At 38.5% G+C, this 243,793-nt stretch overlaps 1 protein-coding gene across 3 annotated transcripts; it reads left to right on the plus strand.

Moving 5' to 3' along the window:
* Positions 1-114,558: 114,558 nt before the first annotated feature.
* On the plus strand, positions 114,559-236,925 carry fam222aa (family with sequence similarity 222 member Aa). Of its 3 annotated transcripts, none has more exons than XM_028824591.2 (3): positions 114,559-115,700; positions 203,570-203,714; positions 233,610-236,925. In XM_028824591.2, the coding sequence occupies exons 2-3, from the start codon at positions 203,618-203,620 to the stop codon at positions 235,040-235,042; spliced, it is 1,530 nt and encodes a 509-aa protein (XP_028680424.2). In that variant the 5' UTR covers positions 114,559-115,700; positions 203,570-203,617; the 3' UTR covers positions 235,043-236,925. The 3 variants fall into 3 exon arrangements, with proteins under 3 accessions (XP_028680424.2, XP_028680425.2, XP_028680426.2); XM_028824592.2 differs by lacking the exon at positions 114,559-115,700 and adding an exon at positions 117,854-117,972; XM_028824593.2 differs by lacking the exon at positions 114,559-115,700 and adding an exon at positions 169,984-170,134.
* The last annotated feature ends 6,868 nt before the right edge of the window (positions 236,926-243,793 follow it).

Below are 243,793 nucleotides of genomic sequence, written 5' to 3' on the forward strand. Positions count from 1 at the left end.
GAGTCCTCGACAACCCCCCAATAGCGTGATTTAGGTTTTCAGATTAATCATTTTTTTAAAAGTCTAATTCAATTATGCCAAGCTTTTCCAAGGGGCTTTAGAAAAACCAGCAAGTCTAGCACTAATGCTATTAACCTCTGACTTTGAGATCGAAAAAGAAAGCCCTCCCAAAACAGTAACACTCAGCTTCCCTCTTCTAACCAGATTAGCACCTGTGGTTTAATCTAACAGGCTGAAGAGGGCGCTGTGCTATGTACTTGAGGAAAAAAGTTGTGTCACAGGGGGCTGGGGGTTTCATTGTTTTACTTGTATGTGTCCTTTGCACGGCTGAGAACATGTCGGCCACAAGTCAGCAGACACCTGTGGCCAGTGGCAAGGATAGATAAACTAAAAATTTGCCTAGTTTGATCTCCCTGGACACACTACTTAGGTATCTGTAGACTTGATTACCCATGCTTTGTCTCCTCAGTCCCATCACCATTTATATTTCATATAGTACCTTTCACAGTGATTACTATCACAGGGTTTTTGTAAAAAAAAAATATAGTACTATACAAAGAAAAAAATTATTTATCTCCTTCACGCCTGCTTGGTCCTTCCTTGGGCTCTCAATACTGAAGCAGCCCAGCTCATTCGTCACTTTATTTTATATAGTGCCTTTTACAGTATTCACTACTGCATGGTGTTTGATGTGCATGATGATAATGATATTCATAGTAACCCAATGTCAGTCTCTGCCTGTGTCTCACCTGGATGATATCATCAGTTCTTATTCTTTCCAGCTCAATTATCTGTCAATGTTTATTTTATATAGTGCCTTTTATAGAAGACACTAATGTGACAAGAATGTAGCACAAAGCAACACAAAGTCATTATTCTGTGTGCCTGACATTCTCAGTGCCACTTCTTGGTCCATGTTTCACTTTTAACTTATAACATTTCATTCTTACACCTGCTTTATTCAGTTCAGGGTCGTGGGGGCCCAGAGTTTGTTCTGGCAGCACAAGGTCATTTCAGGACCCATTCGTGCACACATACCTACACAGGGCTAATTTAGGGTCACTTTGAGGTTAAGTGTTCATCTAACATGCACACCTTTGGGAATGCTGGAGGACACCACATATGGAGAACGTGCAGACTGCACACAAACAGTAACCTGGTGCAGGGTTTGAATCCAGGACTCAGGTTCTTTGTAGTGGCAGTAATACCCAGTATACCTCTGGGCCACCAACAATAATATAAATCCAAGCCTACGTGCTCATCACATTTCTAATCCAGTCTACCTCATCCCTCAATTAAGCTTCATTTTTATACAGTGTCTTTGGCAGAAATTATCATCATATGGTGTCAAATACAAAATAACACAGGCTCAGGCACTCATCAAGTTTCTCATCAGTTTTGTCATCCAATCAATAATATGTTGAGGTATTGATCAAAACTAATTTTATATAGCACCTTTTACAGTGGACCCTACCAGAATGTGTGCCACAGATCAAACAAGAATATAATAAAAAAAACACCCTATGTCACTCTTTTCTTGATACTCAAATCTGTGTGGACTCAGACTTTAATTAAAGTCTTTATTATATACTGTATAGCACCTTTTATAACAACTACTTCTAAATAGTACTTTACAAATCAATCAAGAATAAAATAGAAATCAACACTTAGTCAGTTCTTCCTGGGTCCTTTCCTCAGTCCTGTTAGGTACCCTCAAAGCTGCCATCCACTGTGCCTCCTGTATGCCAATGGGCAGCATGTCACACTGCATTTACCCTTTGCCCTTTAGAGTCTTCTAACTTAATGTTTCACCACCTGTCGATCCAAATGAGTTTTCAGCATAAATAAATAAATAAATAAAAGCGAAGGTCACCATCATTAATTCAATCCGACAAACACAATCAAGAGCCCCCTTTAGGTTGGCAATTGGGCTTTTCTTATTTGGAGCGGCTTGCATGCAAATAAGCATGTCTCTTAATTAAAATATCAAAGGAGAGCCACTTTGAATGCTGGGTTTCCATAGTTGAAAGGAATGTGTGTTTGCAAAAAAAAAAAACTAAATGCAGGTACGTAATTTGCAATTGAAATGAATGGCGTCAGGGTTTTATTAAGTTATATTCTAACAAGGTCTTCTGTTCAAAGAGCTGTGTAAACGGCACTAATTAGACTCGGTTAACCTATGCATATCATCTCATAATGGAAAAAAAGGGAAGATATTCCTACATTTACATGAAGCTGGAAATTAGGCCTTGAATAATTTTACATGACATTTGTATTCACCAACCTCTCAGCTTTGAGTCGCAGCTCATTTGCATACCGCTTGCTCTTCATCATATTTTGACATTATGATTTTGGACAGTGCTGACCACCTTTAATGGCTAGCACCTGTTATTTAATTAATAACCTTTCTATTGTATGGTAACCTGTTGTTGCTTTGTTCACCTGAGAAGGTGTTCACTATGCAAGGCTCGATATATATGTGTGAACTATGGGGTATAGAAGAGTTACTTAATTAGTGAGACCCTTATGTACACAAATTTCCTTCTTTAGTCACATTTCTGCCTTCCCCTTGAAGCACTGATTTGGGGTCTATGGCTCTAAGTAGGCACCTAAGATGAAAATGACCTTTGTCAGATCAAGCTTGATCACGTTTCCTATTGTGTCATTTTTACACTCTACCACTGTCACCTGTTCCTCTGAGACTGCTTGACACCATAGAAGCAGCTTCACTGGAGTGACTCGGCCTACTAAGATGTCACAGACTTAATGTAGTGCCTTTCTGCAGTGAAAACTATTCTGAGATGCATTAGAGGTACACTATATCAATCTAAATTTACATTATATTGTGCTTCTCTGGGCGGCACGGTGGTGCAGTGGTAGTGCTGCTGCCTCGCAGTAAGGAGACCTGGGTTCGCTTCCTGGGTCCTCCCTGTGTGGAGTTTGCATGTTCTCCCCGTGTCTGCATGGATTTCCTCCGGGTGCTCTGGTTTCCTCCCACAGTCCAAAGCCATGCAGGTTGGCCCTAGTGTGTGCTTGGTGTGTGTGTGCGCTCTGCAGTGGGCTGGCGCCCTGCCCGAGATTTGTTTCCTGCCTTGCGCCCTGTGTTAGCTGGGATTGGTTCCAGCAGACCCCCGTTGACCTGTTGTTGGGCTATAACAGGTTGGATAATGGATGGATGGATGTGCTTCTTTATAGTGAACACAATTGTAAGGTGTTTTAGGTGTACAACATATTAGTCAACCTTAATTTTGTTTAATGCCTTTCTATAGTGAATACTATTTCAACATGTTTCAGAAGCACAGTAGGACAGATAAACTTTGTGATGGAGTGCCTTTCTGTGTGTCATATATTAATTAGGTAATGCAAATAAGAATTTCACTGTATGTACTCTGTACATGTGACAATACTGACTCTGTAAATATTTAAACATATGGTGAACACTGTTCCATGGTGCTTTAGATGTATTTTATATTAATCAAGCTTTATTTTATATAGTGACTTTATATAGTGTGGAAGCCGGCCTGGACACAGACAGGCGGACACATTGACGTCACCCAGCACACGTTTATTGTTCATATTTACAGTGCACCCCCAAACCCCAAAAGTCCAGGCCAACCTCGAATGCCTTTCTTCTTCAGGCCACCTCCTTGCCTCTCCTTCCAAGCTCCGTCCTTCTCCACTCCCGACTCAAGCCAACGAACGGAGGGAGGCGGCCCCTTTTATAATCACCCGGATGTGCTCCAGGTGCTTCCCAGCAATCTTCCACCGGCACTCCCCAGTGTGGCGGAAGTGCCGGCTGCACACCCGGAAGCACTCCGGGTGTCCCCACTTCTCTTCCCCCCAGCACTTCCGTGTGGCGGAAGTGCTGAGGTCCAGGGCTCCAAAGGCATTGGGGCCCCTACAGGGTTGAGCTTCAAAGCTCTGTACCCGTGGTCCCCATAGGTACCAGGGCAGTCACCCCCACGTGGTCTGGGGAAGGCGCAAGCCCCCTTCCGGTCCTCTGGGGCGTCCCGGCTGGGTCGCCTCCCCAGCCACCTACGACAATAGTAAAAACTTATCAAAGGAGTTTTAAAAGTGTAGTATATTTTTATGTAGAACCTTTCTGTAGTTTGCACTATTGCACAGTGCATTATATCAGTCAATTTTTATTTTATACTGCATATTCCTATACTGACTATTATGCTAAAGTACTTTACAGGTCCAGTATATCACACTATAGCACTTTTAACAGATCACTCCTTCTCAAGGTATTTGATAAAGAGTTAAATACAAAACACAAAGCTGAATACAAAATATTTCAAATCTAAGTGAAATCATAAGGCAATATGAAGAATAGTTCACATGAAAAGATTAAGAATTAATACTCAACATTAGTTAATCAAAGAGTTTATAAAAATTAAAATAAACAGGGAAGTCAGTTGCAGAGTGTGCTAATCTAACTGGCAACTCTAAGCTGTCCCAGTGTCTGTGATGGACTGGTGCCCTGTCTGGTGCTGGAGTAAGTGGGATTAAACAATGTATGATAGGATGGCCAGTTTTCAGGTGGGGTTTTAATGTTGACACCGATGGAGCCCAGTAGACCAAAATGTTGTTTCCACTCCTTTGAAGTGTGAGCAGAAGCTTCTTTAATATTAAAGTTCCATGTTTTAAAGAATGAGTCAGCAGGTGGAAGTGAGCAAACAGCCTGCTGGTTTACAGCTGAGCACTTTAGCCACTAGGGGGTGACACTACTTGCTTAATAAGGGAAGAGCACATGGCTACAGGATCTGTCACATGGGCTTACTTCCAGCCCAACTATCTGTAGGTGTGTTACAAACTGACCAATGAGGAAAGGACGCCAACTGAAGGCTACTGGTTTATAGCACTTGTATTGTACAATAGGGACATCATCCAGAGCATCAACCATGCATCACTTCTTTAAATCTGCTGTCTTCTTCCCCCATCTATCCAACATTTTTCTTAATCTATATTTTTTCCATCAGGTCATTAGGTACAAGGATACAAGGCAGGAACCAGCCTTAGAAGGGATACCAGTCATTACTGAAAGCCAAAAACACTCACTTTGACCCCCTTAGTCTCTGAGCCAAACGGCATGATGGCCTCTACAGTAGACACAGTATGGGTTAAAGCAGGGGTGGGCAATGTCGGTCCTGGAGAGCTGCAGTGGCTGCAGGTTTTTGTTCCAACCCAATTACTTAATTAGAAACCAATCCTTGCCAGTCTCAGACATTATTTAATTTTATGTTTTGTTAGTCTGCAATGTAAGGTTCTTATATCGTAGATTCTTTCCTTTCCAAGGATGTTGTCCAAATGATTTGAAGCCTAAAATGTGTACTTTTCAGTCTGTCACATTTTTCTATTAAATTTTTTATTAAATCAAACAGTGCGTGATGAACACACACAGATGTAAATGGAAACAAGCAAGATGGAGAACTGGCTGCTGGCTGCTTTATCATTTACATCTTACTGCTAAGAATGCAGCTGTTTAAGACTGAAATAAGCAATTAAGGGCGGGGAACCTTAACAAGTAAGACCACTACAATGACCACTTAAGCAATAAGTGCTTCATCTGCAATAATTGACTTCTCATTAAGAAACTGGGTTGGAACAAAAACCTGCAGCTACTATTAGAGGAATGGCTGATCAAAATCCAAAAAACAGCCGGCTATCACATTTTTCGGTGGGATGTACTTATTGTGCCTGATTGAGACAGCTTTACACAGGCTGTCTGAAACAGTCAGACCTTCACAACAAGGGCAGAATGATCTTTTGCATAGACGGGACAGTCAATCTCACTTGGCATTCACTGCTGTAGTTGGTTGGAAAAACATTTAAATGAAACTTCCTGTCCTTGTTATCTCTGATGCTTCTACTCAAAAAACTGGGCTCCCAACACAGAGCACATCATGCAAATTTCAACAATTTCTGATTCAAATGAAGCCCTTAGGTAATCAGAGGAGGAAATCTTTATGTCTACAAGCATCAGCAAAAAAAAAGAAAAGAAAATGGAGCTCTGTTGTCAGGAAGGCTTGTGTGGGCTTGCAGAAAAGAAGGTGGGCGACTGACCAGTGGAACACAAGCAATTCTCTATGGGGGGCTAATGTGTTTATAAAGTGCTCTGGCAGATGTTCACTATCAAAGGCACTATAAATTCAGAATTCATTAAAGATCACAGCCCCTGATTAATAGTGCAGGGTTTTTAGTATAGTGCATTTCATAATGTTCAGCACAAAAGGCACCACACTGACAGTATTCTCTTTTTTATGTTACTTTTAATATTATTTATATGTAATGTTACTTTTAATGTTGAAATAATCCTGAGGTTGAAAGATGATATCTCTTTCATAAAATCATGATTTGTAAATGTTTTATCTTTCAGTATAGTACTTCTTTTGATATAGTATCTTTGATGTGGTTTGTCAGATCCTGAATCTGTGGTTAATATGTTAGCTCTTGAAATCTTCATGGTGTACAGCATTCATTTAATATAACACCTTTCAACAAAGTGGATGCAGTGTCCTAGCTTGATATCAATGCCCACTTGCTGTCTATGTGGTATATGTATGTTTCCCATATCTGTTAAGGCATGCTATTTAATTTGATTGGTGATCCCAAATTGGCCTTGCAGTGTACTTGCACCCAGTGCTGCTGGTATAGGCTCTGCCCACTTACTCCTCCTTACCACAGAACACGGGCACCTGGTGGGCATCTCTGTGGATTTAAAGAGAGACGATAATGGGTTGGAGACACATTCACACTAAAAGGCACTTTATTTATGAGAGTGTCACCAATACATTAAAACACATTTGTGCCATATGTAGAGAAAATTAGGTACTAATGTTTGGTGTCCTGAAGACTTTAGGAGGCACTGTGCAGTATGCATTTTCATTTAAACCCCTTTCCCATGCCACAGAAGCATATCCCACGAGGTAGTCCCTAGAAGGTCAGGCACCGCCATGTCTGTGAGGGCTCAGTGTTGCAGGACGCCATGATCTGGTGGCCCAGTACTTTATAGAATGCCTATTAGCATTTTCTTCAACAGGCCATGTAAAGGAAAGGGGCAAGAAAAGGAGGAGGGTTAGAGAAATGCAGCATATGGTGCTTACATCGGGAGTTCCTATACCCAGGCCTGGAGAGAGGAGACCTTTTTCCCTCCTCTATGTGATGTGTTTAAATTTTCTGCCAGAGAAGCAGGCACATGGGCAGGAGGATGAGCTGAAGGGTGACCTGATGTGCTCCTGTTAAAGATTTTATAAGACTCTTTAAAGTCTTCTCTTTATGATGCCAGAGAGATTAGGCCAGGTAAGCTTCTGCTCTTGGCTATTGCCTTCAATTCCTGGAATCCTGGGGGGTTTGTTCTGCTGATCAACTGGCACAGCTGCTATGGTCACAACACAGGCTAACCTGATGGGTGCGCTAGGGTGCCCTAAACTGAGTCATCTTCAAGACAGACCACTGTGGACCTGTCTACTTTTACCCCTTAGTCCAGATTCATTTGCTGGGAGTCTCAGTTTCTTTGGATGTATGAGTGGGGTGTGCCAGAAATTCCAGACAAATACTTTTTTGTGGTCTTTCTTACTTATCACTTTCACCGTTTATTTACATCAATAATGAGTATTCTTTTCCCTGTGGAAGATGTTCTAAACAGGAAAAAAAGGGAAAAGCAATGAAATCAGCTGGATATAGTGGTGTGGCATGACTTGACCACTTAAGTCCCCATTATTAATGGCCTGTGTAACCATAAGTGAATCACTCTAATTAGACAGTTATAGTACTGGTGGAGGGCAATGTGGCTTAGTAGTGGAGGCTATGGACTGTAAAGCTTGAGGCTTCTGGGTCAGTCCTCCCTCCTGTCCTACAGTGTAACCCCGAGTGAGTCATTTTTTGTAATGGCACGCAATGGCTAGACATGGCCACAGAAGCAGGGGTACACACAGTATAGCCCCTCAGTTTCAGTTTCTTTTTAGAAAATAGGGCTTCTGACAGATTGTTGTGCAGATCAGGGTAAGCATGTCAAAAATAAAGATAACATTTATTTAAACAAGCCTGTAACCTGAAAGGATAATCCAAAATTTAGGAGAAGGTCATATGCAAGCTAGCAAAGGCATTAAGTAACAGAGTAAAAAAGAAAAAGGGAAGAGTCAAAATGCTACAGATAAGAACAAGAGTGCAAGCATTAGATATCAAGTGTTATCCTAAAAGGAGCAAAACTTGAGATATTCTAAAATAAACACAGGCTGGCACCATGGCAGAGTTACGCAATGCTTGAGCTACAGAGCCATCTAAAAACTTCTTCATAAGCCCTACCCAATATTAAGTGTTGCATAGCATAACACACAGATATGGGGTGCCAGGGACAAAAGGTAGACAAAGTTAAGGGGCAGAGATAACTCTGAATACCCTCTTGCAGTGCTAAGTGTTGTAAGTGGGCAGTGGGCCCACCTAGTGGTTAACAGGTTGTCTTGTAAAGTATAGCTTTGCCAATTCAGTCCCATTCACTGGTTGACTGCATGATGCTCAGTGAGATGCTAACAGTATTGGAGGAAGGCGTAGTGGTTAAGCTGTTGAACTGGAAAACAGAAGACTTTTGATTTTTTAGTGGCCATGAGTGGATCATTTTAATTGTATGGCAACAGTGTCAGAAGTGAGGAGTGGGACATAGTAGTTCAAGTATTGGACTGTAATGCACACAGCCACTGGTTCAGTCCCCATGTAGCCCTGAGTGTGCCATGTCAGTTAGACAGTACAGTAATGGAGGTGGGTAGAATGGACTTCAGTAGTTAAGGCACTGGATTGCAAATCTTGAGGCAGCTGGTTCAGTTAACCCCATTAATTCCCTGGATAGTGCTTACAGAAATATAAATAGAATATTTAGAATTTTGTCTCTAAATCACCTTGGAATTGGCTGTAGAAAGGTGCTACATTGTGTGACTTTGTACCACTGATCTTTTCCCATCCCTCCTAGCATGAGATGCTTCAGCTTTTATTGGACAGTTCCATTGACATATCTACTCCAGCTGGAGCAAAAGACATCCGTAGTGTTGATGGAGTTCACTTTGTTTGATTGCACAAATATTTTTTTAAAATCTGCAGGGGAGATGTTCTCATGGTTTCTTGGGAAGAAAGACAGAAAGCTATATAGGATTGCACATGGATTGACAATATTGCTGTGTTGGTGGTGGACTAACAGTAAAGTCACTATGATCTCATTAAGGCTTACATTTTTTGGGAATTCTTGGGAAAACAGTCACAGTTGTATGCTTTCTGTAAGGCAGGCAGTAACACTTCTGGGATATCTCAGAAGGGAATGGCAACACAGTGTAGTGTCCAGGATTCATGAGTTTGGAGTGAGGAGTACAGTAACACTTTTGTTTTTATGTAAGGACATTCATCTTCTTGTGGACGATTCTCTGCCAAGGGTCAAGCTGTATTTTTGTTTTGTTTAAGTTGTCATTATAGTAAAGATTGTTGTGTTAAAGCAAAATGATGTGGTCTAAATATGGAATGCAACAACACCACTGGCCCCTCTGTCAGCTGTGGCAGAAGACTTGGAAAATGGTATATAAAATCATCATGGGCTGTCTTATTTATTTGTGCTTCAGTGGGTTGGCTGGATAGAGTGTGGTCACAATTTGGAGGCCCAGTGGGGAGCAGCCAAAGTAAGACTACAGCATGGAGGTGTGCCATTCTAACATTAAGAGCAGATGGACATTCACGACACCAGTGTAGCATGGGCTGCCCTTCTGCTCGAACGTTAATGTAAAAGCACTTCCTCTCACTCGCAATCTGATTTACAAATAATCTCCAGCAGGCTTTGTGATACATGAGAATTTATCTGATTTGTGGATTGTGATACAGGTATAGAACAGGCATATGGAAAACAGGGTTGCCATGTAGCTGGAATTGACATGAAAACTGTGAGATTTTCACAGTGAAAGGCATCCCTTTTCATTCTTTCCTCAGAGGTGGACATGTCATATGAGTATCTTTGGGCCACATCATACTCTAGGACAAAAAGGCACAGCTTCTTAAATAACATGTAAATCAGACAGCCAGAGAGCTCATTGTATCCCTGCAAAAATACTAATTGTTCATTCTTCAAGCATAACACAATAATTACATGAATTCAAGCTGTCATTCATTTTGAACGTCTTGAATGTTCAGTGCTAAAAAGACAGAATGGGAGACAGTTCTTTGAGACATCTTCAGTTTTTTTCACAGGCATAATTAGCATTTCAAGACATTTTTCTAATATTTGTTCGTTTTCTTCAGTGTTTTACTTTTTAAAATTCATTCTCCTTGTGCTTCACCTTCTGATATCTATCTATCTATCTATCTATCTATCTATCTATCTATCTATCTATCTATCTATCTATCTATCTATCTATCTTGTACCTTTCTTTTTCATGTATCTATTACATACAGTGATTTTTTTATGTATCTATCTTTCATTCTTTGTTTCATGTAGTATTTTCCAATAGTATGTTTTGTATATTTTAACAACTGAATCATAGATGGGTCAATCAATTTACTTACAATCGTACAGTACACCAGAGGTGTGAATCTTTCTAGCAATCTTGTCCTGCCTTTGTATTATTTACTGGTGAGGCTACAGTGCCTGACCTTTACTTTGACTAGTAGTGATCCCAAGAGGAAGTATTATTTATTTGATCATTTACTTTTTTATCAAGCCATTGAAAACTCTTTTTAAACCTACCCTGCCAATGTAACTTGTTTTCATGCTATGATACTCGGTCACCACCAATAAGGACTATCTCTCTTAGTTAAGCCCAGGATAGGCCATGAGATGGTGCTAAAGTGAAAGTATCCATGAAAAGTGCCAGGTTGCATGGGCATCAGGATGGCACAGTAGTAAGCACTGTTGCCTCATGGTGTCAGCAGGCTGGAATCACTATCTATGACTTTATCTCTGGGTGCTCTGGTTTCCTTTGACATCTTAAAGACTTGCAGGGCAAGCTGACAGGTAAGATTAAATTGGATTTTTAGTATGCATGAGGGTCTCCTGCAGTAGAATGATGTTCTATTCAGGGTTGACACCTGCGTTGTACCCACTGCTACTAGCTCCTCAAACCCTGGAAATGGATTACATGGATATGGGCTGCTGCAGATATGTAGATGGGCAGATGTTTTCATCTAAAGTGCAGTAGTTTTGACCAAGTTCTTATGTTGTCTACTGTTTTGCCTGCTGAGTTTCACAGCAGTGAAATGATGGTGGTAAACAGAATCGTAATGTGTAACTCTAAGCAGTTGGAGAGCGAGAGAGAGCAAGTAAAACCTAAACAATGCTGAGATGTCATAGTTAGTACTGTGCCCAGGATTTGCATGAAGCAGCATCCTATGAAGGGGAAAAAAGTGAATAATGATTGAAAGTAAAAGGTGGAAACCTGGGCTAATGTTGTTACACCAATGCCATTGACAAATAATAGACTCGCTGCTCCACATGTTATCACGCTATAAGTGCTACAGAAGAACATGCACAGAAAAACTTTAAAATGCAAACAAAATATTAGACTCTCTGGAATGGAACTTTCCATTTCTGATCTTTAGAAATTTATTAATCCATCCATTTTCAAACCCACTCAATACAGTTTTATGATTATGGTATGCTGAAGCCTATCTTGATTGTAACAGATGGCAGGTAGTTACCAACCTTGGGTGATGTGGCTATCTCAATTTAGAACCATCCAACACATTTGGGAAGTGAGAGGTCAATTATGGCACACACATAGACCAAAGGAGAACATGCAAACTGTACACAGAGAGTGAGGCAACTTCTCCACACATTCTTCTAAATACAATGCCTTCTTTAATAAAAAAGAGACTGTAGATGACTATGACAGTTACTCAAGCCTTTACACATCTATTTCAATTGCTTTTTTTCTAATGTTAACTGCATGTAGGTTGCAGCACACCCTTTAACAGGTTAGTTGGTCCATAATCTCTACTCTCCTCCCAAGTGCTCAGACTATTTGCAGAAGGAGACTGGCATATGTGAAGTCTCACTTGTTAGACTGTGTAACATTTTTTCGACTGTTGTATATACATTCTAAATATTTATTTGAAATATGTAGCATATTACCTCATTTAGTGTGGTAACTATCAGTCCCTTTAATGGAGTGGTGTTGATGGCACAGCGTAGCTCTTCATTTTTTCTCTTTTTGAGTGTGCTAGCTATGTTTTTTTATGTTTACCATTATTGTGATCTTTCTAATAAGGAGGCTTAATACTTTAGCTTCAACAGGCTATCCATCAGTGAATCTGTACGAATACCAAGAGATGCCCTATGTTTTTCTTTTTATCACAATTTTGACTGTCAGGATTTTATGAGTGCAATTAATATGGCATTGACTGGTGACCAACACAATTTGAAGAAGAAATCACTAGCTAGTGGAGGAGTGTCTGGATTGAGATCAACATCACCATCAAGACAGGAACCAATCCTGGACAGCCGACCAGTGCATTACAGGGTTATCAAGCTGTCATTCTGTTTTTATGCACTTTTTTAGTAAAACACTTACATAGATTCATAAATTCTTCTTTTTATGCTTATTTTACACTTTGCTTTTTTAATATCATAATTCCTGCCCTTTCCACAGTCCTTCTAGGTAATGACCCTGAGCCTCCCTGCTCTCCACTCTAAATTAGTTGGAGCACCAACTTTAACCTTTTAAAATGTAAACTGGGTACTTAACTGTTGCATGGTGAGACCCTGCTGATAATTGCTGATGGCAGCCTGCTGGCGGTTCTCCTCCAAACAATTGGCTCATTGTGCAGTCCTGCCTTCTTTGGGGTGCTGGTGCCAGTAATCTGGATTGTCCAGTGTATGTTTTTTATATCTGCAAAGCAGGAAGAAAAGAGGTTCATTAGTTTCCCCTGATTAAATATGTCCTTTACCAATGTATTACAAATGGCAGGGCTTTTGTTGTTGTTGTTGTTTTCAGGCAGATTACTATGCCTTATTGAAGGATGCATGGCTTTATATGGAGAAATATAGAATACAAAAGCAATTGTCCAAATACAGTCTCTTCAACCAAAACTACGGAGGTATAAATTGGCAGATTTTATCACCATTAAATTAAAAATACCATAATTACTTTGGCTTTAAAATATGTGAAGATCATTAGTCGGGTGCTGCCTTGGAGTCTGGGAGGGTGATAAATGCCTAATCTTTGGCGTCGAGATATCATAGAATACAGTCTGTACAGAAGAAAATGTCAGCCTCACCATTCAAGGATTTATCATTCCTAATGACCTTACAATGACCTTTCAGATTGATCCTTTTCAAGAAAGGTTTATTGATCTCATTTCAGTGGGATTGGAGGATTTGGATAAGAAAACCTAAATAGAAGCCAGGGCTGAGCGCTTCAAATATATTACAGTTTTAGAATAAAGTGCGATGAAGGAGAGTGTGTGTTTGATGCTATCAGATTTGTATTGCAGTGTAGCAGAGAGAGGGGTTAAAGGTCTAAAGCAATCTTCAACTCTAAATATGTGTGACAGTGAAGCCGTGTTTATAGAGAAAAAGGCTTACATTTAGAAACAGCCTTGTCATCTGGGCCCCAGAGAGAAGTTCACCCAGTCTGTAATGCTCCAACTGAATCAGTACTCAGAACAGAATAAGTTCGAGGGAGGGATATGAAAGGTACTATATAGAAGACAGAGTGAGAGAAAGACAGAGATGAGAGACACTGTACATTAGATAGATATGAAAGGTGCTGCATAGTAAACAGACAGGTAGAGAGATATGATAGGCACGGTAAAATAAATAAGTGTGAAAGGTGCTAGATTGTAGACAAAAAGATGTGACGGGCACTGTATATTAGATAATTACGAAAATTGCTATATAACTGATAGAATGATGGTTAGATAAGTGCCCAAGCTAGGACTGGTTCCTGGTCTGACCCAGTGCTGTAGGGGCAGGCCTCAGCTCCCTGTAGCCCTGTAATGGAAGAACTGGTTAGGAAGGAAAACTGGAAAAGAGTGTCTTGTTTTTGTAAATGTGAATGATTCTCTTTTATTTTGTAGTATATGCACAATGTAGAAATGCTAAAACTTAACAGATACATGGGATAGCAAGATTTAAGTGGCATACATAAAAGGCACTATACAAAGTTAGATCAGCATGAAAGGCACTATATACTGTACATAACACCAGTTGTAGAACATGGTGTATATGTATATGGGGCACAAGTTGCACTGTCAATGTGGAAGGAGCGGAGAACCGTGCTACATCAAAAGGGTGTAGCAGATTTGGTGGACATTGATGTCCACTAGATGCCCTGTAAAGAAGAATCTGTTAGCACCAATTACAACACCATGCCCCAGATGTTGCAAGCCTCAAACTCAAGATAATAAAAGTCAAATAATCTGAATCTGAAATGGGAGCTTCTGTAAATGTCATTTTTGATTACTTATTTTTTTTTAGTTTCAAAGAAGCAAAGAATTGCTTTTTTTATATAGAAAAGAGGAGGACATGGTGGAGAGAGACAGAGATCAGGCAGTACAGCAAAATGATTGGGTTTTATAATACAACAGCGGACCCATTTGGTTAAGTTTGCCATTTTAAAAGACCATGAAATGTGTTGTGTATTTCTTAATTTATGTGTAGCCTTGTTTATTAATTACAGGAACCTGCCTACCTAACATTGTTTACGGTGGTTGCCCTAGCAACAGGTGTTGTTATGGCCCTCAGCTTGGCGATACCAACCAGTCAGCAGGGTACATCAAACAGGTGCACCCAGATGAGTGGCTCATATGGTGAGGAGTGCAGTCTCTCTCTGTTTTCCAGGGATTATCACAAAGGTCAAATGGAATGGTTACACATCCTTAGGGGGCTGTGTGCCAGGAGAGGAATCAGAGCATCCTGATGTTAGCAAAAAAAAAAAAAAAAACAAAAACAAAAGCCAGCAGGCCTCACAGTGTTGGAAATTCACACTTATCTGAACCTGGGGCAATGAGTTCTTTATAAATAAAACCTCAACCTTTCTTTTATATAGTGCCTTTCTACACTGAACACCATCTCAATATTATTCCAATTTGAAGTGAACACTTTCCGGCACGAGGACTGAACTTTCAGCCTTGGGGATTGTGGTCCTGTGTCTTAGCCACAGGACCAAAAAGCAAACTGTAAAAACAATATAAAGCAATACAAGGTAAGATAGACTGTAAGAAACATGTTAGACATTTAAGAAGAACTAGTGCTGCCGATGTAGGGAGGGATGGATGGATGGAGGGATCTGTAGATTCTAAACATTTAGGCTGCTGAAAGATGTCAGTCCATCTTTCCTGGGAACAACCCAATAAATGAAACCTGACTTCCTTAGCAGTATATCAGTGTCATGACAATGAACAGGAGCCTATCACAGTGAGAAGATAAGCATCCTCAGGTGATTGACAGCCCCATTATCCAAGTGATGTGCATGTTTATATAGCTCCTTTTTCCTGCATGCTTCTATCAGTCTTTTTGTTATGTGGACACAGCCGAGTTATTAAAAAAATGCATGAATACTATGCAATTTGTGCCACTTTGTGAAAGTCAGTTGTTTCCCAGTCTGAAGAGGGAAAGGTAAATCTGGTGTATGTGTTGTGGGGGGGATTGAATGTGACTACTCCCCCACCACCCAGCTGATGAATGCAGGCCCTTGTAAACTTTGCTCCTCAGTAAATGGAGGGCTATATTGATTGGGCCTGCTAATCCGGCACCGAAGCAGCCGCTCTCTCTGTCTGGGCAGCCAGCGGGCAATCAATGGGAATGAAAAGCCCCTTAAAAAGTGACACGGGCAGACGGGAGCTGCCACCAAGTAATTGAATAAATCCAATCCCGTCTGAAAAAGGGAGCCTGCCAGTGAGCGCAGCATCTCAACATGAATATTTAAAGAGAGAGAGTGAAAGAGATGCTTTGGAGGAGACTCCATGTCCTTCTCTTCATCCTGTTATCAATGGAACGCCAGTGAATTGAGGGTCAACAGAGAAAAGTTGCTTTTCCAGCCTTTCTCCTGTCTGGACAGGTCTGAAGTGAATTGAAGGGCAGGGAAAAGGTGTAGACATAGATATCACCTGTGGGGGCACAAGTGAGTGCCTTATATGGCACCAGGCTAATTTTACTTTGTTCTTTTATCACCACATTTTTAAATTTGGGATGGCGGGAATTGTTACTCTCCATCCATACTGTGGCTAGTTATTACTTTATGAGCTACTCCACTATTGCATTTTCCCCATAAATTGGGGAAAGTGGCACAGCATGGAGGTATAACCTTGAAAATGAAACTTCCTTCTTCCCTTTCATTTGCTTGTAACATAGCATATCCCCCAGTGATGAATACTCATTTTAAAATTTTAACTTGTTTTTCTAGTGGCAGCCATAGAGTGTAATTCCTGAAACAGTTCCAGAAATGCCCCTCTAGAGGGTCAAAAAAATCACAGTTATTAACACGGAGGGTCACAGATAGATAGATAACTTTATTAATCCCCAAGGGGAATACAAGATATTTTCTTAATGAAAATGCTCTGAAATAGCATGAAGCTCCATGGTGCACAAAAAGGCAATCCAAGGTGAACAAAGTCCCAATGCATTAATCCAAAGTAAGTTGAAAAAGTAGAGTAGCAGATTAAAAATCCCAAAAACAGAGTAAGTAAGCAGAGATTCAAAAAACTCACCAACTCCCTAGAGAATTCGAATGAACCTCTAGGAACTGGGGTAAACTCTCGCCTTTATAGGGCTCAGGGGAATCCCTGGCATTGATAGACCGGTAGTCCCACTCCTTGGGAAATCACCCACAAAATACATGGAATATAACAAAAGATATGTAGATACATAGAAAATAACAATATTAATATACACAAAATAATCAAAATTGAACAAAATAGGAATTAAGCAAGAATTTGAATCCAATCTAGGAGAGACCCTGGCTGAAACATAACAGCCATAAATTAAAAAACAAGAAAGCGGTCAAAGTTTTATATAGGGAATTAAGGCAGACCAAAAACATGACCTAAAAAGAAAGTGAACCAGTCATCTCTGATCCAAACAAAAATGGAAAGTTTATTAAAAAAGGCAAATTTAATTGGAGTGATGGCTTTAGGCATTCTGAGAGTTCATTCTAATTAGCAGGGCATTAGAGAATTTTAAGCTACAGAAAAATGCCAGTTTTGGGAAAGAAATCACAGCAGGTGGGTTACACAGTATTTAATAATTTAGTCCAAGAATGTGTGTGCGTGTAGCTTAGTGCATTGTTGCACTAAGACTCTGAGGGTATATTATGTGATGAGATCCTTTTAAAGACAGCAGCTTTTGAAGGATTGCCATTTGGTATAGTGCCTTCATTCCAAAACATTCACTTCTATAAAGGACAAAATTAGTCACCCATGAATTACTCAACCACAAAAATCAAGTCAACTAATAACTACTAGAAATAATTATTGTGTATTTGTATAATGCCTTACACTATTAGCTTTATTATGAAGTGTTTTACAAGGCAGGATCTGACATGGACAGGATGCCAGTTGACCTCAGAAAAATTTTCAATTTCACTTTAAATAGCACATACTGTAAATGCCATTCTAGCATTCTTTGCAATTAGCCCTGCAGTACAAACAGGGCCAACAAATAAACTGGCATACACTTGTCATTATCAAAATCTTAATTCTACTTCATTCCCCATAATGTCGGATGAAAGTTGTTGTTTCAAATTCCATAAATGCCAGAACTGACTCTACTTCATTGGGCTACTGAGCAAGGCCATTAACCTGCAATTTCTCCGCCTTTGGTATGTGGTTAACCTGCTTCCAGCCCTGCAAGCAGGTCCTCCAACTTGTTTGGAATACTTGTGGGTTGGTGGCTAGATTGGCACTCCAGCCACTATAAAAAAAACCTGACTGTTCCATTCGAACTAGTGTGGTGCTGAGGTGTCACTTGTTGTATGGCTGCAGTCAGGTCCTAATCTGGGATCCTGAGGTGGTTCGTTGTGTGGTGGGTGTGGCAATGTGCTATATCAGCACATGCTCCCAACCCAATCTCCCATAATGTGCTCTTCATCTGATAGGGTATGAAAATTTGCATGACAGTACAAGACATGTTTTATCTATTCTCTTTTGTGTTGTCAATCATATCAGGACTGTTTAATTTACAATAGAGATCTGTTTTATAGAGATACAAATTCTATAAACTAAAATCCGGACAAGTGAAGTGACCTGGTAAAACAGCAGTGAAATATAAAAGCAGATTTTTGTACTTCTAAGTCCAGTGCCTTACTACATTGGCTGCCTAAAGAATCAATTCCATACACAAGTAGCAATATCTATCTATCTATCTATCTATCTATCTATCTATCTATCTATCTATCTATCTATCTATCTATCTATATATCTATCTATCTATCTATCTATCTATCATGTATTTTTCCTACCCATCTATCTACTCATTATTTGGAGAGACAGATAACAAGGGAACTGATAGATAAATAGATCAGCACCAAGGGGCATGGAAGAGGCAAAGGCCTTCAGTAAGGATCACTATTTCACAATGGAATTCAGTTGAACTCAATTAGGCCAGACATGTAAAGTATATTTGAGAACAGATATTTTGAATTTTATTTTTTTTCTGGGTGTATGAGTAGCTGATATTTCCTACCTTAAAAAAATCTTGTAGTAAAGGCTGAGGTAAGAGTAAACATATTTTACCAAAATGTGGGACCTCCAAAGTGATTTTTTTGTTTAGGCGTTGCAGGGTAAATTTAAACAATAATCTTGTTCCAGACTTCATTAAAGATTAAAAAATGGGACTAATTACCAGCAATGCCCTGAAAGCCTTGCCAGAGTGAATCAGCAGGAAAAGTGGACTTTTATTTGGATTTTAATGAATTGATTCTGGATTGTAGCCTTTCTTTTTTATCTTTTTTTTGTTTGTTTTTATTGCCTATGTGCATCCTCCTTGTAGTGGCTCCGAGCTGCTGATGGCAAGTCCTCCCTGTAAGGACAGAGACAGAAAGAAGTGCACCTCTTCAGGACGTCATCAGTTCCCACCCATGGTTTGGATGATTGACGGGTTGTGTTCTCTTTAACTGGGATGAACATTACAGAGAGTCAATGATTGCCAGCATTATTCTATTCTGGGTTATGAAGAGCTTAAATCTAGCAAGGTGCCAAGAACACGAATACCATGGGAAGTACAAGATGACAGCTACTTCATGAGCAAATAATTTATGATATCTCATATTACATGGAGCCATATGGAACTGGAGCCTATCCCAGCAGAATCATATGTAAAGCAGGATCCAATCCATTCCAACGCTTTGCACACTCACACACAAATGGAAATAGTAGGCTTAGAAAACAGATGGATAAAGGGTCATCCCAGTCTTCCACATGATTAAAGCATGTCAGCCTATCATACTGTCAGGGATTAAGTTTATTTTTATGCATCAATCAGTCTTTATTGAACCTGTCTTTTAACTGTTTTAAGGTTCTTGGTAATATGAAAGGAACTGTATAAAATAAAGCCTATAAACATTGTGTGTGCTCCAATAAAACAAATTTTAAAAATGTTCTTGATTGGCCACATTTGAACACACATTTGAATGTAAGTTTTTAGATCTTTTTATCAGCAGGGGTGCAATAATGTGCATACTGCACACTCAGAACTGGTAAGACAATTCTTATTGCTTTTAGATGCACTTAAGTTCACAAAGGCAAAGAGAATGCCAGAAGAAGAATTTGGTTAAAATATGCGGAGGCAGGGTGATCCTCAGAGCTAATGTACTCCATTTTTTGGCCTGATTGCTAAGGGCTTCTGTTCACTGTAGCCCTGCTGAGCTCTCTTTCTCTCTGCAGTGTGGATACGTCTTTCTTTATATTGACAAGGTCACCCCTGGAAACCATATCTTATATCTCAGCAGGTTTACCTTGTGCTAAATAAATCATTAAAAGAATGCATCTTTCTTCTGCTGTATCAGTTAGAGAAAAGTATACAAAAAATGTTTTCCTACTCTTGCCAAAGGCAACCAAAAGAGACAATTGACAAATTAGGGAGAGAATCAAAGAAAATGTTTATAAAACTGTAAAATCAGAAGAACAAAATGAACTGCAAAGACATGACTGCATGGATCAAGTCATTCATTGAACTGTTCTGTGCCGGATTAGATGTGATAGCATCGCAGGCGAGACTGAAGATGAACTGATAAGCAAAGAGGCGGATCAGACAGGGCTGGCATGTGGATAGGAGAGAAGGGCAGGAGCTGCTGGGAGAGGGGCAAACTAAGGTAAGATAAGTGAGGATAGGTGCAAAATTGGACTGACAGGGCTCTATTAGGAGTGGATAAGGCAGGTCAACCAGGTCCAGTGTGGAAGAGACAATATGATATGAAGTATATAATGAAGGGATTGTAAAAACAAAAGGGTAGAAAGGGAGCAAAAATATGAAATTATGGATACTGTGTATTAGAAGGTAAATGGGAAATATGGTGGAAGTAGGCATAATAAATTTGCATATGAACGGAAATATATACAAAATGTATCCCCAAAAGTACTTATAGCTTGTGTGTCTATGCATTTCAGAGCATATTAACAATCAGAAGAGTACTGTATCCTAAATAATAACCCATACAGAGTATGTAGATATATAGGTGTGGGTGTGTGCATGTGCATGTCTAATCTATCAGTCATTGAACAGCTGGAGATTTGAAGTCAGGTCTCAGCAAGCCAACTAACCCTTTGTGGAAGATGACCCGGACACAGACAGGCGGACACGTTAAAGTCACCCAACACACGTTTATTGTACATTCTTCTATTTACAAAAGTGCACACCAAACCCCTGAAGTCCCCAAAGTCCTGGCCAACAACACAAATGCCTCACTTCTTCAAGCCGCCTCCTTGTCTCTCCTCCCAGACCTTGTCCTCTCTTCTCTCCCAACTCCAGCCCCTGAATGGTGGGAGGCGGCCCCTTTTATGACCACCCGGATGTGCTCCAGATGCCTCCCGACAATCTTCCACCGGCACTCCCCAGTGTGGCGGAAGTGCCGGCTGCGCACCTGGAAACACTCCGGGTGTCCCCGATCCTCTTCCCCCCCAGCACTTCCGGGTGTGGCGGAAGTGCTGAGGTCCAGGGCTCCCAAGGCATTGGGGCACCCCCTGGTGGTGACCAGGGCCCCTACAGGGTTGAGCTTCAAAGCTGTGTACCCGTGGTCCCCATAGCCACCAGGGCGGTCGCCCCCACGTGGTCTGGGGGAGGTGTAAGCCCTCCTCCGGTCCTCCAGGGTGTCCCAGCCGGGTCACCCTCCCCATCCACCTGTGACACCTTGTACCAATCCAGCCAGTGGTATGTGAAAAGCCAAGATTTCACCTTATAGCATATGCACAAGTGAATAAATTACTTTTCTTAAATAATGTTTGAATATTTAAACTGTCTCTGTTAACGCAGTGCAGAGGGCAGATTAATAGCAGCTGTGCATTAAGCAGATTGCTTTTAAATTAATTATTTTGGAAATGTATTGGGATTATTTTGATTCATGCAAATAGGAAGCCAAAGTAAACCTTTTTTTCTTGATGGTTTATGGTCATCTTCCTGTTGCCATGGCCGTTTTAGCTGATGTCACTACAATCTGAATGTTCCTACAGGTGCATTAGGTTGAAGTGTGATGCATTGAGCAGCAGAGTGTTTCTTTTCTCGATGAGAGAGCTTTGTCATTCTTTAATTTTGTGGGAGGGTTGACAACTGTAACACTATAGCCAAGAATCTTCATTTTAAACAAAGAGATGTGAAAGTCCTACAGCCAGAATCATCACAAAAGCATACAGAGCAAGATTTTTGTACCACGGAAGGCCAAGATGTTAAAAGGGGAAGGGACTCCTGCCCTGAAGTATGATCACTTTTTAACATTTGTGAGTTGATCATGGCCAGTGAACACAGAGTCGTTTTTGAAGAAAGCAAAGAAACAAGTCCTCTTGGACATTTGTGTAATTAGAGAGGGATAGGTCAAGTAAAGTCTTTCTTTTAGAGCTTGGCAGGAGTATAGTTGTTTACAAAATTCGGTACACTAAAAATCAGATCAAACACTAAAGTACAAGAGGCTACACTAAACTCGATTTTAAAAGTACCATATGAAATGAAACCCACAATGAAAACCTAAATTATCCGTTTTAGACTTTAGCTAAGTCTTTTAATTCATTTCTTATATTGTGGATGCTGTTAAATGTGTGCACCAATCTTTGACAGGCTGATGGTCATTGTTTTGTTTTAACCAGGGCTGACCTATTTTTATATTTCTTTTCTTTATCTTTTTATTTATTTTTCAGAATTGTTCATTTGTTGCAATCATATCTGTTAACATTGCTCTTATCATTTATTTTTTAGTTTTGTTTAATGTATTATTGGTTTTGACGGGTTATTTAAGTACTGTCTCTTTACATGTCATTATGTTCCTTGTGTTTTGTTGTGCGGAACCCCAAGAGATGGGACCACACCTTCCATCACTGCTAGGTACCACTCTCCAGAGCCCATAAATAGCATACCGGGAAGCAAGTCCTATGTTGTTCATTGAGTAAAGATACTTGTAGTTTGTAAATATTGATGTTTCATTTGAATTACTGGCTTTTGTTTCTATTTTTCCACTCTTATTCTTGGATTACTACTTTCATTCTGTGAATTTTATTTGGTTACCATAGATAGCCTTTTTCAGGCAAATCATTTTTGCCTTTTGGATATTTTTAAGTTTTTTATTTTTTTATTAAATTCTTGTTTTATAAAATTTTTGTAGTGGGGTGTTGCTCAAGCCAAGGAGTTTTTATGATTTTCTACTTTCTCTTGAGTGACACTTAATATTTTAATGTCATGTTATATAGTATTGTATGTGCATCACATGCCTAGTAATACACATCATCAGAATCCCCTAAATGGTGTCAAGCATGGAAACATACATAAAATTAAATCACCAAAATAATAACAAAAATTTCAACTCTTTAATATAAAATCATTATTATGTTCTAATCTTAAAAAATACTAAACAGATTATTATTCTCATATTTAGCCAGAGTTCAACTTCATCTGAATTTCAATAATCTCATTTAAATTTGTTTTGTTCATTTTTTATGTTAACAGTGTTGATTATTTAGTTTTTATGTGATAGTGTGTATTCTGCTCAGTTCTTTGATTTTGTTGGTCACCTCCACTGGTCACTATATATATCTATATATAGACAGCTTATACAATATGCTTTATATACATACAGTACATATATATAGTGTGACAAAAGAGAGGTCATGCATCTAGTGACTCTTACTGTATGACAGCTGAAGATGACAACCACTGGGAAAATATAAGATGGAATTTTAAAGAATAATAATGGGCCTGGCCAAAAAGGCATGTAAATATTTGTTTTTTTCTTGAGTAAATGTGTTGTTTTGAATTTTGTTTTTAAGCTTGTACAACACTTTATGTCACAAACAAAAAGAAACAGCTCGCTCAATTAGAGGAAAATCAAGCAGAAATGGTCGCTCTTTTGTTCCTTCCTTTTGATTCCCCTGTAATTGAACAAGCCGCCGCACTTTGGTTGGCTGTTATTTTATTTATTTACTTATTTATTTTGCTGTCTACTCAACAGATTTTTTTATTGCCACAGTTGCATTTACAGAGTACTGTATATTAGGCTGGTCTGAATCTAAATGTGACACATGAACTATGATGTTGAACCACATAGGCTCCCCAGTACTGCAGTGATGCCTCCTTCTGGGTGTCTTATATGGTCTTTATGACCATATTGTGAATTACACATACTGTAAAGTTTACTTTTTTGTCACTTAATTCTTTGTGTTCCGTTGTATAGAGGCAGAGGTCAATGTGGGTAGAAACCATCTTTCCTTTGTTAGTGCTCTTTCTACCTTTTTATGTTTGTAAAGTTGTTTAATTTAAGTTTTACTTTATTTTTTCTGAATATTGAAAATGAAAGATGTATTGTAAGTTGGGTGTTTAGTGGAAATACTGCACACCCCCATAGTTGTTGGTGGGGTTCCCCTATGATTGTAAAGCTGTTATTTAATCTGGATACACAAAGGCTGTAAAAATCTTTAACTGGAAAGAAATGTCACTTTGGAAAGTTCTCAGCAAGCAAGAATGTTTGGTCATTCATCCACTCTTTTTGAACCCACTTAGTTAAATTTAGGGTTGTGGAGGACCTACCCTGGCAGCATCAGGGGAAAAAGGCAGAAATGGTTGTTGGCATATCAGTGAACTACAGGGCACACTCACACATGCAGTTTCCATTTATGGACACATGAAGCTGGACCCTCTCTATTCAAATGTTAATACCTTTAAATATAAATCTGTGGTACAACTGGGCAGGTCTGACCAAACCTTACTGCCACCTACAAGCCTGTTGTTAATAGCAGCAGCTGTCTTCTTATCTAAGCCAGAAGCCATAGTTCTTATGTGTATTTGGGGTTTATTATTTATTATACTCTTATCATTGTCCCTTGAGTTCAAATAAAATATTATCTATCTATCTATCTATCTATCTATCTATCTATCTATCTATCTATCTATCTATCTATCTATCTATCTATCTATCTATCTATCTATCTATCTATCTATCTATCTAACTTGTGCCTTTCTTTTTCATGTATCTGTTACATACAGTGATTCTTTATGTATCTATCTTTCATTCTTTGTTTCATTTAGTATTCTTCAATATTATGTTTTGTATATTTTAACAACTAAATCATAGATGAGTCAATCAATTTTCTTACAATCATACAGTACAGCAGAGGTGCAAATCTTTCTAGGAATCTTGCCCTGCCTTTGGTGAGGCTGCAGTGCCTGACCTTTACTTAGACTAGTGGTGATCCCAAGAGGAAGTATTATTTATCTGATCATTTACTTTTTTATCAAGCTACTTAAAACTATGACAGGAGTTGGATCAGGTCCAACTCCTACCTCTGGACCTTTGGTTCTGTAGCAAGGGGCACATCTTTGGAAATATAGGATGAAAACTGGAGTATGTAGAGATCTAACATGCACAGAGTTTGTATATTATATAGTGCCTTACACTGTTACACAATGCATTTATTTATAAAACTTAATAATACTTATTTATTTTGCTGTCTACTCAACAGATTTTTTTATTGCCACAGTTGCATTTACACAGTACTGTATATTAGGCTGGTCTGGAGTTGTAGAGATCTAACATGCACAGAGTTTGTATTTTATATAGTGCCTTACACTGTTACACAATGCATTTATATAATGAAAAGCTAGTTATTTCTGTTTGAAAAGATCTCAGTTACTGAAACATTTCAAATAGTGCCTTATGTTGTGAGCATTTTAATAAGTTACAGAACATATAAGGATATTGTAGTGTAAGACCTTGAGCATGGTAAAGGCACTATATAAATAAAATGTATTATTATTATTATTATTAATACAAGAAATTGGGGAATTCAAATTGGCAAAAATAAATAGAGAGGCAGGTTAGAATGGCTGAGAGAGAGACAGGAAACTATACAGGAAAGTAAAATACAGGAGTGGAATAAAATCAGTGCTTCCTTTAAATGTCATAGGCTGTCCTAAAGCTGTGTCACTAGGTGGGCATGCTGACAGGTGGCCTTTTGGTCACTACAGGTTCTGTCTCTTCTGTATAACACAGTCTTTGTGTTTTAATTCTGACCAAGTTTGCATTTTTGTTACTACACTCGCCCAATCAAGTCACATATGCCATCCTGTTCATTCTTTACATTTCTGGCATTTAAGTTCTTTAAAATTTGGTGAAAGATAGAAAATTCAACCCTACCTTATGTAAGTTTGCACTTCCAAATTTTTGACATTTCACAGGTTGGATAAGAATGTGCAGACCCCTTTATGACTGACATTACAAGAAGTTTGCATTTCTGTGATGCTATAAATAATATGCATCTCACTCTATCAGCTGTGTACATGCATTTCTCTTTTCAGTCATATGTGACTGCAGGCCTTTCTGTGCTCCATACCTCACGAAGTGGGTGGGTAGCAGCCATGGTTTGTTTGTGAGTGACACTTCTCCCCAGGAAGATGAGAGAAGTCCACATCTTGACCTGTTGTTCAGCTGGTAAGTGTGCCCTGCTCCTGACAGACAGCATTTCTCATGATGGCTCAGACACCTGCACAAGACAGGAGTGCTCATGTCTTACACCATTCACGGCTGATGCCATGATATTAATAGAGATGGGTCATTTGCAGATGCGTTTAGGAACCAAGTCTGTGGCCATCCATTTATATCACACTGCGAATAGGCATGTTAAAAATGTACCTCCACATGACTGCCGACCTGTACTGCATGTGGTAAGCCATACAGGGACTGTCAGGGCCAGCGATAGTCATCCACTGTCAGATCGCTTGAATCTACAAATGAAGTGAATATATACTATTAAAAAATTTGGGAGGCGATAAGTAATAGTGTCCTCTACCTGCTACTGACTCACAGCTTCATGAACAGGGGATTAAATCTGTCTGTTTTTTCCCCTGGTAGTTCACATCCCAATTACATGCACATTTAGTTTACTGACAGCTCTAAACTGGCCTGGCATGGGTTAATGTGCATGTCCCATCAATGGCTGGTCATTCTCCTATCTATCTATCTATCTATCTATCTATCTATCTATCTATCTATCTATCTATCTATCTATCTATCTATCTATCTATCTATCTATCTATCTATCTATCTATCTATCTATCTAATGTCTTTCATATCTATCTGCTATGTTGATCTACATTTATGGCAAGAGAAAACATTTAAATGTGAACTGATGGCAATAAATCCTAAATACCTAAGATATGTTTACAGGTCAAAAAAAAACCAAAAAGAAGTAACATGGGAATGTGTGGCGATCATGGTGACCTTCAATTTCTAGAAGTGTTCTTACAAGCTACCATGTTCTAGTTGAGCTTTTGGTATTCCAACTAGACTCATCACCCTCCTGCTTGGACGCCAGTGGACAGGCAGGACAATCTACTAGAGAAGAGTCTGGAGGGGTCTGCTTCAGTGTACTGGCCTGTGGCCATTTGCCGAACCCTACAAAAGCAAAAAGAGAGCCTGTCTCTAAAGGTCTGCAGCCAGACCCTTCTTAACATTACAGATGCATGACCTGATTGAGATTCAAACACAGGGCAAGACTTGGCCAACTGATGAACATCCATCCATCCATTATTCAACCCGCTATGAAGTCCTTCAATTTGTGACAGCTCCTGCTTCGTAGAAATGCATCAGTGAGTAGTGAAGATGCATATGGGCCAACAAGTAGGAGCTAGTCTTTATCTTTATACAGAACTTTAAGGGGTGACCTGTAGACTTGTGAATGTTCTCATTTTAACAGGCTTGTCTTTTAGTGTAATGACACATTACATAAAAGACAGTTTGGCATCTCCCTTTTTAAGGCATTATGAGGCATTTATAAAATCCTTTTTTAGATTAAAACTAAATCAAATTATTTCAGCTTAAAAATCACTGGGAGCTAGCAAGGCATTAAGAGCCATAATTAAAACTAATACAAGAATCAAATGGAAATGTTGGTGTATGAGGTGCTGTACAGAATCAGCAACTCGGGCTTAGGCCGGTGACCATGCATACACAAGAAATGTCTGCACGCGCACGCAAGTCATTGACTTGTAAAACATATTAGAAGCCTGCTGTGCATCTTAAAATATGTTTATTAGAACCAATTAGGGCTGCTTTGTAGATGCTGGACTGCGTGCCTCTGGTTAGGGGAGTTTAATTTGGATAGACAGCTAAAAGCAATCAGGGCGTGCATATCCAGCGGTCTGGCTGATGTCTAACTGGAAATGGAGAATCTGTAATTAAGGCAAGTGGATTTCAGTCATCCGGCACCCTCTAGGCTAATTTATATTTATTCGTTTCCCTCATGGACGCAAAATGCAGAAATGCCAAAACCCGTAAATTACCAAGTGTCAGTACTGCACCGTAAATATCCTGTATTATGACGCAGCAGCAGCAGACAGAGTCTAATGGCCTATCAGTAACATTGGTAAGGAAAACACTAGATTATGCATCATTGCTATACTTTATTTAGTTTATTTATGACCCTGCAGTTGAATTCATTGATTATGTAAACTGCTTTGCGAGATTGTCTAGGCGCTATATGAAGTAATGATTGTGTGATCTACATATTGCAGTGTCCTCCCCAAGTGTAGGGCGGCACGGTGGCGCAGTGGTAGCACTGCTGCCTCGCAGTAAAGAGACCTGGGTTCGCTTCCTGGGTCCTCCCTGTGTGGAGTTTGCATGTTCTCCCCATGTCTACGTGGGTTTCCTCCGGGTGCTCCGGTTTCCTCCCACAGTCCAAAGACATGCAGGTTAGGTGCATTGGCGATCCTAAATTGTTCCTGGTGTGTGTGTGTGTGCCCTGCAGTTGGCTGGCGCCCTGCTCAGTTTGTTTCTGCCTTGCGCCCTGTGTTGGCTGGGATTGGCTCCAGCAGACCCCCATGACCCTGCGTTAGGATATAGCGGGTTGGAGAATGACTGACTGACTCCCCAAGTGTTTAAGGATTTATGGGCTTATGAGTAAGCTGGTGAACTGCAAAAAATAAAACTGCTGGTTCACTTCTTATCACTGAATCTGTGCAACAGCTCCAGTTGCACAAATGTAGAAACCTGTGGACTGTCCACATATGATCTGTACATTTTGAGCAGTATGGCACTGTAATGATTAAGGTCAAGGACTCTACACAAAACCTTCGACTTTTGTATGTTCCTAAGTAAGTCACATAACCAGCCAATGCCAACATTGTAAAAATAAATTGAAAAATCTGTTGTTTGCTTCTGATGGGGGCAATATAATAGAAGGATTGTGTCTGTCTTCATATTTCTGTAACATCTACAAGCAAAGGAAGACAGGCAGCTCCCATATAGAGCACTTCTTGTGTCAGTGCAGAAAAAGGTTTTATGATTGAATGGAAAATACAGTGAGTGTCACAAGGGGGCATATTAGAGTACTTTTGTATACTGTAATAGAACTGGATTGAGCAAGTTTGGATGAGTAGAAAGATGAATGGATAGATGGAGAGTTGCAAAGTGGGTAGATCAGCACCTGTGGCAATCGGATTTGATCATCCAGAATGTATAAACCAAAAAAAAAAAGAATTCAAACTATTAATGAAGAGAACCATTCTACTTGAAAGTTTTGGACATATGCCTTTATGAGCAATATACTACAAACAGGCTTTAAGTACAAGGATATCATTCACCATGAGCACTCCCACTGTAATAAAATACTGGACAAGTAACATAGTCAGGTGGTGAGTGTTTATTTTATATAGCACCTTTGCCAGTGGGCACTATTACAAACCAATTCACAGTGAGCACAATACTATAGTACACAAGAAAATATAGATAATGAAAGTCCTCAATAAAACAATTTATACTGCATTTTACATACCACCTTTCAATAACAAACACTATCCCAAGGCACTTGAGCAGTACAGATACTTAGTTCAAATCTTTACATGCCTGCTTTTTACAGTTGGAGCACAGGCACATTAAGTGACATGTTCAGGGTCACAATTGGGACTTCAGCTGGCAACCCTGTAGTTCAAGCTCCAGTTGCTTATACAACCCATCACATCACAGTGCCATCCAGCCACACTACTTCCAGGCTATTTTAAGTTAATCAAAATAAATGATTTTAATTTTGAAAATCAATCACAGAATGTTCAGCAATGGGCAGGAACTTCTACCAGCATACTGGGGCTTTAAAATCATGGTGAAAAAGTGGGCATGGCTTTGAGTTGTTGGAGTTAAAAGTCCAAGACACTTGGGATCTTTTATGGTTAAAACTAGAACAGCCTGCTATCCTTTTTTTTAAATGATCCTTTAAAAGGTGACATGGCTTTTAACCTTTCATACTGACAATCAGGACAACCATGGTGAAAACTAGGACAGTAAAATTCTAGATTTAATACTGTCACTGCATTTAACCTACTGTGTTGGAAATCAGAAAGCCTTGGGTGAGCGGGAGTGAAATCTGCCATTCTTGTGCATTGAAATTGACTGGAAAATGGACTGAAACTGGGCAAAACTGTTATATTTTAATGCTGAAAACTATGATACATTGGACATTCTGGATTGGAGACCGCAGAGAGTCTGCACATCAGCATAACATGAAGACAGAGAGCACAAAGCAGGATATCTGGTTGTCATAATAATTTTATATAAAGTGTTGATCGAAAATGCTAACTCTACCAAAGAAAGATACAGTTCAAACAGGTTTTTTTTTTATCATTTTAGATTTCGAAAGAAAATATGGACACTGTATGAACCCCAAAGGTCATGACTGCGGTGAAGGTTGTATTGACTCTGGTCCTGAGACCGGACACCTTCCAGCAGATGAAGTGCTCTGCCCTGTCTGTGGTAAACGGCGGCCTCAATCAATCAATTATTGCACAGCTAACATGGCGCCCACTATCAGCAGCTGCTTTTCTCCATAATAGAGATGAATCTAATCTAAAGCAATAAATAAACAGCACTCCCCGGTGGAGTACGCCGCGAGGGCTCACAGTTTGATGAGTGTGTATTGCAGAGAACATTTGTTACAAAAAAGCGAATTGACTGGAAAGGGAAAGAGCTGATGCCTTTTGTCAGAGGTGACTTAGCGAGACACAATAATTGCCTTTGATCTCATTTTCATAAAATGCAATGAATTTGATCCCAGCATTCACCACAGACCCCAAAGACACAAGACAGGGGGTGGCACAGGATAATACATCACAAGGAATAGCCCTTGCTTCTTATGTGAAGTCTCTGGAATTGGCATAGCACACACTTAAAAGAAGAAGTGCTGTTATTAAGTGTAGAAATATAACAAAATAGTGAAGAAATCACAACTTCCAAGTTCTACACCCTTATGCCCCCATACTCACTTCTGCTGTAGCACTTAACCATTTTTTTTTATTGCTTTCCTCGTTGTTATGCATTCCAAGCTATAGCTGGTTAGGAGAATGTGGCTTTCCACAGCCTCCTCAGCAGACATACAGACCTGGCGTGCACAGGCATACAGGAGGGCTTGCTACTCCAGTCCTTTATGCATGCTAGGAAACTACAGAGGCAGACATTGCATATGGTGCATCACAGAGGGGAAAACACCACTGCACACCTGCTGAGAACCTGCATATCTTGGAACACAATTCACAGCACTCAGTACTTTTTGGGGTGTTCGTAGGTACTCATGCACTTGAAGCAACCCATGAGACATGGCACCTCGTATGCCATGTGAAGGACATTCTTTGGCTCCTCAGGAATCACTTTATGCAGAGAATAGAGAATTTGTTGCTCCAGAACTGCCAAATGTACATTCACAGCCTGTTCAGAGACAATTCCATTTTATATGGATGCACCAGTTGTCTTATTGTACAAGAGCACAACACTAGGCATTTAGCACATAGGACCCAGTACTTGCTGTAAGTCAGGCACTGTAATATAAAATAATATAAATGTATCATGAACTTAGCAGGGTACCATCTCACTGTTAGATCATGAAGTGGTGCACCAAGTCAAATGGTCCATCCATCCATCCATCCATTATCCAACCCGCTGAATCCGAACATAGGGTCACGGGGGTCTGCTGGAGCCAATCCCAGCCAACACAGGGCACAAGGCAGGAACCAATCCCGGGCAGGGTGCCAACCCACCGCAGGTCAAATAGTCCAGTATGTTTTTATTTATGTATGTATTATTTATGTAAAAATATACCAATTTATCACAAAAACAGAGTGATTTGGTGGGAAGTGGGTCAAGGTGTTTGTGCTGTATGTCCCATTTTTGAGCTGCTGATCATTACAAATGATTCTGTTCTTTACCCTATTATCGCATCTTAGTTCAGTAGTTGTTTTTGCTGTCTCTCAGTTCTCAGCATAATTACTGTCTATATGGAGTTTCTGCATTCTCCCTGTGCCTATCTGGCTGATATCTGTTTATTCTAATTTCTTCTCATAGTCACATAAAGGAGATGGCTGAGCATGTATGTAACTGTTGGCTCTTCTGATGCACTCACTGCTGCAAGTTTGAATACCAGCTTCCTCTTTAAATTCTTAAAATTAGACACATTGTCCAATGAGTAGGACTTATTTATTTATTTTTGCTTAGTAAGACTGTTTTTAGTCTCTGCCTACATGTCAAAGTTCTCTATAGAGAGACAGACTCACGTATTTGCCACTGGCCCCAAATTTGCCTGTTTTGCTCAGTACTCTGTTCATTCATTAATTGGTTTCATTTTGCTCAGTTAAACCCCATGCAGTTAAACAGTCATGTAACCTTCAAGTTCAACATTGGCGGTCAATGTCCCTTTGAAAACACTAGTCAAAAGTAAACAGTCTGCTGGCTGGATGGCTCACATGTCCTAAACGAATCATATTGTCATATTGTACAAGTTTATTGGATTTCTCACTGCCGGGGCTCTCATAAAACAAGGCAGGGAGGACAATAATAACAACACATTAGTCTGGTAAAATACAACAAGCAAATGTTTGTGTAGAGCATTTAGTCAGCCTGCTTGTATAGAGCCGCATGGGCCAGTCAAGCTGGGCAACTCTGGCAGGCACTGAAGTGAACATATTCAAATGTCTTTCATTTGTAATAAAATAAACCATGGATAATATTTCAGAGATATTTTTATTGGGCAAATTTTGCACATGGTCATCTTTACCATTTGTGGCATATTTGGATGCTGTTTCATTTGTTAGTGTTATGATTTTGGCCTTTGAACTAGAAGAAAGATGGTGAGTCCTAAAAAGACTAGATTAAAGTCTAATTGCTTTATTAACAAAACACTCAAAGTTGAATACTTTAATGACTTCTAATAGTACAAAACAAAATAAAGAAAATCAGACCAACAAAAAGTACAGGCTATGATTCAAAATTAAGAAAAATAAATCAAAAGTGCCAAGGATTACAATAGGCTAGAAGTGAAGAAAAATGATAATAAAGTAAAAAGGCCAAGTAGAATTATGTATAAATCTAGAACACTTTTAACTAAAACCAAACTGTTATTCAAAAATACTTAGTCAAAGTAAAACCAAACTAAAATGTTATTTTTTGTTTTGATTACCACTTGCTCTATCGCTAAGCTATCTTGGATCTTTATGAAGTCTGATGATACAAAGGTTGGATTCACTCACTGTTGAACTGATGTCTCTCATCACATTACCAGTGGTCTGCAAAGATAGCAGTGGGCCTCTTTGGAGTCAACAAAATGAAAATAAAGCACAAAATTTTGGCCCCTTTTTGACAAAACCTTAAACAAATCAGTGGTGTGATGACATCATAAGAATAATAATAAAAATTTATAAAAACAACAATAGCAATAAAAATCAAAAGTAGGTGTATTCAATGCAAATTTTTAAACTGTAGTTGTGTCACTTGTCTCTGTAAACAATTACAAATGCCAATGAAGGGATTTTTTCTGGACACCTGGGTACCATATAGCCTCCTCGGTGATGTCACCTCTCCATCTTGCTCATTTCTTCTCACCTTGCCAGCTTTCTTTCTTTTTTGACTAATTGGAAAATTCAAATCTGCTCAGTCTTACACATCAGCAGTCCAAAGTGGAAATATAAAGGTAAACCTGTGGCATTTTTTAAAAGTGTCCAATGTACAAGTATCACTTTGCTAAGAGGATTCTGGGCTGGCATCTGTTTCAAACTATTTTTGCTCTCAGTCCATTGCCACAGAGATCCATGGCCTCCTCAGCATCAGTGTTCCCTGTTTCACCTGATGGCTTAGCTCAAGTTATCATGACATTGAGATAATGTTTCCCCACAGTGCATGCCAATTGCACCTTTAGGCACCACCCTTGTAAACTTCTATCCAAAGCCCATCTGCAGTCCTTGTGACTGGAACTGAAGCAAAGCCATGTTTCTTTCTATTGTACTGCTGCTTTGTTATGGTATGAAAAGCTTGACATACTTGAGTAATCCTCCAGAATGCCAGGATGATGATTGCCATCATGACTCGAATTAACAAATGCGTTTATTATGAGAGTACTGTGCACTTCTCCTCAGAATGTATTGTTTTGACAGGCACACCGACTTGCCAGACACCCGCCACTATGCCTCACTGATATTTCCAGGCACATACAGTATGAGCAGCCAAAGCACCAGGAAAAGCCGCCAGACTCAAAATGAAGCGTGTACGGCGCAAGTTCTCTGTTTGCATCACTGCAAGGAGCACAGTGTCCGTTTAGTAGGGTATCAGTGGTGACCATTGTTTTAGTAAGGGTCAAAGGTTACTACTAAAGGTGACACAATTAATCAGGAGTTTAAAAACACTTTAGGAGGTCATGCAACTTGACACACTGTGTAAATAAGAAGATCTATCAGTCACTGTCAGTGACATGCTTTACTAAGGGTTTGAATCAGGCACACTGCTTCTACTGAGAAGTTTATTCTGATCAACATCCCCTTCTCAACTTCCCATCCTCCTTGAGACAGCTCGAGGTCAGCCTTCTCAGCCAGTGAAACCAAACTGGGTTTCTAACTGAAAGGGAACCTCTAATTTAATAATAATAATAATAATTCATAATTTGGCAGCAGGCTCTCTCTTGCTAATCCTTGCAGCACTCTCACAGTCTAGCTGTTTACTAGTGCTTCAGTGGTCACTGCATGTGGCCCAGTGTCTACTTAATTAAGCTTTTGTGGTCATTTGGAGAGATCACCATAAGTGTCTAGTTGTCTTGCTCTAGTACGGCTTCAGTAGTCACTATTTGTTGAACAATGCTTAGTAGAGGACCATTGTCACTGCAGGCTAGCATAATTTAACAAAGGTTTAGTGGTTAGTGCAGATGACACACCGTCTGTTTATTAGAGGTCAGTGGTCACTATGGGTGGCACATTTTTGATGGCAATAGTGATCAATGTAGTTGGCGCAATGGATAGCAGGTGATACGGCCTAACAGGAGTTTACTGGTTAGTGTAGGTAGTATATTGCCTGCTTATACGGGGTAAAGGGTAGCTAGAAATGGTACACTTCAGTTGGGGTTTACTCTTCACTTTAGTAGCCACACTGTCTGTTGAGTAAGAGTCAGTGACCACTTCCGTTGTGCTGAAATTCTATGTGGCTTCACAAATTATGGTTGTTACTCTGTCCAAGTAGTAGGGCTCCTCGCATGACATTCTGTAGGCATTGCCACGTTTTTTAGTGTCTTTGGCTTTTGTTACTTTTGGTCAGACTTGTCCCAATTACAAGTGTGATTTTTGAGACACTGACTGAGTGTCTGAGCACAGTGGAATTTTGACCCAAACCTGGGGCTTGCTGAAAGGGTGGATGCTTTGGAGGTGGGAGCAGCATGGCTGTGGTTGCTAAGTAGGCTGATCCTGAATCCCATCCTTAGAGCAGATGCTTGTCATATTGCAGCATTAGTGTCTAATCAGGCACGAACGGGCTCGCCTTTACAAATAGCAATCAATAGTTTCCATGGTGATGAGGTTTAAAAGAAAACAGTCATGTCTGTAGTTAGAAATCAGTAATGAAATGATAACTCAACATTCAGAGGGCTTCTCTGTGATTTTGACTCCAAGGGTGAGAGTGACAGGTGTTGGCATAATGAAAACGGACAGGACAGGGTCAAAGGGGGTATGTACGCAATTCTTTATTAATGATTCATTCTAACTGGGAAAACCCCCCTCCCCCCACCCAAAATGAAAAATGATGTATCAGTTAGGTCAATGTTGTCTCTGTAAACTAAAACCTTTGGGGCTTGGGACTCAAAATTATGATCCCAGGTAGCTGCAGATTACCTGCCTAAAACAATGCCATAACTCATTCACAAAGTAAAACCTTTTTTTCCTATGCAGAGAGGGTGGCATTATGGCACACTAGTGTGTTGCCCCACAGCTCCTGGGACCTGGGTTCAAACTCCATCTTAGTCACTGTCTGAGTGGAGTTTGTGCATTCTCCAAGTTGGAGACCCTGTTTAGCACATTATCCATTTACCATGACTGAAAAGATGCCTTGAATAGACAGTAACGCGCTATTCCAAATTCTTGCTGCTGTCTTCTGTGATATTCCCACAGTACCCCATCAGCATCCCTGGGCTGCCTCACGGTCATATGTAACACTGACAAATGGATATGAGAATGCCATTTAACTCATATGAGGCTGATAAGTCACAGACTGCTGAACAGCTGTTGTGTAGCCAGCCCAGAATGAAAGACAATAGAAGAACCTGACCACAGGTCCATCTTTTTTCTTAGCTAGCTCCAGAGTATCCAGCCCGGTGAGTAAATTTCATAGAGGAATAAAAAATGCTAAATGAATATAACTTCAAATTGCCAATATTGTTTCTACATTTAAGTTTGGATTCTGGACCTCTGACTTATTCTGTCACTAGGACTGGCCACATCCCTCTCCCTCAGGAATTAAAAATCTTTGCTATACTGTGATGCCTTTTAAGTGGATTACTACAACCCAATCATCAATGGTCACTTTTCAAGAAATGTTAATATTTGGCTGCAGTTGGAATCACACTACAAGTCTAACACTGTGATTCCCTGAATGGCTCCACTACACTAGCATCCAGTCTATTTCAGAACCAAGGAATTAATATCTGTGGAGGAAAGTAAGACTTTATGGTCCTTCATTCTCGACTTATTATTTTATTATTATTTTAGACAATCTAGTTGAATAACATGGATGTGCTAATTGGGCTAAGTGGCCTGTTTTTGTCACAACATTTTTAATGTTTCTAATGTTCTAATGTTGGACCATTTATAACTTAAACCAGACTCTATATTAATATACTTAAGGGATAAGAAACCATAGATAGATAGATAGATAGATAGATAGATAGATAGATAGATAGATAGATAGATAGATAGATAGATAGATAGATAGATAGATAGATAGATAGATAGATAGATAGATAGATAGATACTTTTCTGGATTAGAAATATTTTTTTCTCTTGATTATTATATGTTGTTACCTAGCATCACTATTTAGGTCTTTCGGTATTGTTTGTTATAACTGGTAAACAAATCTCTGACTATGCATTTGTCTGTTCCTTTTAAATAAATGCCTTTCCTTTGTAACCCATTTAATTTTCTAGTTGAGCTCCTTACATGCAGTTTGCACTTTATGCCTCTTTGCAATCAAATCACACCTTACCCCCACCTTTGGACTTCATGATAGTCATCTCTGTAATGCACTTAAGAGCATTATAGGCTGGACCCTTTTTGCATCTTCTGGTGAAGCATATTAGAGTTTACACCACAGGTGGAATGCTCCTGTTTTTAGTCTGTAAAGTAGTGACCAAATAAATATATGTGGTGGTTTTCCCTATGAGGGAATTGTTTAAAATCAAAATATGGAAGCTTTTCTCCCTGTCACTGAATGAGTGTATGACTGTTGCATAACTATGGAACTCTATACTACACCTGTAAGCTGCTTTAGGGTGGCATTCAATGTTAAATGCACTACTTACATCTCAAAGTGGTGGGCTCAGTTGTCACCTATGACACTATGAGCTTGAGCAAGTTGCTTCACAATCCATAGATGACAGTAGAGAAATGCAGGAAGATGAGATGTTGTTCATTATGAACATAACATCATTTTGAGTGCAGCTCAACCTAGTCCACCAAGGTAAGATTTCTAATTTAAAAACTACTAATGAACCACTGTGTGACTCTGAGTGAGTCACTTCACCTACCTCTGCTTAAATTATACAATGATGAAAGTTAATTACACTGTGCCTTTTAAGCAGTTTTTATGATGTTCACTAAGAGAGATGCTATATGAAATCACAAAGTAGCCACTTTCAGTTCCCACTACAAACTTGCCATACGACCCTGAGGTTCATCTCTACCTGCAAGTGCTCAAATTGTGTAAATACAAAAATGACACTGAAGTACCTGTTGTGCAGCTGCCTATGAGAGACACTATATAAAATCACAAAATGGCCTGTTCAGTCTCCACCACAAACTTACTGTGTGACCCTGAGTGGTTGTATGAGCCAGAGTGATTAACTCCCTGCAAATGCTTAAAATATAAAAAATGACTCAAGGCACCTTGATGTGGTTTTCCCTGTAAGGGGTGCTATATAAAATCAGAAGATGTCCTGTTTAATCTCCACCACAGACTCACTGTGTGACCCTAAATGAGTCACTTCACCTTCAAGAGCTTAAAAACTGTATAAACTGAAAAATTACCCATCTTCTGGTGAAGCATATTAGAGTTTACACCACAGGTGGAATCCTGTATCTGCAGTGATATTTAAGGTGTTTATTCCTATAAGAGGCAATATATCAAATCAAACACTGGCAGGATTAATTCCCAGCACTGACTCAAAATATGACTCTTAACAAGTCCCTGTACCTGCTTGTGCTCACACTGTATAACTAAAGACACAATTGGATTGTATGCGTAAAGTATGGTGTTCACTAAGAAATGCACTGTATAAAATCCCATGGTGGCTGGTTCCATTTATTCTACTGATTTACTATGTAACTGTGACTGAGCTTATGCACCAGTCTGTAGTCACATTTTTTTATGGAAGTGGCTGAACTTGATTTCCAAGTTGCTTTAGACAAATGATCTGGCTGAAATACATAAATAGAGCATTTAGGAATCTAGAGAGCAGGTGTTTACATCAGAAAAGAAAAGGCGCAAGTGGAATGTGAGCAAATTCAGATGAAATTAAATTTCTCTCTTCAACTCAGGAAGAATAAAAAGAAAGGGAGAGAGAGAAATAGAGAGAGAGAGAGAGAGGGGCATAAGGGGGAGGAAAAAAAAGAGAAGCCAGGCCAACGAATGAGATTTCAGGCCGATATGAGTGCTGGGGGAAGGGAGACCCCCTGGGTCTTGGCTGCCCAATTCTACCTATTGATTTTCTGTCAGCTCCTTCAATATCTCTAATGTCTGGCCTGCAATAGATTATGACAAACATGCCCGCCAGAGATGGGAGAGCTCTTAATTGAACTTGATAGAGTACAGCTGAAGATCGCAGACTCTGGAAATACTGTGACACAGCGGCTTTTTAAAATGCATCCCCATTTTTCTGATGGCTCTGCTCTCACAGAGCTAGATATTTCTTTTAAGCCTTTGAATAACTGACCTTAATACTTTGACTGCTTCCTGGAAAAGAATCAGAGGCAAAAAAGCATGCAAAAAGTTCACATATGGACCAAGCCACAAGGTATATAGGTTTGCTGTGGGCCTGAGTACTCAGGTGATTGCTGCTTTGGCAACTAAAGAAGCAGGCCATGTGAAGTGGCACTGCTGTCCAATCAAAAGTTTTCTGTGGGTAGAATGGGTCCTGGCAGTATCTTGGCTTGGGGTGTCAGCACTAGATCAGTTACAACCTGTACCTCTAAAGTTACATAAACTGGGTAACAAAATAATTTGTGGATGAATGGATGGTCTATGACTTGGCATTAGGATGAAATGAAATGTTAAAGGTGGTCCATTTTTATGTTTTACCAGTGTTACCCATATTATCAGCAATCTCACCTGGCAAGTGTTACCATAACACCTGCAATATGTCCAACAGTTTAAGCCCCAAACTGCTGGCTACAGCACCCTATGGTACTGGACTCACTAGTGGAAAATCATCACTTGAAAGAGAGCCATGGATACAGTTAACTTCTCTGAGCTGGTTGAGCAAAGCTCTCCAGTTAACTGAATTCATAATATAGAGACCTCACTAGGGGAGGCCTGGAATGGCGTCACACCAGGACAGCTTAAAAAGTACTTTTATGCTTATAATTGCGTACCGTCTTCCATGCAATACCAATGTGTAAGAGCTTATGTTGTAAGGAAGTGGGGACATTTCACAAATGTTATGTTTATGCTGCCATTTATTTTTACACTTTTTAAAAACGTGAATGAATTATACATTCTGGTACCACCACCCAGTATTGCTTTAGTAAATAAGTGGATTATAAATGTGTGATTGACAGATACTTTCAAATCGTAATTGGGAAAGCAGTTAATGTGGGCTCTCGTTGTGGCCCTTAGAGTCACATTAGCCCTGTAGATATATAATTATACCACTCTCTTCATGGACTTCTACCTCGGTAGTGTGAAAATAAATGTGAATGGGCTGAGAGTCGACCAGTGTTGCTCATTTCTGAGAAGAAGATGAGTGTTGTTCTCAGCCAATCAAGCTGCAATACGTTCCAGTAAAGGTGTACTATAGCTGTCTTCTCAGATGACCTCTCTTTCCTCTGTTTGCTGGTGGAAACACCCATTTTAAAAAGCCAATCACTTGATTAATTTTTATTACATATAATATCTTTCACAGCCAATGCTGTCTATTATTAAAGTAATAGTATTGTTTCTTTTTCCTTTTTAACTGCCCCAGAAATGACATTGCATCTTCACTTTGGTCCCATTTGGTTGCTAGTTGTTCATTATTTTAAAAAATATGATTAATTCTAAATTTAGTTGGCAGCAGTGCTTGAAGTGAAACCAAAGTACTGGCAGTATTGGCAGTTTTATGGCATTACAGTCACAATTGATCAGAGTTGTGGGGTTGTCCCCCAGCAAGCTTTGATTCTCTGGATGTGTCAATAACTGGTTGAATAGTGTGGTGGTGAAGACCCCTGTACAGATTTACCGGGGCCGGTGCTCACCAGAATGGTAAGAAAAAGTGTTGGCATATTGAAATTTGATTGAAGATGTGGGGTGGAATGTTTGTGGGTGGTCCTCTGAAGCTTTGAATTCTTGGACATTTGATTGAAGAACGTAGGGATAGTGAACCGTGAAGATTCACAAAAAGGTGACATTACTCACCAATAAGCTAAGGTGCTGATACTTAATGTTGAAATTGGATGAGGTGATGTGAGTACCAAACCACTTCAAGCACTAGTTGGTAGGAAACTAGAGTTCAGAACTTGTGAGTGACCAACACCCAAGAACAACTGGGGAACTAGCTTGATCTCTGGGGGCAGGGTTATTGGGCCCAAACTGTGCCAACCGTGCTTCAGGTTTCATTCATGTTTATTTCATCTGTGGCAATATCCTATCTATAACTGCCACCATTTTTTGAACACACTTTCTTCTTTCTCCATTCACCCTTTCACCAAAATGTCTGCTAGCCGATCCCCAGCCCAGAAAGCCAAATTGCTTGTGTTCTAAGTGATAATACAAAGTAGTGAAGAGTGAGGTGTTTAATTGTCCAGCAATTCATTGTCTGTACCTGCTTTATCTATTACAGAGTTATATGAAAGTGGAGTGAGAGTCAGGCACGAACCCTGGAGAGGTGGCCAGGCAATCAAGGGGCACTCAGACACTTACAGACATAAAATGCATTTTTGTTGGATGTGGAATGAAACTAGCATGCCCAGAAAGCAAGGAAAAAAGTGACAACATCCATACTGAACACAGACAGCTGTCAGACTGGGAATTGAATCCACATTCCTAGAGCTGGGAGGCAGTGATGCCCAAATGAATACGTAAGGGACCTTTTTTATTGACTGAGGTTTCTTTGTCATAAATTTTAGAGCCTTCTATTAAAAGGAAGGATGTTAATGCTATCTTTTGCTCTAAGTAGGTGGGGGCTGCAGTTGAAAGTGGGGATGCAGGTGGATTTCTGCTGCAAAGTTTAAGCCTGAGGCACCTTGCCAGACAGGCCTTGCACTTCATATCCCCACAGGATTAAAAGGCAAAGCAGACGTACAAAACAGATGGAGAAGACAACCTCTGCTGAGAGCTCCTGGGGCTGCTTTAGACCCCCTTCAATTTTTCCCCAGCCTCCATGAATGTCAGCTGACACCATGAAAGCTGGAAGGAGGAGTAATTACCTAGTTGTCCCAAGCAGCACAATGTGTAACCTCACCACCTCCACCAGGTTGACATTTTCTTGCTGGATGACTTCGGTGTTTGGAGCTAAACCTTCCTGTTTCAGCTCTGCCTTACTTTGACACTGTGGCACAAGGTTGTATTATGGTGATACAAATTCTATACTAGCTTCTTCATGCAGAAACTGAATCATCTTAAGGAACATACTGTATACTTATATTAACCCATGAAAAAATCTTTTGAATGCTGCCAGGGTGACAATGTCTCAGAGGCTTGTCACAAAGTCCTCACCTCTTTTGCTGCTTTATAACTGGTGCTCTCGGATTTTAAATCAAAAGCTCCGTGAACAATACTAAAGTTGACTGGTTAAATATTGACTGGATGGGAAGGTGACCCACACTGACTCCCTGCATTTCACATTTGGAGAAGATATTGATCTCAACATGTAGCTATGTGGTGCCAAATTATAACCATGGCATGTTGCTTATTAAATATAGGCATGCCAGGGCAGTACTTGATCCACAATCAGAGGTTCCCTGCAGTAACTAAGTTATGGGCGCCCAACCCAAAAGCCTGCAGACTTTAAACTTGCTCTTTAAAGTGGAGTAATCACCTGTCACCCTTATTTCGATTAAAACATGTTAGAAATAACCATGTTTACAAGTCAAGACGAAAGAAAATATTTTTTTTTGAACGTTTAATGAAATGGTGAATGCATTACACAAAGGAGCATTTATTTTTCATGTACTCTGTGTTTTGTTTCATCTTAATTATGATGAAATTTGATATGGTGGCACGGTGGTTACCAATGTTGCATCACATATGTTTGACTTACAGCATATTTCCTGTCTTTATGGAATTTGCACATTATATTCCCTGCCCATATGGATTTTCCTCCCACGTCCAAAAGATGTAATTGATATTGCATTGATTGGTGGTCTAGATGAACAAGTGTGCCCTGCAATGCACCAGCATCCCACACAAGACTGCATCCTACTTTTATAGGGTAATAGGGCTAGTATTGTCACCTATACAGAGTAGAGCTTTACATTCTGGGCTGAGCTGATTTTGTCTGGAAAAACACCATGTGGATATGGTCAAATAAGCAACTTATGGGAGCAATTCACATGCCAGCATGGATAGAGGATAGGAGATGTGGGGTTTTCAAAAAGTGGTGGATGGCTTTGGTGCCAATGAGAAGAGTTTTTGCTAATCCTGAAGACAGCTCATCATACTAATGTTTCATAAGGGAATACTATTGCCATGGAATTCGTAGAGACAGACAATCTGAGCACAAGGCAATGCTGACTGCATTGTCCATGCCTGAGGTTTTACTTGCAACTCAGGATCACATGACTACATGTGGCTCATCAAGAATAGACCATCAAGACATCCAGGATCACTCATCATCGCTGCAATTACAACAAGGGAGGTGATATAAACCTATACCTACTGAATTCTTTATTGTGGTGGCACATGAAATACTATCCTTCTGTCTCTCTCTACTATGTGATTTTGATTATCACTAACTCTATGGGTGGTTGTAGCCTGGTATCTCATTTGTCCATCATCATGTTGAGTATTAGTTTACCTTTGTTAAGTTTTGTTAGCTTGGAATAAATGTGTAAAAATTAACTCCAGTTTTTGTTGATCAGCCTTCTGCATTAAATATTGTCCAGAATCTTTTTTTTCATCTCTCCAATCAATAAATTTATTTATGTAAAACCTCCCCCTCCCCCTTTTCATCTCAAAGCACCTTGAGGCACTTTAAAGAAGGAAAGATTTACAATAACTCAGTGTCACATATATTGTGTAATATTTATTTGTGTATTGATTACAACTGAGAGGTACCATTTTTTTCAGATAAATGATTTGCCGGGCGGCACGGTGGCGCAGTGGTAGCGCTGCTGCCTCGCAGTTAGGAGACCCGGGTTCCCTTCCCTGTGTGGAGTTTGCATGTTCCCCCGGTGTCTGCGTGGGTTTCCTCCGGGCGCTACGGTTTCCTCCCACAGTCCAAAGACATGCAGGTTAGGTGGATTGGCGATTCTAAATTGGCCCTACTGTGTGCTTGGTGTGTGGGTGTGTTTGTGTGTGTCCTGCGGTGGGTTGGCACCCTGCCCAGGATTGTTTCCTGCCTTGTGCCCTGTGTTGGCTGGGATTGGCTCCAGCAGACCCCTGTGACCCTGTGTTCGGATTCAGCGGGTTAGAAAATGGATGGATGGATGGATGATTTGCCAGTGCAGTAATAGACTTTACAAATTAATCAATCACTTGTTTAATTTATATAGCACCTTTCACCAGACAATGCAGAGGTGCTTCACTCAATACATGTGCCATTGCTCAATCTCATCAGATCCTTGAGTAAACAAGCACAGAGTTATTTGAAGTAGTATCAAACACTTAATAGAACCCTACCCTGGACAGAGTGCCAATCATTCACTGGGCTCACATACATGAACATCATACTGTGCCAATTTAAAGTTACCACTTAACCTAGCACACATGTCTGTGGGATGTGGCAAGAACCTTAAGTGAACATGTGGAGAACAAACATGCCCTCACAGATAACAATCAGGCTAAAAGTTAAGGCAAAAAACAAGATTCATAAAGATGTAAAGCAATACAATCAACTGCTGGGTGGTTATTGAGCCTTCAGCCCTGTACAAAAATACAGCAAAGGTGCTTTGAACATATTTTAGAAATTTCCAGATTCACAATACCCAATAACTGAGTGAAGTGCTTCATATAATTGTTCTGCCTCGAACTTCGGAGATCATCAACAGGCTAGAGACTGAAGAATATTGGAATCTTGGAGCACACAGAGTGAGAAATTTGGCTTCTGTATGGAAAAAAGATATACAGGTAAGCTGCCTTTTTGTGGTACACATTGTGTTTTTTTGTATATGATTCAGTAAGGTGCCTGTGTTTTATTAAGGAGTGATTGTATATAGGGCATTTACTGTAAATGAATTAATTAAATTAATTTAGTCCTATATATTTGGAATTTATAAGAATAAAAAATAGGGACTATTTGATGCATCTGTTATTCAGTTACTGCTACGTAACAAGACCTTAACAATGCACCAATAACTTTAGTGCATCAATTAGACACTTACATGGGCAGCACGGTGGCGCAGTGGTGGTGCTGGAGAGCTGGGTTCGCTTCCCGGGTCCTCCCTGTGTGGATGTTACATGTACTCCCCGTGTCTGCATGGGTTTCCTCCAGGTGCTCTGGTTTCCTCCCACAGTCCAAAGACATGCAGGTTAGGTGCATTGGCGATCCTAAATTGTCCCTAGTGTGTGCTTGGTGTGTGAATGTGCACGCCCTGTGGTGAGCTGGCGCCCTGCCCGGGGATTTGTTCCTGCCTTGCGCCCTGTACTGGCTGGGATTGGCTCCAGCAGGCCCCCGTGACCCTGTGTTAGGATATAGCGAGTTGGACAATGACTGACTGACTGACTTAGTAAATATATATATATCTATCTATAAATATCTAACCCTTAAAGACCCTCTTCTAAAGTATTGCATTGAAAAATGTATCAAGGCTAGTGCTATCAAGCATTCAATACCACAAGGAGTTGGCTTGAGGGTCAAATAAGTGGTCTTAAGTAGCATGACCCAAGTAACTGCATAGTTAAACTGTATACAGTTAAGCTGCCAATTCAGCTTGAATGACCCACTGAAATGATAGTAATATACAAACAGTAGAACTGCTACTGGAAGGTGCCTTAGGATCATGTTCACTATGGAGAAGTGTTATATAAAATAAAGGGTGCAACTGCTGCTGCTTTATGTAATCCATTAATTAGGTAAGCAGTCTGGGACAATGGCCAAGTTGCTAAAATGTAAAGGGTACAGCTGTCCATTCAGGAATATTGAATTTATGGCCTGTTGACTTTCCATATACTGCACAAAGTTGCACTCTTACTTCTCCTACTATACTTTACTCTTTAACAACACAGCAAAAACATAGCACAGATAAAAATGATGTTATTCTTAGCTGAAAGTGCAAAAGACCATTTCTCCTGAAACCAATGATTTTCAGGTATGCATTCATTTACAAAAGGCTTTGAATTAGGTCATAGCATCAGAAAATGAAGGAGTGATGAAGGTGTAATTTCAGTTGCCATGCAACAGCAATTGTGCTCTGCAGTATTAGGCCTAGTTAAGGGCTTGACTCACTATCTTAACCTGAAAGAAAATGTATAAGATGTCTTTTATACTCTACAAGAAAATAGTTTCGGGATGTTGTTCACTTGGAAAAGATACTATACATAATTAAGACAATGAGAAAATTATATTTTGGGCCAGGTCAGATTTATTGCCTGTCAGTACCCCATTTTTGAATTCATAGATTAATCCACTTCAAGGTGAAACTGAACTGAAGCCTATCTTGGAAGCGTTGGATGGAAGATAAGAGTGAGGCTTGTGCAGTAAGACTTGTTTTTTTCCTTAGATAATTATCATTTGTCCAGCACGAAAGTGGTGTCATTGTCTGTGCTGTTTAAAATAAAAATGATTTTTTCCTGGACAACTGACATTTTTTGCATTTCTAGTTTTTATTTTTTTTGTCTTCTCATCATAAAGCTCAGTAATTGCTTTTGGCATCATGGTAATTATATAAGACAATCTTGTGGTTAAAGAAGTGTCTACACTTTATTGCAAAATAGAGGAAAGACTTTTATAGTTGAAAATTTCAAATTATGACATTAGTTTTATTTCTTGTGCAAGGATTTAGTAATATCTTTTGAGACTGTCAGTTTGTCTCTTAGCTAATTGTTTTCTGACCTTTCCTATCACTGACTTCCCTTCTATAGCATCCCTTTAATTTTTTTCCACTCAGCTTAAATAAAAGCAGTCTGATAGGACTACATGGATCTCAATAGCTGAAATCTACACTGGCCAGGGAATCCATCCATCACAGACATACCCATTCGCTCAGATACTCATTCATACTCACAGACACGCATAGTCAGGTTTTTGGTAAGATAGAGATCAACAGAACGTTGAGTGAAAACCACACAAAGTCATGTGACACTATGAATCCAGCCCTGTGACACTATCCATCCACCAGTCAACACTTTTTTTGAATTGTATCCATTAATTTTTTATTGTTGCTTGCTCATTAGAAATAGGGAAGAGTAGCAGGAGTGTGTCCCATTTTGTGAATCCATTTGCATTATGTGTTATATATTTATATGTACTATAATGTGGAGGTGAGAAAGAGTAACACTGTGTGAACCAAACTGTCATTCATTGCTGGTGCTTAACTTCTCAGCTGGGCCTTTGAGGCATTTTATTTATTTTTTTTTATTCTTCCTTCACCTCAGCTTGAATGCACAATAAGCTGTGGATGCTGCCTGTCTCATTGCCTTTAGCTCCAAAGCGATCTCATCATCTCTCAACTTCTCCTCATAATCTGTTTTTCTCCCTCTGTGCTTCTCCTTATAAATCTCAGCCGCCTTGGCAAACTGTCATAAATCATTTCCTGCCTTACCACCCCGGCATGCACTTAAAATTTTGTAGAAGTAACAACAAAAAAAAAAAAGTCTTTATGAAAAAGATATTTCTGGTAATGCGGCAGAGGTAATAACCAGAGGGCTCAAGAGAGAATGATATATCACAGTATCAGACAGTAGATAAGGCAGGTGTGTTGAGTTGACGAGTTTCATAAACATGACATCGAAGGGGTCATCAGTGGATTCTCATGTGAACAAAACCAAAGGAGCAGCTCTCTGCTCTGTCTTTAGGATGTTGCCTTTGGGGCTTCCACTAGAGGGTGCTCTTTATGCCATTTACCCTCAGTAAAGTGTAAAGAGGGACTGTGGTAAAATATGTGGAAATCTCGGATGACTCTTTCATCAGAGGTATTATATCAAATGCATATTTATTGATAGAAAGTATTTTTATGTGTTTACTCCCTGAAATACTTTGTGATCCTTCCTTCTGAACTCCAAACATACAACAGACATACTGTATTATCATTTGGACTATGGGATAGTGTTCACTACAGAAAGGTGCTTTATAAAATAAAAGTTATTTGTATGTTAATGTTCTGGGATGTACCAATATTGAATTGTTCTGTGTGGCCTTTTAAATTGTTAATGCTTGATTTACTGGTGTTCACTGACATAAGATGCACTATAAAATAAAGATTAATAAGGTTAAAGTGCATTAGATTGAATCAGAAACGTTGTGGGTACAGGGCAGCAGGACAAGGGGTTTAGAGTTAAGTTCCCGAGTTAAGTTCACTCATTATTATGCATACTCTTAATATTAGATCAAAAATCATTCCAGGCCAGCGTTCTTTAAGACTACTGTGACTTAATGTCCCTAAGCTCTGGTGCATGCTTTTCTAGGGAAAGCTACAATTTAAAAGGCAGAGATGAAGCCAGTTGTTCATGTCTACTCTATAGAACATGTGAATGTGTGATGATATCTGAGCAGACCACAAGAATACACTGGGGTGGGACAAAAGCAGACTTACATGTAGAAGCATTACCCACTTCAATGAGCATCCATTTGCCTGGTCCAGCCCCTTCATTCACTATCATTGACAGCAGTCTGGTATGAACCTGCAGCTCCCTGGCTAAAGATAGCATTCTTCAGTATGCACTTGGTGCCTTGGGTTTGTTCTAGTTTGTGAGTTTCTCTCCCTCTCTCTCTCTTTTTTGTTTTGTTCTTCCCCCTCAGTTGTTGTCTGTGGGTTTGTTGTTTTTTCTTTGTCTAGTGTTTGACAACCACTTAATCTTCTTGTCATTCTGAATGGGTCACACAATGAATGTTCACTCAAACAAAAAGAGAGAGAGAGAGAGAGACAGAGACAGAGACAGAGAGAGAGAGAGCAAGCAATATCCATGTGGAATCCTGATTATCCTTTCTGCATCGGCTGGAGTTTGCCTACTAACACTTAACGGAACATGGATGCTGTGGCCTCGCAGCTTTCTTCTGAGTTGCAGACCGTTCTTCGTATCAAAGCTTGACAGACTGCTTCCCAAGGCTGCTCCCAGGGGGTCCTCCTCATTTATAGAAGCTAAAGTGTGAAATAGCAGCCTATGCACTTGTAATAAATCATTTGGTTCATTTCAATTGCTTGCTCTGCCTCCACCTTGCCTTTTCAGAATCACACAGCTCCTATTTTCTATATAGCATCTTTCAAGTTCAAGCTATTTTCTAAAAGTTTGCATTACATTTTTTTTACATTCAGAAGCAGCTTAACTGCAGATATGCACACTTTAATTTCTATAGTGCCTTACTATTGACAATTTCAAAGTATAGACTACTGTATTGCACAACGGAATTTTTACTTCCAGAGTACTGGCAGATGAAATGACTTGCATACGGTCAGCAGTGAAGTGGGGACTGAGCTGAGTAATTTACAATGATATCTGCTAAACCACACTACACTATTTAAACTGTGGTACATTAATGAACCGTTAATTAATCGCAAGGATCAAGTACTTCAGGTACAAAACTGTAAACCAAAATGTTAAAAATACAGCCCTCTTGATGCATGTCACCAAATGAGTCACTTCATTCACCAGTGTTACAGCTGTAGAAGTATACATTACAAACCAGCATAATCCAATTCAGGTACAAGATGGACTTGAGCAATTCTGACAGAATTGGCACAAGGCTGGAAACAGCCTTGAATGGACTACCAGTCCATAGCAAGGCCACATTTTACTAAAATGATATGCTAAATAAATTATGTAATAGATTTTCAGAGCTTGTTTTTACATTACATGAAGCCAAAGTTGTCCCAGCTGAATTTTACTTATTCATTTAACAGACATTCATATTTGCCAATGAAGCTACCATAAATGTCTTTTGGATACATGAGAACAAGCAAATGGATGAATTGACAGCTGTAAATTAGCTTGGCATGAGTAAATGTCTCCTGCGAGGCACAGAAACTCCATTCAAAGATATCCGACATTCCCATTGCCAATAATTTTTCAAATATCCTATGAAAGTTAAAATAAAAAAAAATGGTCAAAAGAAAAATACTGTGCAAGATGGCCAAAGTAAAGAGTTCAAAGAACCATGTTTTTGGGCTAAAGTAGCTCTGAATATTATAGACAGGAAGACAGCATCATTAAATAGATGTATGTGAGTGAATAACACCATTAAGGTTAAAGAAAAGTGTGGTAATTTGAATTGGGTATGATTTCTAAATTTAAAAAGATATTTACTAATGGAAGTAACTTTTTTTTTTTTTTTTGGCTGCTCCCGCTAGGATTGTCCTGTTTCATATCTTCCTGTCCTCTACATCTTGCTCTGTCACACCATTCACTTGCATGTCCTCTCTCACCACATCCTTAAACCTTCTCTTAGGCCTTCCTCTCTTCCTCATGCCTGGCAGCTCTATCTTTAACATCCTTTTCCCAATATACTCAGCATCTCTCCTCTGCACATGTCTAAACCTATGCAATCTCGCCTCTCTGACTTTTGTCTCCCAACCGTCCAACCTGAGCTGACCCTCTAATGTTCTCATTTCTAATCCTGTCCATCCTCATCACACTCAATGCCAATCTTTAACTCTGCTACCTCCAGCTCTGTCTGCTGCTTTCTGGTCAGTGCCACCATCTCCAACCCATATAACAAAGCTGGTCTCACTACCGTCTTGTAGATCTTCCCTTTCACTCTTGCTGATAATCATCTGTCACAAATCACTCCTGAGAACTCTTATCCACCCATTCCACCCTGCCTGAACTCTCTTTTTCACTTCTCTTCCGCAATCCCCGTTATTCTGTACTGTTGATCCCAAGTATTTAAACTCATCCACCTTTGCCAACTCTACTCCCTGCATCCTCACCATTCCACTGACCTCCCTCTCATTCATACACATGTATTCTGTCTTGTTCCTACTGTCCTTCATTCCTTTCCTCTCTAAAGCATATCTCCACCTCTCCAGGGTCTCCTCAACCTGCTCCCTACTCTTGCTACAGATCACAATGTCATCAGCAAACATCATAGTCCACAGGGACTCCTGTCTAATCTCGTCTGTCAATCTGTCTATCACTATTGCAAATAAGAAAGGGCTCAAAGCTGATCCCTGGTGTAATCCCATCTCCATGTTGAATGCATCCATCACTCCTACTGCAGACCTCACCACGGTCACACTTCCCTCATACATATCCAGTACAACTCTTACATACTTCTCTGCCACTCCCAACTTCCTCATATAATACCACAACTCCTCTCCAGGCATCCTATCATATGCTTTCTCCAGGTCCACAAAGGCACAATGCAACTCCTTCTAGCCTTCTCTATATTTCTCCATCAACACCCTCAGAGCAAACATTGCATCTGTCGTGCTCTTTCTTGGCATGAAACCATACTGCTGCTCACTAATCATCACCTCACTTCTTAACTGAGCTTCCACTACTCTTTCCCAAAACTTCATGCTGTGGCTCATCAATTTTATCCCTCTGTAGTTACTACAGTCCTGCACATCCCCCTTATTCTTAAACATCTGTACCAGTACACTTCTTCTCCACTCCTCAGGCATCCTCTCACTTTCCAAGATTCCATTAAACAATCTGGTTAAAAACTCCACTGCCATCTCTCCTAAACACCTCCATGCTTCCACAGGTATGTCATCTGGACCAATGGCCTTTCCATTCTTCATCCTCTTCATAGCTGTCCTTACTTCCTCCTTGCTAATCCATTGCACTTCCTGATTCACTATCTCCACATCATCCAACCTTCTCTCTCTATCATTCTTTTCATTCATCAGCCTCTCAAAGTACTCTTACCATCTGCTCAACACACTCTCCTCGTTTGTAAGCATGTTTCCATCTTTATCCTTTATCACTCTAACCTGCTGCACATCTTTCCCAGCTTGGTCCCTCTGTCTAGCCAATTGGTACAGGTCCTTTTCTCCCTCCATAGTGTCCAACCTCTCATAGAACTCAACATACACCTTGTCTTTAGCCTTCGCCACCTCTCTCTTTACATTGCGCCTTATCTCCTTGTACTCTTGTTTACTTTCTGCATCTCTCTGACTATCCCACTTCTTCTTCGCCATCCTTTTCCTCTGTATACTCTCCTGTACCTCCCCATTCCACCACCAGGTTTCCTTTTCCTCCTTCCTCTGTCCAGATGTCATGCCAAGCACCCTTCTTGCTGTCACCCTTACTACTTCTGCTGTAGTTTCCCAGCTGTCTGGTAACTCTTCATTGCCACCCAGTGCCTGTCTTACCTCCTCCCTAAACTCAACCTTGCAGTTTTCCTTTTTCAACTTCCACCATTTGATCCTTAGCTCTGCACTCACTCTCCTCCTCTTCCTCCTCCTGATCTCCAACGTCATCCTACAGACCACCATCCTATGCTGTCTAACTACACTTTCCCCTGCTACCACTTTGCAGTCTTTAATCTCCTTCAGATTGACTCTTCTAAATAGGATATAATCTAACTGTGTGCATCATCCTCCACTCTTGTACGTCACCCTATGTTCCTCCCTCTTCTTAAAATACGTATTCACCACAGCCATGCACATCCTTTTTGCAAAATCCACTATTATCTGACCTTCTTCATTCCTCTCCTTGACACCATACCTACCTATTACCTCCTTGTCTCCTCTGTTCCCTTCACCAACATGCCCATTGAAATCCGCTCCAATCACCACTTTCTGTCCCTTGGGTACACTGTCCATCACTTCATCCAACTCACTCCAGATATCTTCTTTTCTCATCCATCACACACCCAACTTGTGGTGCATATGCTCTAACAACATTCATCATCACACCTCCAATTTACTCTTTCATAATCATTACTCTGTCTGACAGTCTTTTCACTTCCAAAACACTCGACATACTGTTCCTTCAGAATAACCCCTAACCCGTTTCTCCTCCATTCCACACCATGGTAGAATAATTTGAATCCACCCCTGATCCACCTGGCCTTACTCCCCTTCCATTTAGTCTCTTGCACGCACAATATATCAACCTTCCTTCTCTCCATCATATCATCTAACTCTCTCTCCTTACTAGTCATACTGCCAACATTCAAAGTTTCTACCCTCAGTTCCACTCTCTTTACCTTCCCCCTCTTCTTTTTCTTCCGGACATGTCTCCCCCATTCCTTCTCCTTCTTCGGCCAATAGTAGCCCAATTTTTGCCAGCACCCAGTTGGCTAACAGTACTGGTGGCGGTCGTTGTTAACCCGGGACTCAACCAATCTGGTATGGAAATCTGTATTGTTGTCCGCATGTTGATCTGGCAAAATTGTACACCGCCTGCTCTTCTTGACGTAACCCTCCCCATTTATCCAGGCTTAGGATTGGCACGAAGAAACACACTGGTTTGCGTATCTCCTGTGGCTGGATTTACTTATGGAAGTAACAAAAATGGGAAAAATATTAGAAATCTTGAGCCAGAAATTCAGTGCTGCACCTGAATGTCATTAAGGTTCCAGTTTGGTTATAAGATCACAATATGTTTTTCATTAGTCTTCTAAGCCAGGGTGGCTGTTTTACAATTGGCTTTTCTCTCTTTATTCAATCCACTTCATCAATCCAGTTCTTTGTTTACAGGAGCATGAGACCAGATGCATTGAGTGCAAAACAGAAACCTGTCCTGGATGGTGTACTTGTTTTTCGCAGGACACATCCACATTCACATTAACCTGGTATATTTACAGTTTCCAGTTCATCTAACTTACACAAGGAAGGAAGAATACACTGAAAAAAGCTTACACAAATGCAGGGATAATGTACAAAATCCACAAAGACAGTGAGTAGAGAAGAACATGAAAGTAGTCTGCAGAAGCTAAGAGCACTAGCCTTTCACTTGTGAATCTTCCTGGCACATTTAAATTTTCCACATGTCTACATGCCTATACAATACAGAAAAAATGGGTATGCTCCACGCACTTTATTTTCCCAACACAATGCTGTGATTTTATCAGTAAAATACTGCAAAGTAATATTTTATTATTTGAAAAAAGAAGAGCCATATGTTGTTGTAAATATTCTTCACCTACTGTGCTGCAGTGGATGCACAAACATTCACAAAAATGCAAAACTGGTTATTTCTGTAGAGCGAAATCTGCTCAAGCAATTATGCTCAAAACCAGTGTTTCATTATTGAGTTATCAGTTTAAGAGCTTATATCCTGATACATACAGACAATTAGAAAAGGTGAGCAAAACAAGGCAAAGATGCCACAGTGAAAACTTTTAACATAGAGTTAAAATAATTTACAAAACATAAAAAAAAGAGCAACAAGGGCAGAAAATCTGTCTGGATGTCAACAGAATCTCTATATCATAGATGGATTCGAAGGAGAGGAACTTGCTTGACGTGTGTCTTGAGTTCAAACAACACAAAATTAATGCTGTCCTGCCTGTTCATTGGTATACAGTGTCCTTATTGTCATTCATACAGAATACACTGAAATTCTTAATTCCATGTACTAATCAACATGCCACTCTCTGGTGTAAGGATTAGTCAATAAAACTATCGTACCTCGAACCATATCTCTTCACTATCTGAAAAAAACTATATTATCTTGAAAAGTATGTCTGACTTACCTGAAAAAGTTTAAATAAGAGAACGTGAGAGATGCAGCATATGGAAAAGAGAAAGACATTTCAAACACTTGGATACTTGAAGGTGAAAAAGCACATGTACTAAAAGCCCAATATGGCATTTATCATTTCTATAAATTGCATGGTATAAGACTGCAATCTGGTGATTGAGCTACTTTGGATAAAATAAGACCATACTTATGCAAACAATGGGTATATTGTATAAGTCTGTAATTAAAATGACTGGTGTGATAGACAGTAAAACTTAGAAAATGGACTTTCTCTGTGTATAACAAAGGTAACTTTCTGGTCTTCCCTGATGCTTACACTTGCCAGATGGAAATACAGTACAGGGTAGCTAAATTAACTTCAATTCTGTATTTATTGAATTCTTCCCATTATCACACCCTAGTAATAAAAATAAAACCTATTACAGAAGTATTTATGGTTATATCAAATAGACTATTAGTCTAAATAGACTAACCACCAGCAAAAGTTTTAAACTAAATGGACTATTGGAACTTTTGGTCTTATTAACAATAGTAAGTAAGGAATCAAACACACCCTTAAATATAGGACACCTGCATAGTCAGTTACTTTGGACACTGCTTTACAGTTAATGTTATCATTATGCCAGTTACTACCATAAAGACAAACACTAATTTGAAACAGTGATAGGAATGCTAAACCTCTTTACATTCCTATTTAAAAAGTTTAAAGTGATTTTTATCTAAGATGTGTTACACTAATCGAAGGTCAAAAAGGTGAAAACCTAATTATAAGGTCCAATGATTAACCTCTTATGACCTCAATAAGGAATTATGACTTAAAGTAAGTGTATCAAATTTTGGTGTTAGGTTCTTCATAAATACTAAAATTAACTATGCTCAGATTGAGAATTATACCAGTACATCAAGGACTGTCATATTTTTCTGGAAAATGACCATCACCATGAGTCCATCATGTCTTCATTTGCATTTAGAATGCTTTTCAAAATGTAGTTAACCAGGGACAATTAGGATTTAAGCTTAAAACCATCCTGCAAATACATATTTTGTACATATTGCATAAAGTTTCTCTGTCCATGTTTTCTGTTTATGGTGCATTTCATTTTTTATATTATACTGTATATGCAATTACTGTATAGCATGCTGGGTGCACAACTGGAAATGTGCTTAATAAGAATACAGTATATTGAAATTTAAATCAAAATCATGTGCAAACTGCCAACAATCGTCCTTCCAAGAACACCAGTAATGCTCATTCAGCTTTATAAATGCCATCTCATAGTCATTTTCTCAAAGAACAAAAACAATTCTGTTTCAGGCATGTTACCCAAGTATCACTGTCACCCAAGACAACAGAAGGAGGCATGTACCATATACATCTGCCTTTTTGTGGGTGATAAAAACTGAAGAAATCCATGCATGAAGTGAGAATGAAGCAGGGTGTTCAGTAAAACCACACAGAATAAGATTTACTTATGCTGAGGGGAGATTAGGCCAGGGCATAATTTTGGAAATGGAGACTAAGGGTATTGTAGATGAATGACATCTTGCTCCAAGCAGAGATTACATCATAAAATCATCTGTCAGTTACCTGGGTAAGGAAAAATAAAAACAAGTGACACTACAGTATGTTCCACTTGTCCACTCTTAGCCTTAAGATTGCTAGCAGATCATTAAAGATGATGGTAGCAGGTTCACCTGGATTAAGAAAGACTATTACATCATGGTCAGAAAGTATGAAGTGGAGAACATTTACAACACACCATCAACAGCTCTGATGCTCAAACTGAAGGCAGTGTTCTCCGGAAATGGCACACCTTAAACTGTTTCTGTTACATGCATGAGACCCTTGCTAATGCATGTGAATTAAGTCACACTCAACAAGCCCACATTACCCTCAAAGTAACAGTCCTAATGTATGTACAGATTTCATAGTTTGTGATGCAAAAGGCCAGAGTCATTCGTAAATGTCACCACTTGGCATCCACTCAACCAACACTTAGCGTCCTTATCATATCCACATTGCAGACAGAGAGGTGTATCACGTGTGAGCTGTGACTGTGAATGACATGACAACACAGAATACACTCCTACTGTACTTGACCCTCTAAAACAGTCAGGATAGGCAGACTCAACTGGAATCTTACCATGTAGACTTCTACAACACCACAGTAGAAGGTGAGGCACTTAAAGGGAGATTGGGGCTGCCTGAAGTCGAACGTTAAAGGGTGAAAACATTATGTAGTTTTTTTTCTAATAGAGAGGGTGATCTACCATTAACATGTAAATGGGGCATCACAACACTGAAGGACACCGTTCAGCCACAAATATCATATTATGAATTTGAAAAGTACAGGCGGGTCAGGGATTTATAAATGTGAATGTGCAGCAGTAGCCTGTATATAACCAGATTATGTTCAATGAATAGTTCTGTATTTACCAGATCATTATTTTTAGAGTCATTATTTGTACATGGCATGCACGGCAAGGCAATATATAAGCAGTTTAATTCTATATTGGTTTCTCAGTATGTAAAGGTGCTAGTGTTTAATTCCTACTTTTTTAGAATTACAAAAGAATTACATAATTATAAATGAACGGGATTAGTTATTCTCTAAGTATTGCATTCTTTATACTGTAAATATTTTCTTGCAATGAAATATTCTCCCAGTTTTTTTCCCTCTGTTATTTACCAATGTGTAAGAGGAAGCAGGTGTCCCTCTTGTGATCACTAGAATTCTTCCTAAGATAATTTTAGTTTCACTGGCTGAATAGAAAATTAAGCAGCACTTCTTCCTTCATGAACATTAGATAAGAGAAAATGATAGAAATGATGTGTTTGCTATATAACATATGAAACATTGTTAGTATTTTGTTCTTTAAAACATGTATTCCCATTTAAAAAAGATGTAATCTATTTTTATGTCAGGTATAAAAATTTTAATTTTGGAAAATAGAAAGGGGTATATGTAAATCCTTTTTGATGTCCTAAAAATAATACTGTCTCTATTACCACTGGTTCCTGCTCAGTGTGGGTCAAATGAGTAGTTCATAAATTTATACTTTCTAACAAGTATCTCACAAAAAGTGCTTTTTCAGCTTTGTAGGTGAAATGTCAAAGTTATCTAGCTATGTAGCAGTATATTTATCTTAGAGACATATGACAGACACCATATAAGATAGAATAGATAGATAAACAGATTGACAGGAAAGGTTCCACATAACAGATAGATAGATAGTATGACAGTTTAAGGATCCCTGTGACCCCTTGAACCCTCAGACCAGACGTCAGACACCAGATAAAAGTCCAATAATAATATTTATTATTATAAATAAGTGTACAAAGCACCCTCCTCTCCACAATACTTAATAAATCAATAATCACTACAATAAACAATACTCAATCCTCCACTCCCAGACGCTTAGCCACCCTGCCTCCCAACTCGGCTCATCCGTCTGGGATTTCCCAGAGTCCTTTATAGTCCGTGACCCGGAAGTGTTTCTGTCCCTCAGTCCATGTGACTTCTATCACTTCCGGGTCAGGTAAAAACTTCTTTTCTTTCTGTGTCTCCCTGCAGCGTTCCCTAGCGACCCCGACGTTATCCAGCAGGGCTGTGTATTAAAACTCCATAGTCCATGATGCCCTGCTGGAATTCGGGGCATCTGAACGTTGCAAGGGGGGCTCCATCTAGCAGCCTGGGGGTATTGGCTGGGATGAATGGCTGGCCATATCCCACAATAGATAGATAGATAGATAGATAGATAGATAGATAGATAGATAGATAGATAGATAGATAGATAGATAGATACTACATAATTGATATAGTGTGTAAAGCATAACTAGCCATGGCTGGGGGCACTGATTCAAATGCCCCACTATCACTTGTACCAGGCCAGCTTAGGACTGCCAATCATCCAAAATCTGCACATCACTGGGATGTGTGATGAAACTAAAGTACCAGAGAGAGATTTAAACCTATGTTTCAGAAGCTGTGAGGAAGTAGCACTATTGTGCAGCCTCAGGCAAAGGTCAATGTTATTTATTGTCTCACAAAGTTTTTAATGTTATATATTCATTGAATTTATTCAAGCAATCTGACAGTAAATATCTACAGTTGTCTTTGGAAGGCTCTGTATGGCCCACCACATACAGTACAGGTAAGAAGTTATGCGTGTGTCTATTAAATTGTATTCTTTTGTTTTTGTTATTTTTTTGTTTTAAACAGTGTGTATCACCAAGTTCCTGTTCGGTCCCTATCTAAGCAAGAGATGTACCCTACCCAGCACTCATTTTAGAAATATTTGAATTGTTACTCATATAGGATGAAAGCTTCATATAAATAAATACATAGCCATGTAAACAGTTGGATGTACCTTTAAGGCAGATGACCCCACTTCTAAGATATGGGCAGCAGAAACCATGGTCACTTTTCACTGTGCAATGCCTTACAGCTTAATTTTTAGGATTTATTTTCATCTTGGATCCTTTGTGTAAAATGAAGCCCCTTGTTAGAAATGCTGCTGTGTCCAATTTCCCTTGATGCTTCAACCAAAAATAATATATGAGCGCTCCTGTGTCATTCTTATCATTTGTTCCCTTTCTAAACTGCCATCTAAAACCATTACCATGGCAACTTGTGCAGGTGAGACTCATTAAAGTTAATCCACTAATTGCTAAATACCTCAACAATTGGTTCTAATTACTTTGGGGACACGCTTAACCTCTCATTTGGTATGCGCGGCCGGTTTTACTACACACACAGCGACAATCCTGGTAATTTACAGCAACGTGTTTAAAAAGGCCCCACTCTGATCCTGTGCATAGGTGCCTCTATATCTCCTTATCTCCTGCTATTATTAACTGAGGGACAGGTTGCCATGACAATTAATCATCCAATCTTTCCTCAGCAACTTTGACCACAAACGCTGCCTGCTGCCTTGGACTCTTATATCAAAGGCCAGGAGAGTTTGAAATGAGAGTCATTCATTCATGGGCCTTTCTTGCTTTATTTAGCCTGTCCACTTTAACACCAAAAATGAGTTGTTCAAGTGTTGTGTTTTTTATTGTTGTTTTTCTTTTTTTTGGTAGCTGTACTGGAGAAATAGCTGCCTTAAACCTCGCTGTGTTTATCTGCTTCATCAAAAGGTCATGGTTGATTTGTTCTAAAAGGGTTCATGATTTACCTAGCCTTTGTGTCATCGTTAGAAATTCACAGATCACAAAATTTTTGATTGTTTTGGGGTCAGTTACCAAACACTGTTATACAATATGCTCAGATTTGTGAGCCAACTTCTTTGTGGTTCATGTTATCAGGTATATAACAATAGCCATTTATGGCCTTGTAAAGGTGCTGGTCAAACATTTTCTTATTTTTAATTCTTTCTTAAGAGAGATAACGGTGCTTTGCTATCATAAGGAACAAGCTGAAGGAAAGTGGTTTGTTATCATATGGAAGAGGTTAAAGTTTATCATTTCCTGGAATGTTTATAGTACTAGGGTGTTGTACCATGTTAGCCATTATGAATGTAGAGAAAAGCCAAGCAAAATGACACATTTTATTGGCTAACTAAAAAGATTACAATATGCAAGCTGTCAAGGCAACTCAGGCCCCTTCCTCAGGAAAGATGTTATGTTTAGTGCACTTTACTGCTGTCCTTAGTAGTCTTTGTGATTTGTAAAGAAGACTATGAAAAGCACTACAAAAAGTAAGGAGACTTTCTAAACCACCTTATAGGTACCAAAGGATAGCTAACCAGTTTGTTCATACATGATTTCAGGGAGGCAATGCTCCTGAGTGAGAATGGAGTAGGTCCCTGACTTGGATTTGCATCATGGACTTTTTATGAACAGGTCTGCTCTGCCTGCTGTGTTAAAATGTTTTTCCCCCCTTGGACCCCTGTCCACTTAACCACATTTTAATTTAAAATCACAATTATTAGTCTTAGTTTTTGCCTCTTGTCCACACTACCCTGATATTTACAACTCCCAAAAACTGAGACTTCTGTACATTCTCTCCTCAGCCATATACTTCTGAAAATGCAGCCTCAGCATTGTAATGAGGATGGGTGAAAACGCAGATTTCTGAAAACTAATTGCACTCTGATTGGCTCATGCTTATTATGTGGTGTTTCCCTGATTGGTTCCTGCTCATTACAATGTCTCATTCCCTGGGAAATTCTGTTTTAAATCCTATTTATAGTAATGATATACTATGTTGCTTTTTAATTTTGTCGTCTTGAGCCAGGGAGAATTTAACTTAAGGCTATGTTTCTCCAGTTCAAGTTCCTTTCTGGCCTCCTGTGTCTTCTAGTTTGACAAGTCCCTCTGGTTACTGAGATCTTCAATTAAACTGTACTCTAAATTAACAAGACATGACTTTTAAATTGCTTTTGATAATCTTTCTGCATGAGTTGTTACCAAATTGGTAAAAATGGCATCAGTCAAAGGTACAACTGAACATGACACAGAAGGAAAGGTGGGGGAAACTAACACTTCAAACCAAACAGAGTCCTCTGATATAGAATACTTTGCTGCTACAGGCTGTGCTCATGAAGCAAATATTCCAAGTGTGTCAGAGAGACAGTTAAAGTCAGTGACAAATAAACAGGAGGCCAGCAGAGACATTTTACATTAGAAAGAAAGGCTCATACTACCCAAACATTGACTAGGCAGCCCTAAATCTGCCACAGGGTTCTTGTACCTTAACAAACAGTCACTCTTGGGTGTAGCACCTCCTTCATGTGCTAAATGCCACTGTCAAGTAGTGGTCTTAGAAGTTAACTGGATGATTCCCCATTGAGGTTTAAAGGCTTAAGCCTTCCACAGGCCTTTTTAGTCTAGAATTTGGGATAAAATGGAGGTAAAAACTCATTGGTGTGATGACAGAGAGACCAGACGTGGGTGCCGAATGGAGATTTTTGGGGAAATCAGTGAGGTGTAACTTGGAAAATAAACTAATAAATACATCAATAAACCTTTAAAGCCCAGAATGGTTTGACACTGTATCATGCCAATGAGCTATTAAACCTTTACTTTAAAGTGCAAATCAATGTGAACGTGTCAATTCTGGAAAGTGTCGTATAGCTTAGCATCATGAGCATTTGACTGAAACATAATGTCTCTTATAACGGTAGATGGGTTTGTAAACTCTGTTATGAGAATTTTTCAGGTACACAAGGTAGACATTTCAAGGTACAGTAATTGCACTCACTAATGCATGTTCACCAACAGACACAAGTATACTGCTCAAAGAAATTAAAGGAACACTTTTAATCAGAGTATAGCATCAAGTCAATGAAACTTCTGGCATATTGATTTGGTCAGTTAAGTAGCAGAGGGGGTTGTTAATCAGTTTCAGCTGCTTTGGTGTTAATGAAAGAAACAACAGGTGCACTAGAGGGGCAACAATGAGACAACCCTCAAAACAGGAATGGTTTAACAGGTGGAGGCCACTGACATTTTTCCCCTCCTCACCTTTTCTGACTGTTTTTTCACTACTTTTGCTTTTGGCTACGGTCAGTGTCACTACTGGTAGCATGAGGCAATACCTGGACCCTGCGGAAGTTGCACAGGTAGTCAGTCCAACTTCTCCAGGATGGCACATCAATACATGCCATTTCCAGAAGGTTTGCTGTGTCTCCCAGCACAGTCTCAAGGGCATGGAGGAGATTCCAGTAGACAGACAGTTACTCTAAGAGAGCTGGACAAGGCTGTAGAAGGTCCTAACCCATCAGCAGGTCCGGTATCTGCTCCCTTGGGCAAGGAGGAACAGGATGACCACTGGCAAAGCCCTACAAAATGGCCTCCATCAGGCCACTGGTGTGAATGTCTCTGACCAAACAATCAGAAACAGACTTCATGAGGGTGACCTGAGGGACCGATGTCCTCTAGTGGGCCCTGTGCTCACTGCCCGGTACTGTGGAGCTTGATTGGAATTTGCCATAGAATACCAGAATTGGCAGGTCCACCACTGGCACCCTGTGCTTTTCACAGATGAGAGCAGGTTCACCCTGAGCACATGTGACAGACGTGAAAGGGTCTGGAGAAGCCATGGAGAATGTTATGCTGCCTGTAACATCGTTCAGCATGACCGGTTTGTTAGGGGGTCAGTGAAAGTCTGGGAAGGCATATCCATGGAGGGACACACAGACCTCTACGGGCTAGACAACGGCACCTTGACTGTCATTAGGTATCGGGATGAAATCCTTGGACCCATTGTCAGACCCTTTGCTGGTACAGTAGGTCCTGGGTTCCTCCTGGTGCACAACAATGCCCGGCCTCATGTGGCGAGAGTATATATGCAGTTCTTGGAGGATGAAGTAATTGATACCATTAACTGGCCCCCACACTTGCCTGACCTAAATCCAATAGAATACCTCTGGGACATTGTTTCAGTTCATCTGATGCCACCAGGTTGCACCTCAGACTGCCCAGGAGCTCAGTGATGCCCTGGTCCAGATCTGGGAAGAGGTACCCCAGAACACCATCCATCGTCTCATTAGGAGCATGCAACCCCGACGTTGTCAGGCATGCATACAAATACGTGGGGGCAATACAAGCTACTGAGTATGATTTGGAGTTGCTGCAATGAAAGTTTGGTAAAATGGTCTAGCTTGCCGCATTTTTTCACCTTGATTTTCGGGGTGTCTTTGAATTCAGCCCTCTGTAGGTTGATAATTTTCATTTCCATCAAACGACGTGGTATCCTTTCATTCCTAACACATTACCCAGTCCATATCAGTAGAGATATCCAGCAGGATTTTTCCCATTGAGGTCTGATGTGTTTTCAAAGTGTTCCTTTAATTTTTTGAGCAGTTTATTGTGCTTGTGACAATAATGACCCTATAACCTTCAGAATCCATTAAATATGAAATTAAGAGAGTTCTTCTTTATCAAAGTTAAAGATGTTGTAATATAAAATAAAATGTATTAAATCCTCAAAGCATACGGTGTAGTAAGGTGAACTTGCAGATCTTCAGATTACAGTAGTCAAAGGCCTTTTATGCAACTTTCATGACTTTCTCTCCTCCTCCCTTTGACTCTGCCCCAACCTAGAGATGTCATGTGTACATACCATCAATGACCCTTGTAAATGTTGCTAAAGTAAATTACAATAACTTCTCTGGAATAGTTACCTCATTAATGTCCCATGTTCTATGTGTAAAGGTGACATCTTATACCAACAGTTGTATCTCTTTTGGTGTGCCCAAGACAAGATACAATATTGAGAGTGACTGAGCTTTTGCTAAAATGGTCCCTTTTTGAATTTGTTTGTGCTCATAAGCATCACATGTGCTCAATCAAGTTCAATCAATTCTCTTGCTTTAGGGTTGATAAAAATCATACCTTTTCAGATTGCTTTTTATTGACTTTTGTATGTCTTATTTTTCTGTATCATCATCCATTAAGGTCTCACTACTTCATGTTTCTATAAATGGTGTCTGGTTTCTTTCTGTTCATATTTCTGGCTTCATGTCTATTGTACTGTTCCTTATATATAAAATTGACTATTACAATTGATAGCTTCAGCTACTCAACTTTGAATCCTGAACACTAAAAACTATTTCACTAAACCTAGGCTGCATCACTCATAATGTTCTTTAATACAAATCATTTAATTCTTTGCTTAGTTCATATGTTCTGGATTGATTTACAGTGTATGCAGGATAATTTAAACTATCATAATGATAGATAGATAGATAGATAGATAGATAGATAGATAGATAGATAGATAGATAGATAGATAGATAGATAGATAGATAGATACTTTATTAATCCCAAGGGGGAATTCACAATATTCACATAATTCACATGATGATGCTAAAAACAAAATGACAAAAAATTCAAGACAAATATTACAATATTAAATAAATCAACATTGTAACATGTCACTAAGTGGTCCAAGCAATATACTATCAAACCTGAACAAATGCCCCCATTCAAGGTGAAGGTCTACAAACTTATCATATAGGTTTCAAAGTTTTCCATGTAAGAGACATAACAGTTCTGAAGCATGTAACCGAAACACATTTTTCTGATACATACCATTTCCAGTGCTCTAGGAAGGACAATTAAACTAAAGTAATATTAAACCATTCAGCACAGCAACTACTCTTATGGTGTGATAAAAATGTCCATTAAGAACTCAAATTTTGATTTTGATAAATTTTAACAAAAGCATGTGCATGTGGTTGCATGTTGACACTAGCAGCAATGAATGAAAAACTGCACAAAAGATGTGCACAAAAATGAAAAAAGATATTAAAATTGTAAAGATATAATTTAATAAATCAAATTTGTAACATGTCTACATACAGACCACATGATTAACTGTCAAACACTGACAGGCAACACTTGTTTAACCCTATTATTTCTATTTAGTTTAATTGCAGACACAAGAGTGGATTAGGTAGGCTTATAACAACAGAGTAAAAATGAACAGGTTGAATTAATTACTTTCAGATCAATTTTCCTTTACAATAGTAGAAGAAAAATTGGAAATAAAAGAACAAAAATCGTTGCATCATAATTGAAGGTACTGATGGAAAATGACCTGTGGGACACTCTTTATTGGAAACCTTCAGCTGGGGAAGTGATTGTGATTTCTGACATTTTTTAGCCACAATGTCAGACTAAAGATTAAGCACATAAAAAAGAATCAAGTGTTTTCTTTGTACAGTAGCACAATCGAGCAAAAGAGACTGAATACAATAATACAAAGCTTTAAATTAATTGGGAATAGAACTGTGATGTGCCTGACTTTAACTGTAAAGAAACAGCCTTTTTTGCCAAGCAGAAAGGTCTTTGCTGTGAACTATTCTACTCACAAAATACAAATAATGATTCACTTTTTAAAACATTACTTACAACGTTGTGCTGCTTCATACAATTTCACATGTTCTGTTTTCTTTTACAGTTATTAGAAAACAAATATTAAAAGAATATTATCAATGTTATGTTTTCCCTTAGCTACAACATTAAGTTAGACTACAAGATGTTCTCACTAACATCTGCCACTGATCTTATTACTTCTATCTGAAAGGAAGGAAAAATATAAAATTTAAGAACAGTGGTTCAGCATGTAGTCTTACGTCCACCCAGCACTTGGATTCCTGGCTGGTGCCTTCTGTGTATACTTTGTATATACCCCATGTTTTCAAGTGAATTACCTTCAACATTCCATTGTCCCTGTTAACTCAGGATGCAAGATCAGCATGTGGGTATCCCGCACAACACTGATTACTTGGTTACATTCATTCATGATAGGATAAATTTACCTTGATACTGACTAGGACAAAGTAAATACAAAAGATGGGTACAGAAATTAAGAATAATATTCTACGAACCGTCCCTCACTACTCTTGTTTAAAATGCATAAAGGTGCTAGGTGCTATTGAAAATGTAAAACCAATATATCCATAGAATATTTAATCAAGCAGTCACCTACAATTCCGCACAAAGCTCTTAATTTGGAATGGCACCTGCTTTAAGCGGAGCTGCGTACATAATGCTGCCATCTGTAGTAGTCACTGGCAGTCAGTCAAAAAGAAGTAGAAATGGATGGTTGTTAGGATCAGAACAGGCTGATGCAGCCCTAGAGAGAAGACTGTGAAGAATTAAAAAGTTAAATAAGGCTGGATTTTATTTTTTGAAATAATATATCCATATAATAGCATCTAAATAGCCAACTAGTTCCTTCTAATTTACTGCCAACTTAAGTTCTAACATGTTAGCCCTGTATGACAGATTTTCTTTGGAGGCCAATGACACAACTAAACTGATTGACATATATAACACAGGAAGGTCGGCACATGATCACTAAGTGTGACAAGGCCAGTCATTTTCAGTAGTTTAAATAACATTGCAATGATAAAGCTAATATCTGTAATATATTTGCATACGTAAACACACATATCAAGTTAAATAAACAGTAATCAAGAGATTCAGAAACTTTGGTTAAAACGGTGTCATGCGGCCCCAGCCGACAAAATGTATGAGCAACTAACAGCAGAGGAGAAAAATGTAAAACTTATTTGTCTAGACATTGATTAGCTCTGGAATACCGCTCATTTCAGCACATAGCATTCTCAAGCAAGCTTAATACAAGAGGGTCAGAGCCTATCTCGTGTCAAAAAGGAGACAACCCTTGATGAGACACCAGTAAATCACAAGACATCATGCACATACCACACTTGGCCAATTTTGACTCCCATGTTTGGAATACAGTATGGGAGGAAAACTGTAGTATCCAGAGGAAAACCCATAGAGACAAAGAAAGAATATACTAACATCATACAGATAGTGACCAGGCACGGGATTCAAATCAATGGGTCCATAAGGTGGCAGTGCTAACCACTGTGCCACCATGCCACCCACTCTCTATGAAATAAACTATAAAAAATTAAAATCCATGAAAGAAAACTGTCAGAAAGATGGAACATAGCTAGCCAGTCTGAAGAAAAAATTAATTTACTGATTGATGGCCTTGTTCATCATTAGGCAACAATGATATGTACTGAATACTTACTTCAGAGTGGTGTAAAGATAGCAGGTTAGTCTGTGTTGATGCCCTATCAAGTTGGCCCATTTGTCTCCAGAATAGTACACTGGTGGCAACAGCATTCAACAGTTCAATTTCCATCTCGGTGTGATCCTCAATTATTCACTCAGCAAGCCGTATTTCCACTGCATAGATATAGAAATACAGAAGATATTATTTATTTTGGGTTTGTAAGTTACTTTGGATAAAAGCACTGCCTGCAAAAACATATATATTGTGAAAGCTTTATTTGCGTTTCTGTTGGCATATGTTCTGTTCATCATGTGATTCTGATTAGATTAAGAGTACTTAAAATGGATTGATGAATGAATGTCTGGGGCAGCACAATGGTGTTACTGCTGCTGCCGCTTCACAGCTAGAAGAACTAGGGTTCAACTCCCATACTGTCTACATGGAGCTGGCAAGAACAGTAAGTGTTTGTGTGGAATTTCAACAGGTAATTTTGTCCCACATTGCTGAAATGTTTATGTTAACTCAGTTGTGTCTGTGCCTTGTGATGGACTGGTGTCCCATCCTGGTGTAGTTCCTACTTAAATTTCTCATGCTGTTGGGACAGATTCTGTCACCCAGATCCTTTAATACTAAAAGGAACACAGAAAATAAATGGATCTCTTCAGCTGACTCACTAACAGATCAATCAACTGTACCTGACTCGCTCCTTTCTTTACCTCCACCTCTCCCCAACCTCCCTCCCTTTAATTTTATCCACTCAGTACCGCAAAAAGTATTGTGTCAAATAAAGTCGCTGATGGCACTGGGGGAACCAATTACCTTCCTGAATAGGCAGCCCAGCAGGAAGTAGGTTTGCCCTCTTTGTTTTTGATTATCCAGCAGGCACTTAATTCCCCAAATCCCATCTTTTCACGTGGTGGTGTAAAGTGCCTCTATTGGTTTCAAAAACTTTTCACATTTATTTATTTAATTCTCTCTCTCCTGGATTAACATGACAGAAGACAGGAGGTAAGTGCATTGCCACAGCAACCAATTGCAGTCATTTGCAGTTTGAACAGAGGTGTTAATAGTGGAGCGAGAGGCCTCTGGCATTGGGATAGACAGGCCCTCTGGGCTTCAATTTGTCAGCTTTTTCGAATCAGGATCCATGCGATTCTACAGACAGCTGGTTTTGTGTTTTTCAAAAAAAGGGGAAAAAAGAGAAAAAAATACACATACACAGTTGGCAAGTCACCTGGGGCTGGATGTGTTATATTGCTGTTAATAATAGGCACTTTAGTTCGAATTTTTTTACTCTGGGGTTTTGTGAATGTAAGATTTTCTCAATTTTTTTTTTTCATTTGAAGTCTGGGCCTGACATTTAAACGGTATGAAATAGTCTCAGCCTGCATGTACATTGCACTTCTGTTTCACAGTGAAACTACTAGATGGGCAATTGAGAGGGAATGAGACGTGGGGGAAAGTGAGGAGGCAGGTGAAAAGTCCCCTGCTGGTGTAAAGTCTTAGGGAAAAGGGAACAGGACGTAGAAGACAGTGAGATCAAAGGAAGGAAAAAAATATGGTGAGAAAATGGGGCACCAATGGGATAGAAACAGAGAAGTTGAAAGGACAACGAGGTAATGGGAGGAAAGAGACTGGAGAAGAAAAAAAGAGAAGTGAACCATCAAGGGAGTGGCAGAAGAAAGGAAGGTCAGATATTATATCACATCAAATTCCTCCTCTTGATACTGATCAAAACCCTTCAGCTTCTACACAAGAATCAGTGGGGTAGAACACTGGACATCCTAGAACACCTTCCAACTCCTAATATTTATTTATTGCTGTGTGATTGTACTAAAAGTTGCATTTCGTATTAGGGGACAGCATGATCATGAAGAAACTCCAGAAATCTGTAATCAAAGCTCAGCATGGTCTCTGTTTGTGTGAAGTCTGTGCATTCTCATTATGAACTTTCACAAGGTGCTCCAATTTTCTTTGAACACTCCAAAGACACACAAATTACGTTTACTAGGGATTTTGAATTAGCCCTAAAATTAGTTCACTATGCCCAAAGTTGATAATCAAGTGAGAAAACAAACATACGGATGGATTCTGGGTTGTTGCTCCTCTATTCAGCCAACCAGTATTATATGAAAGTAGTTAGTACTCCTACCTCACAGCTCCAGGACACTGAGTGTAAATCCTGGTGTGGTCTCTGTGGATTTTGAATGTTCTCTCCATGTTTTTCCCCATGTATTCAGACCTTCTATATTTCAAAGACAAATGTTTTAGGTTAGCTGTCAACTATAATTTAGATCAGCATGGATGTCCGCCCGTGAATGAGCCCTTTGAGAGTGGATGGTTCTCTGGAGCCTTGCACAGGACTGGTTCCTGTTTCCTGTCTTGTGTCTGAAACTGTTGGGATAAGCTCCAGCCTCATGACTCTTAGCTATATCAAGTGGACTTGAAAACATATAGATGGATGAATTTTTTATTTATCATTTTCATTAGTTTAGTAGTATCAATGGAAGCATTTCTTGGCGTCTTACGTCAAATTCGACCTGGTCACTATGTATGTATAATGTGTATGTTTCTTTTTTATTTCATGTAGTCTGAATGTATTTTTGTACAGATAATCCACTAATTCCCTGTGGGTTGACTGTTAGGTTAATTGGTGATTTTAAATTGGTTCTTTATAAGTGACCAGGAATGTGTATATGTGCTGCAATTAAATAACATCTTGTACAAGGCTGCTTTCTTCTTTGTGTCCAATGCTGCCAGAATATATTGCTGGTTTTAGTGGGTGCCATTGAGGATGGAAGGATGTATTTGTTTGAAAATGGTTGAGAGAGGCTACTCAGGATTAGACATTATTTCAGTGCTGAGAACTGACACATGTATGTTCTTTCTATGTTCATAACATCCATCCATCCATCCTCTTCCGCTTATCCGAGATCGAGTCGCGGGGGCAGCAGCTTGAGCAGAGATGCCCAGACTTCCCTCTCCCCTGCCACTTCTTCTAGCTCTTCCGAGGGAATCCAGAGGTGTTCCCAGGCCTGTCGAGAGACATAGTCCCTCCAGCTTGTCCTGGGTCTTCCCCAGGGCCTCCTCCCGGTTAGATGTGCCCGGAACACCTCACCAGGGAGGCGTCCAGGAGGCATCCCGATCAGATGCCCGAGTCACCTCATCTGACTCCTCTTGATGCGGAGAAGCAGTGGCTCCACTCTGAGCTCCTCCCGGATGACTGAGCTTCTCACCCTATCTTTAAGGGAAAGCCCAGACACCCTGTGGAGGAAACTCATTTCAGCCGCTTGTATTTGCGATCTTGTTCTTTCAGTCACTACCCACAGCTCATGACCATAGGTGAGGGTAGGAACATAGATTGACCGGTAAATTGAGAGCTTTGTCTTATGGCTCAACTCCTTTTTCACCACAACAGACCAATGCAGAGCCTGTTCATAACATAATATTCTTAAACATCTTTGCCTAATTCGGGACTGTAGGAGTGTTTTCCAGACGCACCAGGTGCAAAGCAGAACCCAGTCCCAGACTTAATGCCAGCCCCTCACAAGGTTCACTCACACAGAGCCAATTTTGAATCATCAACCAACCTGAAATGCACAAATTTAGGAATCTAAGATGAAAGTCAAAGTACCCAGATGAAAACCCATTTAGGCATGGTGAAGATTGAATAAACTACATAGACGTTGACCAAACATGGGATTTGTGAGGCTGCTGTTTTAAACACTGTATCACAATGCCACCCTTCCAGTTTCATTTTGTACTCAGATTTGATCTATGAAGCTCTTTTTGATGGAATACGCTGCTAAAAGTTGTTGCATATACTTTATAGGTCTTGCTGGTATCTGCCAAAGCAACCTTTGTATTTGTGATTGCTGTGTTTCATTTTTATTGTACTTTGTAAATCTGCTACCATAAAATGCTTTTTTTTGCTCTGTACAGTACCTGTGATAGGACAAATATGATGAAAAGCACCTAGAACAATTGCTATTCTGGTACAGTCTGTTAAAAGTGCTATTTGAGATAAAGGCTACTTGATAATGGATGGACGGTGAACCTGTGAACACCAAACAATTAACCAATTTTATTTCATGCAGCCTCCTTTAACTGTAAATACTTGCCCAAGGCACTTTACATATAGAGTTCAACTACTTACATGTTTGTACAGTGTGAGCACTGGTGGAAAATGAACAAGTAATCATATGATCTTAGTGCTTTACATTAGCAACTACAGGGTCTGTCAACCTGAGGTTATAAATTCTACACCTTAGCCAGAAGCAAACACTTTCTGCCTGAATTACGATTACCTGCTGCTTGAAACAGTCAGATGCTACAGAAAAGTATGTTTATATTTACAGATATCTTCGATTCAGTTTAAAGTATTGATTAATGTATTAATAAATTAGTTTGAAGTACTGTATTTTAAAATGTAGTACTGTATGTGTATATAGCTCCTGAGGCCCATGTTTGATTGGTTGGGTCACTGTCTGTGCGTAATCAACGTACTAGGTTTTGTCCAATTCTCTTGTTTTCTTTAGAACACATACAAGGTTTAGGTGGTTTGTCTGCTTTGGTCTTGTTTGGGTGTCCCAGTTTGATGCTGGAATAGGCTTTGACTACTAGAGACTCTGTGTTGTGATCAATGGGTTCAGAAAACAGGTGAATATCTAACATTCAATTCACATAAGAAAATAAGAAATAATGGGGTTTTTTTCCAAGAAAGGTGTAATATCTCCAAAATAACATACAGTTGATATATGAAGGTCCCCAAGGAGCTACTCTCAACAGTGGCATAAATACAATACAATACAATACAATTTATTTTTGTATAGCCCAAAATCACACAAGAAGTGCCGCAATGGGCTTTAACAGGCCCTGTCTCTTGACAGCACCCCATCCTTGACTGTCTAAGAAGACAAGGAAAGACTCCCAAAAAAACCCTTGTAGGGAAAAAATGGAAGAAACCTTGGGAAAGGCAGTTCAAAGAGAGAGACCCCTTTCCAGGTAGGTTGGGCGTGCAGTGGGTGTCAAAAAGAAGGGGGTCAATACAATACAATACAATACCATACACAGAACAGAACAAATCCTCAATACAGTATAATAATAAAAACTTTAGAAGTACGGAGCAGAATTTAACAGTAGATAATATCACATAATATGATTTGGTTATGTAAATATACTGTATGTTGTTGCACTGGGGTTCATGAGGTTGGGGGACCAGCAATGACTGCTTAAATGAGACTATTGATCTTTTATATAGCCTATATGTGTGACATATTTCATTGATGGTGGTCATTTTTAAAAGGAATTAATTTAATATTAATCACTTAAATGGGGGGGGGGGGGGTTTAACAGAAAGACTCATTAAATTCTAGTTTCACCACTGACTCTCACATAAGCTACTTGCCAATTTATTCCTTTGTGTACACTTCACTATGTGAACAATATTTTCTAACATTTGTATGAAATTTACCTTTATCCATCTGCCATCTTTGTTCTTGTGTTCTTCTCAAAGAACTGATTTCAAAGCAATAGGCGACTCACTCCACCGGTAATTTCCCTTATGTAACCTTGCAATTGCAGTTCTTTCATCCTTTCCTCATACCTCATATACTTCAGGCTTGGAATTTGTCTAGTAGATCTCTCTGGAATTTTTTTGCTGTTTTTTTAGCAGGATCAAAAGTGCCCACAGTATTTCAGATGTGACCTGACACATGCATTACAACTTAAGAATAACCTTTGTTAATTTGTAGCTTCACAATTAGAAGCAAAGAAACTCTTATCTTCAAACAAACCTGATCTATATAGACATGCATGCATACAGTAGTTTCAGATTTATCTGTAGTTCATTAACTACTTACATTATTTTATATCTGACATAATTTAACTAGCAATTAGCAGTCAGTTTCATGACAATCTCATTTTTATATCATTATTTACTAGTTTCCATTTCCTACGAATTTCCAAACTTTGTAACAAGTTGCAAAGACTCATTTCTAGTTTCCCTGAAGACCCTAGGAAAATCTTATCTAATTCTAGCTAATGTTTTCACTTATTTAATTAATTAATTAATTAATTAATTAATTAATTTTGTAGCAATTTGTATGTTACTGACTTTTTCATTGTAAAATGTTTTAGGAAAATAAAAATGAAAAGTATTTTGTATTAATTTACCTATATACATACAGTAATTTCTCCTATTTCATTATTAATACATATCACCTCCTCCTTGAGCATTCTTCTATTGCTAAAATACTGAAAGAATCTTTCAGGGCTGACTTTTGCAAAATTATTGATATTTTTTTCTCCTGTTGAATGTCTTACCATTCTTTCTGTTGTTTTATTATGTGCTGTTGCCTTTTCTTCCGTAAAATTATTCACTTATTTTCAAATCCACTAAACATTTTCATTGGTTATCTCACCTCATCACTTTTTAGCATTAGTTTGTTATTTATTTTCCAAACCTACTTATTGAATTGCATGGTTCGAGAAAGCCAGAGACTGTTACAACAACACTGGAGTCAAACCAGAAATTAAACCTTGCTAGTCCATTTCTGGGCACACATGGAAAAAAACTTATTTACTATATATACTATATACATCAGCTATTTGGGACACAGAAGTAAGCTAAAATACCTGGAGAATATTCATATTGGCAGAATGTATTAACTATACATAGACAGTGACTGAGCCAGGTTTCAAATCTCTGAGCTAAGGGGCAGGAATCCTGACCACTGCACTACCATGCTGTTCTTGACCAACATAATTTAATAGCCTGCCAAGGCTCCAGATTTGTTGGCCAATTTAAAGGCCATATTTCCAAAAGTCTGAATTGTCTTAACACAAACACAATAATTAATCCCTAATTAATCTCTAATAAGGTGCTTTGAGCAAAACACGCTGAAATTTAAATTTGTGCTCCATAGACTTTACATACTATAAGTGGCTTGGCTGGGAGGTTATACATTTATTCAAATAATATGCTTCCTACATTCTTTAACATAGACTGGCAGAAAAGAACATGAAAATGGTGCATCTCTTGCCTTTGCTTCACACGCTGCAGGAAAATGACACAGTCTTTGTTGTGATTAAGCATTTCATTCTGGAAAGCGGCTTTCAAACCGACAACAGTGCCCCACCTTTACAAAAAACACCTGTGTTTAACTGTCACTTTTAATAATAAATGATTTCAGGAAGCGGGTGGGTCAAGCCTTCAAGTCTTGACATCATGTTCTCTCGTCAGTCCATGCTGCTCGGCAGGAATCTGCTCTTTTTCTCTTAAACTGTCAGAATTGCAGGGTGTTGAGCAGCAAAAGATTTTTTTTGAACTGACAAACCAAATTGACCATCATCCCAAGCATCAGAAGAATTAGGCTTTAATAATAGCAGCTTTCAAGCAGCATAGCCCTTAAATTGATTTTGAGGTGTGAAGCAGAGCAGTCCCCGGGCTCCTATGCTTATATCCCTCTTTGCACTCAACTTGTTAGTTTAAAGCAAAGAGATTAAAATGAGTTTCTCTTTGAAATAGCAGAGGAGTTTAGGCAACAAGGTGAGGAGGAGAAGGAAGTTAGTTCGATGTAGGGGGTGATGAATGAAAACAATGCTTTTGTGTGTTTTGGGCACAGTGGGGTATGAGCAATGGTGTGGCAGACGATGGGGTTTAGGGTTAGGATTTGTATGGCCAGGCATGAAGGTTTATAAACGTTACAGAGTGGCTGTAAGAGCCATATGGGGTTTGAGAGGATAGGCATGAGTGTGATAGATATTGACAAACAGGGAGACTTATAGAGGAGCATGAGGGGATTTAATCAATACAAGAAGTATGGGATTAGTATAGAGAGGTTTTGTTTTGTAGGAACAGAATGCCTCAAGGGAGCAAAATTTATAAATAAGTTTTTGAAGAGTTATGGAAAATATGGAAACACTGACTATATATATATTGAAGTAATAACTTGGATATATATGGTAGAACAAATGTATTTCTAGTACAAATAAGAAAACTAAAGACAAATATGAAAGGGCATGATAAATTATTATAAATATGAAGGTCTAGCATAAGTACCAATGAGCTATGATAGGATCTGAGTAGTATTTGTAATAGAACTTTGTATGCATGGGGATTAGGAGTTATTATAGGTATGTAAGGAAATGAGTGGCTGAGGATAATATTGAGAGGCATTAGAGGTAATGAAGAAGCATAGAGGGATTATGAGGGATTATTATAGGTCAATCAAACCTAAGATTACCATGGAGAGACTTTGGTTTGGAGATCAGGGGGTGACATTTGAATACTTCAGGGGAGCATGTAGTGGAAACATAGAGTATTTAAAAGTATTGAGAGGTTGGCAGATGCTTCAGTGGCTGTAATACATATAGATGATGGTAGTTGAATAGGATTAATCTGGACCAGCATGAGACCATAATGGAGAAACTGGGACTTGTATATTTGGGTATGGAGAGAGAAGGAGACAGAGAAGGTTATGAATGGTTGTAATAGATGCAGGTGCAAGGATCATAACAAATATTCAACATACATGGCCAACTTGAATAGATACCGAATGTCTATGGACCAAGGGTCATAGTAGGTAAGACAGAATGGAATATGAAGGGATATTGAGGTAGTATATAGGGAATATGAGGCAAGGCATGCAGAGACATAAAGGGAGAAATCAATCAGATTTTCATAGGCAGAATCTGACACTTTAATAGTGGTGAAACTGACAATTTCTCACAATTACGTAGTGTTGGGTATGGATAAACTGGATATAGTATGACATGATAGGTTAGTAGTTTAAGAGAAGGGCAAATCTACATTGCGCAGAATTTGGAATGACAGCTAAGGATATAAAGAGTAAATTTGGTTTAGCAAGCTATGTTAAGTTGAATGAAGAAGAGAAGATGAAATAAGGATAACCAGAGTGGTGATGGAAATATTGTACATGGTCTACATGCTACACTGATCCCTCTCCCACTTGGACAGAGGCAGTGGTGCTGTAAGAATTATGTTTCTAGACTTCTCTAGCGCCATTCAACACCATCCAACATATGCTCCTTAGGGACAAGCTGACAGAGATGGGAGTAGATTCATACCTGGTGGCATGGATTGTGGACTATCTTACAGACAGACCTCAGTACGTGCGTCTCTGGTACTGTAGGTCTGACATTGTGGTCAGCAACACAGGAGCGCCGCAGGGGACTGTACTTTCTCCGGTCCTGTTCAGCCTATATACATCGGACTTCCAATACAACTCGGAGTCCTACCACGTGCAAAAGTTCGCTGACGACAATGCTATCGTGGGCTGCATCAGGAATGGGCAGGAAGAGGAGTATAGGAACTTAATCAAGGACTTTGTTAAATGGTGCGACTCAAACCACCTACAACTGAACACCAGCAAAACCAAGGAGCTGGTGGTGGATTTTAGGAGGACCAGGCCCCTCATGGACCCCATGATCATCAGAGGTGACTGTGCGCAGAGGGTGCAAACCTATAAATACCTGGGAGTGCAGCTGGATGATAAATTGGACTGGACTGCCAATACTGATGCTCTGTGTAACAAAGGACAGAAGGCTGGCGTCCTTCAACATCTGCAATAAGATGCTGCAGATGTTCTATCAGACGGTTGTGGCGAGCACCCTCTTCTACGCAGTGGTCTGCTGGGGAAGCAGCATAAAGAAGAGGGACGCCTCACGCCTGGACAAACTGGTGAGGAAGGCAGGCTCTATTGTAGGCACAGAGCTGGACAGTTTGACATCCGTGGCAGAGCGACCGGCACTGAGCAGGCTCCTGTCAATAATGGAGAATCCACTGCATCCACTAAACAGTATCATCTCCAGACAGAGGAGCAGCTTCAGTGACAGACTGCTGTCAATGTCCTGCTCCACTGACAGACTGAGGAGATCGTTCCTCTCCCACACTATGCGACTCTTCAATTCCACCCGGGGGGGGGTAAACATTAAAATTATACAAATTTATTTACTGTCTGTATACCTGCATTGTTATCACTCTTTAATATTGTTCTTTATCAGTATGCTGCTGCTGGAGTATGTGAATTTCCCCTTGGGATTAATAAAGTATCTATCTATCTATCTATCTATCTATCTATCTATCTATCTATCTATCTATCTATCTATCTATCTATCTATCTATCTATCTATCTATCTATCTATCTATCTAAATGATGAAGTAGATCAGTGGTTATAAAACTGTAACAAAAAAGGGGACGTGAATGTTGCCATATGTGGCGTAATTTCGCTATTCATAGGGAAATTGTAAACTTGTAGCGGTGTATCATCAGCAAAAAATATAGGAATACATTTTATTAGGGTTTCAAAAAAACATTAGGGGGGCGCGATTAAAACTGTTATGAAAATAAAGGTTGAGAAACCCTGAAGTAGATAATTTTCTTTCTCTCTCTCAATTTGCCTTCTGAATGTTTGTTTTTGGAAAAGATTTACCTAATGTGAACTTTACCATCCTGCCTTTAAAATCTAGAACCCTGGCACTTCATGTCCACATTTGAGCTTCCAGATAACACAGAAGAATCTAAGATAAAGTATTTTAAAAAGAGGAAGAGTGTTTTATTATATATTTAGAGGAAACTTTTGCAGCAGAAAAAGTTTTCTGAAAACCAAAACAGCCTAAAACAGTTAGACATGCTACTTTCCAGCTTTAATGGTCTGCAATAAAAAGACTAAACAGTCAAACCTGAACAAGCAGCTCTGAGATAGAAGACCTACAAACAGCCAACACCATATCCCAGTGCCCTATCACCAATAATGGTCAGTCACTCATTGCTGTTGCTCCCACTTTTCAAAATTCCATTGTGGAAAAGTCAACTTGCAGACTTGAAAGCCAATTATATCGTAGTAGGGAAATGGATGGCTTAATTGCATACTCTCCTCTTTCATGTAAATTGCATGCTTCATCCCCTGGATTTTGTGCCCTAGCTGCTGATGTAATATATCTTTGCTTTCTCCTCTCCCTCTGTGTTTTGTTTTCAGTTTTAGTCTTCACTTTTTTTTCCATGCTTGCCACTTGTTTGAGAATGCTGGAAAGTGGTTTAGAAAAAAAAAACAAAAACAAAACACTTCTATTCTGTGTAATATTTGTTTAAATGTTGAAGTACCAAAGGCAGTAATGGCTGCAGTTCCTCCATCCAGCTATTTATTCACCACATGGTTGTAGCTTAATCAGCACTAAAGCATATTGTCACCTTATAATGGCAGGTATCAAAGCTTAGGTAGGTGTGCATTGTTAACAAGCATTGCCTTTTTTCAGTCCGTGAATAATTTTAAGAGTTTCAAGTTTACAGATAGATAGATAGATAGATAGATAGATAGATAGATAGATAGATAGATAGATAGATAGATAGATAGATAGATAGATAGATAGATAGATAGATATTGAATGTTAGGAAGAAATTTACTAAAGTGATACTGCACGCCCCATTGCAGTCTTTTGACTATTGGACCAGTTCTCCTCATGAATTACAGCAGAGCAACTGCACATGAGTGTGCTCTACTGGAATCCCATACAAGGTTGTCTCTGTCTGGTTCTTCTGTTTGTTCAAATTATATAAGTTCCTTCTAAATATTTTTTTCCATAATTAATTTTTCTTTAAAAATTTATTTTATGCATTGTTTTTATTTTTTCAATTGTTGCTTTGACATCATTTTGCACTTAATACTGCACTTTGAATCCAGGGACACTTTCCTGTTGTAACATACCACTGCATGTGCATCAACTGATGAACATATTATGCTGTATCTGAATTTGTCAAGAGAAACAATTCATAGTGGGGAGGGATGGATGAAAATAATTATGTATGATAATGTGGCATCATCTGTCAGAACTAAAGTAAACTACAGTACATAGTTTTATAATATACTAGGAGGCTTCGCCCCCTGCTCGCTTCGCTCGCTAACCCCTGTGTTTGGTTTTCTGGATACACACTTTTAAGATTTTTTTTTTCTTTGAATTGTTGCTATTTCATTAGTTTCACTTTTATTTCAGAACTTCTGTAAAAACAATATTTGGAATCTTTGGAGTCCCAATATGCTGAATCTTTTAAATGAGGTCAATGAGACATGTGTTTAATGACTTTGTACCATAATTCAGAATAGGTTTCTCTGTTTGGAATTTCAGCACAGACAAAATGATCTACATCAGCAGCAGTTAATATTTTTTTTTTGCAAAGTAACCAATAAATGCATGTGAGGTAAACCCCATTTTTGAAATTCTCTGACTTAAACTTCAAAGCTTTACAATATTTACATACTTCTGACATATCACTTATGTCCACATATTCAATCTCTATTTGCCTTTTCGTTATTTCTCTGAGTAATAATTTCTCTTTTTTTGTGCTAATGCGATGTTTACTGCCTGACACTGTCGTTTTTTTCTGTTTTCATATTCTGTATCTTGCTCAGCATGTGTATCGCGCCTACGTTTTTTTTTAGTCTTTTGAATTCCAGTTTTCATTATCTCTAACCTGCTCTGCATGTGTCTGGCCCCCTTGTTTTTTAACCTCTTTATGACGTTTTACTTTGTTTTCTACTCTGTCTTTTATTTCTGACCTCGCTTTGACACCTGGTCCGTGGTGATTATTTTCCCTTTTTTGAGTAATAATTTCCATTTGTTTGCACTACTGTGATCTTTACTTTCTTTTTTTATACTTTCTAATTTTCCTACTTTCATATTCTTTAACTTTCTCAACATGTGTATTGCGCTAACATTTTTTTTTTAAACTTTTCGAATTCCACTGCTTTCATTATCTCTAACTTGCTCTGCATGTGTATAGCATGAACGTCTTTATGAAGTTCTACTTTGTCTTTTACTCTTTATCTTTTAATTCTGAGCCCGATTGGACATGCTTTTTTTTTCAATTCCACTTGTTCCGGACATATATCCGAATTCCACTGATAATTAATTTCCTTATCTTCTGAATTTGCACCTAGGTTCTTTTTCTTTTTTGCTCTTTTTTCTCTCCAACGCTTTTGAGTCTCTTTTCTCCAAGCTGCTTTCTTCTTCGCTTAGTCGTCGACATTTCATTTATATCATATTGTCCTTATATGCTTTATATGCGCTGAGACCCTGGACCTGTGTGTGCTCAAATCCTTTAGATGACTGAATGTTTTGCTGCCTGTTGTGTTATTGATATTGATTGTAAGTAGAGCGTGTCTTGCAAGAATGTCATGTTCTATGTCATCGCGAGACGGTCCTGGGTCAATCTCTTGGCACAAAGTCTCATGTTTAAGGTCCCCGTGAGACGCTCCGTGGCCATTCTCTTTTGTCTTGCGGTTCTTTTAAGTGTCTTCAGTGATCTTAATGTGAAGATCATGTCTCCTCTCCCGTATTTCCCTCCCAGGATTTTTTTTTTATAATAGAGAGATAATAAATTCAAAATACTGTTTAATAGATATGAAAATTCATTTTGGTAATCTAAGGCTTGGACACATTGAGAACTAATGTTGGGTTATGAGATGAACACTTGGGAAGGATTTATAAACCTCAACTCCATGAAATGGGATGCAACTATGTTCTGTTGTTTTATAAGGTCACCCAAGGATGGAATGTATCTTGCACACACTGTTTGATGTTGCATTTAATATCTTCTTCTTCTTTCAGCTGCTCCCACTAGGGATTGCCACATCGGATCATCTTTTTCCATAATAATAATATATGACATTGAATTCATTGCCTTTGTTGGATCTGTTGTTGGTAATGTACTAATCAGTGTTTGACAAGTTTTCACTCCTTCCCTCCTCTTCCAGTGACCAGCTCCACAGACTTTGACAACCACATGACTCCAGTTCATCTACAGGACAGTGCCTGTGAAGTGTATCACCAAGTAACCCCCTTCTTAAGGTGAGAAGGTCATGAGTACCAGGGTTGCAATTTACTATACATGTTCACTTTATGTTTCATCACCATCCTCCACTCTAGTTGTCCAGGACTTCTTTTGGTTGTATAACCAGTTTCACCTGAACAACGAAAAAGCCCAGGATTGTTGAACATTTCTATAAAGTAGCGTTTTTCAATATTTCAAAGCCTGGCTTGACAGCCTTTGTTATTTATTTTTTGTGAAAAATGCCTGAATCCCCAAGGCACAGTGTAGCTGTCAGAGCTGGTAGTGGACCATCACACATGTACAAAAGTGCAAAATTGGGAAAAGCTAAGTGCTTTTGTGTGAATTGGCCGAAACATCACAGCTGACAGGACCACGGAGGCAGATGAGTGCTGACTGAGTGAGAGGGAGGCCATGGTGACTGGGGTGTGTGATGTGCCGGATGGTCTCCAGCGGCTGTGGGCTGCCAAAACTACATCAGCTTTCTCTAGTCACCTCAGTATCATGGTTGAGCGCTGAAGCCTGGCACTCTAATTGCTGTCTCTCTTTCTTGTTACCTCATGCGCTGGTTTGGCAGGAGGCATGTACTTGTAAATAATGTATTAATTCTGCTGTGTAGATCACCTGTTTTCTTCATCTTTTAATCATTTTTATTTGACAGCTACATTGATAAAATGCCTTTTAAAGGACACTGCATCATTCATCAAAAATATCTGATTAGGAGAATGGTAAGAGAATTGACATAGAGGGTGTTGGATGGCAGACAGTGCATTTAATTTTGGCCCTGAGGTGTGGGTAACACAGCTTATGAACACCTAGGAAAGTAAATAATTTAAAGAGCATGAGCCACAGTTGGAGTTGAGTCATCTGAATATGGGACAGGAGAAAGGGTTGAGTTACTTGGCTTAAAAACATATATAACCTCAGTTGGCATTGAATAACTTGACTTGGGGATATTCAGGGCATTGGATGGGGCTGATTAACCTGACTTGGGGAGACAGAGAGCAAAGTTTAAATCTGATTGACCAAATCTGGGAACACACAAGGTATAATGTGGGGTTGAGAGGCCTAGTATTGGACAACAAAGGGAGTCAGTGAGGGCTGAGTGACTTGTCCTGAGAACTATCGTGGTGGCAGGTTATTTGAAATGATTTACAATGCTATACCTAAGATGAAGTTAAATGACCCTACTTGGTGAAACACAAGGCAGAAGATGTATCAAAGTGGTGACACATTCAATAGGGAAATGCGGTTGAGAGTCTTGAATGCAAAGTGAGATGTGAATGGAGTTGAGTAACTTGACCTGGGAACACACAGATTAGCAGCTGAGTGTTGAGTAACCTAACTTGAGGAGATACATAGGGGCTCAGCAAACATGTTGGTCAAAGAAGCAGAATGGTACCACTTGGTGACACTGAGTAGTGAATGAGAATGAAACACTTAAATTGGGGGCAAGCTGCTAAAGCTGGTTAACTTAACCTAGAGACATAAAGATCATTGGTTGGGGTAGAGTGAATTAACTTGTGGACATAAATGGGGTCAGTGAGGGTGAATTATCTTGGTAACACATATACTGACATGATGTTTGGAATGACTTGTCTTGGAAACTCACAGAGAGGAATTTGCAATTGAATGACTTGGCTAGGGAAGTAAGGGTAGTAGTTATATTTGGGAGTTTTGGCTTGAGGACACACTTTGGAGAAGTGGGTGGCTGACCTGAGAAATTTTGAGGTTTATATTTAATATTTGCAGGCAAGTAAGTCCTGTAGCTGCATTCTGTGGAAAATAGCTCTTTGTTACTTTCATCATTATGTTTGTTTCAATGCCCTGCTTTCCTTTTGATGTGTACACTGCACCAGCAATAGGAATATGGCAAAATTGAACAAATGCTGTTATATTCCAGCTTCTTATTCTCAGTCTGAGCAGTAGGAATAAAATGATACTTCTTCAGTAAATCATTGACAATATGCTAATGAAGTTACAGTGTAGTTGAAAAGATGAAACAACTTTGTATAGTATAGACATTTACAGTGTTGTAAAAAATATTATTTCCTGATTTACTCTATTATTGCAAATTCTTGACGCTGAATGTTTTCAGGTTTTCAACCACAGTCTAATATTAAATAAAGGCAAAACATTTTTACTTTTGTCATTTATTGGATGAACAAAGTTATCCAATACCAATAGGCAATGTGTAAAAAAATAATTATTCTCTTACACAAAGTAACTGGTTGGATTATCTTTAACTGCAATAACTGCAACCAAGCAATTCCTATAATTCTTTCACATTGGTGGATAAATCTTAGCTCACTCACCCTACAGAACTGAATAATTCACAAATTTTACGGCATCGTCATTGGGTTTAAGACTGGAGTTTCACTAGGCTGTGTCATTATGTGCTTGTTGAATCTGTGGGCTGAAAGCTTGACTCTGATGTTAAAGGTTAAAATAAGCAAGGTTTATGTTATGAAGGGCTGGCTGTAATCAAGTATATCAATTTTCAGTCAGCTGACTGTAATTACCTCTTTAACTAGTTGGTTGATTTAACTAGGGGGAATACTTTTTCACACAGTGTCAGCTGGAGCTGGATAACTGTGCTCATTAGATAAATGAAATAATTTAAAGAAAACATTTGTATTTGTTTACTCAGGTGTTCTTTATCTGATATTATTATTGAAGATGTGAAATCATTCAGTGTCAATAATTACCAATAATAGAAAAAATCAGGAAGCAGGCACATACAGTGTACTCTTCATGATAATGTATGGACTTCACTTAATTCACACCATATTTTAACTTTAAATAAATATAATTTAATTTGACATAACATTCAGAAGTTCTAATTTGTCAGTGTTACGTAACGTAACATTCTCTAATGAACTTAATATCCAGAGTCACAGGACACCAGCAGCACTGAACCAAGGCAGTTAACAGCTAGTCTATTGAAATGCTCACTCTTACAAATAACAATAGTCACACAGAAGCAGTTTGGTACTGGCAATTCATACACTTTATTGGGGGGGATGTAAGAAGAAAACCAGAATGCCAGAAGGAAAACATGAAAAGCCAGACGAAATGGATTCAACAGAGCTACCTGCTACATTATCCAGAACCAGCAAACATGCAGAATCCTAATGTGGGCGATAAGTGTCCCCCAGTTCTACCCTTATAATTAAGATTGGCATACCTAAATAAGAACTATCATCAGGAATAATTCCATATACATTTCAATTTATGTGCTTTATCTGAAGAGTTTGGGCCAAGAAAAAATTAGCTGCTTCAAATCAGTGTGAGATAATGTACAAAGCCTTTTTTTCAAAAAATTAAGAAAAAATCATCAATGCAACCAATCTATTTAGAAAAAGCCACCCTATTAAACTCTGTCCAAGAATTGACAGCACGATAATCATATAACTCTTAATAAACTCCACAGGTACATTGGCAGATTTTAAAGGCCTTGCTCACTGTTGTATATGTCAAAGTTCATGAGTTTACCAATAGACAAGTATTCAATTGGAATAATTTCAGTGGAAAAATTGCCAGAGGCAATCTCTGCTCTCAAAAAACAACATTGCTGTCTGGGTTACAATGTGTTCTGGAAAGCAGCTGTGAATCAAAAGTTGAGTTTTTTTTTTGTCCATAATAGAAAATTTAACAACCTTGTTCCAACCATCAAGTACTATTGCTGATTTTTATCCTGATGCCCCAGCAGCTCTGGATTAGCACAGTATTAGCAAATGCATATTTGTACGAGTAGGTCCTAGTGTTCTATTCAGGGCTGGATGCAGCTTTTTTTTAAATTATTATTGACTTTATTTATTTATTATACTAGGGGGTTCCCCCCTGCTCGCTTCACTCGCCAACCCCCCCAGCCTGTGTATGTGCCAACCACTTTGCATCTCTCCCACTCGTGTTGTGAAGAGGGGGGCTAAACGCATCCCAAGGAGATGCGGTCGCTCCTCTGAAACCCCCTCTTAAACGGCACTACAATGGGAAACAAATGTAGTTTTTTTTTTTTACCTCCTCTATGCTTGATCAGCTGCTGGCTTGCTGCTGCTGCGTGTCGCGTGATCTACATCTCGCATGGTGCTTCGAACATTTAAAAGCCTGTACAGCAACTGTCCTACTCTTTGTCTTTTATTTCCAGCCCCAGGCGTGGTTAAATCTTTTGGCACAAAGTCTTGTCTCGTGGGACGTGAGGTCTTAATATTTTTTAGTTTATAATTTAAAAATGGAATAAGAATCTGAAAATCTAACAACATCACATTAAAGTTCGATAAATTCTGAAAAGAATGATACCAAACATATATAAGTAGGTTTTAAAATAAACCAGATTTAAAGATTGACAAAAAATGTGACATGAAAACGTCACATAAAATCGTTGCACTTTTAGGCTTAGGATTTTATATATATAGAGTAGATAACATTCCATACAATCAAGTCAAACTTAACAAAACTAAAATAAAATAATATCAACCCCCACCTATGATAAAGAGAGGAAGGCCAACAACCAGAACAAAACTGTTAAGAATAGTAAAAAGAGAACAGAGTCCCCCCCCCACCCCATATAAATGCTTATTCTAAAATGTTATTGATTAGGTCCTGCCAGGTTTTAAAAAAGTTTTGAACAGATCCTCTAAGTGAGAATTTGATTTTTTCCAATTTCAAATAGTATATAACATCAGTTACCCACCGACTTAAAAGAGGTGGTTTATGATTCTGCCAGTTGAGCAAGACAAGTCTACCTGCTAGTAGTGAAGTAAAGGCAATTACAGTTTGTTTGTCCTTCTCCACTTTAAGCCCATCTGGGAGTCCACCAAACACAGCTATTATTGGATTAGGAGGGATTGAGACAACAAGGCTGCCTAATAGGCATTTAAAAATTTTCGTCCAGAATGATGTTAATTTGGATGGCACGGTGGCGCAGTGATAGCACTGCTGCCTGCAGTAAGGAGACTCGGGTTCACTTCCCGGGTCCTCCCTGCATGGAGTTTGCATGTTCTCCCCGTGTCTGCGTGGGTTTCCTTCAGGTGCCCTGGTTTCCTCCCACAGTCCACAGACATGCAGGTTAGGTGGACTGGCAATTCTAAATTGGCCCTAGTGTGTGCTTGGTGTGTGTGTGTCCTGCGGTGGGTTGGCGCCCTGCCCCGGGATTGGTTCCTGCCTTGCACCCTGTGTTGGCTGGGATTGGCTCCAGCAGACCCCCGTGACCCTGTGTTCGGATTCCGCGGGTTGGAAAATGGATGGATGGATGATGTTAATTTGGTACACACCCAAAACATATGGCCCAGTGAAGCTGGGGTTCGATTGCTACATTTGCAGGTTGGATCTTGCCCTGGAAACATCTTGGACAATTTCAAACGAGATAAATGTGCTTGATAAAAGATTTTAAGTTGAATAATTGAATGTCTTGCACATATGGAGCTAGAGTGGATTCTGTGCATGGCCGCCTTCCACTCCATTTCTGAAATGTTGAGTAAGAGATCCTTTTCCCACTGTACTCTAGGATCTTTAAAAGGAAGGGACTTTAAGATGTTTTTATATATTATAGAAATGCTGTCCGAGTCCCCAAGACTGATCTCTCTTCTGGAATAGAAATAGGTGGGAGGTGAGGAAAACTGGGCAGATTTAATTTAGCAAAGTTTCTAATTTGGAGATAGCGGAAAAATTGTGTTGATGGGAGATTAAATTTGGATTATAATTATTCATAGGATGCAAAGACATTATTTATATACAAATCTCTAAATGATTTAATCCCATACGTTTTCCAACATTAAAAATTGTGTAAGTTCGAGAGGGTGGAAAAAGGTGGTTATCATGTAGAGGTGCCACAGATAAGATATTCTCTAACTTAAAGTGCTTCCTACATTGGTTCCATATTGTGAGTGAATGAAGGACAAATGGGTTGTGAGTATATTGGTGATACCTTGTATTTACTGGAGTACAAAGCAAAGAATATAAAGAAGTGTTGCAGGATTTTATTTCTATTGCACACCAAGCTAGTGTGTGTTCATCTATTTGTGTCAATGTCCAGGTTTTTAAAGCTTGTATGTTTGAAAATTAGGTAGAGACATGTCGTTTTCTGATTTAGGTCATTGCAAGATCACCTTTTGAATCTGTGGATTTTTCAAATTCCAAATAAATGAGGTTATGATTGAATCTAATTTCTTAAAAAAAGATTTCTTAATGTATATGGAGTTGTTCTAAAATAGGAACAGAAGCTTAGGGAGGATATTCATCTTCACAATGTTAATTCTTCCTGCTAAAGTAAGATAAGTATAGACCATCTATGCACGTCTTGTTTAATTTTATCCATGCAAACAGCAAATGTTTGTTGAAAAAGAGCTTTATATTTACTTGTGATGTTTACCCCTAGGTATTTAAACTGATCTTCAATGATAAAAGGGAAGGTGTCCAATCTAATGTTGTTTGCTAGAGAATTCACTGGAAAGAATTGATTTTGGAATTAATTTTAAGTCCAGATATCTTCTGAAATTCTGCTAGTGCTGTTAGGGCTGTAGGCACATAATTTTGTGGGTCTGATATATACAGTACTGTATCATCTGCATATAGTGATATTTTCTGTTCCAGTCCTTCTCTGAAAACCCCCTTTATCTCTGATGCATTTGAAAGTAAACAGTTAATGGTGATTGCAAATAGCAGTGATGACAAGGGGCATCCTTGTCTAGTACCACATTCTAGTTTGAAGTGATCTGAAATAATGTTGCTAATGCAAACTGAAGCTTCTGGACTAGCATACAGTAGTGTGATCCATGCACATATGTTCAGGCCAAACACAAATTAATACAAAGTGGTGAACAGGTATTCCCATTCTATCATATCAAATGCTTTTTCTGCATCCAAAGATAATATGATCTCAGCATTGGGTAAATATATTACATTAAACAAGCCAAATGACTACATTTAATAAATCTTGTTTGGTCTTGTGATATTACTGAATGGAACATCTTCTCAATCCTTCTAGCTAAGGCTTTGGAGAGTATCTTAACATAATTATTCAGAAGTGAGATTGGTGTGTATGATGCACATTGTAATAAGTCCTTATTTTTCTTAGGAAAAACAGTAATCAATGCTTGGCGAAAAGTTTGGGGTATAATTTTTTTGTCTCTGTCTTCTATAAATGTTGCTAATAAGAGGGGAACTAACTTAATTGATATTTTTTATAAAATTCAGTAGGATAACCATCAGGACCTGCTGCTTTCCCGCTCTGAAGTGAGTTTATAGCGTCTAGTAATTCTGATAATATCAGAGGTTTATCCAATTTCTCTACACTGAGAGTATCTAGCTGTGGTATCCATAATGTATCAAAAAGTGCATTAGATTGTGTCTTGTGTTCTTTAAACTGAGTAGAATAAAAAGACTTATAGTAGTCTCTAAATGTGTGCATTATATTTTCATGGCCAATGATTCTATCTACATCTGTGTTGGTGATTACTGATATTGCAGTGCAAGGTTCCTGCTTATGGATTTGTTGCGCTATGATCTTGTTAGCCTTCACACCGTGTTTGTAGTAATGATGTCATGATTTAAACATGAGTTTATCTGTTTCTTTTGATGTCAAGAGGTTGAGTTCTGTTTGCAAAGCCTGTCTTTTCCTAACAAGTGTCTCATGTGGAGACCTCGCACATTCTTGATCAATTCTGGTAATTTCACTGATTAACTCTGATACCTTCTTGATTTCCGATTTATTTTTGTGGGAAAGATATGAAATAATCCGTCCTCTTAAGAAAGCCTTCAGAGTTTCCCAGAGTATTCTGGCAGAAACCTCAGAGGATGCATTTGTCTCTAAAAAAAAAATCAGTTTGCTTGGATATACATTCTGTACACTTCTCATCAGCTAATGACAGAGGGTTAAGATGCCAGCTACAAGATGAGGGGCATAGTGATGTGAGCTCCATGATCAGAGGGGCATGGTCGGAGATAACAATAGTGTTGTAATTGCAACATTTGATTGCGGGCAAGAAATTGTTATCTCTCTATTATGTAAAAAAATCTTGGGACGAGACGAGACATTTTCAGAGAGACGAGACGAAACATTTTCAGAGAGACGAGACAAGACATTTTCAGAGAGATAATTTCAAGTCCCGCGAGACAAGACTTTGTGACAAGAGATGAATTGAAAACCTAACAGGTCCAAGCAGGGGTGGAAATAAAAGACAAACAGCAGAAGAAGAAAAGACAAAGAGTAGAAGTAGAATGTCGTAAAGAGCTTCAAAAACGTTGGCGCGATACACATGCAGAGCAGGTTAGAGATTATGAAAGTACTAAAATTTGAAAGTCTCAAAATACTGATAGTAAAGATCGCATTAGTGCTAACAAACTTAAATTACAGTGGAACCTTGGTTCATGACCATAATTCGTTCCAAAACTCTGGTCGTAAACCGATTTGGTCGTGAACCGAAGCAATTTCCCCCATAGGATTGTATGTAAATACAATTAATCCGTTTCAGACCATACAAACTGTATGTAATTATATATTTTTCTCAAGTTTTTAAGCAAAAAAATAGTTAATTAAACCATAGAATGCACAGCGTAATAGTAAACTAAATGTAAAAACATTGAATAACACTGAGAAAACCTTGAACAACAGAGAAAACTAACACTGCAATAGTTCGCGCTATAGCGCTACCAACCACTGGCTAAAAACACTTTTTTTTAAATGAGTTTTAAGCACAGGGAAAAAAATTAACATTTGAAAAAAATCCATAATTTAATAAAAACCACCAAGAAAAGTAACATTGCAACAATGCACGCTACGAACCAATCGCTGTAAACAGAAGTGAAAACAAAATCAAGCCCAGTGCATTCTTTAACTGCCTTCCTACCTTATGCATCCAGCCCCCTCTCTCTCTCGCGCTGCCTGTGTGTGTCCGTCTGTCTCTCTCTCGCGCTGCCTGTGTGTGTGTGTGTGTGTCGCGCTCTCTCACTCACTCTCTCTTGCTCGCTGCACAGGAAATGCACAGGGAGAGACTGAACATGTACAAACCGAAAGGGAAACTGGCTTGTTCGTATTCCGAGTGAGTGGTCGTGAACCGAGGCAAAAGTTTGGCAAACTTTTTGGTCGTAAACCGATTTCTACATGTACCGAGACGTTTGTGAACCGAGGTTCCACTGTACTTGGTGAAATTAAGGAACAGCAAAAAGCAAATATATGGACATAGGTGATATGACAGAGGTACAACAAGTTTAATTTCAAAGAAACCACAATTCGGTCAGGTTTATATTTATGATCACAGAGAAGCAATGCAACATAAAATCAAAAGAGTTAAACGATTGAACGTATTAGAAATTCTACAGCCAAAAATGGATACAAATCCATATGTCCAAAAGTATGGCACTTTAGTCGAAATTTATCTGAAAAACACGGACAAAGAAGTTTTCTTGGATTTCTATATGAATCTGAAAGATCATGCTTGCATGTATAATAAACCAACATGTGACGAACTATCAGCGATTATAGTTTCGAAAGACAGAGATATCAAAAAACAGTTAATATTCAAAAAGCACAGCACAATTCATTGCAATCGGCAGATCTGGGAAATGACTAGTGCGTAGGGCCTGCACGAGGGTTGGCGAGTGAAGCAAGCAGGGGGCAGAGCCCCCTAGTCTTTAAAGAAATAACCAATTCTTGAGTAACAATGATGTACTGGTGAGAAGAAGGAATATGCTCTTAAGTATGGATTTAGAAATCTCCATGGGTCTGAAAGGTTATGATCAATTAAAAACTGTAATTATTTTTGCAGTGTTAGATGTTGTCACCCTTGTAGCTGAAGACCTACCCAGATCTGGATTTAAAACACTCACAATTTTGTTCCAGTGTTCCAGTTAGGAATGGAGGCAAATACGTTTTGGATGAAATCTCTTATCATCCACATTGGGTGCATAGATATTTATCAAAATCACTTTACAATGAAATAAATTATCCATAACCATCACATATCGCCCTTCAGGATCTGATACTACATCTGATACTACAAATGAAATTGTTCTGTGAATTAAGATTCCCACACCTCTACTTTTTGGTCATAGACACATTGCTTTCAAATTTTGTTGTCATTCTATAATCTTAAATTAAGGTAGTACGTTGTTATATATGATAGCTTTAATCTTAATTACCAAAATTGCAAGGAGTTATGGCTATGAAGCCTATTGTTGTGTTGGGACTTATGGTTGTGGGGATGAAAAGGATAGATCAGAAATAGCTTGCTCTCTTTCTCTAGATCCAGCTTTTAACCTAATGCTGCTTTGGATCAGTACAACTCTGTCATCAACAATTCAGATGGGTGGACAAATAACATCAACATATGTGTTGCTTCAGTGTGGCCTTTTGCCATGCCTGCTGCAATTGCACTATTTCCTTTTTTTGCTTCTCTCAAAAACTATTTGGTACTATAGTTAACTTCTAATTTGGCCTCCCTGTATCCAGATTAAGAAAATATCTGTAAATGCCTAGTAGAGTATATGAATCTGGCAAAAATTGTTCCGTATTCACATAATCTAGAAAATGCCTGCAATTACTGTTGTCAATTCCACTTCTGCAAAGAACTATACTATAAATAATAAATAATTCGAAGCAGATATCAATAAATAAACAAACAAATAAACACATAAATAAATAAATAAATTATTGCAGATTTTGTATCATTTTCATTTTCAATTTATTAATCAATTTACTGTGTAAACTACGCACAGAAACAGAAGCTTTCCTTTTAGCCAACTCATTTTCATGTGTATGCTCTTTTGGTCATATTAAAGTTATTTTTATTTTAAGTACAATAGTTTTAAATGCTGCATCATTAGTAATTCTGCACTCCTAATGCAGAAAAGACATTATTGGGAGGAACAGATGAGCGTTAAAGATAATAAAATTATTAGTTTCATAAGAACAGAATGGGTTTGTAGCTTCAGCCTTTGGTTGTTTCAGCCATGGAGGAGAAGGTGGCCTTTGAACCCATTTTTATATGCTTAAGGCAGTTGTGCAGTCAGCATTCCTCATTATGACTCAGCCAAGGATGCACTAGGCACCACAGCAGTCATTAAATGCAGCATATGTATACATGTGTAAATACATCCTGAGACTCCTTTATTTTTAATTGCAAAGCTAATGGCAAGCTACATAAGGTACTTGGCAGAAAATGTACATTTTGTGTTTTATTTAACTGGCACTACATATGAAGGATCACTTTTCAGATCAAGCTTTTTTTGAACTTGTTAAGCAGCAGAGTCTCTATTTTCCTCTCACTGTCATTTCCACTGTCCTTCCTTCTGTAGCAGTAAAGTGGAAAGCAGGATTATACAGAGACCTCAATTCAATTATTGATCAAAAATGGCAACAAATGTGGTCCTGATAATTTAATTAGGCACGTTAATTCAATCCAGCTTTCTAAATGCAAACAGAGCAATTCTGGAAATGCTGACAACCCAATCTAACAACTTTTCTACTGCACTTCTGCTACCTCATCATCGTCCCCTATCTCCTTGGAAAAAAACAGGGATATATAATATTAAAAAGGTTACCGCTTTCTCAGAGAGGTGCAGTGGTGGAAATGGAATCTGCGAAGATGACGTTTCAAAACTCCTTATCTAAAGAAGCACAAAGCATGATTGAGTTTATGTAATATAGAGTATGAATGCTGTCTCTGCTCTTTAGGACTACAGACCAATAGCTTTCATGTCACACAATATGAAGAATCTTGAATGACTGGTCCTGATACTACTGTAACCCCACCAGCATCATGTGCAGTTTGTCTATCAGTCAGTTTGAGGGGGAGACAGCACTCTGATCCATATTCCCTTTCCCAACTATAGACAAAAATGTCAGTAGGGTCGGGATCATGTTCTTTGATTTCTCCAGTTGGAAATAAATTCAAGGCAATGAAGGTAAATATCTCCACATGGTCCACAATTATGGACTAAATGAGAAGTGAAAGATTATGAACTTCAGTGTCTCAAATTTTCATCACCCTTAACACAACCAATTTTAAGATCTCCAGTTTATGCCAACTACAGTTCTCTGATGACTCCTTCATTGTGTATTGACAACAGAGATGAATAGGCATATAGAAAAGTATTGGACGATTTTGGTGTTATTGTTACCAGCTTACACTCAAAAAAACACTTTTGTTCCTGAAAAGGTGGTACTAAATACTAAAATTCTGCCTCTGGGTATGAAGAAGATCTAGCCTGTGAACACTTCATATCAAGATTGATACATGAAATATTTCAAAACCAATGAATGGCTACAATCTTATGTTGTCACTAGTGTAAAAGAGATATGCTAGTAATACAACACCAGAGGCAAATCACATACATAATCCTCAATTTTGTACCCTGTTCTAGCACTGATGTATTAGAATTAAGGGTAGCAAACTGGGAAATGAAAGTGCAGTTGGGGTTAAGCTTCCTGTATGCGTGGTATCTCAGTAACTAAGCCTAAGGTTAATATGTTGTTCTGATTGTTACTTACTGCTGCAATAACCTTCATTTCAGTCCTCAGGCTGCAGCTTTACAATGCTGCCTATTTGCCTCGGGCACAGAATTAAGACAATTATTCTCTTATTCTCTCCACCTAGGCTGTACAGGAGGGACAGAGGTTTAGACCCTGGTGCAGTCTCTGTTTGTTTTATGTGGAAAGGAACTTCACAGTTGGAAGATGAGCTTTGCAACATATTGCTTCTTTTAATGGAACATTAAAAGATAATATAATAACCCTGCCCAGGATACCAGGACATAAACCCATATTAAAATAGCATTGATTAGGTTTATAGGCAAGAGATTAATCAGTATAAAATATTCTCCACAGGCGCACTCTATGATTAACAACAGAAGTAGCTCTCATTATATGTGTCTAAAATTACGCATTCATCAGACGTGCCATTCCTCGCTTCTAAAGCAGGAGAAATGAGCCAGTTTTTCTGGATCAGTCTATTGTGTGAAAAAAAATGAACTAAAATGCTGAGGCTAAATTATAGTATTTTAATTTTAAAATTGATAGCATATTGTATTGCATGTGCAGCCTATATAACTCGAAATTATGCTGCTTTTAAAGGAGCCAGGAGGCGGGTTTTGGGGGTCTAATTTCTGTGTTGGCACCTTAGGGAACTTTCCTCCCAGGAGGGCGGACCTGGATTTGTATAAATTATCAAACGCTTCTTAGCCTCTCAGGCTACATCTTGAAATGTGCGTCAGGCTGATCTTGTTTCATTTAGTTCTGGTTCCAACAGCGTAGGGTGCATTTAGGACATGCAGCCAGCTAATCTCAAATAGATTCTCACTCTCTCCACAGGTTTACAGCTCCATTTTGAGTTTTAAAGGCCTACTACAAGGCAGTTGATTGCAATGCTTTTCAACCAGAGACCAACATCTGTCATTCTTTATGGAGTTCGAAGGTCTGGAATTTTATCCTCCATCTCTATAAAATCTTGAAAATATAATATAATATAATATATAACAATGTGGCTAGCTAGTTAAACCCCATATTTATCCCAAGTAGCTTCTTTCCATTTTAGGTCAGCAACATTTTCTTATCAGCTTTGGTGAAATTACTTTCTTCATAGCCTCCTCCTTGCTTGTATTTAGTCCCAATTGTATGTTCTGATCATTTCTTGCCAGGAGCACTTGACTAAATTTCAGAAGGTTTCTTTCCATTCCTAATTAATTTCCCAATTTCATTTTGCATTATTCTGATAATTTGTTCTCAGTCCTGTTCATATTGTCCTTAATTGTAAAAAGTCTGCTTATTTTTTCCTACCTTATCTTTCAAAAGTGTGACTTTTCCTGTTGTGCTTTGTAAGGAATCTTCCTGTTCATCTATATTACTAAACGAAGGTTGTATATATGCACGGACGCCGGACGCCAGACTCACCGAAGCGCACGTGCACTGCGATTCAGCGCCCCAGAGTCAAACCCAGCAGCTTCCCAGACTCAGTAGGTAGCACCCAAACAACACAACACAACCTGTAAACTAAACTTCAGGACACAATACAACCGCCGCCCGAACGCGCACACCACCGCATATAAAACCTTCGTTTAGTAATGTTTCCGAAGGTTGTATATATGCACGGATGCCAGACACAACCCGTGCCAAAAGCGCACACGCACTCGCACTGCGCCCCAGAGTCAAACCCAGCAGCTTCCCAGAGTCAGTAAGTGGCGCCCAAACAACACAACACAACCTGTAAACTAAACTTGAGGTAAAGCGTGCATGCCAACAAGTTGCCATGGTGACATATTTAAACATAGACATAGAATAACTAGACGCCTCATGACTAGCAGAATCGTACGTCAATGTCGCCGCCATATTGTGAGTGGCACTGCTGTGGAGTGAAGTAATGAATAATGTGCTGCTTGGGATTGTACAAACCGCTGTACGCTCCAAACCAGATCCCGGGGGATTACATTTCATAGGTAAGACTGAACAATTGTTTTGGTTATATTTGGCCATTAGAAAATCCCGTTTTATAATCTTTACTTTAGCTAAGCCAGGCTAAGCTAGCAAAGCTATGCATTTATGTGCTCAAGTGACCCTCCAAACAACGTTTTGGCTAAACGTATTTAGTCACTAACTATTTAGACTGTTGTTAGCTGTTAACGTTTCTCAAACTTGATGATGTTTTTTTTTTCTCAAGGAGCACATTGAGGAAACACAGTTTGAAATTGACAACCATCATTTTATGATCATGTCTTTAGTTGTGTCTGTCTTCCACAAACTAAGGCTGCACCATATTGCCTGACTGAATACTCTCAAATTACAGGATCTGAGTGAGTGAGAGGAGTGTAAGTCTGGAGGAGATCAGTGAGGTTGTGGAGAGCTTTAAATGTTAAGAGCGGTATTTAGTATTGTATTCTGTAGTTAACAGGGAGCCAGTGAAGTTGAGAGAGAATAGGTGTAATATGTTCAGTGGATTTACAACAGCAGGATATTATCCTGGCAGCAGAATTTTGAAGAAGTTATAACCGATGGATACGTTTTTATCGGATGCCAGATAGAATAGCATTACAGTAATCTATACGTGATGTGACTCTGGCATTAACCAATACTTCAGTACTGTGTTGCGTAAGAACAGGACAAAGTCTGCAAATGTTTCAAAGATAGAAGAAGGCAGTCCCCGAAATATTACTTATATGGGAGGAATGATTAATAATAATAATTATAATTATTATTATTTAATAATTACCATTATTAGTGTATAAATGGATATAAATAATTGCATTTAAACGATTCGCCAAAATCTGTTGTATGTATACGATACTGTTTTAAACATTGTTTTTTCATCAAAAAACCCGGTTTCCACATCTACCTGTATTAGTTTAAATGGCACTTTTGCCACTCGCAATAAGGCTGACGTGCTGACGTATCGTGTCTACTGGGAAACACAGTGAATGCGCCGTCTATCTATATATGTCTATGTATTTAAACTTGTGGTAGTGGTGACTACTGACAGTGCCAGCAGTCAGCTACTCCACAGTGCCAGCGGTCAGTATTCTCCATTCCACAGTACCAGCAGCTACTCCACTACACAGTGCCACCAGTCAATGTGCTCTAATCCACTGTGCCAGCACTCAGTGTGGCAGCTGTCAGTGTGGCTTACTTGAATCACATTAAGGTAATTCAGTGTTAAAAGTAAGTTCAATTATGATTCCTAACAGCAAACAACTTCTAGCTAACAACACACCCATAGAAAAACAAAAACGAGGCTGCATAGATAAAAACAATGAACGAAGGCACCTACGATGCGCTTCTGAAACACCAGAACCAAAGGAGTCACGGCTCCAAAAAGAAACAGCTTTAGTACAAATGTATTTATTTAATTAAATGAAAACTTTCCCAGGACACTCCCACCCTCCATGATTTTTCATCCCTACAATGATTGGAGGGAACAGAAAGTAATTGCCATTCTTGGATTTGCGATTCTTTAGAGAATCGGGGGTTTACTGGTATATTACAAAGCTGGAGGTGCTGGCTCAAATCTTCTTATAGTATCATTTAGATGTCTCATTTCCAGTTCTGCTCAATAATCTGTTCTACTAGCCAGGAAATTATCTAACATTCTAGGTAACTTCTGGAATCCAAGGGTTCAGAACATCAATGCAATTTATTCCAGGTTGTTGTATCAGTTTGGAGAGTTCTAATGATGTTGTCATGCCCACTGGTCACATTTGGCTGAATGCACTGTAACCATATCATCAGAACAGCAGTAATTATTGGCTCTAATAAAACAGATAAAGAGGACTGTTTTCCACAAATTGATGATTTCACCTATCCCCGGAATACAGATATTTGTATTACATAGATAGTTTCCGGTATCTCATTTTTTTATCCACTTTTTTCATTTCACAGTTTGGTATTACTGGATGCAAAGCAAAAACCATTGTTAGATGAAATGCCACTCCATACCAGGCCACATTCACACTTACATGCACACTCACTTAACCATTTATTCATTCTCTGATAACATTTTCTATTCTAGAGTCACAGAGAGCCAAGGTTTACATCATGGCAGAAAGCAGAAACCAACTAAAGATCAGATGACAGGGCATACTCAAGCAAACATCTGCATGCATTTACACTATGTCAAAATCAACCAGGCCAGAAATTGAACCTGGGTCCAAGGAGCTGTCAGGCAGCAGTGCTAATCATAGCACTTTTGGCCTATATTTTACAATGCCCTAGAAATGCTTTTCCTTATGTCCTCCATATTCCATATTAATAGAAGAAACATGGTTCTTAGTGAACTTATTAGGATAATATAATGCATCTGCACATAAATGACTATATATGTGTACAGTATGTGTGTGTGTTTCCATGACTATAATCCTTCTGTGTTTGGCCTCATTTCACTAAGGCCACATAATTCATTGGATGCTTAGCCTCTCTTTCTGCACACAGAAAGATAGATAAAAGGAAGGCATAAATTCCATGGGGTGGTGGTCAGATGGAACTGTATACCAAGAAGGTGACCTTTCACTTTTTATTTCTGGGTCGTAGTCTGGGTCAGGTCAAAAGTGCAATAAGTATACTACTTTTAAACAAGTCCTTTCATGTTGCAACTTTTTGATGTCCATAGAAAACCAGAAGACATCTGTTTTAATACATCAGTATGTCATCCAAAGGAAAAGTTAGATTAAATGAAAGTTAACAATGAATAATTTTTTAAAATAAATAAAAAGATGCATGATTGCAACAAGTTAGCACAGTGGGTACATAAGTAATCCTTTGATAGACTTGTGTTCTGGTCAGGGATCTCTATTGTCTTGCACACAGAGCTGCTATGACAGGCTGTGGCCCCCAAGGGCCCTGAATTGCATTATGCACATTTAAAAGGGTTACAGTATGTTGAAAGTGTCTGTGTGTCTGCCTTTTGACACTTAGTTAAATATTTCCTGGTAGTACATGTTCATTCTCTTGGCACTAATGTAAGGAAACATTTTGAGGTTTTATATGGTAGATCCATTTAAAATCTGAACCCAGATGTGTAAAATATATCTGTTAGGTACACTGGTGTCTCAGGAAATGCAGATACCAAAACTTTATTAATTGAAACTGCTACATTCATCACAGTACTTTCACAAGAATACGGAACTATGTGATTTTTTTGAAAATATTTTTAATTATATATTTATTCAGTCAGTCAGTCATTCTCCAACCTGCTATATCCTAACTCAGGGTCATGGGGGTCTGCTGGAGCCAATCCCAGCCAGCACAGGGCGCAAGGCAGGAACAAACCCCGGGCAGGGCGCCAGCCTACCGCGGTATATATTTATTATATTTATATTTTTTTATTTGTTTTGTTCATCAAAATTATAATTATAGAAATTTGCAGTTATAGCCACTTCCCATCTTTTCAGTTAGAGCATCTGAAAAGATAGGGATTAGGGTACAGACAGTAGACAGAGATCCAAAACACCTCACACACATTTAGAAAATGACTATGCTGTACTGTGACTAATATTTTAATTCTCTTGAACTAATTTCTTTTTGGCAATTGTGGTTATTCTTTATTTTATATAGTATCATTTACAGAAGACACCCACACAAAGAACCTTACAAAACAAACAAGAGTCTAATTAAAGGTAATAATAGAATATTATAGAATTACAAGGATAAACTTGGAAGAGTCTATCAGTCTGTTTATCAACACATATATATTGTAAGACTGCAAAGAGTTTTAGCTTATTCTAGCAGTACTGTATGCAAGGCAGGATCCAACCATGAAATGGGAGCTGGTTCATCACAGAGTCCATTCATACAATCACACTAGCTCATAGAAAGCCAATTTAGAGTCACTAATAAACTCAAATTGAATGTCAATGGATGTGGGAGTACAATTTGTGAATTTCCCCTTGGGATTAATAAAGTATCTATCTATTTATCTATCAATCTACAGTTAGGTCCGTAAATATTTGGACAGAGACAACTTTTTTCTAATTTTGGTTCTGTACATTACCACAATGAATTTTAAATGAAACAACTCAGATGCAGTTGAAGTGCAGACTTTCAGCTTTAATTCAGTGGGGTGAACAAAACGATTGCATAAAAATGTGGGGCAGCTAAAGCATTTTTTTAACACAATCCCTTCATTTCAGGGGCTCAAAAGTAACTGGACAATTGACTCAAAGGCTATTTCATGGGCAGGTGTGGGCAAGTCCTTTGTTATGTCATTATCAATTAAGCAGATAAAAGGCCTGGAGTTGATTTGAGGTGTGGTGCTTGCATGTGGAAGATTTTGCTGTGAACTGACAACATGCGGTCAAATGAGCTCTACATGCAGGTGAAAGAAGCCATCCTTAAGCTGCGAAAACAGAAAAAACCCATCCGAGAAATTGCTACAAAATTACGAGTGGAAAAATCTACAGTTTGGTACATCCTAAGAAAGAAAGCAAGCACTGGTGAACTCAGCAACGCAAAAAGACCTGGATGTCCACGGAAGACAACAGTGGTGGATGATCGCAGAATCATTTCCATGGTGAAGAGAAACCCCTTCACAACAGCCAACCAAGTGAACAACACTCTCTAGGGGGTAGGCATATCGATATCCAAGTCTACCATAAAGAGAAGACTGCATGAAAGTAAATACAGAGAGTGCACTGCATAGTGCAAGCCACTCATAAGCCTCAAGAATAGAAAAGCTAGATTGGACTTTGCTAAAGAACATCTAAAAAAGCCAGCACAGTTCTGGAAAAACATTCTTTGGACAGATTAAACCAAGATCAACCTCTACCAGAATGATGGCAAGAAGAAAGTATGGAGAAGGCGTGGAACAGCTCATTATCCAAAGCATACCACATCATCTGTAAAACAGGGTGGAAGCAGTGTGATGGCTTGGGTGTGCATGGCTGCCAGTGGCACTGGGACACTAGTGTTTATTGATGATGTAACACAGGACAGAAGCAGCCGAATGAATTCTGAGGTGTTCAGAGACATACTGTCTGCTCAAATGCAGCTAAATGCAGTCAAATTGATTGGGCGGCGTTTCATGATACAGATGGACAATGACCCAAAACATACAGCCAAAGCAACCCAGGAGTTTATTAAAGCAAAGAAGTAGAAAATTCTTGAATGGCCAAGTCAGTCACCTGATCTTAACCCAATTGAGCAGGCATTTCACTTGTTGAAGACTAAACTTCAGACAGAAAGGCCCACAAACAAACAGCAACTGAAAGCAGCTGCAGTAAAGGCCTGGCAGAGCATTAAAAAGGAGGAAACCCAGCATCTGGTGATGTCCATGAGTTCAAGACTTCAGGCTGTCATTGCCAGCAAAGGGTTTTCAACCAAGTCTTAGAAATTAACATTTTATTTCCAGTTATTTAATTTGTCCAATTACTTTTGAGCCCCTGAAATGAAGAGATTGTGTTCAAAAAATGCTTTAGTTGCCTCACATTTGAATTAAAACTGAAAGTCTGCACTTCAACTGCATCTGAGTTGTTTCATTTAAAATTCATTGTGGTAATGTACAGAACCAAAATTAGAAAAAGGTTGTCTCTGTCCAAATATTTATGGACCTAACTCTATCTATCTATCTATCTATCTATCTATCTATCTATCTATTTATCTATCTATCTATCTATCTATCTATTTGACCAACAAGAGGGAAAAAACATGCAAACTTGGAAAAAACAGACTAAGGCCACAAAAAAATTGGTACAAAAAATTCTAATTGCAATACACAGTATTTGTTGGTATAGCTAATTAAAATACAGGTGAGAAGAGGTGAGGTTTGAAGTACAGTTTGAATGTGACCTCTGATGAATATTCTCAAGCAGACCTAAGGAGAGAAGTCCAGAGAACAAGAGCCACAGAGTTAATTTAATATTGGCTAAGGATGATAAAACAAATTGTGAGAATAATGATACAACGAGAATCACAGAATCTGAGCTGTCATACATGTACATATGAACAACCAAGAATGACAGGTAAAGTGGAATGTTAAAATAAACATCTTTGCAAATCAATAAGAATTCTGAAGAAAACCACAACATACATGAAGCCAGTGCAGACCTGAATTAAAGGGTAATATCTTCATAACTCTTTGATATTTCACAATTCTGTTTGGTTGGAGGCTTAGTTGTAAATGCACTTATACAAGGTAAGTAGTTTACCCAGGTTAATAGCTCAAAGGATGCACATATAAATGTGTTTCTTGTATATGTTTCACTTCCTGTTGCTCCTGAGGTAACTGGTGCTACATTTTGACATTTGGTGGCAGAAGTGGGCCAGTAGCACACTAAGTCAGGTACACCTCAGTGATCTCAGTTGCAATTCAGCTTAGTTGTACAGTTTCTATTTATTATGTGACAAATCTAAAATCAACATATGGGCCAAACATTGACTGCAGCAGTGACAAAGAGCTTATATGACAATGTTACTTCTCATTAGATTGGATGGCCAGCATAGATTCCACTAATACACAGGTGAGTGTAGGCAGCTTGTGGGCAGAGGTCTCCAGGACTGTGACTTTTTTTTTTTGATTTTCACTTTTTACAATTTTAATCTCCTCCATTGTCAGCTGCCTATAGTTCATCAATTAAATTAATGGACAGATATTGTTAATTTCCATTTATTTTTAATCAGTTTCTACCTTGTTCTCTGTGCATTTGAATAAATCAGCATTTACATGTTTACTTGTTCTGTATTTAGTACTTAGTTTAATCTACACTTATATTTTGACTGAGAATTGTTCACAAAGCTTTGTACCTGCACTCAGTGAAGAACACTATACAAAAAAAAACTCCATTGTATACTATTGTGACCAGACGTAGTTAGTCATTAATAGACACAGATATACATGAAGAACAAAATCAGTGAGTTCAAATAATCTTGTACTTATTCGGTAGCAGACAATCACTGTATGGATGTGTGGCATGAGTGTGGTGTAAGCTTGCTGAATTCCACAAATGGAAATTGTTTAAGAAGATGGTCACAACAAGTGCTGTGGTGAGAATTCATACCAAAAACTGATAATGACCTTGAGATGAAATTGTTCTGCAAGTTACAAGAAGAAAGTTAATAACCAACACTTTGCCAGGACAATCCCCTTTGGGAAAATCTATGTTTTATTGGAAGAAGGTCAACACCAGTAGAGCACACGGTCAATTCTAAATCTCTGTTAATCAAGCAGTCAATTAACTATGGTCATTAAAAATCTTGCCTTCATACTGAATTAAACAGTTGTTTTAAAATATATCATTTTGTGCTGAATAAAATGTAAAACTGTCTTGGAAAAGATTCTGTGTCATGTATATTTCTTGTGTTGTAAGTAAAAATCGTAAAAAGCATTGTAGCCTGTAAATCAACCTTAAGAGATGATCTGCATTTTTTACTTTGGTTCTGTATCTTGAAAATTCACCATCCATTAGACTTTTCATGCATTGTACTTGTCATTCTAAAGTTAATTCCTATTGTATTTTATATAGGGAAATAATGACATAAGAATGGACAACCCATTGTTGCAGTAGTGAGGAGAATTGCCTCATAGGTCTAGGGACCTGAGTTCAACTCTTGACCAATCACTGTCTGTATAGCATTAGTGCATTGTTTCCCTTCATGTGTGGCTTCCAAAAGGTACTCCAATTTCATTACAAATGCCAAATATGTCCAGGTTAAGTTACCTGGCCCATATTGAGTAAGATACCCGGTGATGGACTGCCACCTCAGACAAACTTTGTGTAGAGTTCTGCCAGCAAAGACTTAAGCCCTCAACAACCGTGGATTGGAATAAGTGGGTTCAGAAAACTGTAGATAAATAAATTTTGCTAAAATGTGTCAGTTTTCTTCAATAAGTCACCATTTGTCTTAGGAGCTAGGTGTTTTGGGTATTTTCCTTATCAGATACTATGAGAACTGTATTGATTGAGGTATGCATATGCAATAGATAGATAGATAGATAGATAGATAGATAGATAGATAGATAGATAGATAGATAGATAGATAGATAGATAGATAGATAGATAGATAGATAGATAGATAGATAGATACTTTATTAATCCCAATGGGAAATTCACATTCTTCAGCAGCAGCATACTGGTACAATAAATAATATTAAAGAATGATAATAATGCAGGTGAAAAACAGACAATAACTATGTATAATGTTAAATGTTAACGTTTACACCCCCGGATGGAATTAAACAATATGTCACCTCATAAAGTAGACATATATTATTTTGTATAAACAGTGTGGGGAACAGCCCGGGCACAGACAGGTAGACATGTTGGTTTCACCACACACACGTTTATTGTACATTATATACATTCCAGAAGTGCACAATCCCAGTGCCGCAGCACCAATCACCCCTTAAGTCCTTGGCCACACAACACAATGCCTTCTAGTCTCTGGTCCGCCTCCACTCCTCTCCTCTGAGCTCCATCCTTCTTCCACCTGACTCTTGCCAATGACTGGAGGGAGGCAGCCCCTTTTATACACCCCGGATGGACTCCAGGTGCATCCTGAGGAGCTTCTGTAGCCACACCCCTGTGTGGCAGAAGCTCCGGTGGTGTATCCGGAAGTCCTCCGGGTGTCCCCAATCCTCTTCCCCCCAGCACTTCTGGGTGTGGCGGAAGTGCTGAGGTCCAGGGCTCCCAAGGCATCGGGGCACCCCCTGGCGGTGACCACGGGCCCCTACAGGGTTGAGCTTCCAAGCTCTGTACCCGTGGCCCCCAAAGCAACCAGGGCGGGTGCCCCCTCGTGTTCTGGAGGAGGCACAAGCCCTCCTCCGGTTCTCCTGGGCATCCCGTCTGGGCATGAGCCCCAGCCGGGTACCACAACAGGCATAGAGCAAAAGATGTTCATAATAGTTAACAGGGACTGACAGTGGAGTACAAAACAGTACAATGTCAGTAATAGGCCCAGAACATGCATAGCCAACCTATAATAACGTTTTATAGGAGCTGAACCTTAAAGTACAAAGTGCTGATACAGCACCCACTATTAATTCACTGTGATGACTTTAAGGGTATTACTTCAATTGCCTGTACTGTACTCAAAATGTAAGAGCTATATAAAACCAAATGTCCTATAAAATATGTATTACGCCTTGCCATTGTGTTCAGTGCAAAAGGTGCTATACAAAATTAATTTTGTTTCATGGTCAGCACTGTCGCTGCCTAATGGTGAAGATGTTAGACAAAATTTCTGTTTAATTACCCACCACTAACTTACTGTGTATGTTAAGATAATTTGTGTCTGGTATGATGCTGTATTGTATCCAATCCAGGTTTTTTTTTCAGGCATAAGCAATGATCTCTTGTGATGCTGTCAAGGTAAATGTGATTTAAGAAACAGACCGCAAGTTGGGAGTGCAATGGGTGAGAAAGAAGATTTTTGGAGTGAGTTGGATAAAGTGATGACAGTGTACCCAAGGGACAGAAAGTGGTGATTGGAGCGGATTTCAATGTTGGTGAAGGGAACAGAGGAGACGAGGAGGTGATGGGTAGGTATGGTGTCAAGGAGAGGAATGAAGAAGGTCAGAGGATAGTGGATTTTGCCAAAAGGATGGACATGGCTGTATTTTAAGAAAAGGGAGGAACATAGGGTTACGTACAAGAGTGGAGGAAGATGCACACAGGTAGATTACATCCTATGCAGAAGAGTTGATCTGAAGGAGATTGAAGACTGCAAAGTGGTGGCAGGGTAAAGTGTAGTTAAGCAGCATAGGATGGTGATCTGTACTATGATGTTGGAGATCAAGAAGAGGAAGAGAGTGAGGGCAGAGCCAAGGATCAAATGGTGGAAGTTGAAAAAGGAAGACTGCAAGGTTGAGTTTAGGGAGGAGGTTAGACAGACACTGGGTGGCAGTGAAGAGTTACCAGGCAGCTGGGAAACTACAGCAGATGTAGTAAGGGTGACAGCAAGAAGGGTGCTTGGCGTGACATCTGGAAAGAGGAAGGAGGAAAGGGAAACCTGGTGGTGGAATGAGGAAATACAGGAGAGTATACAGAGGAAAAGGATGGTAAAGAAGATGTGGGATAGTCAGAGAGATGCAGAAAGTAGACAAGAGATAAAGTGCAAGGTGAAGAGAGGGGTGGCGAAGGCTAAAGAAAAGGCATATGATGAGTTGTATGAGAGGTTGGACACTAAGGAGGGAGAAAAGGACCTGTACTGATTGGCTAGACAGAGGGACCGAGCTGGGAAAGATGTGCTGCAGGTTAGGGTGATAAAGGATAAAGATGGAAGTGTACTCACAAGCGAGGAGAGTGTGTTGAGCAGATGGAAAGAGTACTTTGAGAGACTGATGAATGAAGAGAACGAGAGAGAGAAGAGGTTGGAGGATGTGGAGATAGTGAATCAGGAAGTGCAACGGATTAGCAAGGAGGAAGTAAGGACAGCTATGCAATAGGATGTGCGGCATGGTGAATGAGAGCACTGCAGGTAGAGTCAGCAGAGGAGGCACAAGGGATGGATGTGCAGATGTTACTGTCTCAGACAAATGAAATGAAAATGTATGCCCTTTTGTAGTTGTTGTTTTTCAGGTATTTTAATCACTGAAAGAATTGTTTCTTTAAAAACAGGATGTGTTTAAGCAGCCAATATTTAGTCACTTTTTATATAGATCCTTTAGATATAGTACACAGAGAGAAGAGGTTGGATGATGTGGAGATAGTGAATCAGGAAGTGCGATGGATTAGGAAGGAGGAAGTAAGGACAGCTATGAAGAGGATGAAAAATGGAAAGGCCGTTGGTCCAGATGACATACCTATGGAAGCATGGAGGTGTTTAGGAGAGATGGCAGTGGAGTTTTTAACAAGATTGTTTAATGGAATCTTGGAAAGTGAGAGGATGCCTGACAGGAAGCATACGACAGGGTTCCTCGATAGGAGCTGTGGTATTGTATGAGGAAGTCAGGAGTGGCAGAGAAGTACTTAAGAGTTGTATAGGATATGTACGAGGGAAGTGTGACAGTGGTGAGGTCTGCGGTAGGAGTGATGGATGCATTCAAGTTGGAGGTGGGATTACATCAGGGATCGGCTCCGAGCCCTTTCTTATTTGCAATGGTGATGGACAGGTTGACAGACAAAATTAGACAGGAGTCCCTGTGGACTATGATGTTTGCCGATGACATTGTGATCTGTAGCGATATTAGGGAGCAGGTTGAGGAGACCCTGGAGAGGTGGAGATATGCTCTAGAGAGGAGAGGAATGAAGGTCAGTAGGAACAACACAGAGTACCTGTGTGTAAATGAGAGGGAGGTTTGTGGAATGGTGAGGATGCAGGGAGTAGAGTTGGTGAAGGTGGATGAGTTTAAATACTTGGGATCAACAGTAGAGAGTAATGGGGATTGTGGAAGAGAGGTGAAAAAGAGAGTGCAGGCATGGTGGATGGGTGGAGAAGAGTGTCAGGAGTGATTTGTGGCAGATGGATATCAGCAAGAGTGAAAGGGAAGGTCTACAGGACGGTAGTGAGACCAGCTATGTTATATGGGTTGGAGATGGTGGCACTGACCAGAAAGTAGGAGACAGAGCTGGAGGTAGCAGAGTTAAAGATGCTAAGATTTGCACTGGGTGTGACGAGGATGGATAGGATTAGAAATGAGGACATTAGAGGGTCAGCTCAAGTTGGACGGTTGGGAGACAAAGTCAGAGAGGCGAGATTGTGTTGGTTTGGACATTTGCAGACTAGAGATGCTGGGTATATTGGGAGAAGGATGTTAAGGATAGAGCTGCCAGGGAAGAGGAAAAGAGGAAGGCCTAAGCGAAGGTTTACGGATGTGGTGAGCAATGTTCCCTCTAAGGAGTAGCATATAGTGAGCAAAAAACATTGTTTATGAGCGACATTTTGTTTAAGCCAAAAATTTATGAGCACCAACTCCGACGGTCGGAGTGAGTGATCGTGCGATAAGTACGAGCGACACCGTCGGAATGAGCGATCGTGCGGGAAGTATGAGCAATGCTCTGAATTCGTGTGAGCGATCGTTCACGCGCTCAGCTTAGAGGGAACATTGGTGGTGAGAGAGGACATGCAGGTGATGGGTGTAACAGAACAAGATGCAGAGGACAGAAAGATATGGAAGAAGATGATCCGCTGTGGCAACCCCTAATGGGAGCAGCTGAAAGAGGAAGACGGAGATGGATGGATGGATGGATGGATGGATGGATGGGTGGATAAGTGGATGGATGGATCAGTGGATGGATGAATGGATGGATATGGAAATACAGCTAAAGTATACTTTTAAATTGGCATGCCTGGGATATTTATTCAAATGGCACAACAACTAACTGGTAAGAAATGTGGCTACTCAAGTTACTGAAGTAAAAATTATAAAAAAAGTGATCAATATAACAGCTTACAAGACGATATCTCACAAAATATTAAATGCTTTCAGCATGAAAAAGGTACCAAATAAATAAAAAGTACTGTTATTACAATTTGAAGCAGTTTTTTCCAATTAAAATGTTTTAGTTTTGCAGTGCTTCGTTCAAATACTTCAAATTAATTTGTGAGTTATTTTTTTATGTTGAATATATAAAGAAACTTGAGCTAGTCTGCTGAATATAAATAAAGGTTAAAAAAATTAATTACATTTAAATTCCTCAAAATCTGTTACCCTACCTTAACACTCCTAAATCATGCTTAATATATTAAGACACTAAGCAAATCATTTCACATGCATTTGTAGAATTATGGAAATGATTGCATGTGCTGGTGATTTGTAAGTTTCATTGAATACCCTACAGCTCATATCTACAGAGTTTGACTCCTAGACTGATCAATGGACCTTTTTTATTTTAGTATATTCCCTCATTCTGTTAACTTAGTTGGTAAACATAAATTGTTCCATTATGAGTATTTGTGGCCTATGCATTAAAGTTAGTTCCTGGCTTAGACTAAATTATAGGTTTTAGTTTCCCATTACCATAAACTAGGTAAACAGGTTAAAAATGGATGGGTGGAAAAAATAAATGAATGTAAAAGTACTGTCTTGTGTTATATCAAACAAATGCATATCATAATATGTATTTCTGTTTATAACAACACCTTAGGCAATCAGCTCTTCTTGATTAGGCTGTATTGATATTGTACTCATTTTTATGGTCTTTTACACACAGATGTTTTTTTCCTCCTCTGTAGCAACATTGATCACAAAATATTTCAGGCCATTTATCCAATTCATTTTCTCCATCCAGTCTTAATGGAGGGTATTGAAGATCAGGCACAGCGTGCTCCTAAATGTCAATGGCAGAAGGATCAATGCTATCTCTCTTTGCCATACCTCTGAACTTATGGACTATTCATTACATGTCTATTTGCATAACACCAGAATTTTTATCAGTTAAGCTTTACTTTTTCTGGCGAGGTGGGATAAATGGGCATTTGGTTGTTGTACAGAAAATTTACACTCAATCTGTAATTAAAGGCTGAATTACAGCCTATCTTGTTTATAGGATCTTCCTCATAAAAGTAATGTTGTTAAAGATATCTGAGCTGTAGCTGTAGGGTAGGCCATGTGACTGAGCCTCCTCATTCTGAAAGGCCTTTATCTTTTCCGACTATATTCAATTCTTAGTGTGTATGCCACTTAGCAGTTGCTTTCTCTGTTTCTTTTATATGAACCCCCCATCCCAACCCCCCCCCTTCCCCCCCTGCCCCCGCATCCATCAACACCCCCTCCTCATGCCATTCTGGGCAAACAGTGCCTAATCTCTTTGTTATCTGGTTTACTCTAAATGTTCAATACTTTAATAATTATTAATTTCCCATTTGATAAACCTTATTCCATTTTCCAAACTTTGTACCTTATAACTCACTTTTGCATGTATTCATTTGGTTGATGTTTTCATTACAAGCAACATTCATATTACAAGTGCACAAAAAAATCTCCCCATGTTTTAATAAATGGAAAGTCTGCTGCTGAGAAGATTTACTCTTGGTCGAACAGTAAGTCAGTGGCAAACACTAAACCAGCAATCTTGTTATTAACTATCCAGCACCTAACCAATAGGGAGCCATATGCTATGTTATGAAACACAATGAATTTTATATCGTGCCTTTGAAGTCTGTCTTATGTCAGGAGGACTTTTAGTAATGGTACAGCAGGTCAACATTGTTACGTATTAATGTGTGTTTATGTGTTTTATTGTTAATTATGTCATCTTTTAATTATTATTTTTAGGCGGAGTTGGAGGCTCTGAGGCTAAGGATCTGCGCTGGTATCCTGAAGGTTGCCGGTTTGAATCCCCGTCAATGCCAAAAAGAGATCCTACTTTGCTGGGTCCTTGAGCAAGACCCTTAACCTGTAATTGCTCCAGGGGCGCTGTACAATGGCTGACCCTGTGCTCTGACCCCAAGGGGTATGCGAAAACTAACAAATTCCTAATACAAGAAATTGTATAAGGCGAAATAAAGAACAAAAAAATCTTCCATCCTGCTTATAATTGTCTACTGTCAATTACTACTATTTTAAATATGCCTCAGTTCCTTGTGGTTTGTAGGTGGAGCATCTGTAGGCTGGGCCACTCTGACACCAACACATCTGAGCCCTCTCACTGGCTATTTAAGGCGAGGACGCCTTCAGAGATGCTCAGATCAGGAGATCATTAAGTTTATATTTGGAGTTGTGAGTATTGTTATTGTCGTGTTGAACTTACTGGCTTCTGATTAAGTTCTGCTTTGTTTTTATTGTTTACCTAAAGTGTTGCGTTTTTTGGGACCAGTTAGCTTCTGGATTGCTTTTCAGTCAACTCTTTTTTGCCCATTTTTGATCTTTTATACATTTACATGTGTTTTCTATTTTGTGTTTTTGATTAATAATGTTTTTTGGTTATAAAGATATGAGCATAAGAAATTTGACAAATGAGGAATTCATTATATCAAGCCTGTTTGTTTAGCTAATAGCTAAGCTCTCCCAATAGCTCTTCCAGATTCTTCTTAAAGATTGTCAAGGTTTCTGCTTCAGCTCCATGTCTCTGCAGTTTATCCCAGTGTCCCACAACTCTTTGTGTAAAGAAGTGCTTTCTGGCTTCAGTTTTAAATGCACTTCCCTTTAATTTCCACTGAAGTCCTCAAGGAGATCCTTTGTTCACTCTTTTATGCACAAGCCAGGGATTCACAGTAATCCCCTTTTTTGTGTGTAACTATAAGCTTAGAGTTGGGATGCCAGGTAACCAGAATTTAGAATATTATATCTTATATATACAGTATACATACATATTTTATTGCATTCAAAAATTATTGATGTTTTGAGAAATGTGATTCCTAACCCCTAGAGCACTGGCAGATCACATGATTCAACCAGTGTCAGACAATGCATCAGTGATGGGGATTTACAGAATAACCATGTGCTTTACAGTCAAACATTTTAGCCATTAGGCCATTTTTTGCCATCAGCATTACTGTTTGGTAACTACTTGAAATTGTTCATTACTCTTTTCTTTAGCTGACTCCTCATTGGACAATAGCTGGCAGAAGCCTACAAAGCAAAGATTTTTTGACATGATTCAGTGTATTATTTCATCTACAGTACTCAAACATTTCAGTGACAATGCAAGGGCTACAAAGACAGAGCAAATTCAAATTTTTATTTTACATTAAAAATGAGTCATATAAATGAGTCAAAGGCCTGTTGGGTGGGAGGGGCACGACAGCAGGAGAATGAGAATTTGCTGGTGCATTTTACTGTTGTTTTGTTCAGGATGACCTCTGCCATTGTTTTCACTTATTCCAGCCTTGTAAAAACTATCTTTGCTTGTAATTGTGTCACAAAGGAATAATAGGTTCAGGACATCAGTGATGGGTCTTTTGACTTTGAAAAAGACACAGATGGGATTATATTACAGGCAACTGTTATTCAGCTATAAAATGAGCTTTTCAACATACTGTTTTGTATTATAGATGTACCAGGAAAAGATCATTTCAAGACCTTTCTGTTGTTCAGATCAAAGTATAAGCATTTACTTCAGTGGTTACAGTGGTACTGATATATCATTTGCATATGAATCTGCTGATTGCAGCCTTTATACACTGAGGTCAAAATTAGTTCAGCACAAGGCTGCAATGTTTGATATAATATGTGAGTTAATGGATTAGCAATAAGCAATTATGTTGATCAAGAAAAACAGTTCAGAGAACCAAAGAATGTACTGCCTGCTATGATAGTGTCCAAGCATTGACATGGTAAAGTACTAATTAAAGAGGCCTTCTTTTTTTCTGAATACAATGGTTGTAATTGTTAGTTAATTTTTGATTCAGAAGACGGCAGAACTCACCACTGCACCACTGTGTCACCAATAATATAATATAATATAATATAATATAATATAATATAATATAATATAATATAATATAATATAATATAATATAATATGGTTACTGCGGTGGGTTGGCACCCTGCCCAGGATTGGTTCCCTGCGTTGTGCCCTGTGTTGGCTGGGATTGGCTCCAGTGGACCCCCGTGACCCTGTGTTCGGATTTAGCGGGTTGGAAAATGGATGGATGGATGGACAATTAGGTTAGGTAGATAGGTGGATGAATAGTATAATATATCCACCTTATTTTGCCTGATTATTAATTGTTACTCCATCAGTAAGTAGTTTGAACAGTCCCTTCATACTGTACACTAATCCGGACTGTTGTTATACCTCTGATTTTTCTTGCTGATAACATTTTTTAATTACTTGTTTATTCTTTATGGTTATTACCTATTTTTGTTTGTTGTTACTCTTTTTGATTTTTATTATTATGATTTGATAAGAAATTGTAATCTTCTTTATACTTTCTGTAATGTGGCAATAAGATTAAATAATATATATACACACACTGTATAGAACATTAGAACGCACTAGACAAGAACAGGCCATTCAGCCCAACAAAGCTCGCCAGTCCTATCCACTTATTTCTTCCAAAACAACATCAAGTCAAGTTTTGAAAGTCCCTAAAGTCTTACTGTCTACCACACTACTTGATAGCTTATTCCAAGTGTCTATCATTCTTTGTGTAAAGAAAAATCTTCTGTTTGTCCAAACTTTACCCTTAAAAAGTTTCCAACTGTGTCCACGTGTTCTTGATGAACTCATTTTAAAATAACAGTCTCAATCCACTGTACTAATTCCCTTCATAATTTTAAACACTTCAATCATGTCACCTCTTAATCTTCTTTTGCTTATACTGTATGCAGCTCTTTTAATCTTTCCTCATAATTCAACCCCTGTAGCCCTGGAATCAGCCTAGTTGCTCTTCTCTAGGCATTTTCTAGTGCTGCTATGTCCTTTTTGTAGCCTGGAGACCAAAACTGCACACAGTACTCCAGATGAGACCTCACCAGTGCATTATAAAGGTTGAGCATAACCTCCTTGGACTTGTACTCCACACATCGTGCTATATAACCTAACATTCTGTTTGCCTTCTTAATGGCAAAAAGCAAAAAAAACTTCTAAATGGAAAAAAGTTTTAAAAATTCTGGCACGGTTCCTTAGCGGCAACCATAACCCAAGTTTGTAAGAGCAAAATGTATTTTTTTATTTAACTCTAACACCACAGAAAACACCAAAAACTCTCAGCAGCCTCTAGCGTTTGCAAAGCACAAGTCAGCACAATGGCAGCACTATGTCAGCACCAAAGTCAGAGTAGGTTGGCATGCTCTGTCTCTCTCTCTATATATATATTTATAATATTTTCAAAATCACTTAATCAAATGCCTGTCAATTTGAGATAAGGAAGAAGCCAACATTGGACAGGGCACTAGCCCATCATCGCTGACTCATGCACATACCCATACTCACATACAGCCAATATGAAATTAATAATAAGTTAACACGTGTTTTGGTATGTGAACGGAAACAGGAGTACCCAGAGGAAAACTTACACAGACAATGGAACAACGTCCAAAATTCACACAGGCAGAAACTAGGAGTGGCATTTGAACCTATGACATTGAATCCGTAGAGTGCCAGCGCTGATCACTGCACCAACATGCCTACCAAAGTATAACAATATAACACAGGGGACAATACACTGCATCCATAAGTATTTTCACAAAGGCGGCATATAAAAGAAAGCCGTATTTAATTTCAAAAAGCAATCGAAAGACCGTGTCCGAATACGAAATCTTCATTGAATTCATATGAGCAAAACTATAGCCAAAAAAGCACTTATCACTTAAGCGTTTAATGAGACGCGTCAGTCTAAGAGGATGTGAAAAACAATGAAAAGAGCCATCGGCCATTCCCTAGCATTGGCCTTTTGTTTATTCTTCCAAGCTTTATTTTAAATAGGTTTCAAAAGGTGCGTTATAGTATAAAGTTTATCAGATTTTAATGCAAACTTTACTTGGAGGCATAAGTTCAAAATGAAAAAATCAAAATCTGCCAAACCCGAAAATTTAAAGTAGTGCCGGATGAGAGAATATCAGAATTTTAGTACAAAATGGTACTTGCACATTATTTAGTTAATTTATACAAGATTATTATGGGGAAATCATAGCACAGTAGAGTCGCGAAGAGTGCAGATAAAAATAGTTCAGATTTTCAATCTTAATTGCCAGAGAACCTTTCTAAGTTCTTGAAAATGACGTAACAAGATCCATCTTGAATGACTGACCGCTACAGCTAGTGCATGCAAGTCTGAGAACCCCAAACGGAGTTATTTCTTTCCACAAGAAACGAATTCGCCTATCGTTCTGCTTCCTGGAAACTCTTGGCAAATAAAGCAAATCTGATTTTGATGGCAGATGTTGCCTACCTGGTCGTTTGACAGAGAGTGAGTAATGAGAGCGAGGATACTTTAATAAACCGCTGGAAGTCTAGACAGGGAAAAATCATTAAACCTCGGGCTGTAAATGTATAATGCGTTGTCGATTTAGACTTGGTATATTTTTATTTATTTTCCCTTCTTGTTTTTGCAAGTACCTGTAGTAGCATTTTGTGGTCAAATGATAGCGTTCTTCAAACTGGATAAAAAAATCTTTATAACGTAAAACGAATTACGGCGAAGTGAGAGTAGTGAGAGCTACAATGCCACGGAATCCCGATTAAGACATTTTTATATATTTGCAGACCAGCGCTCTCTTGGTTAATCACTGTTTTTAATAATGTACTTAATGTATCCAATAAAATTATTACTGCCGTCCTTGAGGGCTATTGTTGCTTAATGAATATGGTAAAAAAATGTTTCAATCAATTCTGATTATCTTACCTGTTAATGTTCTTTGCCTTTTTTCCCCAAACATACCATACAGTACATCCTTTTAAAATTTTCCGCGAAAAAACAGCGTGTCTTTGAACTTGTCTGCAGGACGCTGGAGGCGTCACCGTGGTAACCGCCTTCTGCAGGCTATTATAGGCTAAGTTTTTGGGTTCCCTGTAGTGTTATTGGTCAAGGGGCGGAGCCAGATGCCGTGCAAATCTGCTCCGTTCCGGGTTATTGTCAGTTTCGGCAGCGCGTTGCAGAGGGAAGGTACGCCTGCAAGAGAAAGATAAGCTGCCGCCTTAAACCAGCCTATTACAAATGTATACAAGCCTGAAGGAAACGCGCCTCTGCTAAAGAAAGAAGTAAATCCAACAATAAATTAATAGTCAAAGGAAAAACAGCCATTTGTAGTGTGACGCATCGGCAAGAAGACGAGAGTATACGCTCACAGGCAACGGAAATCGGCGAATAAACGAATTTTTCAAAGAAGAATAGCGGTTTCCCAGCCAAGGTATTAATGTTCTGCAGCCTCCAGCCTCTAAAGAGCAGCACGCAACCACTAACATAACAGATCTTTCGGTTTCTGCTTCAGATCGAAGGGATTTAAACCTTAAAAGGCTACACGGGTTTGTGACCAGAGGCCAATGCATTTCAGAAAAAAAATGTAAGGAAATAGATTTCGCAGTTAAGGGCGATTTAAAACGGCTTCTGATTTTAACATATAGTCAACTGTCTGTTGCGAAAACGGGAAACGGAATATACAGTTTCTCCAACTGTGCGCATTCAGCTTTATCAACACACGACATCTAAAATTCCTGTTCCTTGGAATCGCCTATGGATAACTGGCAAGAAAATGTTGTGCTTTTTATTGTGTAATAACCAAGTGGAACAAGAATACGAAGTGCATTTGTCCATCTAATCACTTCCTTTTCAAGATCAAAACCATATTTTCTGCTTTGACAGCTTGGATGTTTTTTTTATTCTCATTTGAAACCGGGGTGTATTGAAAAAAAGAAGCGTATTGTAAAATCTGATTTACTTTTATTGCTTCCTTTTTGGATTAGTATACGACAGAATACCGAAAACATTTCAACTGGGAACTCATTCGTACTGATCGTACTGTCTCGCTGCTCCACCGGAGCTGTAACAAGAAAAAAAAACACCGAAATTATTTTTCATCTGTGTGTGTGTGTCCGCGTGTTTATGTGTGTGCGCGCGTGTGTGAGAGTGAGTTGCCTCCGGGAAATTAACAATAAAAAAGGGATTTTAAAGGATTATTTCTGAGTTCTGCTTGCCCAGGATGAGATCTCTGCCTCCCCCCCTGGATCATATCGCTCTGAATCCGATTTCCAGGCTCTGCTACCAGGAACTGTAGTGTTGGATCGATTTATGGTAAATACGAAATATTTAAAATATTTTTTTAAGTTGCATATGTTATTCCAATCTCTCTTTCGTATGTATATATGTTGTATATACGGTGTTACCTATGTATGTCTTTAATCTATGGTGAGATTATCTAATGCAAAAGAAGGACCATTGAAACAGTGTTATCAAATTCATACTAGCTTTAGGCTTCAAATGTAAAAAGTCACGTCAAAACCAAATGTGTCACATATACATGTATATATACGTTTTGTATCTAAACTGATATATATATATATATATATATATATATATATATATATATATATATATATATATATATATATATATATATATATATAATATATATATATTTGCATTGCTTATATAATATTCTTTAAAGTTCAGTTATTTATTACAGAGTGACATATAAAACCACATATCTAATACAGTATACACTTAAACTTCTGTAAACAACGGTGTGTATATTGAAGTTGATAGTCTTCTAATCTAAAGTTATTGATTTTTCGGTTACACCTTAGAATAGATGTGCGATCCTCCCTGTAAATAAGAGATTTGATGCATTAATACTTTACAATTAGCAGTTTTTTTAGGAAGACGTATATAAGTGTGTAAGTTTACATACATTCCTAAGCCTGACGTCTCCAAATAACCATTAAAATTAATACATGCGGTACGAATTTGCGATCTTTTAAATAGGGGGAGAAAGGCTGCAGAGTCCAACGAAAATTGTAAAATGTAAGTGATAAATTAAAAAGTAAAGGTACAAACTGTACTCTCGTGAAAAAATTTTAAAACACAAAACTAGAACGGTCTGTTTGGAATAACAGTTCAGTGATAGAAAAGTCACACTTGTATGGTGTAGATTTTAATACTGATTATCACTGAAGAATTCATTATTTTATGAGCGAGAGAGATGAATACACATTTATTTCTAATTACGAAACACCTCAGAACTTTCTGGCACTTTCAATACCACACCTAAAATATACTAAAATGCGCAACTTAAAAGTGAAATATTCTATCTATCTATCTATCTATCTATCTATCTATCTATCTATCTATCTATCTATCTATCTATCTATCTATCTATCTATCTATCTATCTATCTATCTATCGTTTTAGAGTTTCATTTTTGCTCTCTGGTCTTAAAGTGACAGGTGAAATAATGAAAGGAAAAGCTCGGCTGCAAATTCACCTATTTCTGCTTTCTATTTGGTTTTTTTTTATGCCTGGATGGAATCCTAAGAGCTGGCGAGACAGGTTTCCCGTCAAATGACTTGCCCGCTGAAGTCGCTGAGAATGCGTTTTCTGGGGGTGGTTTTTCTTCCGACTCTGCCTTTTCTTGTAGTCGAGTATTTATACATACATTTATGTCCTCGTCTAACTCTTCTTTTTTTCAGAGTCAGTTGGGTTAGATATTTAGGTTCGGTTCTAATGCGACAACAATGCCCAGTTTCACAATGTCACTTTTTATAGGAACAAAATTGTAAAGGAGGTCTGGAAGGAGAGGAATAAAATTGTACAATGTGCAAAAAAATCATCATTGTTAAATCTGCGCAAGTTTGCCCAGTGTAGTCCTGTTAAATGTAGCAGGTGAAACCTTAATGCAACTATGGTGAGACGTTTTAAAACATGCTTCACAAAAGGAATACAATTCACAGCACTTAAAGGGTGAATGGTAGCCTTTCTCAGATGTATAAAAAGTAACCATTCCTTGTTTTTAGAACAAAGAATGCATAAGTTTGGAATGAATCATGCGATTCATTCGTCTTTGCGTGTAGGGAGCAAAACTTTTTTTAGGCTTGAAAACACGGAATATCTGGAACTAAAATGAATAATAAATACAATTAAAAGACACAAGAATTAATTTAATATTTGTTTACATACATTCCTCCATTTTTTGAGTATCCTTGTTATTCTCAGTTGGTAAGGTTGTATTTCTCTTACAATAATACAGGATATAAAGCAGTTTAGTTTTTTGCATTTTGTGATATAGGCGCGGTTTAATCTATCTGACTGATTGATATAAACAGAATTCGTTCTCATTAGCTCCTGGTAACAAATATACACGCTACGACATCAATTAGTTTTGCTTGGCCGCGGGTCATGGAATTTGTCCACAGTGCATACTTGTAGTTCGCAATACTGATGGGCAGACTGACAACATCTAAAGGTCGCAAACCGCCCAGTGAAGTATATGAAAGATGTTCGAGTTGCTGGACTGCTAGTTTTTCCGAACGATCGAGTATTTCAGCAGAACACATTACAGCATTAAGAGGTATTTTTTAGAACAAAATAAAGAAGATTAACAGGTGTTTGTATTTTTATGCGCTACATGTACCAATCCTTACACATATTTTCCAAGCCCTCTATAACCATGAGCAGGGCCGCGGAGAAGCTTCTGCAAGTGTTTTTTTAATAAATAGTTTTGTTCGATTCCCGACTAGACGGTCAACCTTGCGGGACAACCAGACAGTTTAAAGTCATGTGGACAATGTTTTTGGTTTAATCGATGTTTTTCTCCGCATGCTCGCGAGTGTTAGTCTATAAACTTCACAAGACTCCTTACTGGGAAAAACGAGTTTCACCACTTAATAAGTAATTTAAAGCACAGTGTTAAGTCCACAATAAAACTGCCTTCAATTTGTATATTTGTCATATCTTCTGAAATAAAGTTTGTGCGTATATTAATAAGAATTTTCTGACTGCACCAAAGATACTGTCATTTTTTTAATTACTACAAATTTTTTTTATAAAAATAGCAGGGCCAGCAAGAACACCCTGAATTGTCGAGAGGAGCCGACTAGCCTGAGGGCGATTAAATATTCGTCGGTTTTTTAACGCACATTAACAATCAGATGATTGCAGGCCGGGTGAAATGTTTGTGCTTTGTGCATGCCGGTAACTTACCAATGCATGTAATACACACACTTGATAACCTGCAGAAGCGTCCAAGAGGTGCAGTGCAGCTGTGATTTTGGAGCGGACTTCACTCAGGAAGAGAACTCAGTGCAGTGCCTTGGTTGATTGGCTTTCTTAATAACTGTTTTTGCATGAGTGACAGACTCGCTCACAGTGATTTCTCCTCAATAAGCCACTTTTCCCATTGAAAACGCCAACAAGCTGTGTATTTGGTCTTGGAAGCCGGGCTCTCAAGCAAAACACCTCCTGCTACGGTGGTGGCTGGTTACTTTCATCTGAAGCAGTTGCCTTTATAAAAGAGAAAGAAACAAAAGTAGAATTGCAGTCTCATATTAGCTCTCCGAAAATTACACGGCAGGTTTTGTTTCAAGAGGTACGTTAAGTTGACTCTACTAACAGCCTTTTTATCTCTTTATAGTCGGACGTATTTTAGGATGCTCGGTGGGAGTTTACTGAACAATGAGAGAGAACCGGCCAAAAGAATGGAATTGCAGCTTTCCAAGAGACAAGCGAAATGTGAATTTAGCAGAATTCTGGCAGACTAGGTGTCTTTTCGTGTTGCGGATGAGATGTTATCGATACTGCTGCCATAGTCCATTGAAGTGGACATTTTCAATTGGTCATCGCATCTGTTGTACAGTTGCTTAGTGGTTAACACTGGTACACATAAGGCTGGGACATTAGTGTTTGTGTAGGTGTCCACACGCTCTTGAGTTTTCTTATAAAATGCATGAAATGTTATTTCTCAACCCAAAATTAATAGTTTGTGTGTGTGTGTGTGGGGGGGGGGGGGGGGGTATATACTGTACCATGGGCGGCATAATTTCATACAGTGTTGCTTCCTGTGTTAATGTGGATATATTTGATATCAATATCATTTGGGTTATTTTTAATGGACCAGATCTATATCTCTGCTGGTATGCTTTCTGTATGATATTTATATGTACTCCCTGTGTTCACATGAACTCAAAAAAATACTACTTAGGTTACAGAAGGGAAACTGCACATATTCTCATTTGACTCCCTTTTATGATGTTCATCTAACATGTCCATAATGGACTAATATTCTATTGAGAGAATATAATGACCTTAAATTGTCTAGAGAAAAAAGTATGGAGGATTTGGCAGCTTTGAGCCCTTACTGTTCATGAGTAAATCAGTATCCATTTCAGTAATATCAGATGGATGGAATGAAGTTTGGATGACCAGCAGTATGGTCATTGTTTCAGATAGCCCAGCTTTTTAGCAATCCACATGGAACAACTTTTTCTGTGATGCTGTGATATGAGATGATGTTATTTAGAAGTGTTTTGCTGACCAGTCTACTTAATTGTCTTTTAGAAGTTTATCTACTGGAACATCTTCTCATTTTTTCATAAGCAATGTGAATGAACTAGATAGGCATTATTTGGCAGGTTTAGTTTTGGAACAGAGTAACATTTTGTACTTCATAGCACTATATATATATGTTTTTTTTAGGGGGCAATGTGTCATGCCTATTTAAAAATAAAAAGTTTTTCATAAAACCAGTAAAATTAATATAGCTAGTCATTTCTCAATGTAAATAAAATTACTAGAGTTTATTGGAAATTAAATTCCTTGATTGCATCTGAGCTCTTCTTTGTGAAGAACCTAAGGATCCAATGTTTCTTTTTGTTAAGGTGTGAAATTTCATTTTTTCACTCTTTTATCTTCATCCCCGTGGTGTTGTGTTAAGTGTATTGTTACATTGTGTTAATGTACGGCAGCACATTGGTGCAGCAATTGAGACTGCTGCCTCACAGCCCCTGAGATATGGGTTCAATTCATGGACTTTTCACTTTGTGTTGTTTGCGTATTCTTCTTGTGCTCCCACATCCCAGATATGTTGTTATGTAAATTAGAATGAGTAAATGTGCCCTGAGTGGGAGTGGTATCCCTTCTTGAGCTGGTCTGTACCTTCAGCCCTGTACTTGTGCCATGGTTTTGTACTCTCTGGGATCCGGCATTGGAAAAGATTTTTATGGGAATTAATTGATGACTTGATTTTATGGTATGTGTATGCCAATTTCCAATATGTATCCATCCATTTCCAACCCGCTGAATCCGAACACAGGGTCACGGGGGTCTGCTGGAGCCAATCCAGGGCACAAGGCAGGAACCAATCCTGGGCAGGGTGCCAACCCACCGCAGGACACACACAAACACACCCACACTAGGGCCAATTTAGAATCGCCAATTCACCTAACCAGCATGTCTTTGGACTGTGGGAGGAAACCAGAGCGCCCGAAGGAAACCCACGCAGACATGGGGAGAACATGCAAACTCCACGCAGGGAGGACCCGGGAATCGAACCCAGGTCCCCAGGTGTCCCAACTGCGAGGCAGCAGCGCTACCCACTGCGCCACCGTGCCGCGCTTCCAATATGTAATGCACTTATATTTTTTGTATTAATTATTTTGCAATTTTATAATTTTACCATTTGCTTTCACTCATTGCGGGCTCCCATTTGCTGTCTAGTTTTACAAAAAAATAAATCAAAATCTATTCACAATTTTGATTTCCTTGTCCACACATAAAATTGCAGTTAAACAACAAAGGCACGTGCCAGGCTTAGAATTACTTTCCATTAAAAAGTTTGTTTTTTTTTTGTACCAATTTGCCAAGAGACATAGGTGTATGCAAGAGGCCCCTTTCTTTCAGCGTTTATTCCACCAGTTCATGTAAGTCTTCAAACATTCATTCTAAATTGCCCCTATACTTTCCAAAGTTTGTGAGCATAACAGAAAGTTTGGGGCTGTTGAGCAGAAATGTAGCTCAAAATGAGAATGATGAAAAGCAAAACATATTTCTTCTTTAGATCAATTTAATAATTAAGTTCAGAGATAATGTACTCCAGTTTAATTAAATAGCTTAAGCTCCCTATCCTCTTTATGCACTATATATAGGTTAGAAAACAAGAACTGTTTGAACCTGGAACTTCTGTCTACTTCCATCTAAATGGAGAACTTTTTATTTATTCTTTTCAAAGTCCTAATTTTGAGTCTCTTCCTCTGCCTTTTTGAATAGGGCCTGCGAGGATTTGTCAATATAGAGCTGTCTCTTCAACTCACAGACAGCCCCTGTGGGCCCAAGCCTGTCACCAGGGTCAGTGCTCCTGCTTGACTTGATGTCAGTGAGTGGAACATTTTTTTTAAAACCAGATTGGTATACATTTTATTTTGACTTCAGCCCAGACGATGAGCTAACAATGTCAGTGTGGCTGATGGTGTTGTGAGTGACTCGAGATTAACTCCTGCAGTGTAGAGAAGGCCTATCTTTGTTCTTGGTAAGACATCTCTGCTCTACAGTTGTGGATGCTGATCTCCACTCTCTTCTGTGGGCGTCCATCTGTACCCATTTCACAGATTTCACGTTTCAGGTAGTTTTAATGAGTTGGAATTGGGATTTATAGCTGTGCCTTGAGCAGATTCAGTTGGAGGCGTGCACAGATGTAGCTCAAGTGAGATTGTCACTCATCCAGACTATTGGCAATCTGCATCCAGCTGTGCGTACTTCACAGATTTGACGTTTCAGATAGTTATCCTGTGCCTGGCTTATTCCCTGTTTCTGCTCTGATTGTTGGCAAGTGAAGAATTTACGCTTGGAAAGGCAGAAAGAGAGAAAAGGCATGGGGGCTGAGGAGGAGGAGTTGTATGTGAGAAGTGTCCCAAAGTATGAAATGCTTACCTCCAAAAAACCATGACTGAAGGAATGTATTAAAAGGAAAATAATAATTTCTACCCTTGACAAATCTGATAAAATATGTCATTAATACCATACAAGCTTCTCAGTAAATAAGCTGACAGTAACAACTCTCTACTACTTTAATTCTTTCTGAACTTTGGGAAAGATAGCATGTAATTTGTAAACAGCAATCATTTGTTTGTCACACACCAAGTCAAGGGAGAAGTGCATTAAAATTGCTGTTTTATATATTCCCTCATGATATCATACCTGTGCACAATTCAAAAGAATTCTATTTTTATGGAAATGCAGTATCAACAATTTGTAAAATAATTATGATTCTAAATATTTAAACAAATAGAAAGAAAGAGAGAGCAGTCACCTAGATGTAACCCTCTTGTTCTTTTCCATTACACATTCATCCATATTTATTTTATATAGAAGTTTATCATGTCAATGGAACCTGTGAGTGACACGTGAACAGCTGAAGGCATACCCAGCAACATTAATAATAGTATGCTTAACTAGACAGGCATAATACTACAGAGAAAGGAAACCTATAATGCAGTTTTGGAATGTTGAAAAGCCAAGGTGTGAAAACCCATGCAGAGCAGTCAATAATTTTACAGTAAGTGGTGAATTAAATAAAGTTTAAGTTTTTATAAAATATTTGAGCTGCAACATCAAAAATCACATTGGCTTTGGAAAGCATGACAGTCTCCCCAACAGTTTAAGCCAATGCCCATTATGTTACTGGACTCTCCATAAAGCAGCTGCAAAGAAGGATTACAATAATTAACTGAATCTAAATAGAAACAATAATTGGAGAACAGAAAATAACACAGATCACCTAGCACTTCATAAAGTATTACTGTTGGGGACTAACTGCCAAACTCAGACAGGCTATTTTTATGCACCTTTTTTAACTTTCTGATTGTTAATGTTGTCTACAAATATACTGGCATTTAAAGATAAAATGATGAGCATTCCTTTTTCGTTTGCTGTAGTCTTTGAGAGGCAGTGACCTAAGTATGCTTCACTTTAGAAAGCAGCATGTTAGATGTAAATTATATAATTGAGTAAGTTAAAGGGTTTTTATGGCTATCATTTGCATAACCCAGAGTTCACGGCAGGGTGACAAGCTATGTTTTCAGGATTCCCTTTTTGACAGTCCAATTATTAGTGCCTTTTGCGGGTTAAGCTTTTCATTTACGACAGTTTTCTGTAATTAGCTACAGTGGGTCACAAAGCAACATTCATCTCTTCTGTCGAACAGACACCGTGATGCTAAGTGGCCTCTCTGCAGACTGCAAAGCTTAGTAACTTACAGTATGTATGGGGCTGTCAAAATAGTCTTGCTGCAACAGTAAGGAAGAAGAGCTTATAAAGCAAGCAACATTTTAACTAAGAAAAAAACCCCACTTATTTTCCATATTTCTTCACTGACTGCTTGTTATAGTAATACTGAGTTATACTACTAGAACCCTAACCTAGCTCTTTAAATCTCACTCTAGACTTCCACTGCTAGGTGGCTAAAAAGAATTCAGAACTGAAAGTATTTAGCCTGTATTACAAATGTAGAGAAGCCATCTAACACAGCAAGCTTTTTAAAAATATCATGAGGTATAAAATTCATGCAGTGTATATCTAAGTGTCTCAACAGAATCCAACCCTCTTTTGCTTTGCTTGCAGGGTTTCAAAGGCAACAGGAAAGGGAACCATTTACTATAATTAAACAGAATGTTATAAGTGGCAGTTGACCATAACACATCCTTCAATGTAAAGTGGCCAAAACATTAGGGAAAAAAATATTCAGCCTGGTTAAGAAGAAGATGACAAAAAGTACTTAGGGTGGGAACCATTTAACTTATCTGGACAACATGAAAAGATATCTTATATCAACAAGCCTGCAAAAGTATTAAGAGGTGAAATCAACTAATTGCCTTTCAAATGTCACAGGACATATCACCACCCTTCTCTCTTTGCAGATGGATTTTCAACATAAATAGGAAGGAAAATCATTCAACCTGATTAAACATAAAGTTACAACTGTTAGAAATGTTACATAAATGTTACAACTCCACTTACAGGTGGCTGAAAACACTAGGTTGAATAACCAGAATGTTGATTAATAAGCTCCAGTTGTTATAACACTAACTACATTGTAGGTAGTCAAAGCTCTCAGCAAGGGAACCATTCAGTCTTTGTGACAAGATGATCCTTCATTAACAAGCCTGCTAAAATATGAGACTCCTTTTGAGTAGTGTGTCAGTTACCACCACTCTCTGCCTTCACTTGCATATTTCCAAAAGCATTTGGAAGGTGAGGACAGAATGTTGAAAATGATACCTAATGTCAGCAATCTTCTTCTCTTAAAGAATGAGGACTTTGATAGCTTTATTAAATAGTATTTACTCTGCCAACTCTGTGTTTCTAGCATTACTAAATATTTTTAGAATAGCCAGCAACAAGCATGTACAAGAGAACTGAATCAGGGAACTCCTTTTATGCTGAACCTTGTGAAAACATTAGGGCAGAAATCATGTAAACTGTACAAAATATAAGTACAGGAAAATGTTTTATTAGGTCTTCCTCACTACTGAAAAATATATAGTTGTAACAAGATTGCAGAGCTTAATTGCATTAATTTTGAATGGTTTTCTTAATATTTTGTTTAAGCAGAACTTCAGCAGCAGCAGAGAAAAAACTGTAAAAAGTATTAATGTTTTTTTTGACCTCTGTATGACCCTTACAAGTTTTTTCATTCATTCTGTGTTGCTCTTTCCTTGAAACAAAAACGAAATCCTCTGATTTATGGCTTCATGGAATGCACTCCAAAATGGTTTACTCTGGTAGAATGAATTCTGCAATACTGGGAGAAACAGATTTGGCAGAACTTTAATCACTACAAAATTAAAAGGAGACGGTCTGAAGCTGTGTATGTGATTGATTAACCAAAGAATAAGAAAGGGATTCTCAGCGAAGTGTATTTATAATCTCTGTAAAACAAATCAATGCTCCTGAATTGCGTGATGACATTGATTGCTTTGCAATGCGGAGAACGCAGCAAAGGAGAGACAGGAAGGGTGATCATTTCAAAGTTAATCTACTGCTGCTTTAGCCTGGTAAAACAATATGTGTCTGTATTTTGCAACTGGATTACCATCCTACAACATTTAGGACCACCATCTTAAAAAAAAGTGCAGAAATCTCTTTTGCCCAAAGAAAGTCTTTGCAAAACTATAACATTATAGTTATATACAGAACAGTGTCCTATAGCTATAAATTCATGAAGATAAATTTGCATTTTATAATTTTACTTACAAGAATTATACTCAAATGATATCTCGAAGTGACCCAACTGGTGGTGTGGCCTGTACCTTTTAAGTTATTCAGAAAAAGAATGTGGACCACATTCTTTTTCTCTGAACCTTAAGTCAAGTCGCCATATAACTGACAGGTTTAATTGAAATCAGCCATGTTCCACATCCATATACTACATGAATACCACACACATACATTTATTGCAAGATAACATTTGTAATGCATTTACATGTATATTGTACCTCTTAAGACCTTGTGTTTATAATAACTATCTATTGTACCAAACTCAGTTTTTTCCTGTTTGATTCAAGATGCACAATTAAATGCAACACGATTGAACTTCCTCTCCAATTTGTGTCTACATACAGTAAGACATGAGGACTATACATTATCAGAGGCTTCACTAACAATATCTGGTATGTGTTACAGACAAAAATGTCAGACTGCTGGTAAAAAGTCAACTATTGGTATTACAAAAAAGGACAAGCTGCATTAATTATGTCCCATTGAAATAGGGCAACTCACCACTACTACAGCTAACTAGAAGGCTGTTTTGAGTTTGTAGCAAAAAGTGCTGGATCAAAGGACTCATTTCAGGCAACAAATATTTGTCAAGATATAAATCATTCAGGGCAGTGACAGATATTTCCTCGGTAATGTTTAAGATTAAAGCTGTCTTTGTGACTTTAAATAATCCAGTGGTTACATTTTAACATAATATACCATTCTAAAACCTGTATAATCTAATTTAGGGTCACAGAATGTCAGAGTTTATCCTTGCACCATTGAGCACAATGCAAGGAACAATACTGGACATGGTACCAGTCCATCACAGGTCCCACTCATACACACTTTCATACTCACTCTCACACCATGACAGTTTAAAGGAGAATTGCCAGGGACATACATGTCCTTGAATATGTAGAAGGAAAAATAGATTACCTACTGTAAAGGAAAGTCCATGCAGACGGAGGATAACATATAAATCCACATAGACAATGTCCACATACAGGAAGGGGAATCATTTTACCTGTTTCCATGAGACAGTAGAGATAACTACTGCATTAACATATCACTCCTAGTTAAATTTGATGAACCTTAAATGCTATTTTATTGAATTTCAATGATTTTGAATCAGAGATAAAGGTATTGTTTATGTTATACTCTATAACTTTGTCAAAGTCAACTGTAAGTCCAAAAGTCTGCTTCATTGATTATTCTCAACTCAAAGGTGTACCTAAAATTCTCATGCCGAAACAATATAAGAAAAAATTGTGTATCAATAAAAGAAAAATGCTTACATGAATTGTTTTATGTTAATGTAACACATTACTTAGTTGTTCCTTTGTTTGGTGTCATAATTAGCCAATCATTTCCTAAAGGTGAGGCCTGTGGTTGTCTCTTTCTGCATTTGTCTTCAAGGATCATTTGTCACTGTACCTCTCTCATTCGTTCAGGAAAAGATTATGTGTAGAATAAACCTCTTAAGCATTTCTGTGTGAAAGATAAAGAACATTTCTTGACTGGTTATTTTATAAGTATACAGATGTTTGAGAAATGTTTGTATTGAAAATATGTGTTTATTAGGAAAAATCTTGGTAGGATAGTCTATGATTTTTAGTTACTTTTTCAGCATTGCTCTGTTACATCCCATCCTGGAAGTTTCCTTGATAAATGGGGTGGTTGTGCGCTGCAGTTTAATTTAAGAATAAAGGTAGCTAAGTTGGAATTAATTTGTTACATGTTGTGTGGGGGCAAGGTGGGCTAACCAAATGTTTGCTGTTGTTTCCTAACCTTGTTTTTGGTACATAATGTTGTTTTTTCTTCCTGCAAGTAGAAACAGTTATTGGAAATTGTGCTTGCAGGATCCATTCAGCAATTGTCCTTGTGCTTATTTTTGCAGATGAACTTTTTGCTAATGAAACAAGACAGTACTTAAGTAAGCTGTTACCATTTATCTGTGCTAATTCTTAATTCTGTTTCTCCCCTCCCCTTCCAGGTATGCTGTATTTATGATCTTTGTGTTGATGATTAGCCTTATCTGTTCTGACTTATTTCCTAATTTTACATTTTATCAGTTTCTGACTGTATGTTGCCTTTCTAGTTGCCTGACTGCTGTTGTCAGAAGCACACTAAATCATTCTTCTTGCTGAAGAACTATTTGGAGTCCATTCTGTGAAAGACTATTATTTATTACATATGAAATGTTTTAAATCATTCTGAGTAACTTACTCCATATGTGTAATTTTATTATATACAAGCTATCAGATCCAATGTACCCCTTGACAATGTAATGCAAAAAGTGGGTTCAAAATAAAGAGAGATGTTCATGTGTGTAAAGAATATGCACAGAAGGAATAGTATACGGACATCATATATGTTTCAGGCGAAGTAGTAAAGGTGTTGGCCCTTATATCCCAAAATTGCTGGATCAGTTCCTGTCTCTGATCCATTGTGTGAGCCTGACCAAGTTTTGTAATTTATTTGTGTTCCAATTGCGAAGAGTAAATGTAAACAATTGTGCCATTTCCTGATCTAGTATGTTGCCTTAGATAAAGGTGTCAGCTACAGTAAATGTCAGATATGAGTAATGATAGTATATTTCATATGTATTTCACAATGACATTATGCCATCTACCACAAATAACTAAAATACTTGGCTAAATTGCTTGCTAACGTGCGTGTTACACTATATTAAGAAAAGTATTGAGACTCCTGACCATTACACCAACAGAGACTTTAATGGCAGTGCATTCAAATACATAGACTTTAATATGGAATTGGTCCCCCCATTACAGATAAAACAGCTTCCACTCTTCTTGGAAGGCTTTCCACAAAATTTTGATGTGTTTCTGTGGGAATTTTTTTACTGATGTTCGATGAGAAGGCTTGGCTTGCAACCTCTGTTCCAGTTCATCCCCAAGGTGTTCGATGGGGTTGAGGTCAGGACTCTATGCAGGCCAGTCAATTTCATCTACACCAACTCATCCAACCATGTCTTTTTGGAACTTGCTTTGTGCACATGAACTATGTGCACTGTGCACTATGAACTATTCCACAGTCATCCTGGATTAGAAAAGGGCTTTTCCAGAACTGTTTCCACAATTTTGTAAGCACAGCATTGTCCAAAATGTCTTGGTATGCTGAAGCATTAAGATTGCCCTTCAGTGGACGTAAGGGGCCTAGCCCAAACCCTGAACTACAGCCCCACACTATTATCCCTCCTCCACCAAACTTCACAGCTGGAACAATGCAGTCAGACAGGAAATGTTATCCCAGCATCCAGACTCACCCATCTGACTACCAAACTGGGAAGTGTGATTCGTCACTCCATAGAACAACATTTCCACCACTCCATCCAACACTTGGCATTGGACGTGGTGATTTGAGGCTTGCATGCAGTTACTCAGCCATGGAAACCCATTCCATGAAGTTCTCACCGCACAGTTAATGCCAGTGGAAGTTTGGAACTTTTCAGCTCTGGAATCAGCAGAAAGTTGGTGACTTTTACACGCCATGCACCTTAATAGTCCTTGACCCTGCTCTGTGATTTTACGTGGTCTTCTCCTTTGTTACAGAGTTGCTGTTGTTCCTAAACACTTCCACTTTTCAATAATACCACTTACATTTCACTGTGGAATATCCGGCTGGGATGAAATTTCACAAAGCGTCTTATTGCAAAGGTGGCATCCTGTCACACTACCATGCTTGAAGTCGCTGAGCTCTTTAGAATGACCCATTTTGTTTCACAAATGTTTGTAGATGGAAACTGCATGGCTAGGTGCTTAATTTTATACACCTGTGGCAACGGATCTGATTGAAACACCTAAATTCAATAATTAAGAGGTGGGTCCCAATACTTTCATCCATATAGTGCATGTGCAAAGGGTGAATAAACCTGATCTTCATTACAATGACAGTAGAAATGTGCTAACCTGTGAAGGAGACCATGACATTAACTTGGGAAATATATAGGTGAGTTCAATATGTGATCCTAGTATGATGCAGTAGATTTCCATGGCAGAAAGCATTAATACTGGCCACTAAAGTTACAAGGAAAGTCCTGCTTTAGCTCTGCTGGTTAGATTGCTTATGCATATAGAAAACTATGAAGATGTGAGCAGAAGAGGCAGAGTTTATCCCTGACGGCAAAATCACTCTCTCTTCTTGTTCTCTCTTATGTATTTATTTACAATCATTGTCTGAACCTGCATATTATATGAAAATGAAAATGAAATTTTCTTAAATATGCATGTAGCAATAAACATCAAATTGTCCAGAATGTGTTAATTGCTTGTTTGAATACTTAAAATCAGTGTAAAAAATCTTTTAAATGATGCATGTATGGATATGCATATACTGTAACCTGCCTCATTGCTCCTTGGCTCCTTGTGTTTCTCTGCAGTTCTCCCTTGAGTTTATGTAGTCAGGTTTGCTGTTTTATTGGAATCTGCTTTTGTTTTCAGAAGGTGATTTTGTCATCTTTTTTCTAATGGAGAGTGAGGTCTGGGGAAAAAGGGTTTGTCATGACAGAGACTAGCAGCTCACCTCTTTCCTTTCCCCTCAGAAAGAAGGTAGGGTGAGATGATTGGTTTGGTGACTATGTTGCTAGGCAATATGTGCATCAACAGCAATCACTTTTCATCTTTCAAAATATGTCTTGTATAATAGGGCCACTGGCACCATTTGATATGTGCCTAATGACTACTGGGTGCTTTCATTTATTTGACCAGAAGGTAATGAGAGCATTTAAGGATATGCACCTTTTAATACTGATAAGCACATTTCTAGATTTAGTTTTGTTTCAGCCATTACCTTTTTTTCTATGACATCATTGTCTGGCAATTGTAGCGGTCTCCTTAGACCACTGCATACTGGAAAAGCTTGGGATTATTCTTTTCTTATGCTATTTGTACCTGAATTTGAGTAGTTCTGATATCCTGTGCCTGTGCATCTTTAGTTTTTCTATCAAAAGTGCATTGTTCTGCCATGTCTATTAAAGTGCCCTGTCCACACTACCAGCAATTTAATTGCGTGAACAAGTGCTAGTGACCTTTAGTTTGATCTGTGCACTAAAGATGCTGAGCACTAGCCACCAGCATATGAAGAGGAACTAAAACAAAACAATAGGAAAACCTGAATTGAGATTTGACCTCTCTGTTGTTTTTCATTAGGAATATAAAGTGAATCTATGGACTGGTAAACTGTATGTGTTACTCCATTTCTTTGGTTAACGGTTCATTCATTTAGCACCCTTTTTCATCCATTGTTTGATTTTCTATTACAGGTCAGCATGGCGTCTGAGGCTATCAGTGCAGAACTGTCCACAAATTAGGCACCATGGCAGTCTACTGTTATTTTGCAGGGGACACTCATGTACACACATCTAGTCATGTGACTGCAATGCAAGACATACAGAGATCAGTGAGCTAGTAATCTTGTTATGTTCTGCAAGTGTTTCATAATTAAAGTTCAATTCATAATGCTTTCCATCTCTGGATGTGTGGAATTTCCAACATTTTCCTGAAACAGCAGTAAACCTTTTCACCAAGTGACTACTTCCTAACCTCGGTGTTGCCAAAACTGGCTGATATTATTTATTTGGTACAACAGATATATACATAAATTTATTTTTTACATTACTAATTTCATCAACTTTGTGTTTTCCTGCAAGTCTTCTCCTACTGCACCAGGACTAGGGTCCTGCTGTCTCTTTATGTGCTTTCTTCAAGACTGCATTACTCCTGCCTATTTAGATGCACCACATTTGGTTACAATGAATAGGATGGGAAGCATTAGCAGCAGCAGTGCTCTGCTTTTGTCTTTGCTACGTTTTTATAATAACATCTGTCATAGTGTGTTCTTATAATATCCCAAAAGGTTGCAGAAGGATAATTCTTTATGTGTACATTTTTTGTCTGTTCCCTACCCCCCTCTTCTTCCAGGGCACAGATTGTTCAGAGAGTAGTGGGGTAAAAACAGGCTATTTGTGGCATCTTGTAAACAAACTCCCAACGAGCGAGAGGTAATGGCCTGGAACTGACAAGAACCCACTGGGAGCTTCGCTCTGCAACGCAGCTGCACAGAGGAGAGTCAAGTGGGAGGAGTGGGGGGAGGGGGTGTAGTTAGGAAGCTTTGCAGAGTCGACAAGAAAACTGAAATCAAAATGAAAAACACCCCAGCCAGCAGACTTTTGGGTCTGGTGTGCTCCATGGTTTAAAACTGATGATAAGTCGAGAATATCCTTGTTGCTTGGTTGGAGCAATATTAAGTCTTCTACAGGAAATGTTGCTTTTCTGTCTAGAGACTGGAAATCTTCAGACACTGATCTTCCTCATATCCGAAGTTAAATTAAACTGTTTTGCATCAGGAGAAGATTAAGCTTTTTTTGTTGGGAGGTGGGGTGTGTGTGTGAATGGGGAGAGTTAGAATTTGATTTTCCTAAGAGTGAGGAAGTGCTGGCAGAGGTATCCATATTACTTACAGATATTCTTCTAACCCTTACTCCATCAACTTTTCCTTTACAAGGTCACAGACAGGCACTGAGCACCATAACAGGGCAGGCTCACATACACAACACTGTCATACTCACTCATACAAGTCAATTTACAGGCATCAATTAGTCTTATATGCACATCATTGAGATGTGAAAGCAAATCAAGGTAGCCAATATATACCCACGCAAACAAGGTGAGAACACATAAAATATACACTGACAGAGAAAGAATGAGGAATCAAAAAACATGTCCCAGCACCTACCAACCATCATGCTTATGTTACAGGCATTACAACATTAGAACAATCTAGACGAGAACAGGCCTTTCAGCCCAACAGAGCTTGCCAGTCTTATTCAGTTAATTCTTCCAAAATAACATCAAGTCTAGTCTTGAAAGTCTTTAAAGTCCTACTGTCTACCACACCACGTGGTCATGTGTTTTCTAAGTGTTCTACGTGTTTCTATATTTTCACTGTGCGAAGAAAAACTTCCTAATATTTGTGCAAAATTTGTCCTTAACAAGTTTCTAACTCTGTCTCTTGTTCTTGATGAAATCATTTTAAAGTAACAGTCTCAATCCACTAGACTAATTCCCTTCATAATTTTAAATGCTTCAATCATGTCTCCTCTTAATCTCCTTTTGCTTAAACTGAAAAGGCTCAACTCTTTTAATCATTCCTCATAGCTCATCCAGTGTAACCCTGGGAGCAGCCTAGTCCCTCTTCCCTGGACGTTTTCCAGTGCTGCTATAATAATAATAATAATACATTTTATTTATATAGCGCCTTTCCCATGCTCAAGGCACTTACAGAATATAATAAAGAACGGCAGTGTATACAGTATAAAGCATTGTACAAACCAGATAAATACATAAAGAAGATTAAGACAGTGAATTCTGGAAAAAAAAACAGACAACATAATTGATGGCATAGCACACGCACACAGGTTACATTAGCATCTTGACAGAGAGGTAAACTGAGAGAAGGGTAATAAAGTCAAATAGAGCTAAAAGCCTTCCTGAACAGATGAGTTTTGAGTTGTTTTTTAAAAGAATTTGTGGAGTCAGCTGACCTGATTAATTTCGGTAGGTCATTCCAGAGTCTGGGCGCTATACAGCTGAAGGCCCTGTCACCCATGGAGTGTAGATTAGTGAGGGGCACAACAAGATTGCCAGAATCAGAAGACCTTAGTGGGCGGGCAGGCACATAGTGATGGAGAAGGTCACTGATGTAGTTTGGCGCGAGGTTATTTAAGGCTTTGTAGGTTATTAGTAGGATTTTATATTCGATTCTGTAAGACACAGGGAGCCAGTGAAGACAGAGCAGGATGGGTGTGATGTGCTCGCTGCTGCTGGTTCGAGTAAGGACTCTTGCCCCTGAGTTTTGAATATGCTGGAGTTGTGATATAAGATTAGGAGGGGCACCTGCCAGTAGGGAATTACAATAATCAATGCGGGATGTGATAAAAGCATGGACAAGAGAAGGAGAGGAAGGAGCGAACACGGGATATGTTACAGAGGTGAAAGTAAGAAAGTTTCTTAATGTGATTTATGTGGGTGGAATAAGAGAGGGAGGAATCAAAAATGACACCAAGATTTTTTACAGTAGAGGCAGGTCTGATGAGATCACTGCCAAGATAGACTGGGAAGGAGCTCATTTTATTAAGTTGCATTTTAAGTTGCTATGTTCTTTTTGTAGCCTGGACACCAAAACCGTACTCCAGATGAGGTCTAACCAGCACATTGTAAAGTATGAGCATAACCTCATTTGACTTGACTTGTACTCTACACATAATGCTAAATAACCTAACATTCTGTTACAATTCTTAATGGCTTCTGAACACTGCCTGGCAGTTTGATAGTGATGAGTCAACTCCTAAATCCTTCTCATAGGGTATACTTTTAATTTTCAGGCCTCACATTGTGTATTCAGACCAAACATTTTTGCTTCCTACATGTAGTACTTTATGTTTACTTACATTAAATTTCATCTGCATGAGTGAAAATTCAACAGAGAAAAAATATGATTTTATTATGAATTTTATTATAAATATTTAATTTATCATTTACAGCTTGTTCAATAATGTTTATTTTATTTTAGGTAGTGTCTTCTTCAGTGTTCTAGCCTATATATACAGTAAAACACAGTAAAATATAATGTATATACTCAACCTTCTCTACAACTGGATGCTAGAGAAAATAGAGTTTAATAAATTTATGAATTCAAGAATATTCTTAGCTCTTTTATTACTGTATTGCCATGCAATGGACTTAACTACCATCTAAGGCTAATTGCAACATTTCAGAATTATGTTATTTCTTGAGGCTAAACTGGCCAAGTATGAATTAGTGTGTCTGTTTTACAATGGACTGTTAAATTGTCCATGGCTGTTGCCTGAACGAAAAGCTCCTGTTCACAGTAACCAAGTGTTTGAAAAAGTATAATAAACAAATTAATAGATATCAGACACATCTACCTAAAATATGCACATATTTGTATTTATTTATTTAGTAGATGATACCTTATTGTCATATATTATCACAAACCAATAAGTAATATCTAAGAAAATATACAAATCACAATTATCACAAAGCACTAAATTCTTTAGCACATACAAATGACAGGTTAAATCACTGTAAATAATTCAGTCTAATATAACTACTATATGTATATACAGTGTGTGTGTGTGCAGATTTACTAGAGTTATAAGTAACTGGAATCTCCATTCCATAGTTCCAGTAGCAGTATAAACGCAACAGATAATAAGGTGTATTCCTGGTAGGCTCACTTGCATAGCGCCCTCTTCTAATATCAACTATGCTTTCAATCACTTGTTTAGGTAGTATGTATTTTGTAGTGTATTGTTTACACCCCACCATGGCTAGAGAATCTCTTACTTGGTCATCAACCTTACTGCCATCTGCAAGTAGTCAAAAAGTAATTTTTAGCCAGTGTGTTCTTCTTGCTTATTCTCTTTCACCCGTTGTCTTCCACAGTTTTCTATATAAAGGTCGTTCTCTCACTTGAGTGAAATGTGACCAACAATGATCCTTTGTAGTGAGTCAATTAATATTATCCCTAAGTCTTTATTAGCTGAATAGTTGCTCTACATGGATGCCTGTACTCTGTATATAACCTAAATTTGCATTTGTATGCATATTATGTACATGATTATAGGAAATAGAACAAAAAGTTCAAAGAGCAATAAGTACTACAGCATTCTAAATAAAGTTCAGGCTGCACAAAATGCATGGATATCTTAGCCTGCATCTAAACACTTCAAAACAATTGCTTTTACTCTTATTGCTGTTTTCTCACCTTTTTTCTATTATATGGTTTAATCACTTCCTTGACAGTTAAGCATTTCCAGTCCATATCCCTTGTCTCCAAACTCACCAGCTGGCGCAACTAGTAATTAAAGGTCCACCTTAAGGCTACTTCTGGAACCATTCCTGGAACCACTACAAAATCTCAGCTCAATAGGGAGGCTTAAGGTAAAGCTAAGGTTGCACTACAAAACCAATAAGCTTGTTGCACTTCATAATCAATAGGCTCTGAACTGTACTAAAGGGCCATGTATCTATAAGTGCCTTTGGTGTGTCTAACTGTTTTGTAACAGGGCCTCTAGTGGCTTGGGGGCTTTAATTTTGTCCTGCCAGTTACTACAGAAACCCTTCTGGGACTGACTTAGCTGTGTATGTTTTACCTCACATTGTCCATGTCTGTGTTCATGTGCTCTTTGACTATTCAAGATGTGATGTTTCACCATCCCACTTCAGTGTGTTCATGTGGATTTCTGGTCAGACCATTCAGAGAAATGTGAGGTCGCTGTTAATTTATTAAAAAGAGATTAATGATAAAAAGCATTTTTTGTGAAAATAAAGAGCAAAATAAACATTTCAAATGAGTATCACTTTGCTCTAAATTCAATTTGACCAACAAATGGCATTTTTGGCTGACCAGGTTATATGTTTTATTTAAAAAAATTGACTAAGATGAAAAGTCATTGTTACGTCACAACTCATACAATTTGAATAGTTTTGTTTCCTCCGAATTGTCTGACATGTACTTCCAAGTTTAAGAGCATTCACGTGGAATTTCTGACTCAGCAACTCTGAAGGTTCTTTCTGTCTGACAGCATGTGAATGCAGCATATGCTCAGTGGTGGGTTGTTCATTCACCAGCATGGTCTTCTAGACAGGATGCCTGTTGAGGCATATATAGGGTCTCAGAGCACCAAGTGACTTTTCAATCCTCTTTTAATCCTTTTTTATGCTGTTTCTGCCCCAACAGCCCCTCATCAAACTAGTAACCCATTTATTTATACAAGTTATTTGGACATATTTAGCTATTAAGAAGAGGCACCAGGAGATTTAGATGTGTTTTTATTTTGTCTAGCTCCTCAGAAGGTCATTTTGGCACACTTGCTTCTTACTTCGCCTCTTGTTATGACCTTGATTGCCTTATTGAAGATACAGCATCTCTGTTCATAGCAATGTTATCTTCTGTGACCCAGTGTCCCTGATTAGAACTGCTATGTGATACTACCTCACTTCGGTCAATGAGAGGATTGATTTTCTTATGTTGCAAACTTGAACTGCCGACGGGGACTACCGCCTTCCTGACACACGTTCCCATAGCAAGCTTTTTCTTTCATTTTCTTGCATTGCCTGCAGCTCAATTTTCCAAGTTCCCTAAAATTAATGCAAGGGTGGGGTGATGCATTATAAAATCCTATCATTCATCCCATTGAACAGAAAGAATATTTATTGGATCAACTATATCTCAAAAAAGGCTTGAAATATGGATAGAGTTCTAGTCCACCTTCAGAAGACACTTAGTCTTCCATCTAAACCTTTAATACTGTGGCCAAACAGAGGGTGCGTCCTTGTGGTTTTGGATTTCTTACAAAGGACAGACCACAACGCAGTTTGCAGACATGACATTCTTACAATTAGGAAGATCTACAGCGTATAACTAGTTGATATTAGGCTGGGTTCACTCCATCAAACCTCATTATTTGAGCAGTAAATTAAAAACACATTAAAGTTTTGAAATGAAAGAAGGCTGTTCAGTACATTCAGGCAAAGTTATCTTTTCCTATTTTATCTTAAATGACAGCACGGAATCCTCTTCAGCAAAGATGGTTGTGTACTGTGCTGCTATATAGTGACTACTTGTCTTAACAAAAATGCTCATTCACAGGATGCTTGACCTTGATCTTGCTTTCTCAGCATCAAGAATCTTATGTTGTTTTTAGGTATTCTGAGAATTTTCTGAATTACCTTTTTAATGCTATACCTGCCTAACTTGTTCTGTTCACATATGAGTCCCTCCAGAAATTTAGGAGAAAATAAGGTTGCTGTTGATTTCCTAGTAAAACCAATTAAAGACAGCTCTGTCTTTGTGAAAATTAATATGCATTACCTTAATATCACATCATTGTAAATACACTGTGACTGACAAATTATTTTTCTGACAGTGCTGATCGTTGTTATTTTTAGCATTACATCACAACACTGTAAATTTGGGAAACAACTTTGTCTCAATTTTTCTACTGGGAGCTATCACTTAGAATTAAATTCACATTCAATTTCTCACTGGGAAACTTGTATTTTATATTTATCCCTGAGCTTATGAGGCAGCATTAGAATTTCACTACATTTTCATCAGTTTAATTATCAAACACTACTAGTTTGACTTTAAGTGGTGGAGCAGTTAGTGCTGCTGCCTCATGGATTCAGCATCATAGGTAGCAAATCTGTTCATTGTTGATGTTTGTGTGGAGTATGAACATTCTTCCTACGTCTGCATGAGTGAGGGGTTTTGCATAGTTTGGCCTTGCAATGGAATGCCCCCTCCACCCCCTCATGTAACATATGTGACCATCAGTTGAATAAAGCAATTTGAGAATGTTAGGATACTAATATGGTTGTGACACAGGAATTGTAATATCAGTAGTAAGCCATATAGTCAGACATTGCACAGTTATAGGAAGAAGTAATGACCTAGATAACTTAAAATAAGCAGATCTTGTTGTATAAGACTCAGTGGTACAATATTTGGGGAATGTACCTGATGCCATGCTGGTCTACCGTGGCACCTTAATAACTCTTTATATAGTGTAGTAGTGTCTTCTTAATCATAGTGACTTCTTGAGGGTTCATTTCTAAATTAAGAGCCTACTGCAGTATGTCTGTTTTACCCCTGGAATGTGGGTAACCACTCAGCATAACACTCATGATTTGGAACATGTATTTTACAAGTTAAAGGTTTAACTGTGGGGAGCATTCATAGTGTAACTCTTAAAAACTGCAATGTTTCACTGCAAACCTGTGACAGTTCAATACTGACCACTGACTCATTGTGTAATCAATAAACATTTCTGGAAAAAAAATCTCCAAACCATTGTATTATAACTGTGTACTTGAAAGATGCCTTGGGATGGTGTTCACTATATGTAGGTCCAAGCATCAATCCATTTTATAAACTACCTAGTCCAGTTCTGGGTTGTAACAACTGGAGCTGTCCTGGCAGCGATGGGTACAACCAATGCGAGACAGAGAGCTGGAAGGGTGGTGAGTAGATAATGGAAAACCTCCTTTTATTGTGTGACTTAACAGCTAAGAGCTTGGGATATAACGTCTAGGTTTGCTCTCCACAACCTCCCCATTGTTGGACTTTCAGTAAATCTACTAATCTGTTACACTGCAGAAACATTTAAACAGTTTTATCGATCAATTACTATTTTGAAGTTACTTTGGAAAAAATTGTGTTCCAGACAGGTCAAATTGAAATATGTGTATGCATTTACAATAGCCAGACAAAGTGGCTATTGATAGATTCCTGTAGCATTGTAGTTTTCTCTAGCAAGCCAGACAGTTACTTAGATAAAGAGGTAGGTTATGCTTAATGATAGACTAATGTAGCTGTTATTAACTAACAAGAAATTCACAAATATAGATGAACATGATTATGCATCATTTTTGGCTAAAACTGTAAATTAAGTGAATGAATGAATGATTTATTTAAGAGTTAAAAATTTTAATATGGCTGCTTGAACCAGTGCTTTTAATAGTCTGTATTTGGAGTTAGCATTTGTTTAGTGGTGTACTGTTAAATTGCAAATGTTCTGTTGTAATGTCATGGTGTGGTCCAGGGGGTAAGGGTAGCTGGATGTTAAACTAAAACCACCAGGTACACAGTCAGATCCCACCTTTGACTTCCGGTGTGACCCTGAGCATGTCACTTGATTTGCATGTCCTCAAGATCACAGGGTATGTATTATGTGTTGTATGTTCCTTTTAATGCTCTGCATACATACAAAAACTTGAAAATGTGTTTCATAAATATTTTTCTTTTACTAGTGTACAGTTTTGCAATCTAAATTGTCCAATCCAATCCAATGTGTGTAGCACATTTATGCACACACCCTCCAGTTGATTTAATATTCATACTACTGTATACCTTTACAACTGTTGTAATAACTGTTGAGATAAATCCATTCCATATACTGACACTTTGGAAATGCTCACCATATCTCTATGCAACTGTTAATTTTCAGTGTGCTTTATATATTAATATATTATGAAAATAGATTTAGTGAAGTCATATTTGTTGAGGATATGCTGGGCAATTACCAGATTATGCAGAATTAAAAGTGATTTATTGCAGTTACAAAGGTAGTAAGGTTCTTCGTTTCCCTCTATTGCCATTCTGCATGTTGTAACGTTTACTTTTTCCTAGGTGCTAATAACTCATTGACAATGAGTTTTAGTTAATTAACAATCTGTAAGTATAACTTTGGGTCCAGCCATACATGGTATACTGTTTACTGGCAACTTTTTGTGAACTGAATGTTATTTATTTTTTTATTGGCAGTCAAACCACTGGGATGGATTTTGATTGGAGAGAGGAAGCAACTGATAATGTGACCAGTGGGTGAAGTTCTTGATGTTCCTTAGTAAAAAAAAAAAAATTGTCCTTTGCATACAAGGTCAAAAAAAGTGATAGTGGCTGAGCCATCAATGACTTCACCTTCAATGGCAAAAAAGTCATAAAAAGGATGTGATGCATTGGAGTAGTTAAAGTGTACTGCAAACATGCCTAAATGATTTGTTTGTTTCTTAGATACTATATTTTTTTAAATCATTAGTGTGATTATTTTTTCTAGTGATTGGAGATAAATATTCTAATTAAGAATTAAACATTCAAATACCCAACGGACACAGTCTGCACGATAGCTCAGTAAATTGCACATGCTTCACAGCTCCAGGGATCATGGCTTAATTCCTAACTCAACCACTGCCTGTATGGAGTTTTTAATATGTTTTTTTTAAAGGGGTTTATTCTGTTACTATATTTTCACTCTCCAAAGAAACGCTTATCAAATAAATCACCATCTATTAACTGGCTTTGTATGTGTTATGTCTGGATGTTCAAATAGGTGTGCACTGAGTTTGTTCCTAACCTCATACCCTTTCCCCAAGGAACTCTATAACAACAAGAATGGGGATGACAATGGAATGATCATCATGTTCTTTTCTCTGAGCTGAGGCCCTTAAGAAGACACAAAGTTCAGTTTTCACCCGGCATCGACAAGTTTACTAAAGCATGTTGTAACATACTTTGTAATGGTGCATGGTGCTGATAATGTTACATAAAACAAAGTTTGATTAATAGTTGATGATGAAATGCCTTAGGGTTCTCATTGTGTAGTATGTCATGTATTCATGGTTTTGTAACTTTCTGCATTCCAGCTGCAATTGGGTTATTTATTTGGGAGTAAGCAGCATAGACGACCATACTGATGGTGGTGGCTGGATATACAGTACTTGGTGTTATCGCTGGTTTCTTTCTGTAAGGCTGGCTCTAGAAGGTGTGAGCAGCAAGGGGGGCCTTGCGTGCCTTTGTGTTTGTTGGCAGTGACAGAGGCTAAAAGGTCATTGTCCTCAAACAAACACTGCATTGAGCAAAGAAGATGAGAGAGAAAGATTGATGGTGAGGGGGTGGGGGCTGGTGGTAGGGAAGAGTGGTAGAGACAGTGAGAGAAAGACATGTTTACCAAAGCATTTATCTGCCTATCTATTCAGAGGCAGCTTTCTATTCAGCCGTACTGACTATCTCCCTGTCTTATCTCTCTCTGTCTGCAAAGGGAGGCTTTTTACTTTAAAGCCATTAAAAGAACACTCCAGTGTGATAACAATCAATTTTTTATAAGGTCATTCTGAGCTAATAAAATATAGTGTGGCAGATAGCTAAGCAGAATTCACTGTGTGCACTTCCAGACACTTTTTGGGAGCCAATAATTTGCAGAAAAGGTTTGCAGGATTTTCACAGGGTGCCTTTCCTCTTGGCGTCACCCTAGAGGCCAGGGTCTGGTGGTTAAGCTTTGACTGAAAAAAAAGGTTTCTTTGTCTGCACCATTGCTGACTCGGCTCTCAACTGGGAGCCTTTCCAGGTGCTTTTATTTGGAGCGTAAGATGTGAAAGTATCAGCTCTTCTGTAACTGTTGGAAAAGTCTGATTAAAATAACTGCAGATAAAAACAGAAATAGAGGTTGGCGGGGGTGGGGGGTAAAGAAAGCAGAAAAATTAGGTCACAAACTAAACCAGTTATCACAGAAAACAACAGAAATAAATAAGGTGTGCTGGTTTTATAGACCTCTGAAGCTGGCTTGGCCTCCCATCCCATGGGCACCTGACTTGCTATTATGTCCAACCCCTCATAAAATAGTTCCATAGCCCCCCAGACAGTGGGGCTTCTCACATTAATTTTAAGTTACCAACCATCTGAGCTCCTCATGCCAGTAAATAAATAAATTTATACAAATCAAAGCTCGTCCCAAAATAAAAATGCAAACTAGGCCACCTTCCACTAAAGGTTGTGATGAAAGTCCTCAGTCACCATGGACCTTACACTCTGGTTAGGTAGGGTAGAGTCAGTGATGTATCTATAGGCAGTGCAGGCAGGGTAGTTACACCAGGGCTCATTTTGACTACATGATTGTTGTATGGCAAAACTTAATATTAACATGCTTGCCTACCTGATATGTAAATTAATCGTTCAATGATGATATCATACGCACAACTCCATAAAGACAAATTATGATTACTGACCTTTTATGTACAGTAGGGCAAAAAAGTATTTAGTCAGCCACCAATTGTGCAAGTTCTCCCACTTAAAAAGATGAGAGAGGCCTGTAGTTTTCATCATAGGTATACCTCAACTATGAGAGACAAAATGAGAAAAAAAAATCCAGAAAATCACATTGTCTGATTTTTGAAGAATTTATTTGCAAATTATGGTGGAAAATAAGTATTTGGTCAATAGCAAAAGTTCATCTCAATACTTTGTTATATACCCTTTGTTGGCAATGACAGAGGTCAAACGTTTTCTGTAAGTCTTCACAAGGTTTTCACAAACTGTTCCTGGTATTTTGGCCCATTCCTCCATGCAGATCTCCTCTAGAGCAGTGATGTTTTGGGGCTGTCGCTGGGCAACATGGAGTTTCAACTCCCTCCAAAGATTTTCTATGGGGTTGAGATCTGGAGACTGGCTAGGCCACTCCAGGACCTTGAAATGCTTCTTACGAAGCCACTCCTTCGTTACCCAGGCGGTGTGTTTGGGATCATTGTCATGCTGAAAGACCCAGCCACGTTTCATCTTCAATGCCCTTGCTGATGTAAAGAGGTTTTCACTCAAAATCTGACGATACATGGCCCCATTCATTCTTTCCTTTACACGGATCAAGCGTCCTTGTCCCTTTGCAGAAAAACAAATGATGTTTCCACCCCCATGCTTTACAGTAGGTATGGTGTTCTTTGGATGCAACTCAGCATTCTTTCTCCTCCAAATACGACGAGTAGAGTTTTTTTCATCTGACCATATGACATTCTCCCAATCCTCTTCTGGATCATCCAAATGCTCTCTAGCAAACTTCAGACGGGCCTGCACATGTACTGGCTTAAGCAGGGGGGACACGTCTGGCACTGCAGGATTTGAGTCCCTGGCGGCGTAGTGTGTTACTGATGGTAGCCTTTGTTACTTTGGTCCCAGCTCTCTGCAGGTCATTCACTAGGTTCCCCCATGTGGTTCTGGAATTTTTTCTCACTGTTCTTGTGATCATTTTGACCCCACAGGGTGAGATCTTGCGTGGAGCCCCAGATCGAGGGAGATTATCAGTGGTCTTGTATGTCTTCCATCTTTATACATAATCTTCATTTGGATCTTGATCTTTATTTGTCCGCAAATTCACTGCCTTGTGTGGTGTTCCTGCTGTGTTCAGTAGAGGGCAGTAGTGATGGAGGAGGAGAGGAAGTGAGGGGGAGGATCGTTGGATGAGGTTGGAGTGTGGTGATTAAAGAGGATTGAACTAAAGGAGACTACGTGCTGTTTGTACTGGCTGAATACACAACACCTTGGTTGTTACTTTTGTTTACAAACACTGTCGATACCACTCTTTGTGTTTAGATCTGGCGTCGACACCACTCTTTGTGTTTAGATCTGGCGTTGACACCGTGCTTTGTGTTTAGATCTGGCGTTGACACCTGCTTCGTTGTCGAGACTGTGGTTTTTTGTGTTTCTATCGACCGTCGTTGGCAGCACTTCGTCCAAATCGAATGTTCCACTTCTTGGAGTCGGCAGTCAGAGTATATAAGTCGGACACACTTCTGTGATTTTCCATCAGTCGGCGTTTGGAGTTCAAGAAAGAAGCATTGGTTCTTCCTTACTCTTTGGATTGCCACAAAGCAACCTGCGAGATTGGAGAAAGGTTGAGAAGAGATCGTGAGAGGAAACGACAGCGTCATGAAAACGAGACGGACTGTGAACGGAGAGAAGCAGAAATGCTCCTCCACTACCACATAATTACTATTCGGACAGTGATTCCGAGTAGGCCGTTCCTATCAAATCAATGTCCAAGGGTTTTGTTTTGTAATTTTGTATCCCTTATAAAAAATCATAATGCTGTACGACGAAGGGCCCAGTTCACGACTGGCAGCCGCGTTTAAACAGGGAGCCCTTCACAGACAACTTTAACACGCGCAACGTAGTTGGGCGCACATGGCTAGTTTTCTAACAATTGCTCCCACAGTTGATTTCTTCACACCAAGCTGCTTACCTATTGCAGATTCAGTCTTCCCAGCCTGGTGCAGGTCTACAATTTTGTTTCTGGTGTCCTTTGACAGCTCTTTGGTCTTGGCCATAGTGGAGTTTGGAGTGTGACTGTTTGAGGTTGTGGACAGGTGTCTTTTATATTGATAACGAGTTCAAACAGGTGCCATTAATACAGGTAATGAGTGGAGGACAGAGGAGACTCTTACAGAAGAAGTTACAGGTCTGTGAGAGCCAGAAATCTTGCTTGTTTTTAGGTGACCAAATACTTATTTTCCACCATAATTTGCAAATAAATTCTTTAAAAATTAGACAATGTGATTTTCTGGATTTTTTTTCTCATTTTGTCTCTCATAGTTGAGGTATACCTATGATGAAAATTACAGGCCTCTCTCATCTTTTTAAGTGGGAGAACTTGCACAATTGGTGGCTGACTAAATACTTTTTTGCCCCACTGTAGCTCATACAGTGGAACCTTGGATTGCGAGCATAATTCATTCCGGAAACATGCTTGTAATCCAAAGCACTCGTAAATCAAAGCAAATTTCCCCATAAGAAATAATGGAAACTCAGATGATTTGTTCCACAACCCAAAACTATTCACATAAAAATGATTAATACAAAATATAAAGTAAAAATACATAAAACAAATTAACCTGCACTTTACCTCTGAAAAAAATCGTCAATGGTGTGAGGGAGACGAGAGAGGAGGAAGAGGAGGAGGAGGAGGGTTATTGTGTAGGTCGACTTTCACTCTATATAACGGAATCCCTGCCATCTGTTGGCACACTGGAATCTTTTTCTTGTTTGCGACTTTAACAAGGAAACCTCTCCAATGAGTTGCTTTTGTCTGAAGAGTCACTACACTTAGACACAAGATAAAAAAAATGCTTTACGCACTGTAAGGATTCTAAACTCATTTTATTTATATAGCGCCTTTCCCATGCTCAAGGCACTTACAGAATATAAGAAAGAACGGCAGAGTATACAGTATATAGCATTGTACAAACCAGATAAATAAATAAAGAAGATTACGACAGCCTTAAAAGCGAATCTGAAAAGATCGCAGACATGCTATAAGCGCCTGCCATTGATGGGTGATGCAAGGAACATTATAAATGCGCAGGCACAGGATTACTTGGCCACTAACCTGGCCATGACCCTGCCGGATTGCTGTGTCTGTGTATAGGAGAGTGGCAGATCCCGCTACAATAAACAACCGTGCTGTTCCTGTTTCAAGCTGAATAAAGCTGGTGTTGTTAAAGTACTGAGACTCAGCTTCATGTTTTGGGGTGCAAGACAGGGACTCACACGTTACAACACACACAGGTGGTCACAATGCTATAGTAAACAGTATACGCTCGTACAGATGTTGACTATATGAGTGAGGCATGCTGACTGAGAACGAGCATGGGAGACGATTACCCACAATCCTGCAGAGGGAGAGAGAGAGAGAGAGACAGAGAAGAACCATTAGCACAGTTGTGATCATGTGATGCTCGGCAGGCAAAGCGTATATATACTATTCGTACTGCAAGACCTTGCTTGTTTATAAAGTTAAAATTTATTAAAAATTTTAGCTTGTCTTGCAAAACACAAGCAAACCAAGTTACTCGCAATCCAAGGTATTACTGTATTCTTGACATATTTAATTGATATCAGGTCAGGGTGGGATGCATGTACTGGTACAGTGCGTTGTTGCATCCACCACAGAATCTTTCTTCACCAACAGATACACCACAGCTGCTGGACCCCACAACCCTGCCCAGTACCCACCAAGCTTTCAACAGGGTAGAAGCAAGAACATACTCCCAATGAATTCCAGATTCAACTGTGAAAAACGCAGCGGTGTTGCCTCCACTCTGCATAGCACTCATAGGCTGGCCATGACATCCTGCCTCTTTGGGGGAATCCTGCAAAGTCTCAGGATGTCCCACAGGGAAGCTCGATCAGCTGAATTGAATGATTTATAAAGATCGGCAAATGCTGCAAAGAAACTCTGCCGATATTTGCATTTAAGCAGGATACGGTCAATGGTAGACTTCTTAGACATAAAACCAGACTACTCCGGTTGCTATTAAGTGAACAAGTGATCACAGATCTTATTGAGGATGACCTTAGCAAACATCTTACCTGACACCAAGAGCAGTGTTATCCCCCTGTAGTTCCTGCAATCCAGGCGATCACCCTTTCCTTTCCAGATAGGGACAACGAGTCCCATTTTCCAGTCAGTTGGGATGACGCCTGTCTCCCAAATGGAAGCAAAGATTGCTTGCAATGCCAGAAGGACAGCCTTACCACCAGTCTGGAGAAGTTCACTCCAGATACCACAGGTCCCTGCAGGCTTTCCTTCCTTCAGCAGGTTCACCAAATGTTTGATGGTTATTTTTTAATTAGACTTAATTACATTTCACAGGATAGGGGGCTAATTTCTATTTTTGCAATAGGACCCATCAAATTTTAGTTATGACACTAGGTAAGGTAAAGTACTGGTATAAACCAGAAGTGAGTTTCTGTAATCACTGTTTTGAATTGAACCTTAGGTGTTATTGTGTTAACTATTTCAGGAATGATGAAGAGTTTGCTTGCTCACACCTATAAGGAAGATACACTTACTCCTCAGGTCAATATTATTCAGTCATGACAGTCCCAAGATGAGATGATTTTAAGTTGTGCAAAAGGTCTGTGACCACTGATGCACAAAGAGTTATCAGTTTTCAAAACAGGGAGCTTTTTGTGTTCTTTGGGCTTCTTTTATAATTTGCTCATATAGTACTTGATATCTTACTGCTGCTAAAAGTGACAAACCTTTTGGATTTTGAAGATTTCTCCTACTTTAATTTTTGCTGAATTTCTTGACATTTCAATAGTTAACCTTGCAAAGGGAGCAAAAAAACTTGCATGCTTGTATGTGAAAACTCTCAGGGTTATTTGCAGACGTACTTACGTAATCACTTGAGTCTATTAAGCTTGCCAAAATTACATAGCCTCATGATGGGTTCACTTACATTAGTATCAGTGAAATTTTGCACACTTGACCTGATGAGTTCTTTAGCTTTGCACACATTTGTTTTCCTGAGAATCATTCTAGTTCTTGTCCTGTGAAATTAACAGATTGAGTTTCTCAGGATATTAGCTCCAACTTTTGTTCAAACATGACCTTGGACTGGTAATTACAGTAAATGAGAAACTTCTGCAATAATCCACATGTGTGAAAGGAGTATACAGTATCTCCTTTACATTCTGCCAAACACTGGTTGCCAAACATTATAACAAGCAGACTAAAATAAGCTGGTCCTATTCTAGATGTTGCCATAATAAAGTGAAATATTATAAGAATCCAACCATTCAGCACTGTTCCTAGGCTTCAATTATGTATAAATGCCTTTTAGATGTTTCATTGTTAGAGAGAGTGAAATCAGGCATAAGGATTGTCATGAACTGGTTACATATGATAAATCAAACAGATTGCTGGTGCATGGGGCAGCAATGGACATTTTATCTTAGTATTAAACAAAAGGCATACCAATGCTAGAAAAAGAACAGAAATGAGTTGTTGCATTGATTCTAGGCCTGTGGGTTTTAAGCGACAAAGGATAACTGAAGAAGTTGAATATTTTCAGTTTAGGCAAACAGTATTTAAGCGGTGTGTTTAAAATTCTAGATGGAGTTAGTAGGACAGATGACAATTGTTACTTCAAAATAAATTCTTCAAAAAGAACACACAAATACACATGGAAGCTGTTTCAGGGTATGGGTTGCACTAACAATAGATATTTTTTCTTCACACTGAGAGTCAAACATGGAATGAGTTATCAAATTGTGAAATGGTATAACTTTGTGGACCTTCAGACCCTGACATTATAATCTTTTGCAAATGTAAAGTGAAGAGGGATTGACAAGCTATATTCAGGCTAAATGCCTTTTAACATTAAATATTTTCAATAATGGGCCATAAGGAAAGTATAATTTGTCTGTGAAGTGCCTTGAGCATGGGAGAGGTGCTATATAAATAAAATGTATTATTATTATTATTATTATTATAATTTGTTTAAATAAAGCAAGTAGTAAACCCCAAATCCTGTACTAAACTCATAACCCTGGGGTTAGGAAAGAAACAGTTTTGTTTTTTTCAAAAAAGGCAATAAAAAACCAGCAAAGCTCAAAAAAAGAATAGTTTATGTATTGAGGCAGAGTAGTGTGTAGTATAGCTACCCTCAACGAGCTTGGAATGCCAGTAACATTTCAAATGTGAGTACTTTTTTGTGTGGAGTTTGCTTGTTTTCCATATTGATGATGGTTTCCTTCAGAAGAGTTGGTTTTCTCCTGGCCTGAAGATATATGTATTGTTCACTCAAGATTCTAAACCAGCTTAATGCAAATAAGTGTGGATGCGTGCTGCGACAGAATTGTTTGTGTCATAAGCTTATGAAAATCCAGAACACCCAAACTAATTGACTGCTGTTTCCAACCTTATTCCTTTGATTCATTGCCTTGGTACACCTTGTTATCCCTTTAAACCCTACAGTTCAAAAATAATCTGTTAATTGTTAATATTAACTTGGTGTAGTGTAAGTGAGGACAGCTGTTTGCATGAGTATGCTCTATTATAACCTGATGTCTTATCTAGGGTTGGTTCTTGCCTTATGTAAATTACTGCCAGTATAGCCGCCACCTCCCTGTAATTTGAACTGGTTCAGAAAATGTACGGTTGCTATCTCTTTAAGCACATGCAAATCATGTGGCAAGGAAATGGTTGTGACGTGTTTTTGATATAAAAGGTGATGGTTGTCATGATCTCAAGCTGCTGCCCCCACGACTGATCTCGGATAAGTGGAAGAGGATGGACGGATGAATGGATGGTTGTCATGATTTTAAGTACTGTAACTGGAAAAACAAAACATGATAATTTTTTCTTCAGCCTGTTAAATCTCATTTGTCTTGTGAGTGTCAGAGGTTAAGTAATTTGTAATTGGAATTCCAAAAAGAAGCTAGTATAACCAGTAATTAATTCTAAAACCAAAAATCCTTAAGGAAACACACAAAATTCAAAGTCAGTGAAAGTTTAAAAATCAGTATGCTCATGTGACAGGAGAAAAACTAGTAATCTTGAGACAGATGAAGACAGATATACATCATGCTAAATGCTACAATGCGCTTCACACATTGAATTATGTTTGTGTGTAATCTGTTTGTGTGTAATTTCTTCATTTGCATCTTTCTTCCAGCATAAGCACACACACAATTACCTGTGTTCATTCAAATCCTAAACATTTTTTTTTCAATTTTATAGCACACATCAAGTATTTGTTTTTTTTTCTTATCACCATGAATATCTTTAAGCCTACCCCTTAACAGGGATTGCTGAATGATACTATAGGTACTGGTCAAATCAAAATACATTATTCTCACAGTGCTGCCAGCTTTCTCCAGCTGGGAATAAGCTTGTGCAGCAGATAGATAATTGTATCTTCCACTACAATATTTGTCTGATAGGCAAACTGCAGCAAATCTGGAGGTCTTTCACAAGAGGACTCATATACTCCAGAATCAATCTCCTGGAGGTCTTCTTGATGTGGGAAATAAGGGCCACTCATCTGTAATCATCAAGTTCTTTGGAACTGGAACAACACGGGATGCTTTCCACAGCTGTAGCAGTACTTTCTGGAGCCTTAGTATTAGACTGAACTCGTAACAGAGGATACCACAAAGTTGGTCAGCACTAGCCTTAAGTAATCCTTTCCGGGCTATATGATACTTTGGTGTATTACAATGACGTTCTTTTTCTCCCAGTATACTAATTTCCTATGTTTACAGTGTTGTAGCTGTGACTTGAATGTCGTGCATTTAATTTACTAATTTGTCCATTTGCCTTATTATCTTCTATATATGATTAGGTATTTCTGTCTCTACTACTGATTGTAAAGCCATAAGGTGGTAATTCCATGTGTTTCAAATGGCAATCTAATTCTTATGTGACACTATGTCATTTATTTTGTTTATAACCCTATTAGTATAACTTTGTATTTTGTTCCAAAACTATATCATCCCACACATATGAATTACAAATTCATCTCTGTTCCTTATTATCAAGCACACCTTACTAGTATGCTCATGTAACACTTGTTTTTTGATCTTTCACACTTCATAGTTGTGGCCACAACATTAAAATGCTATCTTGTTCCCCAGCACAGTGCCTTGTCCCACAGTCTAATGTTTAGTTACCATGTATTATTATCTTAGGAATGCAATATACTGTTTGTTATTTTTAACTTCTGGTTTCTTAGGCCAAGAAACACCAGTGTCGAGTTCTTAATAATTAGTCATATGCACACTAATGACATATTTGCTTGTACCCTGATTGATGGAGGACACTTATGTTTATATGAATATTTTTCTCTTGTGTTATCTCTTGAACCACAAAACTCATTTTGAAGAACAGATGCCTCTTTTCTGAAATATATTTATGTATTATGTTTGCTGATAAAGAGACATATATAAATAATATTTTAATAATAATTTTTCCATTATATATCTTAAGTACTATATTGCTGGTGATGTCATCATCTCATGAGGACTACGGAGAGTTGCTTGGTAGTCTCTATTATACTGTATATACTGTATATATATATATATATATATATATATATATATATATATATATATATGTGTGTGTGTGTGTGTGTGTGTGTACTACTTAAACAGACAACTGTAAATTGTCCCAGTATGATTGTGTGCATAATTGTGCCCTGTAATGGACTGGAAACCCATCCTGGGTTGGTCCAATGTTGCTGCCTTCAGAATAGTTTAGAAAATGGGGAGATGTATAGGATAATAAAATTAGTATATATAAATAATTTTAAAGCACAGATAAAAATACAATGGCTAAGTTAATTTTCAGACTTGACAGCCCTTAGAAAGGTAGTAGCCTTTAGTAGTTTATAGTTTGTTGTCATTATAATTATAAAAGTATGGAAAGGGTATACAAAGCTTGCTGTAAAAGAAACATTCATCTCTGGGAGTGAAACTGGTAACCTTTGATCTGCCTCCACTGCACTTAACTAAATTCATTTTGCTAGAATCCACAGATATTGTGAGGCCCAAAGAATATATCTTCAGGATTAATTTTACTTCTTGGGGGCCTCAAACTGACCAGTTCTGGGTGAGTAGGATTCAGTAACCTAACTACCACATCTCCATAATCCACAATTTTAAAAACAGACAAGTACACAAGAGCATTATAAAGGGAGAAAGAGCTCTGACCTACAGCAACCGTTTATTTCAATAAGCATTTCAGGAAATGAATGATGAAAATGAAACATTCAGAGACCTTATCAGTTTGTACTCATTCATTTTTTTTACAAACATAGATTGGGAATGGGAAGCACTCATTTTGCCAGTCTAATAAGCCTCTAGCATGGGATTACTGTCCATCCAGTCGGTGATTATTGTGTTAGGGTGTTGTCAGAAAGTGAAATTGCTTCTCTTCTGAGATCAGCTTTGACACCGGCTGCTTCCTCACCCGTTTTAATGTTGTCAGCTGAACATGTAAGTAATATTCCACCTGCTGAAACACTTTAGCTGTTCAGAGTTAATGCTGCATGCAGTCCTGATGCACAAGCCCATTTAATTCTGCCATGAATTTCAGCATTTCCTGCACACCCTTGATTTCAAACAGGCAGTTAAATATATAACTTCAAATAGTGGTTTTCCTGCCTGGAGCACATTGTAGATATAAGCGTGGTTTGTGATCTGCAAATAAAAGAAAGCGAGACTAGACGATAGTTGTCACGCCTGCACCAGGTGATTTTTATTCCAATTTCATACTAATGCTGAGCTGCTGAGAGAGTGCAAAGGCCAGGACCAACCAGTTCACTAATTCAGTTTTTTTTTTATTTATTTGTAAAATCTGGGCTAAATGTTTCAGTATAGAGGTACAGTGGATAACTATGATAACTCACAGCTCAGGAGGCCCGGTTTGACTCCTGGCCTAACCATAGTTTATGACAAGTTAGGTTATTATACCTGTCTTCAAATTATATTACTTTAACTGTCATCTCTATACTGGCCCATTGTGAGAAAATGTTCTCAGAAATAGACTGGCATTTTTCCTGGTTCAGTTCCTCTTTGTACTTAATGTTTTCTCCTTGTTACCCTGTATGGAGCAAAATAGGTTAGGAAAATGAAGAAATGGGTAAATGGGGCAAAGGATGTGCTCTGGAAGTGACCGAGGCTTGGTTTTGGGAATTGCAAAATCAAACCTTTAAGGAGATCCTGGCATTGTAATATTTGTCACCACAAATGATATATTGGTATCTACCGTCTTTTTCCGAAAATAAGACACTGTCTTACTTTCTTTTTTGGTCCAAAATACGCACTAGGGCTTATTTTCGGGGGAGGACAAAAATAAAAGTATATTTATATATTTTTATTTAATATTTATTTATTTTACACAGAATACAGAAATTAAAATTTATTAAATTACAGTCATGTCATCTTCTTCTGGAACATCGTCATAAATCAAGATTTACACCCCTGGAGTCTTCCACAATTCCCTTTTTGTACTCGACGGAATAGCTCTTTCGTTTTGTACTCATTTTAACTGCGGTTAAAAATTATTCACTTTATAAAAAATAAAATTACGTATGAGGAAATAATCAGACTTACAAGACTGAAATGAACAAACATTGTATCTGCACTGTCGCTCAATGTAGACTGCTGCCTTAACGAACAATTATTTATAGTGTGCGCCAACGACACGTTCCGTCGCATTCCGCATATGCATGCCCCCCTCCACCCCCTCCCCACCTCATTCGACCATACTCTGCGATACGCGCGACGCAGTACAACACAGCAGAGCAGAGCGGACACAATATTTATGTATTCATGCTGCCTTATGTTGTATTTTTAAGATAAATTCCAAGAATTAATTTGAAACGAACTGTAGAGGTAAACAATGAATTTCTCGGAATATTTTATTTCAAACATTTCTCTGAAATACGAGTATTAGGGAAGCTAAACATACTTAATAAATCAACAGCATTTTTTAACGAATTCTTTTTTTCACATTATTTTAACTAGGGCTTATTTTCGGGGGAGGGCTTATATTACAAAAAGTTCCGAAAATCTCGATAGGGCTTATTTTCGGGGGATGTCTTATTTTCGGAAAAAGACGGTATATCCCAATTAAGTACTGTACAGTGAGGTCTTTTGAAATTTAAGCCAAAAAATGGATATTGGTTTATATTAATGGCATAATGGTCATATTTTTGACTTGCTGAACAAGTATGCCAGCACAAAGGAGCATATTAAATAGTGCTAGGAACTTGCTTCATTTTAAAGGTATAGACGTTACAGGAAACTAATGTACACATTAGGAACTACACTGGCAGGTGTCCATGCTAATAAGCGCTTTCCATGTAATCATTTGTAAAAAGTGCTAGTGACAAAATTAAGCTTTTCAAAAAGTGATGGAGACATACATACCTCTAGTGTCCCTGGGGTAAATTACACCAGTGTTTTTTTGACAAATGTACCTTTGCACACTAAACCTCTTATTATATGTACATGGTACCATTCTGATAGAAGACAGCTGACAGTAGAACTGGTGTCTTGGCTTTCCTAATGAATGGACAACTGAAAATAAACAATTTATTTTATGTAATACCTTTGTATAGCAACTTACACAAGTATAGTGCTATAGTTCATTTAATGATATGAGCACTACTCAAAAAATTAAGGGAACACTTAAATCACACATCGGATCTCAAGGAATGAAATACTCAAGAGGAAAATCTTTACTGTGTAATTTGTTGAGAGCAACATGATGTAACAATGGTCAATAGAAACCAAAACTACCCTTCCACTGAGGGCTGGATTCAACATTACAACGAAAGTCCAAGTCAAAAATTGAAATCACAGGCTGATCCAACTTGTGTGAATTTCATCTGTATGCCTGTATGCACCCCCGACAATGTCTGGGCTCCTGATGAGATGACAGATGGTGTCCTGGGGGATCTCCTCCCAGACCTGGATCAGGGCATCAGTGAGCTCCTGAGCAGTCTGTGACACTGCTTGCACCAATACATAACATTCCAGAGGTTCTCAATTGTACTCAGATCTGGGGAACATGTGGGGTAGTCAATGGCATCAATGCCTTCATCATCCCGGAACTGCCAACACACTCTGGATACATGAGGCCAGGCATTGTCTAGCTCCAGGAGTAACCCAGGACTCACTGCACCAATGTATGGTCGGACAGTGGCACTGAGGATTTTATCCTGGTACTTAACAGCAGTCAGGGTACCATTGCCTAGTACATGGAGGTCTGTGCGACCCTCCAAGCATATGCCTCCCCAGACCTATCGCCAAACCAATCATGCCGGATGATGTTGCAGGCTACATAATGTTCACCACGGCATCTCCAGACTCTTTCACGTTTGTCACATGTATTCAGTGTGAACCTGCTCTCAACAGTGGAGAGAACAGGGTGCCAATGGCAGAGCTGCCAATTGTTTATTCTCTGGCGAATGCCAATCGAGCTGCACGGTGATGGGCTAAGAGCACAAGTCCCACTAGAAGGACATTGGGCCCTCATGGAGTCTGTTTCTGACAGTTTTGATCAGAAAAATGCACACCAGTAGCTACCTCGAGGTCATTTTGTAGGGCTCTGGCAGTACTCCTGCTGTTCCTGCACACACAGAGGAGCAGATAGTTGTTCTGCTGCTGGGTTGATGCCCTTCTACAGCTCTGTCCAGCTCTTCTTATGTAAAAGTTCATCTCCTGGTGTCTCCTCCATGATCTTGAGACTGTGCTGGGAAACACAGCAAACCTTCTTGTGACTGCACATATGGATGTGCCATCTTGGAGGGGCTGGACTTCCTATACAAATTGAACTGGCTGCAGGTACTGCCTCATGCTACCAATAGTGACAAGGACACTAGGAAAACACAAAACTAGAGAAGAGTCAATCAGGAAGGATAAGGACAGAGGAATTGTCTGTGGCTGTTGTCCCTTTCATTTGCACCAAAGCAGGTAACGTTGATTCACAATCACTGGTGGTTCCTAACTGGACAGATTGATATCCCTGAAGCTTAACTGACATGGTGTTAGACTTAGATGATTAAGTGTTCTCTTAATTTTTTTGAGCAGTATATATATGGTTATGTTGCTTGCATATGACTTTTTAGGCTGGTGTTACTAGACATTCACGTCCCCCTGTATACTATATACTATACTGTATACAATTGCTGTCCCTCATACTATTCTCAAAGGCTGTCTCATTCTCAGCCCATTTCTATGTATCCTGTAAGTCCACCTATTCTTGAGTAGCTCTCTTGTTAATGATATGTCTAATATTCTTTCAGTCCTTTATTGAATCAAAAACACAATCCTCATTGCTTCCATCTAAAAGAGTGTTGATCCAGTCTCACTCAGCATCCTTTGACATTCATTTCAGTTTTGGGTCCCTCTTTTTATATCACTAAATCCAGGCTCCCACACACTTCCTCCCTTCCCATAACAAATAAACTCAGCTGTCTCAGCACACTTTGATACTTTAACAAGAAATGGCCTCCTGGCCTTTCCACTCTCATCACATGTCTCTCTGTCTATCAGCCTCATGGCTCTAACCACATTACTCAGTTTAAAAGTCGGTACATTATTCAATGGAGCTTTGTTTACCTCTTAATCTAAACAGTCCGGACTATCTCTATCAGCCAGAAGCTAATTCCTGACAGGCTCGGCGAGGGGTTGGCTTTTTATCGCACCGCCTCAGCAGTGAAACCCTCGGCTGAGTGAAGTGAGGGCATGTCGGCTCTTTGTGTCTCTCAAGCTACTGCCGGGCCCTTCTCTGCTTCCCGTACAATTAAGATGATTTAAACTGGCATTACTGTCCTCTGCTAAATAACGGTGTCGGCAAGCTTTGTTCAGCACATCCAGGTATCGCCCTAAAGAGCAGAAAAGAAATCTACACGATGCAGACAGCCATGCTTCATTCGAAAGCAGGCCTCAGCGGGGAAAAAAATTGCGGTGACAGCACAATGAATAAATTGAATAGGCTCCCACAGTAAATTGTCTATCGCTTTTGACAAACGATCTGATGGGAGTGAGCAGGCTTCAGACGTTTTATATCCCAATAGAGCAGCCAGTACCCAGCCTAGCCTTGCAGGATTTAGCTGCAGCTGTTTGCATTTATTCATTATTAGCTTCCATACATATATATGTGTGTGTTTATACAAGTATATATTGTAATTATAATATTCTGTATAATGCAAAGGTGCAGTATTCAAGCTTTGAAAAGAATATATATTAACTCAATCAGTCTGTCTGTCAAAAGGTAAACTCTGTCCACTTGGGATCTCTGCTTTTTAAATAGGAAAGTCTGAAAAAGCAAAGGCAGTAAGCAGTAGCCAGGGAGCAAAGAGAACATATCAGCCTCAGAGTGGCAGGACAGGGTCATTGGCATATTGTAGAGCTGCTCTCCAGTCAGGGTAGTGTTAGTGAAGTTCACCAGGTAATCCAAGAAATATTGTGTACCTTACAGTCCTAGTGAATATAGTTTAGATTGCCTTTAACAAATAGGCAAGATATGATTTCCTTTTTTGCTTATTGTTGTAGATAGCAGTTCTGCCTAGCAGCTCTAATGAACTTTGGTACAGTTTATAGCCCATTCACTGCCTTTGTGGAGTCTGCACATTCTCTACATGTTCCTAAAATGTTTTCTAGGTATGCTAGCCTCCCCACACATCCTACAGATCACATGTCATTTTAGTGGGCAACTCGAAGCTTGCACATATGGTAACTGTGAGTACACTATTTGATGGAGTAATGCCCCATCCAACATTGATTCTCATTTTTATCCTTGATGCTGAAAAGATTGGCTTTGGCTTCCCATAACTTTGTAACTATAATGGAAAAATCAGGTTTAGAAAATGGGTATATGTATGGCTGTGGTTGCAGAATGCAGCAAGAAAATAAAAAAACTAAAGACCCTGTTTTTGCTTTGGGGACATGGATCTCCATCACATTTTTTGTATATATAATACAATATGTATCTGTGTACACATGTTTACTGTACTCAGTTGATATGCAGTCCCAAAATAACTGAAAAACAGGCAGGAACATACCTTTGTCTACCAGTCAATTGCAGGTGTAATAATATAACTATGTTTGTGTATGTACTACATATATTATACATGATATATGTGTGTTACATTACATATTAGGCCTTATTAGGCCAGATTTTTCAATGTTTCCCTTTTTATTCAGATTACAAACCTCTTACCCACCTAGGCTTCTGATGTCTTTTCTGACTATTTTCACAACAAACAATCAGTATTTCAAGTCTCATTAAGAGAAGTTTAAAACACAAAGAAGACAAAAGTTGTATAAGTGTATTCTCACCTTATATATCAAAGTGCTTTTGAAAAGTAGGGATGGATTCTGATTTTTTAGGCCTTATTAGTAACTCGTAACTAGTAAGCAGCTATAATATGGAATGGTTTAGAGAGGTCAATTATTTGAAACGCTCTTGCAGACCCTTATATTTTGAGTTGTAAATTGGGTTTATCATCATCCTCTGGTTCTGAAAGCTGGTTATTGCTTTCAGTAATAATTGGGATCATTTGCTCTTTATGCTATATTACTGGCCCATTTTCAAATACAAGTTGAATGTAATCACGCAGGAAAATGAAGGAAAAAGCTACAAATTGTAGCTGCCTCAGTACAGAGACAAGCTGAACGGGATGAGTGCTTCATTGATGGCTTTGGTTGGGGGGGGGGGTTGTTGTGTGACAGGCAAAGCAGTGTGCTCTTCAGCGATGACACTCACTCCTGCTGAGAAGGTACAAGCACCATTAACCACATATACACACATTCTTGACCTTTCCGTTTGTGCGCAGAGGGTGGTGCTTCGCTCTCAGGATCCTGGTCTGAATATATCCGTTAAGATTCACCCATCCAAAACTAGGCTAATTGGCTTCATCTTAAGTCTTCATCAGTCTAAATGTAATAACTGAAAGCCATCCCTTTCCTAGCAGTTAGCCCTGACAAGTGGAATTGCTGTTGCAGAATACCCAACACAGGTGGACTCAAAATATGTGTATATATACATTTAAAAAGTAATTTTTAATATATGTAATAGAAAAAATATATAACATTTACAAGACATATACAAAATTAATAGTAGTAATTAATTTTTTATTTTAAATTTTATATTTTTTTATGTTAATTTTTTTATTTTATTAATTCATTTTTTTATGAATTCATTCATTTTTAAAAATTAGTCTCAGATTGACATGTCTGCATTAAAACTGTTTTCCTAGAGCAAATTCATCTTGATTTTTATAGGTTTTAAATTTTATGTGGTATACATTTTAGAAAGATGTCACTATGTTACAGGCATTAACACTGCTGTCTCACAGCTTCAGGGACCTAGAATCAATTGGACATTTTCTACTTCACTCACCCCAGTTTTTCTGAATTCTACTGAAGTGTGAATTAGAATAATTCTGTCTCTACAGTGACCCATAATTATTATTTTTATTACTTGGCTGCTGCCTTTACCCAAGGCAACTTACCACATTTGAGATATAATCGTTTACATTTCTTTTTCCAATGTGTGCACAGGCAGATGATGTGACATGTTCATGGTCACACAGTGTCAGTAGTAGGATTTGAATCCACAAGCTCAGGGTTTAAGGTCCAGTGCCTTAACCTCTATGCCATACTACCAAATGAGTATGTGTTTGTGTGCATGGGTGTGCAGGCTGTCCTGTATTTTGTGTTAGCTAACCATGACCTTGTAATAGAAAAATAGGTGCAGAAAAAAAGATGCATGGATGGACATAAAAAATGTGTAAATTTTAAAAAGGTTCTCTTTCTCCCCTTCTACCTTTAATTTGTATGCATTTTCCTCCCAGCAAAAGCTTTTTGTTTTTGTGAGAAGTTAATGCTGATCACCAGCATGTCACAGATAACAGGCTTATGGTGGATTTTACCCAAATGCGACAAGTGTACTGCTGCCATCAGAAACTGAAAGATTTATTGTGGGCTACAATCCATTTTCTGATGGCTAAAAGGCAGCACTTTTTATGGTGCTATTTGTTTCACAAATGGCCATCATTTAAAAATCCCCTATGTTTTTGTTAAGTGCTGTGCTGGACTACTTACAGAAGAATGAGATGCTCCTGCTTCTGAAATGGATGCACTCTTCCTTATAGTGGTTTCCTCGACTATGATCAGAGCATCTATAAATTTCTTACATTCTTTGGCCCAGATTATTTTAAGTTCTGGCTTTTACAAATGGGTCTTTTTTATTCTTTCATTCTGTACCCTTACCCATAATGCTGTCATTTGTTCAGACTTTAGTCAAGCTAGTAAATCTATTACGCAATGCCAGCAATCCACCTCAGTGTCTAAATGATAGCCTTTAGAATGTTCTCTGGCTTTGTGTCAGATTTTGGCACAATACAATGGTTGTTCTTTATAAGTTACAGCTCTGTTCAAGAAGTGTTTTTTCTTATTTGTTTCTTATTTTGTTTGCTAGTTTGTCTACTTAGGCTCAAACCAGCATGACCAGTGATTTAACAAAAGCTAATAAATCACTTTCTTTTCTTTTTATTTTTGCATGTTCAGCTTTATTTCCTTCATGTTTCTTCTATCAGTATTTTTAAGTTGCTTAGTTAAATGCAATGTTGTGAAGAGCTGGCTGAAACTTCAACAACCCCAACCCTGGAAGGGACACTTTTTCAACATACATTCATGTATATACTCAAGCCAGGTTAATTTAGAGTTTCCAATTGGTCTAATATTAACATTTCTGGCATACAGAAAGACATTGGCATACCAGGAGGAAACCCACATGGAGTTGGGGATAAAGGGCAAACTCCACACAGGCAGTGACTGGGCCAAAAATGAAGTCCAAATCCCTAAAGCTGTTGAACAGGAATGATGACCATTATGCCACCATACCACTTAAACTTAGACCATGCAATAACTCACTGTGGGACCCTGCCAAGGCTAATATTGCAGAAATATGGAAACAATGATATGTGGTTATGACTTGAAAGTTTAAAATCTGTGGACCCTAATGGCTAAGGTTTTAAACTGTAAAAGAGAAAGAGGCTAGCTCATTCACCATCACTGACAAACAATATGGACCTTAATAAGTTGCGTAATCACGCCCAAGTTCCAAATATGGAATGCACTTTATTATATGTTGCGATGCATACATTGCTTTACATAGAAGAATCACCTGTCTACTTGCTCATCACCAATGTTTGGAGTAAAACTGTTGTTTCTGAAGAAAACCTACACAGGCAACATGAAACATGGGTCCACACTGATCGTGACTGTTCTATACCTTAAATGTAAGATCTTGTAACTGTGGGGAAGTAGCACTAAACTATATTCCAACCTGCTTCTCAAAATAAACACATAAATGTAAGTGTAAGCCAGTTTTAAGTACAGTACATAATATATTTTGGAAGGCTTAGTCACTGAAGTCTACAGACTGAAGTATTTCATTTTAAATTGTTAGGATGCATGTTTATTCCCCTCCATTGATGAAATGTATAACCTAATGTGAATCACTCAATCTGCCAGTACTTCTACATTTGCATGTTATGAAATAAATCGGAAATAGGAGCTTCCCAGTAGAAAACTCCACGTAAATGCACTTCTGACTCAGAGATACCTATTACTGGAATGACGTGAGTGTTGACCATATTTCATTATCCATCCATCCATCCATTATCCAACCTGCTATATCCTAACTACAGGGTCACGGGGGTCTGCTAGAGCCAATCCCAGCTAACACGGGGCACAAAGCAGGAAACAAACCCTGGGCAGGGCACCAGCCCACTGCAGGGCACACACACACACACACCAAGCACACACTAGGGACAATTTAGGATTGCCAATGCACCTAACCTGCATGTCTTTGGACTATGGGAGGAAACCAGAGTACCCGGAGGAAACCCACACAGACACAGGGAGAACATGCAAACTCTACGCAGGGAGGATATTTCATTATATAAAATAAAAAAATAATTAGCTTAGGCAATGCATTTTGTGATTAAGTTGTATTTGGAGTGATGAGATACCACTGTAATACATTTCCTTTGCTCTTTATTTAAAAAAAAGAAGTGTAACTCTTTAGTTGCTTTTTGTGGGGATCGAGCATGAAATCAGTAACAACCTCACATTCCTCCTCAAACTCAAGTCAGAAAAATACATGAACACAACGAAGTGGGGTAGTGTAATGTAATAAATGGTTAACTCTGAAAATTTCCATTGCACTTGAAATGTAGCATCACCTGACAGAAGAACCATGAAACACCTTCTCTGGCAAGTGGGGCTTGGCTGATAAAGCATTTTTGGAACTGTAAACCATAAGGTTACAGGTTCAGTCCTCACCATAGAATCAATGCGTGAGTGAGTTATTGCACCTTTGGTGCTCACATGAAAAACAGAAACAAATAAACCTGGGATGTAGATTAATTTGGGAAATAAAACTGACTAAGCAAAATAAATAAATGTTAATGTAAAATCTTAATATGGACCCAGTCTTATCATTTTCTTGATGGAGGTGCACATGCTGAGCTCTCTGAAATCTACATCTCACTCATATTCAATTGCAATACAAATTATGCAGTCTATTAAAAATTAACCAGTGTTGTGGCTTATTATTTAATCCTTGTGTAATAGATTCTGTTTATTAATGCATGAGCAAAGCCTTCTAGATGAGAGTCGAATTAGCGCCCATCAAATAGCATCACCTGTCAAGACGATGCACACACTTCAGGGAGACAGCCGAGGTTATCGCCTTCATTATTTTAATAAGACCTGATTGCTAGCGGGTGGGCAGCTACTGGCAGCCTGTGAAGATGTGCATTTCTCAAGTGAGTATGATAGACAGATGTGTTAAAAAGGCCTAAGTACACATTATAGACCACAAAGCAGAGACAAAGCAACCATTGCACATGCATTTAAAAAGAGCAGCTTTGTTAAATCTGCTATCTGTCAGAGATGAATAGAGGCAGCTGTTCTTCAGCTGTAAGTAAAAGCAGTGCTACATTATCTTTAGGGTGTTGTTCAGGTGGCTGCTAAACTGGAAAAGAAGGTGTGTCAGAGATGGACAGACAAGGAATGAGACAGATGGAAATAGTGATCTGAAGTGAAATGAGTAGCCACAGAGTCAGAGGTTTAGGGAGGGGACCAGAGAGGCCGAGGTATGGAGCAAATGGCATGGAGACATAGAACTGAAAAGTCAGATAAGAGAACACAGGGAAGATGAAGTGACAAATTGGGGAGCAGACAGATAAAGTTGTACAAATACAGAGACAGGCAACTGAACATTTGCAACCAGAACAACATGCAGGAAACTAAACAGACTAACATATATGGAAATAGAGAAGAACATTTTGAATTGAATTTAATTTCAAGCATAACAAGGAGATTACTGTTTCACAGTGTTGGTGTTCTTCTTCTTGTCCAAGCTCACATTTCATGTTCTCCCTCTGTTCTTATCCTAAATAGAATAGTATACTTCTTGCTCACTCTTAATCTGCCCTGTTACAAATGTGTGTGCACCTTAATTTGTGTACATTGCTGCTGAGAGTGATTCCTGTTTTCTGCAGCTCTGAACTGGAAAAGAATGGTCATGTATGGATGGTATAACTGTGAATGACCCTCTAGTGTCTCTTTAAGATCAGAATAATACCAGCTGACTCCAAAAGATTAAAAGAATAAGGTGTATAATTTACTCATGGAGAGATTTTATAAAAAAGAATACAAAACAAGGTTGTGACTAAAGCAAAGAAACATGATGTCTCATTATGCTTTTCTATATATGTCCTTGCCTGGACTTTCTAGTAGGGTAGCTTCCCCACAATGCAGCCTTTCAATGTTCCATCAACAAAACTCCTTTCTTCCATCTCCTATATCTTTCTTTCACTGATGCCAGGCCTCAGTTCTATGTAGTCTTTGACTCAACTTATCTACAGGGTCAGAGAAAGTTCTTAAAGCTACAGATCCACCAGACCAGATTGAACTCTAGCAGACCCAGGTTTCTCTGTATCACTGAGCCCTAAATGACCTTTACAGGTCCAAGTCTCAGAGATAACAGTATCCCAATCTTTTTTGTAGAGTATTCAGTGGACATTTCAGGTTTACGGTTCTCCGGCTTTACCCTTCTTCCTACACTAGCAAGTTCAGTAAACATGCATACATAGTGTGGGCATATCTACCTCTTTTCCTTATACTGCACCTTTCCTCCATCTTGTATCCCTTCTGGTAGCACTTTCACCATTTGCAGTCTAACACCAACTGGGCAGCCTTTTCACAAAGGATATTAGGTAGAAATATGGCAGCATACATTTTATGCACTGTATCCATTTACCATCTGAGATAATGAGTTTTAATGGAAAAACCTGATTATGGTTTTATTTTGTGTCTTCTTCTGTTCATTTTGGTAATGTGGATTATATCAGCAGGTACTGTAGGTTATGGGCTTCGGTTGTGAAGCTTTGCAGCATTTAGTTTCAAGAGTGGAGAGGATAAAACTGAGATCATGCCTTGGTTCACATGTTTTTTTTTTTTAAATAATTCCATAAACAGCTGACATGCTTGTTTTTTAAACCAGATTTCAACTTGTGGTCAGCTGATATGTTTATGAAATTAGATTAAAAAAACAATTAACAAGCATGTTGAGACTCATGCCGAAAAATTCAGAGAGCAATTAAAAAGAAAAAAATATATGTATTCAAGTTTAGATTAGATATGACAGGCTGCTGCATACTGTGATCATAGTAAAACGTTTTAGGAGAAATGCAAATCTCAGTTGATTATGATTTCTACATAAGATAATGCCTCTACATAAGACCTACAAACCGCAGTGAAAAACTCCTACACAAAAAACAGCCTGTAAAATAAATTAAGTATACTCTATTGTATGATTATGCTCCATTGAATAACACAGCATACTTAAGATTATATCACTGTCAATATGTTATAGTACATTATGTGGTGTATGCAATCATAGAGTAGGTCATGTATAGCTTATTTTGATTAAACACATGATACATCGTGGCACTTTAAATTCAGTATACTTTGGTTACCCACCTCAGTAAAGGTACGGTGTTTTGTTCCTTATTTAGAAACTCAAATACTGTACAGGTTTAACCTGGTACTTAATAATAAATTACATAACTTTTACAAAGTTACTGATATTGCTGTTTTTTCAGTTATTGCATTTTGGAGTTAATTTATTCTCATTATCTGCACAAAAAATCAAGCAGAGTTCAACAGTGTTGTACAGTAATATGCATTTTAGCACAAGTGTACAGAACACTGTGAATACTCATGGCTGAACAATGGATTAATTACTTTAATGTAAGTTATATGTACTATTTTAATATGCTGAAACATACCATCCATCCTTCCATTTTCTTATCCCACTTGTCTTGGGCAGGGTAGCAGGCTTGGAGTCTATCCATGTAATCACCAGGCGAAAGGCAGGAACAACACCTGGACAGGGCAATGCACCAGTTCATCACAGGGTGAACACACTCACACACACACATATACCAAATAAAATATTTTCCAAATGATGCTTAACTTATTTCCTCATGATTTAAGGCAATTTACTGTGAAGCCACTTTTAAATCTACTCTATACATATAAAATCCTAAGCATAAAAGGGCAATGATTTTGTGCAACAATTTTATGTAACTTTTTATGTCACGTTTTTTGTCACACTTTAAATCAGGCTTATTTTAAAGCCTACATATATATGTTTGGTATCATTCTTTTCAGAATTTATCGAACTTTAATGTGAATGTCAGATTTTCAAATTCTTATTATTTTTAAATTATAAACTAAAATATCAAGAAAGTCGTGTTTTTTATATCAAGAAAGTCACGGTTTTAATTTTTGATAAAGTAAATTTCTTTCACAGGAACAAACTATTAAAAAAAAATCTATTCATAACACCAATGTTTGTATTTAGGTGATTTAGTTAGCTGAAGGTCGAGTTACGATGACCCATTGCATACCACTTTAGTTTTCACATGATTTTTCCTGTTATTTAAATGAGTCATTTTTAAAAAAAAGTTTTTTTTATCTATAAGAATGTCAGTTTAAACAAATGGATTGTTTTTTTAGTCTCTTATAAATACTCATCGAGCATAGTGGACCTCTAGGGAATACTCCAATCGGTAAGAGAGTAAATATTTGATTCTCATTTCATGATTTTTATTCCATTAAATTATAATTAATTTTTCTTTTTCATATTTATAGAATTTCTTGATTTTGACTCCAATAAATAATCATTTTTCTTTTGTACATTTATATATATATATTTTTTGTTCTTTATTTCACCTTATACAATTTCTTTTATTAGGTATTTGTTAGTTTTCACATACCCCTTGGGGTCAGAGCGCAGGGTCAGCCATTGTACAGCGCCCCTGGAACAATTTCAGGTTAAAGGTCTTGCTCAAGGACCCAGCAGAGTTGGATCTCTTTTGGCAGTGACAGGGATTCGAACCTTCAACCTTCTGGATACCAGCACAGATCCTTAGCCTCAGAGCCACCACTCCTAATTTTACTAAATATTCTGGCCGCAACTCTGGGTTGGGCGCTGAAGATGCCAGGGGGGCTTGCCCCCCTAGTTCCATATACATTCATAATACATTTACAGTGGTACAAGAAAGACTATGGCTTCACTGAGAGCATTCTATAACAAAATTATGGTAACCAATGTAATTTGTGCTTGTTTATTACATTTTATTCATCCATCCATCCATCCATTCTCTAACCTTCTGGTCAGTGGACACATAGACCAAAAGGCCCACTGTAACTAGAAAATGGAGACTTAACTTGCACTTTGACAAAATAAAATAAAATAAAATAAAAATAAGTTATTAGTGTAATCTAAACCTAATAAAAAATGTAACGCTATCTTTCATGTGCTATTTTCATGTTTATGGAGGAGCAAGTTTAGCGCTGTCATTCTCTTATTGGATTAACTGTGATTATCCATGTCTTTTGTTAAATAGTCATCTACAGTATTTATATTATTGAATCCTTCATGAAAAGACCTAAAAAAAATATCATATGAAGTGTACTTTTAGTATAGAAAATGAGAAGAAAAATCCATGACTTGATGAAACAAGGAAATGTTTTATCTCAAGAAAATTTCTGCATGAAAGTATAAATTTAACAGAAAGAGGAGACTCTATAGGCAACTAACCACAGCTGATGAAGAAGCAGTAGGATTAATATTGCATTTACATTAGACGTGTAATGAAAGAATTTCATAAGGTGGCAGAATTTTTAAGACTGTAATCTACCTGTCTTAATGTGTTATAAGGCTGCATGTTTCTTCTTTTAGAATGGGAGGGCTATTAGCGTGTCTAAAATAAAAATATCATGTAATTATTATTGCATTGTTACAACTTTATTTTGTTTGATTTGATACATACTAGTTAACGATTTTCTGTCATTTTGGAAATAACCTGCCATAAACCAGAAATAAGTACAGAACTTATTACTTTTATTTACTACCACCCAACAATACAAAGACACATGTGACATAGTCTGCGGACAATAACAGACTATAAAGCAACTACTCCCTCCATGGTGAATATAGACACTGCTGTGGTGGAAGAGCTGAAAATCTCCTGCACGTGGTTCGATGTGAATGTTGCTAATGACAGCCAACAGTCCAACACTCCTGTGTTGTGAGAACTGCTTAGTGAGGAAACAGCGCTCACTTTAAAAGAACACAACAAAAGAAGAGCCTTAAGGAAAGTGAACACCAGGAAGGCAAGAGATCCAGATGGTATTCCACAATATTATCAAGGTATGTGCTGATCATTTTTGAGATAGAGGCTGGGAACATGTGCTGATTACAGCTCGATGCTGCACCCACCACATAGCAAACCACCTGGATCAGAGTGCAGCTGTGCAATGGGTGACACCTCAGCATCACACTGAACAGTGTGAGGATTTTTACAGTGGCTAGAGTGCCGATCCTGCCACCAACCCCCATGTTGTCCCTGCAAGCAGGTACTCCAGCTTACAGGGCTGAATGCAAATTAATGTCATAGCCAGAACTGTGCAATTGCAGGTTAAGGGCCTTGCACAGGGGCCCAATGGAGTAGAGTCATTTCTGGAATTTTTGGGAATCAAACCGGCAACCTTCTGTTTGCTGGCACAGATGTCTAGCCTCAGAGCCACCACTCTGCCCAGAGAAGCTTGAGAGGCTAGTTCATAAATCACATATGGTTTTCTCTGCCAAAAAAACTGGATGCATTCAGACAAAGACTACTCCTGAATGGCAGAAAGACAAAGGACCTGATTTTGGACTTTTAGCAGAAAAGAGCAGAGGCACTGAGTATTTACAATACCCAGGTGGAGAGGATGGACACTTTCAGATACCTAGGTATCCACATCTCAGACAACCTAACCTGATCCAGACACACAGACAACTTGGTAAAGAAGGCACATCAATGTCTTTACCATATCAGACAGCTCAGGGATTTCAGGCTACCCTCCCATATACTACTGTAAGTAACTTCTCTACATCCACCGCTGAAAGTATCCTAATGGAGGAATTATTACTATCTAGTTTGGGAAAAGCATGCAGAAGCACCGCAAGGTTCTGTTCTACAGAGTGGGGTATAGTTTGCTGAACACACCACTAGGTGTGCCCTCGTAAACTTCTAGGACATCTACACTAAAACATGTTGGACTAGGTCAAAGAAAATTATTCATGATAACAGCCATCCCAGCAAAGTTCTCTTTTCTGAGCTGTGCTCAGGTAAACGCCACCAAGCCTAAAGTCCAGTTCGCAGAGATTAAGGAGGAGCTTTTTCCCACTGTACATCCACATTTTAAATAAGGAAAGTGCTTAGAATTACATGATGCGCTATTGTTCAATCTCTTACATTAAGTTATTTAAAAAATTAAGTAATTAGTTGTTATTTATCACATTTATGATTCTATTAATATTTTTTGATATTGACAAAGTCATGTATTCTTGTTATAGTCCTTTATATTCTGAGTAATGGCACAGTTATTGGAGTTGTGTTTCAAATAAAATTTAATTTGTTTCTTAGTAAAACTGAAAACTTGGTTTAGAACTTTATAGCTACCATAGAACATCCATCCATCCATCCATTATCCAACCCGCTATTACCTAACTACAGGGTCACGGGGGTCTGCTGGAGCCAATCCCAGCCACCACAGGGTGCAAGGCAGGAAACAAACACCAGGCAGGGCACCAGCCCATCACAGCCATAGAACATCATATATTCATTTTTGAACAACACAATTCTCACATACTGCATGTCACTTAATAACCTAACCTAATGTGACTGCAAGAAAACTGTGTACCATATAAAACAATGATCCAAAGAATGTTGGGGATTTTACTGATAAATCTGTGGAGGCAGACATGTACCTTCTCTGTAGATCCTGTGCAGAGTAAAGCAGTGTTCAACCCAGTTCTGTATTGCATTCATTATTATAGTATGACTAGTATCTAGTCTCACTGTCTGTATTTTCAAACCAGGCTTAGTGAAACTGTATCTATGTACAGTAGCATCTTTTTGAGGCTTAGGGCCATTTCCTGGGTTACGTATTCTGCTAGGAAAAATTTACTCTCCACTGCTATGGAGCCCTCCAGCTTTTCTAGTATTGATAGGCAACAGTGAGACTGGCATTCTGGTAGAATCAGAATGTTGATATAGATAATAATTTCTGTTTTATCTAGGTCTTGAAAGAGAGAGGATCCTAACTATAAAATATGTTTTCTATTTAAAATATTTGTATAGTATGCAATCCTTGTCTATGTCCATTGAATAAAAGTTTTTTAAAAGTCTGTTCTGTGGGACAACAGACATCCATATTTCATTACCTTATTCCAATCTTTATAAATAACTCAGCTGGAGTTGGGGAAGTAATGGTAATAATACCTTTTATTGAACCAAAACTGTTTTAATATTGGAATGATGGGGCAAAAGTTTTGGAAAGATGGAATCTGGTAATAGCATGGTGCATTTCTACTTCTGTGTTAAATGTAATTATTTGATTTGTAGAATAGGAAGAAGAAATAAGAAATGTTCTCTTTTCCTATAAAGGCCCTGCCTAATCATACTGTTGTCTTTCAAATATCTGTCAGGAATGAAGAAGAGGCAACTGCTTATAATATATTAAGAAAAAAAATAGTTTTGTTAAACCTGAAGAGGCTGAGCTGAGACAGGTGTGAGCTGAACGTGCAGTGAACAGACGGTGTCTTGTTATCCCTGACATTTATTGCCAGGCTCTGTGTTTGCATTTACCCACAATTCATGGTTCCAAGAACAGACTATGAGGTAAATGTCATGTCTGATTGCAAGATTAATGTGACGCCGGTAGCTGGGGCATAGGACAGATCCTAAATTGCCAGTTTAGTGTGCACCAACTGATGCTCAAAAAGTATTGACTGAGAAAATGATCAGCCTTATTTTGGCTCTATTGTTAAAATAATTTAAAGAAGTTCAATTGTCATTTGAGTTTAATTAGCTTTATAAATGAGAAGGAAGTAAAGAATAAGGGAAGGAAAAAAGTAAAATGATTTTAATTAAGTTTTAGCTCATGAACCCACTGTCACTGTTTTAGATACAGTCATGTAGTCACTACTAAGGGTAGTTACAGGCTCCTCTTTTTTCCCTTTTTTAAGCTTAAGCTGCCTCAGTATTTAGAAACTGAGACCCTGCATGAAAATCTGCACTTCTTTCATCCATCAAATAAGATTCAGAAATCCAAGTCCATGTCATCTGGCAGTTTTTGATACAGACAGGTTAGAAAACCACATCAAAAGCTGAACGTCTGGGGTGAGTGTCTTGTGGCCACCTTGACTGTGAGACACCTGTCTTGGTAAAGCATATGTACAATGAGTAGTTTAACAGTTCAGGATTGAAGTGGCTTCCACAGAAGACAAGCATGACACTTTTTTTAAGCACAGTCATTGACTGAATGACAAATACTGTATGTTTTTAAACTGCAAGGTGCCACCAAAAATCATCATGTCCTAAAATCTTTTGTTTTTGCACTAGTTTTTATACAATGTGAAGGGCAGTACATCACAATGACTCATTACATCAAAAATGACTCACTTTCCTAAATCTTGTTAATATGTTCCTGGCTCTCCCACATTACTTATTTAAACCAGTAAAAGATGGTTAATAGATGTAGTGGAAGAAAAAGGGTCCCATTGACTCCTTGGATTCATTAATGGTACACTGGGCAGGAGTGTTGAAAAGCAATTATTGGATCTGAGTTCATGCTAATGTCTTTAGTTTAACTGAGGCCTTAACAGTTTGTTCCACTGATAAAGGTCATGCTCTAGTCTATCATGGGGACTTTTTTGCATTTCCTTTTATTTATCTTTTTTTTCTCTTTATGAGCTTTTTCCAAGCAAGAGTAGATCCAATAATCTCCTCAAGCATGGCTAGAAGACATGACTTTTTCGAATTTGAAAGACATGTATTTGTTAGTGTTTGTTTAACAGAAGCAACTCCTGTTGCTGGTGTGTCATGAGAAATACAGTAATCCCTCGCTATATCGCGCTTCTACTTTCGCGGCTTCACTCTATCGCGGATTTTATATGTAAGCATATCTAAATATATAACGCGGATTATTCGCTGCTTCACGGGATTCTGCGGACAATGGGTCTATTTACTTCTGATACATGCTTCCTCAATTGGTTTGCCCAGTTGATTTCATACAAGGGACGCTATTGGCGGATGGCTGAGATGCTACCCAATCAGAGCACGGAGTTAAGTTCCTGTGTGCTGATTGGCTCAGCGACGGAGCACAGAATTTGATTCTGCTGCGTTAACTAGGAAGTCTCGTCTCGTTCATTCAGCATCAACGTGCTCCTGCTACTGCTTCAGGGGCCATGCCCAAGTGCCAACGGAAGATGCTAACGATTTCCGAAAAGGTAAAAGTTTTGGATATGTTGAAGGAAGGGAACACCTACACCACTGCAGGACGCCATTACAGCATCAATGAGTCCACAATTCTTTTTTATTTAAAAAGGAGGAAAAGAATATAAGATATATGGCCGCAGTGTCCTTTAACCAGGGCGCAGAATGAGTTGTAAGTGGATGTAATAAGGCGGTAGTCTGGATGGAATCTGCTTTAGGGATTTGGATTGAAGACTGCCGGAAGAAGAACAACGACGGTGCTACACAGTCGCCTGAAGAGGATCCTTTAGAAGAGCTGTAATGCTCTCCTTTGTTGTGCAGTAAAATTAAACTCATCGTTATTGGACAAGTCGTCGTGTCATTGTTGGTGAGTAACATAATTAATTTTCTACGTACAGTACTTATTACATGTACATAGTTTAGTATCACTGTACACACATTTTACCGTGTACAATTTTTCTTGCATTGTACGTATTTATTGCTGGTGCCCTGTCTGTCGTAATGGCTGTAACATATGTGATATCGGAGACGCTCGATATCTTTAAAATAATATTTAGGTTTTACTGTATATAAACAGTGTGTTTACATACATAATTTCAATGAATCTTACCTAATATCTAAGAGAATACAAAGGGTTTATGCTGTATAATTGTGTGGGAAATGTTTATAAGAGTGTGGGAGAGTTTATAAGGGCTTAAAATATATAAAAATAACCATATGAACATATGGTTTTTACTTCGAGGATTTTCACCTTTCACGGGGGGTTCTGGAACGCAACCCCCGTGATCGAGGAGGGATTACTGTACAATCTAAAGTTGTGTTACACTGTATCTGAGAGAGAAGGACATCATGAAAATTGAGTATCTGGGCGTGGAAGTGTGTAAAGTGCAAAGCTTAAACAAACCAGTAACTTTTAATTATTTGAATACTGTATACATTTCAGTGTAATGCCTAAGAAGATGGTTACATCATGATTAATCCTTCAGGATATCTAATTACATTCAAAAATACACATTTACAGAGTACAGTATGGCAGCACAAATGGTACAGAAAAAAAAGTACTAAACGGGACAAAAATGATCTACAGGCATATGAATCATAATTCAAAACATACATTACTGCACATTAATATACCCTACCTGCCAGAGTTCTAGGTTTCATACATCAAAGGGTTCTGATGGTCCTACAATGCTATCACTGGTATTTTTAGGTATAGATTGGATTAACCTGTTCTTTTCAAGTCAATTTCTTTGTTAATTAATACTTTAGTTTTAGGAAACATTCGCATGCCTATGTTTAAATCCTGCACTTGTCAATGCCTGTGTGGAGTCTGCACACTCCCTCTGTGACTTACATGAAAGCTTAATTGACAAGTGCAGAACAGCCTTATTGGAATGAGTGTAGATGTCTTAATGGCATCCATTTGACAATGTGTTTTCCTACTATGTCAACAAAACATGATCTTTTAGGAACTCTGTAGGAGAAATGAAACACATTTCTTCCATGAGAAAGACACACCACAGCACATAAAACTCATTCTGGGGAGATAATAATAAATAATAATACAGTACATTTTATTTATAGAGCACCTTTCCAATACTCAAGGTGAGTCACAGAGTGTCAGAAAGAACAGCAAGGTATATGTAACATTGGATACAGATGTTTTCTGCATAGATCACTGAACAGATAAATACAGAATATACAAAGTATTAAATACAATAAAAGAAAAAAATAAACCATAATTAAATACTAAATTCAATACAAAAAAAGCTTTCACAAATAACATAATTTGTGATATAACACACAAATTATCCTGAGCATCTTGACAGAGTGGTAAACTGAAAGAAGTGTCAGAATATTAGGTTAATAATAATAAATAATTCATATAGCACTTTTCTCAGTACTCAAAGCACTATCCACCTAGGGAGGAACCGAACCCACAATCTTCCACAGTCTCCTTACTGCAAAGCAGTAGCACTACCATTGCGCCACCTGTCCTGAGGACAAGCCTTCCTGAACAGATGAGTTTTAAGTTGTTTTTAAATGAATGAATTGAGTCAGCTGATCTCATTAATTTCAGGAGGTCATTCCAAAGTCTAGTCGCTATACAGATGAATGCCCTGTCACCCATAGACTGCAGGTTAGTGTGGGGCACAACAATATTGCCAAAATCAGAGGACCTTAATAGGCAAGCTGGAGCGTAGAGATGGAGAAGGTCACTGATATAGTTTGGTTCAAGACCATTTCACTGATATAGTTTGGTTCAAGACCATTTCACTTTGTAGGTTATTAATTAAATTTTATATTCAATCCTGTAAGACACAGGGAGCCAGTGAAGGTGAAGCAGGATGGGTGTTACAGTATGTGCTCGCTGTTGCTGATCCATGTAAGGACAAGTTTTCAATCAGCTGGAGCTGTGATACAAGATTTGAAGGGGCACCTGCCAGTAGGGAGTTACAACGATCGATGTAGGATGTGATAAAAGCATGGACAAGTTTCTCAGCATTAGAAAAGGAGAGGAATGAGCGAACATGGGATATGTTACGGAGGTGTGCTTTATGTGGGTGGAATAAGAAAGGGAGGAATCAATAATGACACCAAGATTCCTTGCATTAAAAGAAGGTCTAATGAGATCACCATCAAGAGTGACTGAAAAGGAGCTCACTTTCTTAAGTTGAGCTTTAGTGTCAATTTGCAGGAGGTCAGTTTTGTTGCAATTTAATTTTAAAGAGTTATGCGCCATCCAGATTTTAATTTCACTTAGTTGGTACAACCACTACATACATACAGTTCATACATACATTTCCTGTCCTCAACTCTTGTTACTGTGTTTAGAGCCTCCTGTTATTTTTTGCTGGATTTCTTACACAGTAGAAAATTGCTTTACCTACAGTCCTAGTTTTAACATTAAGAAGAAAAATTAGTCACAGGGAGGAAGATTTCGAGAATTCAGGAGTTTCAAGGCAACAACAACATGTTTTGGTGAAAACCTCTTTGACTGACAATGTGGTATATGCAAGTACTCTCTTGTGGTGCAAAATGCAGTTTTGCATGCGGCACTGCTCCAGACGTTTTTTTCCTGAAGCTTTCCCACAGATCCCTCAGCAGTTCAGTGTAAGGTTGCTGATTAACCATCAGTTTACTGAGAAACACTTTATTAACAAGTCCATCAATTTGTAAAAACATGATAATTATTGTCTTGATGTTCAATATGACCTGACATGCTTTTTTGGCTTGTAGAAAAAAACTGCAAAAGTCAACACAAAAGATTGTAGAATAAATGTCAGAAATAAGCACTCGATCAGCTCATACACAATGCCATTTGACAGACTGATTAACAAGACTGTAGGCATTCAAAATTTAGCAGCATAGTCGATAACAACATCCTACTCCCATGCTATTGACAGATTCTGGGAATTTTTGGGTCCTTCTAGTACATCCATACATCTATCAGTATGATTATAACTGGCATTTTAGGAGCAATAAGGGCTCTGGCTCTATAAATGTTTACACAGGACACTAACTAAGGTGTGTGAAACAGTATTTTCTTATACTGTGTCTCCTTTTAAAACCCTTTACTGTCACAAATTATCCTTGGCTCATTCAAACTTTAATTTTAAACAATCTCTGTGCCAGCCTCACTGAAAAGTATAATTTAGTCTCAGACAGTGACCTTCCTACAAGTTGCTTTTTCTAATATGTGTTTGAGAGATCATCCTTATTTGATGCAGTTCACAAACACATGTAAGTCACTTTTCCTGCCTACATGCAATTTGAAAAAAGGTAAAAACAATTTTACCATAAAAATGAAGTTTTAAGGAATGGTGTGCAGTATTTTAAGAAAGATTTCTTGTGCTTATGTACTTTGCTGTTTATTCAAGAAAGCACAGCATTTTGTATCACAAGTGCATTGCTTGCAACTTAATTTGATCCACTTAGAAGGTTTTTGCATGTCCGCTTTTTTTTGTTGATTACCTCTTAATACTATTTGCTTATTTATAATATTCATTATCAATTATCCTATTGAAAGGTATAAATACAAATGCAAAACTGTATTTTAAAGGTAAAATAGACAGAAAAACTAACTGAAGTGGCATGTAAGCCAGTGTTCAGTTAAAAACCTCACCAATTCATTCCAATCCCACCTTTTGGACCGTATCTTAAAAAAAGTAAATAAAAAAGTCAAAGATTGAATCTCTGACTAATCCAGGCAATTTTCTCTCTACCTTTTTTCTTTCTCATTCTGTTATTATACTTTTAGCAGGAAGCACGAAAAAGATCATACAGTTCAAGGGTGAAGGAAATTAATGCTGCTCTAGCATGCTAATGTAATCTCTAACTAGATCTTCAAGAAGTAGAGGGGGGAAAAGCACAGCTAAAATTGCTTTTTAGATTAACATTTAATTATTAACAGGGGCCTAGTTGAAAGGCCTGTAGGTCGGGTGTGTGGAGGGGGTGCAGTGAGAGAGAGCTGATGAAAGTCACTGCACCGTGCATAAAACAGCATTCATAGAAATTTCTGCACAGAGGGTGCTAGGAGACGAAGGTCATCCACCAGGGTAAAAGCTGCACAGCTCTTGGGTTTATTACAGCCTCTGGCAAGGTGGTAGAGAGAGTCTGGGCCTTCTCTGTTTCGCTTTCATTAACTTTGTTTGTTTATTTGAGAAAATGCTGCAATTCAGCAACCTGACACCTTTCCAGTCCCCATCGAGGACAAGGGCTCCTCACTTCAAGGACAGTGGATACTCTCATTGGCACATCACAGAGTTTCATCTTCTTTCCATCTTTTACAAATATTTTGGGCACACATTATATATAGTGATCTGAAAACAAATTTATATTCTAAAATTCTGCAAGAACAATAGTAGCAGTTTCAAGAAAATGTGTCAAACAATGTGTGGTTTACCATTCCCAAAAACTTTCTACTCTGTTTAAATACCTGCATGTAAGAATAATTGTACATATATATCTAAAATTAAGGTTAAGTATGGCAAATTGAGCCGCAGTCTCTAGTACATAAAACACAAGATATCTGCTCACGAGTTTCAAAACATGCATGTTCCTGATTCCTTGTTGCTCAATACTATGTATTGGACTTTGGGATGAACATTCATTAGTTGTCAGCTCTCATGCACACAGTGCCCACCCCTATGACTAAAGATGAAATAAAACCTCTTTGATTTTCATATAGCAAGTCACAGACTAGTTGGAGTGAACTGCTAGGTATGTCACATTAGGTGATAGGCTACACAGGAGCATGCCACAATCTGCCTCTGACTCACTAAGATTATGTAAAAGAAGGCTATGACTAAAAATCATTAGAAAAATCACCTAATCTGATATAGCCTAAATTTTGCACAAAGTCAGCCAGCCAGCCATTGTCTAACCCACTATATCCTAACACAGGGTCACGGGGGGTCTGCTGGAGCCAATCTCAGCCAACACAGGGCGCAAGGCAGAAACAAATCCTGGGCAGGGCGCCAGCCCACCACAGGGCACACACACACACCCACGGGACAATTTAGGATCACCAATGCACCTAACCTACATGTCTTTGGACTGTGGGAGGAAACCGGAGCACCCGGAGGAAACCCAGGGAGAACATGCAAACTCCACGCAGGGAGGACCCAGGAAGTGAACCCTGGTCTAAGAGGACTGTATGACTTATAATGCTGCTGTTAATGTGTTTGAGAACATACAATAGATTGCTAGAGGAGGCTTTCTTTGGCACTTAAAATGTTCTGTAGAACATTTTGTATATATTACACTTAGACAAAACTCCTACTTTCTTTTGAGTTGTTAGGTCATACTGTATATCTTCATTATTGTGTTTGTTTATGTACCCAGGGGTTACAAAATGATGCAGGCTGTTACTTCTCAATTCCAGAAAACAACCTTGGAGTGCTATTAGGCCATTAGAGAAAACACAGAAGTATACATGCAATACCAACTTACTTAAAACAAGCCAACAAAGAAACGTCAGTCAACCTAACACTGTGTCTGTAGGCAACATGGAGAAAACTCAAAATAAAAACAAAAGCAGGTGTGTATGTGCATGCATTCATGTTGTAGACAGTATATAAAGTATTTAAAACTGGAATTATGTGGCAAGTTACATCGTGGGTACCTTTGTCATCTCATAAATCTTAACCTCCAATTTGACCTCGAGCCAGAATTTGGTGTTTGTGTAAATTTAGCATCTTCTCACTATGTTCAGGTCATATTTTATTATGAAACACTTAATTTTTCTCTCACGGTTCAAAGACTTTCAAAAAAAGATTGTATATTCTAAATTAGACCCCATATGACTAAGCATGTATGAGTCTAATCTTTGATGGCATTGCATACATTCCATGACTGTCTATATTGCCTTATATCTGCAACTTTATACTGTACAAAGCAGGTCAGGTTAAGAAGACTGGAGTATAGAAACATTAAGTGAGTATGTGTATGCATGCATGCATGAACACAGGTTCAGTTCCCTGTACTAGACACAAGTCTATTCTGCACCTAGGGTCGAACCTATAACCAAATAATTTCCAGCTACAGAGTGGAGACATTAGTTATTGGCCTGCTGAGTCCTGTTTAGCACATGGCAGGCACAACTGTTACTATTATCTGCAAAACAGACAGCTATCTCCTGGATACAATCCGTCAAATTAATTTATTTTTTGCATTTTATTAAAATTTGTGTATATATTGTGATACAGGCGCTACATAGTACCCGACCCGGCACAGACTGACGCAGAGGCACGTGTAAAATCACACAGGATTTTATTTTCTCTTCAGCCGTGGGGCACGCCTTCCTTGTGTCCCACAGGCCCAACACAGTCCCACAAGCACTTAATAAAGCAAACAACACTCTTCCTCTAACACCACCACTCCTACCAGGCAACCTCGTCCTCTTCCTCCTGAGTCTGGCTCCTGAGTGGTGGATGCTGTCCCTTTTTATAGCCCACCCGGAAGTGCTCCAGGTGCTTGATCACCTGTGGCTAATTGCACTTCCAGGCGGGGCTGTAGAGATGTCCAGGTGGGCTCCAGGATCCATGCAACACCCCCTGGTGGTGGCCATCCCAGATCCCCACAGGGTTGTGGAGAACTCCATCTCCCATGAAACCCTGTGGGAAACTGAGGCACCATCATCAGCCAGGGAGGCTGCCACCAAACGTCCCAGGGGAAGTAGTGAGGAGCCCATGGCTGCTCCCCTGGACCAAATACAGCAGGGGTGTCCCGGCCGGGCATGGGACCCAACTGCCCATTACAATATATATATATATATATATATATATATATACATATATAATAAATATGGGTGTATGTCGTACATAGTGCTGCCTCCTCACACTTGGGAATAAGTTTAAATTTTTGAATCACTGCATGTGGAAGCTTGAACACCTTTCCATTTCTGTGTGTATTTTGCTCCAGGTATATTACATTCTTTCCCTATCAGGTAAAGTTGATTGGTGACCATAAACTAGGCTGTGTACATGTGTGTTGGCATGTCAGTGACAGTGCCCTAGGATAGACTTCATGTCCTACTCAGAGTTGATTTATATATTTTGCCCATAATTGGTAATGTAAAAAGTTAAAAAATGAATGGATTTCTTTTTCATATTACTCAGTAGTTATACATAATAAAAATGCCACACACTCTGATTTTACAACATGTTGCATTAAGGAATACTGCCGCTAGTTGGCCTCCCTCACCAAGTATACATGCTTATTACTGAATTGCCAAATACATTAAAATAAGAGTATTGGTCTCAACATTCCTATAATTTTTCTCCAAGCTGCACTGAATAAACCTTGGCTAATCCTCCAATAATGAATTCTGGATCCCTGTTCAGCATAATGCAAGAACCCATATATTCCTGTCTTCAGCAAGCTTTTGATTGGCCTCTTTTTTAATGTGCCGATTAAATGAAAGAGATTAGGCATTGAAAACAAAAATGAAGGAAAATCAGGCTTTTATAGGGCTTGGTGCTCTCAGGCTACAAGGTATTAAAGCTTCTTAGATTGTTTTGTACTGTGGCAATCACATATACGAGAATTGGTTTTGATAAGGCTAGGCACAGTAAAATTGTAAAGCAAAGCAAAAAACAGAAAAGAATTAAAGACAAAGCTGGTGCTCTGAGACAGTGTGGTTCTGGCATAAAAGACAAAAACAGACCAGCTTCAGGCCCATGTTGAGGTATTTTTTTTTGTTTTATGTTAGCATTCCATTACTGTCCCCTTCACCTTCATCGTAATGCTCTGACATACACAAGCTTTGGCACATGAAAGTGTTAAACAAGTGTCTGATGTGCATCAATGATTACAAATATTCTTTTAAAATGTGCAACATGATGATGATTATCTCTGTACAATGCATGTACTACTTATATTAACCCTGCAACTGGCCAGCTCTGCAGATCTGTTATTGTCTTGAAGATTCTAACCTTGTTGACTGATCCTAATATAAGATGTTATTCTGTGGATAAGAAGTCCCTGATGAGCTGAATATACAGTATATCACCTTGGTGTCCATTGACAGTGTGAATTGTGGCTATTGTATAGAGTCTTAGTTTTATTTTTCCTTTATAATACATTGATGTTCCACTTTTGCATATTATTGATACTTCAGCTTCTCTTGAACCTTTTGTAACTTGCATCGTCTTGCAGGCAAGAGAAAGGGAACAATTATCCTGATTGTAGTGCCACGGTTCCTATCACATCCCTATTACATGTCACCTTTTGGTCAAATCCTACATTTTCAAAAATGTTTTGAATTTGGGCTTATCGTTTTTTTCTTTATCTGGTCCTTCACAGCCTGTGTTTACTTACATTTACTGGTTATATGGGAAAACTAGCCCCATGTGGCCTTTTGAGAGAATCTTTTTCCTGCTTGAACAGTTAAGAGATTAGAGCTTTAGGTTGTAAAGATGAGAACTGCAGAGTCCAGGTTGGGTTGTTCATAGGATTACTGCCCAGGTTAGGCAGTTTAGGAGATAAGAGCCCAGTCTGAGGAGCTGAGAATATTTGATTGGTTGTGGAATTTAAAAAAAATGTTTAGCTCAAATTGTGATGATAAATAATTATCGAGTTTGGATAATTGAAGGGATTGCTTGCTGAGTTAAAGGCAATTCAAGTTTAGGTTGATGGGATTAGAGGCCTAGAATGGTTGTAACGAAGGGTAATGGATCAGAGACCAGATTGGAAAGTATATTACTAGAAACCCAGTCTTTGTACTAAGCTGTCATTTTGCTCTGCACTATTCTCCCTGTTTAGTTTTAGTGGACTACAAGTTAAAAGAACCATGTGTAGTTTTAGAGGTGTAATATGGCCTTTAATTTGTTCTTTTTTTCAAATAGTGTGGTTGCACATGACAGATGGCTAGCTTTGCACTTTTTGACAAGATGTAGATGTAATACAACAGAATGTGAAGTAAGGTACAAGAACAAGAAACCAAAAAAAGGAAATTGAAGCTCATTATGTGAGAGAAGTTCTTTAAAGGAAACTATCCTCCTTCTCCAATTTCTAAGTGACAGCGTTAAAAGATTTAAAAGTATGCCTCTTTATCCTCCTAGCTTTGCTTTGATGTGCTGTCAGCAAAGTGACCCCGTTATCTTTTAACGCTGAACTCTGCCTGTGGAGTGAATGCTGCTCACAGATAATAGCCAATCAACCAGAGCCTCCTAAAATTAGACACCTATTCAGGAAAAGAAAAGGGGGGGGGGGGGGTGGCTGAAAAATGATTTGCCTTTCGAAAGATGGTCTTATCAGGAATCCTTGGAAATGAGTACATCAGGGAAGGGACACAGGGGGCGTCATTTCCCCTCTGAGAGTCTTGCCTGGGCACCTCTTTGTGATAAAGCCTTCCTCACCTTTTTTTCTTCGCCCCCACTTATTATCTCAATGATTTTGTGTCAATTGGAGGAAAAGAAGGTTTTTCTCTTTTTCTTATTATAAGGCCCAAGGTCCTTGTAGTTAAAAATAGACATCTAATATAGCAAAGGAGAAACAAACTGCCACTTTAAAATTTTGTATTTAATTAAATTAGCTACAGTATGGGTTTTGTTTCTTTTTTCCAACTCCATTTTCCATTGCCATTATTGTTACTGATATTGTTTGGTCTGTGGATTAATCCTTCATACTACATCTCTGTTCCACATAGCCTTTTGTGTTAAGAATGTGGGCCTTCATTAGAATATGCATTGCCCATTATTTTCACCTTATCTTTAGTAAGAGCCAACATTATTTTTGGGAGTAAGGCTCAACTAAAGTCACCCAAAGGATGATCATGGTGGAAGAAACAAACTGTAGATAGTTGGCTTAGGGTTCAGGCTGGGGCATCACAAGAGATGTTTCCTTCTTTCTTCATGTTCCTGACATTCCCATTCCTCCCATCATAATTTTTATAGCATGATGGAGAATGGATTTTACCATATAGCTATATATGTAATTTTTATATATAAAATAAATGCTCTTTTTTCAGATTTACATTTGATGTCTGTATTATTACTTTTTTCACAGTTTGCATTTTCATTTATTAATACATTAGATTGACTTGTAAAAAGGCATTGTAAGTCATTTTTAATAATGTAATATATTTAAAATCACAGCAATCAGGTTAATTTAATGAAGTTTTGTTAACATTTACTACTTATTCTAATAACACAGTTAATATTTAGTCACACAGCATAGAGGTGTTGGAGCATTTAGTGCTGTTGGCTCACAGGTTAAGGAGATTAGTGAACCTTGTCGCTGTCTGTGTGGACTTTGCATCCGCATTGGTTCTTATATTGGTATTCCTGTTTTTCCTCCCACATTTCAAAGAAATGCAGGATAGGCTAGCTGGTGACTGTAAATTGGTACTGGATTAGAGAAATAATGTGCATGAGTGTGGTCTGCAATAAACTGGTGCCCTACTTAGAGATGGTTACTGTCTTGTTTACTATGCAAGTGAAGATATTCTCTGGCTACCAGCATCTCTGATGTATATTTAAGCAAGCTGAGGAGGTGGATCAGTGGAAACTTAAAGCAAAGCAGGCCATGAAAGAAATGTAAAACTATGAATATTTTTAAACAGTACCCAAGTATAAACACTCCAAAATATATTGGAGAGATTTATTTGGAAAGCAAGGGTTCATAGTCTACAACAGAAAGAAACTGACGGTCAACAAATTTTGTTTAAGCGCCTTAAACTAAAGTGGTGTTCGATGACAGAATCACACATTAATATATCTGTTATGCATTACCAAGATGTGATTGATCATAGTGTTGTCCCACTAATTTGTGCACAAGTTGTTTTTTTATATAGTATTTACAAATCTGTAAGAAAAACTTGGCAGATGGGCTGCCAGGCAGACACAGTACTTATTTGTCTGAAAAGTACACACATGCATACTCCTACACCAGTGTAAGAAAATGAATTTCACTTGAAAATTATGTCACTTTATTATTACTAACAATTGCTAAAAAATTCAAGGAGGTTAAATTAGATTAGCTTTTGTAAACATGTTTGACGTAAACTGTTCAGGTTCTGCATGAACTCTTCTCTGTTATTTAATTACAGAATCTCCAATCACCTGAGATAAGCAATAAATATTATCAAAAATGTTGCCATCACCAGAACATTGTACATTGCCTATGTTGTTTAGAAATGTAGCTCCCATCAGAAAATATGTTTTGCTAATTTTGCCAGTTAACAAAAAATAGTTAATGCAATCACTGTTTTAACAATGTTAAGCATGTTTGTTCTTTCACATGGATAGGTTTAGTATTTAAAATCAATAGAAAAATGCAAAATGTCAGACTGAAGTTTACAAAATCATCAAGTGGCACCAACTCCAGTACACAAAATCTCATATAACCAATAGATATGGAGATATGTATTATGTACTTTACCTTCTGTGCTGCATTAAGAATTCATCAACTCTGTTTCATCTATTCAGTGCGGAGATCAGCCTCTGTGGTGGGCTTCTATGAGGTGATTTATACTTGTCCCTGGCATGGATATAGCTTGGCTGAAGTTTCGAGTCCATCCATCTATATGTCTGCCTGCTGCCCCATGAAATGTATCAAGTCCTGGTTCTCACTGACAGAAATAGTGATGGAGCCATGTAGAGTCACACACAGAATAAAAAAACTGTAACAGAATAAACACACTTACACAAACAATAATATACTGAGACTATTTCGAATCAATATTTGCTAGGAAAACATTACCTTAAAAGTTTTGGTATTAATATAATAATGATATAGTGAAATCTAAGGAGATAGGAAAGAAATAAAAGTCTGAGTCAGGAAAGAAACAAAACACTAAAAAATTGAACAGACTGCAGAAGAAATATGAAGACTAAATGTGAATGGAGTAAAAATGTGAGAAAAGAAGACACTGAAATAAAAAATCACGAAGAACTGGGGCATGAGATAATGAATATCTATTTCAAAAGGTGCCAAATACAATTGTGAGGAACTGGGATTGCGGGCTAAAATGTTAAAAAATACCAGGAACTTGAATACAGGAGATGAAATACAATTTGAAATATAAGAACAGACAAGAATACAAATTGGAGGAGAAGGACATATGGAAAAAATGACGTGGGACTGGGATAAAAAGGGAGCTTAATTAAAATTCTGGCAAGACAGTGGGAGTGTAATAAAATATGATGAAGAGAAATGGGCGAGTTGAAATGAAATGTGAGGGGTGAAATAAAAATCTACAAAGAAGAAGAAGTAAATAAAAATTAATATTAGTAAGGGAGGCAGAAATACAACAATGATGAGAAGAGACTGGAATGAAAATGTGAATGTAAGAAAGAATGAAACAATATCCAAGGAGAAGTTAAATAAAACAAGCCAAGGAGAGGAACTGGCATACAAATATGAAATAAAGGAGGTTGTAGAATAACGCAAGAGTGAGGTGTGTACTCTGGGAGTAGCTAAACCAAATATTTTAAAAGGTTGAGATTGAAATAAAATTATTATAGAAAGGACATAGTTAAATAACAAACCTTATGAGTAAGGCAAACTGCATAAAATAAGAAGTGAAAGTAGGAAAAAGGAAAAAAAAATCAATAACATTTATTTATATACTGTATCACCTTCACATATAAAGTATAATTCAAGTTGCTTTACAAATGGTAGTAAATGGAAAAAAAGAAAAACAATAATCAAATACAGTAAACTAATTATACTCAGGGTCAAATGGTCTGTGGGAATGATAGGGAAACAGAATTAAATGTGAAATATCTAATAAGGAAGTCAAATAAAGATTACAGAAGTATCTGAGAAGGCAAATTCAAAGACTCCAATTCAGCCAAAGAAAAGATTGAAAGAAAAATGTGAAGTGTAAGAAAGAATACAATACAAATCTGAATAATGGTGTTAAAAATAATAAAATAACTGAGGGGCTATATAAAAATACGAAAAACAAGATATAGTGCAATAAAACCATGAGCACTTGTAGGAGAATACATGGCAAACTGATGGCAACAAAAGGAATGAAATTGAATGGCATGAGTAGAAAAGAGTGAAAACAGAGGAATAATACAAGTGTGCCATGGAGAGACTAATAAAAATATTAATAACAGGATGCTGGACAAAAATTTGAAAAAACAAGAATAAACAGGAAAAAAACTGGGAGGTAAACAATATGAAAACATGAGGGGGATTGAAATCTGGACAAAAAGGGGGATACATGAAGAAACTATGAAGTGGAATGTAAAAACAAAAAATATCTCTTAACAGAAAATGATAGATAAGTAAAATAAAATATTACAGGGGGAGCATGAAATTAAAATCTGAGAAGGAAACTGAAATAAAAAATCTGAGGTGGCAAGGACCTGGAATTGAATTGAAATATAAAAATATGAATTAATGGGGGTGGCACGGTGGTGCAGGGGTAGCGCTGCTGCCTCTCAGTAAGGAGACCTGGGTTTGCTTCCCGGGTCCTCCCTGCATGGAGTTTGCATGTTCTCCCCATGTCTGCGTGGGTTTCTTCCGAGTGCTCCGGTTTGCACCTACAGTCCAAAGACATGCAGGTTAGGTGCATTGGCGATCCTAAATTGTCCCTAATGTGTGTGCTTGGTGTGTGGGTGTGTGTGCCCTGCTGTGGGCTGGCGCCCTGCCCGGGATTTGTTCCTGCCTTGCGCCCTGTGTTGGCTGGGATTGGCTCCAGCAGACCCCTGTGTTAGGATATAGCAGGTTGGATAATGGATGGATGGATTAATTAATGGAATAAAAATATGTAAAGGAAGGGTAGTTAAAATGATAACAGAGAGATGTGAAGTAATACAAACTAAGGAGGAGGAGTTAAATAAATTGTGGAGGGAATAGTGGAATAAAAATATGAAGAAATAAGATTTAGAAATAAGATAAGCCCCATAATTGAAGGGGAAATTAATAACATAATGACAAGTGGGTGTAATAAAAATTTGATGCAGTGGGTAGTGAGATAAAATATTATGAGGGTGGGGTGCAAAATAAAATTCAAGGAGAGTAACATTAAAAAGTCTACGGCTTAAAAGATGCTAGAATACAAATTGGATAAAAAGTGACTGGTAAAGAATATATGAAGTAAAGGGGAGTAAAATAAAAAGGAAAGGCACTTAGATAGAGGAGGGTTCATAATAAGACAGGAAAATACTTTACAAAGGAAGGGGTCTGTGAAATTAAAAAGTCGAGCCTGAATTGGATTAAGAGGTTTAGATAATGTTAAGATCAAAATGTAAGTGCTGCTTAGGAGAGAGAGAGAGAGGGAGCAAAATTCAAACTGATGGAGTGTATTGCGCGATTACACCAAATCCAATAGATACATCTTCCACTAATGGGGAAATGAGGAGTCGTCAGTCGTCCTCCACAGCAGTATTCTTAGCACATCCTGTATGTACACAGAGAGACAGAGGTGGATCCGAGTGTCTCGCCTCTTGATTATCTGTTTGATAAATGTCTGCAGTAAGGTGCGCAGCAGAAAGAAGGCCTGTTTCGCGTATGGTTTGAGATCAGAGCCGAGAGAAAGAGAAATAAAAGGAAAAAAAGTGAGTGGGAGGGGGCACGGGGAACAGAATTATAAGACGTGTCGCATCGGGATTATACAATAAAGAAATCGAGGAGAAAATAGACTGGAAACAAAAATGAAAAAAAATTAAAGTAATACAAATCGAATTGTCGAAAGTGCGGGGAACAGTAAATGTAAAGAATAAAAGTTGAGTGTCTCAGGGATGTAAAGACAAAGAAGGTGACGAGCACTGCATTGTAATAAAGCAAACAGAAGGTAATACATGTAAAAGCAGTGGAACAAAATGACCCTAACTGACTGCCATATTAAGCAACATACCTTCCAGTCCATTCAAGTGGCTTTGTTGATGCCGTTTTCGAGGAGCTTAATGAAACATATTATATACTGAAAGGTTCCCAGCCTGCCTGCTGTGAATATCTACCACTATACGTCATGAAGATACTGTAGTCTTGTATCGAAAAGAGAGATTCGGATGCCTTGTACAGTGGACTCGGGGAACACTGGCGTTGTTTCTGGCGGGAAGACGGTGAAAATTGCGTCACTGAGCGGGAACTGATGACAAGCCGCCGGCGGGCGCGACAGGAGTTGGTGTGTGGTTGACGCTGCACATTTGATAAGCGTTCAGAAGAAACGTCCATTTTATGAATAATCAATCTAGTTTTAGGTTCAAATTTTTTCCCTCTTCAAAATCGATTCCATTAGTTATGTTTTCTTTTTCCTTTAAAAGTGGATTTCCTCTGACCCAGAAGACGACAAGAGAAAGACAGACCGGGAAGTCTGAGCTAGAGGCAGGGCTGCTCAACAGTGACAGGTATTTAAAAAAAAAAGCGGTTTCAGAACCGCAACAGCGTTCAGAATGTGGAATCACGCTGAAATGTACATGTTTTGAATAGAAATGGATACCCTTTTTTTATCAAGATACTATTATATTGATTTTAAAATACATCCAAAATGTAACGAATGTTGGTAATGGCAGAGTTTAATGTATTTTTCACATATGACTGCAATGTCCCATTTTGGAAGTCATTCCTTTAGTGTCCTAAAGGTAAAATTTAGTTGTGCCCGTACTTTATAACCCAAGGAAAGATCATTCACTTGCTTTATTAAACAGAATAGCAAGTTTAAGCTGTGCTAATAACAATTACAAACGTTTCCCTCATAATAAATTAGCTTTTAAACATTGTTGCCATTTCTATTATACGTTAAGGGTGGGATAACTCGTTTATGTAAATATCTAATACAAACGTAATGGCAGAGGAAAAACAATAGGTACATTCTCAAACAAAAAACTATTTAAATTTACACAGCTATTACGCCACAATGCGAACACAAAGCCCCATTCCATACAACCACAAAAAAAAAACTCCATCCAGTACCGCAACAATTATTGGTTAAGGATGAGCTGAGAGAATTTACCATTAGGATATTGGTGTAATTTTGTGTATTTGGTGTGTTCTTAAATCAATTTAATGGTTTCTTGATAAAAATTGTATCAATTTATATACAAAACAAGAACATGTTGGGGTCATTTCAAACTTTTGTGTGTTAAACTATATATATTCATACAGAACTCTGTTTTAACATGGAGGATTTTCATATTCTGCGGTGGGTTGGCACCCTGCCCTGGATTGGTTCCTGCCTTGTGCCCTGTGTTGGCTGGGATTGGCTCCAGCAGACCCCCGTGACCCTGTGTTCAGATTCAGCGGGTTGGAAAATGGATGGGTGGGTGGATTTTCATATTTGCAGCCATGCCAAGAAGCATATAGCTGCCTATTGAGAGTCCTCATCTAGGGTGACAAATCAGTGCCTTTCTCAGCAGTTGTGCCTTAAGATCCACATAATAATTATGGTGCTTCCATCCTCAAGCAGAAGCAGTGAGGCCTCCATTCCTTTCTTGAGGCTTGCAAGTTATTTGCTATTAGTTCTTGTAATAATATTACAAAAATATACATGTATTTCTATTTTTCCAAGGTTCCAATATTCACACAAATAAGCTATTCACAGTTTGTATTACATTACCATATGTATAGGTTGTAGTCTGAGAAATCCAGGGTTCAATTCGTGTCCCTGGTCTGGGCTTTATGTGGGCTTTCCTGTGTGGGCTTTCTTCCTAAAAGTGCAGGTTAGATCGATGGGAAATTGTACACTGGGTGTATATATGTGTATGCCCAGTGTTGGACTGTCATCCTGCCCTGTCCAGTGTTGTTGAAGTGGGTCTGAGTATATATGTGTTATATATTTTTAAGAGTTCTGAGATTCTACTCAGAAAAGAGAGATACACAGCAATAAACTGATTTAACTGCACCAGAAAATGTTACTTTTTAAGTTAACACTTTGAAAATGCTCTTTATTGCAAAGGCAGAGGCCACAATTATTGAGAAATGGGCAGGGTTCCTGCCAGCAGGGATCAGGGGCCTAGGCCTGCAGCTATGTACCTTTGCCCTCACCTGATCTGGCCCGAAACTTTTAATAGGATTTATTCATCCTTTTCCCTAATAGCTAATATTTTCTGTGTTACTGAGTGTTTTTTTATTAGTTTCCCTCGGAGCTTAGCTGACATCTCTTACTTGAAGTTAGCATCCATTTTTTCTCATGGCTGGACTTGTCTGTTTTACTAGAGGATGTTTGTGTATCAGTTTCTTCCATAACAAAACAGAGGTGTGTTACTGGGAACTGTCCTCTATTCACATCACAGCTGAACTGATTTTTGTTACTGGGTGCAATCTTCTTACCTGTTTCCCTGATTGGTATACTGGTCTATGTTACTGGGAGCTGTCATCCACTTTCCTTGTAGAGCTGGTTTGTGTTAGTAGGAAATGTGTTCTTCTTTGTGTCCCTGATCACTACATTTATTAATCTCTGTGAGAGACTACATGTGGAAAGTTCTTCTGCATATGTCCAGTTTGTTCTACGCGTGCCTGCTAAGTCTTATTTGTCAGTACTCTGCTCAGAGGTATGTATTTGCATATTACTGCTGGGTGTTCTCATAAAACAAGCTGAGGTGTTTTTTTAGCACTTTCCAATAAAAAAGGTATTTTGTTGAAGGTAAACACTCAGCTAATTGCTTGTGACAGCCTGAACAGGGTGACTGATATGTTCTCATTGGACAAAATAAAAATGAAGCTAACCTTTCTGCAAAAGAAAATAAATTTTCTTGTGATTGTACAATTACAATAAATTTCATGTTATTTCAGCATTATTTATTGTTATGATGTATTTAGTTTTTCATACTTGTATATTTTCTAATTATATTTATCATTATTGTTAGATATGTTATATTGAAACAATCATTGTCATCAGTCTTTCTGTTGAAGCTCAGGAGATCAAGCTGCACTCACTTGAAAAAGTAAGCAATTAGAACAAAATGGATTAATTTATCTAGATTATTCTCACAGCAACAACTGGTTAATAAGAGCAATTAATCTAGAGATTGCAATAGGCTTTCCATGCTAATTAATATTTTTTCTTATCAGTTTTGTGCAAAGCCTGGCATGTGTGCTTGCATTTTTTTCTCTTGTACTGTTTTGTGGCATTTCAAGATATGGATGATGCACTCACAGGGATATTTTTCAGATATGATGAATTGCAGAGGGTGTGGTCTAAAAAATGTGACTCTTTGAAAACCCTGTTTCTCCCGGTTGTGTACAAACAAATTGAGAGGGATGTCAAGAAGGAAATAACCCAGAAGGTCAGAAGTGTACCTCCTTTTGACTTTTGTCTGGAGGTAGCTCAGATGGGGGTGGAAGTCATGTTGGTAAAGTACTTCAGCAATAGCCTGCTGGACTGTTTTCTTAGAATTTGCCAGCTAAAGCGAAATATGAGTGAAAGCTTTTGCTGTGTAATTTTTGGAAGCAGAGGACATTGAGCTCCAGTGATGTGGAAACTACTTGGGCAAATTTCCATTATTGTACCATTTTATGACTATTTTCAATGGCCTATAGCCTTGATGAAGTGAGGGATTAGCTGAATGGCTTCACAGCACTGTGAGCAAGTCTTGAATTTTTTTAATAATCATCTTTTCCTAGGTTTTAGTCTTTTATGCTGTCAATCACTGTTCCTCTACCCTTACAGACCTCAAGACAGAGTTTTATCTAATAGGTCAAGATATTGATTAAGAAGCAGGCTGCCTGCTAAAGATTTCTCATTCAGTTCAGTTTCCATGTATGCATATCAATGGATTTGATAATATTCTTTAGGGGTTATTATAAATAGGGGCTTGACTGACAGCCAGAGATAACTGTGAGGCATAAATCCTACCATACCAGTATAAAGATTCATTACATCAGCTAACCGAGCAAATTAGTTCTTATTGTTTGACTTCTGAATGGCATGTTGACACAGTAGTTAGCATTGCTGCCAAATAGTATAAGGAACTTGGGATGCATCCCCAGATACATCACATTCTTTGTGAAATATGCATGTTCTCCCTGTGTCTTTATGTGTTTATTCCTGGTGGTTTGTTACTCTTTCAAATCCCATCTGCGTATATATTAGGTTAATTGGTAATACTGAATTGGCCTTCTATGTGGACTAGCAAGTTGTCATGAGTATGTTATTGACTTTTACCTGAAGTTTTTGGGATATACTCAAGCTTTACGTAACAAGAAAATGTACATTATTGGATTAGATATTAGATAAAAACTATTTGAGTGTGTTGCTCTGAAAAGGTACTTTATTTAAAAAGGACAGAAAGTGAGTTCAAGCAGGTGGGTTTTATTTTATATAGAACTGTTAAAAATAATCTTCAGAAAAATCATGGTTAGTGAAATTTCTTAAGATGTGAATACATACATTTATACATTATCAGTTCCTCTTAAACCAGGTCAGGATTGAGGGTCTGTCTTTGCAGAATCAGGTGCAATGCAGGAACCAATTCTCGACACCAGTCCTTTGTAGGCCACCCTCTCACTCACCCAAAGCCAGTTCTCCAAAGCATTACTTATTGGTAGAAAAGGAAAGTGCACTATTCAAAAATAAATTTAATTTAATAGAAAAAAGGTCTGTATATCACAAGAGGAAGAGTAGATACTGACATAAAATAAAGCACTGCCAAAAGTAGTTTGTAAAAAAAAAGTAGCCTCACATCAGGTACACTCTCTTGCTTTTAAATGGCTGCAGAAAATGTAGTGCCTGGTCTTGTGTTCTCTAATTTTTGTCATATAGTATGGTTCTGGTGGCTTTGTCCATGGTTTATTCTCTTCTTTATTTATATTAAATTGATTATGTCATTTTAATAACAAGACATTCAAGGACTTGTCTAGCAGCAATATGGTTCTCCCTTCATATGCCATATGTGTGACCCAGGGCATTCTGGATATGACTGCTTTTTGATATGTTGGGGGAGTCTATTAAAAACTTGTGGATCCTGACCTTAATGAATAATTTCATACAGTGTTTTGTACAACTGATTTATGGTTCCTCCAAAGCTACTTTACTTAGTCACCTGTAAAAATGTTTTCCTATTTAGGAATCTTTTTTTCTAAAAAACTGGGTTATAAAAAGGGTAAACTATGTAATAAGGTAACTAAATTAAGCAGTAAGTACAAGTTCTTTGTGTACATTGGCTGTCATCAGAGAGACTGAAACTGAAAAGATGTTCCACATCTGCTGGTTTTACAAATAAAATACATAAAATCCATATCATTACACATCAATCCAGATCTTCAGGGCTGATGAAAATAATTTCGAATAGGAGTCAGTAAATCCAAGTTGGCTTATTCGGGTTGAAGGAAGAATTATCAGGGGATAGGCTGAGCCTTGTTAAGGGGACACAGTATGGTATTCTGGAATATTAACTATTTTAGGCTTGTTAAGTGCCCTCATCTAAGAAAGACCTTTTAAAAGTGAGCACTGATGTGTTTTGCTTAGTGTGTGTGTCAGACAACCTTTTTTGTGTTACATGCCAATTTATATTAATCTCAGAGTAAAACAGACGTGATGTAAATGTCTATTACAACATAAAAATAACAGAAGTTACTCACTACAAAGTAAAATAATTTAAAATATATAGGCCTGTTTGTTGATGAGTTTGATTTCCTTTTTCATATTACTGAGGAAAGGTGTGCATTTCATATGTAGTGGTCTTACTGTATATTGCATACCGGTAAATGCCATGGAATATTCCATAGTAAGTCGGCTTAAAGTAGGGCCAAGAATGAACTTCATATGACAAAATATGAAGATGTCTATCTAACTCCCAAGACAGGCAACATTGCCAGTGCAACATTTTTGAAGCAACATTTTAAAAGTTGTTGAATTTTTTTCATAAAATGGCACAAGAGCCTCCTCAGTAGTCTTGAAGGAATGTACATAGCTTGCAAAAGTTAACTGTACAAAGTGTAGACCTCAGCAGGTAAATAAGCTTATTTCAAACTTCTTATAACACCTTTGAATCCACATTAATCACTAATCACTAAATATACACTTTATGGACAAAAGTATTGGGATGCCTGAGTAATATAACAACAGGGACTTTAATGACATTGTATTTAAATAAATAGACTTTAATATGGAGTTGGTTCTCCCTTTGCAGCTATAACAGTTTCCACTGTTCTTGGAAGGCTTTCCACAATATTTTGGAGTGTTTCTATGGGAATTTTCTGTAGAGCATTTATGAGGTTAGGCACTGATGTTGGACGAGAAGGCATGGTTCGCAATCTCTGTTACAGTCCCTTCCCAAGGTGTTCGATGGGGTTGAGGTCAGTAGTCTATGTGGGCCAGTCAGGTTCTTCCACACTTAACTCAACCAACCATGTCTTTGTGGACCTTGCTTTGTGTACTGGGGCACAGTCATGCTGGAATAGAAAAGGGCCTTCCCCAAATTGTTTCCACAAAGTTGGAAGCATAGCGTTGTACAAAATGTCTTTGTACTGTATACTGAAGCATTAAGATTGCTCTTCACTGGAAGTAAGGGGCCTAGCCCAAACCCTCCACCAAACTTCAGTTTTGGCACAATTCAGTTAGGCAGGTAACATCCAAACCCAGACTCACCTATCTGACTGCCAAACAGAGAAGTGTGATTCGTCACTCCGTAGAACACGTTTCCACCATTCCATCAGATGCTTGGCATTGGTCTTGGTGATGTGAGGCTTGCATGCAGCTGCTGAGCCATGGAAACCCATCCCGCCACACAGTTTTTGTGCTTACATTAATGCCAGTGGAAGTTTGGAACTCTTTAGCTATGGGATCAGCAGAGCATTGGCAACATTTATGCACCATGCTCCTTAGCAGTCACTGACCTACTCTGTGACTTTATGTGGTCTTTCGCTTCATGGCTGAGTTGCTGTTGTTCCTAAATGCTTCCACTTTCCAATAACACCACTTACAGCTGAACATCGGATATTGCCAGTGAGTTAAGACTGTTTTTACAGCAGAAAAATGCACAATATTCATGCCCACTGGTATCACACATTTCAAATCAGTGTTTTACATTTTTACATGAGTATAATATTATGAAATTTTATGGGAACCAATCTGATTCTTAATTTGTGTAACAAATTATTAAATTTTTTCCAATCAATATCCCACAGCACCATAACTCGTTGCTGTAAACATTTTCTAATTATGACTCTTCACTCTTCAAATTGATCTACTAATGTTGAGCCATGCAGGGATTTTAAGCATCACAGCTTCAGTTATATCTGTACTTTGTCACATGATCTACACATTAACAGTATTCTTTTATGGATATACATACTGAAAACAAATGCATCTTGCAGTGCAAGTTTGATGCTGTTTGACACCATACTGGTGTTTCACTGATACAAATTCAACAGTTTTTGAAGACATTGGCATAATTTTAAAACTTTTCATTCATGTTTTCTTTGTTCAATCAAATATATTTTTCTCGTACAGACAGTCTCCACACCTATAAAAGGCTTCTCAGTGTTTAGCAATATGCTGGGTGACTTTGTAATTTCATCCTACTACAAAAATTAAACGTAATGTTTACAGCATTTCTTTTTCTGATAACTCTGCTTTGTTTGCAGTATCTGTTGATTTTTTGTATAGATGCCTTTGCTTTATTAGTGAAATAACTGAAGTTGTTTGACGCTTTTAGTATAACACTTGCTGCTGACATTTTTGTTGTATGAAATCAGGCATTTGTAACACTGTGCTTATATCGACATATATGCACTGTAGCTATTGTAATTTGCAACCATCACCTAGCTTGCTCAAGCGCGTTAGCAATGGATGGTTGGATAAAATAAAATGGTGTGAACAGAATTTTGCCATCAACCAATTAAAGATCTGTCAGTTGAAACCAAATCGGAAAAGTTCTTATTTTTATTGTCAAGCAGACAGTTTGCCAGTAACATTTACCTCTCATGCCAGTCTTGATATAGGTGCCAAAACAGGTGGGATTAAATAAAGACTTGTTTCGCTCTGTTGCCCATAACTGCCTATATCCATGTTCTCCTGACTTGAAAACTGTTAATTAAGAAGTTGAAAAGGTGTGGTCAAAGACCAGCTTAATGAGAGGAATGTCCAGGTGTAGTTACATAATATAATAATTAACTTTGCTCCACCACTTAAATTAATTTAAATTAAAGCTACTGCATACTTAATTATTTTCACTAATATGAGAGAGAGAGAGAGAGAGAGAGAGAGAGAGAGAGAGAGACCAGGTTTAAAGGTAAGTGGTATAATATCTGACATAAAATTTTATTCTTATATTGTACATATTATAACAAGAAAAAACTCAAAATTAAATAATTGGATTCTGTTTCATTTGAAGTTGTTGTTATATAGATGCACAATTAATATAAATCTCACTTCTCAGCCCAAATAGAAACATATATGATGACAAGGAGATAAACCTAGAAATATAAATTATGTTAAACTTCACTGGTATTTTGTGTACAAAGTTTAAAATGGGCATGATGAAAAAAAAAAATGCAACATAAACAGTATAAAAAATTGTATCTTCCTTTATTTGTTTTCCTTCATGCAGCCCTGTCCTAGAATTGTGCTGCTAGTAAAAGAATAGAGCCTCTTACTAATATTGTAATTTAGAACCTATATAATTTCAGAATGGATATATCCTGTAATAACACTTTATTTTCTGATATATTGTATACATAATTTTTGATTAAAAGATTTCAAAAATGTTAATTGTTATTTTCTAAATTTAGATTTTCCTGTAAGGTCAATATTTTCCACCTAAGTTGACTTTCCTGAATGTGTAAATTTTGTCACTGTTTCTAACTTCAGAACTTTTTACTGAATCAAAAGTCTTTACTGAGTCTTTCTAAAGTCAGAGTTTTCTACAAGGTCAGTTAACATTACTGAATTCCGATTTTCATGTGAAACTGAAATGTATGAATTCAGAGACTTAATTTAATTGAACAATCTTCATGAGTTCAGAATTTTAAGGTTGACTCACTTTTGCAAAATCTCTCTATGTATAATCTTCATTTGGATCTTGATCTTTGTCCGAGAATTAATTAGAAGAAGAAGCACTAGATGGCAGTAGAGAGACAGCTAAAGCATAGGCATTGAATTAAGAATCTCCTCCAGGCTTATACTACTGAAGACTGTAGTACACCAGTCACACCTCAAAACACAGACATTCAAACTAAGCAAATTGTTGTGCTTTAAATTAACTAATCTTTATATATAATCTTGATCTTTGTTTGTTCGCGAATTCCACGCATGCGTAGACCACCTTCCAGTTTAGTCCGTTGTTGTCACTCATGGATGTCAACAATGTGCCAGAATGACGAAAGGGGTGGTGGACAGTGTTACGCTGGTTAGCTCCTGAGGCCTGGTTAGAGAATGAGATTGCTGAAGATAAAAGGTATGTGCCTACGTAACATATGAATGAAAGAAAGACTGTGGGTAAAATGAATGACAACGTAACAGCACGTTCCGGAAATTATTATTGTGACGTTGTAGCCGGCGAGTGCTGCGCGTCTCACAGTTGTACCCTGGCTTGCTCACATGTCAGTGAAGTGATCCCTATTTATGCTTTAAAGAGCCTGGATACCTATGTGTCCCCCTTTTATAACCATTGCTCTGTGTATATTGCCTTACTCTTTGGATTGCCACAAAGCAACCTGCGAGATTGGAGAAAGATTGAGAAGAGATCGTGAGAGGAAACAACAGCATCATGAAAACGAGACGGACTGTGAACGGAGAGAAGCAGAAATGCTCCTCCACCACCACATAATTACTATTCGGACAGTGATTCTGAGTAGGCTGTTCCTATCGAATCAATGTCCAAGGGTTTTGTTTTGTAATTTTGTTTCCCTTATAAAAAATCATAATGCTGTGCGACGAAGGGCCCAGTTCACGACTGGCAGCCGCGTTTAAACAGGGAGCCCTTCACAGACAACTTTAACACACGCAACATAGTTGGGCGCACATGGCTAGTAAGATGTATAATAGCATTTGATCTTTATGAGTGAAACATTTTCTGTAAGAATGGTGACTCTCACTTCATATTTTTCCATGTAGCTAGCTGTTTTTCTGCAATCACAGTTTTGTACAAGTTGTTTTCTGGCTCGTTGTGAGTGTGTATTTGTCCTAGGATACTGGCACCCTATCCATGGCTAACTCCTAATAATGCTATATTTAGATTAGACCGGTTCAGAAAATGGACAAATAGAACATCTATCAAAATTGTTTGTTGATGCCTAAGATAACATACAATATAGTGACTGACACATAAATAAATCTACTTTGAGGGAGGGGAGGACAGACAGATGTTGATCAATAAAGGATACATTCAAGCCAGCTATTCATTTTCACTGATGCTTGTTAATTCAGATTTTTAATTAAATCTGGTCTTACATAGTTTTCAGCTCTCTGCTGCAGAAGGCGGTGTAGATTTTTCTGGCAAATGTTTCCATTTATATCATTGAAATATCAGCTGTAACAGAACTATAAACAGGTGAGAGCAGCTAAGTAGCTTTTCAACCCACCATTTGTCCTCTTTACTAATAGTATGATATTGAGCATTTACCTGCTCATTATCAGTAAGCATTTCTAAATTATTTTCTTAGATAATAATGTATACATTTTGATTCTATAAATCAATTGCCTGTGTAATTCTCATGCACACTGGATGTAAGTTTGAGCATCCTATGCTATAAATTGCTTGAAATCTGCAAGTGACTGCTCATCTTAAGCTTTCAGAAACCACTCAACAGATTTATCAGGATATGTCTATTAGGTTAGACTGCTCTTTTTTCACCTTATTTTATTTTCTACAATTTTTTTTTTCATTTTGCACTTAAAGTAGTAATGGAAGAAAATTGGTTTTGAAACAAAATAAAAAAGATAATTTCAGAGGAGATAATGCTTTTCAGGATACATTTGAGACTGAGAATGAAGGCATAATGAACAGTGGTTATACAATTGTCGTTCATTTGCAGAGTCTAGGATAGAGAGATGCTCTTGATGAATGAGAGGTTTGTCTCTCATGTTTTTTATGTATCACTTTTTTATCAGCTGTAGTTTATCCATGGCTTACTAAATGGAGGGTTATGAAATGAAACACAAAAAGAGGGTTTTAGGCCTGACATAGTCATTGAAAAAAAATGGGAAGTTAGAAGGAGGTTGGTGATTGTGGAAGCAGTATTTTCTGTTATACATTTATAAATAAAAAGAAAATTCTCCTAGCACCTGGCTAGAATCAAATCTCTCCCGTTTTCTCATATCTTCAAAGGTGCAGTTAATCAAGTTGATGCAGCCGGTACTCACATTTCATAATGCTCTGTGCCCATTTCTGAGGGCTTCAATTAGGTGGCCTTTGTGACAGATATATGAAAAAACTGGTTTATAAACGCACCCGCACAATCAGTCAACAGATAAACAAGCGAGGTGTGAGACATTATGAACTCCCCCGCACACACACATACACACCCACACACATATACACTCAATCTTCACCTTTCCTATACATCATTGCTATATTCTTTTGAGAGTAGTCATGATGACCCTATTTATTTAATTTTTCTTTTATTTTTTAAGAAAGAGAATGGAAAGATGAGCTTAGACAAATATTCAATATCTTTCCTGGTGTCTTGCAATCTGGTGGACATATGGAAGGATATCTCTCCCTCTTTCTCATTTACACTCTAATTATGCTACAAAAATAATTCACATCAATCATTGAATTTCTGTTAAATTGCTGACTAATCCTTACAACCAACACACACACACAGCCACATATACATTTGGATATTCCCTAATTCTATATATTTATAAGTAAATGTTTCAAAGGACAAAGAAGGTTGAGTTTTAAGTAAGTGGTTTTTAATGGGATTTGTTGAAAGTAGTTTTCTTCATAAAATTATTTTTTTCTAGCTGGAATACTTCTTCCTGTTTACTTAGACTGGCCTACTGGTTTTCAAACAAGAACATATCTAATGTGTACACCATCAAGCGCCTTGTATCTTACCTCACTAAAAGGAAGGAAATATATTCTATTAAGAATATATGCATTACTCCAACTGGCCATCCAGTTCCCTTTTCCCTAAACAGATGAGTGTTTTTCACATTTCTTCATTCTTTAATAATATCACTATATATCCTATCAAATTAGTTTTAATTTGCACATTTAAACTCCCACCCTCCTAGTTAAATTATGATTATTATGATTATGCTAAATTGACTGTTGGTTATTTGTATTTAATTAAAGTGTGGCAATCATTATGAAAGACAAACACAAGCCATTTCTTAATTTTCATTTATAATGCCGGGCCACTTTGTACTTTCAACTAACCTGACTAACTATATTCACTTGGACATGGAATGAGATGTCAGAGTAGCTAAAAACTGTTCCCATCAATAGTGGCACACACATAATCATTCCAGACGTTTTTTTTTTCTTTTTTCTATAAACCTTGCTAAGTGGAAGATTTATAATATTCCTTATCCATTAGCAAATATCCATATCTGTATTCACTTGATTTGTCTTAATTTCCTTTTTCTTATTGCATTGGGTGAATATTTGCTACATTCTCTATTTGAAAACAGTGAAGACAAAGTATATGTATGTTTTCAGTAAAACAAACATGAGTGCTTAATTATAGATGGTTTGTAATGTTTAATATTTATAATTCCATATAACTATTCCAACCAGTCCAAGAAAACTGCTCTATAAGAATAAAGTAAACTTAACTAAATATCCACTACTTGTGTGATGGTGGACAGATTCTTAATGCATACAACACTCAATAGCTGATTAGTGTAGGTTGGCAAAAAATAAATACTTTTGTGGAATTCGACAGATTGACATTTCATCCATCCTGATGTTTTGTATGTATTGTCCATTCCATTCTAGAACACCACCTAGCAAACTAAAAGATTGGGGGCAAATTTGGAAGAAACCAAAATGTAATTTTAATTGTGTCTTTCATCTATTCTTATGATGTTTTTGCTGTCTTCTGAGAACTCAGCAAACCAATGCTGAGTTTTAGTAGGCATTTTAACTCATATTACCTGACACGAGAGCCACCATAAGGAAGACTTCATAATATTAAAAGGTCTTCACACGACACGCCAAAAACTGTGAAAAGGTTTAAGTAGAAGGGATCCTCTGAATTTTTTAGAAGAACCACATCTTCGGAAGTCCAGAGTTTTTTGTTTATAAAGTGAGCCTCATTTCTCACTGTCTCATGTATTCAAAACACTTGCAATTTGTATACAAGGAAATTTTTTTCTTTATAAGAATATTATTTGCAGTTTTCTACCTTGGTACAAATAATCAGACTTTATTTAATCGCTCATTTTGTGAAACAGGTAATTAAACTTTAAATCCTGCACTATATAATTTCTTAGTTATAACAGACTTAGGTCATTCTCTAAGACATTCTCTCCTATAGTTGGTTGATGTTGTGTTTAATGTAAAAGGTTTTCATGACATTGTGAATATTTGACCTACTGTTTTTATTGTTTTGCTCATATGTAGGCCAGGGTGGTATATTCTCAGGAATCATACTACACCTTGATCTAGGAAGTGCAGTGTCAGGTTTGTCTCTGTCTAGAAGACTATGGAAATAAAATACATTTTTAGTAACTGAGTAGCAAACATTTATATTATGCAAAATCAATCTTGAAGTTTAAAAAAGACCTGGGTCAAAATCAAATATTCAAACCTTAACCTTGTATCACCAACTTAAGTACTCTTTGAAGATTGATAATCCAGATCAGTATTCCAGATAGATTAACGGTAAATACATTTGAAACTAATCCCACAAAGGAGAAAGAAAACAAAAACATTTGGATATGACTGATGCTGAGTTTAACCTAAAATAGTGGAGTCTACCTTTGCTCAAATTTAATAGTCTAATAAGAAAACTGCACCTGCCTCCTGCTTTTATACAAAACAGTGAATGTGATGTTATATGCCAACAATTGTGTCTGTTTAATTTGAAAATGCATGCAGTAAAGTAACATGAGATTTGCAATACCCACAAGAACCAAGGCATCAGCAGCTTCAGTTGCTATATACAGTATACAGCATTTTTCACCACTTGCTGCTGTATGTACATGTGAAATGTGATTAAGAAATACAAACCAAAAAAGACATTGATGGCACTCTGGTTTTTACTTGCAACTTCTCCCTCTTACACCATCTTATATTTTGTATCCCAGTGAAATTTATCTACATTTATTAATATGTATGATGCTTTTGTGAAATGCCACTTACAGTCCACCACCTGCATTACCTTCATATTTATGTAACTGCAGTACTAGCAAGTTAAGTTATTTGTGGAGGACAGCACAGTGAGTCAGGGGATGGAACCAGCAACCTTGTACTTTACTGTCCGGCTCCTTCAAGACTTGTTATTCATATTCCTTACTCTTTTCCTCTTGCCATTTCAGATTATAACTCTTGCTCTTTTTGCTCCTATCTGCTCCATTTGCTTTCATCTCTGTTATATATCAAAGCTATTAATTTCAAGAGTGATGACATTTAGTGACAACATGTATTAGTTGAGACAGAATTTGAAAGCCAACAGGCAATGCACAAAATATTAACACCAGCAGTACATAAGTATAGTTCCTTGTACTGCATCAGAGTAGCAATAAAAATACAAGAAAATGCTCATTATTTTCTCCTTACCTCTCCTACCATCTTATTTCAACTCATAATCTTAAATGAATTCCTGGCCTTTCTTTTCTTCTCTCTATGTTTCTCCTCTCTTGTAGTTATACTGTACTTCTCTAACTCAATGTTTCTTTTTTATTTAGACAGTTTGAAAATCTGTAAACAAATACCTAAAATTAGTTGATTTGTTATGGCAGACATGTTTTCTTTTACACAATAAACCAAGTAAAAAATATTCAAGTTAGACATATAACTGTGCATCCATTCATTTCATACTGTATAAGGTTATTTGGAGACAGGTTTATCATAACAGCAATAACAAAAAATAAGGATGTGAGTGTACACACATAAACTTGGATTAGTAATAGGTGCTATGCATTTAAAACTTTGTACACCTAAATTGTTAACAAAAAAACTAAACTATTGAATCTACAGAGAAAATCCACACAAATATGGGGAGAACATGCACGGTTTGCAAAAAAGACACTCATCCCAGCCTAGATTTTAATCTAGCACTCTAACACTGCTTCTTATGTCATAATGCTGCCTGCACCTCATTTTATATTTATATTACATTTGTGATATAATGTGCATTATATACTGTATAGGAATAAAATAAATATGTATTTATGAATGAACAAAAACATAATTATCACAATTTTATTTTTTGCATGAATTCACAAATAAAATGGCTGCCAGATTTACCACCTAAACATAATGAATATTTTTTAACTACAGGGTCAAGTCGTAGACTGTTTTTAACTGCTTGTAATTAAATAACGATAACTAAAAAAGTAACACTAAGTAAACTATTGTTTAAAAACAAATATCAGTGTTAACCCACGGTTTATCCTCCTATTCCGTATGTGCGATGTATGGAAGGTCATTAGAATCAAAACTCATCATGCAGGTCTGCATTCAGAACATGGTGACATTTAATTACAACACATCTTTGCATGATATAAAAGACGTTTCATCAACTTGAATATATTTTTAACAATTTTGAAAACCTAACTTTCCATTGGGATCATTCATGCATTACTTTCAGCAGTGTAACTACAGGGATGACATGGGGAATGGCACAGACCTGGTGTGGGACACGGTCTATTGTGCAGCAGGTAAACAGACCATCCTGAAATTAACTTGTTCACAAGTCAGCAACAACCAGAGTGGGTTTTTTACTATTATTTCCTTAATTCTGTTCCAATTACCATAACTCACTTGAAAATTAAACAATACAATAGATGATAAATTGAAATATAGTAAAGCCAAATTTAAAGCAGGAAAGATGTGAAGACATGCTACTTCACTTCTCTTATCTCAAATACTGCACAATGTGTAGCTTCTACAAGCCAATCACTCTGTTTCAACTCTGCTTCACTATTTTTTGATCTCACCATTCCATTTGATGTTTGAAAGCAGGAACAGTAATTTCACAGTGCATGGTTATGTGCACTTGTAACCAAACTTAAACAGTTTCCTCTTCAGCTTAGTTGGAGAGCAGGGATAAATTCAGATTATTATTTAATCAATAATAAGATGATGGTGTTGCTTCCAGTCAGTTAATTTATTTTGAAAAGCATACATTTCAAATGGGCCTTTTATGAATTCAAAAACACATGTGAGATTTGATTTGTTTTGTCAATGTATTGTTTATAGAGGGTATTTACAAATCAATGTATAAAATCATAACCATCTTTGAGAGAAAGTTACTGCTTTATTTCAGAATATGTCCAATTTTCGCAAAAGTTTTTTAGTATGTATCCTTAAAATCAAAGATCCTTTTGAAAGACTTTAAAGTCTTTCAAAGACTTACACACGTCACAACCCAATTTTCTTACAATAGATTCATTGTGTCAACTCCATCATGTCGCATGTATGGTATGGCCATTTTGATGTTTTTTATGCTTGACCCAGTATTTTGTTACCTTTGTTAGCTTTGTTCGCACATAACTGAGCCTGTAGCACAGCTGACACGTTTTTCAGTCCATCACAAATTCTAATTTTCAGCAGCTTAACTAAAAAAACTGCTCTGTAAAAGAACATTATTGATTTACTCCTGATACTGAAAAATAACCCTTTACCTTTGTGTTTTAATGAACCACTGTGTTTTATGTTTAAATATAAGCATGTTCTGTTACATTTCTCATTTCAATTCCTTTAACCACCATTTTGGCTTTTTCACAGGAAGAAGTAACTGGCTGATGTTCTCTTTGGTTTATGTTTTTCTGCCTGTGCTGTCAATGTGACATAGTTGATCATTTTCTTCTGTCTTCAGTCCTAGGCTGCCAAGTTCTCCTGTGAATACAGTACTCACCTTCCCATCATGTTGGCCTGCCTGCAAAGGAGGCAGAACCCACAGCCTCAGCACCTGGCCTGCCCAACAAAGAGCCTGGATCCTCTGCACACAGCCAGCCGGAAATGTAAGTCTCTATGAGAATGGGGCAGTGAATGAGGTTAAAGAACAAAAAACAAACAGCATACTGGATGCATTGGAAATCTTCAGTGTTGTTTTTTTTCTCGGCTGAAAGACATATTACTCCTGAGTGCAAGTGTATAAGCTGATATTGTCCAGCACAGCATTTAACTTGCTTGAAAAAAATCCTGCAAACTGTTCTGCACAATTAACATTGAAAGCATCAATACTTTTTTTATTTACCCCCTTTTACAATATGCACTATCAAAGAATTGCAATGCAGTTTTTTTAAAAGAGAGGGCCATGATAGCTTTGGAAATGTTCACTTTCTAACATAGGAGTGGGCAATTAACTGGTTGATCCAGTATACCAGATGAAATTCTTCTTGAGATATGGATTTAGAAAAAGTTTTACCACTATCTTAAATATTAGTGGAAAACCTGCAAATATATTTAATCTTTAAATATTTCCTATCACAAAACATGCAAAGGGAAATGGGAAATGTGAATTTCTGTTGGTGTTTTCTTGCCATAAGGGTAATGCCTTTGTGTATGAATAGTTTTTTTCATAATGTGTGTATTCTTATGATTGGCTCTAAAACATTAAAGCAAATTTGATGAGATCCAGCCATTTAGCTCAACAAAGGTAATCAATACTTTTAACCTTATTTTTTCCATAATACATCAAGCTGCATTTGAGTTTCCCCAAAGTACTAATGGTAAATATACAACAAGATATTTTTTCTCATGTCCTTTGTTCTCTGTGTGAAGGAAACTTTCTGTCTTTTCTACAAAAGGTTTTCATGTTCTTGTTGAAGAACTTTAACTTGATAGCTGGGATTCACTGTACTAATTCCCTTCATAATTTCAAACAGTTCAATCATGTCACCTCCTCATTCCCGTTTGTTTAAATAAAAAAAAGGTTTGTCTCTTTCTGCCTTACTTCATAGGTCATACCTTGTAGTCCAAAAATCAGCCTAGTCGCTCTTTTTTGGACTTTCTCTTTTTTTGCACACATCATTCCAAATGAGGTATCACTAATGCATTATACAGTAATCCCTCCTCCATTGCGGGGGTTGCGTTCCAGAACCCCCCGCGAAAGGTGAAAATCCGCGAAGTAGAAACCATATGTTCATATGGTTCTTTTTATATATTTTAAGCCCTTATAAACTCTCCCACACTATTATAAACATTTCCCACACAATTATACTGCATAAACCCTTTGTATTCTCTTAGATATTAGGTAAGATTCGTTGAAATTATGTATGTAAACACAGTTTATATACAGTAAAACCTAAATATTATTTTAAAGATATCGAGCGTCTCCGATATCACATATGTTACAGCCATTACGACAGACAGGCCACCAGCAATAAATACGTACAATGCAAGAAAAATTGTGTACAGTAAAATGTGTGTACAGTGACACTAAACTATGTACATGTAATAAGTACTGTACGTAGATAATTAATTATGGTTACTCACCAACAATGACACGACGACTTGTCCGATAACGATGAGTTTAATTTTACTGCACAACAAAGGAAAGCATTACAGCTCTTCTAAAGGATCCTCTTCAGGTGACTGTGTAGCACCGCCGTTGTTCTTCTTCCGGCAGTCTTCAATCCAAATACCTAAAGCAGATTTTTGCGCCCTCCTTAAAGGACACTGCGGCCGTAGATCTTATATGCTTTTCCTCCTTTTTATATAAAAAGAATCGTGGACTCATTGATGCCGTAATGGTGTCTTGCAGTGGTGTAGCTGTTCGCTTCCTTCAACATATCCAAAACTTTTACCTTTTCTGCAATCATTTGCATCTTCTGTTGGTGCTTGGACACGGCCCCTGAAGCAGCAGCAGGAGCATGTTAATGCTGAATGAGTGAGATGAGACTTCCTGGTTAATGCAGCACTCTGTCGCTGAGCCAATCAGCACACAGGAACTTAACTGTGTGCTCTGATTAGGTAGCTTCTCAGTCATCCGCCAATAGCGTCCCTTGTATGAAATCAACTGGGCAAACCAACTGAGGAAGCATGTACCTGAAGTAAAAAGACCCATTGTCTGCAGAAACCCGCGAAGCAGCGAAAAATCCGCGTTATATATTTAGATATGCTTACATATAAAATCCGCGATAGAGTGAAGCCGCGAAAGTCGAAGCGCGATATAGCGAGGGATTACTGTATAGCCTAAGTTTAAACTCCCTTGACTTGCACTTCAATATCTGGTTATATAATCTAACATTTTATTAGCATTCTTTAACTACTTATGTACACTGTCTGTATGTAGAAAGTGAATAGTCCACTACAGCTCCCACATCCTAACTTTAAGATGTGCTTTCGAGTTTTAAACCTCCCAGTGTGTATTCAAATCTAACATCTCTACTTTGTAAATCTGACATATTTACTTCCTATTAAAACTTCTGACATGTTTAGAGTTTATTTAAAAAGCAATTTTTGTATAGTTCAGTGGCTACATAGTCTTGCCTAGTGTAACAGTAGGGGGCGCTAGAGCTCCCTTGAACCCTCAGGTACCACTCCAAACACCGGGTAAAATTACAATTATTATTTATTTTATGATAATAATGTGCACAAAGCACCCTCCACTCCACACTACACATATAAATCAATAATCAATACAAATAACCAATCCTCCTCTCCCAGACGCGTTGCCACCCTTCCACCCAGCTCAGGTGGAAAAGGATTTCCCATGGTCCTTTTATAGTCCATGACCCGGAAGTGTTTGTCCCTCAGTCCATGTGACTTTCTATCACTTCCGGGTCAGGCAAAAACTTCTCTTTTTCTTCAGTCCGGAAGTATATCATTTCTTCTGTTTCCATGAGTTGGAAATACTTCCGGGCTATAAGGAAAATATAAATCTCTGGGCCTCCCTGCAGCGTCTCCTGGCCGCCCGATGTTATCCAGCAGGGCTGTGTATTAAAACTCCATAGTCCATGATGCCCTGCTGGAATTCGGGACATCTCCACGTTGCAAGGAGGACTCCAACTAGCGGCCTGGGGGTATTGGCCGGGATGAATGGCCGGCCATATCTCACACTAGAAAAGATGAAAAATGTATCTACCTATCTATTGTGGCCAAAAGGGGGTGCCTCAGACCCCCCAGACTACAGACACAATAATTTTATTATACATAACTACCTTTCTCAGGTTGTTCCTCTAACAGACAAATATTCTCAAGCACAAATCCAATAATGAACTTCTTCCACTCTCCTCTAGGCAAGCCTTGTCCCCTCCCTCCCAAATCTAACTCCCTGATGCAGGAAAAATGCCTTCTTTTATGTTGGACATGGGAATATTTCTGGGGCCAGAGCATAGCCCGTGGAAAGTACTTCTGGTTCAGGCAGACACTCCCTAAAGTGGGAAAGATTTATCTCAACAGGACCATCTGGTGCTCCCTAGGGACCCCAACAGGATAGCACTTCTAAACTACAGTTCCCATGATACTGTGCAGGTGTCCATACTGGGACCAGATCAGTCACTGCCAATCTTATCCATTTTTACTGCTCTAATTTCTGCTAAGGAGATTATTTTTTGTGGATGGATATTGAATAAAAAAGGAAAGTACAAGTAAAAATGAAATAAAAGAAAATTGCAAGTTAATCATTCAGAGAGGAGAACAGTGAACTAAGGTCCGAAAAGGTTTTATAAAAGAGTTTTTAGAATTGTTTATCCTTAATCAGAATCTAATCAAATACAGACTTAAAAAAAGAATGGTTGCTGTTCAAGCATTGATTTATAATGAAATCAATATAACTGTAATAGAGCTCGTTTGCCTCCATTGTAACATTTTAAGTGTTGCCTGCTGCATATGAACTTTTATATGGTTTCAAAAAATGAACTGCCAGTGTCCTAACCTAATGCCACCCAAAATATGTAGTGTGGTTGTCTAACCTGACAGAAATTATTTTTCTAGTCAGGAGTGCAGAAGGTTTGAGGTAAGGTATTTACTGTATGCTTACTGATCATGATGCTGAAAAGTATAATGTGTTTGATGTTGATTAGCACATACAAATAACAGTTTCACTGTACTCTATATGGATGACAGTAATGAACCTACAGTGGTGTGAAAAACTATTTGCCCCCTTCCTGATTTCTTATTCTTTTGCATGTTTGTCACACAAAATGTTTCTGATCATCAAACACATTTAACCATTAGTCAAATATAACACAAGTAAACACAAAATGCAGTTTGTAAATGGTGGTTTTTATTATTTAGGGAGAAAAAAAAATCCAAACCTACATGGCCCTGTGTGAAAAAGTAATTGCCCCCTGAACCTAATAACTGGTTGGGCCACCCTTAGCAGCAATAACTGCAATCAAGCGTTTGCGATAACTTGCAATGAGTCTTTTACAGCGCTCTGGAGGAATTTTGGCCCACTCATCTTTGCAAAATTGTTGTAATTCAGCTTTATTTGAGGGTTTTCTAGCATGAACCGCCTTTTTAAGGTCATGCCATAGCATCTCAATTGGATTCAGGTCAGGACTTTGACTAGGCCACTCCAAAGTCTTCATTTTGTTTTTCTTCAGCCATTCAGAGGTGGATTTGCTGGTGTGTTTTGGGTCATTGTCCTGTTGCAGCACCCAAGATCGCTTCAGCTTGAGTTGACGAACAGATGGCCGGACATTCTCCTTCAGGATTTTTTGGTAGACAGTAGAATTCATGGTTCCATCTATCACAGCAAGCCTTCCAGGTCCTGAAGCAGCAAAACAACCCCAGACCATCACACTACCACCACCATATTTTACTGTTGGTATGATGTTCTTTTTCTGAAATGCTGTGTTCCTTTTACGCCAGATGTAACGGGACATTTGCCTTCCAAAAAGTTCAACTTTTGTCTCATCAGTCCACAAGGTATTTTCCCAAAAGTCTTGGCAATCATTGAGATGTTTCTTAGCAAAATTGAGACGAGCCCTAATGTTCTTTTTGCTTAACAGTGGTTTGCGTCTTGGACATCTGCCATGCAGGCCGTTTTTGCCCAGTCTCTTTCTTCTGGTGGAGTCGTGAACACTGACCTTAATTGAGGCAAGTGAGGCCTGCAGTTCTTTAGACGTTGTCCTGGGGTCTTTTGTGACCTCTCGGATGAGTCGTCTCTGCGCTCTTGGGGTAATTTTGGTCGGCCGGCCACTCCTGGGAAGGTTCACCACTGTTCCATGTTTTTGCCATTTGTGGATAATGGCTCTCACTGTGGTTCGCTGGAGTCCCAAAGCTTTAGAAATGGCTTTATAACCTTTACCAGACTGATAGATCTCAATTACTTCTGTTCTCATTTGTTCCTGAATTTCTTTGGATCTTGGCATGATGTCTGGCTTTTGAGGTGCTTTTGGTCTACTTCTCTGTGTCAGGCAGCTCCTATTTAAGTGATTTCTTGATTGAAACAGGTGTGGCAGTAATCAGGCCTGGGGGTGGCTACGGAAATTGAACTCAGGTGTGATACACCACAGTTAGGTTATTTTTTAACAAGGGGGCAATTACTTTTTCACACAGGGCCATGTAGGTTTGGATTTTTTTTCTCCCTAAATAATAAAAACCATCATTTAAAAACTGCATTTTGTGTTTACTTGTGTTATATTTGACTAATGGTTAAATGTGTTTGATGATCAGAAACATTTTGTGTGACAAACATGCAAAAGAATAAGAAATCAGGAAGGGGGCAAATAGTTTTTCACACCACTGTATATGAACCTATTATGAATTTGAGTTACAATACACAATGGCTTATGGCCCTTACCATACAATCAGCAGCTGCTTGTCCTTTCCCTCCTATTTGGTTCTGTACTTCTGTACTTTTCTTTGACACCTAATACAGATAACTTTCTGGTTCTGATTTAATCCATTAGATCTTTTCAGTTTTTCCATAAGGAAAGAGAATTAATTTGAATATGTCAAGGCCAGGTGCCCATATATTTGGTTTAGTGTTAATTATGTGGGTGCCAGGGTACAAATGTTGCTGTTAAATGAGAGGTATCATTAATCAAGGGAATGGAAGCAACAACCTTAGGGAAGATTTCATCTTCAGTGACAAATGCAAGCCTTACAAAGATCTAACCTCATAGGGCTTTGGTATGCAGTCCTCATCATGTGAAGCCAAAAAGAAAGTAAAAGGTTAAAGCTTCAAGCTCCATGGCAAGAGGAAGTGCTCAGTTTATATCAGCAGGCTTCATGGCGAGAGAGAGATGGCAAGCAGCAGAAGAGGGCCATTTTCATTATCACGCTTCTGTCGACAGAAAGAAAGTGATAGAGAGTAGAAGGCAAGCATTTTAAAAAGTCATTGACAGTCTGCTCTGAAAAATATCATCTTGGATTAGCTTCATGGGGGTGGCCTTTTGATTTTTACTCGACTTGAATTAAAAGGAATGCCAAGAATTACTTAAATTATAAATCATCACCCAGCTTTCAGCTGCACCCAAGTATCCAGTGCATGGTGCCTGGATGCATTGAAAGGCCTGTCATTTTTAATTAAATTCTCCCCTATGGGTGACATTTTTAGTGTGACACTTGCTTCTTCACATGTCTGTCTGTTGCAGTATTGGGGGAAGAGAAAGAAAAAGGAAATTGGAGAAGTGTTGGAACACTAGGTCTTGTCTTTTGATTAAAATAAATTGTTCTGAACCTTTTTGCAACTGGATTTCAAATAGTGTGAGGTGTTCTATTCACAAGCATCCCAAGTGCTGACTAATTTACTTTTTAAAGTTTCTTCTATTTTTCTTTGTTTTGATACTCTTTCCAGAGAATGTTAAAATTGCATTTTTTCTGTCTGCATCTATAATTTGTTGTGAATTGATTTTTTGAAATCTTTGTAGCCACCAATTTGACCTGCTCAAGCCTAATCTACACAGATATCAAACTCTCCTTGGAGTTCAGCCATTACATTGCAGTGTATCTTTGAGGCTAATTTGTGCCCAATCTTATGATTTAGGTGTTCATGACCTGTAGGTTTTATTGATCAGTTTCTCCCTTTTTTCTTAAACACTTGTTTGCCTTATCCAGGCAGATTTGTCTCCTTTCTTTACTGTGTTACTATGCAGTTGTGCTTTTTATAGCTTTATAAACTTATATTTTTGAGTCTATCAGTTTATTTTTTCAGCTCAGGTAACTTCTTTTGGAGTCTTTACTCAATGTCCTCCTTCTGTATAAAGCATCTGTGATCTTTTTTTCATTATGTGCACAGTTCGACAACCAAGTGAGAAGTAGAAAGTAGGAAGTCTCGCATTCCTCTTGCTCCCAACTCGCCTCTGTGTTGCCAGTTTTTTACTGACACAAATTGGAGGGCCTGTTGTTTATGCTAAAAACTGAGCCCTATTTTATAAGGTTCTGTTACAGAATTTGAGTAGAGCCTGAGCTCCCAAGCCTGGAATGAACATCTTGTTACCACAGGTGGAGCTGGCCTTGTAGATATGTAGAAATCTGGCTTGGCGGATGTTACGGTGTCATTCTGGGAATTGTCTAACACCAGTCCCACGCCTGCGGTCCTCTCAATTAAAGAAAAATATTTGTGTTACCGCTACTAAGTGTGCTGCAATGTTATCAGAACTGGGCTGTAGAAATGTTTTCAATTATTGTTATACAGTATTCATAATGATAACATTTGTCAGAAAGCCTTTAAAATGAATTATGAAATACAAGCTGTAAACAAATATAATTATGTCAATCACATGTGCAGGAGGACTAAAGGAAAATAAGCCTAGCAGAGGAGAATTTGTTGGATCTATGATGTTTAGACTTTTGTTTTATTTGTCAGATATAGGGTTACTGTCTATGCATGCCTTTGTAGTTCTTGTCTTTCTATGTGAATGCTGGAGATGGTAATTCTTTTAACAGGAAATTTTGCAATATAATGGTATATCATTTTTTTATGAAAGTAAATCTGCCTGTACAAAGATCTTGAATTGTGATGTTCATTACATTAAAGAATGATATAGCCTACTGTGAAAGTTGCTATATGTTATTAATTATGGAAGGATTCAATTATTTGGATAGTGAATAAATGTATTCTTAGTGTTAACTTTAATATGTCATTGGAGTTAGGATCAGAGATAAAAATAAAGAGTGAAAGAGAAGTACCAACATGTTCAACAATTGTGAGCAGTTTGTCCCTCTGCACGTGTGTTCGTGTGTCCATATCTGTCTAGATGTCAGGTCTGGGACAGTTGTTCACAGCAGTATTTCATTGGTGTTTCTGTGTGATGGTATGTAAATTTAGAGTTCTCTCTTAGTGCAGGATTTCATTATTAATTTCTGTTTGCTGCTGGCAGTTTCATTATGACCCACCGTGATACCCATGAACGTGACTTGCAAACAGGTATTCTCAAAGATGACTTACTAAAAATCTAGCAACCAGCAAACTGACCCTTTTATCGAGTCCAGTTCTTTTTATGATAGATAGATGAATCTGAGGTATACCTCAGTGTTACCATATTTTTTTGTATCTTTCATTATTCATCATTTATTATTCATTTCAGAAGAGTGCAGAACCAGAACCCATCCAACTGCTACAACATAGAAAATAACCTGACTGGGGAGTCAGTGTATTGTATAGCATACGCCCACAACTCTTCAGTCAACCTAACGCAATATCTCTGAACATATCATAAATATTGTGCTACCTGATTGGATTCTTCCACCCACCCGTCCCATTTCTCCTGCAATTACATCTCCATTACAACTTAGTCTATCTTAGTAAAGTAATGAAGTTATAGTTTCTCTGCTGAAGAGGTGTGTGCTGCACCCAATGTCTCAAGAACCCAACATTCTTAAGAATTAATAGTAATGTGTGCAATGTGCCAAGCAGTTTAAGAGATATGTGCTGGAAAAACTTAAAAATCTGCCTCACATTCCTGGATCAGGACACAGCTTTAGTACAGTTGTATGCACTGGTTTCCAGAGCTAACAGTAAACATTTCCTCATTATCCCCTGTCCAGAGTCCCATTCTGTCTTACACTCTCCTTCTCCCATGGATACATGCTGTTTTTTTTTAATGTGGTATTAAATATTAATTGGAAATCAGCGGAGGATGTGTCTTCTAAATGATAGAACAGAAAGGCTGAGATTGCCTCAGGCTGCCTACAGGCAGCTTTCTTCACAGATTTACCTGCGGCTCTGTAAATGGTGTCTTTCTCTGTGCAGACAGGCATGCCATTCTCCCTGAGCCCAAGCTGATCGCCTTGCCTCCACCCACCTCTCTCCTTCTTTCTAATACTCATTGTCTCTGGTATTTTTTTCTAGTTTTTGTCTCTGCTGAAGAGATATTGTTTACTGAAGTAGCAATGGAAAGGTGGGGGTGGTGCTACCAGTTTAAGTCTCATGTTTACAAGCATGTCCACTCTAACTTTGAATTCTTGTTTATGTGCATATTGTTGCTGTATCTTCCGAAGGTCTTTGATTTCCACATAGGAGATCTCTGTCACTGCTGTCTGTATATAGATTTCTATTGTATAGTAAAACCTGTAGAGGAGGTTCCTGATGTATATACTAACATAAAATGTGAGCTCAATGCACATATTTAGGAATCAGGGGCGTCATGTATAAACGGTGCGTACGCGCAAAAATGTTGCGTAAGAACGTTTCCACATTCAAATCGCGATGTATAAAACTTAAACTTGGCATAAAGCCATGCACATTTCCATGGTAGCTCATACCCTGTAGTACGCAAGTTCCCTGCTCAGTTTTGCAGACTGGTGGCACACAGCGTCAAAGCAGTGCTACTGTTGCTGTGTGGTTATCCTTTTTTTTTTAGATCCACATTCCTGACGCGGCTTTATAAATACACTGAAATTAACTGCATATTGTTTATTAGTTTCATGCATCTGATTGTAATTAATCTGTAACAATATAATGGTCCACAGAATGGTCAAACTATTCTAAATACCATAGCTGCTTTAGCGTTGTTACTCTCACTGCACTTTCTTCTTCTTCTTTCAGCTGCTCCCGTTAGGGGTTGCCACATCAGATCATCTTTCTCCATATTACTCTCACTGCACCACTCGGAGTATTTATATCACTGTATCTGAGTGTGAATCACAGCTATACAGCAGCTGATCGGAAAGAGAATTATCGGTATACAGCATCAAGTACACGCTGCCTCAGCCATGCTGCCTATTTGAACTGCTCTCATATGACGAAACGCTTCAGAGCCTTTCCTATACGGACCTTGCAGTTCAGAAACAGTTTCATCCCAAGAACTCTAAACGTACTCAATCAGTCCATCAAGTGCTCCTTGCAGAACTGTTTGTACTTATAAGTACAATTACCTCACTCTAAACTTGCGATACAGTTATAATATTGCACAACCTGAGCCACTTTATAAATCGCGTATTTACATATGATGACGATATCATTTTTAAGATGAAATGCAGCAAAATATGTGTATTATATTATACAGATAAAACTTTAACTTTAACTACACAGTGCTGCAACGCTAGCAAGGAGCTGATGCTCCATTCACGGATTGTTCCTGCATCGCGCTGTATTCTTGCTGGTGCTGATGCGACACTGGAAGGATAGATGGATAGAATAATTAAACACGTACTATGAAGATATTTTAATGTTCCTTAAAAGTTTTGAAGAATCGTTGTTCTAAGCTTACAGATGGCTTAACGTCTATTACAGAGCTGATTGTGTGGCGATTGGGTATTTGGAGAAAGAAAAGTAAGGACAGGAAATGGAGGTTAGTACGTTTGAAAGAGACAGTACAGCTACAGTAAAGTATTTCATCGAAGGTTGCACATAGCGCAGCAAGCATCTTGCGTGAAACATGAGCAATCACTGCGCCACCATGTTCCCATGTTTAATAAAATGCTTTAACTCCTATCATCATGAAAATGATATCACGTATACATCTCAGTATTTTAATTATTCAGAGAGCTGTAATATCACGAATGTAATGGATTCTGTGTCCTGTTGGAGGAAGAGAAAGCCCGGAAGCACATAGTGATTCACATACATAGAGCACATAGAAGATCAAATACAAAACACAGCATTTAACTTGCTACTTTAGCCACGTTGGGATTTGAGAAACTAGTAAATGAAACGATTTTAAGATTAAGTTTATGATGTTTTACTTTAATGATAAAATAAACTACTTGATTAAAGTGGAAATTTCAAGATTAAAGTAGACATTTAATGCTTTTTTCCCCACTGTGTGCCTTTTTTTTCTCTGTACCCTAATAAGCTTTCATATGACTCTCAGCCGGTGGGCTACGACTCGCCTTTTCATGGCGACTTTGATATGTGACAACTTTTTTATTTCGGGCACCGTGCAACTTTGTGAATGTGAGCTTTTGAGTTTCTCCGGTATACTATGTCACTCGATCAACTTCCTTTTGTTGTTTATACCACTGTTTAAAGCAACAAATAGTAAGTTTTTCTTTGCCTCCACTTGGTATTCGCTGAAATTCTTCTATTTTCCCTCTTGCTTTTGCCATTGCCTTTTCACAGAAGGCTGAGCTTAAGGGCTATTTATATCGATTTGCATATTCAAAGAGGCATAATTCTGGGAGGAGTTGGGGCGGGACAGAAGACGCGTGCATGTGCGTTACTTTTCACGCTGACCAGGATTTATGGAGCAGAAGACCGTGGAAGTTGGCGTTCGCACAGATTTATGCATCTGGATTTTTTTGTGCATAAGCACATTTCCACTTTTGTGCTTACGTCATGTTATAGTGCGAATTCTACGCACAGCGTTATGCATGAGGCCCCAGGTCAGTACTAGGGCCAGCTGTAATTTAGTGATGTTCATAGTATAGCAATTCCCATGCCACAGATTGGTCTTAATCATTTTTTAATTTAAAAAATGAAAAAGGTATGTTGTAGTGCAGGGATCTCAAACTCCAGTCCTGGAGGGCCGCAGTAACTGCAGGTTTTCATTCTAACCTTTTTCTTAATTAGTGACCTGTGTTTGCTGCTAATTGAAATGAAATGAAATGTGAAGTGACTGAGCCAACAAAAGACCAACTAAGTCAGGTCCTCAAACTCCAACCAATTTCACTCCAACCAGTTGCTTAATTAGGTGCAGAGTCTTGTTGTTAATTAAACTCGTTCTTTAATTCCATGGCTTGTTACTGCTCTCATTGTGCAATACTATACATTTCTGAAATTGTTGATTTTCTCATTTCTAAGTGCACTGGTAAAATGTTTTGGGGACGTGAGCAAATCAACATTCCTGAGACCCCCACCCTTTTTATTTTCAAATAATATATGATGGATACAGTTTGCTGGTCATGTTTTGGTTCATTTTGTATCTCATTATTGCGTGGCTGCTAATTAAGGAAAAAGAAAAAATTATTGGGTTTGAGTCTTCAAGAGCACCAGGGGTCTCATGTATAAACGGCGCGTATGCACAGAAATGTTGCGTACGAACGTTTCCACGCTGAAATCGCAATGTATAAAACCTAAACTTGGTGTAAAGCAACACACATTTCCACGGTACCTCATACCCTGGCGTACGCAATTTCTCCGCTCAGTTTTGCAGACTGCCGGCACCCAGCGTCAAAGCAGTGCTACTGTTCCTGTGTGGTCACCCTTTCTTTCTTAGATCCACATTCCTGACGCGGCTTTATAAATACACTGAAACTAACTGCATATTGTTTATTAGTGTAATGCATCTGATTGTAATTAACCTGCAGCAATATAATGGTCCAGGGAATAGCCATAGTATTCCAAATACCATAACTGCTTTAGTGTTGTTACTCTCACTGCATCTTCTTCTTCTTTCAGCTGCTCCCGTTAAGGGTTGCCACAGCAGATCATCTTTTTCCATATTACTCTCACTGCACCACACGGAGTATTTATATCACAGTATCTGAGTGGGGAATCACAGCAGCAGCTGATTGGAAAGAGAATTATCGGTATACAGCATGAAGCAGATGCTGTCTCAGTCACGGCAAAACGCTTCAGAGACTTTCCTGTACGGACTTCGCGGTTTAGAAAAAGTTTCATCCCAAGAACTATAAACACACTCGATCAGTCCATCAAGTGCTCCTTGTAGAACTGTTTGTACTTATAAGTACAATTACCTCACTGTAAACTTGCACTACAGTTATAATATTGCACAACCTGTGCCACTTTATAAAGCGTGCATTTACATATGATGACAATATCATTTTTAAGATGAAATGCAGCAAAATATGTTGATTATATTATACAGATAAAACTTTAACTTCATTTAAATAATCTGTATTGTTAATAATTAAACATGTGAGGACACGGTGCCGCAGCGCTAGCTAGTTCACGGATTGTTCCTGCATTGCGTTGTATTCTTGCTGGTGCTGACGCGACACTGGAAGGATAGACGGATAGAATAATTAAACATGTAGTACGAAGATATTTCAATGTTCCTTAAAAGTTTTGAAGAATCGGCGTTCTATGCTTACAAATGGCTGTCACATCTATTACAGAGCTGATTGTGTGGCGATTGGGTATTTGGAGAAAGAAAAGTAAGGACAGGAATTGGAGGTTAATATGTTTGAAAGAGACAGTACTTCTGTAATAAATTATTTCATCAAAGGTCGCGCACGGCGCAGCAAGCCGCTTGCGTGAGACACGACCAATCACTGCGCCACTGTGTTCCCATGTTTAATAACATGCTTTCATTCCTATCATCATGAAAAAGATATCACGTATACATCTCAGTATTTTAATTATTCAGAGAGCTGTAATATCACGAATGTAATGGATTATGTGTCCTGTCGGAGAAAGAAAGCCCGTTTAAGAAGCAGGTAGTGATTCACACACATAGAGCACATAGAAGATCAAATACAGAACAAAGCATTTAATGTGCTACTTTAGTTACAATGGGATTTGAGAAACTAGTAAATTAAACGATTTTAAGATGAAGTTTATGATGTTCTACTTTAATGGTAAAATAAACTATGTGATTAAAGTGGAAATTTCAAGATTAAAGTTGACATTTCGTGCTTTTTTCCCCACTCTGTGCCTATTTTTTTGTCTGTACCCTAATAAGCTTTCATATGACACTCAGACGGTGGGCTATGACTCGCCTTTTCACGGCGACTTTGATATGTGACTTCTTTTTTATTTCGGGCACTGTGCGACTTTGTGAACTTGAGCTTTCCAGTTTCTGCGACACTCTGTCACTCAATCAACTTCCTTTTGTTGATTATACCACTGTTTAAACCAACAAATAGTAAGTTTTTCCTTTGCCTCCACTTGGTATTCGCTGAAATTCTTCTATTTTCCCCTGTGCTTTTCCCATTGTCTTTTCACAGAAGGCTATTTATATTGATTTGCATTTTCAAAGAGGCGAAATTCTGGGAGGATTTGGGGCGGGACAGAAGGCACATGCACGTGCGTTACTTTTCAAGCTGATCGGGATTTATGTAGCGGAAGAACGTGGAAGTTTGCGTACATACAGATTCCTGCATCTGGATTTTTCTGTGCGTACGCACATTCCCACTTTTGTGCTTACACCATGTTATAGTGTGAGTTCTAGGCACGGTGTTATACATGAGGCCCCAGGTGTTCCATGATTTCCTTCCAGCTGCACTTCCGGGTGTGGTGGCAGCCCTGTCGAGGAGGGCTCAGCCATTCTCCATGCGCTCCCTGGTCTCAGCTGGGTTGAGCTTCCATGCTGCAAACCCGTGGCACTGTAGCATGCCAGGGGAGCTGCCCTCTATCATCTTGGGGAAGGTATTGCCCCATGCAAGCTTTTTCCCGCGGTCCTTGCGTTATGGAGGTTTCCATATATATATATATATATATATATATATATATATATATACTCTGTTACCACCATATATTACAAAAGCAGCTTGTACACCCTCAATTCTGCAGGAAGGAAGCACCCATCTTGCAAGAGAATGTCTGTTAATATCATGCTTTATTGATGAATGTAGGAAAGTAGAGGACTGTTTGATAGATCATTACAACATGTCTCATAAATGCCTAATTGCCATTACAAAATTCTATAAATGCCTTATTGAGTTTAGATAACATCACCTCCCTGCAGTCTGGAAAGTAAATTTAGGCCATGGAGTGAAACTGATCACACAGAATTATCCAGACTATGCCAGGAAAATACATTCTTAACTGTTACATAGATTATGTAACTTTACTTTTGAACACGACCAATGTAGTAGGCTTCTTGTGCTGGGCAGGGTATGTGAATTTCCAAAGAAGGTTAAAGCCTCTATCCAAATTATATCTCTCTGCTTTAAATTTCCTCCTGAATCCACACATGCCATGATTCTGGAGTATGTAAATTTGCATATAATTAATTTATACTCATGATGTTCTTCTTTCGTGACATCACTGTAGACATTGTGAAGCATCAACAAAGTGAGCTGTCTTCACTGTAACTGAAGCTCAAACCAAATTCCCCCCAGCTATCTACATTTTTTGAAATTCACAAAGAATCTTGTCTTAAAGTGATGCTAGATGAAATTACATGCACTGGAGGATGGATCTGCTTCTCTCTACATGCCCTTGAGCATACTATAATACGATTTGCTTAATTAACTTAAGAACTATTCCTATATGTAAGCACCCTTATTTACTTGAGTGCTTTCACTTTTTCACTTTCACACTGTGCATGTGTAAATACATAGACATGTATAGAGATAATTTGAAGAGATAATTTGGATTTTAGGTGTTATAAGTACCTCACTAGCTTTTGACCTCACATCTAGCTACATTATGTGTAGTATGCTGGTTTCATGTAGCCTATTTTGATTTTTGTGCTTTTGTTCAATATGACAATATTTGGTGTCTCTGTCTTCTTTACCCTGCCAATTGTTTAAATTTTAAGTAAATGGACAGGTTCACAGTTCAAAATTTGGAGATGACCAAGGGTAAAAGAACGTGATCAGTAGTGGGACAAAAGATAATATGACTTAGGCACCATTGAAGACAAGAGAATGGTCCCTGTGATGTGCTGTACAGTTTTAGTAACCTACATTTCTCAAGACCTTAGCTCTAAATATGGCAAGCAGAAAAAAAAAGGCAAGCCTTCCCCATTACTTCAGGGGACACCCCTCTGGGCCACGACTCAGGCGTTGCCCTGCAAGTGTTGAGCTGTTAGAGCAGCTGGTACTCGAATCAACTCACAGGGCAGTGAGCCGTACTCGGCAAGCCCTAATCATATGTGACAACATCGGCTGGTGTGCCAGTCAGGCTCTGTAATTCACGTCAGTTTGTGCTGAGCTGGGAGATTCTCTCAGTGTGTGGCTCTTTCATGGCTTTGTTACTGACGTGTGACTTGCAGGGGGTTTTAAATACAAAAGCAATATCATCCTGTTTGAATGGAAAGGTGCTGACTAAGTGATATTGATGTGTTTTTGTGCCCACTGAATGGAAATCGGCAAAGACAACTGGGATGACTTCATTGTGGAGACTATCAGAGCATCTAAATGAGCAGTTTTGAATACCAGTCTCACAGACTACCCAATTGATCTGTATTGTGTTGAAATGTATACAATGTTGAAGATTCCAGGCTACAAAATTTCCCATTTAGCTAATTGAATGGCCTGTGGTGGACTGGCACTCTGTCTAGGGGTGGTCCCTGCCTTACAGCTGATGCTGCTGAGATGGATTTTACCTCCCCATGATCCTGAATTCAATTAGGAGGATTTAAGAATATACAGAATTATGTAATTTAGCAAGGTACTATATACTGTAAAATAAAGATTTATTGATATGTTTGGTTGTTGTGCAAGGCACATTGAGAGAATGTTCACTCTGAAAGGAGTTATATAAGATCAAGATTAATGTCATATTTAGCAGTAGTATGAAACATTTCATGAGAGTATTTGAATGACTGATTCATTGATAGATTGACTGATTCATTGATATCATGCTTGATTGACTTATAAACTAAATACTTTATGAGAGCAATGTGAATGGTACTAAATGGAAAAAATAGTTCTGTTCCAAGAGTGATGAAGCAGTCCTTATGGATGATGCTGCAATTGTGACCCACTGGGCTGGCTACTTTGAGCAGCTGTTTAAAGCTGATCCTCCTGTTAGGATGGTGGACATCTCTGGGTCCACAGTTCTTGAGGCTGATCCTCCAATTGGCTGTGAACCACCCAATCTCACTGAGATTGCACAGATGGTGAACCAGCTGAAGGAAGGAAATGCTGCAGTGATCTGTGGTAAGGCTATCCTCCTTGATGGGCGTCATCCCAACTGACTGAAAAATAGGACTTTTTATCCCTAACTGGAAAGGGAATGGTGATCGCCTAGATTGCTGCAACTACAGGGGGATAACCCTGCTCTCAGTGCTGGATAAGGTCCTTGTTAGGGTCATCCTCAGTAGGATCTGTGATCAATTGCTCACCTACCAGCGGCGGGAGCAGTCTGGTTTTATGCCTAAGAAGTTGACCATCAACCGCATCCTGGCACTAAGGGTTCTTATGTAGCGCAAACGTGAATATCGTCAGAATTTCTTTGCAGTCAATTTTCATAAAGCATTCAACTCAGTTAATCAAGCTGTCCTGTGGGACATCCTGAGACTTTGTGGCATCTCCCCAGAGTTTCTAGATATCATGGCTGGCCTGTACACTGGTACTGCGAGTGCTATGCAGAGTGGAGGCAGAACATCTGCATATTTCCCAGTTAATTATGGGGTTTGTCAGGGGTGTGTTCTTGCTTCTACTCTATTCAATGCTTGTGTAGACTGGGTGTTGGGCTGTGGGGACATCTGTTGGTGAAGAAAGATTCATTGATCTTGACTTTGCCGATGATGCTGTGATTTTCACTGAGTCAATGGAGGCTCTGATTTGGGCTCTTGAGAGACTGAGCAAGGAGTCTGAGTATCTGGGCTTGCAAGTGTCCTGGATAAAAAACAAGATTCAGGTCTAGAGGTTTACTTACCTTAGCAGCAACATTCATGTCTCTGGTGACTCTTCCTATGAAGTCAGTAGATGGATTAGGAGAGCCTGGTGGGTGTGAGGTTGCTGGAAAAGGGTGTGTGGCACTCCCAATATCTTATCTTTGCAAAATGACAAAGCTCCAAGTCTTTAGAGTCCTGGTGCTTCCTGTTTTTCTATAGGGTTGTGAGACATGGACGCTATCCAGTGACCTGAGATGAAGGCTGGGTTCCTTAAGTACTATGTCTCTTGGGAGAATCTTTGGATACCATTGGTTTGATCAAACAAGTGGTTGCTCACAATGTCCCGAATGAAGCATATTACCTGCATTGTGAGAGACTGTCAGTTATGGCACTATGGCCAAGTGGCATGATTCTTCGAGGGTGATCCAGCTTACAGGATTCTCATTGTTGAGGACCTGAGTAGCTGGACCAGACAAAGGAGACTCCCACATAACACCTGGCTGTGGCAGATAGATGGTCATTTCTGGGAAGTGGGACTGGACTGCGTGTCTGCCTAGGGGCTTACCAACCAGGATCTTCTTCATCATGTGGTGGGTGCGGCAACATGCTGTACCAATGCATGCTCCCCAACCTGACCTAACACAACTTGTTCCAAGAGTTGGTACTTGGTAATTGTTAAGAACTCTCTGTCTGTAGAAATAAGTCCTATTTAGTTTATAAATCACCTGCATCATAAAGAGAAGCTTCCTTAAACAATTTTCCTTTTTGGTCTTTTTGATTTTTGTCCCACATTAAGGGTTATGACCTGCTGTGATCAGCCCTGGTGAGTTTTAGATATTTGCTTTACTAAATCCTGTTTAAGTGTGTGGTTATCTGTGTCTATGATCTACAATCTTCTACTCTACCTCGTTAGTGTGCCTGGAACAACTTGATTTGGCAATGACATTTTGTTGTTTAACTGTAAACTTCTGGCTTTGTATAATACCACTTAGATGATCCCAGAAGAGAACTTTGGGAGGCAATACAGTAGTGAGGAGAATAGCAGTTCTGTTTAGAGTAAGTCATGCTTTATAATAGCAATATGTTAAAAAAGGCTACTGAGCATATTACTGAACATTTTCCACTAGTATTGCCATTGTTGTTGCATATTTTTTGCTATCTTTTTTGTTTTCTTTATGGGGTGATTTTATGCATCAGAAACAAGTAGATTTGAGGTTTGACAAGGCCCTAGGAGCATTAGAAATATTTCATGAGCCAGCTAGGTAGCACATGGTATATGAAACCAGCCATTCCCATTTACAGCTTTACAGCCCCATGCTTCCTCCTGAACCCAAGTGAGCACAACTCCTTATGTTTGCTGTGTGAGGCTGTGTGGCCTGGTGGGCTATTGGTTTGGATCTAGAACCTTTTGTTCAGTTAATTCTGCAGATAGCAAACAAAAACATCTAGTTTAGGAAATCGCCATTGCTGTAGTAGGTTAGTTGTTTCTGCATCCCTGACTGACATTTGCTTTCTGTGTTTCTCCTTTATGTTAGTAGGTGGTACAGTGTGACACAGAGCACCTTGATTCTGGCCTTCTAAGAAGAACAGAGTCATTTATTTTCCCACACTGTTTGTTTTCCTGTACCGATGGATTGGAGCAGAGAGAGTGTGCAGTGTCCGCTCTCATCTAGCACAAATGGAAAGTGACACTTGTGTGTGTAGAATGGTATTTGTGGTGACGCTTCGACTACAGATAATAAAGCGTTCGCCCTGAGGTGATTTTGCTCAGCGAGTGCTTCTGATGAAACTCACTCACTCAATGAAAGGGAAGTGGGGGGGGGGGGGGTCAGACATGCAGGAGAAGCACAGACACATCAGCACTAAGACAGGGGGGTTGAAAAGCCATAGGAAGCAATTGGAACTCATCTGAAATGACACCGGGTGCCGCATAAAGTAAAGCAAACAACTGAGGAGGTTGATGTGCGACGTACAGAGCAAGAGCTTGTAAGAACCTTACTGTTCACCTTCACTGGGCTTAGGAAAAGGGCACTAACAATCTCTTCTGTTCCGCAATGCTCCACACCAGGGATTTTAGGACAATTTGCCTGAGGGTGGCACATAAGCAGTTATTATTTTATATTGTGCCTTTCTTGGTAAGCACTCCTTCAGTTTTCTTTGCATATATTAGACCAACAGATAGATAGCTGCTGCATGGGCATAGGCAGCAGCACACTTAAGATGACATAGATATTTTTTTTCTCTGTGTGTAGCTTTTATATTTGTAACTTTCTCTTTTCAAGTTTTACTTGAACAACATAGTGTTTTCTGTTTTATTGCAGAAATACAGATTCACACAACATGAGTGAAAGAATATTATGTGTGTTGAGCAGAGCCATTTTCTGATAATATGGTCCTATGCTCTTTGTGTTTCAATTGAACGAAGTTGTTAACCAAGCTGTGGGTTTCCCATTTTCATAACCGCTTATCTGTAAAACTGTGCAGTGTCTTCGGAAGGATAAAGGGAGTGCTGCCATTCCTCTCTTTGATCACATGTTACACCTGTACTGTATACTATATCAGGCCTGGGCAGGGACACCAACAGACAACCATTCCTTGTGTACCGTTTCTACTCCTTTCCTAGCTGGAGATCCCAGTAGTGGTGCAACGGATCAAAAAACTCACGGTTCGGATCGGATCACGGTTTTAAGTCACGGATTGGATGAATTTTCGGATCAGCAAAAAAAAAAAGACAAGACAAATTTAACTCTCCATTTATTTAGTTAAGTATTTTTGCCCATTAAAAAACATTCACTTAAGACTCATTCCACTCAATTATATAAATACAAATTAAGGTGCAATATAGGGCATGATAACTATTTCCTTTAATGCGGACACAATAAAAAACTTTAAATGCAATTTAAGGCATCATTGCTTCTTACTTTGAACATGGAGAGAGAAATAAAAACTAGCTTATGTCCACATCATCAAAAAAGAAGAAAGAAAGCAAAGCAGACCTGAGCTTATAATTTCAATTTTTTTTTCAAAAACATAAGGATGTCTACATTTTCTGGGGAAAGTGTAGATCTCTTTGCTGTAACTATGTCCCCTGCTGCTGAAAACACCCTCTCGCTAGGCACTGAAGTGCCAGGCACAGCAAGATGGTGTCTTGCCATTGCAGCAAGGTGAGGGTATTTACATTCGTTGCTTTTCCACCAAGTCAGTGGATCACCATCGACTGGAATGCCATTTGCTGCCTCATAGGATACCACCTCCTCTTTGATGGTGTCAGCAAAAGCCTTGCTGACCATGTCCTTCTCTGCAAAGGTCTTGCCAAAAAGCTCCACCATTGCCGACTTTTTTTGAGGAGGAGATGTGTCTGCTCCTGTTGGTGCTGCATATTTACGCTGCAGGGAAAGTTACATTATTGATTAACACTTTTTTTTTTCCCATAGACAGTAAAATGTGGCAATAACTTAATAAATAACTTAATAAACTTAACTAAAAACATTATCATAAAAAATAAAAAATATATTATTTCAAAATATTTATTTTCTTTATCTCTTCACAGTCTTCAGTGCCAAGACTGCTCACAATCTCAGTAGTGAGATCACTGTATGTCCTCAGTTAATAGGGCAAGGTCTTGAACCTTGGATCAAGTGCAGTAGATCTGTGAAGGTAGTCCTGTAGGGTTGGTGGTGAAGTGTATCTGGGCTTCAGGTCCTCTCTAATGGCAGTCTTGACATCTCTTGTGATGGTGCTCTCTTCCTCACTTGGGGCCATGGATTATAGGATCCTTGTTTTCAGAGGAAGGATCATGGACACAGATGGTGCAGTTTCAGTGCTCAACAGAGTTGTAACCATTTTGAGTGGTTTGATCAGCTGGAGGACCTCCTCTGCCACTTTAACATCATCACCAGACAAGGTGACGATGTCTCTGGCATTTTTCTTCAGGGTTTTGTCTGTTAGTGCAGAGTATATAGCTGCCTGCTGCTCAACATAAAATGCTCCAACATATCATAAGTGGAGTTCCACCTTGTTATGACATCATGTATGAGCTTATGAGTAGGCAACTGTAGCATTTCTTGCTTGGTCTTAAGCACATGAGCAGCTGTTGAGCTTCGGTGGGAGTAGGAAACCACCTTCCTGATCCTCCCAAGGAGGCGGTCCATCTTACACACTTTGATTCCCTTTTGGGATGCTAAATTAATTGCATGTGCAAAGCACCTTATCTCTGGGCCCAGTCCTGCTTCATTCACTGCATTTATTTGGTTTTTGGCATTATCTGTTGTGACTGGGATATTAGTATTGGGCCTCTCTATCCTCCACTCTGCCACTGCTTCCGTCAATACGTGTGCCAGGTTTGTGCCAGTGTGACTCTCATAGAGGGGGCATGTCTGCAGTACAGGGCTTCGTATCTCCCACTCCGCTGTGATGTAATGAGCGGTCACATAGCTTTGTGTTGACCTGGAAGTCCACCCGTCTGTAGTTAGGGCCACAGAAAATGCCTGGGACAGTTCAGCCATAACTTTTGACTTTTCCTGCTCATACATACTTGGGACGATATTGTCACTGAAGTGAGTGCGCGACGGAATATCATAGCGTGGCTCAAGCACGTGTATCATATGTTTAAACCCCTTGTTTTGCACAACGGAATATGGCCTCATGTCTGCAACAATAAACACCCCAATAGCTTTTGGAATAGCTTTAGCCCGGTCTGATTGGGCAGCAAAGGGCTGCTTAAATGCCGCGGATATCTTTGGTTGTTGCGCAGCCATCGTCTTGCGTCCTGTCACATCAGGGTGGTGTCGTTTTAAATGAGTGGCCATGCCCAACGTGTTGCCAGTCTCATAGGGCTTCCTCGTGCCATACAGTCGACAAACTGTGGTGGTTTTATCCACCACCCTTTTCCCATCAACATATTTAACAGGGAAGCCAAAATGCTCCCACACATGAGACTTAAATGATGCTGGAGGTTTGTCGAGCTCCTCTGCTTGAACTGCTTCCGCTGGCCATGACCACGTGTATGAAGCGTCGAACCGGACAAAAGTTGAGCGAAAATGCGCGAGAGAGGTTGAGTTAGTGCGCGAGTGGTTGAATTAGTGCGTGAGAAAGAAAGTTAGTGCGCGAGAGCTACCGAGTTAGTGCGCAAGAGCTACCGAGTTAGCGCGAGAGAGACAGAGTTAGTGCGCGAGAGAGGTTGAGAGAGTGCGCAAGAGACACGCGCACAGTACAGTGGAACTTTTTTTTTCTCGGATCTTCGGATCACGTGCGTACCGAACCATGGTCAGGAATCGGTTCGGATCACGGATCAACAGTGATCCGTTGCACCACTAGATCCCAGGGTCTGTTCTCCAAGTTTACCACTTGCGGAAGGGCTTTGCTTCTCCCCAAAAAGGAGATGTTGTGGTGGGGCATCAACAGGAGAACACTGGGATTGGGAGAATCAGGCTGAGTAGTATGGGGTATGTTTTTCTTGAACTAAGTAACAAAGGGCCTAAGACCTGCAGATGCTGGTGGATGGGTTGAACTGAATTACAATGAATCACCTTCTTCTACTAATCTGTTCTTGCTTATTTTGATTCCATTTAATCAAAGTGTGGAGAAACTTTTCAAATGAGTCTGAAGTACAAGGGCAGATAGATCTGGCTTAGTTAGGTCACCTTTGTGTTCTATGTAATATTTCTCATGATATTTTCAGGCACATCTATGTTTGGCCTATGCTATATAACAACAAAGATGAAGGTGCTATGGGCACAGAACCTTTCTTTTACTGCAGAGTATGTACAGCACTGTTATATGTCTTGTGATGATGAGTAGAAGGTGGACTCATTCTTATGGCACTGTTTTTCTTTCACTTGCTTTGCTCCATATTGACCTTTTTCCTTCAATTCTTCCACATCTATTTTCTACATAATTACTCTGTACTTTCTCTCTATCTCCTGGGTACCACAGCTGACTTTGATTATTGCAATTACAAAGAGCTTTTTAATAAGTGTAGAAATTAATGGCTTTTTCTTTTTTCCCTTCAAATCCTACTTTTTTTCTGCACAGCCCAACCCCCAATCCCCCCCACCCCCCAACACACTTCTACCTTCTAAAATGAGTTCATCAGAATTCAGCGCATGTCAGCCGTGGCTAATTAGCTGTGTGTTAATTGAGTATTCAGGATCGTGCCACCTCCAAGGACATGGCTTGTGTGAAGGAGATTGCAGCTATAAGCCTTTCACAATCTGCTGACCTGCTCTATGTCTAAAGAAGGGGTGCAACCCCCCATTCTCCTCTCTTTCCCCACCATGTTCATGTAGCAATTCATTGGGTAGATGAGATGTGATTCATCCTGCTTCATGGTTTGAGTGTAAGAAATTAAATCTTGCCAATGCTTGTCGTGGGCCACTGCATTTCTTTCGTACAGAAATGCAGTTCCTGTGAGCTTGTGATGTGTTTGAGATCTGTGTGTAATAATCTGTTTGTGACTGTTTGAAGTAGGTAGTGTAAATTCTACCCATTCACAAAATTTTTAGTTGTTCCTGCTGACTGTACACACAGGAGTGCTTATTGGCATATATCTGAAATAGAGCATTATATTTTTATTGTGTTTGCATTGTTTGAATACTATAATGCATGTATAGTCACTACTGAATTTTTGTAGGGTGTGCCATGTGCCATGAGGCCTAAACTATACTTCTAGTACAATTTTGGTACGAAAGGTGTATTGTTATGGCTTCCTTTCTTCTCTGCTATTACATTGGTGTCAGAATAGAAACTAGGACCACCACTCCATTAATATATTAGTGCTAGCAATGTGACTAGTTTCAGTTTTATTCTCAACCATTGTATTAATCTCAGATAGATTCTCACATGGAAACAAAATGAATATCAGTGTGAGCAGTGAGAACGGTGTTGTCCTTTATTTTTAGCCAGTTATGTTGGAGTGTGTATTGGAATAAGGTCAATCAAGTCAAATTCATCAAAATATCTATCAGGCGTACTCTGAGTAGTGAGATCAGCTTCACCCATTTTTCTTAGCCATTTGTTGATGTGAATAGTGTTATAAGGTATCAAAATAAAAGGCAACTAATATATTAATGTTAATAGTGGGTTTGCTTTACAACTTGTTCAGAGGTAATGCAATGGTATTATTAGCGGGACAGACCTGTGTAATAAATTCTGTAATATTTTAGTGTGAGTAGTGGAACTGTCTACACAATTTTAAATTTTGAAATATTCTGATTAGGTCTATGTTAGCAAAAGCTGATCTTGAGGTTAGGCCATGGTCCATCTCACTCTCTCTCTTTTTCTCATTTTAAATACCCAATTTATTTCCCTTATTAAATAGATTTTGTAGATTTAATCATTTTCACAGTTGGAGGCTCATTGGATATTTGAAATAAACTCAAAACAAGTGTGCAAATGAAAAGAACAAATGAATTGTGCCTGTGGAGCATCAGCGAGCCTCTTTTAAAATGGATTTGTCATCAAAAAAATAATAAAAGATTCACCAATAATGCCCCCTCTTCCTTTCCCAGCTCTGTGCTTCTGACTATTTTGTTATTGCAGTTAATTTTAGCAGTCTTGTTCATCTGTAAAATTGTATAAAAGTCTCTGTGTGTCCTAACCCTTTCTACATTTTTTTCTTTTCTTTCTTCCTTTCTTTCATGGTCCACTCATAATCTGTGCTCTTGATTTATTGCTTGTAAATGGAGAGCCTTTCTATTTTTTGGGTAGCAGTGAGCTAAGTATCCATGAAATTGCCTGAATAATGTAGTTTAAATTCAATCTCTCCAAGAGCCCCCACCCATCCACCCCCTCCAATGCCACCAGCCTTTGGATCCATGGAGACTTCCATTTGTGGTTCTTGAACTTTTTTCAAGGTAGTTAAGCAGCAGCTTTATAAATATGAGGTCAAGACCCAGTTTCATGGCCAAGAAATTGAAGTCCAGTATTGAAAAGTAAATGACCAAAGAGTGGATTTCCTGAAGCCCAGAGCTTTTCACAGAATGCTGTGTAGCTCACTGGGTAAATGGATTGCATCCGTGGAACGCGTGTGCTGCAATCCCACCTTCACTCTAGTGACCAGCAGAGCCAAGCCCCTTGAACCTTTTATGCCCTGCACAGGGAACTAAAAACCTTAATTGGTAAATTCCTAGAAACTTTCTTGTTTTTTTTCTTCACATTTAACTGTTTTTTGTATTCACTGTTTTACTGATCATAATTTATGATTTTTAGATTATTTTTAAAGTGGGCCATCATGCTGTAGTCCACAGTAACCATAAGAATATCAGAAATTTGGAGTGTACAATGCTGCCCTTCTGGTACTTGAGCATCTAACTGGCATGTTCTCTATCTTTTTCCAAATCTTATTTTTCTGTTCTATCTTTTTACAAGGGGGCTTCGCCCCCTGCTCGCTTCGCTCACCTACCCCCAGCGTTGGGTATCCTGAAACACATTAGTCGAGCTTGTTCGTTTTGGAGCCTTGCCCGCTTTGCCCGTGGCATTTCAGACGCGCGTTGTAGGCGCCTTCGTTCATTGATTATATCCAGGTGGGCTCGTGTTTGTACATCCGTCAGTCGAGCTCGTTCGTTTTGAACCCGTACCTGCTTTGCTTCCGCAGTTTCAGACGCGCGTTGTAGACACCTGCTTTCATTGATCTTATCCAGGTGGGCTCGTGTTTGTATCGTTGAGCTGTATTGTGTTTGAATTTGGTGTAAAGCGTTCAGCGGTTTGTACAATCCCAAGCAGCACATTATTCCTAACTTCACTCCGCAGTAGTGCCACTCACAATATGGCGGTGACGCCTGCACCTTCACTCTGCAATAGTGCCACTCACAATATAGCGGTGACGCCTGCGCCTTCCGTACTATGTTGGGTTTCACTATGCTGTGTCGGCGCCTTTGCCTTTCGTACTTTCCCGCGCCTTCCGTACTATCTTTGTGGACCTGTGGGGCCTCCGTAGCCTCTTCCGTTTCAATCTGGACTGCAGCGCTGATTCCTCTTTTTTGTGTGGTTCTGTCATTAGTCGTTAGCTATGTGCGCGTTGTTGCTTCATTTCTCATTCACGTCAGTTGAGCTCTTTCGTTTTTGGGCCGTGACTCCTTTGTGCGCGGTGGATACGACTTCGCTTGCGGTTTATGAGACGTGCGCTGTACGCGCCTGCGCAGTACGTCTCATGGTCCCATCGCCGTGTACCTGCGTCCATGCCATCCGGTTTACCATTCTCGGTTAGTAATATGGATATGTTTAGTGCCTTTAGCAACATTCTAACACCATTATTTTAGTATTTCTTTTTTAATTATAAGATATCCTTAATAAATATATGAAAGTAAAACAATTGTATTCTTCCAGTTACACTTATTTTCTTTCAAGAGCACAGTTCCCAAATTATTGATTTTCTTTACTGAGCAGAAGTAGCACATCAATGTGCAATTGTTGTTGGAGTGAAGTTAGTACTTATTGGAAATCAAAGTGTCTTAGGGGATACAGTACATATACAGTATAATCAAACTGTAATATTTACCAGCATAGAAACAAGAACGTGCTAGACATACAGTATCTGCTAGATAGTAGAACTTTTATATTTATGTACGATGTTGTTTGGACTGAATAACTTAATAATAATGACTATTTATATAGAGAAAAGAAAGCACAGTAATAAAAAATATCAACACAAAAGAAGCTAACTATTAAAACCTAATCAAGGAACTGCATTACTCTTGAATAACAGCTGGCTTCCAGAAAGTTATTATTCTTTTATTGGACATGAATTTTTTTTTTTTACTGTAGCAGAAAAAATAAATTAATAAAAATGTCATGGGCAAAACAAAATTCTTGATTCAAAAAAGCTAGAAAGGCTTCATATATCACAAAATCAAAACTAAATATGAAAATGTGAGACCGGAAAATGGCTTGTCAATGTAGTGCTGGAAAAATGTAGCACTCATCTAATAATTAGCATGTTAACAGGAGAAATTCAGTAAAATGAGTAGAGAGTGAGACCTCTTACCTAGAAGCAAGATATTCTTTACACAAGAGAAAAGGCCAGTGAGTCATTCATATGTTCACCAGGATCACAACATCCTTGTCTAATGTGCTATATATATCAAAAAGAGATTGTATGTTAATTTACTGAAGGATTCATAATATTGTTGTGGGTTGAATTTGTACATAAGAGAAACAAATCTAGAGCAGATACTATATAAATTGTCCCACAAAATGCTGCAGTACAAGAGTTATAAAAGCAGTATATAACCAGAACAAAGTAAATGTTTTTTAAATCTGCATAGTATTAAAATATACAAGAAAAACACAGACTGTTAGAAGATAATATCAAGTCTGTTATTGAACTCACAATTTGCAACACTAGTTGTACCAATCATAGTATGAGTGACAGCAGAAAGGTGATTCATGCTTTAGAGTAAGGAGGGGCCATTTACTAATTTCAGAATGATTAATGGTAATCCAAAAATGTGGTCTCACCCTAATTATTGATTGTATTGTTAATAGTATAACAATTTAATCTATAGTAAAATTATTAAATCTGTTTCTAGACTTAAATATAAAGGGGCAGGAAGGAAAACATACTTTATATAAACAGAAATAAATTTTAAAAACACTTGTTTATAGAGCTCCCCTTTATAGCTAACACAGTTTTCAGGTTTACATATTTCAATTTGGGGCCATAGAAGGTTAAGTGATTCACGCAGGGATCACAGCTAGTTTGGGTTAAGAACTGAATTTGTAGCCTTGTGTTGTCATTCTTTTAGAGATTATAAAATATAATGTGTGGAACAATTTAATTTAGAAACTCTATTGAGGACAAATAGAGAGACTACTTACGCAGCACATTATGTGAAACTGTACGATATGAAGGAGAGGGGCCACAATAGTAAGAACAGTTTCTTGTACTTGAATATATATATATATATATATATATATATATATATATACCCGTGACCCTGTGTTCAGATTCAGCGGGTTGGAAAATGGATATATAAAGTTTGTTTTATAAAGAATCAAGTATGTGCTACTAAAATGCAATATAAACTAAAGACCGATTGGTTCTCAGGGACTTAAAAAGGTAATATCTTTATTTTTTAAATTTGCATTATTGAAACTGCTAATGTGCGGTGGGTTGGCACCCTGCCCGGGATTGGTTCCTGCCTTGTGCCCTGTGTTGGCTGGGATTGGCTCCAGCAGACCCCCGTGACCCTGTGATCGGATTCAGCGGGTTGGAAAATGGATGGATGGAAACTGCAAATGTTCTGTTTTTAGCAGAACAATGCTCAAAATAGACCTAGACATGCAAGCGAGAGAGATATTGGTGTATAAGGATTAGTAGAATTGCTGAACTACCAGCCGCTTTCACTGGGGGCCAAGCATGGATTGGCCCATCCACAAAGTTCCTGCCAACCTCGTATGTCAGAAGATATCATGCAGGTGAATTTACACAGATTGTGTAAACCAGGGAGGGTTATTTGCTGAGAGGTGCTTTTCACTCTGATTGTGGCAGAGAAGCCTTTTTTTAGTTTCTGCAGGCCAAATGGATTCCTCAGAGTAATGTAATGAGTAATGATTTTCTTTTAGTATTTTCTAGCTTTGGGTTTTTGCTTTTGTACCCACATACACACATGCAAGTCTTGCAGTTTGGTGGGGCTTTAACACATTTTGTCACATGGATTGCATGTTGGGAAACAAACAGGGAAAATATTTATCAGCCTTTCATTTCAGTAATTAACTGCACAGCTATGGTTACAGTAAATGTGCTTGTGGGTACAGTACATGGCACATACATACACTTGGCTTACCTTTTTTGTGTTGGCTTGGTTACTGTTTGAATGTTTTGACACTGGCATATGCTTTAGGTGCATTTATAATCAGCTTGTCCTGCCTCAGGGGCCAAGAGCGTGTGTTATAAGACTGAAAACTCTTTTTTCATTACAGTGCACCTAAAAAAACTCGCAGTGTTCTACTCCATTCAAATTCTGGTATTCCCTGTCCATATAAAATACTGATTCTGTAAATAAAACCGTATATTTTGAACTTACTTTTGATTCCTAATTTCAGGATTCACACAAGTATGATCTTGCGGCTATCCTAAGGAATATGTTTGCTTGTCTGTTTCAGGTGAACTGGCAGCCCCTGTGCACTCCCCACGCTATCCCAGTGCAGCTGAACTGGATGCCTATGCGCAGAAGACAGCCAGCAATCCCCTTTCCATCAAGATCTTCCCCACAAACATCAGGGTACCACAACATAAGCACCTTAACCGGACAGTTAATGGATATGATACTACAGGCCAGCGCTATAACCCCTACCCTCATCTGCACACAGGTGGCTACCAAGGTCTGCTAGCTATTGTCAAGACAGCAAGTAGCACTTCTACTAAGGGTGTTGTGAAAAATTCAGAGGGTAAACGGACTAAGCTATCCCCAGCCCAAATAGCTGTGGCCCCATACCCATCACATGCAAACAGCACTTTAGCCCAGGCTCATGGACAAATATCTTACCACACAGGCACCAGCAAGGTCCCAGAAGCGTCCTCGATGCCTGTCCCTCCGAATGTCACTGTAGCAGCTTCTGTCATCCCAGTTGCGGGTGGTCGGGGTTTGGCCTTGCCCACCCAGTCCAATCTTCCTTCCATACAGAGTATTATCTATCAGATTAACCAGCACTGCCAGGCACAGGCTTTACAGAAGGTGTGCCAAGGCGTTGTGGTGGCAGCCGCCACAACCAATCCCAGCCCAGCAAAACAGACCACAGTGGTTTCGGCTTCTTCAAATTCTTCTGGAAACACAGCTGGCTTCCCTACTGGGATGCTGGCACAAAGCAGCCTGACTTACACCAGTTCGGTATTGCCCACTCAGGGGATGGAGCTCACCAAGGCTGGCGCTGCCTATGTGGACAGCATGGACTACATAATCTGGCAGCAAAAACAGCAACAACAACAGCAGCACCATCATCACCACCACCAGCAGCAACAGCAGCAGGCGGCATTGAGAATGTATAGTGGTGGGAGTGGTGGAGGAGCTGCTATCAGCAAATCTCCTGAAACCTGTGTGCCGGGTGGTGCTGGAGGAGCCACCAGTGGAGCTCAGTTGTCCTCGAGGCCTTACGCTCTCACAGCAGCAGCAGCAAGTGCTAGTGGGCTGGACAAGATGACTGCATCCCCCCTTAACTGCACTGGCATGCATGGCAACTTCTCAGTGGGTCAGTATTTTGCCCCACCATGGAACAGCATTCTAGTTACACCTGACAGTGACTGCTACAACCCCCAGGACCTGGTGGGGACAAATACAACTGGGGGTCACCGAGAACTCGGCTTTCCACTGCACCCCCAGCATCCTTCGGACAGTGGATTATGCTGCAGTCTGCCCAGCAAGAGCCTCTGCAACACATCCATCCTGAGCAGCAGCCTGCAGTCTCTGGAATATCTAATCAATGACATCCACCCACCATGCATTAAGGAGCAGATGCTGGGCAAAGGGTATGAAACGGTATCGGTGCCCCGACTGTTGGACCACCAGCATGCTCACATCCGATTACCAGTTTACAGATAAAAATCAGAAAAGTAAATTTGGACAGGTCCTAAAGAGAAAAAGAAATAAGAAAACAGATAAGGAGATCTTTATTCTATATATAAATCAATATAGATATATAAATATATATATATATATGTGTGTGATTGGCATTGCTTTACAGATCAGAAAATGGGCAAATGCAGTGAAGCGATGCACAGTTAGCACAGAGGTGGCTAGAAATTGCCCCATAAAAAACAGCAACTGGAAAAGGGGCTTGAAAGGATCAAAGGGAAAGATCCGTGCAGGTGAGGAGTTGGGGACTTGGGAGGTGGATAGGGAGTCAGTCATCATGTGATATTGCTGGAATTTGATTTTGAGCCTTTTAATTTTGCAAATGGGCAAGCCTTGGCAAATGTGTTTTTTTTTTCATGGTCATTAATATTTGCTTTTAAAATGATTATGTTCCCCCTCTCCCACAACCTGGATTAAATTTCAGACTTATGTATTTATTTATTTATTTTACATAAACTCTTTTGGAGAAGGAGGTGTTGTTTTAATAATTTAGTTCTAAATCAATTGAAAAAATGCACAAAAAATCTATTTTCACCCTTCCTTTCTCAAAATACAAGAACATAGCCTATAGCTTCATCTTACTGACCCACTCTCCTCGCCAGCACCCTTCTGAAGTAGAAGAGTAAAGAAAAAGACAGATTTGAGAAGAAAATTGCACTGCTTAGAGTTTTAAAATATTTACTGGAGGGAAAGGATTCAAAGTATGGAAAAAGTCTTCTTAAGAAACTTGAAAACTTGAATTTTTTAAAAATATATACCAGTTATTCATTGGCTGCTAAGTGGAAACATTTTTTTAAACAGTTTAACACTCGGAATTCAGACGATGTCAGTTCTGGGTTTTATGTGTGTGTATGTATGTATATATATATACTATATATATATATATATATATAATTATATATGTGTGTGCGTGTGTGCGTATGTGTATTATTTTGTTTTCTACCCAACATTTCTTTGGGTGTTATGTGTGACTGCCATTTCAGAAATGGGGTGTTGAAATGGTGGCACAAAAATCCAATATTTGATTTCTGTAGGAAGACAACTCAAGGGACTAATGTCCAGCCTGACCTTCTTGTCCCCTTTCTCCTTTTGCAATGTTTCTAGCCATAGCCCTCTCCAAGTTTGGTTTGGGTGTGTAACTTTTTATTTTTACAGTCATAGTCAGCTATCAACAATAAGTGAGTGGAAATCAGAATGTAATTTTTCAAAGTGCTGGGCAATACCATAGGTTTAATTTTAGTGGTTTGTCAAAGCATAATAACTTCATAGAAAGGTTTGAAATGGCTTTTTGGACATCAACTATATATTTACAAGATTGTTAGGTAATGGAATGTATTTAGTGACAAACTCACTGATACTTCTAGCCATGTTACAATACATAAAAATTAGCTGGAATGACAAAGCATGAGCTGGAGTATTTGTACAACATTTGGCTTCTTGTACTATGTGCATTTAAAACCCTCCAATCCCTGCCCCTGATGCAAGATGCAAAATCACTTGAGAGAATTTTATTCAAAATGCTGGTGCCACTTTTGCTCTGAATGAGTTTCTTCCTGTCTTTAAGGAAGTCTTTTTAGACACCCAAGTGAGTTCAGCTTTCACTTAATATTCCACCTAGCTTTGATTGCTGTAACAGATGTGAACACAAGTCCCAGGTTCAAATAAATGATTTATTATTAATAATACCTTCACAATCTCTTCAAAACACACAATTCCTCTTTTATTCGTCCCTTCCCTCTCCTCCACACCTCCAGATGAGCTTTTTCCTCCTTTCTCCCAACTCCCAGTTGCCCCAATGTGAGAACAGAGATAACGTATCCCTACTGGATGTGTTGTTTTATATATATATATATATATATATATATATATATATATATATATATATATATATATATATATATCATTTTTTGTGGACTAACACAGTCAGTGTTTAGGTTTCATGCAAGGCTTTACTGTGTTTCCTGTCAACCTTCAGACCTATTTTAGCTTTTCTTTTCAGGCTCTGGCATGTTTTTCATAGCTCATTGAGGGTCACACTGCTACCATATATTTCCTTTGAAAACTATGAGTCTGTCAACAGTTGTTGAGATCCAAATGTAATTTTGTTTATAACTTAATGGAAGCTTAGCCCTCTGTGGCTCTGGCCCCAAACACATTATCTTGTTAGTATGCCAATGCCACAGCAGAAAAATACTTTCTAGGCATTTGACAGATCGTCCTCAATTGGTAGCCATCTCTGGGTGCCAGACAACACTGAGTACTCCTGCAGAGGTTTTATAGTAGTAGCTAATAAATAATATTATACTGTATTTTCCCCTCTCTGCCCTGATATCAGTGACTATTCCATGTATTTCATAACTGCTTTGTTCTAAGCAAGTGTCAAAGAATGCTCATGTTTTCAAACATCAATTTACCTGTTTCCTCTGAAGCACTGTACAAGGAATCTTTAGACTTTAGGACCATGTAGGATTCCCTTCTAAAAAAAAATCAGAAAACTAGCAGTCTGCACACTGTAGACTAGGACCTGTCTGGCTAACAGGTTTAAAATTTTACTTATGGTACCTGGTAAATAGTGCCTGCTGAAAGTGACCAAGTGGCAGATGTTAAGGAGGCCACTTCTACCTCAATATTGAAAACTCTGAGGCTAAGTGGCTAGGTTTTATTGAAGAGATGCACAAGCTCTACATTGTTTGAAAGCCATTCTACAAACTCTGTACGGATACTTTCAGATATTGAAAATATTCCTCCCCCAGTGACCTCTCCTTCCAGACACTGCCTGCTAGTCTCTGACCAAAACAATGAGACGGTCGCATTAGGATAATGGTATTAAATTCCAAATAGATTTCAGCTCAGGACTTGGCTCATCCATACTGGGCCTTCTCAGCTGTTAAAATGCTGAAGCATATGGTGTGTTATTATCTAACACTTCCCACCCCCACATCATTAACCCCTTCTGCCATGCAACTGCCCGATGAAAATGGCTTAATACTTGCACAAAGTGGGACTCTGGTATTAAGGTTTTAATTCAACCAGAGGAACCTAAAGGTCAAGCTTTTACATTGTGTTCTTTTAATTTTTACCAGACAGAGTAACAGCACTGCCAGGCACCAGAGTGACACCATAGTGATTACTAGCCAATATCCTTCTGGGGCAAGCATACGCAAATTTTGATGTTTTAGTCTATTAGCAGTCATAGCAGTGAGTGTTTCCACTCCTGATGGCCATCAGGTTTTTGCTATCTTCTGATCCATAATGAGGGAGGGCTCAATATTAGCTTTTTTGTAAGAAGAGGGCTCTGATCCAGAGTGTCTTGATTTACAGCATGACTCTCATATTTACACTGCTGCAATATTTAATTTGTGCTAGATTCCAAGTACTCCAAACCAACTTGGCATCTTACAATGTCCTCTGATAGCAAATGTTCTAGAATAATTTCCTTTACTTTCCCTTCCTCAAATAATACTTTCAAGAGTTTCAGCTAAACTTAAAATAATACAAGCCTGCTGGATAGCCACACCACAATGCAGCATCCCAGGCCGTTAATCAAAGATAGGAGATGCTTGGTTTTGTCGGCTGAGCTGGGAGTTGAGATGTGGCAGCTCTCCTGACTTTAGCTCCTTATTGTTCTAGAGTGTTTTGAGAGTATTTTTAAAGTGCATCCTCTTGTGTTAGTACAACTAGAAGGTGTGCCTTGTTGCCTGCCAATTATAAACTAATAGGTATGCCTACCTTTGATAAAACATTTCCTATTTGAGCTGAAAAGGTGCATTTTCTGCTTTGCTGATTTTCTTCTTATATTTTTTCCTCACCCAATAGCCCAAACTCCACAATGCTCTTTTGCATATTGCACAAAAACACAGAGGAATCAAGCCTTATACTTATTTATCTCGATTCTGTTTCCAAGAGAGTCACTAATCAGTTTCGGGCTCTTGGACTTTATCTACAAGGAACTTTATTAACATTTCCAAGGTAGAGAAGGCTAGGTTTGTGCAAAAGTTACCAATGTTCAACTAATTGTGACATCTGATGCATTTACCCAAGGGGCAGGCAAAAGAAGCAGATATCATAGACATTCATATTTGTCAGTATGAAACAACAACTTACACTGGGATGTCGTTAGGAATGGGTAACTTGGTCTTGTACTCCAGAAGCATTTCATTGTGCTTTTGTCCATTGTGTTGTTGGTTCATTCAGTATACTTAACCTCCCATCTTCCTGAGCAAATAAACATACATACTCTCTCTCTCACACACACACACACACAAGGGCTTATTAAAATAGATAACCTCCATTTGAACGGCTCATGGTAAAGCAAAAACAAATTCAGCTCTTTGAAAAGCAGCCAGCAGAAGTCTAAAGGCTCTTGTTTTTTGCATCGGATAGAGAAAAAGGGCATATGAAAAAGAGGAAGATAAAAAAAGGCATCTGCTATCCCTGCGGAAACAGGAACCACACAGAGCCTCCCCATTAGCAAGAGAAGCTGTCCCTCTTGAAGCAGGCTGTCCCTATAGGCTCAGTGGTGTTTGGCAGAAGGGACATGGAAAAATTTGAAAGGTGATCTTAACAGAAAACAAAGCTGCATCTCAACAGCAACTCCATCCCCCAGAACAAGTCTCCTTAATCACAAAATAAATCTTTTTGATGTTACACGAAGAAAGGCTGTGACTTGGGCCGCACAAAGCAAACAGTAATTAACAGCCCAGCCGAGCTCCTGCTCATAATTAATGTGGGGAGAAATATTCAGTCGCAGTGGCTGAGCGGTGTGCCGAGTACACACGCTAATTAGAATGCCTTTTTCACTGTGACTCTGATACTAAGCTGTCAGGACTAGAAAGCATCCAGAAAACACTCAAATTTGCCAAAAACACCCACATAAAGCACCAAACCTTATTCAGACCACCACATCTACTTTATTGCTGTCTGATGTGCTAACCATGCGCTCAGAAAGTTAATTTTGTATTCCATTGACTCCCTTTTGCACAATTAGCAATAGTTTTTATTTATTTCAGGTAAAGTCTCTCTTGTCTTGGATATCTGGCTTGCCCTTTTTATTCATGGATTTCTGGATGGGTCAAAAGCTTTCTTTTATTAAAGCAAGTTGCATGTAGTCCCCAGTATTCTTGACTGACTAAAGTCACACTTGGGAGCTGAAAGATTGCTGTTCAGTTAATTATTACTTGTTGTAACTTCTGAAGAGCAGATCCTGTTATTCATAAGAGCCCACATTTGCCTTAAGTAACCTCCACAAAGGTCAGAGGTCCTCACACTGAAGTAGGGATTTGAAAAGAGCAGAGTTAATTTTCTTTTTATTTCAATCAAAAATAACTTTGGACTGACAATATTGTCATAAACTTCCACATGGTGTTCTAGTACTGGATTTTTGAATTCACATGATTCTCATCCTTGTCTGTTTTTATTAACTTCTAAGTGGAGCAGGGAGACACCCACTATTTTAAATCATTTGGTTAAAAAAAACAATGGTTACAAAAGACTTATCCCTGCAGGTATGTTACCAAACTCCCTTCACCCCACCAAGGACCACCAGAGGGCAAATAAAACAGGGTGTGTGACTGCAGAGGCCACCACCTTCTTAATTCCTTTATTTCAAAATTTCTTGTGTCTGAGCTTTAAAGGTCATTGCTAGAAAAACTCCTGGTAATCCTCTCACCTCTGAGTCACAGTGATGGCTTTCTCAGGTGTGCAGTCCCATTCCTGGTGCCCTGGGTGATTCCTCTGACTGTTTCCATAAAATTCATCAGTCATTTCACTAAGCAATCAGTATGGCAAATCTTGTATCATGATGGCACAGGCTGGCATTTTTAGGGTGTGGTTATGGCATTATCTACTAGTAAATAATGTCTCGGGAGAGAAAAAAGTAAAATGGATTTTACGTATAAAATCATTATGGCCATTCAGCTGGGCATCCAACAGACCAGAACACCAGTGCCACCTGGCCATGGACTTGTTTATTGTGGAAACTTTAGGGCTTGTCCAGACTTCTCAAGCATTCTTTCCATGAAATGAACTTGGAACCATCAGTCTAACCTTCAGTTCTCGTTCTGGACGCACAGAGCCTGTGTCCTGCAGTTCCATTATTACTCAAACTCCCCATCCCCCTAGTACCCCCCCCCCCCCTTCCCAGCCCCCACCTTTGCCTGAGCTTGAATGAATCACTATTGCATTCCCAGAGCAAAAAAGCAAATTACACTAATTGCATGCATGTTTGTGTAAAGCTTTTAAGGGCCATTGTTTGAAATGAAATTACATATTATAGCAGGCTTTTATCTTTTTAGTGCATTTTTAATTTTTTTTCTTTTTTGTTCCACTGCAGAGTAATTACAATATGATCACTGAAGCGTATTAAAAGGCTTTTTTTATAATGGGTAAAAATGTAAAAGCAAAATGATTCTATTCTAATGAATATTTGCAATGGAAAGAAGTGTGCTGGATGAGAGGGGGCTGCATCATTCTAACACTGTAATCTCCTGCAGGTTGCACACCAAAGTCAGTCTGGGGGGCTGGGGCTCCCTGTGGAACGGTTGCCAGGGCTGGGGTGGGGGGATGCAATAGGCAAAGGCAAACTTTGAAAAATGCATCAGTCCCCATCTTGCCATATCGTCTTTCTGTCTGAAAAATTTGTATGATTCCTCAGGACAAGTGTGTGAAAAAAGATCTGATTTTCATTGCTGTCTCAATCTCAAAAATAAATAAATAAATAACAAAAAAACAAAACAGCTCCATGTAATGAAGCAGACTGACAAATCTGTAATTTCTTTAGCCTTGGGATTCTCCACTCTTGAATGTGCCTACAAGCTCCTCGTGTTTGCTTAATTTAACTTGCCTGCCCTAATTCCAAATCTGCTCATCTGCCCTCAATATTTATCATTCTTAATAATATTGTTATTGTAATTTTTCAACAAAAAGAAAAACAGCTCCCTGCTTTTTTGTCAATCTCAGGACTGAAATCTCTTTATTTTAATGTAGATGTTTAATTTATTCTCTCCTCTGTTATTTTATTATTATTATTATTGTTTGACTTGAAGCAAATAAAACAAATAACTTCTACATTCCAGTCTCTAGTTGTCTTCCCGTTACTTTATTGTTGGTATTTTCTGCTTTCATTTCTTGTTTCCTTGTATGTAGACCAGTGTCAGATGCTGGATTTTATTTGGGTGGATTATCACGGACAAGAAATAGACAATGTGTCCAGAGTTGAGAGTCATACATGTCAAGCAACAAACTCAAACCCAAATAAGGTCAGACTCAGTGACAGAGTGCTACGGCACAACTTGGTGTCTGCTCAAATTCAATGTATCGCTCCATCACAGAAAAGCATCGTGGGAAACGCATGGTAGGACTCTATGTTATGCCAGCTTATTGTACTTTTCCTTTAAGTGTTCATGTAATTTATGTCCACTGTTTTCATTTATTTTACAGGGCTTCCTAATAAAATAGGATGAACATACATCCGGGGTGGGACTTTCATACCAGCTTATGAAATGTCTTCGTTAACCATCCATATTGGTGGAGTCTGTCACAAAAAGTCCAAAGCACTATACAGTAATAGTACCCCAACCAGTGGATGGTGCTGCCGGCCAGAATGTGACAATGCAGTGGTCCAATGACAACCTGCCAGTAAACACTCATCCTGTGAAAGTGTCACATTTAGTGTCTGGCTTTTCTTCTTAAGGTATTCAATTTTATTACTAGGAATTTCTGGGGGTGACTGATTACACAGTTCTCTCACGACTTTTCATCACAATCCCAAATGTCACGTTGCACCAAAATTTTGCCTCATTTTGTCAGCCAATCAATGTGGAACACTTTGGAATCTATCTCAGTCTGTCTTTTTCCTTTTTCGAAGAAATCTTTTGCAGCTTAAAATTTCCATAAACCTCTTCTTCACTTCTTTTTACCTTCTTCATCTTTGTCAGGTGGTGATGCTCATCAATGTTTGTTACCATTGCACTTGTCTTAATTGTTAGTTGGTTATTCACTCTCACCTTCTAAGAGAAAATCACACCAGTTTTCTTATGTCATAGCAAGTCATAGACTGAGTCACTGGGCGTGTCACACTTACATGAGTGACAGTCATGGACACATGCAGCAACTTTCCACAACTTACTGTCATTAAGATCTGAAAGATACATAAATAGATGCTACAATTGAAAAGTCTCGAAGTGGGATGCCAGCCTGCAGTTAACTCCGCCTATGGCATGTCACATGTGACCTCATGAATTCTGTAATGAAGTTCAATTTTTGATAAACTAAGCAGTAGCAGTGCCCAGTTTCCACCTCTTTAGCCACACTCACTTGTCTGTGGTAGTTATATTAAATTAGAATTATCTGTACAGTGGAAACCTTTCTTTCAGGTACTCTTTTTTGTGTTGTTGTTTTTTCCTTTCCTAATAATCAGTGGGCTGTCGTAGATGTGTGGTTGTAGCGCTAACCTTTTTTCTAATCTTCAGCTTGAGACAATGAAGTTGTGAGTGTTGGCTTACTTACGCAGAGTTTTATTTTCTAAGGAAAGACTCCAGGTTCAGCTGGCTGTCCAGCTGCTGCAGAACTGGTCAGCTTTATTCTGATAAAAGGTTAATGGGAGTCAGAAGCACTGCCACCAGTCAGGAATCAACATTGGATGAGATGTCAAGTTTAAGTAACTCAACAGTTCTTTAGGAGGAAATCAGGGAGAAAATCTGAATACACAGGGAGAATGAG

This window comes from Erpetoichthys calabaricus, chromosome 18 (genome assembly GCF_900747795.2).
Source record: "Erpetoichthys calabaricus chromosome 18, fErpCal1.3, whole genome shotgun sequence".
Classification (NCBI taxonomy): Eukaryota; Metazoa; Chordata; class Cladistia; order Polypteriformes; family Polypteridae; genus Erpetoichthys; species Erpetoichthys calabaricus.

Bases quoted from the DNA above. Each gene is read 5' to 3' on its own strand.
- fam222aa (XM_028824591.2), top strand. From the start codon at position 203,618: ATGTTGGCCTGCCTGCAAAGGAGGCAGAACCCACAGCCTCAGCACCTG. The intron at 203,715-233,609 runs GTAAGTCTCTAT...TGTCTGTTTCAG, and splicing joins GCACACAGCCAGCCGGAAAT to GTGAACTGGCAGCCCCTGTG.